We start from the raw sequence: 260,062 nt of genomic DNA, 5'->3' as shown, positions 1-260,062 counted from the left end.
GAGATGCCTTAATCTCTTTTCCTAAAATTCCGGTCTCCAGTTTCCATATGTGATAGCTAATTTGGAGATGGCTTCCACAGTGAACCAGGGAACAGCCGCATTCTCAACACAATCTCTCATGGTCGGGACCTAGACAGTTAGAGATTGTAAAAGCCGGGATGCAACCTTCAGTCTTCGTGCTCGGCTCTGCGGCCTGCGCCATGAAAATCCTTTGCTTCGCCAGTTCTCTTCCTTGGCGGGGCGGGGGGTAGGGGGTGGTCTCGGGCGCTTTCGTTTCAGACCAGACTTCCCAGTATTCTGTAAGCCCTTGATCTCAGCTGAACAGGTGCGGGGGTCTCGCCTTCCATGGTTTTGCCCCGGCGGCGGCGGCGGCGGCGGCGGCAGCAGGGCGGGCAGGCACGGCGGCGGCGGCGGCGGCGGCGGCAGGACGAGCAGCGGCGGCGGTTATTGTTGGTGGCGGGGGTAGTGTTGGCGAAGTGGGGGAGGGAGGGGGTTTCTTCCGAAGAATCGAGGCGGGTTTCCCTCCCCCTATCTGCAAAGCTCCTGGAAACAAGGGAGCCGGCGTCTTGCTGCAGGATGGGCCGCCCGCCTGCCCCCCCACTCGCTGCCCGCTCGGCCCCCGGCGGAGGCGCTCCCACCTACTGCATTACCGGGTGGTGCTGAACTGGACAGCTCCCTGCGCCGCTCGCTCCGCGCGCTCCCCGGCTCGCTGGGCGGCCCGCCAGGAGGGGGGCGCTGGGCCGGAGTCCTCCCTCCCTTCGGGGGTGGCAAGGCCAGGGCAGAGCGGGGGGGCTGCCTTTCCTCTTTTTACCCCTCTCCCCAGTCCTAAAATGAGCGCTCTCCTGGGCTCCCGGAGCTCAGAGGAAGGCGTAGCTAGAGATAGCTCGCTCCCTCTCCCTCTCCCTCTCCCTCTCCCTCTCTCTCTCTCTCACTCTCTCTCCCCTGCCCTCCCCCCTTGGTGTTTCTTCCAGCTCAGCCTCCTTCTCATTCCATCTCTACGTGCCCAGAGCTTCAAATACAACCCTCCCATCACAGTCAGATGGGCACAAAACTTCGACCCGCCGTTTCTCTGCCTGGAAGCGGTGAAAATATAGCCTGGATGGGTAATACAAACAGGATCTATATGTGTTTTCACTTCGCTGTTTCGGGGGTTTGTTTTGTTTTATTTTACTGGCATGTTAGCCGTGTCTCCTTTTGGTCGTTCCTCTCTCGTCTCTTTGTCTCTCTCCAGCTTGCAGGGGGTGTGCTGTGCACTGTGTGTGTGTGTCTCTGTAGTTCTCCGTGAAATTCTGAATCTGCTCCTACAAGCAGACATTTTGGAAAGATTATTCATGGAAAAGGGGGTGCAAAAGGGTGGCTGGTGGCTGGGGCTTGGGCAATGATTTCCATCTCAGGGATGAACATGTTTGCAGGGGAAGTGGGAGAAATGTGAATCCTTCTAAGTTTCCATGTCATTCATAAACTGGATCGGAAGAGATAAAAATCTCCCTGCTGTGAACACTGAAACACATCACAACCCTCCCCCCCAACCCCTTCCTCAGCAGAATGCTATCCTGGGTTAATTACAGCACTACCTCTTCTTTCTACATGTGCAACTTTTCCTTAATGTGACTCCTGGAGAAAGAAGCCCATCAGATTCCTGCTGCTATTGATTACATTTTTCTCTGATCAATTTCGTAGTTAAGTGAGGGAGAGCACATGAGGCATGATGTAGGTGCTGTTTTTCATTTTGGGGGGGAGGAGCCTAGAGAGAGATGTGAGTCTGGTGGGTCTGTTGGGGTTTACAGATGTTTTAATTGCATAACTCAGTTATTCCATACTTTCTTCTCTTTCCCTCCATTTTTGTCTTGAGATCATTTGTTTGACAATTTCTCAGTGATTTGGTGATTATCACAGAGTATGTAATAGACGGCTGAATTAAAAACAGACTTTTTTTTTTGCATTGTCTAACTTCTTTCCCTTAGCTGAGAGTTGGTCTGCAGGTATAACCAGTGCATACTTGTTGGTGTAGAAAAGTGACCTGTTTTTCCACCCTGCATAAAACTTCCTTTTCTCATGCTCCGCTCCTTTCTCAGAAGGGAAGGACTCCTACGAGGGGCAACTGCTATGCTCCTGGCATGTGGGAGACGGTCCCTGTGTCTGGAGAACAGAAGCACAATTTCAGCAACCTTTGCTAAGTTACCTTTAGGGTATAGCAAGACATTTGCAGACTGAAGCTTTCTCCAGTTTTGTTTCTTGTCCTGTGAGGACAGGGATGGGAACTGGGAGGGGAGAGGGCTGATGTGCTGATCCACTGAGCAGGGAACTTAGCAAGTCCAGCCAGTGGTTCAGGTGGGTGATTTTTTTTTGGCTCTGGTCTGTAAGGAAAAAGCGAAGTGCAAGCAGGAAGGCCCCTTAGATGTGCTAGGCCTTTTTGGGGGTGGGGGAGTGGAGAGAGGCTTGGCTGAAGCCACACAAGCCTGAGCAGCTTGCCATCTCCTACGCTTGTCACCTTGGTTGCCTCTGACCTGTCCAAGAAGTCCCTTCAGACTAGAGATAGAGCCCTCCTTCTTATCCACCCATCCCATTACCGACCAACCCCTGAATCTTTTGCTCAAATGGAATCAGTCCCAGAGGCCCAGAAACTTCTGTTTGACCACAGAAGCTGGTGACATCTTAGCCACTGACTGTAGCTGTAGCCTTAGCAGCATGTGATTAATCTCCTGGCTGGATAATCACGGAGAGGAGGAAAGGGGGTTGGAGGGAATATAACAGCTTTGGGCCATCAGTGTGGACAGAGCAGACTTCTGGAGACAGAACAGGCCTGGGGCCACAGGTTAGCCTCTGCTACTTAACTGCAGGACCGCAAACAAGAACCTCAGTTTTACCGTATGTAAAATAAACACGTTGGTACGTGCCTCTTCCTCCTTCCTGGAGTTGTTCCTAGTTACTGCCTGCTTTTCACCGCTGCCTCTACCGTCCCACTTCTAGCACTTCATTGTGCATGCATCATCTCTCTGACTTGTGAGCCCTGTGAGGCCAATACCTGTGTCCTGTTCCCCATGATGTCTTGGGGACCTTGCGCTGGGCTTGATACATAGCCGATGCTTGATAGCAATGGCCGAGTGATTATAGGATGAGATGGGTAATGTGCCTGGAACGCAGTAGCTGCTCAATAAATGTGGCTTGCCTCTCATTTCTTCTCCCCACTTTTACGTCCGGTTTGGTCTCCAGCATCCTTCGCTCCAACTCCTATTCTGCACCCCCCCCCCCGACCTAGCCTTCTCCTCAGGTCCCTTCTGCAGACCCGGCAAGGCTGCCTGGGAAAAGCTGGCTCAGCGTGAGCCCCATTACATGGTTTGGGTCCACCGGGCACACGTACTTAGCAGCTGCTGAATGGGTGCTCTTAGGGGAGCATCTTTGTGTGCCTGTGGTTGGTTACTTGGGAAGGGCTTAGAGGAAATTAGCCGAAATGCCACAGCCTATTTTGAGCTCCTTCTTTGATGGAGTGGAAATAACATGGGATTTGGGTGCAGCAGACCTGGCCTTGAAGCACAAGGCTGCCATTTCCTCACTTTTGACCTTGGGCAGTCTCTTAGGACACTAGGGCGCTCTCTGGGAACCTCTCTTCATCTGCCAAGGAGGACCATGGGAGGAACCTTACGGTGTGTTTGTCAGCATCACATGGTAATAACAATAACAGAAGCCAACATGCCAGGCACGGATCTAGGCTGAATCCCACTATAACCCTATGAGACATGTACGATCATGATTCCCATTTTACAGATGAGGAAACCAAGACACGTAATGGTGTAAGTATCTGACCTGAGGCTGCCCAGTTAGTGAGTGACAGAGCTGGGATTCTAGTCCAGCAGCCAAGCCTAAGAACCTATGTCTTACTCACTGTGCCTTGACCCAAGACACAAACTTTCTGAATAAGGATATTACACCAAGTTTATTTACTTCTCATCCACAGGCTTGGCAAGAATTTAGGGAGTAACTTCTAGGTGCTGGGTGTTTTCAGAGATTCTTACCCTTACCTTTCCAACAACCCTGTCAATGCAGACTACTATCTTATCCTGCAGGTGAGTAAGCAGAGGCTCATATATCGAGTTAACTGGAAGAGTAGAGATTTGAACATTTTGCCCTGCTTCAAGTTCTGCTAGCTCCAAGTCCCACAGTTCATTTATTGGTTCAAAAAACAAGCACCTACTATGTGTCCAGCACCATGCTAATCTCTGGGGATGTTGAGCAGGACAGACATGGTCCCTTCCTCCAAGGACCTGAAGACAAGCAGGAGGAGTGGACAGGTAAGGAATAGCCACACTGAGGTGAGGAGAATGTTAGGTGATGGAGACCAAACCCAACCTAGGGGGTGAAGGACATCCTCCCTCGAGGACAAGACATTTAAACTGAGATGCAGGAATGAGAAAGAGTTAGCTAGGCCAGGATAGGGGTGAGAGGGTGAAGAGGAGCTGAGAAGAGGAAGAGCATTCTAGGCTGAGGGAACAGCATGGGCCTGGGTTTAAAAGGATGCACAGATACAAAAAGATGATTGGCCAGTTTTAGGGAAAACATGCTAAGTATGGCTGATCTAAAGACAATGATGGGAAATGTTTTAGGCTAAGAACGTGGAGGCCATGGAAAGGAGGTTGGAGCATAAGAAGCAACCCAGAGGAGGCTGGGGGGACAGGGAATATGAGAAGTGAACACAGAAGCAGAGAAACAGCAGGGCCGCTGTAGTGGGGCTCCCAGCAATAGACAGTGGTGGCCTGGACCAGCAGCGACAATGGGGATGGAAAGAAGTGGAGGTCTTCAGGGATGTTGGGTGAAAATTAATACATATTGGTGAGCGTCACTGAGACAGCCGCTCTGAGGAAGAAGGCTGGACAGGGGTTGTGTGCAGGTCATGGGGAGACTGAGAATTCTGCTTTGGTCATGCATGTAGTTTTGCTACATTCTACTGCCTCTTCGCTCTCTGCTCCTGTTCTTCCTCTTCTCATCATGTTCATTCATTAATTAGGACTATAAATCATTCATTCAATTACATTCTTTCCCCCCCCCCTCCCGAATTAAACTTCATGAAGGCAGGGATTTTGGTCTGTTGTGTTCACATTGTATTTCTAATACTTAAAATAGTGCCCAGCACATAGTAGGTGCTCTATAAAATGAATTACTTTATTGGTACAAAAATCTAAATGCATGCATCCAAATGCATATCTGCTCTGGGGCAGGAAATGTGCTGAGATGCTAGGGAGGCAGATGAGATTAAAATACCCAAATCAGGGAGCTTGGCAAGCAGACAGCTAATTCCGGGGCTGTGTGACCCAGCCCAGGGAAGATCTGGGGTGTGTGGCATTCCCCACTGTGTGCTCCCACGGCCCCTGAGAATTCTCCTCTTGTGGTACTTCTCTCCAGATTTGGAATTTCTGTTTAATGGCTGGCATGTAGAAGGTCCACAATACATATTTGCTGAATGAATGCATAAATGAATGAATGAATGAATGAATGAATGAATGAACAAAATGAAGACATGTGCTACGGAAGTCCAGAAGGATGCATTTATTTCTCTCTTGGAGTATCTCAGAAGGCTTTGCTTTGCCGATGAGGTCACTCTCAAAGGCCAGGAGGAAAGGTAACAATTGGTCAAGGAAGAGAGGAGGGCATCACGAGGAGAGGAACAGCACATACAAATGCAAGCGGATCTGAAGCAGTGCGAGGACCTCGGGAGGTTGGTGTGGCTGATGGGGATGGAAGGAAGCCTGGGGTTAACTCCAGAGAGACTGCTATGTCCAGGGTGATAGGCCACCCATTGGGGTCACTGCACTTGTGGCCCTTGCCCAGGAAGACGCAATGAAGTGGGAAGAGGACAGGCCATGGACTTAGACAGAGTTGGGTTTGAATCCCCCTTCTGCTAGTTGCTCTCTATGTGACCGGGGCTGAGCTTCCTCATCTGTAAATGGGGCTAATAGGTGCCTAGTTTTTTCCTATCTTAAGTCCTTTGCACTTACTATTCCTTCTGTTGGAATGCTTTCCTCCCTGAACACTGGATCCCTAGCCATCCTTCAGGTCTTAGCCGAAAGATCACCTCCAGAGAGTCATTGCTGGTCATATAACTTAACCTGCCACTCTATATGACATTGGCCTGTTTTGTTCATATCGTAGTGCTTCTTGCAACTTGACGTTTCTTGTTTATTACCTGAAGTCTCTCTCTACCCCCCTGCCTCCCCCAGGATGTCAGACCACATTGGTCTTGTTCATTACAGTATCCCCAATGCCTTGGAAGTGCTGGAAATATTGCAGGTGCTCAGAGAGTATGTTTTGAATGAATGACTAAGGTCAAGGTTGTAAGGAGTAAACAACAGGGACCAGATATAAGCATTTGGAAGACAGTGGGAGCAGGCCTCTAGAAGCTCCTGATACTTGCAGGTGGGGGTGGGAGGGAAAGGTGAAGGTGGCCCCGAGATGCTATGGGACACTGGGAGCACATGGTGGGGAGGTAGTACCTACCAGTGTCAGACTTGGGGAGGCCTGGCTTCTCCTCCCGGGCCTGCTCTGCTCTCTTGACCTCACGTATAGGCCACCATGGGTGACCAGAGACTTCTAGCCCAGATAGCTATTCAGCCCCACACTGGAGCAGGCACAGCAGCGAGGCCCTGATGGGGCTGGGAGGAAGGGAGATGCTAGGAGACAGGACAGGTTTCATGCCTTGCAGTGCTGAGGGCAGCTGAGAGAGCCTCAGGGAGACCCAAATGTCTGCTGCCAGAGGGGGCTGGAAGAGTGGGGCCAGCCCAGCTCGTAATGGAGTACGTGGGGTTAGTCCTGAGCCTGGTGAGAACCAGAAGCTGAAAATCCACACGTGGGGGCGGCCATGACCAGAAATCCCACAGAGAAGCAGCTTTCCCACCTGGGACTTGCAGCCCTAGTCTGAGCTTGGAATCTCCAAAGCTCTGTCCACCCCTCTGCCCCCCACCCCCTGGCTGGTGTGCAGTTTCACCAGGAACTGAGCCACGGTAGAGAATAGTATGATAGAAAATCAATCAGAAAGTTACAGAGTAGAAAAAAAAAATACAATAAAGAGGACACATAAGGATGCAGAGTAGAAAAAAAATAATACAATAAAGAGGACACGTAAGGATGCACATAAGAGACAGAGTGTTAAAGGGCAGAAAAGCAAGGAGAAAAGGCGATTTCCAGTGACTCTTCGGGGAATCCAGTGGTGGAGGAAGTGAGAGGGAGGCGTGTACCTGGACGAGCAGGTTTGGGAGGGGGCAGAGAATGGGTCCTGGGTGTCCTTCAATGGCCAGACTCAGCCACCTTGAAGCCTCTCCTCTTCCACTTCCCTCCCTCCCTCCTCTCCTCCAGTCAAACCGGACTCCATGCCTGGATCCCATGGCCCCACATCTACCCCAGGGCCTTTGCATCACAGTTTTGGTGTCTGGGATGCCCGTCTTCTGGCAGCTGATTCAGTCCCTCCTTCCCACAGCTATCTGCTCAAAGACCCAACTGACCACCTGGTAGAGAAGCCCGCCCGCCCCTCCTCCATCATTGCTCATTCTTTACCTGCTGAAATTTTCTCCTTAACCCTTAGTAGCACCCCCCCTTATGTATGCATTTATTTTCTGAGTTCTAGTGTAAGGGTAGGGGTCTGGTTGTGTTATTATTCTCCCTGCCTCTCCCATGGTGTTGGTCCCACGGTGTCTGGCACATAGTAGGTGCTCACCAAATAACGTGTGTACTGCTCAAGAAAGCTCCTGGGCCAATAGGAAGAGAAACAGAGGCTTCAGCAGGCAAGAGGAGGCAGGAAATCGGAACGGCCTGGTTGGAATATCCCGGGAGAGTTGGCCTGGAACTCTGCACAGGGAAGCCAACAGTGTCTTCAGAAGATGCTGGAGGTTTCTGGGAGGAAAGGGGGGGGTGACTTCCAAGGTCCCCAGGCAAAGTGGAACTTGGAGAGGTGACAAGCAGGAAAGAGAAGCGAGGGCACTCCTCTCTGTGCGGGTTTCGGCCGATCAAGAGGAGGGGCTGCTGAGTGGCATGGCAGGACCGTGCAGGAGCCGAGGGATGGGGTTCAGATGCCCCCTAGCAGCGTGGCCTTGGGCAAGTGACCAGGCAGTCCCAAGTCTCAGCTGGCCTGTCTGAAAAATGGGGCAGCGTTGCCGGCCTCGAGGTGCTATGCTGACAATTAAACGAAATAAAAAAGTGCTTCTAGTGCCTCCTTCATGGTAAAGCCCTAAATAAATATTAACTACATGTCGAGCTCCTATTGGGTGTTACGTGCTTTGAATGAAATACAAAAATGAAAAAGATGTGGTCCCTGCTCAGAGGCAATCAGTCCAGTGGAGAGAGACCTGCCGGTGGCACTCAGTATGATGTGGACGGAGGGCGGAGGTGGGCATGCGGACACCGCAAAGAAGGCGAGACAGTGTCACCTGGGTATTCAGCACGGTCTCCCGGGACTTGGTGGCCACGGAGCCAGGTCTTGAGTGATGAGTGGAAGACAAGGAGCAGAGGAAGCCAGGCACGGTTTTCCAGGTGGAGGGAACAGGGGTGGTGAAACATTCACGCAACAAGAATTTGTTGGAAAATAAACACTTAAAAAAGGATTTAGAAAATCAGTCCCTAAATCTTTTAATTATTTTTAACTGAAGAGGTGTTTGTGATTTTTGCGGACCATTTGTTACAAATAAAAACTATTCTCGAAAAAAATTGTTTTGTTGAGCACCTACTATGTGTCAAGGCACATCAGTGAGTGAGACTGGCGCGGTCCCGGCCTCCGGGAGCACGCACGCCCAGGAGGCAGACCCTGAGTCATTGATTACGAATTGACTGTTTAATTGCAATCATGCGTGCTTGAAGGTAGAGGGGCCACAGGTAGCTCTGTTTTGCCAGGAGGAGCTGACGGAGATCAGGCTGACGGGGGCGGTGGGCCGGACCAGGGCGAGCCCTGAATTGGGCGCAGTGCTTACGGGCTGTCACAGCTCTGGGCAATGAATACAAAGGTGAACAAAACCAAGGCCGGCACTGGCGGGAACCAGTGACCGAAGGTGGAGTGGTAGAGGGCAGTCCATGGTGTGACTGGAGCACAGCACGGAAAACCACAGGTGGGAAGGCTTCATGGAGGAGGGGACCTTTGCCTCTTCCTCCAGTGGAATAGAAGTCCCAAAACCGACTGTCCTGCCTTTCAGGGGCGGGCTTCCGTACCTGCAGGCTTAAAGGGGCATTAATCACAGCCAAGAATGGCTGAAGAGCAAAGGGTTCTGAGTCTGGCAGAGTTCTTTCTCTAAGCCTTGGCTATAAGGGAGGGAGGAACTAGCATCATATTGAGCTATTGACCCAAAGACCAGACTGTGGGGAGGACCAACAGGCTGCTCCTAGGCCCAGGGGCGGGGTGGGGGAAGGGGTGGTGGTTGCTAGGGCCAAGGGCTAGAAATCCTGGCTCCACCCCTCCCCCACAAGCCAGGTGAGCTTGAGACAGGTTATTCCCCCTCTCTGCCTCTGTGTGCTTACCTGTAAAATGGGCATCATGGTGACTTTACGGGGCTGTTGTCATCGTGAAGATCAAGTGTGTGTCTCCCCCTTGGAAGTTTTAAGTACAAACAATTTGTTACTATACTCTACCAAGTGTATCACCGATTCTATAAGATGTGGCTGACTTGGCTCCTATAGGAATGGTCTAGATGGCCCAGGGTGCTCTGTGGTGGATGGGGAGGGTAGCCAGGTCCTGAGCCTACTAGATGTGGCCCAGCGCCACATCCTGCTTTGTCCAGGCCTGATGGGGGCTGCAAACTGGAACAGGTAGAGAAGACCCCACCTCCTGACCCTGGTGGGGGTTGCAGGGTGTCAAGTTCCTCTTTCCCTAACTTGGCATTCTCTCCAACAACCCTGCGTGCCTGCGTTCCCCTGTTGGCGTCACTGGAGTCCCTTGCACACTGTGAGCAGTCTGTGATCTGAGCCAAGTGACTTCCTGCATGATAACATATCCACCCACTCCAGGGGCCCGTGTGGAATTCAGACGGAGGGCCTGCCTCCCAGAGGGACATGGGGCTGCTTCCCGAGGCCAGGGGTGCAGCCCTGCCCCCAGACCAGGCTAGGCTTGGTGCCCTGGCCAGGCTCCCCCCAGCCTCCTTCCCTGGGTCCTCACCTCCTTGTGCTGCGAATACTGTTTTCTCGTCTTTCTTGGTAAGTCCTGAGTCCCGAGAGGCTGCATCCTTGTCCCTCATGTGCCTTACTGTGTCCTTTGCCTCTATGAGCAGAGTTTGGTACAAAACAGGCTCTCAGTACGTGTTTGTTGATCAATAGGGGGAGGGGGCCAGGTGGAAGGAGAGAGAAGAGGGGCAAAAGTGATATAGCAGCACATTTTCTTCAATGATGGGGGTCCTGTTGACCACCCAGCTCACACATTTGTTGAGTGTGGCCTGTGCATGAGGTATGTTTCACGTGATACGAACTCCTGTGACCCTTACAGCAAGCCCTCCAGGGGAGGTCTGTCATAGTTCTCGTTTGACAGATGGGGAATCCGAGGCACAGAGAGGTTAAGCAACTTGCCCAAGGTTACACAGCCAAGAAGTGAGAGAGTCAAGATGCCAGCTCTCAGGCTCTCACACTGTAGAGTCTCATATTTGCTGAATGCCTACTGTGTGCTAGCCTCATTGTCCTTTAATAGTACAGAAAACCTGGGGAAACTGAGGCTCAGAGAGGTGAACATGCCAAGCCAAGCAGCCAGCAGATGGCAGATTCATGATGGTTTGCATGCAGCTCTGCCTGTATATAGTTTCTGCCCCAGAGTGGGGAGAGGTCCTGCGGGTCACCTGCCCCTCCCCTTCCCCGAGTCAGGGACAGGTAGACATCTACTGAGCCCTTGCCTTCTTTCTGGCCTCACACCTAGGCCCACCCCCTGCTGTTAGGGGGTTATACTTAGCTATGGAGACCTCACTGAATGGGGTAGTGGAAAGAACATGGAGTCTGGAGCTAGAAGACCGGGTTAGAGCCCCAGGGACCTGGGGGAAGGTGCTTCACCTCTCAGAGGCTCAATTCCTTCAGCTTGGAAATGGGAGACATCACATGCCCCCCTCAGTACAGAATGGATTAATTCAGATCACACACCTAGGGCTGTAGGGTACATAGAGGGTGCCCGGAAAAGGTGGGAGATGGTAGCATCTCCCCGCTGAGAATCTTCAGTGGGGTCTACACACTGAGGCCTGGCCACGTCTCGTCCAATCTCGTCCACTTTATCCCCTCCGTAGCCCTTGACCCCCACGTATACCACCCTGAGTTCCAGCCACGCTCCCCTTCTTCCTCTGGACAAGCCAGGCCCTTTGGTGCTAACCATTCTCCCACATCTCCTTTCTCCTTTCCGCTGGGATCGGTGTGGGGATGATGTGCAGAAGGGCTTAACTGGGAAAACCCGTAATATCAGCTCTTTCTCCGTCTTTCTTTCTTCCTTTTGCTTGTCTCCCTCCTCCCTACACATTTCTCTCTCCCACCCCTTCATCCCCATGTCAGTAACCTGTGTATTTCTCCATGTTCACACAATCATGAACAGAACATACCTGCAGCTAACATGCACACATAAAGACACACCTGCGCCTTTTCCCGTGCCTACACCCATGTGGGGCTTGAGTATTGTTTCACAAAGCGGGGGCCCGGTGAGGCACCCCTTTTGCATCTTGCTTTATCATTCAAACAGCAACGCCCGTGAGGCTCTGAGTCAGCTGCATCAGCCCTAATTCATTCTTGTAATGCATTATAAGCATTCTATTTCACAGTGAGCACTAACTGTCATTTCTTCATCTGGTCTTCTACTGACAGGCATCCACTCTACTTCCTGTCCTCCCCCTGCACCCCGAGCCTATAAGCAGTGTTGCGGGGCACACCCGTGTATGTGTATCCTTCAGCTGGAGCTTTTATTTTGATGGACTAGAGCCCCAGGAGTGAGATTGCTCAGTTGAAGCGTATATGTATTTTTTTAACTTCAGATCACTTTCCAACAATGCTATAACTTGTCACCTGTCCAACAATAATTTTATGAGTCTGTTTCCCTGCATCCACGCCAGCAATGAGTGTTAGTAGTATTTTTAGTTTTTGCCAGTCTGATGGGGACAAAATGAAATCTCACAGTTACTTTAATTTCAAGTTCCCCTGCAACTAGTGAGTTAGGGCCTCTCTCCGTATGTTTGTTGGCCATCTGGATTTGCACCATGTCTTGCTGAGTCTTACCCTTTGACTCAATCCTCCTTATGAATTTCTTATCAGTGTGTGAGAACTCTTTGCATATTATAAATATTAACTTTTTATTTGACATCTGCTGACATTTAATTGAAGAATAATTGACATGTAACCTTATATTAGTTTCAGGTGCACAACATAATGATGTGATCTTTTATACACTGCAAAATAGCAAATAGTTTCATACTTGAATTCCTTATTTTCATATTGACTTTGTGAATGGAATCTGTTGCCACAAAAGTAATTTTGGGGGTAAAAAGTCTTTTTATGTACCACTTTCTTGTTTTCTTTTTTTTCCGAGTATTTATTTATTTGACACAGAGAGAGAGAGAGAGAGCACAAGTTGGGGAGAGGGAGAAGCAGACTCCCTGCTGAATAGGGAGCCCCGTGTGGGGCTCAATTCCAGGACCCTGGGATCATGATCTGAGCCGAAGGTAGACTGAGCCACCCAGGTGTCCAACTTTCTTGTTTTCTAATGCACTGAGACCGACCCTGTCCTCTTCCAAATTTTCTTGCAAGATATTTATTGTTTTCATTTATTTTTTGGATGTTAACTCTTCGATCCATCTGACGTCAAATGAGGTTTCAACTTCCTTGCAAAAGAGAGCTGGTTGTGCAAGTTTCATTAATTAAACAATGACCCCTTTCCAACCAAATTGAAATACCATCTCTGCCCCATATTGAATTCCTGTGAACATGTTGATCTAGTTCTGCTCTCTCGGTCTGTTCCACTGATCTGTTCATTGCTTCCCCACCAGCCCCATCTGAATTTGGTAACAGGGGCCTTAATATGTTCTCGCCTCTAGTAAACCATGTTCTTCCCTGATATTTTCCCTTTCATTGGATCTGGTTATTACCAGGTCTCCCTTCTTCTATGTGAACTTTGAGATTATTCTAGTCAATGGCATGTTGGTCACCCCTGGAGCCCAGTGACTTACGTGGGGTCAAGCATCTAACTGGGGAGCAGGAGATATTTGTGGAACGTTCTTGCTGCCCTTCTCCTTCTCTAGGACTATAAAAAGTATTAAAGAGCAATATGCAAGCCAAAAGTAAGTTAACATGAACATGTGTATAGAGTAGACGACTCTAACTAGAGAAAGCCTCAGAGATGTTGAGACTCAGAGACACTTGAAGCAAAGAGAGAGAATCATTGGTTTTTCCAACCCCTGTTTATTGGATACCTACTGGATGCCAGACCTTAATGTAGGTCTGGGGATATAGTGGTAGCCAAGGCCAAGACAAAAGTTTGGTTTTTGGGGTATCACAATACTATTGTGCTCATTATTTTTCCACGTGATGATGATATTTTGATTATATTTAAAATAAAGAGTCCCTGTATTTTAGAGTTACATCCTGAAATATTTCCAGATAAAATTTTATAAAGCTTGGAATCTGTTTCGAAATAAGCCAGGGGTGGGAGAACTGAATGGAAGTACAGCTCAAACAAGGCTGAATTGATCATTATGGAAGCTCAGTGATGGTTTCATAGGGCCTAATGGCTTCACAGTATAATATTTATTATACTACTCTCTCTACTTTTGTCTGTGTTTGAAATATTCCATAATAAAAAGTTAAAAAATGCATACAGAGCTTATTATGTTTCAGGCATTATTCTAATTGCCTTACATCCATTAATTCATCAAATCCTCAAAAAAGCCCTATCTCAGACAGCTGGGGCTGCTATAACAAAATTCCATAGACATTTATTTCCCACAGTTTAGGATGCTGGGAAGGCCAAGATTAAGGTGCTGGCGGACTTGGTTTCTGGTGAGAGCCCTCTTCCTGGCCTGCAGGCGGCCATCTGCTTGCTGTGTCCTCACAATGCAGCGATCGAGCTCTCTCATCTCTTCTTATAAGGGCCGTGATTCCATCATGAGAGCTCCTTCCATAGATGTTACCTCCAAATACTGTCATCTTGGGGGTTATGGCCTCGACACACGCATTTGGTGGTGGTGGTGACGGTGGGAGGCACAATTCAGTGTATAGGAAGCCCTACGAAGTGGATATTATCATCCTAGTTGAGACAGACCAGTCCCCACAAGATTCAGTAACTCGCCCAGGATCCCCGCTGGGGAGCAGAACTGTCTGGCCCCAAGGCCCTGCTGTCAAGCACTGTGTTCTACTTTTTTAAAAAGACTTTATTTATTTGAGAGAGAGCGAGTGAGAGAGAGAGCACGAACTGGTGGCGGGGGAGGGAAGGGCACAGGGAGAAGGAGAAGCAGACTCCCCACTGAGCAGGGAGCCCGATGCGGGGCTCAATCCCAGGACCCCAAGATCATGACCTGAGCTGAAGGCAGATGCTTAATCGACTGGGCCACCCAGGCGCCCCCACTATGTTCTACTTTTATGTCTATTCATTCCAATGAACCTATAAACAAAGAGCTATATATATAATATATAATATGATATATATAATAAAATAATTTCATATAGCAGGAAGGGCTATGAAAGATAAAAAGAAAGCATTGTGGGAAAGAGAGAAAGAAGAGCGGTAGCCCCATAGTGGGACGAGGAGGGACTGAGGCTGCTGGGGGCAGGGTCCCCCTTCAGCAGGTGTGACCAGAGAAGGGCCCTCCAAGGAGCCAAGAACTGAACGAAGATGGGGAGGCTATGTGGAGATCTGGGAAAGATGTTCAAGCAGAGGACTGACAGGTGCAAGGACCCCGAGACAGAAACAGAAGGTTTGGTGGGGCTGGAGCGCGGCCGGAGAGGATGAAGGCAGCGTAAGCAAAGTGGCAGGAGCAGATCTTACCGCAGACCGTGGTAAGGCATTTATAGGTTCAAACAAAGGAACTAAGAGATCTCAGTAGGATCAAAACGATTTATTGGATTTATTAACTCAATGATCATTTAAATACATTTTCCTACATTTTGCCCCGCTAAATTCATCTGTAACAGAGGAATAATTTAATTCCGAAGCCAAATTAACTGCTCTTTGCCTTCTCGCAAAGTCACCCGCTTTAATTTTTTTTTTTTTTTTGCATAACTTGATTCAATTTTTCCGCTCTTGCCGCATTTTCTCCAGCTCCTACACAGTTTTTGAGGCAGTTATAACGTTATTATCTTATTATTAGTCACTACCAGGGATAATTCACTTTCCAATTGATCTATGCTGCTTATAAAATGCCAAATCAAGTGGAAACATAGGAAGCAAGTGGTTAGTGACTCCTGAAAGCCAGTGTAGACAGAAAACTGTGCGTGAGAGGCTGGGGGCCGGGCCTTGCTGATCTCCGATGAGTTGAATTTACCTGGTTGAGCCGTGCAAATGTCAGGAGCATCCATAAGGCAGGTTGTCAAGGGCGCAGGTGGTGGCAAGTGCTTGCATCAGACTCACGTTGTGTGTGCTCAATATTTTACATGGTCTGTGCTAGTTTGTATTTGTTCTAAGTAAGTATCCAGCAATGTCAAGTTCAAAGGATTCTGTAGACAAAATGTGCCCAAGCACAATGTTTCCCTAGGGAAAAAAAGGCTGGCAATACTCAGACATTTGTCGTGTAGCCTTCATACAAGCTACACTTACCACGCGGGTGGAGTGGGAATGCGTATGTGGGGGCCGGCGGGCCTTTCTGCCATTTTGACTCGAGCCTGGAGTGTCAATTGTGGATAAGCAAGGTTCGGGCCATAGACATTTGCTGGTTTATTTTATGGTAGGATCACCTCTGATGTTGCAAGTTGGAAGAAAAGAGGCTGAGGACAGAACATAAGATGGATAGAAAGGAGAGGCTATAAAATAAAACTTATTCTTTGGATAAGAGGATGCCATTGAAAAGGGCAGTTTATTCCTGAAGGAGGGTTCCTGGTCTTTCCTTTCAGGCTGTCAGCTAGTGAGGTTTTGCTGAGTTGTTTTTTTTTTTTCCTTCTGATTCTTGACTAGTTTTTTTTGGGGGGGCAGCTTGGGGGCTACAAAATCAAGATGAAAGGGGCAGAAGGAAATGGACAAGAAGCCCACCATTTAAGACTTGGGAGGAATTTTTCAGGGTGCTGGAGGAAAGCACATAGAAGGAGCTGTAGGGGAGGTGAGAGAGGCCAATGGGAAGGTGGATTTTTTTTTTTAAGATTTTATTTATTTATTTGAGAGAGAGAATGAGAGAGAGAGAGCATGAGAAGGGGGAGGGTCAGAGGGAGAAGCAGACTCCCTGCTGAGCAGAGATCCCGATGCGGGACTTGATCCTGGGACTCCAGGATCATGACCTGAGCTGAAGGCAGTCACTTAACCAACTGAGCCACCCAGGTGCCCCCAGAAGGTGGATTTTAAGAAATTTTGCCACAGTATGTGTCCCTCTGTGGTGTCTGAGACACATAATTAAGGAGCTTGAATTATCGCGAGTGTTTTGGTTGTTGGATTGATTCTTTGACTGTTACACGTCCTCGTGGACTGGGCCATGTGGCCCTAGTATAGCAAGGCTCCAGGGAACAAAGGCCTGGATGCTATCTGAGGCTGCTCAGGGAAGACGGTGGATTGGCTAAAGATTTGGTGAAAGTTCATGCCAAACTATACCACTTAAAAACGAGACATTGTCTTTTGATTTTAGGTGCTAGGTAAAAAAACCCAACCCCCCCCCCAAAACAAAACAAAACAAAACAAAAAAACCCCAAAAAAGTCACAAGGAATAAATAGCTCTGGATAGAGAATCAAGAGACGTACATATTTGCCTTTGCTAATTCATTAGATGGTCCCTTCCTTTATTCAATAGATTACTGAGTGATCAGTTCTATATGACAGGCTATATGCCAGGCCTGAGCTAGGTGGAGGCATATAAAGATACATTGTTCATCTTTCTGGGTAATTCTGTGCTGCGTGTTGAAGGGTGGGTGGGAACTTACAGACAGACAATGGAGGGAAGGGAATTTTAGGCAGAGGGAACAACATGTGCAAAGACATGAAGTTAAGTTTAAAATGGCAAGTCTTCCAAAAGTGGAGAGCAGTTTAATGAACCTCAAATCTAGAGTCCATGCAGTTGGGAAAACATGCGATTCATCTCCTTATTGTTGGTGTTAAGGATGTTTCTGTTTTTCGTGATTATAAATAATGCTGAGATGAACATCTTAATGCATAAAATGGTTCTTGGGTTTTGCTGTAGGGTAGATTCCTACAAGTAAGAATCACAGTGAGTTTCAGTGGGAGAGTAACCCAGTGGGTCTTGCCCTGTGACTTTGTCCAAGTCCTTCTGGGGTTTCCTTTCCCTGTCTCAGAACATGGATCACAGGAATGAAAAGGACCTTTTTAGCCCTCACATGCAGACACCTAGTGGCATCTTCAAACTGTGCTTTGTCTGGGACTTGTGAGGGAGATCTGGATTCCTACTGACTGAGAAAATTATTCATTATTTCATCTCAAGCAAGTCACATCCCTCCTGTATGCCTTGATTATTCTATTGGCTCAGCAAGGATACTAAAAGAGACTTAGAGAGCCACAAAGTGATATTTGTGAAGCTTTTTAATAAAATAATTCTGTGATCCAGAGCACGGAGTTTCCTTCCACACCATCTCTTGTATGCAGGCTCCTCCTTCTCTTGCTTTCCTGTTCCCTGGTCCATTGGCCCCCTCCCGCCTCCTTAGGGGGCTGGAGGAGGAGGCACCCTGGGAGTGATATCCTCCCTGAGGGTGGCTGCTAACTTTATCAATGTTCAGCAACTGTTAATCACTACGGATGCATGGATATGCTCTGAGCTCCTCTCCATGGAACCCTCTCCCCAGAGACTGCACCCCTTCACTGGGAGGAGTCCCTGAAGCTCTAATAAGGGCCAAATTCACTTCTTCTTCTTTTTTTTTTTTTTTTAAGATTGTATTTATTTGAGAGAGAGAGCATGTGGAACCTGGCTTTAAATGTTTGCTCTGTCATTGACTAGCTATGTGAACACGTGTGAGTTACTAAATCTCCCTGTGCCTCAGATTTTTCATATGTGGGGTGGGTTGGGCATGGGTTTGGCTTCTGCAGGGGGCTTGCTGGGCTGAACTCCGAGCTGTGGATTAACCACAGGTCTCCATTTGTCTTTCATTCTGTTTGTGCCAGTGGCCACCTGGGGTCATGTTCTTGAGGAAGAAGACAGGAGCATAGAAGGGCACGTCCAACCATGTCAGCACACATCAAGTCCCTACTGAGTCACGTCTACTAGTATCCAGGTGGCCAATGCAAGTCAGTGGGGCAAGGATGTGTATTCCCTCCATAGTAGGGGGGAGGTCAATCTTTGTTGAATACTAATTCTATCACATTATGACATGGTTTGTTGTGAAGGTTAAATGAGATAATAACTTTTAAGCGCTTATAACAATACTTGGCATGTAATATGGGTTCAATAACAAATACCCTGATACACCAGTATTAATACTGGTGTTTGTATTAGTATAAGTACATATCAGATACTCTTCAAAATACACATTCATACTATAGTGTAAATGTCTGATAAGATAGTGTGACACAGACCTCAAATGTTTATCTCAAACAGCAGATGTTTAAGCCAAAGGGGTGAAGGACTAAACGTGGACTTTTGAGAATCAGTAAGATCTAGCAGCTGAGAAAAAGGGTTCTGGAATTAGCCAAATTTGGGTCATAATTCCAGCTCTGCCACTTTTTTGTTGAGTGGCCGTGGGCTGATTTATTATCTTTTTTTTTGGTTGGTTTTGTTTGTTTTGTTTTGTTTAAATGGTGGTTGGAATTTTTTTTAAAGTTTCTTTGTTTATTTAAGTAATCTCTACACCCAACGTGGGGCTTGAACTAACAACCCCAAGATGAAGAGTCGCATGCTCTTCTGACGGAGCCAGCTGGGTGCCCCTGGTTTCTTATCTTCCCCATGTCTCATAGAGCTGTTGTTGAATGGGAGAAGATATTGTACGTCAAGCACGTCATAAAGTGCCTGGCACACAGTAAGGTCCTGAAATGCTCATGGTGAAAAGGGTCTGGAGTGGGGGAGGGGGAAGGTGTCAGAAAGCCTCCCACGGAGCCCTGACCCTTCCCAGAGTGTGGGCGCTGCTTCAGCTGCGTCTTCCGGTCCACTCAACAAACATTCTTGTAGTACCTACATTGTGCTGGACATTCCTCTGTTCGATCCGTGCATGCCCACAGCTCACTACCTCATGGTAAATTCCATGGAACATTAGTTCCATTGGATGTTAAGTAGGGTGTCAAACTGAAAATGACAAGTTGAGTTTGGGAAGCTGAATTAGGGAGCACTCAACAGTTTCCACGGCTGTGGGGCTTTGAGCTTTGCCTATGCGTGTGTGCTTTGAGGGCTGAGGACTGTGGGCATTGGGTCTCCTGTGACCGCAGACTCCTTCTTGTGGAAGCCTCTGGGGCTTTCTTCACATGTCCCGAGCGTGCATCCTCATCTCCGCCCACTGCCACTCTCTGCGGGTGGCATGTCCCCACCCTGCTGGCCACCGTGGCCCCGTTCCTGGTCTTCAGCCCACCACCAGGGCATGTAGAGTCAGTTTTCCAAAATTCATGCCCTTTGAGCCATATGCTGTCCTCCCACACGCATGGTGCAGGGACCTTCTCTCTCCGCCTTTGCCTTGCCGGTTCTGTTCATCTTCCATGACTCCACCCCCCCCGCCCCCGCCCCAAGGAAGACTCCTGCTGTCCTCATCTTGGATGGGAGCCCCTTTTTGGACCCTCTCTCAGACCTAACGGTATTGCCTGGCACCCCCAAGCTTCCCACTGTCTCCTTCCCAGCATCTTCTGGGAGCCTTCGGGTGGGGACTGCTGTGGAGCCCTGTGACTAAGTCCATAGGCTCTGTGGCCAGAGGGTGGGGATTTGTGACTGTGGGCACCTGCCTGGGCCTCAGTGTCCTGCCCTGTGCAATAGGAATCATGGCCACAGCTCACAGGATGCCACACGGAGGAAGAAGCAGCTTCTGCTCTCCATTCCCCGTGCCCCTTCCTGACGGGGAGGTGGTGGAGTGTAATGGAAGGAGCTCGACCTGGAACCTGGCTTTGAATCTCAGTTGCGAGATCAGAACAAACGACTATACACCTGAAAACCTAAACTTCCCCCTCTGCCATATGGGGTGATTGTATTTCCCTCTTTCATTGGGTTGAACTGAGGATGACCAGAGGCTCCGCAGGTACAGGAACTGACACAGGGCAGGTGCTTAATAAATATAGTTTTTCAAATTATGTGGGCTTGCATTTGACCAGTCCCATGGACCTGGGGCATGTGACTCCTGGGCTCCCTGAAAGCCAGCATGGGAAGGCACCTTGACTTCCCGTGACTGTACAACCTCATTATGCAGACGAGGAAACCCTACTTTTGCTTCCTGTTTACCTGAGCGTGGCGTGAGGGTCACCGCCTTTAGATGCAAAAGGCAATCCTAGTCATCATTATTACCCTATTTCATACCAACCCTGAAAATTGGGGGTGCAAGGGGGCCTGAAGACACCCCCTGGTGTCGTTGGCCTCCAGGAGGGAATAGTTCTGTTACCCCTTTGTCTCACGCTCCCAGGCCCAGTGGCTTGTCCACACTTGGGGAGCATTCTTTTGACATCGTGAAAGGCACAGCCCAGCAGCTCACAACCCAGCAGCTCCCTGGTGTTTGCAAAGGCACGAACGCCTAGCACAAGTGTCGCATTTCACAGCCTAGGAAGCCCTTTATCCTGCACCATACATCGCTACCCCTCTTACACCTCTAGCGCTTTACAGTGGATACATCACAAAGCATATGCTGGGATCAGGGATCCCGACCCCAGCCCTTACAGATGAGGACGCGCAGGCCCAGGGAGTCACACTTGGGCCCAGACCCTGCCTCTGGGGTGGCCCTGGGGGCGAGGTTCCCTGAGGGGAAGAGGTCCAATTCCGACTCTGCCCCGGTGCCCTGGGCTCGGCCTCCTGCAGAAGATGCAGCCTTCCTGAATGAGGCTCGGGCACGCCGCCACCGTTCAATGAGCTAATGGTGAAATCGGAAACTCAGGGCTGGTAGCAGAGGCAAAAAAAAAAAAAAAAAAAGGACAAGCTTTGATTCATGGGCCGGAGGATCAGTGAATGGGGAAGACAGCCCGTGGTAACAGAGGAAAAGCCCGAGCTTCTAGCCGAGTCCCTCCCGGGGAGAGGAAGGTCAGGCTAATGGAGGCCTGGGTCAGCATCGGATGGAGGCTGATGGGGGAGGTGAGGGAGCACTGCCGTTTGGGGCAGCCCTGGTGAGCCCCATCCGTGACCCGGGCGGGGGGCGGTGGGGGCATACTGGTTGTCACCGGCTCCTGAAAGCAGGGTGTATAAAATCGGCCGGTAGGAGCCAGGCACAAAATAGGGGCTCACAAAATAAAAACCCCCTGAAACTTCTTTCGTTAGGGCAGAATGGAGAGAGTGTCCTGTGTGTTTAAGAAGATGGGGATCAAATCTCTTAGCTGCCTCCACTCGTCTTAGAATGAATGAACAGGGAATTTTTACCCTGTCAGATCTGGTTCCTAGTTCCTAGTGGACCCCTACTGGGGTCATGAAAATGTTTAGAAAGGGAATAACTCACATATCTAGGGGGTTACCACACACGGGGCCCTTTCCCAACCAGGCTCTTCCATCTGCTCTTCATACAGCCTCACTGAGCTGGGCGTTATCATCCTAGGACAGGTGAGGGCTCAGGGATCAGAGAGGGGCAGTGATTGGTCCCAGGTCACACAGCTGGTAAATGGCAGAAGTGGGCCTCCAATCCCCAGCTCCTTCTCATACTTCATCTTAATTTGGGAGGAGATGGAGATGCCTGAAGGTGTGGGGGGGGGCAACATGACAGTGTAAGAAGGAGAATATTATTGTACCTTGACTAGTTACAGAAGTTTCTTTAGCCCTTTCACACTGGTGAACTTCTCTGCAAACGTACTGTTTGGCATGAAGGCAGCTAAGCGGCAGCAAGAAAGCCTCCAACTCCTCACATTTTGGTTTACACGCCAGCTTCCCAAATTAATGGAGACTTCCTCTGTGTGCTAGGAGGGTGGCAAGAAAACTTCCCAGCCTGAAATGGGGCAATGATGGTAATTAATGAAGCCGGTTTGTGTGAAGCGCCTCAGCTTTCGAGGTAAACAGGAGAAGGTGATAATGTATTTTATTTTCTCTAATAACTGCTCCCACTGTGCCCAGTTGAGCTTCGTCCTTCTGGCTGGCCTCCTTCAGGACACCTCAGGCCCATTCCATAACCTACCGATCACTTTTGGTTATTAAAAAGAATAATTTCATTTTTATTGTTAAGTTCAACCCTGTTCATTTTTTTTTTTTTTTAAGATTTTATTTATTTAGTTGACAGAGAGAGACACAGCGAGAGAGGGAACACAAGCAGGGGGAGTGGGAGAGGGAGAAGCAGCCTTCCTGCTGAGCAGGGAGACCGATACGGGGCTCGATCCCAGGACCCTGGGATCATGACCTGAGACGAAGGCAGACGCTTAACGACTGAGCCACCCAGGCGCCCCAATCCTGTTCATTTTAAAATATCGATCTCACACGAAATGTGGGGCTCCGCACTGGGGTCGTGTGTGTGCGCGCATGCCTGTGCACGTGTCCACAGGCGTGTTTGCATGTGCATACGGGTGTGCCCGCGTATGCATGCATGTGCACATGTCCATATGTGCACGTGCATGTGTGTGTGCATCGCCTGGAGTCGGGGCCAGGAGAAAGCTGCCTCCTCGTGTGGCTGCATCCTGCAGGTGGATTGTGCTCACCTGGGTGGTTCAGACCTGCTGCCCTCTCTGCAGACAGCCCCGCGTCAGAGGTGCCGAGTTTGCTACGCCTCTGCCCCGTGGTTTTGCCTGTATTTCTGTCCAACACACTGCAGGTGTCCTCTGTGAGGCTGGTGCCTGAGGACAGGCTCTCTCAGGAGGATGTGCTGGTTGCATGCAGCTCAGGCTCAAACTCTACCTCCTTCTCTTAGTGCTCACGGGCAAGTAGGGGTCCGCTCATGGCTCTGACTCCTAGGGTCCCTGATCTTGGAGGTTGACTCACAGCTTTAACTCCCAGGGCCCCTCCCCGATCTTGGCAGGGGGCCGGGACATTGACGTAAGCCCTGAATTTCTACTTTAATGTCTGCTCATGCCACAGGAAACGCACAGGTCCTTGCCACACCGAGCAGTGGGTATCCTCCTCTCTGCCCCGCTGTCTCCCTGTCCCTTTCTCCACACTCCCTGGAAATCTCCCTGACTCCAGGGGAGGGCAGGGGAGGTGGTCCAGGGCATTCCAGGTCTTGGAGAAGGGAGGCTGGACATGCATTCTGCATCCCTCCCCAGACTTAACGTCTTGCGTGTCTCGCTGGTAAATGCTGTCCTGCCAGGTTGGTGTCTCCAGCTGCTGGGGCTATGGGAGGTCCTAAGAGTCCAGGAATCGGACCTTCTTTGAGATGGTCCTGGAGCATTTCGTCCTTTTGTTCTCTACAGTGAGCTTGTGGAGCCCCTTCAGGGAGATGGTGGGGTGTTTAAGGGCCAGACCTCACGGCATCCTGCTACATGAGGTCCTAGCCTGTGCCAGGCACTGCCAGGGACTTCCTAAGCACCAGCTGGTGATGCTTCCCACGACTCTCAGAGCATGTTTTGTTATCCCCATTTTGTGGATGAGGAAACCAAGGCTCAGACAGAAGATGGCTTATTAGAAGTGATGCGGACCGCACGTGGCAGAACCTAAACATGAATCCAGGTCTGCCTGTCTTCTGAGCCCGAGGCGATGGGTATCAGTTGTTGGCAGCCACCCAGAATCGATTCCTCATTCTCTGGTCACAGCACCCTGATTTCTTTGGGGGAGCAATGACCTCTTCCCCATCGGGTACAGTCTTGGGGGCACCCTCAGTTCAGGTGGCCTGTCCGTTCTTAGACGGCTGACCCAAACTCGACTTATTGGACCGTTGGTCTAGAACAGAGATACAGTGACAAACATCCCCCCTTCCGGCAGTGAAGCCACGAACAATAATGAACAGTTGGAGCACGTGCACTCCCGCCCGGCTGGGATGAGCTGCGGAGCAGCCCGGGCTCCCCAGGCTCTGGAACTGCCGCAGTCCTGCCCCCGGGCAGACCCTCGTTCTCTGGCTCACCCACCACTTCAGCGAACTAGCCAATGTGCCACCAGCCCCGTCCGTCCCCCATGTTATTTGCTCACAGCTGGTTTCCGTTGTTGTCATCCAACAAGCCTACCTGGTACCCCAAGCATTGTGCCAGCGGTCCGGCTCTTTGCCTGATGGGCAAACCCCTCTATGCTCCCTGTCTCCATGAGTTACGACCTGAGAAGCATGCAGGCCAGGACCTGACACTCGATGAATAAGATCACTGTTCTCTCCCTGGGCTCTGGTTCACATCAGGGACAGGGTGGGGCACGGGGCCTGACCTTCCTGGGCGCGGGGTGAGTTTGGGGAAAGCCGGCCTGGTTGCTGTCTGCGGGGCATTCCAGGGTCCCCCGGCCTGGGACCGATCATCTTGTCCCGCAGTTCTCACCAGCAAGAGGCAGGGAAAGGCCAGACTCACCCTCTCTCCATCACCATCGTCATCCTCAGCGTCGTCATGAGGAGTGACCATCATTACTGTTGGAATGCCTACCGTGGGCCGGGCAATGCAAAGACCCTTTATGAGAGCGAGAACAGCCCTGATCATGAAAGCAACAGCAACATACGTTGCCATGGTTATTCTTCCTAGAACTCGTCTGCGGAGGCATATGCCCATTGTATGGATGAGTAAGTCGAGGCAGGGGAATGTTGCTGGGGACACATGGAAAGTCCTGGGTTCCACTTGGTGTCATTCCACCCAGCAGTGGCGGTGGCTGCTTTCTCCTGATTTACTTCAAGGCAGACACGGAACCATTTGAATCTTCCTGAGACAGCAGTTTGACCCACAGGAGATGCATACGTGCTCCTCCTACTAATGTGGTTTCTCTCCTGCTCCTCGTAAAACATCATCCTGTCTCTGTGATGCTAAAGGGAACTTCATTTCCTCCCCGGGTCATGTCCAGATCCTGGGGACAAATGACGCTCTCCTCACCAGTGCTCCCAATGCATCGATGACTCCCAGACTCCTAGCTCCCATCAGACCCCTGTCCTGAACTCTAGACTCACACCGCCAGCAACCTTCGCACCTCCAGCCAAATGTGGGTGGACATCGCAAACTCCACGCCCCTGGGCCCCTGGTCTCCTCCAGCCCCAGGCCCCGTTTCTCCTGTAGCTTCCCTCCACTTTGATTACTGGTGCCTCCCTCCGTCCCTCTCGTGCCCAGTCCCAAAGCCCTGGAGTCCTCGTTGGCTCCTCTCCCTCCTTCACCCCACATCTAACCCATTAGGAAATCCTATATTCACAATCGATCATTTCTCTCTGCTTTTGTCCTGGTTTGAACCACCATCCTCTGGTGCTTGGATTAGCCCATTGGTTTCCTAATTGGTCTTCCTGCTGCAATCCCAGCTCTGCCTCTGTCCGTTCCCACTGCAAAGACCGAAATGATCCTTTTAAGATGTCAGACCGTGTCACCACTCTGCATGAGCCTGGGTGGTGACTCCCCATTTCAGTCCGGCCGAAATCGAAGGTTCGAGGTAGCCTCCGGGACCCTCCCTGACCTGGCCGCATGTCTTACAGCTCTCCTCTGCCCACTCACTTCGGCCACCACGCTGGCCCCCTTGCCATCCCCCTGCACCCCACGCCCACTCCTGCCTCAGGGCCTTTGACCTGGCCACTCCCTCTTACCCCGGATACACGTATAGCTCACTCCCTCACTTTCTTTGAGTCTCTGCTCAACAGGCTCCTTCCTGCTTGACCACACTAGGATTGCATCACCCACACCCCACCCCCAAAACTCCCGAGCCCCTCACCCTGTCCTACCTTTTTTTTGTTTTGTAGTACGTACTGCCTTCTGGCAACTTATACAATACGCTTAAGGAGCATTAGGATCACCGTTTATTGTCTGACTCCTGCTACCAGTATGTTGGCTCCCGGGGTGAAATTCTTTGCCTGTTTTGCTTACCCACATGACACAGACTTCTGGTTCCCTGCCTGGCACATAGTGGACGCTCTATGAATGACTTCCTTGTCGCTTTCCTCTGATCCTCGACTTGCTCCCTGAAACTGGGGACCAGGAGAGCATCGGTTCATTGCACTGTACTAGGTATTGTGAAAATCCCCAGGAAACCAAGTGATCCTGCCGGGTAGGCTGCTGACCTGGTCCCTGCCCCCACTTCCAGGCTCATTCCAATCTTGTTCTCATCTTTAGGCTCTATCAGTGGTAAAGTCCTGGCAGGACCCTGTGCTGTCATATCTCAGGGCCTTTGCATGTGCTACTGGGCCTCTTTCACCCGATGGCCTCCTAGGTGCCATTCAAAGCCCTAGTTAGGTGTTGCCTCTTCCCTGAGGTCCTCCATGATACTCCCACCCTCCAAAGTCCCGAGAGACTCCTTCCTTCCTTCCTCTGAGCGACTTCTGTGCCTCACATGCGTTTCTCAGTGTGTGGGTCCCCGGTCTCCCTGGGGCTCATCTTCAAGTCCGTTGCACCATCAGACTGTGAGCTGCTTGAAGGCAGAGGCTGGGCTCTGTGTCCCGAGCTGCCGGAGCCTGGCACACGGCAACTGCCTCGCCGGGGTTTGAGTGTCGCGGACGATAGAGCAAATTTGACATGAGCCAGGAGAGAACAAAGACTGTTCGAAGACCCTTTCAAGGTCACCGGCTGGCCGGGAATGAATAATGTCTTATTATTTGATGATTTATTTATACTCTATTTTCACTAGGATTTGAGGCGGCCTGAGATGAAAGGCACAGATATGGCAAAAACAAAGCCCTGTGTCTCCAACACCTTCCTCTCTTCCTCGACTGGTGCTTCCTCACTGGCCTATAAACACACCCCAGCCTCTGTTCTCTTAACAAAAGCACCCCAACCCTCTGCAGCCCTCTGTCCCTCTGCAGCCGGCACCTCCAGCCGGGCCTCCGATGCTTGTCCTCCTCATTCCACCTGCTCACCTGTCAAGTGAGCAGCTCCTAGTCAACAGCGGCCGCCTGTTACTGAACACAGTGGACACTTGCAGACCTAGATCCCATGAGCTCTGGTAGCACCAGACCTCCTGACATCTCCCCCCTCCTCCAATCCCTTGCCTCCTTTGGCTTACATGCTGCCATTCTCTCGAAGTTTCCTTCTGCCGCTCGGTTTCTCCTCCCCAGCCCCCTGGCAGATGGCCTTCCTCTGCCCGTCCCATGAACATCTGTGCCCCCAGGACCCCCTCTTTGCTCCCCCTAGACACTTTGCCTGAGCAGCTTTCTGTTCCAGTGACTGCGCTCAGTTAGGGATTAGTTAAGGTCATTCTAGAAACAGATGCACCCCAACCTCAGTGGCTGAGCACAGGGTTTCTGTCTCACTTACATAAAGTCCATTCGGCAGCAAGGGGAGGGCGGGCGGGCTCTGCTCCCTTTGGTCATCTAGGAACGCAGGCCCCTTTCACTCGCCTGCCCCTGCCCCGGGTTCTGTCCTGCGGGAGGAACGTGCCTCCGGACCAGGGCGGGTGGTGGATGGGGTGTCACGGACAAGAGTGTGGGGTAGAGCACAGGGCGAGGCAGGTGGCCCCGAGTCCCCGACTCAGCCTGTCCACTTGGTGTCCCCACCACTGGGGACAGTCACCCTCTGTCTCTGAGCATCCTTTTACTCTGGCCGGAGAGGAATGTGCCACTCACCTTTAGGCTGTTCTGAGGCTCCTTGAAAGCACGGACTCCTCGTGTGCTGATGAGGGAGTCCTCCGTGCACAGGGACAAGCTTCCTGCACTCACATTCACACATTTCTTGGGCCCAGGAGAGACCTGCCAGTTGGCTGATCCCAGGAGTTGGGCATGTCGTTGGAAGAAGGAATCCAGAACCAGCCTGGGTGGCTTGCTGCTGGGGACTGTGCAGGGACATCCTGGCCAGAGGGCAGCTGTGTGCCCGGCTCCTCCTCTACACATTCGTGGCCCAGAGGATGGACTCAGCCTTCCTGCCCGAGCTCAGAGCCTGTGCGGGACGTGCGGCACGGCTGATTGTCAAATCCATCATCCTCAGTCAATGGCATGACAGTGGGCATATGTCACTGGCTCTTGAAGCCAAACAGGCTGGACCCGCTGTCCTCTGTAAGGAAAGGGGAGCTGACATTGATTGAGCACCTACTGGGTGCCAGACATTCTCCTAAGTGTTTTACACCCACGCTCATTGAGTTCTCACAACAGCCCTGGAAGGAGGGGTGGCTCAGCACCCCCATTCACAGACTCAGACACCGGGACTTGGGAAGCTTAGCATTCGAAAATTTCAGTAAAAGCACAGTGATGAAGAAGCCGCCCAAAGATCGCGTGTTGCCAAGGTGCAGCGGCTGATGTTTGAGCTCTCTCACCTGACCCACATCTTAGACTCTCTTAGGACTGTAAGACAGAAAGGTAAGAGGCACGGACTGGGGATGGGAACACCTGGGCTTGAAACCTAGAGTCCAGCACTCACCAGATAAGCCATGTTGTACAAGCCACTTCTACCTCGTAAAGTCTCAGTTTTCTCATCTGTCAAATGGGCACGATTATGCTGATCTCCCAGGGGCAGCTTAACAAACCATCAAGGTCTGTTATGGAAGTTGTCTTGTCCTGCTCAGATATTTCTTAGGGGCTTCTGTTTACTCTGGCTCCTTCCTCAGCAGCCTCTTCTCTGCAGAGCAGCTAGAGGGATTATTTTTTGGAAACAGAATCAGTTCGTGTCACATCCTTGCTTAAGACCTTTAAGTGGTTCACATGTGTTCCAGGTACCCTGCATGATCTGCCTCTGCCTCTCTCCCCTGGGCCTACCTCTTGCCCCTGCCTCTGCCTTTAGCTCTCTCTCTCTCTCTCCAGCCCCCTAGCCGCCTTTCAGTTCCTTCACCGCACTAGGCTCTCTCCTGCCCCAGGGCCTTTGCACATGCTCACCCCCTCCCTGGAATATGCTTTTCTCATGCTCTTCATGCTCTTCACCTGGCAACACCACTCCTCCTTCAGACTGCTGTAGAAACTTCATACTCTCAGGGATGTTCCTTTCTTCTGCCTCTATCTCAGTTAGGTTCCTTGGCCTCCCTCTCTTATATGACTCTGCATGCTTCTTTACCCCACACAATCTGTCCTTGCAGTTTTACTTGTGCATGTGGTTTGGTTTGGTTTTGATGTCTGTCTCCCTCTCAGAATGTGAACCCCATGAGGACAGGCCCCTCTTCTGCTCTGCCCACCACCACCACGGGGGCTGGCACAGAAGGGCACTTGACACTTGGTGTTGAACGAATGGAGATGCTTCCTGCTGTTTCCCCAGGATGCCCGCAGCTGCTGTCTCAGTCCTGTGCTAGAAAGATTGAGTGCTCGGCAGCGTCTGCCCCAGATGCAGTGGACCAGAGCTCTTTTCCCATCTCGGATCTCCTTGAACCCTCATGGTAGTTCAGCTTCGGTTTCTTCATTTGTAAGATGGGAGTAACTGGGCTGGAAGGCTCGATGTGATATGGTATGGAGGTGTCCGGCACAGTGAAGATATTTTAAAAATGCTGTTCTGGGGCTGCTTCGGGGGGGCTCCGTCAGTGAAGCATTGGACTCCTGATTTCAGCTCAGGTCATGATCTCGGGGTTGTGAGATCGAGCCCCAGCTCGGGCTCTGCACTCAGCATGGAGTCCGCTTAAGATTCTCTCTCTTCGGGGCGCCTGGGTGGCTCAATTGGTTAAGGGTCTGTCTTCGGCTCAGGTCATGATCCCAGGGTCCTGGGATCGAGCCCCGCATCGGGCTCCCTGCTCAGTGGGGAGCCTGCTTCTCCCTCTCCCTCTGCCTGCCACTCTGCCTACTTGTGTTCTCTCGCTCTGTCAAATAAATAAATAAAATCTTTAAAAAAAAAAAAAGATTCTCTCTCTTCCTCTCCCTCCGCCCCTCCCCCTCCTCGAGTGCTCACGTGCACTCTCTCAAATAAATAAATAAATCTTTAAAAAAATTTAAAATATTAAAAAATTAAAAATTCTGTTCCATCCCCATTTTACAAATGTCCTCAGTCCCTCTGTGAGGGGTATTTCTCCCATTTTGCTGATGAGGATGCTGAGGACTAGAGAAGTTTAGCAGTTAGCCCAAGCACGCAGCGGCAAGGCTGGGCACAAGATGGGGTTCTCTGCATTTTGTGTGAGATCAGGCTGCCTCGTCCACCTGCCAGCCATCGGGAGCAGTCCCAGGCCCCGAGGAGAAGCAGGGGGAGCCTCTCGTACCCCAGCCCGCTGGTCACAGAAGAGCCTCTCCTGCCACCGTCCCACGTCCCCTCCTCACAGCTTCCCTCTGCAGAGTCAGCCCCAGGTGACCAGGTCTCCTCTCCCCGGGACCACTGGGACACTGCTCAGCAACTGACCTATATTCCTCTCCAGTGCTATTTGCCGCCCGAGTCCCCTCCCACCCGGCGCACAACCCCATCCTGCACAAACACCGCCATCCATCCAAGGACGTTGTAAAAATAAAATGATCACAACCTGGCCCTCTGGGAACCGTGGCTTTACAGCATGTTCTGCTCCGAGGGGGAGGCATTCACAACCTGGTTCGCAATAGAGGAGGAGGAACAGATACAGGGGGGCCTTAGGAGGAGAGAGGGGAGGCAGGTACTCACCGGCTCGTGGGGTGGGGCAGATGAGGCACGGAGGACAGGGACTTTCTGTCCCGTTTGCAGCACCAGCCTTTCCACGTCTGCCACCCTACATTCCCCTCCTCCGTGGGCTGGCTCACAGAGGTCCCGCCCTCCCCAAGAACGCCCCTCGTCATCTTGCCCCCCCGACAGTGACTTCCTTACCCACCAGGGCCCAAGAGGAGCGTCACCTCCTCCAGGAAGCCTTCCGTCATAGTTAGGAGACGTGAACTGTTAGAAAAACACACCAGTGCCACAGTGGCTTGACAAACAGTTTATTTCTCACTCAGAGCTCAGCTGAGTGAAAGTTGGCCGGGTTGAGAGGGGTGGGCTCTGCTCCATAGTTATATGGGGGCTCAGGTTCCTCCTGCAGGGGCTCCACCATCCTCTAGGGCAGAGATTGGCAAACTGTGATCTGTTTCTGTAAATAAAGTTTTATTGGGACATAACCACGCCCATTTAGGCACATGTCCTCTGAGGCTCTGTTAGTGTTACCACGACAGCTGGGCTGAGAAGCTGCGACAGACCACAGGATCTGGAGGCCTCGGAAGAGAGAGTGGGGACGTTTGGATGGGCCGGGCCACGAAATACTGGGCATCGCCTGCTCCCACGTTCCACGTGACCCCACCGTGCTGCCGGGAGCTGGGGGATGGTGAGCACACGGCCCTGCTCCTCACCTTTCCTCCTTGGCTTTGCTCCCCGGACGCAGGCCCCCACGGGGTGGGAAGCCCTGTGTCCGTGAAGGCCGAGACTGTGTCTGTCTTGTTTATCACTGTCTGCCCCAGGCTCAGCACAGAACACGTATTCTGGAGATAGTTCCTGAAGAAAGGAATGGATTGGTCCGCACGTGTGCGCCCGGAGCGCTTCGTCAAGACCTCCGGTCTGGCGCAGACACCGCTGTCTGTGTTATCCTCACTCCATGCCTGTGTGCCCCCGTCTCTGTTCCACCAGTTTCTCTCCAGGCAGCTCGTGTGTGGTTACACTGTGCCAGGCCCCGGGCATGACTTTGTGAACAGAACAGATCCAGCCGTGTCCTCAGGGAGCTTCCAGTCCAGCGGGAGGGACCGGCCAGGAGCAGAGAATCACACCGTCGTGCCAATAAGTGTAAAGGGACAACAGGGATCGCGTGCTCTGAGAGGAAGGAGCCGAGCAGGTGCGCTGAGCACATCCAAGGAGAGATGATCTAATCCATGATGCAGGGAGGGCCCCCCCCGGGGAGGTGACGTTTGGGCTGCAACTCGAACCACACGTAGACATGAACCAGGTGGAGGGAGGGTGGGCAGTGGCGTGTGCCAGGCAGGGGGAAGGGAGGGCCCCGAGGTCAGAGAGAGCATGACCTCCCGACGACAACGACATCCTTCACGTCATGACAGCTCGGACCCACTGAGGGCTTACTATGTCACAGGCCCCGGATTAAGTTCTTTCCATGTATTATGTCATTAATCTGCAGGATGCTATGAGAGAGGTACTCACTAGGGCACAAGCTGTTAACCTCCAGCCCCTACTCCTTCAGTCCACCGCAGAGGTCCCCTGAGGACAGTCCTCCTACTTCTCCCAGCTTCCCTTGCGGCTCTGCCACCTGCAACGGGTCTACTTCCCAGGTGAGCCCTCGGCAATGACACCTGAGAAGTGGGGAAGGGGGAAAAAGCCCCGCTTCCTTGCCCCTGGGTGGGGAATTCAGTGGCAGTCCTGCCATGGCCTCTCTGAGCGCTCCCCCCACCCCGACATGGAGGCTCTGTTGGCTACAGGAGTAGCCCCCATCGGGGCACACGTCAGTGGCTTTTCTCCCTCCCTCCTTGCGCTCCCGGGATCACTCTCAAATAACTACTTGCTCCTGAACACTTGTCTCGGGCTCTGTTTTTGGAGTAACCCAAACTAAGACACTGCAAAGTGTCCCATTTCATAGACAAGGAAGCTGAGGCACAGAAGATTTACGTAAACACAGAACTGACGGAAGGTCTTTGAAACTAAAGCACTGTGTGTGCGTGTGTGCATGTGTGTGTGCGTGCGGGCGTGGGCGAGTGCATGCACGTGCGTGTGCGTGCGATGGAACCGAGGCCGGGGAGGTGTGTGTGCAGGCCAGGACAAGGATCTGGGTCATTAACTTAGAGGCACAGGAGGCCGTTGAAGTGCTTTATGCAGACCAGTGACGCGTTCTGATTGATGCTGGGACAGAGTCACCGTGGTGACCGAGGCAAACCTGGGTCAGAGGCGCTAGGGCACATGCAAGGGGGCGGTTGGCAGTCACTGCGGGTGCCCTGGGGACCCCCCCAGGGCAGGAACACTGAGCTCACTCATTGGTCTCCAGAGCTCTGTGGGGCCCCGTGAGAGCCAGGGAGTATCTGGGTGTCCGAGGGGCTTGGTTCCCTGCATCCCGACCAGAGTTCATCTCTCCAGGGGGACACACACTTGGTGTCCCAGCTGCTCCCCTCCCCACACCCCTTTCCTGCCCCCTTAGGTCACAGAGTCCTCCTAACTCCCCCCAAGCCCAGGACCTGCATCGGGGGGGGGGTCTGTGCCCGGCGCCCAGCACCCCCTACAGCCCAGCTGGGGCCGGCAGCTGCGGCGGGAAGGCCAGCTGGGCCTCCTGACCGGGGAGGCCCCAGAGGCCAGCACGCGGCTGGCCGGGTGCTGGCTCTTTCTGCCCCGGGGCCCTGAGCGGCCCGCCACCGCCTGAGCAGATGGTCTTGGAAGCGAGTGCGGACTGAACGGGGTCAGGAGGGTCTGGCAGCGCATCTTCCCCTCTGTCTCTGCTGCGCTCCTCTGCCCTTGTCACCGTCCTGGAGAGACCACTGAGCTCGGCCGGCTGGTGGCACTGCGCGGCGTGGTGAGGGGTGGTGGGACCTGGCCCAGGCGTCCAGTGGTGCTGGGTGTGTGGGATGTGGATCCCGGGGGGCTTTGGGGCAGCAGTTGCAGGACTGGAGGGTGGGAGGGTGGCAGGAGAGTGGCAAGGGGTACAGGCCACCCGGCAGATGCCTCAGGGAGCCCCTGATGGCACAGTGAGCCCCTCACCGGGTGGCTTGTGGTGGTGGTCTCCACGGGGGTCCCCAAAGGACGAGGTCAAGGGAACTCGTGTTTGCTGAGAGGCTAGTCCTCATCTAAGTGTTACCCTGGACTATCGCCTGCCTCTCACCACTGCTTCATCACCTTGCCTCTGCCCTTTCTGGGGGGCCCTTCTCCAGCCCCCATCCTGTGGGTTCCAGCCCCCAAAGTCCAGTGTTGATTATGTGGTCTTCGCTTGCACATCCTCCAGGTCAGCTGCTTCCCCGCAAGCCTGTCCTCGAACATTCCCAGCTATACTGTCCTTCCTGCTCCCTGGGGCTCTCATTCCCTCTGTCTCTCATTCCCAAGGGTCAGTGGCAGCCTCCCTCGGGCCTTTGCTCTGCTTTTGGAACTCATTGATGGGTCCGGTGGTGGGTCAGTCCTGCGTGGGGCCCCTGGGGCCGCCCATGCTAGGAGGGGGAGAGCTGGAGCCCCACCTTAGCTCAAGGCTCATATCTGAGCATCTGTTCACCAGTGTCCGGTGTCTGCTACCCTCTCAGAGCGGGGAGTGCCAGTACCTGGCAGAGGAGGGCATGGGGAAACCCCGGGAGAGTGAGGGCAAAGGAGGAGGCTCTGCTGAGATCTGCTATGGAATTGGGGTGTTAGTCCTCTCTGCCTCAGGACCTTTGAATGTGCTGTTACTGCTGGCTGATAGACAATTTCCCTGTATCACTGCCCAACTCTTACTTGTTCACATCTCAACGTAGGGGCTTTTGCTGGACAACCTCCTCCCCAATCTAAAATAGGCCTCCTTTGAAACCTAGTTCAGAGGGCTCTGGTCTTCCCCTTCAAGCAGCTTTTACAGCTTGGTTATTATGTGTGTTTGTAAACTTGCTTATTATCTCTCCCTCACGAGATTGCATGGAGAGGGGCCTCACCGATCCTGTTCAGCCCAGAAGATCCCGCACATAAAACAGGGCCTGGCACATAGTTGGTGCTCAAAAGGCCAAGGTCAATTGAGACACACTGTCCCTGTGCCTACAGCTGTTTCATAAGCCCTCTTGCCTACTTGCTGTGCGTGGAGAAACAGAGAAGTTAGAGGCACAGGACTGCTCGGGATTATTAGTGCAAGCTTGTCATTACGGAAGCCACCCAGGCTTGGGCCCTCCCGCTGAGGGACAAGGTGGACTTGAACCCAGGTCTCCTAGCCCCTAGTCAGGTCTCTCTAGCCTGCTGTGGGCCGTGGTGGGCCACTTCCCAGAGGGGCGTCGTGGAGCACCCAGGCCTTCTAGCCCCAGAGCCCCTTCGGATGAAAGGTGGGGGGCAGCGGACTCAGCCCCCTTGGGATGATACGGGACGGGACAGCAAGATTAACCACAGTTGTAGCAGGACACGAACAGTGGCTCTTCCAGTGTGGCCGAGGGCTCTGTACGTACTGCTGCGTTAGGAATCCTTAGCGGCCACTGGGGGAGGTGATATTGAGGCCCAGGGCAGTGAAATGACTTGGCCAAGATCATTCAGTGAGGAAGCGGCTGAGCAGAGATGGGAAGCCAGGGCGGTTCGCCTCCAGAGCCGAGAACGCTGTGAGGGGCCCACGGCTCCGCTCTCCGCTTCTCTGAGCTGTGGCCACCTCCCGCCTGGGGAACAGGAAGGTGCTGAAGGAAGGCTGTTGCCAAGGACCTGACCTTCCTCAAGATGTTTCCTGAGATTCACAGATCCCCGAAGGCGGCAGTGAGCGTTCCTGGAAAGCTGTATTGGGGAACGAAGGTCACAGGCCCAGTGTGTCTTCAGCCATTGAGGAAGAACGTTGGCTTGGCCTCCTGGCTTGTTTTGAAGGTTGAATGAGAGGAATGAGCTTGAAGGGGACTTGGGGAGATCTGGCACAGAGCGGGGCTCTCAGGGGCTACATCCTCCTGCTGGGCCCCCCCACTTGGCCCCAGAGCCCCAACCCCCTCTGGGAAAGGGAGCCACTGTTGGGTCCACGAGGAGGCAAAGGGTTGGGGGCAGAAAAGGCTCACAGATGCCAAGAAGACCATCTGAGGTCATGGAAAGAGGCCTGGGTCGGAGGGACCCCAGGTTCGAGTCCTGACCCCTACCAGTCAGGTGAATCACATCACCTGCTGGAACTCAGTTTCCTTTTGTGTGAAATCGGGTACGGAATGTCCACTTCAAAGGGTTGCCATACAAAATAAAATTGAGATAGGACGTATGAACTGCCCCAGACATTGTTCGTGAAACTGTTTCTTGATCTTTGCTTGAGAACTTCCTTTTATACCAGCAAGAAGCCACCATGACCTGGATCCTGTGTGCTCCTAATTTCAATACCATCTTACAAAGGATACAGCAGTTAAGAAAGTTCTGGACTCATTCTAAACCCATGAACCCACCCGAGGTCTATGGTCCTGTCGTCAATGATTACAGTTGGAATGGCTCTGTCAGTTGAAGATTGATGACTTCGATCCTTGGACTAGATCTTCTCTGCGGGCTTGTACTCGACAGATGGACGCAACAGCGGAGGGGGTGAGTCGAAGGCAAGCAAAGCATCATGATGTCCCCCTCCAGAGGGACGCTCTGACTTTACCCGGCCCGTAAGAGCCAGAGCCAGCCTGTCCTCCATTTTTTGTGTAGAGCCAGGCCTCAAAGGTATCTTAATTTTATTTACTCTTCTCAAACCTGAAATTCCTGCCCTGAGCAAGTGCCAGAACAGAATGTCCCCTGGTCTTCGGTGGTGGAAAGTCTTGCCCAAGTCCAGCCTACAACCTTCAGAACAGGGGCCCCTGGACTGTGAGCACAGTGGATGAAGCTGTCGGGATTTTAGGAAAGCAGATAAGCTTTGAGCACAGCTGGGCTGCAGCTTCCCTGCCCGCCTGCGCGCCCCCCCCCCCCCCCCCGCCCCCCGGCCTTCAGCCATGGCAGCCTGCTCCTGATTTCTCTGGAAAGGCAGCTTCTAATTAGAATGGATCGAAGAGTCTCTGCTCCAGCTTTGTTCTCAGTCTCGATTGAATTGTTGCTTTAGGACTTAATCTGGTGTAGTCACCGGTGGGCTGGGACCCTTGGGTCTCTGAGCTCCTCTCAGGCTTGAGCAGGCTGGCACTGGAGCGGGGGCCGGGGGGGGGAGGGGTGCAGGGAGAGACGGGGGGTGGGGTGCCCTGCTGGCACCCGGGGGGCACCAAGACCTTGCATCACCCCTCTCTCTGCACCCTCTCCCTCCAGCTCCTCTTCTATTTTTCACCTGCTTTCTCTCCCTTTAATTTCCTTTCATTAACAACCCAAAGCTGTCCAGGAGGACAGTCCCTGCTGGTGGGAGTGCAAATTGGTACAATTGCTCTGGAGGGCAATTTGTCAAATGCTATTAAAAGCCTTAAAAAAGTGCATAGGCTTTGACCTGGAAAGTCCCCTTCTAGGAATTTGTCCTAGAATATAATAATTGGACAGGGGTCCACAAATATGTTGCCCTCAATGCTTTTCGTGAGTGACAACTTGGAAACCTGGAGCCCATCAACAGGGGGTCATTAAAAATGACCATGTGATAAACCAACTAGAAAGGAACACTTTGGAGCTAATTGGAGAAATTTGAATCTTGACTAGGTATTAGCTGCTCCTAAGGAATGGCTGTTAATTTTATCAGGTGTGATAATGGCCTCGTGATTGGTTTAGAGACACATGACAGGAGGGCTGATATTGGGTTTAAACTGTTAGAACAACAGGAACGGGAAGAAACAATGCTGGCAAAATCTTGCAAGTTCTGAATCCGGCTGACAGGTTATTTGAGTATCCATTTTGGTGTATCTGTCCTAAAGTTGTGCATGTTTTCAAATGTTCATGATTTAAAAAGAAATAAAATGATTGTGTAAAACCGTATTTTTTTGATGTCCACAAGATACTAAGTTAGAAGAGAAAAATCCCAAATAGCAAATATGGCATTACCAGATTTTCTGGTTTAAAAAATATACATGGAATTTTACATGCAAAAGAAAAAGGATGGAAGTACACACACCAGAATGTTCGTGGCGGCCATTTCCGGGTGGCAGAATATGAATAGTTTCCACTTTCTTCTTTATATTTTTCGGTTGTTTCTGACTTTTGTTTTTGCAATAAGCATACATGCCTTTTAACGCTTCTAAAAAAGCCAGAGTTAACTAAAGAAAATTTGGAAATCTCCTACTATGCATTGAGCGTTACTATATGCCATGTCTTGCAAAAGGAGGTTTGATATATCTTAATTCAGAATGCGGTCATTGGTGAGGTTGACGCTGTTATGCCCATTTGCTAAGTGGGGAAGCTGGCCATCAGAGAGGGTGAGCGCTTTACCTACAGACACACAGCCTCAGCTCTAGTTCCACTCTTCCAATGTGACGTCAATGCTCTTGTCACACTATATATCCGCTTTTTCCAGAGAACCTGCAAGGAGTTATCAGGCGTGGGCCCTGCCCTCCAGGAACCAACCCCCTCTGGTCCCCCTGGTCTCCCGCCCCCACGCTCTGCCCCAAGAACCAGTTACATAATGGCTTTGCCAAGAACGTGTGCTCCCCCCTCCCGTCACAGGTGAAACTTGAACACTGCCCCTTTGATATTTTCTCCCAATGAGCCTTCCCAGGCTTCTTGTCTTTTTAGGATGGAAACAAGCGCTCTGCTGTTATCCTCTTCATATTTATCAGCTCGGTTTACTGGCAGAGTGGAAGAGTGAACGGGCATTGTATACATAAATATCATAAAATCCACAGAGGGCTGGTGAGCCCGAGTTCTTAATCCGGGCTCTGTCACTAACAATTTGCAACTCAAAGAAGTCACTCTCTCTCTGTTTTCTCTGTCTCTAAAGTAAATAAAGGATAACCCATTAGAAAAAAAATCAATTGGTGCTCTGAAGAAAGGAGGGGGTTTAGACAACACTCTAAGTTGGGCTGAAAATATGTTTCCCAAGTTTTTGCTAATGTTGGAAATGGACAAAGCCCTGTCTCCACCTCACCCCATCAGTTCTCAGCCAGATTACTGTGATGTCTCTTACCTGATCTCCAAGCTCCATGTTCTTGTTTGTCCTTCTCCCCAGCTGTCACCTGCTGGGCGCCCCTCACTCCTTGCCTTACCCTGCATGCACAGTTTCTAAGAGGGGCCCCAGCCATGCGCCTCAGGGCCTTTGCTTATGCTCTTCCCTTTGTCTGGAATGCTCTTCCCCAGCTACCATCAGGTATTTCCCTGTAAGGTCCCTGGAAACCCTCCCTGCCCAGCAGACCTGAGCTCCTCGAGGGCACACCCTCAGTTATCTCCAGGATACAGCCGGCCCTGCGCGGACACGGATGGGAACGGGGCGGGCAAGGGCAAAACCGAAGGCTTCTCTCTACGTCTCCAGGATGGGCAAAACCTGTCCCACAGATTTAGGTTAGAAGAGTACTGTTTCCATCCTGGGCTCCCTTGAATCTGCGTTTACTGCCACCCCAGTTTGAGACAAGACGTTTTTCCAATATTCTCTTTTAAAAACACAACATTTAAGCACCCAAATGAATGCATTTTTATATAGACACTGACTGCAGGAGGTTACCTCTTGCCCCTGAGCCCTTGCAGAAGATGGTCTAACCAAAGCACCTGTCTCAGCCTGGAAAACTGCGGGGCTGCCTCTTAGGGCAGAAGCGTCATGGCGATCCAATGCGTCCGGGGACCACCTGCCTGGGGGCTGCCTCCCACATAGAAACGAGGAACCCTTCCGTGGTGGGACCCCTGCAAAGGACTCAGCAGGGAAACTACCTGAGGGTCATGGTCACATCACGTTTATGTTTCTGGACACTAGCTCCAAAACTCTACCCGCCCGTGAGTCCCTGCCCTCCCACTAGCCTGCGCATCCCTGCCCTCTCGGTGGGTGAATCCCAGCCATGTCAGCAAGCAGTGGGGACAGTCAGCTTCATACAACCAGGGAGCAGACGCTGGGGCCAGGCCCCGGCCTCAAGCCACTCCTCAGAGAAGGAAGGCAGCCATGGAGGGCAGTGAGAACCTTCCCCTACAATCCTAAAGGAGATGGGGGAGCACCTGGCTCCTATGCAGGTGGGAGACCCTGGCTGGGGTGCTTTTTGGGTTTCACTGGGGTTTAGAAGTCAAGTGTTGCTCAGCTTTCTCCTCTCTGGATTGTAGGTGATTCTAAGACAGGATCCCATTCAGCGTGGCATTCCCTCCCCACCCGCTCCCCCCGCCCTGCTGCCCCGAGTCCATACACATGGGCTGTGCTCATCTTGAGTCCCAGTGCTGTGTGCCAGGGACAGAAAGTGGGACATGGGCCACCACTGTCACGTTTCGTCTCTGAGGGGCCAATGAATGAACTAGAGGGTGCCAATCACTCTGCTCTCTCTCAAACCTTGCTGAAACCTCGGGAAGGTTTCTCCTGACCCCCTAATTCATATTGCCACTCCCCCTTCCCCAGCACCCCCTCTGCGCTCTCCTGCTCTATCACCATATGTCAGATGGTTACTTTCCCCGCTTAACTGGACCTCTCTCTCTCACTCTGCTAGACGGAGGGGAGGGATTTTTGTTTTACTCAGTGACAAATCCCCATTCCCAGAACAGGGACCGACACATAGTAGGTGTTCAGCAAATGTCGGATGAATACATCTGCAGACTTGGTGTTCGTTTCATAAATGTCTGCTCACTGAGAATGCGGTCTCCAGGCAAGTGAAGACGTTAATAACCACTTACTAGATTCCCCAAATAGTGTGGGGCACTGAGTCCATAAAAGGTACACTGTTTTCCATTGGCTCCCTGTTGTCTTTGCAGTAATCCAAATTCCTTCCAGAAATGGTCTCTGCTTCACTTCCTTCTGCTCTTCCCAGCACACACCAGACTCCACCTCCTGGACACTCTGAGCTCGTTCACACCTCAGGGCCTTTGCATTTGCTGTCCTTGCTGCCTGATGGCTCATCCCTCAGGGGGTCACATGGCTGTGGGGCCCTAGCTTAAATGTCACTTTTCCTTAGAGTCCTTCCTGCCCACCCAACCCAGTTACCCCAGCACCCATCACAGCTCCACTTTATTATCTGCATAGCTCTTAGCAGGGTCTGAAATGATCTCAATCATTTATTTGATCATAGTACGTTTATTGGAGAATCTCAACCACCTTACTTTCCCTAATTGCTTTATTCTGTCCCGCTCCGTTGACCCCCACTTCCCCCTGGGTCTTCATGACAGCGAGATCCCACACAGTGCAGGTGCTCTCGCTCATTAGAACTCAGACCAGGCCAGTTCAAAACCCCATCCTGGCTCAGAGCTCCTCTACAGAAGGGGCAGGAATGGGAAGCAAGGGCTTTGTCTTCTCCTCTCTCTGGGGTGCCTCGGAGCAGAGGGGTCAGAGGTGAGCTACTTCCGTTTCCCTCGCACGCCTCTCTGGGTCTGCTTCTATCTGCCGCTGTCTCTGTGGAGATGGGTGTCTGGTCGTTTTGGGGCAGAGACTCCTTCGTGGCGGGCACCTCCTCAGGAGGTGGCAGGCATACCCCCCCACTTCAGCACTGCCAGCAGAATAGGCCCCAACCTTTTCCAGGTGGGAAGCAGCTCCCTTTGCCCACGATCCGTCTGGGGGGCCCACTGACTCTGCTCTATGTGAATCCTTATATGAGCCCTCTGGGGGTCTTGCACAACAGAGTTGGGGGCACCTGCTCTTCCTGCCGGTGACACAGGCTTCTCCCCACCAGGTCCCCCTGGAGCAGGCACAACTCCGGGGCATGCGTGCCGAGCTCCCCCCAGGGCACCCTCAGCACCCCGCGCCTGCAGCCGGCATGAGGCTCCTGCACTCAGCGGGCACCCAGAGGGGGAGGGAGACGCCAGCCTCTTGTTGGCAGTGCCCTCGGCTTCAGGAGCATTCTCTGGGGCTGGGGCAGGAGCTGGGGGGGCACCCACTCACCAACAGCCCATCTCCCCGCACTCCCTCCTCTCGACCGCTCAGCTTTCTTACACAAACGGGGAGGGGGCAGTGGCGAGGAGCACAGGGGCCCCGGGGCTGGTTCCTGGCAGCAGGGCCAATCCTGCCCCAGGGAAGGTGTCTGGCCCCAGCCTTCTGGGAGCTCTTAGCATCTCTTTGTCCACAGCAGCGGGTCCCAGTAACCAATTCTGGGGCAGCTGGAAATGCCCCCTCCGTGGCTCCTTGGTTGTTTTTTGTAGGTTTCCCGTGTGGGCCACGTGACACGAGATCAGCACCGCTGGCGCCTAGAGAGAAGCCTGACACACTGTAGGTCCTCGGGAACCACCGTCCGAAAGGGTGACTCAGCAGGAAGCCTGCTGGCTACTGTGAGCTCACGTAGAGAAAGGACCAGAAGAGGAAGGGGCTGGACAGGGCCTGACGGGGTGATGCCATGTGCCCCCACCGATGCCTTTCACCCGTTAGCTGACTTCTCATGATGGCCTCAAGGGGCAGCCTAGCCATCACCCTTCGCAGATGGAAAGACCTCCACCTGCTCCAGGCCAGGCCGAGCTCGGGGGTGGGGGGCGCGAAGGGGCAGCGGCTGTGCACAGGGCTCTGGTGTCCGTGATCCTGCTCTGCGCCCCCTTAGCTCAGTTACTGGATTCTCGGACTCCGGTCCCTCGTTTGTAGAAGCGGATGGTAAGACTACGTTGTAAGGCTTGAGTCAGCCCATACAGGTCATGTGCTTAGTTCAGGTGGAGACACGGCAGGTCATTAACCACCCAGAGTAATTGTCATCATCATCACTGGCATCGGGACAGACCCAGGTCTGTCCACCCCAGAAGCTGACGTGCTGCATGAAGCCCCCCGCCCCCACGAAGCAGGAGGGGGGGATGCCTGACAGTGGGCGAGGGGGAAGCCCTCGGGGGCACCGGGGCTGAAAGAAGCCGAGGCCCCCAGCAATGGTGACTGGCGGGCCTTCCGTGCCAGACCATGGCGCACAGCCCTGATGTAAAAGGCACTGAGAAACCTCTGTGGTCTTTCATCAGGGGAGCGAAACGATGAAAGTGAGGTTTTAGGAAGATTAATCTGGCAGCAGCCACGGGATGGAAAAGAGTCAAGCTTAGCGCTAAGAATTACGGCTGTCGCCCGGCTCTGAGAGGCGGGTCATTAAAGGAAAGTGGCCTGGTTCTCGGCTCCCTGGGCACTCAGGGTTCCTGGCAGCTGGGAGGGGCTGGGCGCCGTACTCCGGAGGAGGCCCCGAGGGGGCCGGCAGAGGGCACCGTTTGGTCAGTGACCGTGGCCACCGCAGGGGACGGCAGAACAGGCAGCAAACCCGAATCCGTCAGGAGGAGGCAGAGCTGTGGGCTCCTCAGCTGTGGGGCCAGTTCCGAGCCGAGCATCCCACCGTGGGCCGTGCTGTCGGGGCAGGCCCTTCGGGGCCGGCAGGACCACCCACTCTGACAGGTGGCGGCCCCCGCAGGTGCCAGGCCACCAAGGCTCTGAGCGCCGCCCTGGAACTGGCAGCCAAGGGGCAAGACGGAACCAGGGCCGCCCCGGCCAAGAACGGAAGGAGTGGCGGCTCCTACATCTTCTCATTTTATTTAAAGCTGTCAGGATACATTGGAAGTCGTCTCCCCGAGGAGCCCGAGTCCCCGCCAGCTCCCCAGTGGCGCTGTGCCGTCGTGGGGCACTGCCCGCCCCCGGCCCTCACAGCAGCGCCTGGAAAACCTCCACCTTCTCCCGGTACAGGTGGTGAAACTGCTTGGCCAGGCAGTGGAAGGGGGCTTCGTAGTTTTCCATCTCCTTCTGTAGAGGCAAGGTGAAGCAGCCCGTGTTACTGCCTCATCAGGACTCACGCTCCCCTCACGTCGGGGGCCACACACGCTTGGCCTCCTCTGGCCCGCACACCAGCGCGGCTGGCTACTACCGCGCCCTCGGTACAAGAGGGAAACTGAGACACGCACAGGTTAAGTAACTGGCCCGTCAGTGGTGGAGCTGGGTCTGCACCTGGGTGTTTCTACAGAGCCTGGGCTCTCAGCCACGCTCGCCCCACGTGTGACGGGATGTTACGGTGAGACTCTTCTCGCTTGGTTTTCACTGGGGCCCTCGAAGGCCAATGCAAAATAACAGATGGCAAGGACGCCCCCCGCCCCACTCCGGGGGGAGGGCCAGATGGGACGGGCCCACCCTGACCTGGAGTCGGGCAGAGCCGTGGCACAGACCCCCGTCTGGGGAGGCTCTCGCTCACCTCGAACTCAGTGAGAGGCTCCAAGGGAAAGCCCGAGGCTCAGGGGCTCAGGCCAGGGCTGGAACCAGGCCTGGGGAACATCGAGGGTGGCCCGGGGCTGGCGGTGTTGACGACTGAGCCAGGAGAGCCAGCCTGGAGCTGCCCTAAAGGGACTCTGCAGGGGCGGGCTCCAGGAAGGGGGATGGGCCCCGGCCAGAACCGAGGGCCAGGAACCAAGGCTGCAGGACAGGTGAGGAGGACTGACCTATGAGCTGCAGGGGGAGGTTCTGCCAATGGGCCAGGGAGAGGGCATCACGGAAGCGCTCCCAGGGCGCCAGCCTGAGACTCCCGGCAAGTCCAGAGGGGCTGCGGCGGGTCCCAGCCCAGCTGCCTGAGCTCCCCACTGAGCTCCCTCTCCCGCAGGGGGCGGGCTGGGTGGGGAGGGGCAGGCGCAGGACCAAGGACCGCCGGCCTGGCCCCGCTTCCCACAGCAGGTGTGGGAGGGGGCACTGACTGGAAGTGGTGAGGAGTTTTCAGGCACCCAGCACGGTGCATCTTCATAACTGAGATGAGTGTTTTGTGACTAAAGGTGCCCAAAGGACTTCCTGTTCTCTGAGAGATTAGCCAAGTTCTGGAACTGGCCCTAGATGTTCTCTACGGGGTGGGACGAACCGGCCCCCCAGGGTGAGCATGGCCAAGCTCTAGGGGAAGGAAAATGGTAGCCTCTCAGCTCAGCTAGTGTTCTCTCACTCTCCGTTTTTTTTTTTTTTTTTTTTTTTACGAAGTAAGTTGGCAGAAGAAAGAACCCGCTACTTTGAGCACAGAGGCTCAAGCTACGCACGCACAAGAAGCCGTCTTCAGACGATCCTTGGGAGCTGGCAAAAGGGCAGCCTTGACAAGAGGCAATGATATGCCCCAACGAAAGGGAAGGATTTCCAAACTGCAGAATGTCCTGAAGTCATCGAGCTCGGTGCTCTCGCTCTGCAGGCGAGCAGCCTGCGGCCCAGGGGTGCAGTGGCTCAGCTGGGGTGCGCGGAGCCCAGCCTAGGATTTGAGTTCCCCAACTGGAGAAGAGCAGCCTTTCCACCCTGCCAGCCAGGGAGACAGAAACACACAATGGAAACCGGTTCTCATGGAGAACGTTACCTGGACTTTCTCACAAGGGAAATCCCAAGAGGAAACGGGACAAGTTAGCCAAGAGCAGAAACAGAGGTGGCGCTGCTGAGGAATGAGGGGACAGTTTGTAGTGAGACGAGCACCCGCACTAAGTGCACGACTGCCGAGGACCATCAGCTCCCCAGTCGGACAGAAGAGAACTAACTCGGTCACATCCGCAAGGCACGTTTGGTGGTACAGAACATAATGTCCCAGGCAACGCCAATGTCAATGGTAAAACGTTACACTGGGGGTGCCTGGGGGGCTCAGTCGGTTGGGCATCTCTTGATTTCCGCTCAGGTCATGATCTCAGTGTTGTGGGATCGAGCCCTGTGTCGGGCTCTGTGCTGGGCGTGGAGCCTGCTTAAGATTCTCTCTCTCCCTCTCCTTCTGCCCCTTCCCCTCCTCCCTCTCTAAAAAAGAATGTTACACCAGTTGAAAGCATAGTTAAGTGATGAGTAGACAGAGAATGAGGCCTGCAGAGGACACACACAAGGATTTCCAAATGAATTTGAAAGCTCCTGAAAGCAAGATCTGGGGAGAACACAACACGAAAAGTAAAGAATTCAGCGGAGATGAGCCTTTATATATGCCACGGAGCACTCCTGAAGTAGCAGATGTAAACCAGACCATTTTCTGAATGCATTACGAGAATTTGCCGATGACAGGAATCCTTTTGCTAAATGACTAATCACAATCTCACTGACACACTACAGAGTACGTTTGCTTTGTGTGAAAAGATCCTTAGAACAGGCTCCCAGACTAGCGCTCAATCTGGCCTAGAATTCTGCCCCTGAGAGTCCCAAAGTAGGTTCCGTGGGAGGCCAGAGCTCCCTCTAGAAGGTTCTCAAGCTTAGACCGGCTTTCTGTTCCTGGCTTGGCTGCTCACGGGCTGAGCGACCAGAGAGAGCCACACACCCTTTCTGAGTCTGCTCATCATCTGGACAGCGATAGCACTGGCCGTCTTGTAGGGCTGCTAGAAGCTTCGGCAGATAATGTCTGCAGACAGCCAGCACACAGTAGGCGCTCAAAAAAGGTCAGCTCCCTTCCCTCACCCGGCTGCCAGAGGAGTCCCCCCCACAGATCCTTCTTGAACTTGCTTGTGTTTAATACTGTCCCACAGTAATAAACTTTTTTTTAACATGCTTCAAAAATGTTTTTTAATTTTTTGGTCTGAACATGTCAAATATCAAGGGGTATTAGAAAGTCCAAGAAAGGGGGGGGGGGGCGCCTGGGTGGCTCAGTCAGTTAAATGTCTGACTCCTGATTTCGGCTCAGGTCATGATCTCAGGGATCGAGCCCCCACATTGGGCTCTGCGCTCAGTGTGGAGTCTGCTTGGGATGCTCTCTCTCCCTCTTCCATTGCTCCTCCCCCCACTCACGCTCTCTCTCTCTCTCTCAAATAAATAAATAAAATCTTTAAAAAAGTCCAAGAGGATCTACAAAAAATGCCAAATAGCCAAAGCAATCCTGAGAAAGAAGAACAAAGTTGGAAGCATCACACGTCCTGATTTCAAACTATATTATAAAGTCATAGTCATCAAAACAGAATGGTCCTGGTATAAAAACAGACACAAAAGCCAATGGAACAGAATCGAGATCCTAGAAATAAACCCCTGCCTACATGGGCAACTAGTATTTGACAACGGAGCCAAGAATACTCAATGGAGAAAAGCTAACCTCTTTAATAAATGATGTTGGGAAAACCGGATATTCATATGCACGAGAATGAAACTGGACCCCTATTTTATACCATTCATAAAAATTAACTCAGAATGGATTCAAGATTTGAACTTAAGACCTGAAACCATAAAACTCCTAGAAGAAAACATTGGGAAAAAGCTCTTGGACATGGAACTTGGCCATGATTTTATGGCTATAACACCAAAGCACAAGCAACAGAAGCAAAAATCAGTAAATGGGACTACATCAGACTAAAAGGCTTCTGCACAGCGAAAGAAACCATCAACAAAATGAAAAGGCAACCTATGGAATGGGAGAAAATATCTGCAAACCACACATCTGAGAAGGGGTTAATATCCAGAATATGTAAGGAACTTGGGTAACTCCACAGCAAAAACATCGATAATCCGATTTAAAAAATGGGCAGAGGAGCGAGTAGACATTTTTCCAAAAAGGATATTCAGGCGGCCACCAGGCCCATGAAAAGGTGCTTGACACCACTCATCAGCAGGGAAATGCAAATCAAAACCACAATGAACTATCACCTCACACCTGTTAGGATGTCTATTACCCCAAGGACAAGAGATAACAAATGTCGGTGAGGATGTGTGGAAAAAGGAACCTTTGTGCACTGCTGGTGGGAACGCAAGCCGGTGCAGCCGCTGTGGAAAACTGTATGGAGGTGCCTCACAATGTTAAAAATAGAGCTACGATATAATCTAGCAATTCCACATCTGGGTAAATAGCCAAAGGAAACGAAATCACTACCTTGAAGAGATACCCACACCCCTACATTCACTGCAGCATTATTCATAATAGCCAAGACATAGAAACAACCAAAGTGTCCGTCAACAGATGAATTAAAGACATTGTGGTTGGTATGCATATGGCCATGATGGAATAGTATTCAGCCACGAAAAGGGGGGCATCCTGCTATTTGTGACAATGTGGATGACGCCTGAGGGCGTTATGCTTGGTGAGACAAGGCAGACAGAGAAAGAAATATACCGCATCTTCTCACTTACACGTGGAATCTAAAAATGCCCTAATCCTAGAAACACAAAGCAGACTGGTGGTTGCCAGGGGTGGTGGGGGACACGGGTGAAGGTGCATCGAAGGGTGCCAAGTTCCAGTTTTAAGACGAGGGAGTTCTGGAGATGGAATGAAGAGCGAAGAGAGAAGGTCAGACGACCACATGGGCCCCTCCTGGTCCGCAGGACCGTGGCCGCCGCGAACTCAGGAGGGCGGAGCCGGGCACTGGGTGTCAAGGCTTGGCTGCGTCTCGGGCAGCGTTGGGTTATATTTCCTTTTTAATTACAGCTTTCTTAACCGAGCTGCCAGTGGTGCTTCTGTTAGCATCAACTTGGGGGACTAGTTAACTTACACAGTTAATACTGAGTGCTTAACTGCAGCCTCCTCCAGCGTAATTTACCAGCGTAGCAACAAACACCTACACAGAATTGAAGCGCGCAGCCGAGGGGCCTGTGATGACTAATGTGTTGGGGGTGGGAGTTAATTTTTGAGCTCTATCAAAAGTTCTGGGGACCATGGGATACTGGGGTGGGGAGGCAATTTCACAAATGTGAATGGAGGCAGAGGGAGTAGTAAAATATGGCTTGATGTGGGTAGCACAGCATATGCTTGGCTCAAAGGCGCGCCACGTTACGAGATGAGAAGCCGTCTGTCCCGTAACCGTGAACTTCGCTGTGAACTTCATTAGTTTAGCATTTGTGATCATCGGGTGGAGGCAAGAGGGACATCTATCTTTGTATAATCTATGAATACAAAACACTGAAGTAACAATAGTATAAAGAAAATTGCTGGGGGAATGGTCATCCGTCAAAAGCAAACATTTATTGTTTACTGTGTACCAGACTTTGTGCTGATGTTTTCCCATTTACCCTCTGACTGAATTCTCACATTTACCACTCGATGAGGAATATATTTTCTCATTCCCATTTTACAGGCGAGGCGGCTGAGGCACCAGCATGTTGATGAACACGCCGAGGGTCCCACAACTAGTTCTGCGCCTCACCCTCAGCCGCCAGAGTGTTGGCCTTTACCCGCTTTACTGTCTCAAGAAAACACGCCACTACGGGGGATTTAAAAAGTTCACATCCACACAGCAATCGAACAGCAACATTTGCCAAGTTTTGTAAATGCAACAACGGAAATGTCTGCAGCTTGAGTAGAAAACCACCTCCAGGCTATTTCTTAACTAGCCCACTGACTCTGTTGGAGGGTCAAAGAATCAGGCCCGGGGGCGGGGCGGGGCACAAGGCCAGGAGTGAGGTCCAAGCGACAACCATGGGTGTTTCAGGCTGGCAAGTCTCCCCAGCAACCCTGGGGAGGGGCACTGCAGCCAGGACGTTGGCCCCTGGGGCTGCAATGGATGCTTCTGGGTCGCTCCTGCAGGGGGCGGCTTGTCCCTTTACTCCCTTCTGGAAAGTCTGATCCGAGCGTGCAGATGGGGTCGCACGCCTGCAGCCGGCTGTGGGGAGGCTGGGACCTAAAAGGTCTCGCGCAGAGAAAGGGGGTCCCCCAGCGCCGCAGAGCCAGAATCGGGAGACAGCACACTCAGGGTGGCAATAGCAAATCCCACTGGCTGTCCCCTTTCCCAAGAGCTCCTGCTGACTCTAAGGAGGGTACTTTGTGGCCTGGCATCACCCTCGGGCTGTGGCAAGGTGGGACAGGGAGCCAGGGATCATACTCCTGGCTCGACTCTTCACTAGTCATGTGACCCTGGGCAAGTCCCTTCACCTTCTCAACACGGAGATGGGAATTATGGGACCAGCGCCCAGGGTCATGGTACTGACTGGGGGACCCGTGAGATACGCTCCAACAGCACTGTAACCCACCCTATCTCATGCGAATGCCAAGGGTCGCTAAAGTCGAACCCGATGCACTTGTATTTCTCATTAACTGAGATACAACTATGTCGGCGCTGGCCGGCTGATCTGCTTTACTGTAAGTACATGAGTGACTCTGCTATAGTGAGAAGCGTCTTGGACTAAGAATGTGCACGTCAGTTCCAAATGAGACTCTGCATATGGTGGGAGAACAACTTGATGCCCGTGAGGTCCTGTGAAAGACCACTTCCAGCAGAGGCCCACTCCAGACTTGGCTCCGGAGTGAGCAGAGCCACTTACCACGGACGTTTCAAAACATTCCAGGCCTTGGCCCAGGGCCCATGCCCGGGCCTGAGCTGAATCCACCGCTCGTCTGCTGGCCAGGTCTGCCTTGTTCCCCACTAGCACACCTACTCAAAAGAAACAACCAGAGCATCACATTTAACTGTGGCGGCTTGGGAGGATCGCTGGAGAGATGAAAGGGCAAGCACGCTAATTTTGAGGGGTATAAAACGTTGTCGGGGAGAAGCCGCCCGATTCGAGGTGCTGAGCACGGGGGGGCGGGGGGAGAGAGAGGGAGAGGCTCCAGGGCTGCCCCCCCTACCCCCACCCCAGCGGGCTTTGCTTTTCACATGCAGCTTTTGCTTGGCCCTTTTTCCAGATTTCACGCGGATCTGTCCGCCCTGTCTCCTTCAGGCTGCAAGGCGAGGGCCAAATTTATGTGAGCATTTGTGGTAATTCCTAGCACATGGAGCAAACGTTAAAAATGGTCATTAATACTAATCTAAGGACTGGGCTCAGAGTCAGGGACTCAGAGGTAATTTAGAGCCGTTCCCAGCTGCATCAGCTGCAGCTAATTTCTGAGCTCGTCTCTGGAGATCGCTTTCCCTGGTCTCTAATGAGGGGAATTTGTTGATCTCACATAGGGATGAAAAATAAACTGATTTAAAGCATTCAGAAGTGACAATAGGACTTGAATGTTTACTTGCGCCCCACATACAGGAGAAAATGAGGAATTCATCCCCGGGGCTAGCTTTCAGAAATAAAAACTCATTCATATCACAGCACCTTCCCCATATTATTCTTGAGTCTCCTCTCCACAACCCTGCAGCGGGGTGGGGGGGGGGCCGGGCGTCATCGTGCCCATTTTACAGACTCACAGAGGTGTGTGCGGTAACTCACTGAGGTTTCCGGGGCTGCTAAGAGGCAGAGTCACTGTACAATGCAGGCCACAATACTCTAAGCCGGGGACACCGCACCCTCTTTTCTACCCGTAGCCACCTCTGCAATGACCTTGAGCTCGTGAACTCGAGGGCAGAGGTGCTGGAAGTCCCACAGCCGACGGCAGCTCCTACCTGGGAGGGAGGTGCCTGGAATCTGTGACCGAGCCTTCTCCAGCCACTTGCTACAGTTGGTGAAGGACTGCTCGTTGGTCACGTCATAGACGAGACACAAGACGTTGGGACTCTCCCACTGTGCCAGGGGGACAGGACGAGCACATCAGTAACAGTGAAAGCGATTTCTAGGCTGGCCTTCTGAGGGAAGCGATGGGGGGGCGCGGTGGGATGAAAAACTATAATGGGGATGGGAGTCGGGAACCTGGGCCCACCCATAGGAGAAAGCAGTTCACCCACAGGCACCAACGGGAGGGCTGGGCTGAAGGCGAGGGCGGGGGCTCACCTCTGCACCAGGCTGCTGGTTGGGCAGCGTGCTGTGTGTGGCTGAGAAACCTCCCAAGTTTGCAGGGCTGGTCTCAATATCCCTACTGAGCTCGGAGAGGGAAACTGACTTGCCCAGATCAGACATGCTTTAAAAACGGGTAGGACTGAGGCTTTTTCTACCCAGAAATGCTTTTGCCTACCACTGGTTTCATTCATTCATTCTCTGTTGCATTCCTCTCGAGGGCCCACTCTTATGCCAGTTATTTCGTTTTTCTGCTTTGCAGGCCTAAAAAAGCATCCTTTCTTCCATTAGCCAGCCCCTGGAAGCTTGTTTGCTGGCATCTCCTTAATAAGGGCTGGCTTTTCAAAATGCAAAGAGCACTTTCTGCTTCTCCTGCAGTGTATCAGCCCTAATCCAAACCAGACTGACAACTGGACAGGGCTCGCTGTCCCAATTAAGAAGCAGGGCTCTGCTCTCAGAGGCTGTGGCCTTCAGGGGCTGCTCAGAGTCCTGGGACATCCTGCTACATGGCACAAGGCCACAGGACGGCCCTGCTCAGAGGCTGTGATGCTTGTCGGAGGCTCTTGCCATGCCCCAGTCTCTGGGGACCCCCAACCTGCACAATTACAGCCTGGTTTATTTCTGGTGTCAGTAACCTCCCAGGGTGTGGGGAGGAATCCTTTTCCCTCCAGTTGTCCTTGGAAGGCTGGTCTAGGATTGGCTCTGGAGGGCTCACTGTACCCCAAGGCTATGCTGCCACTTTGACCGAACTGATGAACACCCCCCCACACACACAGCTTCACTCTGCAGACTAACTCAAGAACTCTTGCTAGAACCACAATGACCTCTCCTTTGTGCATGCAGGGGACACCTCCTCCCTCTAGGCCTCAGTGAGGGCACCCAGGAGAGGCCTGGGATCAAGCTGGAGCCAGAGCAGGCACCCAGCGTCAGGGCTGGCTGGAAGCAGGGGCTGGGCTGATCGGTACTGCTCTGGCTTGCCCAGACACACCCTTCTGCCCAGTAGGGCCTTGCCCAGTGGGAGGCCATGCACACAGCGGGCACGTTGTAAGCATCACAGACGGATGCGTGAAGCCAAGCCCATGAGAAATGACCGTCATTACATCTATTTCTCTTAGACAACAAAAAAGGGGCAGAAAACAGTTTCTATTAAAATGTAGCCATTCTTGGAAAGGCAGGGGAGGGCTCTGGAGAGCTCAAACCTTCTAATTAGCTCACTGGCCCAGATTAGTGGAACTGTTACCTTGGAAGGTACATTGAGCTGGATCCTGTGAGGATGGCTGGGTGGGCCAGAGAAGCCCCTGGTGGCCGCACGCGCAGGTCCCAGAGCAAACCCCAGGCTGGGCCCAGGAGGTGGGAGGGGAAGGTGAGCCTTGCTATGGGGCCTCCAGGGTGCCCCCTAGAGGGGAAGGAAATGTTTGCTTCCATCCTAGGAGGTTGGGGAGTGCTGACTGTGCACCAACGGGAGGGAGCTGGTGAAAGAAGGGGGGCCCAGAGCGCTGCAGGGACTGAGTCACACAGCTCGGGCACATTTGGAACCTGGCCATTCCGGAGCTGGGGGGAGGGGAATCACGTGCACGAGCCAGTCCTCCTGGCCAAGGGGCCGTGAGTCTCAAGGCTGGGAGGACTGCCCCTGAAATAATTCAGCCATGGTAGCTTCTCTTGGCAGCCAGACTGCAGTGACATTTCTGGGAGAGCATGGAAGGGGGAAACTTTGTGGTGGAAGGTGGTGGTGGTGGTGGTTAGGAAAAAGATCGCACGCTACTTGCCAGTTTATCCAGCATTTCAGAAAACAGCTCCTTGCCGGCAGAGTCAAAAATGAAGAGTTCCTAGAACCAGAAAGGCATGTCCCGAGAAAGTCTACATGTAGGGAAATCGCTGGCCGTGAGTCCCCGAGGTGACACTCGGCTCCCCGCAGACCTTAGGGGTGAGATACGCCCATTACCACAGAGCCTCTCTCTCTTCCCCAAGGCTCGCGGAAGATGATGTGGGAAAGGAACGATCTCGAGAGCCAGAGACAGGCAGCGCAACGGTTTCCCACACCAACTAGCACTTTCTGTGTGGCAGCTCACCTCTCCTAACCCCGAGTGCAAAAATACCAGGAACAAGCTGACTTCCCACCTGGCCGAACAGGATGCTAAACAGGCTGACAAGTGCTCTGGTTTCCAAAAGGTCATTCTGCACTTTGCTAACCAAATTGATTTTCAAATCTTAAAACCATTCTTTTTAAAGCAGGTCACTGAGTAGGCCTGGAGAAGGCATTTAAAGTAGGACAGCCTGCCATCCTTCCCCGATGGTGGAGGGTGACCCTTCCTGCCCCTCGACCCAACCTCGGCCAGCCCACGCGAGGGCCCCTCCCCGATGTTGCTGCTCTGGGAAGTCTCCCCCTTCGGCTCCCCTGGGCACTGGATGCCCCCCGGCTGGCTTCTGACCCCGGCACCCGCAGTCTGAAGGTCAGTGCTGTAATCTGTGCTCATTTCTGCCTGCATCGGGGAGTACTTAAAAGTTGTGTTTTCTCATAGACCTCTTTAAGAAGGTGGTGATTCTTCAGCCTTCTCTCCAGGACAGTACTACAAACGTAATGCCTTGCAATTCAATTTCCAGAGTTATGGATTCCAAAAAAGGGACCCGGGTTAAGAACCCTGATACTATGCTAGTTCTGTGAGCGCAGGGCCCCTATCCCCGTCTTCCTACTCCCTCTTCTTCGGCCTGGGTCAGCGACGCTTCCCAAGTGCTCAGAAAAGCCTAGGCCAAGTCCTTGCACCGCTTCCCTCTTAGGGAGGATGACACTGACCACGGAGACTCCGGGCCCAGCTGGAGGAGCACTGAGCTCTCCGGGGTCAAGGGTACCACTTACCACACTGTCCCCCGTGTCAGAAACTGGCACCGTCTTCACCACCAAGTCCACCCCTGTCGTCTGCGGGGGAAAACCGAGAGTTTGCACGTCAGAGGGTCCCAAGAGATGTGTTGCAGGACACGATGAACACCCGATGCCCGGAAGGTACAAGCACTATGTTCTGGATTTGTTGGTGCAGAAGTCAGACAGGACCGACCAGCCTCGTCCAACTTCCTGCCCACCAGGAGCGGTACATGGGGACCAAGCCGACCACCAGCTGGTCTGTTCCACAGACAGCCTCGTGCCCTGTGGCTTGTGGAAAAATGCTCTTCACGTGGCCATGCTCTCTTAGGGCTTCTTAAGGAATTCTGGAAAGTCACTCCCCTAGGGTTAGGGGATGACCGCTGCTCTTTAAGCCTGGGCCAGCCCATGACTCCCACATCTCACCAGGGTGTAGTTCTTCTGGAAATGGGCCCCGTCGCTGCGGAAGATCTGCGCCAGGGCGGTCTTGCCCACTGCTGGATCTCCTGTGAGGTCAGAGAAGAAAATCATCATTGCCATCCTGCTCTGACTGGAGAATCTCGCACTCCACAACACTAGTTAGAAACCAGAAACTTCAATGACTTTTCAGAGAAAATGTACTTGATTCTCCTGGGGACTTGTGAGGTGGCTGGTGGGGCCACGGGTCCAGGAGAGCAATCTTCAAAGCCCAGTTGCGTTTCTTCAAGGGTAATCCTTTCATCCAAAAGAACTGACCCAGAAGGTAACAGAGCTTAAGGGGGGCTTTCGAGCACTAGAAACAGAACTAACATCTGCCACTGAACACACCCCATGGGGAAAAACTCTCACTTTCAAACTTGAATTTACTTTGAAGTCTTGAAGGTAAAGGGGTGTGACCCGGCTCAGTCTTACGGGGCTCACCTGCCTAACAACCAATTCGAGTTTAGAGCTTCCATACTTGGGTCCCTGCATGCTTCTTTTAGGACAGGGTGGGATGGAAGTTGGGAGGGCTTCTGTATTTACAGGAAGCAAGAGATCAGGTGCTAAATTCATCAACCTGAAATCCATTTCCAAGTGATACGTCTGCCCCCGCCTTCCCTATGCCTGAGACCACTGCGGATCCATCTTTCCAGGGGCCTCTCCACGTCTATCCGCAACGGCCACCGTTTCCTCCAGCTCACCTTATACCTACGGGGGTTTATCTCCCCGGCCTTCCTTCATGAGTCCACAGCCCCATAAATTGGTATCTCCAAACTAAAGGTTTATGGCATAGTTTCGGTCTGAGATCTGGACCTTTCGCAAGACTGTCGGGAGCGATTTAATCTGGAGGTCCTCCCTGCCCCCAAGGATGCTGAAGGCTCTCCATGCCCACCCCTAATCCCTCTGTGTGCACCACCCCTCCCCTTCCCCACAGATGGCTCTGCTCAGCTTCCTATGACTCCACGCTGTTCTCATTTGCAAGATCTTCTGGGCCATGGGTCTGACATGGACGCTCCTTCAACCTGTTTCCTGCTCTCTCACCCCCTGGCCCCTCAGCAAAACCGCCACTGCGCTCGCTGACTTGAATCCTTCGGTGTGATCACCTCACCTTCACTGCTTACGGTCGGCCCCCACGTGCCTCTTCATTTGACTTCTCCACAGCCTGCTGCTCTGTTCACTTTTCAGTTTTGACTTTTCCCACCTATAATTTTCTCTTGTGAGACAATTACTTGACTACTTGTGACATTTCATTTCCTGTGAACTCCTCCGGGACTGAGTGAGCTATTCAGTCATGCTTTTCTATTTACTGCCACGACTTAGAAGGGAATCACGCATGAGATTCCCTCCTTCCCAGCCCCTACCCCCTACCGTCACCATCATTAACCTCATTTGGCAGATGAAGAGTCCGAGGCTCAGAGAAAGCTGGGTAACTGGCCCAGACTTCCAACATCTCACTCTTCCCACCAGACCCCACTCCTCTCCTAGAGCTCGGGGACACACCTGACCCATCTCTAACACTGCCCCTCCAGGCCCCCATCACCGCAGCCTCGCCTGCCATCAGGGGCGACCGCGGGCTGGACTGTGGCCGGGTACCCATCCATCTCCAAACAAACAGAGCGTATCACTCTCCTTCTTGCGCTCTGACTGCATCCACCCTCCGGACTCCAATTTTGCTTCTGAATCCAGTTGGAAATTGTCTCTTCCTGCTCGTGAAATTCCCCACGGATTTATTTGTTCTAGTTAATTTCATAAATCTTTCTTCCGACTGTCAGTCAGAGTCACCCACACTTACGGAAAGCCTCGCGTGCCGGCTGAGGAGGGATCCAGCACAGGGAAGGGAAATGCTGATAAACACATTTGCAGAGCAACACGATGACAAAGTGCAAAGGCAAATAGCACAAGCTGAGAACCAAAGTGTCTGAGGGCGCATCGAGGAAAGAAACGAAGGCGCAGTTTCATCAGCGAGCAGACTCCCCCGGGGCGAGGCTGAGCCTGGGGTGATGGCAGGGAGGGGCACTGCTGGACAGAGACGGTGACATGGGCAAAGGCACGATGCAAGGTCACCTGTGACCTCCTAATTGCCAAGTCCGATGGCTTTTCTTAGTTCTCTCGCTCCTTGACATCTCTGAAGGATGAGTCAGCCCAAAGCAGCCCCCTCTTTCCCGAGCCCCCTGGCTCCGTGGCCCTGGTGTCCTGGCGCTGGTCTGGTTCTCCCACCTCTGAAATGTGGGCACTCCTGTGGGTCTCTCCTTGGCCCTCTGCTCCCAGTTGCTGTCCCGTTTACTCTCTGTCCCCTGTCACCTCTTGGGTCAGGATCTCTCTCCCATGCTTTGTCTGTATCTCCAACAATGTGTGGATGGTTCCACTAGAATGTTGGACCTTCACCCAATCTGTTTGTTGACAGCCAGGCTCATGTCGCACCCCCAGGTCCCAAGTGCTCTTGCTCACACATCTCACTGGTTCTGCTCCCGTCTCCATTTGCCCACACTTCCCAGCTGTACCCAGTCACCTCAGACCGCATGTCCCCACCCCTCCCACGCCCTGCGCTCTCCTCCCCACTCCTGATGTCCTTTGCTGAGTCTCAAGCCCGCATGGCCTTTGTTGTCACTGCTGATACTGCACGAGTTACCTCAGACCTCAACCTGGGCTCTGTGCCCTGCCTTGGGATGCGGGAGCAGGAACTCTGCAAACATGCATCTCCTTTGCCAGGGGCTTCCTGTCCGGCTCTGCCAGTGCGAGTTCTAGAAAAAGACTGGCAGCTGGGAGAGGGGGGATGGGCTTGCCCCTTTCCCACCTGCCTGCTGCGTCCCTTAGCAGCACCCTGGCAATGGCCTTCATCCCAGCAGGAGGTAGTAACTTCTCTCCAGTTTGTTTGTTTGTTTTGTATTCCCAGACCAGCCTTATTATTCCCTCTCAGAGATGCCAGCATCGTGGGGCAGTGCCCCCTTCTCAGAGATCTACATCTCCGCTCCCCAGGGCCCTCCTGAGCTTCTGATGTCCCTTCATCCTTCCAGGCCTCCAGTACCTGTTTGATGGACATCCTGCATGAATTCTCACCGGTGTAGTACCTAATGCAGGTTCTGCTTTTTTGCCTGCACCCTGACTTCTGTTGCATTGGTAGCAAGAGTGGTCTCAAAACCCAGACCCGCAGCATGGTCCGGAATGGATTTGGTCATGTCTTGCCTGAACACGGGGCCCAGCTCCCTGCCAGTGGGGAATGGGGCCTAGTGATCCATGGCATCACATGGTGGGCGACTGAATTCTTGAGGTCCCATCCCAGCAGAGCTGTGCCCCCTCCTCAGGAATCTGGATCCCAGTTCTGTGGGCTTCTTGCTCAAGCCTCTGATAACCCAACCTCTATCTACCACTTCCGTGTCATCTCAATGTTTTCTTCTTGCTTTTCCATTCTCCTCCATTTGGAGAAATGGAACCGTTTAACCAATTCCGTGGAATAAAATGCCTAATGTTATTTTCTGTTTTCTTGACCGGGTCTTGCCTGAAGGACTCCCCACCTGCCCCTCTCTGCTTTTCATTTTTCTCTTTGTTCTAACCTCCCTGTCGGCACCAATAGATGGACCTTTCCAAGATCGAGTTTGATCCTGTCACGCTCTCATGAAGAAGATGCCTTCTACTGCGTACCCCTCTCTACCGTCAACCCTGAATCCACCTCCAATTAGCTCTCTGACTATCCCTTACACCGAATCTGGACCCTACACTCCTACTCTCTTGCCCTTTGAGAATCCCTCAAAGGTAACTTCCTTCTAGGTCTCCCCGCCCAAGTCCAGATTCTCTGCCCGGCAAGGCTCCGTGTCCTTCCCCCACTGCCTCTGAAGGCCATCCCTCCCTCTTGCTTTTACCTGTGAGGCTCACTGCTGGTAGCATTAGACTTGATGTCGGAGCCACCTTCTGGCAAGGCACTATTATCATCCCCACTTCCATCACGGGGGAGTAAACTGTGGTACTTAGGGCACACCCCAGCTCTGCCACTTACTAGCTATGGGACCTTGGGTCAGCGATCTCCCTCGGGGCCTCAGTTACCACTTCTGCATAAAGGGAAGAATAGCACCTGTCTCGCAGAATTGTTAGGAGGATTTAATGAGCTAATATGTGCAGTACCTGATATTTTTGAAGTTATATTTAAGTGATTTTTAAGTAAATAAAACAGATAAATGCCAAGGGTGTAGTCCCTCCTCATCTCCTCGTCTGAGCCAAAACAATTAGCAGCCATGCCCTGAGGCATTTCTCTGGTATCTGGCACACAAAGGGCATTCTATTCGTGTTTGTTCCATTATAAATTATTCTCCCCAAATCTCAGCACTGCCACGAGTGTAGGGGCTGGCCTGGTTCATCCCTGCATTCCCGTTATACCTTGCACGGTGACTCACACAGAGCAGGTGCTCAGTTAATATCTGTTGAATGAATGAGCACTTGAACTGAATATCAGGCCCCTCAATGACCAGTTATAGGAGAGAAAAAGACAGATAAACTCAATTTAAACAGTAGGCCTGGGAAGAGAAAGGAAAAATAAACCCAGTGAGGGGAGTGTATGCGGTGGGGGCGGTGTGCAGAACGAGAATTTGGTGGGTGGTGGTGAGGGGGTGGGGACCTGATTCATTGTGCTGAGGTCTTTTTGGTTTCTGGAAACTACCAAGAGGAAATGCCCTCAAGGCCCTGAAAGGAGGCTGCAGTTGAGGACTAGACTGGAGTTCAAGAATCACTTACTCAGGCAGTGGCTGAAATCAGGTGAAACAGTGCCCGAGGGAGTGCGCATAAAGAGGGGCAAAGAGTCTAGACTTGAGGCTGGAGGACAGAAGAGCTGGGGGGCTAAAAACAAAGCCCTGGTAATCAGACCACCCGGGTCTGGATGCCAGCTCTGCTGCATCCAGCTGTGCGACCCAGGGCTAGTGTCTTAACCTCTCTGGGCCTCTGGTGCCCCAGCTGTAAATGAGGATGACAGCAATACCGATCCCACAGGGTTCTCGTGAGGATTCACTGAGATACCTGTGTTGAGGGTTCCTGTGCAGTGTTGGCAAACAGAAGGTGCTCAGTAAGTGAGTCCCATGATGGAAGCTGAATTAAGAGATGAGAGAAAGAGATAAGAGAAAGAATAAGAGAATAAGAGAAAGAACAGTTAGAGAGAGGAGCGCACATAAGAAAATGTACAACTTCAGAAAATAAAAAATGTTCTCACCTTATCTGCAAGGAAACTGAGGCTCAGAGAAGTGCTGTGTCCAAGATGACAGAGCCGATCAGAGGAACAGCTGAATTACTTTTGTTACATAATACTACCTCCCCTGGGCTCTGGAAACTGGAGACCTCTCCTGAGAACCACTGATCTTTTTTTTTTTTTTTTTTTTTTTGCTCCAGTATGATCTGAGTTACTATTGTCAGTCATCTTTCTGTGTGGGCCTTTTATTTTCAAATTAGAAAAGCCATTAAAAATAGCATCAATTTCAGTCTGGAAGAGAGGAAGCCCAAAAGGCATCTCTTTTTCCTCCATATAGTTTCTTACCATTTCTTTCCTGAGCTGGTCAGGGAACCCTGGAGAGAGGGCGGGGTTCAACGGTAACACAAGTGAAGAGTTTTGGAGTTGGGCAGGTCTGGGGGCTGAAATCCTGCCTGTGACTTTCCTTCGCTGCGGGGCGGGGGGGGGGGGGTGACCTTGGGCAAGAGACTTGACCTCTCAGTGCCTCAGTAAGAGCAGAACAATACAGCCCCTATTCCAGTGTGCTCTGGTGAGGGGACTGAATGAAGTGCCCATGCCTGACATGCACTAAGGACTCAATAAAGTACATCTATGTTCAGGGGCCCCAGGTCAAAACCCAGGCAAATATTTTCCTAAATGTGCAGACAAAGGGAACACCACAAATGTGAATGTCACATTGTCATGCATGCCACACATAGTTACTGAGTACCTCTTGGGTTCCAGATACTGTTCAGGATGCTTGAGATATAGAAGTCAACAAAACGAAGATTCCTGCCTTTGGGGGATTCAATATTCGTGTCCTCCTGAGAGGCGGCACAATAACTCTGGCTCTTAAAGACAACACACATGGGCCTGTTGCAAACTCTGGTCAATTGTACATTACTGTCTCCAATCCCTGTTATCAGAGAGGATGGGATCAGGAAAAAAAAATCCCACAAGTAAAGACTTCCAAAGTCAGTGATACCTGACTTTGGGATACAGCACATAGTTTAGATGAAACACTTATGGTGTGTTTAGCCTGACTTTTTTTTTTTTTTTAACGAGTCTATTCCTCCTGAACACAGCTCAAACACTGGTGAAGGTGGTCTCAGAGTATGGCAGGGATTGGGGAAGTCAGCTGGAGCTACAAATGTGCTCTGGAAGATAATTCTCCCACCCTAATGGAGTTTACTCTATCAGTAATTACATTAACTCGCTTTTGGAAGAGACAAAAAAGGGAAAGAGGGTAGGCAATTTAGGAGAACAAAAGCTCTCAATAACTTACGAAGTCTCTGGACTCCGGAGACTGTAAATTTCAAACTCACCTGCCAGGATGCATTTGGCCGCCAGCTTCACCATGGTAACCAACCACCTCCGCGGACGAGACAGGGGAAGAGCGGCTGCTAGAGGCGTTGGGGGGCTTGCCTGGGAAGGGAAGTGGGGAGAGGAGAGGCTCAAGGGGCCTGTGGCCGCGGTGGGGACAGGGACAATGGGGCCCGGACCTGCTGGGCTGGGCCGGGGGCGGCTATCGGGCGCTAGGACTGGGGCGGGGGCGCGGAGGAGCGCCAGATGGGGCTCGGCTCAAGACCTCAGAAGACGGCCTTGGAGGTGCGAGCGAGGCGACGCGGCTCCCGTTCCCAGCCCAGCCTCGGCAGTGGGGACCGAGAAGTGTGACCCTGCAAGCCTGCGGCCCCAACCCAAACACAGTGCCAGAGGCGCTCCCGCTCACCCACCGCCCGCCTGCCCCGCCTCCTCCTCCTCCCCGCTGACCCGCGATTGGCTGCCACCAAAAGCTCCCGCCCCGAAGGCTCTCGGAGGCCAGTGGGAGGAGGGGGCGGGGCTAACAGGCCTCCCTTGACGGACAGTTCTTAGTGGTATTTGTGTTTCAAGCTCATCGCGCTTGACGAGTGGTTATGTCAGACGTCAATCATTACTATTCCCGCCCCCGGGCCGCCGGAAAGTTTGCGGTACTGAAGCTCCAGTCTCCGTAGCCAGAAGCAGTGATAAGAGAAGCTTTCTGATTGGCCAGAAGTTGGCTTGGACCATCTGCGGGTGGAAGGGGGATTCGCCGCTCCCCCCCGCCCTTTCGGAAGTGAGTTCGCCCACGAGGGGCCGGTCGAGCGCGCGGGAGTTTGCAGCTGCGCCTGCGCAGTAACGAGGTCGCAGTTGCCGACGCGGAGCTGTGAGCAGGTTACGCTTCGCAGAGAGTCTTGTGGCTCAAGTTCGCGGGCACCCGGGAGCAAGGCCGCGTGGTGCATCAAGAAATCCGGTTCTTGCCCCGCATCCCGCAGGGAAGTCCGATTTTTTAAAGCGCAACGATATTATGCGCTGTAAGATCTAAAATAGGACCGTGTTTATAGTGATGTCTGTGAACAAGAGGGAGAGCAAGTAAACTTTGCCCCGGGCGAGGATTGCTCTCCGGAATGTGAAGTCCTCCTTTCCGCTGAGCCCACTTCCTCGCTTGTACAATGGAGAACGTGTGACCACCCCCCTCCCCCCCCCAACAAAAGCGGGCCTCGAGGACCTTGCCTGTCGCTCAGGAAGGCTGCGCCCCTCGCCGCACGCTTCCCAGGGAGGTCCCTCTTGCTGGGCGGTCAGAAAACCAGGCTGAAATCCGCACCGTCTTCCTGGCATGGCGCGTCGCCTCACCCTGAGCCTCTTCGCTCATCTTTGAAGATCGGCCAGCAGAACCCGCCTCTGGGGTTGTCCTGAGGAGTACAAGAGGGGAAAGATGTAGGGGCCCGGGGCACAGTAGGTGCTCAACAGTGATTGTCGAATGGATGAAAGAGAAGAAATTTATCTGGACAGATTTGGCTTAACACCATCACGGTGATGACATCATGGCCAGATGCACCCCCGAGGTCACTCCTGCTGACTCCCCCCCCCCCCCCAGGGTGGCTGGCGCTGAGAGGGAAGAGCAGGCCCTGGGCGAAGGTGCCTGTGCTTGGGGTTCCCATCACGAACCGCTCCTTCACCAAGCACTTCTCTCAGCTGCCCTGTGACTTCGTGTGGCTGCCAGCCGCGTGCAGGGCAGTGAACACATGCACACTCATCAAATTGCTAAGAACTTTTTAGTTCCGATTCTGGAGTGAAACAGTGCAAGTTGCCTGGAATTTTCTTTCCTTGGGAATCATTCCTGGTATTATGGTTGAGGCCTCTCTGCCTCTCCCTCGTTCTTTTTACCTGCTTTTCTTTTTTGAGGACATCATGCACAGCTGTCTCAGGCACCTCAGGCCTCGGTGAGTCAGAGTGCCTCTGCCTGGTCTTCCTGCTCCCCCTCCAGGCTGTCCTGACCATCGTCACCCTGCTAAACCCTTCGAGGACCCCTTGAGTGAGTCCCCCTCCTGAGGCAGCTGCATGGAGCTGAGACACTGAGCTACATGTGAGGGGAGCCTTCTAGAGCCCCCATTTCCTCCAAGGGGGTAATGGCACTTCCCTCATAGGCTGTTGTCCTCTGCACCACATCCACTCTCCCTCTCATTGTCACTCTGTGATTTGGGTCAGCATTTTGGATTTTTCCAGCGAGGTGCTAAACTGTGTATAATGAATTCTACCCCGCTTACTCCACAATCCCAAGAGCCTTCTATATATTCTTTTGTTTTTTAAGATTTTATTTATTTATTTGAGAGAGAGAAAGAGAGAGAGAGCACAAGAGCGGGGAGGGTCAGAGGGAGAAGCAGACTCCCTGCCGAGCAGGGAGCCCGATGCGGGACTCGATCCCGGGACTCCAGGATCATGACCTGAGCCGAAGGCAGTCGCTTAACCGACTGAGCCACCCAGGCGCCCCGAGCCTTCTATATATTCTTAATGACAAACGACAGCTGCCTGACTGTCCCTGGTTTTAAAGCGGTCAGAGAGTTTTGGAGCCATGAGGGCCCTTGAAATTCTAGTCTGACCCCTCCCTGAGCTGCTGCAGTGGCTAAAGCTGGCACATGTTGAGCACATGATGAATGCTGGCCTCATCGTGAGCGCCGTAAAGGCGTAATTAATTTAATTTTCATGTTCGTATGTGATGTTCATAATAACCCCTGCGAGGCTGGTATCATCCCTGTGTGATAGATGGGGAAACTGAGGCCCAAATGAGGAAAAGGCTAAAACCCAGAGTCACAAAGACAGTGAATGGCGGAACTAGGTTTTGAACAAAAGGAGATTGTCAAGCCCGTGGTGTCGACAGGAGCCTGTCCTTCCTCCACTGCCTCTCACATTTCCTTCCATCCTAGAGAATAAATTTATTGAGTTCCTTTGCAGTAATGGGTCATGTCAGTTGAGCCTCCTATGCCAGGCATGTGCAAAACACTTCACATCCTCTCTCGTTGGCTGCAACGACTCTGAGAAGTGGAAACTGTCATTACTTCAGTTCAACAGGCAAGAATCTGAGGTCCATGGGCAGCCCAAGGTCCTGCGACATACCAGCTGGAGTCAGAACGGACCTCAGGTCCTGTTCTTGGGACTGATGTCTTTTTCCATTTCCTGCTGCAATCTTCCCAGTTTCATTAATAAGCTTTCCTTGAGTGCCTGCCCTAGGCCAGGCCCTGGGCTGGTGGCCGGGGCTACGAAATGAGGGTGACAAGAATCCCAGGCATCTCTGTCAGACTGTGGTCCCGTGGGAGTGCTGGCCAGTGTTGCAGGCCTGTTTTCTAGAGGAGGCCGGAATCTGGATTTTGGGTGAAATCCCCTGACTCTCAAATGATCTGCGCCTGCTTGTGGTAAGTGTTGAGCGGGAAACGATTTGTTGCACGAGGAAATAATACTCTTTCTGTGGTTCCCGGACTAGCAATATCAGCCCCACCCCGCAACAGGGACTTGGAAATGCTCATTCCCAGGCCCCACCCAGGCCAACTGAACACGGGGTAGGAACCACAGTCTGTTTTCATAAGCCTTTTTGGTGATTTTGATGCATGCTATTGTTTGAGAACCTCTGCTCTTAGGTCATGGTAGGACCCACCTTTATCCATTTTCTCTGTTTTACTGTTTCTCAGACTCCCCAAGACCCTTCCTACCTCAGGGCCTTTGCACTTACTATTCTCAACGTGGCTGCATGACTCTTTCCCTCAAACCTTCAGATCTTTGTTCAAATGTCATCTCCTTGGAGAGGCCCTCCCAAGCACCCAATTTAAAGAATCACTCCCAATCTGTCGGTCTCAATCTCTTTGCCTTATTTTACTTTCTTCATAGCACTCCCCACTACCCGATATTATATCCTGTACTAGTTATTTGTATAGTATCTGTCTCCCTCCACTAGGAGGTAAGCTTCACGAGGACAGGGACTTGGTCTCTTTTGTTCTCCCAAGATCTTGAATGGTGCCCAGCCTGGTGAGAGACTTGGTAAATATTGTTGAATGAAGGAAGGAGTCTTCTAGAGTTTACCTTTCTGGTCATTCATTTATTCATTCTACAGGTACTGATTCTTGAGTACCAATTCTTGTGCAGGCAATAGGCTTGTTGGCCATGGCCATTCAGATGGGGACAGCCTGTGGCCTGGGTCCTCTGCTGCCTCCCACCCCCTCGTACACCAGCTCCAGATCTGTAGAACCTCCCAGAGCCTACAGACCCATAGGCTCTGTGGAATTGGAGGGGTCAAATAACACTGCTCCCCAAAGCCGGGGACTGGGCTGTTTGGGCTGATTTGGAAGCGAGGGCTTTGGGGGAGGCAGCTGCTGACAAGTTCCCAGGGACTGTTCCATCATCCCGGGGCTGGATGCTTCCTGACAGCCCTGACACACAGCGTGCGCCCAAACTGCGGCTTGCTGCCACAGACAGCCGCAATATTCCACACATGTGCCCGGGCCGATCGTGCCCCCTGTGGCCGAGTCCTTCCACCGTTGCTCCAGGGGGTTCTCCTCTGCTTGGGCTGCTCCTCAGAGCCCTCGTCGCTTGTAGAGTAGATTATGAGGAGGATTGTGGTGCAAAACAACCCCTTTGGATAAATAAGAGGCTTTAGGGGAAATTAGTGGGGAAAACCTCTTGAGAGTTACCCAGCATGAAGCTTCGAGAAGAATACGTTTCATGCAATAAAGCAGATTTGCTCTAATGCCCTCATGTTAGGGGGGCAAGGCAAAAGAGAGGACTGGTAGATTTGGGGGAATTTTATGTATTTTGATGAGGGCTTCTTTACCTTGGCACTATTGACATTTTGGAGGATAATTCACTGTTGTGGGGGGCTGTGCCGGGCATTAGAGGTGTGTTGTAGCATCTTTGGCCTTTACCCACTAGATGCCAGAATCATCCCCCTCGTTGTGACAACCCAAAATGCCTGCAGATATTGCCAAATGTCCCCGGGTGGCCAAAATCACCCATGGATGAGGACCACTGATGTGTGAACTCAATGAGTAAGGAGTATTGGTTTTAAAATGGAAATTTGCAAGGGCCGGGACTCAGACTTGTCCGGGTTCAGATCCTGCTTTGCTTCTTAAGTTCTGTTTTGTCATCCCTGCTCCTGTGGGGGCCGCACGGATCAGCCGGGTTAACACCCAGAAGGGGTCTAGAACAGCGCCTGACAAGGAGTAGGACTCACTAAACACCAGCCCTTACTAACAGCGATGGATCGGGATGCTGATGAATCCCCCTTAGGGTGATCTGTAATGCAGCCTTAGCGTCTGTTTGACAGTTTCCTACGATGCACTGTGTCTCATCTGCCTCCTGGTGTGCCGCCTTCTTATGGTAATGACCTTTGCTGTTCGTTTCTCTGCTGTTCACGTGGGCTTGGTTGTTTATGTCTCCACTGATGCAATGCCTGGCGGTGGCCATCTCGATAAAGGGCAGAGGAAATGTGTCGGACTCACCTCTTGTGCGCCTGGAATGCAAAGTGGAGCCTTGAGCTGTGTGGCCTCAGAAGTGCACGGAGGCTGCGATGTCCTGATTCTGTCAGCAGGGGGCAGCAGCAGCTGGGAAAATGCCTGTTGCAGGAGGGAGCCAAGGGCGGCCTTCGCGGTTGCGTGTATTTAAAGTGGAGCAAATCATCCCTCCAGAGCCACCCGCGGCCTCCTTTAACAGCCCGCGATAGCTCATCTGCGGGAGCCAAGAGCTGCTTTTCTAGAACATTCTACATTTAGCATCTCTGTCCACTTCCAGATGGCTCAGTCTGAACCCAGGCCAAATTCTGCTAGGGGCAAAGTTAAGCTGGTTCCTGTTGCTGCCTGTGCCTTTGCCTCTCCGCTTACTCCACCCTGTCCTGTCCACTTGTCTGAGTTGACACGGTGCCTTATCTAAGGCATCCCGGCAGCTGCACCCCACGCTCAGGCCCCGTCTTAACCGTGTTCCCCATCTCCCCCTCCCACAAACAGCATTCCAGAGTCTCATTCTCTCACAGTTTCCCTGCATTCACTCTGGACCCCCTCCACCGCATTGCCTCCGTAGCAGCTGGGGACATCTTTCCAATTTTGAATAGACAGTCTCTTCTCTACGTTTAAAATGTAAAAGGTGGAAGACAACGGTACAGAGAACGTTCCCTCCCAGCCGTGACCACAGGCCTGCAGTTCCCAGCCCTGGGGCCACTACTCTTAACAGTTTCCTACACTTTTCAGATATTTTATGTGCCTGGCAGCTAATGCACATGAACATTCTTTCTTATCCTTCCCCTCCTCCTTCCCCCTATGAATAGAAGCTGTCACACAACTCTCCTGCACTTTGCTTTTTCTAACAATATACTTTGGAGAGGCTCCATGTCAGCACCCAAAATGCCCCTCATTCCCCCCCACCTTTTTTTTATGCTTGTGCAGAGAGTGGTCTTTCTAAATCTTGTATTTCCACTGCAACTCCCTCAAAGACTTCCTGCTGTTTTTCCCAAACAGCTGTTAGGCCTGGTGAGCTGGCTTTGGCCTAGCTCCCTTTCTGTGTCTAGGGCAGGCTGGCTTAATCCATCTTCAAACTTGACCTGCCTCTCCTGCCCCAGGGCCTTTGCCTCTGCTGTCCCCTCCTAACCTAGTTTGCCCCCACTGTGCTTTTCTTGGCTCAACCACTAATTATGCCCTGTGTCCTGTACATCCCAGAGCAGTGGTGACTGTTGTTTGAACACAGTGATTCATCATAGGCTCTAGACCAGAGTCCTGGGGTTCACATCTTGGGCACTTTGTAGCTGTGGGACCTTGGGCAGCTTGCCACACCTCTGCCAAGTGCCATGGGAGTGAAAATAGATCCTTCATCCTGGGCTTTGGTGTTGAGGATTCAGGGACTGGATGAGTAAGCACAGAGCAAGCTTCCATGCCCGTGGTGATTGGAGGGCATCTTTTTCACCTACTGAGTGCTAACCCCTGAGGGCGGGGACCATGTCTTCCTCATAGGCATCACATCCCAGTGCCTGGTATAAAACAGGTATTCTATAAAGATGGCCCAAATCTACTGGGCATACTTACAGATTAGAAGGAGTCTCAGTACGAGCCAACAGTAGTTGGCCCTTGTGCCAGGCTCCTCCTTAGATCGTTTTACCCCATCCCCACAACAACCTTGACAGGTAGGTAACATCACTATCCGCATTTCCCAGGTGAGGAAACTGAAGCCTAGAGAGGTTAAGTAACTTGCCAGAGGTCACACAGGAGCAGAGGTAGGAGTCAAGTCCAGGAAGACTTCTAGGAAACAATAAACGTTTCAAAAATAGCGTCTAAACTCAGAGATGGTTATCTCTGTGAGTGGGAGTGGGCTGTGCCCTGGGGCACCCTTCCCATCCATCTCTGGGATGGATCCCGTTTCAATTCTGGGCCAGTTTTGAGACCCAACTCAAATAACCCCTCCTTCCTCCAGCCCAGCAGTTCATGTCCTGATCTACCTCTGGACCCTCAGAGAGGGGAGGCAGACAGCCCCTTCACCTGGGTTCGGGTCCCCTGCTGTCCTGGCCGGGTCCCGCTCTGTAGTTCTCCTCTGTCTGCCCACTTGTTCATACAGGCACAAGGCCCCCAGCTTTTGAGACACATTCCCCACACCTCCCGTCAGAGCTTGGCTTGCCCATCCCTCTTTCATTCCCTCACCTCCCACTTCTGCCACAGTCTGCTGCAAACAGTCTCCCCCCGTGTCAGAAGTCACCCACGGAGCAGTGGTCCGCTCCAGTGCTCGGCTGCAGGAATGGGGGACACTGCACTATGTGCCAGGCCCGCGGTAAGCACGCCAGCCTCACGGTAGCCTTGTGAAGTGTTGCTAGCTTCAGCCTATAGAGGAGCAGACAGACCCGGAGAGGTTTAGCAACATGCCTGGGATCGTATGCTTGAAGTAGCGGGGCAGGATTCAAACCCAGGAGCCACAGCTGTGGCCACTGAGCTCCGCTGTCTCCAATGGGGCGTGTCTGCCAAGTTGGCATGGCCAACCTCTTCTCTCTCTTGGCTTTCTTCTCTCTTCCTTGTTCGGTGAGGCTCCTTTTCCTGGTTCTTCTCCTGAGCCCCTTGACTGGCCTTTCTCCAGTGCATTGGAGGCTACTCTGCTCCCTGCTCCTGAAATGGTAGACCCCAAGGGCTTCATGCTGTGCCTCCCTGCCCTGCGGGCGCTCCCTGGTGCCTGCACCTGGTGCCTGTCTGGTGACTTACTGCCCACAACAGGCCGCCCGACACAGGGGACTTGGGAATAATAACACCCCTGCTCGCTCTCTCGAGGAGTGACTGTGAGGGTCAAAATGTTGCCCAGGATATGCTTTGCAAACTGTAAGGTGCTGGGCAAAGGTCAGGGCTGTCACCATTACTGCGATGGGCTCCATGCAGAGGTTGGTGTCTGGTCCCCTGTTCTGAGTGTTCTTGGAGTGTGTCGTCAGCACCTGAATGTAGCGCTGGGTAGTTCCTGAGTTGGAACCTGGCAGCCTGCGGACAGGCTGTGAGAGTACCTGATAGCCATTCGGAGTGAGAAGCCGAGAGGCCTTTTCCAAATGGAACCACGGAGATGAAGAGACTGGCCAAGCATGTTACCTGGCTGGGCCGCCTCCGGGCCATCTCCTGAGCCTCTGGCGGCTGTAGATGGGTGTGATTGCTTGGACGGCAGGCTCCTCCACCCTAGAAAAGGGGGCTGGTGAGACAGAGCAGCACAGAGCCCCTCAACTTACCACCACTGTGGGCTTCGTGCCCAAGGGTGCGAGCACCCGGCTCTCGCAGGTGCCGGAGGGGCAGGAGGACAGACGTTGAAGTCAGCAGATGTGGTTTAAAAGGGTGACTCTGAACAGAAAGATGTCTCTGGTCTACCGATGCCACCCTCCATATCCCCGAAGAGAGTTCAGACATCCTGCTTGCAGGGAAAGATTCTTAAAATCTCACACACTTAATCTTTGTCGGGGCGGGGTGGGGGGGTGGTGAAGAAAACCAGTTTTGGGATATGCAAACTGAGAAGCAGATCCCGGGATGTGGGCAGTCGTCCCTGAGAGCGCTGGCACCTCACCTGTCTGGTGGCTCTATCCTGTCCTCTCAGACTTCAGCCATCGGCATCCAGTTTCCAGAGGGGGAGACTGAGGCTCAGTTCAACGAGTTGACGGGCGTGTCTGGTACAACATGGCTAATAAGAAGGGAGCATGGGATTAGAATTCACATCTCTTTTCTCCAAATCCCGCTCCCCTACCTGCTGGCTGGCTGGCTGGCTTTGGGAGAGCTAATGAGCTTGGCTGAGCCTCTGTTCCTCTATCTGTAAAATGGGACGAATGACCAACCTCAGAGGGCTTAAATGTGCCTTGAATGAGGCAATGCAGATAAAACACGTGATACAGGGGCGCCTGGGTGGCTCAGATGGTTATGTGTCTGCCTTCGGCTCAGGTCATGATCCCAGCATCCTGGGATCGAGCCCCGCATCGGGCCCCCTGCTCAGCCAGAAGCCTGCTTCTCCCTCTCCCACTCCCCCTGCTTGTGTTCCCTCTCTCTCTGTCTCTCTCTGTGTCAAATAAATAAAATTTAAAAAATAAAAATAAAAAATAAAACACGTGATACAGCCACAGAGCAAACACTCAGCAAATGCTGGTGGTTATTGCTACTCGAGAGCATGCTGTTATTGAATGAAGGAATGAATGAATGACTTAAATGTACTCCTACCCTCTATGGGGTGATAGGAAGCTTTCCTTGCAAGAAACCCAAGAAATGAAAACAATTTCCTGTAGATGAAAATAAAGTGCCCATGGAAGCAGTTTCTTGTGGCAGAAGAATTGGCCCCCACTTCCTCTGTGTTACTCACACTTGGAAGCCAAGAAAGGGCTGGTTCCCGGCGCCGACCAGCCATCCACGACCATCTTTCTGGCAGTGCTGACAAGGTGGCATTTTTGTGATCATTACGCAAGACACCTTTCCAGTCCCTGACCCTCTGCTCCAGCAAAAAGCTTTGGCTCTTGCAGAACTGCTGGGCCATTGGCCATTTCTCATCTGGCGCTGGCTCGCCCCGCAAGCTTCTCGGCCATTCCCAGAACCGTCTGAGAAGCACTCTGCTGAAATGATCGCCCTCTGCCCGTTTTTCGAGAGTGAACAGATGTGAGCATTGGGTGAGAAGTGGCCCGAGACCTGGAGATGCTGGAGCAGTAACAGGCCCGGGTGTCTTGCTGGAGCACGGCCAGGTCTCGGTGCCAGAGGCTCTGTGGTGGACACAGAAAACCTTCGGACGTTCTCTGTTTTCGCAGCAGGACGTTCAAGAGCCTCCCCAGTCAGAGGTTGGGCCTTCGGCAGCCGCCGCGCCCCTGCATCCTGCTCCAGGCTGCAGAGAGCTGGCTACTTGCCAGTTTGGGTCCCTAAACGTGGATGCACTTGGGGCTGTTCGGCAGATCACCGCACAGAGTGGAGTAGCTTAGTGGGTCTGAGCTTAGTGGGTCTGAGCTTACGCGTCTGCCTTCGGCTCAGGTCATGATCCCAGCATCCTGGGATCGAGCCCCGCATCGGGCCCCCTGCTCAGCCAGAAGCCTGCTTCTCCCTCTCCTACTCCCCCTGCTTGTGTTCCCTCTCTCTCTGTCTCTCTCTGTGTCAAATAAATAAAAAAATAAATAAATAAATAAAACACATGATACAGCCACAGAGCAAACACTCAGGGGTCAGATAAACCAGAGATGGGCCCCGACTCCAACACTCTTTCGGTTCGGAATTCTCCCAGAAGCACACCTCGAACATGGACTTGATTGAATACAGTGGTTTATTGTGAGTCGGTTCCCAGAAGCACTACTTGGGGAGCGGGGACATGAGACAGGGAGGGGACAGGGGCAGGAGGGTGCACAACTAAGCTGATGGCCACTGTGGGCAGCTCAGCCCTGCTGGGGACTGAGGGCTGTCCTGCTGGTACCCTCGGCACGTCTGCCTTGCCCTGGGCGGGGGCTGGGTATCCACAGCCAGGAACAAAAGCCCCTTGGATGGTGAGCCTGGGGTCTTCAGAGGGAGGAGTGGGGGGCACTGCCGGATCTGCTACGATCCCTCCCCTCTCTGGGCCTCAGTCTCCCGAGCTATTAAAAAGGGATGAGGATACCATCATTGGGGTTTGGCATAAAGATCAGGGGGAGGGCATGTGAAGCACAAAGTAGAGGACATGCCTGACAGCCGACATGGTGCTATTCTTGTTGTTATAGTTTGCTGTTCGTGTTTCTGGAAGATTGTTCTCCTCTTAACCAAAGAATTCCTTTGTATCCTTCAGATGCCTGGCTTTGATGTCACAGCTTCTACTTCGCTGCATGTCTTAGTGTCCTAGGGCTACCATAACAAATGGCCAAAAATTTAGTGACTTAAAAGGAGAGGAATGTATTCTCTCATGGTTCTGGAAGCCAGAGTCTGAAACCGAGCTGTCTGCCAGCCATGCTCTTTCGGAAGGCTCTGGGGAGAGTCCTTCCTTGCCTTTCCCGGCTTCTGGTGGCTCCTGATGCTCACAGACTTCTGGCTGTGTCACTCCCACCTCCACCTCCTCCTTCATGTGTCTGTTCTATCCTGGGTGTCTTCTCCTTTTCTGTCTCTTCTGATGACAGCTGTCACTGGATGTAGGGCCCACGCTCATCCGGGAGGGTCTCAACTTGAGATCCTCACCTTAATTATCTCTGCAAATATTCCAAATAAGGTCACTTTCTGAGGTTCCGAGTGGGCGTATTTGTTCAACCTGCTACACTACACTTTCTGAGTTTTCTTTAATTCCTGCTCATTGGTTAGAATTACGGCTTGTTTTACGTACTAACCACAGCAACTCAACCCGCCAGGGGCTTGTTGCGCTGTTCTCAGAACCCTCCCGAGCTTGGTAGCTTCCAGGAGCCCTCGGGGACCAGGCTCCTCCCAGTGTCCTGACTGACACGTCGCTGGCGTGTCTTTCATGTCTACAGCTGTAGGAAGGCAGCTCCATCTTTGGGCACCAGGGCTGCATCCCAGACAGGGCAAAGGAGGAAAGCGAAGGCCAAAGACTAAGGGGTCTGCTTCTCTGGAAGCTTCTCTGCAAACCCCACCCAGGGATGTAGGTTTACATCTCATGGACCAAAACCGTGTTCCCATTCAGGCATCTTTATCAGGGCACATCGCTATCCTGCCCCCAAATAGGATTGTGGTAGAAAGAAGGAGGTAAGAATTAGGGAAAAATAGACAAATTACAATATACTATAGTATAATGTAATATATAATATAATATATAATAGAGTCACCTATAAACAATTAAAATTCGCATCACAGATTGCATGTTATAGAATATCCACAATGTCTGGCTTAAAGGACACCCCCTAGTTTCTTTGTGGATGCCCAGACTTTTCCCAGACTTGTTCCTCCTGGTGTCATAGCCGCTTCTTTCTGGACACCAGGGCCTGGCCGTGAGGGAGAGCGGGACCAGGATGTGGGCGTTCAGATGAGCCCAGCAGAGCAGAGCCACATCAGAGATGGCAGGAGCCGTCGCTGGTGGTGATGCTGCTGGAAGGAGTTCAAGCAGGGACCAGGAGGTGGCGAGCACACCAAGGGGCCAGCAGAAGCCTGCAGGAGGTTCATTAAGTGCAAACCAGTCTCCTTTGAACCTGGTGAAATCAGCACCTGGCTTTCCCAAGGTGGCGTTCTGAACACTGGGTCGGGTCAGGACGGAGAAAATAAAAAGAATGACCTGGAAACTTCTCTGCCTTTTTAGGACATGGCACCCTCTTTGGGTCTGTGTTCAGTGGCTATCTGGAGAGTGATTGATTCAATAACGTAGCAAGCAGCCAGCAGGAGATTAATGGATTTGTAGTGGCCTGTAAGTTGGCTCAGGTCACAGCATCTCCGAGTTGGAAGGGACTCCCTGTCCAGGGGAACCCGCCTGCTGATTCATGAGTTCTTTCAACAAGTTCCCTCGTCTCTGTTTGCATGCCTCTCATGATAGGGCACTCACTGCCTCCCAGGATAGCCCGTGTCATGCCCAGGAGCTCAAGGGGTAGATAGGTTTCTTTAGGTTTAGGCAAGAGCTGTTGCCTCATGAACCCCCCTAGTCGGTCCTGATTTTGTGCCTGCGGAATCACACAAAATAAATGTGATTCCTGTTCAGGCTACGCTCCTGCCTTCGATTATGGAAAGGCTTAATATCCTCTGTACATTGATGCTTTGCTTTTCTTGCTTCTTTGTGAATGTTTTTCTTTGTTTTCTGTGTTTATTTCCTCCGCAAGGATATATTAAGCCCCTCCTTTGTGCCAGGGACTTGTCGGGTGCTGGGGGTCACAGTGGTGAGTGAGGTACACATGTTTCCAGCTCTCAGGAAACCTAGCAACCGAATGAGGAACCTAGGTGATCATGATGATGATTGAGGTGAAATTCACGTGACATACAAGGAACCATTGTAGAGTGAACGATTCAGTGGCATCTAGTGCATTCCCAATCTGTGCAACTACCACCTCTCTCTAGTTTCAGAACCTTTCCATTACTCCAAAAGAACACCCTATACCCATTCCCCTTTTCCATCCACCCCCTGGGCAACTTCTAGTCTGCTTTATATCCATATGGATTTATCTATTCCGGATCTCTCATATAAAAGGATACTCTGCGTCTGGCTTCTTTCACTGAGCATCATGTTTGCAAGGTGCATCCCTGTTGTAGTGTGGGTCCGCACTCTGTTCTTTTTTATGGCTGAGTAATATGCCATTGTATGGATGTACCACATTCTGATTATCCATTCAATCACTGATGAACATTTGGGTTGTTTTCACCTTTTGGCTGTTACAAATAGTGCTGCTATGAACACTTGTATACATGTGTCTGGACACATGCTTTCATTTCTTTTGGATATATACCTAGGAGTGGATTTCTGGGGTATATGGAAATTCCATGTTGAACGTTTCGAGGAACTGCCATACTATTTTCCATAGTGACTGTACCATTTTATGCTCTCTCAATCAAAAGATGAGAGTATTAATTTCTCCACGTCCCTGCCAGTAATATTATTTTCATTTTCTTGATTAAAGCCATCCTAGGGGGTATGAAGTGGTTTCTCAGTGTGTTTTGATTTTCCATCTCCTTAGCAACTGATGATGTTGCGCGTCTTTCCCATGCTTGTTGGCCATTTGTATATCTTCTTTGGAGAAATGTCTTTCAAGTCATTTGTCTGTTTTTTAAATTTTTTAAATTTTTTTATTTTTTTTAAAGATTTTACTTATTTATTTGAGAGAGAGAGAATGAGAGACAGAGAGCAAGAGAAGGAGGAAGGTCAGAGGGAGAAGCAGACTCCCTGCTGAGCAGGGAGCCCGATGCGGGACTCGATCCCGGGACTCCAGGATCATGACCTGAGCCGAAGGCAGTTGCTTAACCAACTGAGCCACCCAGGTGCCCCATTTGTCTGTTTTTAAATTGGGGTTTATGCTGGTTAATTTTATGTGTCAACTTGACTGGCCCAGATATTTGGCCAAACATAATTCTGGGTGTTTCTGAGATGACAGTACATTTAAATCAATAGACTGAGTAAAACAGATTGCCTTCCCTAATGAGGGTGGGTCTCATCCAATCAGTTGAAGGCCCGAATAGAATGAAAAGGCTGACCTCCCTGAGTAAGAGAATTCTTCAGCCTGGGGAGGTAGGGGATGTAGGAGAAGAATGTGGACTCTGAATCCAGGCTCCTCATAGTTTGAATCCTGGCTCTGTCCCCCATCAGGCAAAGAGTGGGGTCAAACAAAGGGGTTCTGGGGTTTCAACTAAGCTACTTATGCTCCATTTTCTCATCTGCAAAATGGCGATGATGAGGGTATCCTGGCCAGAGTGCCACCACCATGGGGAGCCTGCCTTTGGCCCTTAGGAGCCCCAGATCTGACCTTAAACCCCAAATGTGGATACTTCTATCACTTCCCTGGGGAGGTATAGGGAGAGCAGAAACAGAGGTAAGTCAGGTGAGAGCCCTTTGTGACATGGTTTGGGGTCCAGACTGGCTGCCCATGCCTTTCTCTGGCTGGACCGATGGAGGAGGATGCAAAGTCAGAGGGCACTGGACTTCTGTCCCACATGCTGAGCTGCCCCTCGCAAATGGCCTCCTGATTCTTATATAAACTGGAATATCAGATTCAACCAATTTAAATCTTTCCAGGCTAATTGTCCCTGTAGAGTGGCAGCAGAGACACTGGATGGAGGTGGGGGTCTTCACTGGGGGAGGCAGAGCCAGAGAAAGCCGAACTTTGGAAAGAGGTCTAACAGTTACTATGATGATCCAATGAGGTAATGCTTCTAAAATGCTTAGCTGTGTTGGCTGTAAGTAAGGCACTCAAAAATTATTTGTTGACTCTATGAGTCTATGTTTGTTATTTTATTAGCTGTGTAATTTGGGCAAGTTCTCTAACCTCTCTGAACCTCTTTTTTTCACCTGTAAAATAGAAATTGCTCCCTTCCTTGGAGGGTTATGGTGGGAATTAAGAGGTGTTATATACAAAACGTCTGGCACAAAGTAGGTGCTCAAAGGAGGAAGAGGCAGATTTGGAAGGCAGCTCTGTCCAGCCCCAAATCCAGAGCCCAGCACGCTCCTATTCTCCAAGCCCATGGCTGGAAGAGGAGAGAGTCCACAGCCCCGATTTTTCCCACCCAGCCTTCCCCACCTCTGACCCTTCCTTGCTCCCTCTTCTCCCACTTACCTGCATCCTCTCTGAGCTCTGGGACATTTATTCTATCATTCAGGCCTCTGCCCGCACGCAGAGGCTGCTCCCTGCTCTTATCAAAGGCCACTCAGGCTCCTCCTCCCAGCCCCGAGCTCCTTCCCTCCGGGTCCCCAGCCTTTCCAGGACAGAAGGGAGATGGAGATAAGGAGTGAGCATAACAAGGAAGAAACGGAAGAGGAGTTGTGTTGAGCTGATGAGCAAATGAAGAGGGTGGTGACCAGGTGTCAATGTGACTCTGGCCGGAGGCTGGCCGATGCTGGGCTAGGAGGACGTCCGTTGCCTGTGCCCCACTCCTTGCTGGGGTGGAAGGTCTCTGTGGGTGAGACACCGTGGCAGGGTGGGAAAGCGGGAGGCTGGGGTCAGGTCTCCATTCTGCTCTGCGCCTGTGGCCTTGAGCCAGTCGTTGGCCTCTGTGGCCACGTTGGCATCATGGCACCTTTTTGTGCATCAGGCCCTGGGATCCAGCAGGGAACCCCGCGGACATGACCTTGGGCATCTTACGATCTCTGGGAGACATGGGTGTGAATTAAGTTGTCACACCTGTTTTCCCCATTTCACCTGCAGAAGAAGTTCAGATGCTCTAGCCCTGGCGGGGGTGTCCATCTGGGGGAGGCGGGTTCCCAAGAGGAGTAAGACTGAGGCAGGGAAAGTGGCGGGGAGGGCAGAACGATCTGGGCTGAGGGAGCAGCTTGGTAGGGAGCGGTGGGGACTGAGGGAGAAGGCAGAGATGGGGGAGGGGTGGGAGTGGAGGAGCTAGGCCATCCCCGCTGGCAGGGAAGGCTGTGCTTGGATTCGGGGTTCTAGTCTGTGGATGGGGCAGTCACAGGACAGTTTTAGGAAAGAACCCTTGGGGGCTCTGGGTGGAGAGTGGGTTGGGGAGGGATGGGGAGGCTGGGACACGGGCTAGGAAGCCACTGTGGCAGGCCAGGGGCCAAGGGAACCGCCACCAGCAGCTCTCAGAATCAGCTCGGAGCCAGCCGACTTCCAGGTGGTTAGGGCCCCAGTTTATAGAAATGCCAACCCTGAGTTACAAACAGCGACTGGACGTATGGCCTCATTAGAAGAGATGCCCCAAGTTTGAACTGGAGGTTCTTCACGAATGTGAGACCCTGGGCACAGGGCTCTGTGGAGGGGTCCCCTGCCCTACCCTGTGACCAGGCCTGGATTCAGGTGGTGGTGGCGAGGGTGAGGGGATCGAGGGAATCAAGAGCTGTGTAGTAGGAGGCAAGAGGAGGCTTGGTGACTGATGGCCGGTGTGGTGTCACCGGTCATCACACCCCCCCGCCACAATACCGCTGTACTCCCCACCCCCCGAAAGGTGCCCTCCATTCACGGGAGCATTTCCTCCTTGTCCTGCCCACACCCCAGACAAATCCTTTCCAAATGGAGGGACCTGGAGCCAGTGTCCTGTGTCCCCTAAGAGGTCGAACAGCCCTGCTTTCAGACGTGCTTAGCTGCTGGGCCACGTGCTGCCCGAGTCTGAATTGTGATGTGCGGGCTGTCATTCGGGTGTGGGGTGAGAAGCGCTGAAAGCCACCTCAGGCCAGTGGGCCGCGGTGGGCGGCGCTGTTCCTGACCTGCCCGTCCTTGCAGGGCCCTGCTCTGGTTTCTGGGGAGACACTGCAGCTCCCCAGCCCGGCCCCTCCTCCTGCATGACACACGGGCGCGGCATACGGCCCCTCTTCATCTTACCCCACCCTCAGCGCCCACGTTGGGCCCACCTGCCCCTCTGGAGCACCCCTGGTCGAGCCCCTGGCAGGGCGGTCTTTTGGGGCTTGCTGCTTTGACCCTCTTCCTAGTTCTGGTCCCAAGTCCCCTCCTGAGCCTGAGTCAGCTGACTCTGCCTGGCTGTAGGGAGGTGGCTTGTCCATCCCTGCTCCTCAGCCTAAACCCGGATGGGGCTGCCTGCCCCGGCCTTACCCTCAGTGAGGGCCTTCCCTGATAGCCCTGCCCAAGACGACAGGGGAAGAGTCAGGAAGCACCGCTGGGTAAGGGGTCTGGAAACCTGACATGAGAGATGAGAACACGCACCAGTTCCCTCCCCTAGGCTGTCGTGGGAAAGAGCAGAAGGCATCCTGCAGGAATGCTGCCTTGTGTCCACCCAGCCTCCGTCCCCACTCCTGATTTCCGTTGGGACACCTCTCCCCAGCTGTCAGACCCTGAGCTTTCTGTGCGCCTGACCCCACCTGTCTTCACAGATGGGTGCCATCCGGAATGTGCCAATCAGGGCCCCCAGTCTTCGGGTCACGGGGACTGGTTCAGGGAGGGACGCAGGCTCTGGAGGTGACTGCCAGGATTGGGGACCCTGGCTCCACTACTTACTGAGAGTGCAGTTTGGGGCAAACACAGAACTTCCCTGTGCCTATGTTTCTTCTTCTGTACAAAGGAGACAGTGATAGTCCTCACTCATGAGGTTGTGGTCCAGATGGAATCATGCAACGGGTTCAGCACAAAGGAAGTGCACAATAAACATTAGTTACTGGTATTAATGGAACTGAATTTGGGGTCTTCTGATGGAGTGATTGGGAGAGAGAAGCTCTTTTTTTTACTGACATTGAGCTGCTGGAGGAATCTTGCCACCATGAGGGAGAGCCTGATAATGAATCCAGCACAAAGGAACACAGTCAGAGATGGGGGAAGAAGGACTTAATTCTGATGATACCACTTGATCCAGCTGTTCCTGAAGACCTACCCCTGGACTATTCAGGCATAACCAAATCTTTGTTTTTTCTCCCTTTTTTGCTTAAGTTCCTCTGTGTTGGGTTTCTCTTATTTGTAACAAAGAGTCTTCATGGGTTTACATCCATCCATCCATCCATCCGCAAGTCCTAGCTGTGTGGGCTTACACACGTCACTTACCTCTCTAAGACTTAGTTTCTGCGTCTGTAAAATGGGAGTTTCATCACCTACCTTATGGGGGGTTTCAAGAATTAATGGGCAACCCATGCAAAGCACCCTTCTCAGGACCACAGGCAGGGGAGGGCTCAGTAAATTTCCCACCCATGCAAAGCACCCTTCTCAGGACCACAGGCAGGGGAGGGCTCAGTAAATTTCCCTCCCATCCTACCTTTTCAGTCTAAATCCTACTCCATCCCTGCCCAGGTGTGTCTGGAAAGCCAAGGCAGGTTCCTCGCCCCACCAGGCCCAGGGCCTCCCGAGCAGCAGAATCCGATTGGTACAGCCTTTATTATTTCTCCAGCATTTTTCAGAAGAATTATGTCATTTGAGGGCCACAGGGGACAGGGGGAGTAAAAAATAACATAAACACACTGAACAGAAATGCAGGAGGGCAGCAAGAGGGGCTGAGATTGGGTGGAAGAGGGGCAGAGGGGTGGAACACCAGGGGCAGTCAGAGCCTCTTAGCTTTCGGCCACCAGAGAGGAGAACTCTGCAAAAGAAGACAGAGAGGTGAGTCAGAGGTGAACAGTGGGGGAGGACTGGTCATGGCCTGGCTGCTGGGCCGCACACGGGGCTTGCTGTTGGTTCTCCCATCGGCTGCAGGCCTAGAGTGATGGAAGGAGTGAGTGTGGGAATGAATGAATGAGTGAATGAGAAACGGTGAGCCTACTATCTCTCCTTTTCGTTTTACTTTTTAAACATTTTAATTCCAATGTAGTGAACATACAGTGTTATATTCACTTTAGGTGTACAATATAGTGATTCCATGTACTACTTCCATATACTACTCAGTGCTCATCCAGGTAAATGTTCTCTTAATGAGCCTGCCATCTCTTTTGCTTGATGACGTCATTGCCACCTGCAAATTCCTAATAATAACTACAACGATCATAGCAGCAATCATCTGAATGTTTATCACATTCCAGCAGCTATCCTAAGGACTTGATATTCTAGATCTTGTCTGGTTCTGACAATGGTCCTATGATGTGCACATTATCATTATTCCCATTCTACAGATGAGGAAGCTGAGGCTCAGAGTCCAGCAATCTTTACAAGGTCACACAGCTAGTAATGAGCAAAGCCAGGGCTCAGACCCAGATCTGTCTGAGCCTCTTGGGACCCGAAACTCTTCCTCAGCTCCTTGTCTAGTTGTTCCCCAGCTTCCCACCAGGATCACCAGCAGAATCCTAGAAGACACAGATTGCCAGGCCCTCGCCCTAGGATTTCTGATTTAGGAGGCCTGGGCTAAGGGAGGAGTTCTTTTAGTTGTTCAAAGGTGATTCCGGCGAGCAACCTGGTTCAAGAGCCACTGGGTGCCCTTCCTCCTCAAGGGGCTGAGCAAGACTCTGGAGGAGACCTGAGCAGGTGACATCTCCATGCAGGTCAGACGGGTGAGGGTGTGCAGGTGCTCAGAATGAGCTGGGCCCTGTCTCACACAGCTTCTAATTGAATCCTGACCATCACTCAGGAAACTGGGAGCTAGTCCCATTTTACAGAAGGGGAAACTGAGCCCCAGAGAGAAGTGACTTTTCAGAGCCCCGGGGTCATAAGGGGCTCAGCTGGGCCTCAAGCCCTGGGGTCCTCGTCTCTCCACAGGGCTTGCCTTCAAGTCCATGGTGAGCTCACCGGCCCCTCCCGCCCCAGGAGCATTCACCTGCCCCACTTCGCTGAATATTAATTGATGTCAGAGATTGGTGTCAGCACTAGGTGGAGATCCAGTGTCCCTCTACTGAATCCAGCTCCACATAAATGAACAAAGGGATGGCCCCAACTAGGTAAGCGGAGACAAGGGGAGCCAAAGATGATCCCTGCCCTGAGGGAGCTTCTGGCCTAGTCAGGGAAGAAACAGTACTTGGCAGGACAGGCTCCGTGCTACTGGCCTTTTGTCTGAATCTCAAGCATGCTGAGTACATTCCCACCTCAGGATCTTTGCACCTGCCGTCCTCTCTGCCTGGTGTGTTCTCAGACTTCCCGCGGCTACCTTCTTCTCACTTACTGGGTCCCAGCTCAGACGTCGCTCCTCCTGGGTCCTTCTCTGATCACTCGTGACAGTAGTGACCCTCCCCTACTGTGATCCTCTTTGCTGTCACCATTTTTATTCTATTCACAGCACTTACCACTCTCGAAATACTTTTGAGTATGGTCTTGCTTATTCAATATTTATTTCCCCCCCCGCCAACTGGAACAAGAACATCTCTCTCTGGAGAGAGCCCACTCCCCTTCTTTCCTGCCCCATCCCACCACCTGCCTCCAAGCGTGACACTGAGGGGCCATGTGTGTTTGTGACTGGATGGAAGGCCCAGAGACTTCGCTGTCACAGGGAGAAGGGGTGCCCTCTATTTAAGGTATCAGCAAAATTTCAGAGGGAAGGTGGCTTCTGATAGAGTCCTGTGAGAAGGTGCAGGATTCCCACAGGAGAAAGCAGATGGTGGGGAAGAGATCACAGGCAGTGGCTTTTCACGGGGCAGGCTCAGAAGGCAGGAAACAAGGGGGTGGATTTGGGAAGGACCCAGTACCCATGCTGGGCTAGTGTCTTGCGTGATAGGGCGAGTGCCGCAAGAGGCCTGCTCTGCTGCTTATGGGTTGTGTGACCTCAGACAATGCCCCTGGCCTCTCTGAGCGCTGCTTCTTGAGTCGGGAGATAGTCAGAAGCGAGATGCTGGTGCACAGGAGGTCCTCGGCTCCCCCGCCCGCCCCAGCTCCTCTGTCCCTGTTCCCCGCATCCTCCCAATGGCGGGATCCTTGCTGTGGCAGTCACAGGGGCTACTGCTCAGCAGCCAGGTCTTCTGAGACCTTTTTTGGAGTAAAGGGGGCCCAGGGAATGTCTGCCCTGTTGATTTTCTCTCCAGGAGACCAGAGAGGACAAGAAGGAGTTTGCCACCCTCTGCCACGATGCGTCTGAGATGCTGTGTCCCCAGCCTGCCAGAGAGTGTGGGCCCCAGGTAAGTCCTCATTGCATCTAGAAGGGATTGAGAGTTAGGGGTCCAGGCCCCACCTGGCGTGTTTGCTAGGAAATGCGCATCTCTGGGTGAGGGTCCAGGTGTCTGTGAAGGCCGTGAAGGGAGGGGCAGGACCAATTCCTTGGGAGAGACCAGTGAAAACGGAACGTGAAGTGGCCTCAGAAAGGCTGCCAAAAGGACCGGGGCTCCTTGAGGTGAGCACTGTCCTCCCCAGACTTGGTATGAAGCACATGTGTCCCCCCCACCCCCCCAATCCCATGCGAGCTCTTAGTATTATTCATCCTGTGCTGCGGTCACATGAAATGTTAGCCTTGGGGGACACCGTGTGTGGGGTGCACAGAACCCGCCATGCTATTGTTGCAGCTCTTCTGTAAAGCGAGCGTTATTTCCAAATAAAAAAGCAAAAAAAGTAAGATCAACCAAGCCAAACACAGCCTCCCACCATGGGAATAACGGGTGGGATCCCTGCCAGGTGGAGGGACATGTCCCCGGGCTCCTCCTCTTCCTGGGGTGTGAGCTGGGAAGTGGACAGCACCTTCTCTTGTCCCCAGGCTGTCCCCGAGGGCAGGAAAGGCAAGTGACCTGGATGTGGGGGCCTAGGTATCGACTCGAGGTGGGAGAGAGAGAGGGTCCTCCAGCTGGTCCTGAACACCCACGGAGCCACAGGCTGAGTGGTAACAGCTAGGGGCAGGGATGGAGCCCAAACACAAATACTCCAAAAACCCCTCCCAGGGGCCGGGGTCAAAGTGTCTGCTCCCTTAGCCAGGAGCTCCTGTGACCCTACGGCACCTCCGTGAGGCAGGTGGTTCTTCTGAGATGTCTCCGATCAATACTGTCCATTTTTATAGAATATAAGAATCCTTATTTGTTGAATGCCAAATACTGTCCATTTTTATAGAATTTAAGAATGCTTATTTGTTGAATGCCATTAAATTCTCACTACTCCTCCACGGGAGAGATGCTTTTGTCTGCATTTTACAGATGGGGAAACTGAGGCCCAAGAGTTAAGTAGCTTGCCCAAGATCACACAGCAGACGTGAGTCAAGCTCCTGCTTTTAGGCTCCCTTCTCTACCCCGGAGCTTTCCGACCTCCTTTGACCTAGGTGTAGAGTGACCCACGAGCCAGCTCAAATATCGCCACCCCCATGACTCTGTCATATTAGCCCTGTTTTATTTACTTCGTGCTACTTAGCACTCTCTGAAATGAGCTTATTTATGGACTTACTTCTTTCTGTGGGTCTCCCCCTCCTAGAATGTAAACCCCAGGAGGGCAGGGAGCCCTGACTTGTCCACCGCTCTTCTAGCAATAGAGTAGAACTTGGCAAACAGCAGGCGCTAATAAACAAATGCAAATGGGTGGATGGACAGACGGATGGATGGATGGATGGATGGCTCATGAGTCTTCCATGGGGTTCAACAAATTCCAATATGCCTCATATAATTCTCACATTGGGTGGTCAGTGGGGTGATTCCCATTTTGTAGATGGAGAAACAGAGGCCTGGAGAGGTAAGAGTCAGGTCATGCAGAAAACAAGAGGCAGAGAAAAGATTTGGCCAGTGGTCTCAGGCGCACCCCCTGCATGAGTGTGGAGAGGCCATTCCTGATTGGGCCAGCATCCCAGATCGGGAGCAAGCAGGGACTCTCAACCCGCCATTTAATCTGGAAAACTGCCCAGGGCCGATGTATCCTGTCCTTGGGCACAGAGTTTGCTCTGTGCTGGGATAAAGGAGAAGCGAGTCTGTCTGCCAAAGCCATCTCACAGAGAGACTGTCAGGAGGGAAAGTTGGTCCTTACAGTTTCCTGACCTCCCTAACCCTCACCCTAGAAATCACGGGTCCTTGGGCTGCTCATCAGCAAAGAGCCAGTTTACCACCTTCACACTAGATGGCATTTGCTGCGGTCAGCATGAAGGGGACCGGGAATGCCAACCAAGAGATGCTCCCAGGGTGGAAGGTCAGGCATTTTGGAGCCTGACTGGGAGGTGCCTTGGACCCATGGGGTTTTCAAAAGCCTCTGGAAACAGACCCCTCTGCCTACCCGGGGATCTACCCTGAAGCAGCCCGGACGTCACAAAGGCCGCGTGCCCTGGTTTTTTGCAGAGAACGCTGCATTCTAATTTTATCCTTCCAGAAGCTGGAGCAGGGCATTTTGTAGACAAATTGAGGGCAGGGGTCACCTCTTCTGGACCTTTCGTGTGTGCCTCAGGGCAGAGCTCTTAGCAATCAGCCAATTAACAAACAGCCCTCTTATCAAAAAAAAAAAAAAGTCTCCTCTAAAATGTTCAGGTTTCTCCTTAAAGAAAAACCAATGAGCAAACATACAAAGTCCTGCAAAGTCTAGGTCAACTGATTTGGCGGTAGGATGCTAGGATGGGGAACGGGGAGGGGGGAGGGGGTTCTGACCTTGGTTCTGCCTCCTGCTCACCCCTCCAGGTCTTGCTTTTATCCTCTGTGCAATGTCAGGTCTAGAAGATGCCTTGCCAACTCTCCCACCGTGCTTGGAGCAAGGGCTCTGGGAGTCAGCTCCCAACTCCCATTTTTGCTTCCATGACATTGGACTAGAAATACTTCACCTCACCACGCCTCAGTTTTCCCATCTGTAAAATGGAGCTCTCTGGCTCGTTCAGAGGAAGCCCCACTAAAGCTCTTGCGCCTGGCCTGATACATAGGCAGCACTCAGCATTTGTTAGCTCTTGTTATCAAGCTGCCTCTACAGCTCCAGCTACCCGAAACGAAGCCTGTGAAGTGCCCGGCCGCTGCCTGGCACAGAGCGAGTGAAGGCCTGGCAAACGGCACCATAACATTTACTATCTGGCATGGGGGTTGTTTCCTGTCCCCATGCCTGGCACCTGGAGCGGGGTCTGATTCTTGTTCCTTCGCTTCCTGGCTGGGTGGGCTTCGCTCCCCACTTTACTCTCGTTTGTAAAGGGGGCGTGATAATGTCTGCTTGCTCGGCTGTTGGGAAGGCCAAATGAGCAAATGCAGAAAGACGCCTGGTCTGTAAGTGTTAGTTTCCCCCGCCCTTGGAGCTTCTCTCCATCTGACATAGGTTGGAGCTTCGAAATGTCCACAAAAGTCCTGAGACAAAGACAGGGAGGATGTGAGCTGCAGAGGGCAGGGGAGGGTGGCCTAAAGAGCAGGCAGCTGACCTGCCCCAAGTTTCCAGCACCATCTATCCCATCGAGTTAGGATCCCACCTCCAGTGTGCCCATCTGTGGAAACTCAGCCTCTGACCCTCAGCTTCCGCGTCTGTCAAATGGGGATAGGACACTGGATGAGAAGCGCCTGGCACAGGGGTGCCCGGCACACAGAGGGATCGCATCTAAATCAAGTTTCACTGTGGAGATGCGAGGGACGGTGTTCCTTTGGAGGGACCCAGATTCCTGCCCTAGCTCTTGAAGGGGCCCCTGGGGTGCGGTGGAGAGGGTCAGAGGATGGGAGGGCTCAGTCCTCCCCTTCCCACAGGAAGCTGAAATTAGCCTAATTAGGTCTGTCCCAGTCCCAGTGCCGTGGGGATTGGGCAAATTTAGAAGCTATTGACAGGTGAACCAGCACATGCTGACAGCCCCGAGTGAAACTGAGACAGACATTGAGTCAGCGCTTGGACACGTCTTCCCTTCCGTCTGTCGTGAGGACCAGGATGGAGGCACTGGCCTCCTGGTTTATCACCTCGCCTCTAAATAGCTCCTGGGCTGGGTTTCTTATAAATTGGTATTGCAAACAGGGATCACTTTCCCACTCCAGAGAACAGGAGGCGGGGTTATTTGGCGTCAAGCCAGACGGCCACGAGGAGCGGAGTAAACAGTCCTGGGGGCTCACTCTGTGCCAGGCGCTGCCCTGGGTGTCATCCCATTCCATCTGCGCTGATTCTCTTGTCCCCGTTTTACCAACAGGGAAACTGAGGCTGCGAGTCACTCAGCCACGAAGATTCTAACTCAGGCGTGGCTCATGTGGGGTGCCTCTCTTTCTCTCTTAGAGGCTGGGGTTCCAACTCACGCCCTGACCCACAGAAGCAGGAGAGGGATCGATGGAGAGGGGATGTCTTTCTGCCTTCCCCACTGCTCCTCCTCACAGGAGGGCAACTCCATAAGGAGTGCTGCTTCCTCTCCCTTTGCTCCATCATATCTAGCTCCGCACAAGGCCGGAGTTAGGGAGCGTCTGTCCACTCGCGAATGAAAGCCCGCATCTCGCTAAGCCCAGAAACCATTTATAACCCGAATGTCTCCAAGAAGCCCCATGGAGGGGGTGGCGGAGTCAGGAGACACGGGTTCCCTTCCGCCAAGGATTTCCGTGTGACTCTGGCACAGAGCCCACCGGGCCTCAGTTGCCACAGTTCTCAGTGGGGATCACAGACTCTGTCTCCCCGACCTTATGGGGCCCGTGTGAAGACGCAGGGAGATGGGACAAAACGCCGTACACCTTAGGGCTCTGCCACCAGGACCGCGGCTGGCCTTGATGTGCTCATCCTGCCTTCCCCGGAAACCAAATCCCACAGGGGCTGGAGGGCTGGATGACCTCTCCTGCGGTCCCTGTCACTGTCCTGCCATCTTCGACCCCATTTCCCTTCCTTCGAGGACTGGTATTCCACAAGGGTTTTGAGCGGCTTCCGAGAGAAAGCACACATATCAAGTAGGAGGAAAGGAATCATTTCCAGAACACTCACTTCATGCAAGCAACACCCTTTGAGGTGGGCATTTTTGTTCCCACTTTGGGATGAGGAGGTGGTTGCCCGGGGAGAGAAAGGGGCTTGGCTGTCCACACCACCGCATTCTGTGGGTTGGGTTTTCAGCCTGACTTCAGGTGTTTGGGCCCAAGGGCTTACTCCCTCACTCCCACCCGCCTACCATGTTAAATGGGCTGCTTAAGGATAAAAGAGAACAGATTTCACCAGAAGGAAGCAGAAAAGGCAAATGCCTCGAGGCACGTGATTGGAGCAGACCACAGTGGTTCAGCGATAATTATGACTAAATTTTTTAGCATCAGAAACAAAAAGCAAACCACAGGCTCTTGGGCTGGAATAGGCTGGAAGCCTTGGAAACAGGACCCATCACTGGAATCAGGCTTCAGGGAACCCATAACAAGGATCTTCTCTGTGTGTGTGTGTGTGTGTGTGTGTGTGAGAGAGAGAGAGAGAGAGAGAGTGTGTGTGTATGAGAGGGAGAGTGTGGGTGTGTGTGAGAGAGTGTGTATGAGAGTGTGTGATAGAGTGTGAGTGTGTGTGTGAGAGTGTGTATGAGAGTGTGTATGAGAGGTGTGTGAGTGTGTATGTGTGAGAGTGTGAGAGAGTGTGTATGTGTGAGAGAGTGTGAGACAGTGTGTGAGAGAGTGTGTATGTGTGAGAGAGTGAGAGTGTGTATGTGTGAGAGTGTGTGTGAGACAGAGTGTGAGAGAGAGTGTGTATGTGTGAGAGTGTGTGAGACAGTGTGAGAGAGTGTATGTGTGAGAGAGTGTATGTGTGTGTGAGATGAGTGTGTGACAGAGTGTGTATGTGAGTGTGTATGTGTGATTGTGTGTGAGACAGAGTGTGAGAGAATGTGTGAGACAGTGTGAGAGAGTGTGTATGTGTGAGAGTGTGTATGTGTGAGAGTGTATGTGTGTGTATGTGTGAGATTGTGTGTGAGACAGTATGAGAGAGTGTGTATGTGAGAGTGTGTATGTGTGAGATTGTGAGACAGAATGTGAGAGAGAGTATGTGAGGAGTGTGAGACGGAGTGTGTGCGTGCGTGTGCACGTGTGTATACAGGGCGTGCAGATCTTGTCCATGGCACGGTGGGGAGCAGCGGGATATCTGGAGCCAGAGTGTCAGGGTTTGGAGTGGCCCGGTGATCCTGGGTGATCCTGGGCCCCACTTGCCGGAGTGTCAGGTTGTGGGTCTGTACAGTGAGGGTGTATCTCGTGGAGCTGTCGTGCGGGCTGCACGAGCTCTCAGAGCTAAGGCCGAAGTGCAGTGCCCGGCACACAGGACGTGCCCCACGGGTGGCAGCCGCTAGTCCTGTCAGCCTGCACGTTCCACATGGGCAGGCATTGCGAGTGGAGAGCCCGGGCTGGGGACACATCTGTGTGAGAGGCAGGGGTGTGGGGGGGGGGCCTGGCTGGACCTCTGAGCCTCCTTCCTGGCTCTGTGACTGAGTGACCCTGGACACTTAACCCCTCAGTGCCTTGTTGTCCTCATTTGTAGAAGGGGAAGAGTGATGGCACCTACCTTCTAGGATTATTATAGTAAGTTCTCAGAGTATGGTCCCTGGGGCATCAGCCCCACCGGGGAACTTGGTGGAAATGTGAACACTTGGGCCCCACTCCAGACCTAAGGAATCAGAAACTCTGGGGTTCGGGCACAGCCATCTGTGTTGTGAAAAGCCCACCAGTGATTCTGATGTTGGCTCCAGTTTGAGACCCACCAATGGGAAGGGCAGACACTTGAGAAGGAGCCTGTCACTTAGCAGACTTGCCTACTATTTGTGCCTGGGTTTTGAGACTGTGGCTGGGGCTGCCTTCCACCTCTGTCCAGCTTCTCTCTCCTTTTTTGCCTTAAAACTCTCCTTTACCAGCTCTGCACCAGCCTCTCAAGGGTGGACTTCGAGAATCAATCGACCACATCTATAAAAGTCTGAGCTTCCTGGAAGTAGTTGCCCCAGAGATGGGAATGCAAAGGGTTATTATTAGAACTCTTTCTATCCCCTCCCTTCAATCTGGGGTCATCAAGGACCTGGTAAGCATCACTCACCTTGGGAGGGCAAACGGTCGGAGATGAAGGTAGTCCTGCTTCTAGAATCTCCCAGCACCTGCTGCATGCAAGCCCCCAGCCCACACAGGTCTCCAGCCTTTTCCTGCAGACCTCTCCCTACACACCACTCTTCCTCAACACTGCGTCCCCAGAGCTGGCCATTCATTCATTCATTCATTCATTCATTCATCAAACTTTCCTTGTGCCCCTACTGTGTGCCAGGCCCTATTCTAGGTGGTGGGGTCAGAACGGAACAAAACAAAGTTCTTGCTTTTGTGGATCTGGATCACAGTGGGGGAGAGAGAAGCAAGCAGTAAGTCAGTAAATAAAATCATCTTAGGGTAGATGCTCACTGAACTCCATGAATGAACAGAGCACGCAGCACCGGGCATGTGCTTTGGATCCAGCAGACGTGAACTCCGATCCTGACCTTGCATCTTCTGAGACATGAAGTTTAGGCAAACCCCTAGCCTCTCTGAGCCTCAGTGTCCTTGTCTATAAAATGAGAACAGTAATAGTATCTACCTCAGAGACAGCTAGGGAGATTAGGGGAGTAAAATACTAAGCACAGTACCTGACACACAGTGAGTACTCCGTGAAGTTAGATGTTACTGCTATCATTATTCGAGGTGGCAAGGGCTCAGCTGGTCCTCTGCCTAGAGGTTTATTCACTGGGGCATCCATGGAGTCCCGGGCCTGGCAGGGACCCCAGTGATGGGCTAGTGATCTGACTCCTGATTGTAAAGATCAGGCACCTGAAGGTCAGAAGGGGTTCTGTGACTTGGCTCAGGTCCCACCACAAGTTGAAAGCATCCTCCTGCTGATGGGCAGGGCTCAGGACCTTTTGCCTTTAGAGGAAACAGGCAGGCAAGCAGATTGCCTAAAACAGAACTTCCCAGGGGCCTGCAAAGTCTTCTGCCTCCCATCTCAATACCTATTGGGCATCATCACCCCCATCCTTCCTGGCACCCTCCAGAAAAAGTACCGTGTTTGGGGTGGAGATGGGGAGGGGAAGCATCTGTATCTTCCATCCTCAAAAGTGCACTGTGTGCGGTCCCACTGACTCAGGGGATCGGATCTCACTGCCCCCCACTTCTTCTCCTGCCCCACTCTGTTTTGTTCTGCGCTGACCCCCAGACCTTGCACCAGGTCATCCTGAACTAGAACTGCGCCAGCAGACAGACCTGGGTGTGCATCCAGTGTACCTCGGGCTCTAGCACTGCTCTTTCTCCATCTGCCCCTCCGTCCTCTGTCGTAGGTGACCGCTTGGGCAGGCTTCGACACACGTTACCACCCTGCTAACAATTCTCTCTCTCTTCCCACCCCCAGCGAAACAACCTTCTTGTCCCTTTCTAGACATCCCTAAACCTCCCAGCCTTGTGCCTTTGCTGAAACCCATGCCTTGCCCCACGCTCCCCCAGGAACACCCCCACTCCCTACTCCGGCCAGTGGCTTCCTGTCCCCAGCCTCCCATATGCCTACACACCACGGTCTCTCCCTCTCCACACCTCTCCCCCTCCTCCACACCTTCTTGGTATTGCCATTCCTTTGTGTACGTATACATAGAACTGTAAGCAACTTGCTGCTAGAATAGAAACAGGATCATAGCCGCTGTTGGCCGAGTACTTGCAATGTGCTGGGCGCTGCGCTCAACATGCATTGGGTCATGGAATCCTCAGGGATGCCAGTGGGCCATATGTTGTCATGCCCAGTTTATCGATGAGCAACTGGGGCTCAGGGTTGCTGAGCCACTGCTCTCGGGCACCCAGCCAGGAAACAGTGCCTCTGGGAGTAGGGTTGAATTCATCTTTACCTCCCTGACAGCCTGGCACAGGCTTGCTACTCAATAAACGTCTGTTGGATCTGTTGGAAGAGTTGAGTTAGCTCTTTAAGATAGGAGATGGGCAGGGAGGGAGGAAGGGAAGCAGCCTAGGATCTGGCCTGGTTTTTCTTTATCGTGAGGTTGCTTGTGAGCAGCCAACCATGCAGACCCCGCCTCCGGCTTGCTTCCTAGCTGTGGCATACTGGCTGCAAATGAAAATGGGAAGCAGGTCCGGAGGTTTGGGATGGGGTCCTAGGAGGAACCCTGGTCCGGGGTGGAGGTGTCTCAGTGGATTGGTGAGGAGGGGCTGTCGGGAGATGTGCCACTCACCACTCACCGGAACCGCCAAGACCAGCCACCCACTTCTCTCCAGCATTTTCTGCTCCAGCTCCTTTAAAATCACCTCCCCCCACCTCGCAGCCGCAGGAGACATGGCTGGCACTGGAAGGCCAGGCGACTCGCTGCATCTGACCTTGCTCGAGTTTCTCCGTTTTGGTCTCGGGCATAAAACTTTAATAAACTACACCCACATTCAGAATCCTTTTAACTTTCCCAGAGCAATTTTGTGTCGATAGCCACTTAATTTTCACAATGAGCCCAAGCGGGTCTTAGGATTAAACTGTGCACCTCATTTGGCGGGCACGGGAACTGGGTGTAGAGAGGCGCGGGGGCCAAGGTCATAGCTGGGGAAGCGCAGAGAGGAAGCAGAGCTTGGGGGGGCTGGTCTTTACACTCGGGCAACAGATGTTTATTAAGTGCCTGCTTTGGGGCAGGTGTGGGGTACATACTGGATATAAAAGGGTGAAGACAACCTAGTCCCTGTTTTTTAAAAATTTAGGTGACAGACACATATCATATACAGTGCTGACTCTGTGCCAGGCACTATTCTAAACCCTTTACACATTAACACATCTAATCCTCATTACAATCCCATGAGATAAGAGCTATCATTATCCTCAGTTCAGAGATGAGAAAACTGAAGCCCAGAGTAGTTACTTGAGTTGCCCAAAGTCACACAGCCAGAAAGTGGTAGGGATTTGAGCCCAGAGGCCAAGCACCTGCACACAGTTTTCTCTTAGGTTGATGGGAAGGACCATCACGAGGTGCGACACAGCTTACTGGAAAGAGCTATTCTAAATCCCTGCTCGCCCACTTATGCCCTAGCTCTTTGAACGGGCTAAGCTCCCCAGCCTCAGTTTGCCCATCTGCAAAACCGAGGTCATTCTCAAGGCTGTTGGGATGCTAAGAAAGATAATGCTGCTGGGGTGTGTTCTGTGAATGTTAGTTCCGAATGGAGAAGGATGTGGGATGGTGGACTGGCCACCATCCCCTCACCTGTTCTGACAGCAAAGCTTGAAAAGCAAGTCAGGGCCAGATATTTCTTTTCCTGATTCCCAGCTGATTGCTGGCTGGCTGTTTTTCCTGGCTCTCCTACAATGCGGGAAGGGTATATTTGGGTGAAGCCCAAACAGGCTTTTGAAACCTGAAGTTACAGGATACCAGGACAAGATGCTAAGGAGGATAGAAGATAAGGAATTTCCATCCCTGGAATTTGAGAACATGAGAGCCCCCAGAGTCCTTGGGGATCAGTTGGCCTCATCTCCTCAGGTTACGGTTGGGAGACTGAGGCCCAGAGAAGGACAGAAATGGCCCAAGGTTACACAGCCAATGTGGGCAGAGCTGGGACCGGAACCCAGGCAAAAGTACAGGCAAAGTTCAGGGAAAATCCCGAATTCTCCTTGATTCCCTACACAGTAGGGAGGAAAAGAGAGTCTATTCCTTTTGGGTTGTTCAAATTTAGAAAAAAAAAATGTCCCAGGTGTTTTGTGTGTGTGCCTGGCTTATGTGATAGAGCTCTCAGACCTAATGCATTGCCTTTTCCTTCTAATCCTGGGGAGTGGGGGACCCCTCCTCTCCCTCTCAGGTGACAGAGATAGCTCCAAGCTTTTAGCATCCAAACATCCCAAGATCCACGATGTGCTCTGGCCCCAGGTCATGGCTACTCACCATCGACCCCAATCTTGCCGTCCCCATCCTTGTCTCCAGCAGCCATCAGCGTCTTGGTTTCTTTCATCGACAGGTCTCTGGCATCTGGGGAGAAGCTCTTCAGGATGAACCTGGGGAGAAAAGCCAGGGAGGGAGTCAGGCGGAGGTCATCTTGCAGGAACAGCGTCCCGATGGTGGGCCGGCACCTGCGCAGCTGCAGTGGGTGGCTGGGGGAGGCGGCAGGCAGCGGGCCTGCACGCAGCTGTGCTGAGCTGGGCAGCCGGGGCTGTGGCTGTGTTTTCACGGGTGGGTGTGCAGGGGAGGGACGGGCCGTCCTCAGCAAAAGGTCGACCTCACTCCAGGCAGGGCACCTGCATTTGTTTATTTATTCAGGCAACCCGACAAACGCAGAAGTGTCTTCTCTGCACCGGGGCCGTGCTGGAAACCGGGGGCACAGAGAAGGAAGCCACCCGAAAAAATGAGGAGGCAGTCGAGTACTCAGAGAGAGACCGCACAGGGTGATGGATGCAATGATGGAAACAGAGAAGGGTGCTCAGAGGATGCATCCAGCCCACCTGGAGTGAGAGGAAAAGCTAGGGAGGCTTCCTGGAGAAAGTGATGCCTGGAGGACAAGTAGAAGTCAGCCTGTGTGTGTGTGTGTGTGTGTGTGTGTAGGTAGAAGGAGAAGGTTCTAGACAAAGGGTACCCTTGTGAGATGGTTTGGGGAGAGACTGGATGGATAGGGAAGTCCCTATGGAAAGGTCTCTCTCCACACCCTCCCCCTTCTCTTTAGGACGAAATTCAAGGCCATCTTGGCCAGAGGGTAACTTAAGGCACAGCTGGGTGGGCAGACATGAGCCAGGTGCATTTTCCTAGTCGTAATCTTCCCTTCCTCCGCTTTGTTCCCAGAACTCCTGACCCCCAAAGTTGGTTCTGCATCCCCCACCTGTCCAGACACTGCTTAAGCTGCACTGGTACAGAAGTCGGGCTGGGGGGGGGTGTGTCTGCAGGATGATGGATGGTGCCTTTGAGATAAATGACAAATCAATGAAATAAATACTCAAGCTAGTGCTCCCTGTCTTGCACATGGCGTTAGGCATCCAGAAAACCTGCCTCTGTGTGTATTTAATTATTTAGTAGCATCATCCCATTAGCAATATTAAGTGGCTATAATTTAACCTAGTTAGTTGCACTTTCTGCTGCCGATTTTATTCTTCCGGAAGCAACCGGGTGAGGCACGCACAGCTGTTTTCTGCCAGTGGTGCAGAGAGAGGGCCAGATCTGATGGGCACTCGGAAGCAAGAGTCCCAACCCCCACTCCCTCTCAGGCTGGGCAGCCCTTCTAGGCCTCAGTTTACCCCAGCTCATCCTCCTCGATGAAGCCGCTCTTGTCTTTATCCAGGATGTGGAACACCTTCTTTACGTCATCCGGGCTCTTTTTCTTCAGGCCAACCATTTGGAAGAACTTTTTGTGGTCGAAAGAGTCGACAGCTGTGGGGGCGGGGTGGAGAGGAGTGGGTTAAAATGAGGACAAAGACGGGGCAGTAGGGAGGGGCAGGAGAACGGGGTGTCAAAGCATTTGTTGATTGAGCCCCCTGTGCCAGTGCTGGGGGCTGGGGGGTGCCTCTATGGGAGGGTTGAAGGAGCCCAGACCAGCAGACGGTGCTTGGGCCAAGGTCACACAGCTAGAGGTAGAAGAGGTAGACTTGCCCCCACTCTCTGCTGTACCCTTCACTGAGAACAGGGCAGCCTTTGAAGGCAGAGGAGCTTCCTGGGTTCCATGAAGGCTTTGGGGTGTTGGGGGTGGGCAGGGGAATTGGAAGTGGTGTGAACATGCGGTGTGCATGTTGGGGGGCGATCGACCTTTTTTCTGGGCCACATAGATAGTAATGCCAGAAAATCGACCGACACAGGGAAGACAAGTTTCTCTCAAGGTCATACAGTGGGAGGAGGAGGGGGAGGACCCAGGAACCCTGGCTTTGCCACAGGTATCAATTCCGGTGGGAGTTGGGGGAGTGTTGGAAGGCTCCCCAGAATTCCCACTTAAGTTTCTTCTCAGAGGGAGCAAGCTGGGTCAAGGAGTTGTGGGTGGGTTATCCCAGCACCCTGGGAGGGTAGCCTCCCAGAGCTTCTTCATACCCTGAGGAGGGGATGCCAAGCAGAGAGGAAATGGGAGGCCCCCCTTTTTTTTTTCTGTGTGCTGAGCTCCCTTTCAGGAACACCCGGAAAGGGTACAATGTTAGAATAATATAGGTGTGTGGCAGGGAGGGGTCCTGTTGAGAGTCATGTTCTCCCCTCAGCCTTGAGCTGAGGGAAGGACCGTTCCTCCGTCCACCTCTGACACTAAGGAGGGGGACCAAGACCTGGAGCTGACCTTAGCTCTAATCCCCCTTCTGCTGTGCTAGGTGACCTTGGGCAAATTTCTGGTCTGCTCCCAGCCTCAGTTTCCCCACCTAGGTGAGGGAAGGGAGGAAGCAGGTAGGCAGCTAAGCGCTCAAGTCCAGGGCAGCTCAGAGAGGTTAGACTGCCCGCTCCCCTCCCTGGGCCATCTACCGAGGCTGGAAGTTGCAAGCTGAGGATGCTCCCGCAGGATTGGGCAGAGCAGAATGCCAGCTGTGGGAAGGTCACCGCATTCGTTCGCTCGATGGTCGGTGGTGGTGGTGGTGGGTGGGGGTGCTCTGAGCCCTAGAGAGGGGCTTGGACTGCAGGGGAGCCAACCACCGACAGCTGAGAAGAGTCCCGTTCTGAACGGGGGTCTCCGAAAGGGGCTGCTTGGAGAGGAGATGTGCGCACCCGCACCCCTCCAAGTGCCTTAAAGGGGAAGTATCAAGCGCCCACAAGGACCTGGGGGTCCCGCTTTGGACCCCGGTCTTTGCCCTTTGTCCGAGACCCCGAGTCCTCGCAGCGCGGCCACCCGGCCTTTGGCCCCGACAAGTTTCCGCTGTCGGGCAGAGCACGGGGCCTCCCCACCCGCTCCCCGCGCCAAGTCCCGCTCCGGAGGAGTTTGGGAAATGCCGAGGAGCCCCCTGCTCCGTCCTGCCAGCGCCCCGCCGGATGCTTGGGCAGAGGAACGCTCCGGAGGACTGGTCAGCCGCGCGACCCGCGGGGTGCTGGGGCCAGGGGAGCGGATGGGGGAGAGGGCTGGGGAGGGGAGCGCGCTGCTCACCGGTAAAGGCCCCCACTGCCTTCTTGATGTCCTCAGCGTTGAGCAAGTCTGTCATCGACATCCTGCAACTGTTTGAGCGGGCAGAGCAAGTGCGAAAAGATTAAAAAGTGCTTTTCTCATCATTTCTGCTCATATGACCAGCGCTGCAGTGCTGCGCGCCGGGCGCACGCCCGCGGGCCTGGCGCAGAGCCAGGGGGCGCGGGGCTGGGCGCGCAGCCAGAGCCGCTCACTCCCCCCGCGCAGACCCGCTGCCGCTCCCGCACCGCCCCCGCCGGGGGTCCTCGGGATCCTAGGGGCCGCGGCCAGGGCGCCCGGGAGGGGCCGACCTCTGGAATTTAGGGGGCGCCCGCGTCACCAGCCGGGGCTGGAGGGGTCGCCTGCCGTCAAGGGCACGCAGGAGGCGCCAGCCTGGTGCGGCGCAGCTTCTCCGGTCCGTGCGCCTCGGAGGATGTCCCGCCGCTTCGGGGAGGATCCCGGGCCGTCAGGGGCCAGACCTACCCCCTGGTGGGCCCCTGGGGGCGGGCGGGGGGCCCTACTCGCATTCTGTCTCCGCTCCTACCTCAGCCTCCGCTCTTGTCTGTCCCCGATGCAAATTTATGCTGCAAAATCTGAGCGCCGAGGTCTGGAAACCTGACCCTCGGGACGCTGGGAGGAGGTGGCACGGAGAAGATAGGCGGCTACCTCTCAGGCCCTCTCCGGATGCCCCATCCCACATCTGGCCAGAGATGCACTGAAACCATTTTTCTTTCCTAGTCTGACTTTCCAAAGAACTGTTCTCAGATCTCCACTAACTACTTGCTTCCCTGGTCTCCTGAGCCATGGACTATAGGGTGGGTCCAGGCCCCTGCCCCCACAAACCTTTTGGGAGAGGGTAAGGTGGGAGAGGCTCGCTGAAATCTTTATGCACCCTCTCCTCACTTGGCCACCAGAAGACCCATGTTTAGGGAGAGGTTGGTACCTTCAGACCACACTTTCTAGACAAGCTCAGCAGGTTTTATGGCTTGAACTTCATCTCTGGGAAATGTGACACTTCCTAATCTTAGGCCGCCAGAGACCAGTTGCATTCTTTCCCACGGTCTCCCCAGGATTCAGGCTGCAACCAGCTGCCCCTATAGTTTGCAGAGCCATGGACGGGGAGTCAGGATGCCTGGGTTCTAGATCTGCGGCAGTGCTAAGTCCCTGAGTGACCTTGGGTTATGACCTTCTCCTTTTCTGGTCGACATAGACCAGACCTTGTTTTGATGGTGTTGATGGTCCTTTGTGGTGGGATCTTGAGACTCCAACGGAAGGTGTAGGCAGGTGGGCTGGGGCTGAGTGTGGCGCCTGTTGGTGGGCGGCTGGGGAGGGCTGTCCAGCTGCTTGAGTTCTGGCATACTCGCTGTCAACACTGTCTCCTCAGCTCAGCCCTGGACGGCTGCCCTTCCTGGAAGCCTTAGGACGACGCTGCTCGGGCTGCCCCCTCCCTGTGAGTCAGCTCCTTCAGTCCACAGCCCTCCAGCTGGCTTCCAAGGAGCAGAGGCTCTAGCTCCTGACCCGCTGTCTCTTGCTGCACAGCCTTCCATGGACCCCTCAGCTGCCCCTGCTCTCCCGGCCCCCAGCCAAGCTGTTCACGTGGACGTGCTGGGCTTCCGTGCAATCATTTCAACCCCCAGGCCCAGCTCATGCCAGGGGCCTAATTGGAGAGTTTGTTTCCCTAGCTGAAGGGTCGTTATGCTATACTGGTGGGGAAACTAGGCCAGAGAGGGTCAGTGAATGGTCCAAGGACACACAGCAAGGCAGTGGCAGAGAGGGACCCCCGCCTGGGTCTGCTAACTTGGAGTTCAGTGACTCTCGTCCGTGGCGCCCCTACCCACTGCCCAGGACCCAGCCCTGTCAAGTCCCACCCGTCTGAGCCACAGACCATGCCCAAATACTGACCCCCGTGGCAAAGGCAGGAACCTCAACACAGGTCCATCCTCCCTCCTTCCTCCCTGCTAGAGAAGACTTCCATCAGCTTGACACCTTCTCTGGGCCAGAGTCCACCCAGCCAGAGCCCCAGATGATGTTATTGGGGTTGGCCTGCCAGCCCTCCATACCCCTTCCTCCTCCTCCTCTGCCCACTCATGGGCCTCCTATGATGGCATCACCAGAGTCCACAGATGCCTGGCTCCATCCCTCTCGTTGCACAGGTGGGGACCCTGAGGCCCAGCCAGGGGGAGGGATTTGTCCCAGGTCAACACCGGTAGTTTGGATGGAGAGCCCAGGAATCCGTGCTCTCAGGGCTGGACCACAGCTGCTGACCTCTCAGCACTTCTTCCCAGCCCCGTGTCACTGGGGACAGGGGCAAAGTGACTGTCCCTTCCATCTGGCCTCCTCCCCACTGCATCCAGCCTCCAACCTAGTAGCTGCCACTCACCTTGGGTACGGATGGAGGGCTGGAACTGCACAAAAGGGCCGGGCCGGTGGGAGGTCCTGCAGGGAAGTGAGCCTGGCAGTGGGATGGCCACCTATATAGGCTTCTGCTCTAGCTATTTTGGGAGGTGGCACTACCCCCGGCCCCCGGCCCCCTCCCCTTCTGGTGTCAGGTACTTCCCAGCCACAGTGCTGGGTATCTGTATCACATTCACCCTCCCTGGGCCCATCAAGCCAGGTCTATTAATAACCCCTGGCCCCTGGCTCCCTCCGGCACCCAAAATTGAGGCTCAGGCAGGGCTCTCCTCTTCCATGAAGCCTTCCGTGACCACATTAGATGGCAGCACTGTTTCCATCCTCCAAAATCCTGCAAGGAAAGGAAGAGAACAGGCGAGCACATGAATGGAACAGGATCTGTCCTCTGTGCACGGGGATGGCCTAGGTTCTTATCTATACACCACCTCCTCACTACAGCCTTGCTGTGTGGGCCTGGTCACTCTTGCGTGGATGAGGAAATGGCACAGAGATGCTAGGTGTGATGGGAGTTATCCTCAAAGCCATGAACCTGGAGCTGCGTGTGGGCCCGGCCCTTGCAGGACATGATCTAGTGCATGGAGGTGTGTTCTGCGTGTTTTCTGACAAGCCCCTTCCTCTCTTTGCATTCCCATCTGTAAAATAAATTAAGGGCAAACTTTGCTCTGTAGATGGGTTTGGGGGTCTAAGAACCCCCCTGAAATTATATGGAAAAAGTCACATGCAAATATGCTCTTGTGAAGTTAAGGCCCATAGCTTTTATGAGATTTGCAAAGGGATCTCTGGAGTGATCTATCTGGCACTGGAGATGACCATCCAAGGGGTCATGCTTGAAAAGCATGAATGAATGAATGAATGAATGAATGAATGAATGAATTGAACATATGTTTATTGAGTATCTACCATGAACACCATGAAACTTTCCTTTCCTCATTCCCTAACCTTAAAAAGAATCTCCAGGGCATTGACATTATCTGCAGCGAAGTTCAGTTCTTGATGGTGACATGGGGAGGCCCAGCGTATATGCAGAGTCTGTTTGGGAAAGAGGCTGCACTAAGTCCCTCCTTGACTACTGGACCCACGGATAGAAAGAGCAGAGGGTGAGCTGGATGGGGAAGTCGGGGCTAGAGCCTGGATGTGGAGTCCATCCAGGATGTGCTGATGTAGGGGTCCAGACAGCCGTGATGGTAATGGCAACAGGGAGGAGCGAGAGATAGGGAACATCTTGAGGGAAACTCTCCCAGACTTAGGGGCTGTGATGAACATGATGGACAATCTCAAGTTGACTCTAAGTTTGCAAGCTGGGTTTCACTGGAGGATGGCAGTGCTGCTGTGGAGGGTGGTGAGTCTGGGGGAGATGACACAGAGTTGAGAATCCTAGGATGTTAGGGCTGAGAGGGGTTCCATAGTGATCTACTACAACCTGCTCATGTAAAGATGAAGAAACCAAGGCCAAGGTGACAGACCCAAGTCATGCAGAGAGTGGTGGACCAGCCAAGTCATCGTGTTGGATCTGGGATGCCTGGAGGACATTGTGGTGGAGATGCCCAGAGATCTGCATTCTGGAGAGAGGCTGAGACTGGACACAGAGCTTTGGTGGTCATCAGGGAGGTCAGGGATTTGAGGTCATGGGCATGGCTGAGCTCTGTGAGGCAGGAATGAGACAGAGCCGTAAGGACTGGCCCTTAGGAGGATCCCTGGCTAGGGTCTGGGAAAATAGTCATACTCATTTGTTGAGCACAGTGTTGAGCACAGTTACACTGCATCATGCTTTTGTCCTTGTACCCCGTTATGAGGTAGGCATTGCCTTCCCTATGTTACTAATGAGGGAGCAAGGCTAAGAAAGGTTAGGTGAGTTGCCTAAGGTGACTGGCCTAGCAGGGCTAGCACTTAAACCCAGGTCTCTCTGACCCCAAAGCCCTTGCTCCTATCCACTCTAATAGCTTGCCTTTTTTTTTTTTTTAATTAAAGATTTTATTTATTTGCCAGAGAGAGAAAGAGAAAGAGCACAAGCAGGGGCGAGGGGCAGAGGCAGAGGGAGAAGCAGGCTTCCAGCTGAGCAAGGAGCCTGATGTGGGACTTGATCCCTCCCCTGCAGTGCTGTAAACTTGCAGGTCTGAGTCCTGTGGGGAAAGGGGAGTCCACTGCCCCAAGATCTTGATCAGAAGTCTCAGAACTGAGTTTCTTTGGCTGTGGTTAGCTTGGTTCGGTCATACGCCATCCCTGAACCGGTCACTACCATTTAGCAAGGGCTGCTTGGGCCTGGGCCACAAAGCAACTTCAAGCCCGGAGGGTGCAGGATGTCGACACCATTGGAGCTACCAGAGGAGGGGGCCTGTGCCTGGACTGAGAGGTAAGGGATTTGGGTGGTCAAAGCCCATGGACTGTTCAGGGACGGAGTCTTGGAGGCAGCCAAGTATGCCAGGCATAAGGGAGGTTTATGCCCTAAGTCCTTGGTGAGTTTGATGACGGTATGCATTAAACTTCTGTGATGATTCATTCTGGGGTCCGAAGTGGTCTTTCTGGACTTGAGATCCCAACCACTTCCTGTCCCTAAAGGCAGCTACTCCCATCCCCTGGGGCCTCTGCTCAGAGGCAGAAGCCCTGCCTGGTGCAATTTCCCCCTCACTTCTGGGTTTCTTACTGCAAACAGCCATGAGGCAGCTGGGTGGGTAGGTGGACATCATATCCCCACGTTGACCCCACCTCTTCTATCCTCTGGGTCCCCACACTGTGCCTGGCCTTCAGCTGGACACGTCCACCTACATGTTCCCAAAGTGGATCCCAATATCCCCTTTTACAGATGGAAAAACCAAGTTTCTGAGATGTCAAGTCACTTGCCCAAGGTCACATGGCACACGGAGGCCAGAGCCTGGTCTGTCTGTCTTCAGCCCCGTTTGCAGTGTCCAGCGCTCTCCCCGAAGCCCGCTCCGGCCTCCCCGCTGGTGGAGGGGGGAGGCCAGTATGTGCGGGTCAGCAGTCTCTGAGCTGCTCTCTGTCAGGAGACCAGCATTCAGCTGTTCACTTCACTGTTGCTGTTGCATTAGTTCACATTATTTCCACCTGCTGTGGCCGGGAACAGGATACAGAGTTCCTCACGTCCAGAGCCCTGGCGGGCTGGGCGGACACTGCAGGATCTAATGATATGTATGAGGTCAGCCCTGTGATATGACGTGTATCAACTCCAAGGAATTCGGCCCCATTCCTGAGAGCTAGATCTTGGGCCTGTGGCCCTGTTTCTCCTCTGGCTTCTCGCCTGTACTGAAGTGCAATGTCACCACCGAGACAGAGGCCAAGGGGCAGAGGGTCTTAAGGGAGGTAAGGGCACATAGGCTCCCTACAGTGGCACTGTGTGACCTTGAGCTAGTCGCTTCACCTCTCTGGGCCTCCGTTCCTTCCTTGTGTAGTGATGCTGAAGAGGAAGCTATGGAGGATACCAAATGGATTGTGTCTGAGTAGGGGTCTGGAGGCTACGATATCCTGCACAAACGATTAGGGTGGTTATCATTGTGATGAACTTACCCTCGAGCCTGTCCTGCCACTGGACAAGGGGACCCTGGAGGGGCTTTATGGAAAAAAACCAGGGAGGAGAACCCGAGTGCCAGCCCCTTACCTTTCCCAGGGCGGTCCCCAAGACCAGGATGCAGGTCCTTGCTGGGGAGGTCAGGGTGACAGATACTCGGGGAGGTGGGGGGAAGGAACTGCAGCATGTGAGGGTGGGAGGGGCTGCGAGCGGGGTCTCCCCCCCAACCCCAGTGCCATCCTAGATCGGGCTGGGATCTGGAAAGTGAGCCAGGGATGAGCCCATGAGCCGCGGAGATTGTGGCTCTCGGCCACCTGGGTGTGTGTCCTTCCCTTGAAGACCCCATCTTGTCTCAGTGATGCTCAGGGAAATGAAGGAAGAGTTTGGTCCCTCTGTGGGCTGGAGCTACTCAGGGGAGCAGGACGCCCCACGGCCATGGCTATGCGCATTGGAAGACTTGGTGGCAATTGGTAATGGGCAGCCTCTGGGGTTCTCCCTTCTCTCCTTGTGCTGGGTGATGGATGTGGAGAAGCAGACAGACAACGGTCTGCAGAGTTTTTAAGAGCTCTCTTGGCTCCCAGATACCTACTGACATCAGGGGAGCAGACGACATCAAATCTAGAGCCCAGCTCAGATCAATACGGCCGGCCGAGGTTACAAAGGCAACGGGTTTTCTCACATTATCGCCTCTTCCTCAGTCCACCGCTACCTCCACCGCTCCTTGCCCCCATCTCCATAACAACCCACATCCCATAGCACAGTTAGGATGGTCAGGAGAGGTGTGTGCATGTCTATGATGTGTGTGTGTATGTGTTTGTATACGTATGTGTGTGTCTGTGTGTGTGTTATGTGTGTGTGTGCACGCATGCTCGTAGGCACGTCGGTAGCTGCAGGGGGCAGATGCTGAGTCTCTGTGTGTTTGTGTGGGACTCCGGGCCAGCCCTTCTTCCTGACTCGGGGGGCCCTGGGGCTCTAACAGTGCACATGTATGCTCTCCAGCATCCAGCATCTTTGTGTCAAAATCAGACAAGCTCTAATATTCTGAACTCTCCCATAGCCAACGGGAAAAACAAAGGACTCATCTGGAGACATTTATCTGTACCCCAGTATTGTGGGCTGAGTGTGCCCCCCCAATTCATCTGTGGAAGGACCCGCAGGACCTCAGAATGTGACTGTATTTGGAGACAGGGTCCTTGCGGAGGTGATGAAGTTAACGTGAAATCATTAGAGTGGGCCTAATCCAATGTGACAGTGTCCTTCCAAGAAGAGGACACGGACGCATACGGCACCGAGGGAAGCCCTCCTGGGTTTCTTTCCCCTGAGCTCGTGCCCCTCCTAGCGCCTGCATTTACCTCCATCACTACCTCAGTAATGGTCCCATTATTCCGCATCTTCCCTGTTTCCAGCTGCCTTTCCAGCTGGGACTTGGAGGCACGAACACCAGCGTCCAGCTTTTCTCTCGGAGAGCCTCCAAGGAGAATAAATCAAACTAATGTTTTTATTTTTGGTTGTATGTGGACAATGGTTGTTCTCTACAATATTCTTGGACTGCTACTTATAATGCCATCTAAATCCATTTATTCCCCTGCACTTTAGGGGCAACTGCTGGTGTATAATTAGTCTTTCAGGAACTGTGGCCTCCCCTTGGGGTTCCAGACTCATCCACGGCGCTCTCCCTTCCTCCTGACCTGAAACTGCAGCTCATATTCTGATAAGAGCAGGTGCTCTGGGGAACAGGGACCTGGATATTTGAAACCGTGCTAAGCAAATCTAGAATGTGTGGTCCCCATACGTCTTGGTGTCCCTTCAGCCTCTGGGGGGAGGCTTGACATTGGCACCTAGTGTGAAAGTCCTTGGTGACATGACCCGTGTATTTTAAGAGAATGGCCGAACCATTGCTTTTTCTTACCAAATATTTACTGCTTTCATCCTGATTCTGGGTTGGATTCTTTTGAGGAAAAAAAAAAGTTTAAATCACAGAAGCTGAATTGGAAACCCAATGGTTCCCATCTTGCTCCAGGACTGCAGACGAATCTGTAGGTTGTGCTGGAGGGGAAAGCTGAGGTTTGAAGAATGACAATGATGAGAATCGGGAAATAAACACGTGGGCATAGGGAGGCAGGGAAGGACTGCTGGTTGGGACTACCAGAGGGTCCTCCCTCTCCCTTTCCCTCCTCCTCTCTCCTCCCTCTTCCCTCCTTGTACCTGTCCTCTCTCCCTCCCCCTCCCTCTTCTTCCCTCCTCTCTGTCCTTCCCTTTCTCCTCTCTTTTCCCCTTCCCTCTCCCTCCCCCCTCCATCTCTCTTCCTTCCCTCTCTCACTCCCTCCTCCTCCCCACTCTGTCTCTCCTTCCCCCTCCCTAGACTTTCCTTGCCCCCCTCCCTCTTTCTCTCCCTTCCCCTCCTTTTCCCTCTTTTCCCCTCCTTCCCCTGCCCCCCCCCCCCCCCCTTCTTGGCTGGATTGCTCCTTTCCTTTCTTTGTCCTTGGCCTGCCTTCTCCCTGACTCTCAATCTTGAGTCCTTGGTCTTGTTGGTTATAGGATGGCTGGGGGTGGGGGGGGAGGGTTGTAGGAAGGGGGGGTCCTTAGTGATCAATGTATGGATTTGTTTGTTTGTTTTCCCCTTATATTGCTTTTTTAAAAAATTGGGATAAGAACATGTAACAAAATCTACCATCTTATTAACCATTTTCCAGCATACAGTCTGGTAGAGTTAAGCATATTCACACTGTTGTGTCAACCGTCTATTTTACACATGGGAGGCCTGAGGCTCGGAGGGGCAGAGCAAGTCAAGGAGGTGCTGAGTGAGGACTCACACCCAGGCCTGTGGTTCACCTCTGGGCCCCTGAAGGAGGAGAGGACTTGTCGAAGGGAAGAGCCCAGGATCGGTCCGGGTGATGCTGGCTCATATTTAAACCATGGTCTGAGCTATGCTGCTCTTCCCCACCTTTCTAGAAAAGTTATAAAATATGAAATGAAGCCTGAAGACATGACATTAAGTGAAGAAGCCAGGCACAAAAGGTCACATGGTGTGTGATTCCATTTATATGAAATGTCCAGAAGGGGTAAATCCACAGGGACAGAGATCAGGTTGGTGGTGCCAGGGGCTGGAGAGAGGCAGGGCTGGGGAGTGCCCGCTTAATGGGCACGCGGTTTTCATATGGGGTGATGAAAGTGTTTTGGAGGCAGCTAGAGGGGGTGGTGGCCTAACACTGCGAAATTACAAACACGGCTGAATTGGTCACTTTAAAATAGGTAATTTCTTTTTTTTTTTTTTTAAAGATTTTATTTATTTATTTGACCGAGGGAGACACAGCGAGAGAGGGAACACAAGCAGGGGGAGTGGGAGAGGGAGAAGCAGGCTCCCCGCCGAGCAGGGAGCCCGACGCGGGGCTTGATCCCAGGACCCTGGGACCATGACCTGAGCTGAAGGCAGACGCTTAACGACTGAGCCACCCAGGCGCCCCAAATAGGTAATTTCTGTTATGTAAACGTCCCCTCAGTTAAAAACATTTTTTTCCACAAGATTATTAGTAGATCTTGTAGATGACAAAGTATCAGACAATGATTGTTTTTGCTGATATAGTCGTGTAAGGCACACGCAAGGGAGACATTACCTTTGGCTCGCCCTGAAGGATAACCCGGACCACAGTCCTCATGGCCGGTAGAAATGGCTAGAAGGGACAGTGTTCCCTTCTCTGGGCATTTTCTTGTTTTTTTCTCTCTTGTAGGCTCACCCCATGTACTACTCAGCGCTCTTGGCTTAGCTCAGGCATCCCCTCTTTCCAGAAGCCCTCCTTGATTCCTTCCCCCTGATGACCTGCCACCCACATGTCCCCTGCATTTACTATGATCACTACTGTGGAGCGGTTGCCCTTGACTTGTCCGCTCCCATCCTGTCTATGAGTCCGTTGAGGTCAGGGGCCCTGTAGAGGCAGAGTGAAGGAAAACCCTGTCGTAGATCTTGGAACCACATCGACCTAGGTTCCAAACCCTGCTCGGCCAACTTACTGGCCGGGTGACCTTGAGGCAACAAGCTTAACCTTCAGGAACATTTGGGTTTCACAACCCAAACAGTGACGATGATATTTTCTTTATAGGGCTGAGCCAAGAAGTCTTGGGTATGTAATCTCATTCCCTATGAGACTTTCAACTTCTCCTCCCCCCCCATTATTATTACATTGTTTCAGCCCTTTCTGAATATTTCTGAACTAGTCACTGACCATATGGACAAGAGAAGGGGCAGAATAATGTCCAGGAGGGAGGGTGGCGGTGGTGCAGGAGGGGTGAGCTCGGGTTGCTGAGGCAGCAAGGAGGTGCGTCCCAGGCCCCCGAGGGTGTGGGGACAGAGATGCCTGCTACTGTTGTCTGGTGGACAGGAGAAGATATTTAGGTTGAGCGGCTAGCTCTAGCTGTGTGATGCAGCCAAAGACTCACCCTCTCTGAGCCCCCTCTTTCACGTCTGTTAAGTTGAAAGTCGTGAGAGTTCTTCCCTCGAGTGTGGCGGGGACAGAATGAACACACGGATGCAAAGCGTGGGTCCTGGGAGGTACCAGTCACCACAGACAAAGCGGGCCAGTATGACTTCCAGCTTGTGTCATATACACGCTAGGGTGGAGGAGAACGCCAAGCAACAGAAATATAAAATATTCTCAACTCTTTGCCGGATTCGGAACAGATTCTTCAGTAAGAGAGCTTTCAAGGACCCCAGGCTCCTGCCCAAATTCTTTTTTTTTTTTTAAGATTTTATTTATTTATTTATTTGACAGTGAGAGACACAGCAAGAGAGGGAACACAAGCAGGGGGAGTAGGAGAGGGAGAAGCAGGCTCCCCGCGGAGCAGGGAGCCCGATGCGGGGCTCGATCCCAGGACCCTGAGATCATGACCTGAGCTAAAGGCAGACACTTAATGACTGAGCCACCCACGCACCCCATCCTACCCAAATTCTTAAAATGACTTGCAGACAAGAAAATAAGGAGAGTTCCATTCCTATTGGCATGGATGGTGCCTGGACTTGTCAGTGGAGGGGTGAGTGGGCAAGGGGCAGGGGAGGCCAGAGACAGGAAGTGATGCCCCTCCTTGAATTCAGACAGACCACAGGTGTGGGTCCAGTTCCCTCCGATTTCCGATTTCCGAGGGTAAGAGGTAGGGGTGTGACCAGGATTAGTCTCCAGGGCCAAGTGAGAGTCAGATCTCATAGTTGAGTGATCTTGGAGCAAGAGGGTAGGCAGGGACCCTCCCCCCTCCCCAGCTGTGGAAGCCAAAGCAAAAGGCTCCCCAAGGACTCCCGACTCCAGGGCAGAAGTGAAATTAAAGTCTTGGGCCTACCTCAGAACCCAAGGAAATGCTCCAGCTACTTGAGCTCTGTTTCCATATCTGTCAAATGGGCACAGTCCACCCACTTGGGCAGATTCCTGTCTGCGATTCTCGGTTTGGTCCCTAGCACAGGTGATTTGCATGTGCTCCTTCGGGCTGCTCCCCCACTTCTCTCTCGCCCCCTGTGCGATCACTTACCCCTCCAGACCTCAGTTTCCTTATCTGGAAAACCGGGGAGGCATCCTGCTGCGGGAAGCTATAAAGGCAGAGATGGGACCCCTCAGTCCCCCGAGCCCCTGAAGTGCTGAGTCAGGGGCGAGGGGAGCTGCCCCTGCCCTGGAGAATATTCGTTCCTCCCTCGCCAGCCCTCCTGGTCTGTTCCCCGTTCTCTGACAAAAATGGGAGCTCCCAGCTCGTCTCCGATCTTACCCTGTCCCCTGTGAGGCTCCCGCAGAGGTCTGTGAGCCGACCACCCATCCCGGGCTGAAGAAAGGAGCCTTCTCGCTGCTTCTCCAGGTCCACATCCGCTGCATTAGACAAGACAGACCCTGGAGGCTTTTTCTCCACGAGGAGAGAGCAGTCCGAAGATCTCCAGCACGCATTCACCGAGCAAAACACCTAGGAGAGTGTTTCTACCTTCAGGGGATGTCCAGACGAGTTACAATGCAGATATTGTGCATGGTATTTGGAATAGATGTGGATGCTTGTAACTTTGTACATGTATGTAAATATGTGTATACCTCCAAGTGTTTCTTTACCAGGTCTCCATGCTCTGCAGTCCAGGCCACTGCCACGTCTTTCTTAGACCATAATAGTAAATATTCATCTAGTCATATACACACATATGAGGTGATAGTATTCATACATGGTGCTAAACCTGGACATAGTTCCAACCATTTTGCATTTTTCAGCTCATTTATCCTCTAAAGTTATCATTGTTTCCATTTTATAGGTAGGCATACAAAGGCATCAGAGAGGTTAAGGATCTTGCACAATGTCACACAGCAGTTGAGTAGCAGAGCTGGGATTTGGACCCAGGCAGTTGGCCCCAGAGCCTGTGCTCTTCATCCTCTACTCTCTTGACATTCACTTCAGCAACCTCTGATTTGCAGAATCAAATCTGCCTGCAGATTCAGCCCCTCCAGCCGCCCTTCACACACTCTGAATCGACCCTTCTTCCCCTGCTTAAAACCTCCAGGGGTCTCCAGTGGTAGTGAAGCCCCCTGGGCAGGTTCTGCTGCCCTCCCTGGCCTCGTTTTTAGAAGTGGCCCCTTTGCAACATACATTTGGAATCAATGTCTCTCTGTCTTTTTTAGTATGAAACCTCCTTTATAGCATCTAGATAATTCCCGAGCCAAGCATGGTGACAATTCTACTTTTAGTCCCCACTAATTGAGAAAACATCTACCAAGAGAAAGCTACCACGAGTTCAGCAGTACTTTTAAATATATTTGAGAAATTGTTATATGTGACGTTTTTTTTTTCAGTTTATAAACCAGGCTGGATTCAGAGATAAATTCTCAGACTTCTTATAATAAATCCTTGGACCCAAAGATTCTTAGCCTTCAGCTTAGAAACCATTTTTCTCCCACTCTTCCAAGATCTTACAGATTCCTGAGGCATGTTTGAACATTGCTGATCCCTTGTCCTGGAGTCACTTGCCCTAAGGACCCGGCTAAAGTGTCGCTTCCTCTGGGAAGTCCTCCCTGATTCATCACCCCACCACTGCCCAGCAAATAGCTCTGTTCCATTGTTTCTGCACCGGGGCTGGTTCTCTATCATTGGTCATGTTACACTGTCTTGTCATTGTTTGTTTGCAAACAATATTTTAGAATTTGGCCACAGAACACCGGAGCTTTGGCATCTACAAGACCCAGATTCCTGTCTTGGTTGTAGCATCTTCTAGCTTTGTGAACTTGGACAAATCCCTTCACTAATTTTGAACATCAGAATGCTCATACCACCTGTCTTCCCAGCATTACCTAACTCATTCTGGAAACAGAGTCTTCCTCTTCTCTCTCCCTCCCTCCCCTTCTTCCCTTCCTTCCTTCTTTCCTTCCTTCCTTCCTTCCTTCCTTCCTCCCTCCCTCCCTCCCTCCCTCCTTCTTTCCTTCCTTTCCTCTCTCTTTCCTCCCCTCTCTCTCTCCCTCCCTTCCTCCTTCCCTTCCTTCCCTCCCCTGGTTTTTAAATAAGGTTCCATGGGGTTTGCTAGGACTACAGTGGTGGGCATGTGTTCCAGACCTGGCCAATAAAAGTCCTCCATCCCCTGGTCACAGTGATTGGTTTAAACATGGGCATGTGGCTCCAGACAAGCTAATCCAGACCTGTCTGGAACTTTCTGCAAGAAAATGGAAAGAGATTGTCTCTTCACAGAGGGGTTGCTAAGCATGTTGGATGTAGTTCTAGAAGGTGGGCGGCTGTCTTAGCCACCACACAGAGTCTGTTTGAGAAATGGAGAGAAAGATGAAATCTTGATTATAACATACATGCCCCTTGATCCAGTTGTTCCTGAAAGCAGATGTGCACCTGGGCGTCCAGTTATAAAAGCCAATAAATCACACCCCCCCGCCCCGCCTTTTCTTTTAAACCTAAGTTAGCATGAGCCAAGTTTATTTCACTTGTGACAGAAAGAATCCTGATAGTCTGTTTTATGGGTGGCTCTTGATGAACCATGCTTTTTACTATTCATGCCCTTGTGTTGTCACCCCCCCACCCCACCTTGACTGTAGGGTGGGGCTTGCAACTTGCTTTAATCAATGACATGGGATAGAAATAATGCTGTGCCAATTCTGGGCCTAAGCCTGAAGAAGACCTGACAGTTTTCTTGCTCTTACAAGCCCTGAGCTGCCATGTAAGTCCAGGTACCCTGCTGGAGAGGCCAGGGGGAGATGCCACACAAAGAGGGAGAGGGCCAGACCCCATGTAGAGAGATAGAAACTCAGCTTCCTGGTGTCCTAGCTGAGTGCGGCCCCTGGTCCTCCTGCCGGCTGAGTGCAGTCACACGAGTGATCCCAGGCAAGAGCAGAAGAACCACACAGTTGCACCCCATTCAGATCACAGCATTTGGAGAGATGACAAAATGATTGTTATTTAAGGCCACTGTGTTCCGGAGTAGTCTGTGATACAGCACAAGATAAACGAAGCATGGATGAATACACCATTTCATGGGGTTGTGGTGAGAAACAAGCAAGACAGTGCATGTAAAGCGAACTGTTCTAGATCCCATGACGGATAAGGGGGGCAGCATTAGGATTTAAATCTGGGTCTGTCTGACCCCAAATCCCGTGCTATGAGACGCCATGTGGCGACAGAGCCGTGTGGCGTCCATGAGGTGTTCTGGTATCTTGCCCATGGGAGGGAGTGGGATAGTCTCCTCAATGAAGCCACCAGTGAGTGCATCCATCATCCTGTGAACCCGGACCTGCTGGTGTTAGGAGGCTCCAGTGCATCCTGCTAATTTTTGTTAAGAATCCTTCCTGAGCAGTGTCTCCTGGGATGGAAATCAATGTGTAACTGTCACGTCAACTGAGCAGGTATAACCAGAAGCAATTTTATCTCCCCTGCCCCAACCCGATGCTGTGGGGCTAGTTCTTGCCCTGTGCCTAGAGGAAATCGTCTCACTCATAGATAATAAAAAGCTCTCTCTACCCTGAATCTGTCAGTTCAGTAACTAGCATGCCCAGTTTTATTTAATAATCAAAACTCCAAGCTTCGCTCAGAGCTAAAGTTCCATCCCTCCTCTAGCTACAGCGTGCCGTGGGAAAAAGGGATATGACCCACTTTTTTCTGGTTCCCTGCTTTTCGCTTTTACCACTCATCCACCACTTGCTAAGAATTGAAGGGCAGGGAACTTCTCACCACACTGGCACTCTTGGGAACTGGTGTTGGCTCTTTCTGGGTTGGGCAGATGTTCAAAGCTGAGTCTTTCGGGAGACCTTTATGTGGGTTTTTTTGGAGATGCTCACTGCTAGGGACTCCTCCCCCTAATGCCGGTGACGCCTCTTAGGAAGGACACTGAAGAGTCATCTCTTGAACCCTGGGCATCCGGGGACCCCTCCATCAGTGTTCTGTTGAATCCTCTTCACCCCTCGGGGCTGTGGCCAATGGCAGGATCTAAGATGATCTCATGCTGGCTCGCTCTCCTGCGTGGCCACTTCTGTAGAAAATAAACTCCCCGGAGAGCCTGAGACTTTCTGCAGCTGGGAGTATGGTTCCTTGTCACTCAGAGTCCTATATACAGCTGCCACTGGCCATTTCAAGACATCAGATGGCAATCCACGGGGTCATGTGTATCGGGAATCTTGGGTCAACCTTTCCCATTGGTCGGCTTGGAGCTTCTCAAGCACTCCACGGTGGATTGATCTGCAAAGATAGCCACCAACAATTCCTCCCATCTGGATGGGTACACCGTCGATCTCAGCAAGAGGTGAATCTATTCCTCTGAGCCTTTGATGCGTGGAGATGAGCATGTGAGTCACATTGCTGTTTTAAACCACTGATTACAACAGTAGGAAACTGACATAGAAATTGGCACCTAGAAGTGGGTGTTGCTGGAACAAAACAGAAAAAGACATGGCATTGGCTTTGGGATTTGGACATAGGTGGAGCTGGGAGGGCGGGGAGGAGACTAGTGGAGGCTACAAGATGAGCAAGAAACTTGCTCCTGGAGGGTTGCAGAAAGGGGGCACTTTTATGTAGCAGCAGACCTTTTAGCAACACTGTTGCCTTCAGTGATGCTCAAGATGAAAACATACCTCATGAATTTGTGGATCCTCTAAGGAGGTTTCAGGCGGCATGTGGAAAAGGACAATTGGCTTCTTTTAGAGATCCAATATAAGGTATTTCAAGAGAGAGATAAGTGAAAGAAAGAACTGTTCGGTTTTCAAGTAGAATTTGGAGGAAATTGAGGACCCAGGATTGTCTCTCCAATCTGAGAAAAATTCTCAAAGTAAGAAATAGTGTCAGGACAAAGGTAATAGATAATAAAAAGGAGGTTGCTGCCAGTAAAATATGGCCTCAGGATAAAGATCATGTGAAGGCTGTAGGACCTCTTTTAAGACTTGAAACATTTAACTTGTTCTTCATAGACCCTCCCAAATAGCCAAAGGGTTTTACAAATCTTAAGGGAGTTTCCCCCCACACAGCCCTCCATGCTCGAAGTAGGAGAAATCTGTCTTGGAAGGAACTATGGCTGGGTCTTTTATGGGCACAGAGTAAATCCCAATAAGATTCATGGGAAACATGCAAAGTTTTCAAGGAAAGTGGTTGGTGAAAGAACCATCAGCCTGGATTCAGAGAAACAGTTCAAGCTGAAAAGAGGTGTTTGGAATCTCAGCTTTCTATAGTTGGAAATCTAGTCTGTTGCAGATGTGGGCCACTTCTTCTAGAAAAGGAAAGGTGCCTCAGATAGTAGAGCTAAGAGCCCAGAGGGTGGACCAAGAGCCAAGGAAAATGTGGATTAGGGAATGACTCCCCAGTGAGGTAGCCTTTCCTGCCCCATGTTAGGGGACAGTGGTAGCATGTGCCCAGCTGGATTTCCAGATTTTCTATGAACCAGTGACTGCTGCAGGCTTCCCTTTCCTCCCCATTTTCGATGGGGCTGTCTATTGTGGTTACTTCGTTGCCGTCTCACTATTGTATGCTGGGTGTGTGGGGGTGGGCAGGAAAGTTGTCTTTTTGCTTCACAAGCCTCTGAATCAAGAAGAAACTGAACTTGAGGAGCTGCCTCTGAGGGTCTTCCTCTGCACCTGGACCTGATCAAGACCATGAGAACCTGGACCAAGAGCCTGATGAGAATTGGGGGTCCAGTTAGAGAGAGAGGGAGCATACCTTACATGTGGGATGTTTCTGGCCAAAGGGCAGATGAGGGTGGATTAAGGATAGTTGAAAATTCTTTGTCTCTTCTCATTCAGAAGCAGAGTCTATTTCCCCTCTCTTTGAACCTGGGCTGCTCTGTGACTTGCCTTGGCCAACACAATGCAGCTGAAAACCAGTCACCATGTGTAGGATCTGATTACCCTGCTGGATGGAGTGACAGGCCCTGGAGGATGAGAGACATCAAAGGGGGAGAGAGAAGTCCAACCAGCCCCCAGCCCTGCCGGTCCCTCTCTGTGGTGCCAGACATGCTAGCAAAACCACCCCGGGACCTGTAGCCCTTGCTGAAGCAACTCAGCCAGCTCCCTGGGGGGCAGAGATGAGCTGTTCCCACCCAACCTTGCCCCACTGCCGAATCGTGAACACATCAATAGTCACTGTTGTTTTAAGGGACTAGATGCTGGCCTGAACACTTACTTACTCAGCAATAGAAAGCTGACACAGAGGTTGGTACCAGAAGTGGGATTTGAACTCATGGGAGAATCAATTCTACTGGCGACATGTGCCTAGTGGGATTTCAAACTGCTATGGCCCCTTGGCTGCTGTGCACCTTCTGTTTTTTCTCTTCTCATTAATGAAAGTGTCCATTGCAATGATCTTATCCCCATCTTATCCCCATGCTGTGTTGGGTGTGTGTGGAGAAAAAACGGGTGCAAATAAATGATCCTTTTCGTTCTTCAGTCCCCAGATCAAGAAGAGATGCATCTGAGGAGCCTCATCTGCATCTGGGCCTTGAGTGGATGCCCAGATTGGATGACACTTTGGGGGGTCTCGGGAGGGAGTGGGTGTATTTTGCCTGCTGGAGAATTGTCAACTTCCGGAGGGAAGACTGTGGTAGATCATCTCTAAAGATGGCCACCAACAATTTCTCCCATCCTTGCATGTACATGTCACTCCTCTCATCAAAAGGAATCTATTTCTCCATCCCCTTGACTCTGGGATGTCCTTGAGACTTGCATCGACCAACAGAATGGGCAGAGCTTATGCTGTATGAATTTCAGAGCTGAGGCAACAAGATATCTTGCAGTTTCCACCTTTGCTTTCTTAGGATCCAGCCACCATGTAATGGAGCTTGAGTTAAACCAACGAATGATGAGAGCCCATATAGAGAGAAAGAGGGAGGGAGGCCCAGCCCATCCACCCACCCCAGCTGATGGGCCAGACTTGTGGGGTAAGCCACCTTGGCCTTGTAGTTGCAGCCAGATTCCCATCTGGGTGGGTGTAGCCACATGGGTAACCCCAAATGACACCACATGGAGCAAAAGAACAACCCCCAACCCAAAGAATCATTAGAAATAGTATATCATTTTTTAAATTTAAATTTTAGTTAGTGAACATGCAGTGCAATATTGGTTTCTGGAGTAGAATTCCGTGATTCATCAATTATATATAACACCCAGTGCTCATCACAACAAGTGAGAAATAGTAGATCATTGAAGGTTAAGTTTTGAGATCGTCTTTTCTACAGTAATAGTCAAAACACACCTCAACAATTACTCTTTGCAGTTGGGGCACATGGCCCTCCAACAACTTCCTCTAAAGAAAAATCTACAACCTTTGACTTCTCTGTCTTTCTGACTTTAACCCCTTGATAGCTTCCAGGGGATAAGCCAAGAGTCACAAAACTGTTTTTTGACCCTCTCATTTCTACAAGACCAACATAAGGGATCAAGTACAGGAGTTGGCAAACTATAGCCTAAATCCAGCCAACCACCTCTTAAAAAAAAAAAAAAAAGATTGTGAGCTATGGTTCACAAAGCCTAAAGTATTTGCTATCTGGCCCTCAAAGAAAAAAATTGCCAATCTAGAATCCCACTTTGGAATGCGACACACAGTTGACAACTCTTGTCTGGGACCCTCAGCTAAAACTTAGATGAAAATGCCTCCATTTTACTTAGTGTGTCAGATATTTCATGAGCAGAGTGTTCCATGGCCAGATAAACTTGAGAAATATGCAATGGAAAACCAAATATTAACTAAGATTCTTTCATGGCAACCTTCTCTCCAAGAGGGCAAGAAGAGGTCTACAATACCCTGTTTTCCAAAATGTTCTGGAACCTTTTCTGCTGGGGCATCTTCCATGATTTGGGAATTCCTGTTTCCTGATACAAACTATGGAGGACATACAGAAAAATGCCACGGAACGAGGCTGAATTCTCAATCCTAGGTCTTCATTTTGACCTTCTGCCCTCTTTTCTCCTTAGGATGCTCTGTCTAGCTGGCTGTCCATCTGGTCATAAACAGTTTAGCAAACTTTTTGGTTTTCAACAGCATTGGGGGCTCTCCTAGAAGAGTCTTATGGAATGATTTCCGGTCATACATAGTTTAATTCATACTAGATTGTGAGAGACTTACCAGTTCTCTGGCAGAGGTGCGGTGAGGGTTGGGGATTTAGCTTTCAAAGGACGTCAGGGAAGGGCAAAGTTGAATCCAGAGACACTCACTTTTTCTTTCTCTTTCTCATCACCATCAGAGTTGTAGTTTGTCCCTCAGCACCTGTGCTATATGTGTTCTGTGATTGTCTGGAGTCAATTCTGAGCAGATTCCTTTATGATCAGAAGGAATATTTGATGCCGAGAGGAAATTAATCTGCTCAGACTTGTTGCATATCCCCCTGACATGACAGGCTCCTCTGTCAAGGGATGTTTCAATTTCCAGCTTCTTCCTTTGATTACGTTCAGAAGGCCCCTTCTGTGCTGAGTCACCATTTCAGCTTCTGAGGACTTCTCTCTCATGTTTACCATCCTCCCTGTCACTAAAAAGAACGAACTCGCAGTGGAAATGGTAGACGGATGCACTGTTCTCTTTGCAAAGCTAACTTTGTGTGGAGGCGGATTTGTGCAGGCAGAGAAAAGAGCCGTGGTTGTGTTTGTGTTTGAATTGGGCATGAAGTGCATTTGCACACAGGACGTTTCCAGAAACTCCAAAAAGGAGGATGTAGACGTGTAAGGCTTTTGTGATTTCGCCCTCAAAAGGCGGTATTTTCTGCAACTGGCATAGAATTTTGAACTCTAATTTATCGGAGCGCTGTGAATGACTAGGCGGCGTTTTCAGTGACATGTTTGCTCTGTATGTTCAGGGCAAGGCAAACTGAGTGAGGCTTGGGCATGGTTACCCATGTGCACAGTTTGGTGGTCCAGGTGGGATTTAATGGTGCATTTTGGGGCTTCCCAATGGGCTCCTGGGGGTGATACTGGGTTTGGGGGCCCTCGCTCTGGAGAAACGAATGACGGGACCTATTTCTATGGAGTGGACTCTGTGTGTGTGTGTGTGTGTGCGTGCGCACGCGCGAGTGCATGGTTGTCAAGTCAGCAAACGATAGCTGGGCTCCTGGGCTGGTCCTGGCACGCCTATCTCAGCTGCCCCTAGGGGTGTCTGAGCATCTCACCTGCCGCGATGGGAGAGGGAGCCGGGAGGGAGCATGCGTGCTATGATGCTTTATAATGCAGGCATGTTTGCGCACCTCTGGGTGTGCTGGCCATCCCAACTCTCTAGCCTTCAGCCCTGAAAGCCAGACCCAGTCTGTGGTGTCTGCACAGGAAGGTCGTCCCCTGCCGCTCCCATGCCGCCCTCAGAGGCTAGGAGGAGCAGCAGGGTTGCGGCTGGGCCCACACCAGGAGCTTGCTGAGCCCATCTCCAGGTGGGATGGAGGGGCTTCCTCCCCGAAGGGGAGAGGGGTGCAGGTTGAGGCCGAGGGCGGGCCTCGTGTATGTGCCCACCGTGAAACGGGGCAGGGGTGGAGGGGGGAGGGTGGTGGGTGCGACACTGCAGTGAGAGCTTGCAGGGAGCCACCAGATTCCCCTTAGTAAGAATCCATGTCTGGCCTTTCCTGTGTGTTGGCTGCCCTAGAGGAGAAATGCAAACCCAACCCCGTAAAATGAAGCACTCAGTAACTATTTGTTGGGTGGATGCATCCTTGAGATAGTGGGAGTAACTCAGTGTAAATGGCATCCTAGTGGTGGGACAATGGTGTCTCTGAGTGAAGGAAGATGCTGGGAAGGACAGGGAGAGCTTGACCCCCAGCCCTCAGGATAGATGGGGTGTGGTTGCTCCCACCACTCTTCACTGAGGTGCATCTGATACACTCTGTCTGTGACTCCAAAGTTTAATTTAGCTGATGCCTTGGCTGCAAGCAAGAACTGGTACATTTAGTTGGAGGATTAGGGACCGTATAAGATGCATAGCTCCTTAAAAGGAGCGGGATGTCAGGGGAGAAGCAAAGCTGAGTGCATCCCGAAGTTGGCTGTGAAAGGTGGGGTAGCAGGCCTTGCAGAGCAGATCACAGGCTCACGTGTGCTGAAGCCTCTGAGGGGTCAGCATGGCCACGCAGGGGTGACAGAGGGCGAGCCCAAGGACGCTGCCCATCACCGAGTCAGTCGCCCAGCAATCCTTTCAACCTGCTGACAAGGAAAGGGAAAGCGTGAAAACCAGGAGGCTGCCCAGAAACTGTACATAAATAGATCACCAAATGTGACTCTATGAAAATGTGGAACCTGTGCTAGGCAAAAAAAAAAAGAAAAAAAATTGCCATCAATAGAGTCCAAAGCAAACAACAAAATGGAAAGACACATATTTGTCACACACACAGTAGAAAAGGGCCAGTTGTCCCTGGTTTGCAAAATGCTCATAATCAATGAAAAAATGATGAACAATCCAATAGAAAAAAGAGGGTCCCAGGGCATAACAGGAGGGTGAGAAGAAAAGAAAGACACAGCGTCAATAAACGTATAAAACTATCCTCAGCCTCATCTAGCAGCAAGGAAACACAAATCAAAATGGAATACTTTTTTTTTTATTCATCAGCTTGGCCAAAATTGTAAAATGTGATCCTATCTGGTGCCGGCAATGAGAAGAGGAAACATAAATTTCCCTCCTAAAAGGTGATTTCTATCCAAATTAAAAATGCACGAGCCCTTTGACCCAGAAATGCTTTTTTTTTTTTTTTAAAGATTTTATTTATTTATTTGACAGAGAAAGACACAGCGAGAGAGGGAACACAAACGGGGAGTGGGAGAGGGAGAAGCAGACTCCCTGCCGAGCAGGGAGCCCGATGCGGGACTCGATCCCGGGACTCCAGGATCATGACCTGAGCCGAAGGCAGTCGCTTAACCAACTGAACCACCCAGGCGCCCTGACCCAGAAATTCTACATACTAGGTAGTTACCTATGGATGTTTATAAATATGCTCCCTTGGCACGCCTGGGTGACTCAGTTGGTTAAAGGTCAGACTCTTGGTTTTAGCTCAGATCATGATCTCATGGGTCCGTGGGCTTGAGCCCCAAGTCAGGTCGGGCTCCATGCTCAGCAGGGAGTCTGCTTGGAGGGACTCTCCCTCTGCCCCTCCCCCCACCCGTGCACTTGCGTGCTCTCTAAAATAAATAAATAAATCTTAAAAAATATAAATATGCTCCCAAAGGAATATTTCTTTCAGAACATTTTGGTAATAGCAAAATAAGCTATAAACAATTTAAATTTCCATCAGTGGGAGACACTTATGGATTAGCCATACAATGAAATATATTGTGGAGTGGTTTCTTTTTTTACCATATATGTAATTTTTTTTAATTAAAAAATGTTTATGAAGTTAACCTAGGTCACAGGGTAATTAACCCATTTTTATTTTCTGACTTAAAAAAACTCTATTTATAAAACAAAATAGAAAAACCTGCAACTGGTTTGGGGCAAGCCAAATTCCAGACATGCAGTCTGAAGATTTCATCTGAATGACTTTGCCATCTGCTATGTTGTGTGATGATTTGGGGTATGACATACCATTTCTTTGGACCTCAGTGTTTTCATTTGTAAAATGGGGAGAATATTCCTATTCTGTATTGTGATTTTGGGTGAGTCATTTTACTTTCTGAGACTTGGGCTTTTTATTTATAAGATATGGATAATAATTTACTCACTTTACAAGACTGCTGTGAGGAATAAATAAAATAATGCTTGTAAAGCATTTAACATAGCATCTAAGTAGGAGGTGCCTAAGATGATGGTGATGATGTGATGATGATGATAATGATGATGATGGTGATAGTGATGATCATGATGATCATGATGGTGATGGTGGTGATGGCAATGATCAGGTTGATCATTATAGTGATGGTGATGATGGTGATAGTGATGATGATGATCATGATCATGATCATGATGGTGATGGTGATAGTGGTGATGGTGGTGATGGTGGTGATGATGATGGTGATGATGGTGATGGTGATGATGGTGGTGATGATGGTGGTGATGATGATGGTGATGATGGTGATGGTGATGATGGTGATGGTAATGATGGTGATAGTGATGATCATGATGATCACGATGGTGATGGTGGTGATGGTGATGATCATGTTGATCATTACAGTGATGATGATGATGATGATGATGATGGTGATGGTGATGGTGATGGTGATGGTGGTGATGGTGATGATGATGGTGATGATTGTGATGATGATGGTGGTGATGATGATGATGGTGATGACGGTGATGATGATGGTGATGATGGTGATGATGGTGGTGGTACTGGTGGTGGTAGAAGAAGAGGAAAAGAAGGAAGACTGGGAGCAGAGGAGGGACCAAGATGGGGAGAATGAAAAGAAGGAGGAAAGGAAGGAGCAGCTGGAGGCCACTATGTGTGGGTAATTTACATTCCTTAGCTCATGCAGTTGTTCTAGTTATGCTCTGAGGTCTACACCTAGGGCGACCACGCGTGCATTTATGACCAAGGAGATGTAGGTCAGAATTATGACTCATCTGAGGTCACCCTCTAGGCAATAGTCGAGCCAGCATTTGCCTTGTAATTTTTTTCTTGATACAAAGCCAACATTCGGGAGCACCTGGGTGGCTCAGTAGGTTAAGTTGCCTTCGGCTCAGGTCATGATCCCAGGGTCCTGGAATTGAGTCCCACATCGGCTCCCTGCTTGGCGGGAAGCCTGCTTCTCCCTCTCCCACTCCCCCTGCTTGTGTTCCCTCTCTCACTATGTCTCTCTCTGTCAAATAAATAAATAAAATCTTTAAAAAACAAACAAACAAAAAAACAAAGCCAACATTCAAACACGCAACCTTGAAGATCTTTTTGGTTCCAAGCCTCCCCATAGCACCCAGCACAGTGCTTGGCACATAGGAGGTGATCGATAAATGTTATATAAATCAGAATTTATTTCTAAAAAGTATTGTTATCTCTCTAAGTTATGCTTTAGGAGTTGTTCCAAGGCCCGTGGGTCATTTCTTTGCAAGTCCAAGTGGTGAAGATTTCTTCCTTCCAGAATGTGCTGGTTATTAAGCTATCACCTCAGCCCAAAACCCACCCTTTCCTGTGATTCACTCTGTGGCACAGGGCCTGGGACCCTGCAAACCCATTTCTGTGCAGCCAGCTGCTGCCTCTGTGGCGAGTGGGCGCTAGAGAGAGACTGCAAGGTTGGAGGGGGAAGTGGGCCTTGCTCTTTTCCTTTTGGTTGCAATTCTCCTGAGCTGCATAAGCCTCACTTTTTCACCTTAGCAATGGCCCTGCATCTTGGTGGCAGCACTTGGTAACCACCTTCAATTTTTTCCAACACCCCCCAAAACCCATTGCATTCCCTCAATGCAAAGGGTAGTGTCACCTCCTCAAGAGGTCCAGATCCCAGATCTGTGGGGTCCCCTCTCTGAACTTCTAGGTTCTAACACCTATCCGAACAATTCCCTATAGCAAATTCTCTCTGTTAAAATAACTAATGTGCTTTCTTATTTGGGACTGGACCCTGGCTGATGCACAAGGTAAATTTGATTTTGGACTGTAACTACTGTTGGACCCAGGTCTTGGAAAAAAAAGAAGAAGAAGAAAAGGAAGAAGAAGAAGAAGGAGAAGGAGAAGGAGAAGGAGAAGGAGAAGGAGAAGAAGAAGAAGAAGAAGAAGAAGAAGAAGAAGAAGAAGAAGAAGAAGAAGAAGAAGGAGAAGAAAGAAGAATCAGGTTGTCTGATTTTTCCATTTTACATCAGAAATAAGGCTTCACGATGAAAAAATGAGATGGATGTTCTCATATGACTTACTGAGCTCTCTCCCACATCTTGGTTTTGGTTTTCTATTTTTACAACCTTGACAGGCAAGGGTGTGAGCATAATGAGCCTGGGAAGTCCAGTGTCCCAGTAGGCAATGGCCAGACCTCCCCTGGAGTCTGGATTTGACCCCTGCCAGCACCCTCCCCTCTGGCCTCAAGGACTGGGAAGGGGTCACTGCCATCCTTTTAATGTTCCCAATCGAGGCCCTGAACTCTTTCCTGCATTTATCCTTTGAGCAGTGGCATCAACCTGAAACTGTCAAAAGACTTTTAACTTTTAAAACCTAAGGGAGGACAGCTGAGAAGTAAACACAAAGAGGGCATGAGTTAAAGCAAGCCTGGCATAGCTCACCATCTAGAGTTCGGAACTTGCTTGCAGCCTGCCCCTCAAGAAAATCCAGAGAAAGGTTGTTTTTCCTCATTAACGAGCTCTTGGATGGTGTCCCCAGAGCCAGTGTCATTTGCCACCCACATCCAGGGATGTGATGAGGATGCTAATAATGGTAAGTTCATGTATTAACTCACTTAACCACCCTATGAGACAGATGCTATTCTTAGCCCCAACTGACAGATGACAAAACTGAGCCACAGAGAGGCTAAGTAACTTTCCCCATGTCACTCTGCTGGTATGTAGCAATCTGGGGTATGGATGCAAAGAGTCTAGATCCAGAGCCCCCCTCCTAGCCAAACTTCCAGTTCTTTTCTCTGGGATGTCCCTCTTTTCTGGGCAGGTCACTGTGCAGGGGCATGGCCTCACTCTTGCAAACTGCCATCGACTAAGAGCTTACCTCTTCACAAGGCAGCCTAGATTGTTGGAAAACTCCTCATATTGGGCTGGCATTTCCTTCTAGTCTCTTCCACCTTTTGTTCTTGGGATTTCCTTTTAAAGACACATAGAACGAATGAATCTACGTGTCACATAGAGTGAATCTATGTGTCTTTAAAACCAACATGAGTCTCTTTCTGAGTTTTCTCCTGTCACATTGTCTGGGATAATCCAGATCCACCGCCTCCAAGTGGCGTGACCTTGGATAGGTTACATAACCCCTCTTTGCCTCTGTATCCTCATCTGTGAAATGGGAATCATGAAAATGTATACCTCATTGGGTACTTTACACGTGAAGCCCCTGCAGCAGTGTTGAGCCTACTCTCGGTAAAGGTGGGCTCCTGGTTCTGTTCTGTAGCTTTAACACCCCCAGTCTTTCTGATGGGGATGATAGTGAACTTGCTCTGTACACGATGTGGTTCTATGGAATCAGCCATGCATTTTGTGACCCTGCCCTCTGTCTGTCCATCTCCACTGCCTCTCTCCTTAGAGCCTCTCAACCCTCCCCTGGATACATAGTCGGCCGGGTACCCAATCTGCCAGCTTCTAGTCTTGCCCTATTTCAACCCATCTTCCCCTTGGCTTCCATGCTGTTCTCAGTGAAACACAAATCTGATCTGGCACCTCCTCTGCTCAGATCCTCCCCGACTGCTCCTGAGCTGCTGGATAAAGCTCAGCCTCCTTAGTTTGACTTACAAGGTTCTCCTTGGTCTGTCCTCTGCTGACCTATCTGCCTCTCCTCTCCCGTCTCCCCTCCTGCTCCATTTTCAGCAAAATGAACCAACTCCCAGATCTCTGAGCCTCCCCTGACTTTGAGCCTACCTGCCTCGGGCCTGATACCCTGGGGCCTAGCACAGGGCCTGGTGCGCAGCAAGGGGACCGGTAAGCTCTGGTTGATGAATGGGCGGGTGGGATAGTGCATAAAGTGAGTGCTCTGTAAGCCAATGTGACATCCATGTCAGTTCATGGCATTATTTTTTCCAGGGGTCATATTCAAAATCTGTAACCACAACTGTCTGGTCTGCCAGTAGGGTCCTGCAGGCCTCCTGATGGACCAGGCATTAACCCTTTAGTTGATGGATTGTGAGGAGGTTTAGGGGGTCCAGGGGGATAGTGGGGGTGGGGCACAGGCTCCAAGGAGCAGTGCTTTTTTAACAGACCGGTTTGGAAGCATCTCAATATTTTAGCTGTGCCTGTTTCCACAGAAAGCTCCCTCCCCATCCCTGGGCCCTGTTTGCTTCCCTCTCCCTGGCTTCCCCTGGCCCTGTCCCACCCCCAGCCTATCACTATTTGGAGGCTTTTATTTTGAAGCCTGCTCAGGGTCCAGGTGACCCGTTTTTTCCAGAATTTGTCCACAGGGCTTGGAAAAGCTCCCTCCCCACATGGCACTGTGGACACCCATCTGGCCTGGTTCTTTAGCTTAAAGGTCCCTCACCCCGGGGCTGCCCACTCAGGATGAGGGCAGGGAGCTCTTAGCCTGTTCTTCTCATCTTTCCCGGCGCACATGACACAAACAGCAGGGGGTGGCATGGAAAATCATGATTTCACACCCGAGACCTTCATCCAGATCGGTTTGCAAATTGCATTAGCCTTTGAGACAAGAGTTTAGTACCCACATCAAAAAGTGAAGGGTGTTGCTTGCTCCTCAGGTGGCAAGGATGGAGCTCTTGGACTGGACAGGAGCTGGATGACATTGCACTGGCCTCTGGATGTGCCCATGGGTCAGGTAGGATGACTATCTCCAAAGGGTAGACCCCTCTGCTGTGTGTCTTCCTGTTCTTCATGGCCTGTGCTTTCCATCAGGTGGCACTCTGGGCCCCGGGCAATTCATTCTCCAATCCAAGCTACAAGTTCCTCATCTGGGAAAAGAGGCATAATGTAAAGAAAATTTTAAAAAAAAGCACATGGCCGTGTGGAAAAATGGAATGTCTGTCATGCTTCACTCCTGGAGGAGGTGGTAGCGGATGACTTCCTAGTTCAGGAAAATGCCTCGATTAATTTTAGGGTCATTAAAAAGGGGCAGCCTCCTGGGGCAGAGTCTGGATGGAAGATGTTTATGCACACACAAAGGGAGAAACCCCTCTGCAGAGAAAAGGTAGGTCGTTGGTGTCTTCTCCCTTCTGAGCACTTGCTGACATTATAGAGAAAAAATAGAAAAAGCATGATCCCACAAAAACAGGGAATAGAAAGGAGGTATCAAGAAATGAGAGATTGCAATGCACTTTTGGAAGGGGCTTTGTCTGGAATGATGGTGCCATATTTAGAAAGGCCGAAGAGACTCAGCAGGCAGAGGGCACATGGGGAGAAGGAAACAGTGAGCCTCTAGAACCCCAGCAAGGTCCAGATGCAAGGGGAGTGGTGGAGGGGTTGATGGTGTGAGATGAGAGCTGGCGGCCAAGGGCTTACCCTTGAGCCTCCTACAAGAGGTTTACACTCTGGAGATGGCAGAGAGGAAACTCTCAGGACACCAAGGTTGCCGGCATGACAGAAGGCAGGGACAAGACATGGGGCTGAAAGCAGGGTATTTTTTTTTTTAAAGATTTTTTATTTATTGGGCGCCTGGGTGGCTCAGTTGGTTAAGCGACTGCCTTCGGCTCAGGTCATGATCCTGGAGTCCCAGGATCGAGTCCCGCATCGGGCTCCCTGCTCTGCAGGGAGTCTGCTTCTCCCTCTGACCCTCCCCCCTCTCCTGCTCTCTCTCTCTCATTCTCTCTCTCAAATAAATAAATAAAATCTTTAAAAAAAAGATTTTTTATTTATTTATTTGAGAGAGAGAGAGACAAAGATAGCGACAGAGGGCATGAGCGAGAAGAGCAAGCACGAGGTGGGAGGAGAGGGAGAAGCAGGCTCCCTGCTGAGCAGGGAGTTGGATGCGGGGCTCGATCCCAGGACCCTGGGATCATGACCTGAGCTGAAGGCAGATGCTTAACTGACTGAGCCACCCAGGTGCCCCTGAAAACAGGGTATTAATTGGAAGTCCGCATCCCAAATGGCCAGAACATCTTCCTGGTCCTCCCGCTCCCAAGGCACCCTAGCCTGTTCCTACATCCTAAGCAGAGACTGGCAGCTGCCAGACAAGTTACTGGAGAATTTCCTAGAGAAAAAGTCTCATGCCTGCTATCATAATAGGAGTTCCCAACAATATCAGTCTTTTCTGTCCCAACACTGAAATGGACACCTGTCAAGCCATAAGCCTCACCTGCACTTGCAGAGCTTCCGATCAGCCTTTTTAGTACATTTAATATTTAGTGTTAAATGTTCGTGAATAACCCAAGAATATTAGACACATAAGGAAAGCTGCCAATGTGAAACAGACACACCAAACAAAAAAGATAAAAGAAGAGCCTGGAAGAAACTCTGTCCCTCTAGATTGGACTCAAGAATGAATCATCTGGATCAGAATGACTCCAGTCAAGCCACAGATGTATGAGCAAAAAAAAAAAAAAAAACTTGCTATTGTTTTGCACCACTGGAGATTTCTGAGGTTGTTTGTTACACAGCAAAAGCTGACTGATACAATCCATAAACAAGAATAGGAGGCTATGACAACTGAATAATCATAAAACAAGAGAGAGGTCTTGGAAATTTAATATAAGGTAGCCAAAATAGGGATTTCAGTAGCAGATTTGAAAAGTATGTCACAGAAATATTTTCTAGGATATGACAGGAAGAAATGAAGATGGAAAATATGAAGGGGGGCGCCTGGGTGGCTCAGTTGGTTAAGCGACTGCCTTCGGCTCAGGTCATGATCCTGGAGTCCCGGGATCGAGTCCCTCATCGGGCTCCCTGCTCGGCAGGGAGTCTGCTTCTCCCTCTGACCCTCCTCCCTCTCATGCTCTCTGTCTCTCATTCTCTCTGTCTCAAATAAATAAATAAAATCTTTAAAAAAAAAGAAAATATGAAGGGAAGGAACAGGCTTAGAAAAGCAATCCAGGGGGTCTACCATCTGACTTAGAAAATTTTTTAAAAAGACAGAGAGAGAACAGAGAAAATTATCAAGAAGACAATCCAAGAAAACTTCCCCAAACTGAAGATCATGAGTGTCCAGATTGAGTTAGGCCTACCATAGAAATAGTAAAATGAATGAAAAATAATCCACACAACACACATCATCATGTGACCCCAGAAGACCACAGATAAAGTTTCCAAAAGCTTCCAAAGATTTAATACAATGCAACAAAAATAAGAACACCGAATCCTCATTTGCCGTAAGAGGAAACTGAGGCATCATATCTAACAGTCAATCAGTCAAAAATAGCAATATAAGCTTTTTATATAGAAATACAGAGGAATTTAGAGGGAATAATGGAAGGGTTTCAGTAGTTCCCTTGGGGTGGGAAAGAGAGGGTGGGGGCTTTTCGGTCCTCCTCTTCCTTGTCACAAACCAAAGCCTGCGCCTTTTATTCAAACATTGACAAGTCGGGGAACAGAAGTAACAGGTGCAGTCAGAGCTGCTGGGTTGTAAGCGAAGGATCACACAATGGGCAATGCTTTGGGCCCAAAGACGGAGACAGCTAACGAGGGGTTCCTGCAGCAAGAGTGTGCAGAGCTCCTCACCCTTCTGGTCACCCGCCACCTTCCACTCTTCCCTAAAAGTCTATAAGTGTGGTCCGAGGGGAGTGAGGGGAGGGGGGCATGCCACACGTGGGACGCTGCCAGACTCAGGGAGGCCACAGAGGAGAGAAGACCCCTCTTCCTCCTCTTACTAGAGGAAGGGGACTTGTGGGAAGAGTTGGGGTGAAGGTGCTGGAGAAAGTCTCGATCCTGCTATTAAGTGAAATGGGGACAGGGTGACCCATCCCCTCGCCGCTACACTGGTCTGAGTGGTCTGAGCATCAAATGTCATTGTGAGGGGGAAGCACCCTAAGACCTGCATGAAAGCAGCAACTCAGGGATCATTGCTGGGTCCCCGGGGCTGTAGGAGCCCCCTGATAACAACCCCAACTTCCTCGTCTTAAGCACCTACCGTGTGCCAGGCAGACAACACATTTCAATCCTATGATGCCTTTCCAGGGGATGGTAGATAGTCTTTTGGGAGAAACAGGAATTGGCCAAGCAGAGAAGATGTGGGCCTCATGGGGCAACAGCAACCTGCAAAACGGACTTGAGCTGGAAGAGGAGAGGGACGAGGCCAGAGTCAGGCAGGAGCCTGGCTTGGATGACAGCAAGCTGGACTGGTTCTCCGGAGAGCTAGAGGGCTGGAAGCATTGGTTAGTTCTTTCTAGGAAGGGCCTCCTGCAGCCAGTGGGGAAGACAGACTGCAGGGCTGAACTGGGACAGGAAGATCGGGTAGGGCGGCTGCTGGAGCAGCGCAGGCAAGACAGGAGGCTGTAGGGATGGAGCGAGGGGGCACTTGAGGGACATTTGGAGGTGAAACACATTCCTGGGGATTGGCTATATCAGCGAGGGAGGATGAGGAGGCCATGTGACCTGCAGGTCTCTGACTTGGGCAAATGGCGAAGACAGAGGTTGCAGGAGGAAGGGTGCTCTGCAGAGCTGGGGGGCATCTGCGTGCGGTGGGGGCCCGGAGGCAGTTGGACACATGGGCCTGGGGCACCATTCGGGAGCAGCTGGTAATGGGGGCACAGGAGTAGATGAAGCCTGCAGCCAGAGAGAGCATGGGTGTGTGGGGAGGGGACTGAGGAAGTAGATGAAGGAGGAGCCCAGGAACGGGCCCCCAGACTTGGAGGAGGAACTGGGGGAGCAAGCGGGTGTGGAAACTGAAGCAATCGGTGGAGACCAGGGCTGGGGAAGGGCCCCAGGGCGAGGACGGGGTGCGCAGAGGGTGGGAGGTCTCAGGGCCTCGGGGGAGGCATGCCGTGGGGGCTGGGGCTAGAGGGAGCATATTGCCAAAGGGTGAGAGTATGAAGGGCAGTTACAGAATTTCCAGGACCTCCTGTTGCGAAGCTCTCTGGTTCCTGGGTGTGCCGTTCTGGGCTCTGGGGCGCGCTGGGCAATTAGTGCTCATTGTGGGCTGGGACAGAGGAAGCTCTTTCCTGAACCTGGAGGGCAGAGCCCAGAGGAGGCGATGTAGTCTGTGAGCCCACCGCCTGCTTTGCCCCCTTCTTCACGCCCTTCTTCCACGCCCCACACACGGGTCGGTCCCATTCTGGACACTAGAGATTCATAGATGAATGTGGTAGTCCTTGACCCACAGGTGCTCATGGTACACAGTCCTTAGCAGGAAGGGGTGGAAAGTCTAGAAGACTAGCTCTTATGGGTAGGAAGCCCCAACCCAAGAGAGCTAGAGCTAGCGGCCACCCCGCGCCCCCCCCCCCCCCCGCCCCTCCTTCAAAGAGCCATTGACCAGCTTTGCATCTTAGCTGGTGCAGAGAATCCAAAGGCTGAAGAAGGCCCATAGAATCATGGAGGCGGGGGTGGGGAGGTGGGGACAGCAGGAGAACGCACTGAGATGCGCTGAGAGAGGCCCCAGGGACCTATAGGATCCAGATGAGGCAGGAGGGAGGAGGGAGGCGTGCCGTGGGGGCTGGGGCTAGAGGAAATGTGTGCAGGAGCTGCAGGGTGGGGAGGAGGTGGGTAGGGGAAAGGGGTTATGAGAAGTTTGGCATTGCTTTGTACTTACTCCCTGGAGGCAACCCTGATTTTCAAATAGAGCCCCTTGCAGACTTGGGACAGCCTGGAGCCGCGGTTTTTCTGCAGGTTCTATTTTCCCCCATTTGGTGCCTTCAAGGTTCTGATGAGTCCAGGCTGTGCAAACTGCAGCCCGGGGGACCCTCCCCTTCTGGGGCAGAGTTTTAGAGGCAGTGGCATCGTATTAGCATCCAGAGGCAGACGGAGACCCCCAGGGAGGAGGTGACCTTGGGGCGGGGGCTCAGCTTCAGCCCCACCAACGAGTCACCTGCCTGAGCTCTTCACAGATCCTCCTACGCACAGTCTGTGTGAACTGCTACCCGAGAGACTCTTGGCTCTTAACTCTTGTTCAAGGGTCTGCAAACTACGGGCTGAGGGCCACATCTGCTGCCTGGTTTTTATAAATAAAGTTTTATTGGAAGACAGCCACCCCCATTCAATTATTGCTACAGCTGCTTTCAGGCTACAAAGCAGAATCCAGGAGTTGTGACTGAGATCAATGCCCCACAAAGCTTAAAATATTTACTGTTTGGCTTCCTAGAGAAAACGTTTGCCAATCCCTGTTCTAGGGTATCAGGTAGGACACACATTTAGCAGATGTAACCAAGGTCAAAATACCAGTGGCTTGAACCCAGTAAAGATTTCTTTCTCTTTCATGAACAGTTGGAGTGTAAGCCATCTGGGGTTGAGTCAGAGACTCTCTACTTTGTTGTTTAACTGTCCTCCGTCTTCGGCCTCTGCAGCCAGCAGGAAGGGGAACAGGGGAGTGGAGGGCACACCCTCTCTCTTTGAGGGCACAGCCAGGAAGTTGTGTCCACAGATCCCCCCCCCCCCCCCCCCCCCCCGCATCCCACTGGCCAGCCCTTGGTCACGCACCTGTAGCTACCAGGTAGATTGGGAAACGTTACATTTAGCTGGGTGCCCGCAAGTCCACTGCCACTCCGGGACTTTCTCAACAAAGGAAGGTGGCAAGCATGAATTCTAGGGGATTTTAGCAGTTTCTGGTTAAGAAGAACGAAAGCATAGAGTAAGAAAGAGTAAGAATTTGCATCCCCCCTAGGAGTAAAATTTGCAATGCGTGCCAACTGAGCAGCTGTCAGTAGCTAATATAAAATGCCTCTTTCTCCCAGTTCCTTCTGTAAATACTTACTTAGCCCTCAATTATATCAGGCTCTAGCTGGGCGCCTTTTGTAGAGAAAAAAACTGCCGGTCAGAGTGGTTGAGCGAGCTGTCCGAGGGCCCGTCCTTCTGCTCCCAGCATGGGCTCCTCCTGCCTGATGGTCCTGCTTCCCTTGGGACGCCCTAGCCAGGAGCTGGACTTGGGTCCCACCGGGCGGGCTGGGCGTTGGGGAAACAGAAAGTGCGCAAATTATTTTAGCAGTGAGAACTTATATAGGGGATGGGTTGTACAGATCTTGGAGGACTGAAAAGCAAAAGGGGACGCTGAGGTAACCAGATAGAGTACCTGCTTCCTACGGCTGTGGGAACGGAAGGAAGAGAGTGGGGTTGTCGCAACCTAGAAGCTTGGAGGAGGAGCAGATGGAGGGGAGGTTGCTCAGCTGGTGTTGGTGCCTCAGAAGCTTGGAGAAGGGCCCTCAGGGAGCTGGGACTCAGAACTTCAGACCTCCAAGGAAGGGGTGGGGTGAGGCTCATCCTGGGGATGTGGAAAATACTAGAATTGACTTTCAGGGCAGTGCTGTTGGGTATTGGGAGCAAACAGAAGGGAGCAAATGCCTTCCTCCTCTCCATCCTTCTGGTCTCCTGGAAGGAGCTACCATCAGCAGAAGCGAATGGGAATCAGTCTGCCAAGCAGCAATGTGGTCTGGACACCCAACACCAGCTCCCGAGAGCTGAGCATAGAAGGGTAGGTCTGGAGCGGAGAGGAGACAGTTTAATAACCAGCCCAGAGGCTATGACTACATTTAGATGCCCCCCTCCCCCCGTGTTTACTGACCTGGAGCCACAGTGTCCGAGGCAGCGTGGACCTGGAACCTTGGCACATCTGCTTCCTGATACACTGGCTGGTGGGAATGTAAAAGGGTCCAACCACTTTGAAAAACAGTTTTCTTCTAAAGTGAAATACCATAGGATCCAGCACCCTACTCTTAGATCTTTACCCAAGAGCAACAAAACACACATCCACATGAGCCTTTATGCTTGAATGTCTGTCGTAGCTTTGTTTTAATAACCCTAAACTGGAAGCAGCCATAATGTCCATCAGTTTGTGAAAAGATAAGCAACTGTGGTATATCCATATAAGAGACTACTACTCGGTCATAAGAAGGATAAATTACTGATGTACGCATCAACAGCAGTGAATTTCAACAGCCTGATACTGTGTGAAAAAAGCCAGACACAAAAGACCACATACTTTGTGATTCCATTTGTATGAAATTTCAGAAATGACAAAATAGAATAATAGGAAGCAGATCGGTAGTTGCCAGAGCCTCGGGCAGGGCAGGGAGGTCGGAGGCAAGGGGCACAAGGGATCTTTTTGGGATCATGGAAATGACCTATATTGTGACATGGTTGGTTACATAATTGTCAAGACCCATTGACCTGTGTGCTTTAAGTCAGTGAGTTTTATCGTATGCAAACGACACTTGATAAAGCTGATTTTTAAAAATCGAATCAGAAAGCTGTTAGTAGGGGGCGCTTAGTCTACTTACGTCCAATGCCACCTCCTGTGAGCTACCGTCCATGCGGCAAAGGGATCTTTAAAAAACGTTAATCAGATTACATCACTCTTTATTTAAGCACTGTGATGGATTCTCTTTCCTCTTTGAATGAATTCCAGAGGATTACTGTCCCTCGATCCTGCTCACTGACCCCAACACTTGCAGGGATAGGAGCCATAGTGCCAACAGAAACCCAGGCACTGGGTATCTACACACATGAAGTTGTAGATCAAGCCAACCGACTGCTACTAAAACAAGTTCTGTCCTACCTTGTCAGGCAGACCTTCGTGAAAAGCTGGAAGGCCAGGTTCAAATTGAGAATTCTGGGAGTCCTTTGAGTTCTGTGCTGGAAGGTGATGGCGTGGGGAGACAGACGCTAAGCTATGGGCTCCCCGCCCCTTGCCTTTCCACCCTGGCTCCATCTGAACCTGTGAGGACACCGGCCAGGCCTCTGGAGAAATTTGTGTCTGTGACCCCCTGGGGGCATGGAACCGGGGAAACTGGATTCTTCTGTATCTCCAGGCCTCTCCAGGAACTGTACTTTGTTCTGTATGATGTGTGTATGCGTGCATGTGTGCATATGTGGACATGCGTGTACACGCATGCCTCTGTGTTTATACCTGCGTGTGTTTGCACACCGCGAGTGTGCCCGTGTGTATGCATGCCTGCATGTTTATGTGTGTATTTCAACAGCAGGGGGAGCTCGTTGAGGGCAGCAACTGTGCCAGATTCCGGTCTGTATCCTTTATACCTCTGCAGAGGGGATGCTAAATGAATGCTTGTGGAATGAATAGATGAAAGAATGGGGGCCGGTCTAGCACAGTTACTGTGTTTTGGAGTCATCCAGATTTGAGGTCAAAATCTGACCTTACTAAGTCACTTTGCTTCAGGCTCCTGATCCCGTAGAGACTCAGTTTCCTCATCTCCAGACCAGGAATAAAAATAGGACCTATTTTATCAGGGTAGGTGTGAGGATTAAGTGGCAATAATCGGAGCTGACATGTACTGAGCTGGACTTTGGGCCAGGCACTGTTCCAAGATTTTGCAAGGGCTAACTCATATACTCCTGCAATTTTATGGTGGAGGGATGGTGAAACCATAAACTCAGTGCATCTCGGTGCCTATTTCTGATCAGTGGAGAGGAGGTTCAGGGTCCTTAGCCTCTGGGGGCATCTTCTCACGAGTCCCGCTCAGATTTGGACCTACGGGCCCTTCTGGGGAGGACAGTGGGATCCAGCACGCAGGACTCCTCCGGGGCTAGCCCACAATTTGACCCTCTCGTGGGGCTGTTCCTTCTACTGCGGCTCAGGACATTTCTCCTCTAGGTGGCGCTGCAGAGCGAGAACCGGGATGTTGAGTTGCGGCGCCCCCTGGTGGTCTGTTTCCGTCAACACATTGATTAAGTGCAAAGCCATTTCCATAGACAAGTGCGGCAAGAATGGGTTAGAGGAATGTGGGAAAATTAGAATCTAATGTGATCAGTTTTAAGACACAGAGAAGCAAAGTGCACATGGGGAGATAGATCAGGAGGGGTCCAATCCATACCAAGAAAATCATCCTCAATAACAACAACATTAACATTTGTAATTTACTGACCACCTTCCGCGTGTGGGTGTTGTACTAAGCACTTGGCATTCATCATCCTATTTAACCCGCCTCCAGAAAGTATGCATCCCAAGGACAATTACTTTTATCTGGAGCCGGGCACACGCTGGATGTCTGGCATGTAGTAGGTCCTCGTTACATTTTGAAACAACGAGCAATGCATTAATCCTAGGAAGCAAATATTATCATCTCCACTTAGGAAAATGAACAAGAAAAATGAACTTCGGTCAGCCACATGCCAGAGCCAGGGCACCTGAGTTCCGCACCCAGCTCTGCTGGAAGCCGGGGCGCCAAAGAGAAGGCAGAGCCTTCTGCCTTCAGAGAGTTTGCTGTCCGATTGGCTTCATCCACACCCTCCGTCTCCAAATTCCACTCCCTGGGGATTGCCAGGGGTGGCTATTTATGGCTCAGGGAGGAGGTCCAGTGAAGCTCCCCTCATAAATTACAAGGAGAGACACATGTGGGTCAAGATTGGGGACTTCAGTGCATGAGGGATCCCCAGGAATCTTGCTCAGCCTAATCTGGGATTTTCCTCTCCTTCCCTAGGAGAGCTGATGACTCAGGCAGCAGGCATTTGCTGAGCTCCCCTAAGGAGCTCCTGGGGCATCATCACCTGGTCCTGCCTCTTCCCCAGCCCCTGTCTGCCACTGTGCCCTATTTCCCGCGGCTGGAGCCCTCGGAACCGCCGGCTCCTCGGAGGCCGTGTTCCTCATCTCTAAACCAAGGGCCGCGCTTTAGCTCGGATACGCCAGCACCCGAATCAGGGTCGAAGAGTGCTGTGCATGTTGTGAGTTTTAGAGCCAGGCCTCAATCCCATCCAGTCCTCTGGGAATTCCTCGGGTGTGGTCTGAGCACATGGAACCCTGCCTTGCAGATGTGGCTATGAACAGACATATGAATTGCATTCCGTAATGCAGCGATGCCCCTTCTCAGAGCAGCCCCTGCCTTTGGTTGTTGACTTCTTGTACCTGCTTTCTTTCGGCATTCCATCCTCCTTGTCACTGTCAGACTGTCACTTAACTGTCATTTGCTTCCAACCCCTCCCCCGCCCCCCAGCGATTTTCCTCCAGATTCAAATCTCCGGGGTTGTTAGATTTGGGTACGCTCTCAAAGTAACCTGGGGAAGGGAAGGCCAGAGGTGCTTTCTTCTAGGAATAAAATATCTGAGCTCCAGTGCCTGGGCAGGGGAGCTACCCATCCACTGTTCAATGACTTGTTTACTCCCAGGCTGTGGCCAGTGGAGGTTATCAGATGAGCTCTTGATAAGCCAGAGGTCACTCCAGGCATTTCTTTGTACCTCCCCAGAAAGGCTCGAGAAACACTGGCTTAATGAAATGTGTGAAGAGCTTGGCTCCTTTTCCTGGCTAGTCTTCTGCCTCATTCTCCACCCCTGCAGTAGCAGCAGGACGGGTGGCCACTGCTGACAGAGTGTCTGGTCTCGAATTACACCGTATCAGAGCTCGGACATAAAATTAGCAGCAGTGTTCTGTATGAGGAGCTAGAGAAATACCCATATTCAGCAGAACCACGGGCAGGGAGGGAAGAGCTGGCCCCCCACAGGCCCTGGGGCCCTTCCCTGGACAATCTTCCCATCCCCGCAGCCCTCCCCTCCACTGCGGAGGCGGCGATGGCTGCCCGGTGGCTGAGTCAGGGCCACACACAGGAGGCTTCTTGGGGGGTGGGGGGGAGGGAGTGGGGGATGGGAAGGCAAGACCTTGAGAAATCTGGGAAGGTGAACTTGAGGGCTTGTCGTCCCTGAAACACACACACACGCACACACTGAAAACTATGACCAAGAATAAGAAATTCCCATGTGTCTAGGCACTTTTCATACATTTTTCTCATTAATTCCCAACACCACCCATTCAGTAAGACTGTTTTACGATCGGTAAAGAAAGGATCAAAAAGGACATACTGGTTGCCCGAGTTCATACGTTATAAATGCATTTGTGTTCATGCTCATGATGTGCCCACTTAGATCCCAGCGCGTAAACCTGGCCTCTCATACTCACAGTCTCACTGCTGTGCACTATGCTGCGTGCTCTCGCGTGGACGCAACCTAAACACACTCACACGTCCCTACACAGAGTTGTATGTGTTTATATCCACATTTATGCGCAACTATATGTGTTGCTAACCATACACATACGATGATACACACAATCACATGACAAGTGCTGTGTCACACTTCCTGGCTAAAATTGTCACTTCCTGTCTTTCCTGACCAACTCTAGGGCTGCATTGACCTCGGCCATGGCTGGGTGCTTGCAGCTCTTGGTGCCATGTCTGTCCCTTCACCCTGTCCTTTGACTCTGCATTTAATTGCTTTATACTGTAGACCAGGAGCCCTGAGACACCAGTGACTGGGTTGGAGTCATTAGTTATATTATCTCTAGTTCTCCGGGTGTGAATTCTTCCGTATGTTGAGTCTGTAAGCTGTCCTTCAGAGTGTGGGTGTTCTTTACACAATTTTTAACTTCGATTTGTGAACTCACAGGGCAGTTTTGTTGTTGCTCCTATAGACTCATGGTTTCCAAACTGTTTTGATGTAATGCCTCAGCTTGGGATTTCCACACTGTGTGGGTAGCTTGGGTCTGGGCCTCGGGCTAGTGCATGTTTCAGGTTTGAGACTCTGATCTGGTGAACATACCCTTTGTTCTACCCCTGGCCTGGGAGAGTATCTCCATTCCTGCCGTGACCCCAGGCTGATAGCCGAGAAAGGCTGGTCTTCTAATCAGTTCTGACACTTGGCTTCACACTGGGAACTCAGATTTGACTTGTTGGCAATAGCACAGGACACGTAGCCCAGGCCTAGTCCCAGATTAGGCATTAAAAATCTCAGCCCCAATAACCCATCTGCACCCTTAGTTTTCCCATGGAGTGTGAGGCACCAGCCCCTCTCTCTGGTCTAGGTTCTCCCTCTCTTAGAACCTGAATATTATACTTTCTTGCTTGTGAGCTAGGCTCTGTATGTTTAAAGTACTAAAGAATGTATTATCCAGCCTTTTCCGTATGTCTGGGGTAGGATGGGGAATTCCAGCTTGTGTTCACCCTGCCATCTTATCTCTGTCTTCCGAATGCCTTGCTCAGTAAATAGTCACTGATTGTCTCTCTATTTTTCTCCTTTCGTGTCCTCTCCTCTGTCTTTCTCCAACTGTCCTTGCCTCCCAAGGAGTACATAAAGGATCTTGGTTTCAGAAGAGGCCTTGGCCTGGTGAAGAGAGGGAGATCTTCACTGAGTCAGGAATGTGGAGCTGGGCCCAGAGCATGCTCCCTCCTGGGGGCTCTGGCTTCACCCTGAACTCCATTTGGGGCAGCGGGTGCCATGGGGTGGCTGGCTGGAGCAGGGATGAGGTTCAGAGGAAGGGCTTGAGGTTGCCAATCGCCCTCCATTCTTATAGCCAGATAGCCCTTGGGATCCTGAGAATGCTCCTGTCCCCAGTCCCTTCATCTGGGAGGTAACAAAGGGACTGTTGTAGGAGACCCTGGCTCTGGCCTCCATGCAGCTGGCTCTGTCCCCCCAGACCCTTGTCCCAGTCCTAGGGGCACTGCTATGGCATGGGTTTGGGACAGATGGAGTCAGAAGGCCCCATTCTGTGATGCCCATGGATGGCAAAGCATGGCTGTTTCTCATCTCTACTCTCTCTCTGCTGTTCTGCTTTGCATCTGCAATGCATGAGTGAGCGCTGAGTGTGGATGAGAGTGTGTGAGTGTGTGTGTGATGGGTTGGGGGTTACTGGGTGTGGCTGTGGACTTCTCAGAGAGCTCCCTTCAGAATCCAGTAGCCATACCGGTGAGAGGACCCATGGAATCACCAGCCAGAAGCGTCCCCTGAATACTGGAGGCAGGCAGGACCAGGAGTTTGCACTTTCTCCTTAAGTGCAAGGCGAAGCAGTTGAAGAGTTTAAGCAGGAAAAGGTATGATCAGGTTTGTAACATAGAGTTCACTGTGGTTGGCAGATCCAACAAGGACCGGCTGGCTGTGCCAGGCCTGGGGATCTAGGGATGAGGAGAGTTTAGCCCAGAGCCCTGGGGAAGGAGAAGACAGAAGCATAAACCGACATTCACACTCTATACGACAGAGGCAACTGAGTGCTAATTCTGTTGGGGAAACCAGGGAGGCTTCCCGGAGGAGGTGGCATTTGCCCAGAGCCTGAGGGATGACAGGCAAGGTGGAAGCCAGCACTCCAGGCCTCGGGAATAGTTTGGGCAAAGGCTTGGTAGTGAGAGTGAGAGGGTTGGGCGTGATGAGCCAGAGGATGAGAAGAGACTCTCCAAGTTCACGAGGCCCCTTGGTGGCTGAGCCAGCACAAGGACCCTGTCTCTGATGGAATGGAGCTCTCTGATGCCCAATGGCAGCCCAGCTCCAAGAAAGTACATCGAGGACATCCTCAAAGCCCCCGAGTCAGTGGATTCCTGCAAACCCAGCATCCAAGGGTGGGCACTTCCCCAATTGCAGTGCAGCTGGGAGGTGTGAAAGAGGAAGTGTGGGCCCAGGGCTAGACCTAGAGAGCCCAGAGGAGGAGCCTCTTCTAAATGAGAGAGGCAGGGGTGGGGCCTCCCCAGGGGTGGCTCTTGGGAACTCCTGGGACCACAGCAGAGACACAGGGTGGCTAGAGGTGAGTGAGAGGTGAACTCGGCCTCGGGGCCTGGCCAGGTGAGACTCTTGCCATCCTCTCCCCGGGAGCACTGACGACCATGGCTTTGGCCCAGCAGCTGCGGGCCGAGAGGTGAGTGTGGGGGCAGTGCCCTCCCTGGGCCTCCTCCCTGTTCCCGTAGGGCCTTGGGGGACAGAGGCCCACCCTCCTGCAGCCCCTTATCGAGGTCATAAAAGCTAAGAGGCTGGAGCTGAGTCAGAACCCGAAAGCTCAGAAATGCTGATTCTCAGAAGTGTTTCAAGGAAGGCTCCAGTCGTGGCTCACTTCCCTCAGGCACAGATGAAGGCATGGAGGCTCAGAGAGGGCAAGTGATTTTCCCAGGGTCACACAGGAGTGGGTGTGGAGTCTGCACTGGTGTCCTGGGTCCCAGGCTAGAAGATGGCTTTCCATCTTCTGTTCAAACAGAATCACAGGATCTGGCTTCTTCCTCTTTATCTGGGGCCTGGCTCAAATGTCAGAAGTCTTCCCTCACAGTCCCTACATTGCTCTCTGACGGCTCGCCCTGTTTCCCTTTTCTGCAGAGTCCTTAGCCCACTTGCATAATATTCTATGCTGGCTCGTTTGTTTTCTGTATCACTGGCTCTCCCATCAGCAGGCCCCATGAGGGTATTTGTCCCCCCATCACTGCTGTATCCTCAGTACGTAGAACAACACCAGCACGGACTAAATGCTCTGGAAATGCTGCCGGATGAGTGAATCGGTGAATGGATCTTTGAACTAGACAAGGTCCTTGGATCCTTCTAGCCCAATCCTGTCATGGTGCTGATGAGAAAAATGAGGACCAAGGAGGATAAAGTACTTCCTCAGAGTCACCTGGAGCACAGCCTCACCAGGGCCTATCTCTCAGCAAGACTGCGCCCTGAGCTGTAGGGGACCTGAGGACACAGGGCTTGGCTCCTGCCCTGGGTTGGAAGAGCCGGTGACATCAGAAAGAGAGCGTGCCCACTGTGAGATGGGTCAGGCTGGTTTAGGTCAAAGTGGGCAGCAAAGGGTCCACGGTGGAGTCTGGGGGCTGGAGGTGGAATTGCCAAAGGCTGAAGGTCGGTGGGCGGGGGGGTAGTCAGGAAGGGCCTTGGTGAGCCGGAGGGCGGTGCGGGGGCTGGGGCTGCCCCCCAGGTTCTCCTCCCCACAGGTTCTCAGGGGACACTGAGCCGAACGCACGAACACACAGGAAGTGGCTGCCGTGTGAGGCCCGTGGCCCTTCCTGTTTGTCAGGGAATGTCAGAAGGCAGGACGCCCACCAAAGCCACCCCCTGTCCCCGACGGTGCGCTCCCTCCCTCCCACTCCCTGCTTCTTCTCAGCCACCCTTTTGCCCCTTGGAGGGGGAGGAATGGGTGCCCTCCTGCCTCCCTTCATGGGGCCATGGAGCCGGGTCTTGGGGTCGCTGGCCTCCCTGCCCCTCAGGTGCCCTGGATGTGCTCTGCTTGAAGCCAGAGCGAAGGACGGAAAATGGGGGTGAGGGTCCAGCAGGACTTTCTAAGACCCCAGACCCCAGACGTCCAAAGTTCGAACGGACTGCCTTGGGGTAGTGAGTCTGATTCCAACAAACATGTTTTGAGCGCCTGCTGTCTGCAGGAGCCACGAAACCTGACCTAGCTGCCACCTGAGGGCCTTTCCAGGCCTCAGTCAGCCCCTCCCATCCAGGCTCCACAGTGGACTTTGCATGAATAACATGGGCGCGTATGAACCCAGAGCAGCCCGGCCGTAGAAGGCCCTGAGTTGACTTCAGCTCTGAGGGGTCCTGGCTGAGATCTCCAGGGGAGTGGCTCTTCGGGGGAGGATTTCCAGTCGGGTTTGCTGCACCCCTGCCTCCGCCCTGGTGTAGCAGCTTCTTGCCTCAGCCCCCAGCAGGCAGCCAGGCCATTCCCATGCTGACCACCAGAGGACTTGCTAAGACACGTGGGGTGGCCCCACATGGAGCACCTACTATGTGCCTGGTGCTGTTCTGGGCCCTGGGGCTGCAGCAGTGGGCAGAGTCCCTGCTTTTGTGGGGAATCTGGGGCTGGACTTGTTATGGATGAGACCTCCTGACCCATGCCATCCCAGTGAAAGCCTCCCTCGCCCAGCACCCCTTTGTGATGGGCCCTGCCAGTGTCTCACGTTACTTTCCGCCTCTCGTTCTGTGTTCTGGCTGCGCTCAGACAGCCCCCGCCCTGAAGTTCCTTGCACTTGTCCCCTCTGGCATGGCTAGAGCCTTTGACTCTAGTTTCCCTTGACTGTCATCCTGTGGCCAACTCCTCTTTGCTTCTCCTGCTGACCCGGCCCCCCTTCTTCCAGGAAGCCCTCCCTGACCACCCTCCGTCTGAGTGAGCCATGAACCTCGGGCATGCATAGCACCCTGCTTTTCTCTCTGATGGATGTAAGCCCCATCTTCGAAGTGCCTGCTTGCCAAACTCTCTTGCCCACTGCACTACTAGTTCTCGGTGGGGTGGCGGTTGTGGGGGGGGGGGTGGATTATAATAATGGCCAGGCTCTAGGATGGCTCAAAACACCATTTGCTTTTCCTTCACAGCCTCCCTGACCATTGAAACGATGCTGTTATTTGTTTAGTGTCAAACTCCTTCACTCAGCCATGAGACCCAGGAGGGCAGAGGCCATGTCCAAATGTGCTTAGAACAATATGTGAGCTACGCTAGGTGCTATCAAGGGTTTGCTATTATTATTATTATTATTACTATTATTACCTCAGGTGGGGGAACTGAGGTGGGGGGGCTGGGATTTGTCTATGTGTGTGCAGTGAGCTGTTGGGGCAGCAAACTAGGAGCAGTGGGGCGGTGTTTGGGAACGAAATTCTGCTTAGGCTCAGATCCTAGCTTCTTGATTTACTTGGGCAGGTTCTGTAACCGCCCTGTGCCTCAGTTTCCCTGTCTGTAAAAAGGTACCAGAAGAGCATCTGGTGCATAGCGCATACTCAGGGAACTGTTAAGTGTAGTTATGACCCAACCTGGCCGAGTCCCTGCCCAGGGCCATTTCTATGCTCTGGTTCCTTCCTTCCTGTCCGCCCCCACCCCCATCCTATTGCAGATGAAATAACCATGAGATGCACAGCCCCTGGGGAGAAAGTGGAGGAGGAAGCTTCTCCCAAGGGTGTTGCCATGGGGTCATGTGTGGAAAGTGAGTGGGGAGGCTGCCAGTGGCCACTAAGTTGCTCGGGAAGTGGTGGGGATTTCCTCTGCTTATCCATTGCCACCCTGAGTGCCCCCCCCCCCCCGCAGTGGCAGCTGCCAGTGTCCTGAGGTAGCCGGAGGTCCCACGCAGTCCAGGCCATGTGGGGACCCGCAGCAGCTGGGACTGGGTGTGCAGACTGGGAAACCGATCTCCCCGAGGGCCTGGCCAGCTTGCGAATGTGGCAGCCCCGCCCCCACTCCCACCCTGTCTCCCAGTTGCTCAGGACTCGGCGACCCCTGGCTACTCTTTCTCTGTCCCCTTGGCTGTCTGTTTTCTCGTCCTCCACCTGTCCCTCTCAGCCCCCTCTGCTCACAGATCGCTCTTCCGGGGGGGCGGTCTTTACCACCGGTCACGGGCACATGGTACCTCCCCGACTCCAGCAGAGATCCACCCCCACCCCCATCCCCAACTGCCCCCACTGAGCGCCAGAGTCACAAGAGTTCTTGCCAGACCTCGACCTGGGGGCCCAAGGGACTCACATTAGCGTGCTCGAAACTCAGTCCGTCAGCACTCCTCCACTCCCACCCATCCTGGGCAGGAGATGGGTGATATGTAGGTGTCACTCTCGACACTGCCCTTTCTCTCACCTCCAAATCCAAACAGTCCCCAAACACTGCTGGCCATTGGTCAGGAATGACTCACAGATTGGCGGCGTGTCTGCTGGAAATGTGTAAGTCTGCAGGGCACTGAGGAACTCGTGGGAGCTTAAACAAACAGGGACTTATTTGTGCACATGACAAGAAGTCCAGAGGCAGGCCACAGCTGCTGCTGCAGTTCAGTGACCTCAGGACCAGAATCCCAGAGATTCCTTTGGTCTTCCTCCTGTCTTTGCCTCATGGAGGCAATGTGGCTGCTGTGGGTCCAGATGGCACCCCTACTTCCAAGGTAGGCAGAAGGGGGAAGGTGAGGAAACCCATGCTGGCCTGCCCCTCCCTCTGGATCAGGAAAGCAAACACTCCTGGAGAGGTCCCAATGCAGATTTCCTCTTAGGTCTCATTGGTCAGAACTGATCACATGGCTGGTCCTAGCTGTAGGGGAGGCTGGGAAAAGGAATGAGATTATTAGGTTTGGTTCAGACCAATCATGGCCTATCACCTTGAGGCTAGGCACATTGCCACCCTAAAAAAAAATGGAGCTTGATTAGCAGGAAGAAGCAGAGGACACGACAATGACACAGTGTCCACCAAGGGTTGCATCTCTGTGTCTGGCTCAGCCCCCACCATCTCTCAGCTGTACCACTCCGGGGCCTCAAAGTGCTGATCTGTCCCTTCCGTCTCTGTCCTCCCTTTCCTCTGCACACAGCTGCCTGAGTTGGCCTCCATAGGCTGGGATCGTACTGTTTTTACTCTCTTCTGAAGCCTTGTATGGCTCCCTGTTGCCTACGGGAGGTACTTAGCTCAGCACTGGAGCCCCTCCTCAACCTGGCCTCACCTGCCTGTTCAGTCTCCGATCACAGCTAACTCCAGTCACACTAGACCCAAGCCCACTTCTCGCGCCTTGAAACCTTAGCATATGCTGTTCCCACTGTCTGGAAGACCCTCCCCCAACCCCCTGGGCCTACTTGGTGGATTCCCCTTTGACCTTCTGTTTGACCTTCTAGACCTGGTTCAAACACCACATCCTCCTCTGTGAGGACTTTCCCAGCCTGGGCATGATGAACTATTCTCTCTGTGGGACATGCGTTGACTTTGTTCCTCCCTGCATGACCCAGAGCCTTGCCCACGGTCTGACATGATGGACGTTACTTGATGCGCTGCTCCTGGATGAATAACGCAGCCACAGAGTGATTCGCTTGCCCGTAATATGGCTGCTGATGTACGGCCCTGTCTCCAAGTGTCCGGTCCGTGCCCCGGCCTGGCTCCGGAAGCAGTGTTGACCAAGGAATGCCAGACACACTCTTGGTTCATTTCTGCCCACTTCGGCCCAGTGAGCCCATCAGGTGGTAACCAGGCTCCTTTCCCTCCCGTCTCCCTCAGCGACTTTGAGCAGCTTCCCGACGACATTGTGGTCTCCGCCAACATCGCGGACATCGAGGAGAAGAGGGGCTTCACCAGCTATTTTGTAAGACAGCCCCCCAACCTTCAGCTTCTGACCTCCAAACCTCCAACTCTCTCATCCCCTTAACTTCTCAACAGGGCGATTTCGTAGTAAATATCTTGAGACATTTTTGACAACTCCAGCTTGGGGCCGGGGGTGCTGCTGGCCTCTGGGAGATGGAGCCCAGGGAGGCTGCTCGGCACCAACCATCGCACAGGGCAGCCCCCCCAAAGAAGTAGCTGGCCCCCCGCAGAATAGCGAGGTTGAGAAACATTGCTCTAGTTCTCGGACCTTCAAACCCCCACCCTCCTCTGCCCCCGGCCTCCCTACACCCTGGCCTGTGTCCTCCCTAGGTTTTTGTCATCGAGGTGAAGACTAAAGGGGGATCCAAGTACCTCATCTACCGCCGCTACCGCCAGTTCTATGCCTTGCAGAGCAAGCTGGAGGAGCGGTTTGGGCCAGAGAACAAGACCAGCCCGTTCACCTGCAACCTGCCCGTGCTCCCAGGTAGGTGGCCGTCCCAGTCCTGCAGCCCGGGGAGCCGGGCGTCCTGCCACACGACAGAGCTGTGGCCCTCGGCCTCTGCTTCCAGCTCCTGGGGGTTACTCCGGGTTTGCCTCCATGCCAACCATCCGTCCGTGGCCCCTCCTGGCAGTCGCAGGCTGCCGCCTCCAGCCTCGTCGCCCTTGACCTCCTGGCCACCCTGTTGCAGCCATCCATCCCCTGTGCATCGCGCGCAGACTCACCTTCAGCGCCCCCTGCAGCCCTGTCTGAGAGCGGCCCTCTGACTGCCACCCAGCTCCCACAGTTCTCCCCCTCCTACCCTCCTCCGCTGGGACGCTGTGGGCACCCCATCTTTGCTTCCGGGCAGTCCGCTCACCCCTTGCCTCCTGGCCTCTCTCCCCAGCTCAGTCCACACATGCCCCTCGGATAGGCCCAAATCTCTAGCTGCTCGGTGCCTGCCCTCCGGAGCCCTGCAGGAGTGTTGGGGTGCCGGGTCCGTGGGGTGGTCTCGGGGTGCCCCCCACACCCTGCAGGCCGCATACAAGCACCCTTCCCACAAATAGCAGAGACGCTTCCTGACCTTTCCTTCTTCAGGCTCCACACTCTGCCTCCTTCTTGCTCTTGCTTTCTCTCTGTCCCGGCAGAGCTCCCGGAGGAGCTGAAGCTGTCCCCCAGGGGCTCCTGGCTTCTCTTCTCCTCCGGAGCCACTTCCACTCGCACCTGCCCCTTCCCTGTCTCTGGGCTGCAGGGGAAGGGGGACCCTCCTGTTCTGAGCCCGCCTCCCCGCCAGGCTCCAGGGAGCTTTGCCCTTCCCTCCTCGGCAGCTTTCCCCCAAAAAGCTTGCCTTTCCCTTATTTTGGACTCTGCCAGGCTCTCCCACAACCTCAGTTCTCCTGTCTTTAGACAAGCCTGTGCCACGAGGAGGCTTTCCGGCCATAAGCCCCCTTGACCCCCGACGGCCCTCAAAATCTCCTTTCTTTTAGGAGTCACTCACTGTCCCCCTTTTCCCCTCTCCTCCCCTGCTCATCCACCAGCTTGGTTTCTGCTCTCACTGCCCCACTGAATTCCCCTTGGGATGGTGGCCCGTAACCTGTTAAGTCGGACTTCTGTGGGCCTATCCCGGCCTCACTTTCCTGCTTCCTCCTCTGGGAAGCTCTCCCTGACCCCCTCCCAGGTCTCTTCCTACCTCACCAGCTGCTCCTCCAGCTCCTTACAGAATCTACCCTCTCTGATGCTTCTGGGAAGGTTCTTAGGCGTTCTCTGCAGCCCCATCCCCTGCTTTCTTCTCCCTCCCAGCACCCTCCCTGCAACCAGGTAATCTGACCTCTGATTAACTGCTCTCTTATTGCTGCTAAGTCCTAAAGGCCTCTCTACCCCAGACCTCAGATGCTGCCCTCCTGCTGGACACCAGCCCTTGCCCAGCTCACAGGCAACAGAGCCAGACGTTTGTTTGCCTTCTGCTGGGGGTTCTCAGGGGATGGTTCTACCAGGCCCCCCCCGCCTAAGGCCTCTGGAGAGGACATTTGTCTTGGGTCAGCCATCATCTGTTTCCCTTTCTCCCTAAACACGCTGCCTTGCTTTTGAGGAATGATTCATTCATCTACTCTACAAATATGGATTGGTAGGGGGCACTATTCTAGACCTTGGGGGGCATATTAGAAGTACCTTGAGATTTAGAGAATTCTGATGCCCAAGTCCCACCCCCAGAGATTCTGATTTAATAATTCTGGGGCAAGTCCTACATAATGAGATTTTTAAATGCTCCCTGGGTGACTTAAATGTGCAGCTGGGGTTGAGGACCCCCATCCTAGGTGATGGGACTCAGCTGTGGGCAAAGCAAAGCTCCTCCTCTCTTGGAGCCAAGAATCGTGAGTGTGTGTGTGTGCACGCGCACGTGTAGGAACAGGCAATAAATAAGTAAAACAAGGAAAATATCAGCTGGCGACAGTAAGCCCAGAGAATGCAAGCTGAAAGGTGGGGTGGCCCCTTCAGCACGGCCGAGCCAGTGGGGAGGATTCCTGGCCTGGGTGGGTGGCTTAGAGCCCAGAGACCGTAGTCTTGGCCCAGGCTCCCAGGACAGCTCTTTGCATTTCCACAGCCAAAGTCTACATGGGTGTGAAACAAGAGATTGCGGAGATGCGGATACCCGCCCTCAACGCCTACATGAAGGTAGCGGTGGGTCACCTTGGCACCTGGGAGGGCCCCTGGGAAGGTAGCACCCCTGAATGTGGCCTGGGAGCTGGCTCTCCTGCTCCGATGGGCCCCATCTTCAAACCTTAATCTTCTCCCCTGGGGAGAGAAACAGGATGTGTTCTGGGGGCTCCAGGCAGAGAGGCAGAAGCAATGGAGAAGGTACAAGGAACCACACTTTGAATTGACAACTCTGGTGTCTGCCAGGTGTTCTGATACCGAGGTGAATAGGATACAGTATCTGCCCTCAAGGTACCTGCTGGCCAGTGGGGAGAAGGACAGGTGGGTCACGAAATCACAAAACCATGGCCTATGTAACAGAGGCGTGATGCGCCAGGGCCTCAGCTCTCTCACAGAGTGCCTTTGTACAAACTAGAGAAAGGCCCTTGGGTATTTCCCAACCTGTAAACTGTCTGCATCCCTAGGAGATGAGAGCACAGAGACAGAAGCACCTTGAAGGCAGAGACCAGCTGGTCAAGAAAGGCCCTCTACCAATCAGGACTGTGCAAGAAAGGGACAGTGTTCCTCATGAGGTAGTGAGCACCCCGTCACTAGAGGCATCCAAGCCATGGCTTGATGGCAACCTTAGGAAACTGGAGAGGGAAGCCCTCCTCATAGCACAGAGGCACCCTCCCAGCCAGCGAGGGCTCCCCCTCCTCTTCTACTCTCATGGCTGAAGGGCACAGAGCTAGGAGTCTTCAGTCTTCACTCTGACATTGACTGTTTGGGTGATTTGGGGCGAGTGGCTCATCCTCTCTAGGCCTTGGTTTCCTCACCTATGAAATACGGCCGTCCCTCCAGCTCGCTGGTCTCATGGGAGGGGAGTGAAGTTGGGAGCTTCCAGAATGTGAGAGATCATAACTCCTAGTAGAGTGAGCAGTGGGAGGTGGGAGGCAGGAGGAGAAGCCCCAGCCCTCTCCAGTGGCTGCAGGAATCCTGGGCTCTGAGCAGAGAAGAGGGACTGTGGGAAGCCCCTGGGCCACAGCAATGGAGGCATCTCCCCTCAAGGGGGTGCTGTGACAGCTTCTCCTTTGGGGTGGCTGGAGGCTCCTCTCTCCCCCTGCAGGGCTTGGAGAGGAGTGAGCTCTGGAGGGAGGGATGAGGCCATGGAGCTGGGGCTCTTCCTCCCACACCTGGAGGAATCCCATCCTTTCTGTCCGATTTGGTTCCTCAAAGCCCAGGAGTCAATCGGTGCAGGAATCTCTGCTATGGGTAACCCCAGCCTATGCTTGAAAGGTTCAGGGACGGGGAGCTCACTACCACGCTTCCCTGCTCGTCCCCTGTCGGACAGCTATTAGAAAAATCTGATTCCCTGTAACGTCCACCCACCAGTCTCCCCACTGTCCTCATGGAGAATATGGGTCGTGTGATAACGACCCCTGCCTGGAACGATGTGGGGTGCTTTGACCGGCAGCCGGGAGGCTCTCGATATACATTTGTAGGATAAACGAATAGGCTTGGTTATTTCTCTCAATAACTTGTGAGTTAGATGCCATTCACCCTATTCACAAACGAGGAGGTGGAGCCACTCACTCCGTGGGGTAGAGCAGCTGGATAGGAGGGTTGGGGATTCGAACTCGCGGCTCTGTGTACCCACTGTGCTATGTTGTAACGAAAGCCACAGTGACAGCGATCTTTGCCAGCTCTGACGGTGCACCTGTTAGATTAGATGCCTGGTGGTGTTCTAAGTGTCGTGCGCACGTCACTCATTCAATCCTTACGCCATCCCACAAGGCAGACGCTAGTATCATCCCCACTTTATTAATGAGCGTACGGAGGCTCGCTTGCCCACGGTCACCCAGCTGGTGAGTGGGATTTGATCCCAGGCCCCAGCCTGGCTCAGTGTCTGTGCCCTTAAACCCATCTCTGGGCTACCTCCCAGCCCTCCCCAGATGACAGCCATGTCCTTTCCGGGCTCTGCATTCCCAGTTCCTCCGGGATGGACCTCCAGGTCCCCCCCTTCCTGCTGCCTCCATGGGATTCTCCGAGGGGGTCCAGGTGCCTCTGGAGTATTCCCGGGGACCTGTGCGTTGTGCAGTTTGGGGGGAATGACTGCCAGGGTCTGGGGACTCTGCGTCCTCACGGAGAGCCTAGTGGTGGGTGTAACCAACATGAGATTGAGTGAGGGTCCCAGGTCCACTGCTTCCTAGCTCTGCCAACTGGGTCAGGTCCTTTGCTTCTCTGAGCCTCAGTTTCCCCAACTGTGTATGAGATCAAGTATCAGAAAGCACTTTTTGGGCTGTAATACCACCAACTGTTGTTGGTTTGGGTCATTTGAGGTATCCTTCCTCCCACTATTATCTGATATTTTATCTCAGGGCTGGGCCTCGTGGCAGATGGCTCTGGGTGGCCCGGCACTGTCACTCGCTAGGCCAGGCGGCCTCGGGCAGGTCCCCTAACCTCTCTGGCACTAACTTTCAGGTTGTTGTGAGATGGAGCGAGGTCACCTGGTGTGGCACTCAATGTGGTGCCTGGACAGTCACCTCCACGTCATTTTACCTGCCATTACCATTATCATTGTGTCTGGAGGCCTTTAGGTTTTCTCCAAATGAACTGTCCTCAAGCCAGTTGGTCCCCTCCTGATCTTGAACCCGGGAGGAAAGCTTCTGAAACGTTACATGTCTTGTATGAAATGAAATATGTCGTTTGTGTGATCAGGCAGAGAAAGCGGTACTAGAAAGAGCGGGACCAGGGTGGGGGATGGGGATGGGGCAGAGGGGCTGGGATGTCCAGACCTTTCTGTTGACCACCCCCCTGTCCTGCCTCCTCTCCCAAATGCAGAGCCTCCTCAGCCTGCCCATCTGGGTGCTGATGAATGAGGACGTCCGGATCTTCTTCTACCAGTCGTCCTATGACTCAGAGCAGGTGCCCCAAGCACTGCGCCGGCTCCGGCCGCGTACCCGGAAAGTGTAAGTGACCGGCCGCTGCGCTCCCGCGGGCCAGGCCCTGGGCCCCTTACCAGGTGTTCCTAACTGGGCGCTCTGTCCCAGATGCCCCCACGGCCAAGGTACGTCTTTTCCCTGGAAGAAGAGAAAAACTAGACATCAGTTCTATCCCTGAATACCCCAGGATGTTCAGCTTGTTAGGTGAGCTTGGAAAATCGAGCACAGGGCCTGGAGGGATAGAAGGTGGGTACATTTTGATGTGTGTGACAGTGAGGACCGGAGGACAGGGGCTGGGCCACTGATGGGGAGAGTTGGGTGTCCCAGTCCCCAGTGGGGATGCCTCAGGACTCGGGGTGCCTGGAGAGAGTGGAGAGTGGCAGGGAAGGGAGGAGTTGCTCTCTCCACAGACATTCCCAGAGTATATCCTGGGATGCCCGGTCCCCCGGTCATGCAGTTCCATGGGGCTGTCTGTGGCTTCTGGTGTATCACACGGGCCCCCAGGGGACACTGCTTCTTCCTCACTGATTCCGAAGAGCCCACCACTCCCTTCCAGCTCCCTCCTAAGCAGAAAATAATCACAGAAAATCCAAGCCACTGTGATAGGGCTGGGCTTCCAGAGGCCAGGCCGTCGCTGCTAAGAATTCCAGGGACAGTGCTCCTGAGCCCCGGCCTCCCTCCCAGGGCCTCCCTCCTTCCTCAGGCTAGTATCTCTGAGTGTCCTCTCGGTGCCTAGCCGTCTCCCCGGGGCACGCAGGCAGGCCTCAATTCCAGCTGAGCCACGCGGCAGCCCTGTGCCCCGAGCCCTGGCACAGAGGGCTTCTCCAACCCATTTCCTTAGCTGAAAAATGAGAGGTTGGGTGTGGGAAGTAGAAGGAAGAACAGATGTGAAAGGGTTGACAAGTTAGGGTGCTGAGCAAATGTGTATCTTCCTCCCCACCTTCTTGCTGAGTCTCTGTTTCCACAAAGGGGATACAGTCCCTCCCCCATGGGCAGTGGGAACCAGTGCGTGCGTGTGTGTGTGTGTGTGTGTGTGTGAGAGAGATGGCCCAGAGAGCAACTGTAGCTGCATTTTTAACATCCTCTCCCTTCCCTGCCTTTCCTGCCCCTGATGAGGGGCTGCTTTGGGGACAGAAGCAGGGAGCCAGGCCCTGAGGGAACCAGAAGGGCTGACGGGCCTTCCTTTTCTCTCTGCAGCAAGAGTGAGTCCCCACAAGGCGCCATCTTTGACCACATGGCAGCTCCGCGAGCAGAGGTAACCTCCACTGGGCCAGGCCTCCCACCTCACCTCTGGGCTCCACCCTTCGCCACTGCACCCCTCCTCCTGGGCGCCCTCAATGTGCCCACAAATGGCGCTGGGTGCTGCGGGTTGGAGGGGCCTCAGACTCGGCCCTAAGGGCGCCCAACCCAGCTGACAGGAGGTGATATGGGGAGCACTCAGGCAGAGGGGAATGCAGCCATCCGTCATCCATTCAGCAAGCTTTCCTGGCCTCCTCCAGGCCAGCCCCACCCTGGCGACTGAAACGTCAGAGGTGACTCAAACCAGGCCCTGCCCTCAAGGAGGTCCCAGCTCCCCGGGGACACACATGTAGAAACAGTGTGGTCAGTGCCCTGGGCTTATGGGAGCACTGGAGCCCACACTGAGGCCTGGGTGGGCTGAGGAAGGTGCTCGACCCAGGGAGTTTGGATCCTTGCCTCTCTGTGCTCATCCCACCAGGTCTGAAAGGAGCACCATTCTGGAGTCAGAGAGACCTGGATTCTAATTCTGGCTCCTCCACTAACAAATGGAGTGGCCTCAGACAAGTCAGTCATGCTCCCTGAGCCAGTTTCCTCATCTGTTAACTGGGATGCTGAAGTATGCAAAGCAGTTTCGTAGGAATTCAATGAATGCTCCCTTCCTCCTGCCCTACTCCACTCTTCTCCCAGGCCCTGTTTGACTTCACTGGCAACAGCAAACTGGAACTGAATTTCAAAGTTGGAGATGTGATCATCCTTCTCAGTCGGATCAATAAAGACTGGCTGGAGGTGAGGGTGGGGTGAAGATGGGGGTGAGGTTAAGGGTGAGGATGGGGGTGAGGATGGAGGTGAGGTTGGAGGTGAGGTTGGAGGTGAGGATGGGGGTGAGGTTGGGGGTGAGGTTGGAGGTAAGTTTGGAGGTGAGGATGGGGGTGAGGTTGGAGGTAAGTTTGGAGGTGAGGATGGGGGTGAGGTTGGAGGTAAGTTTGGAGGTGAGGATGGGGGTGAGGTTAGAGGTGATGTTGGAGGTGAGGATGGGAGTGAAGATGGAAGTGAGGATGGGGGTGAAGTTGGAGGTGATGTTGGAGGTGAGGATGGGGGTGAGGATGGGGGTGAAGTTGGAGGTGAGGATGGAGGTGAGGTTAAAGCTGAGGATGGAGATAAGGTTGGAGGTGAGATTAGAGCTGAGGATGGCGATAAGATTGGAGGTATGCATGGGAATAAGGATGGGGTGAAATTGGAGGTGAGGTTGGAGGTGAGGATGGTGATGAGGATGGGGGTGAAATTGGGGGTGAGGATGGGGGTGGGGATGGAGGTGAGGTTAAAGCTAAGAATGGGGATAAGGTTGGAGGTGAGGTTAGAGCTGAGGATGGGGTTAAGTGTGGAGGTATGCATGGGAATGAGGATAAGGGTGAGGTTGGGGGTGAGGTTGGAGGTAAGTTGGAAGTGAGGTTGTTTTGGGTCTGGTTGTGGGGGAAATCAGAGGGGACAGAGTCAAGGAATGCTCCAGGAAGAGATGCCCTCTGAAGATAGTCCTGGAAATCAGAACAGCTGGGTGGGGGCAGCTGGGTGGGAGACAGGTGTGTGACTGGAACAGAAGATTCTGGAGACCACACTTGCCTTTGGTTCTGATGCCAACAAACAGTTGCTTCAGGCAAGTCGGTTAATCTACTGAGTTTAATATCTTGGTCTATCACGGGGTTTCTCAGCCGCGGCACTGTTGACATTTGGGGCCAGATTGTTCTTGGTGTGGGGCCATCCTGTGCATTGTAAGGGGTTTAGCCGTATCCCTGGTCTCTGCTCACTAGACGCCAGTAGCAGTCCTGCAGTTGACAATCAGGTGTCTCCAGACATTTGGCTCTGGGGGACAAAATCACCCACAGCTGAGACTCACTGGTGTGTCATCTGGGATGCCTTGCGGGCAGCGAGAAAAGATAGTGATGCAGACCTTGAGCTCTGGAGTCAGACTGTCGTGTCATTTCCTAGTTGCTTTTAACTAGCTTTGCGTCCCTGGGAACATTGCTCAACCCTGTGGTTTCCTTTTCCGTAAATGGAGATAGCTGTCGGGCAGTTTCTTCATCGCGGCCCTGGGAGGGCTGACCGAGGCGCAGCTGTTGGGGGCTTGGCCCATAGAGGGCCTAGATGCACCCATCTGGCTGGTGCCGGGGCTGCTGGGAAGGTGAAATGAGACTCTCGACGCCAGGCCCTGTCTCGATGGTTGCTTCGTCCCCACGTGCGACATGGCTGGCCCCTACGGGGGCTCATATTGACTCGGTGAATGGAGATGGGAGGCCCTGGCCCTGGTTCCAGCTGTTTGGATTGGGTCCTGCTATTCTTAAACAAGATTCCCTTTTGTTGAGGCTCCTGAAGCAGGAGGTGTCTAAAGGAGATGGTGGGACGGGCCCCAGGGGGACTCCAGGGAGGGCAGGGTCCCTGGCGTCCAGGGGCTAGAGAGGCCTGAGGACCATGGGTTTCACGGACTTGGCAGCTTTGATTGTACCCCAGTCCTGGAGCCCTGTCTTGGGACCCTGTGCTACTGGGTATTGCTGGGAAACTCTCCAGAAATAGGGAGTGCTTGTTACCTTCCTGTTTTCTTGAAAGTTCTCTATGTTAGTAGGCTGGCCGATTTCTGACCTCAGGTTAAGGGGAGGGTCAGGGGAGGAGCGAGGGGACTACTTTGAGCCTCAGTTTATGTGTCTGTAAAATGGGATTGGGATAATATGTCTTCTCTAGGGTTGTGAAGATTAAGAGAACATGTGGGCAAAACACAGGCGGTGGCTGGGTCGTGCATGGCTGGGGCTGGAGAGAACTTTCTGTCCGTTGGCTCTAGAGCAGCTGCTCTGTGCTATCTGCGGAATGAATGAATGAATGAATGAATGAGTGAGTGAAGGGACCACCTCTTCCTCTCCCTTCATCTGGGTTCCTCCTTAACACCCTGGCCACTGGCTCAGCGTGAAGCTCACCTACTTCCTGCGCAGTGGCCATCACCCATTACAGTACGTGCTCCCGGCAGGAGGGCAGGGACTGCCATCCACCCCGAGTCCCAGGGCCTGCCACGTGGCTGGTGCTCATGAAGTCTCTGAATGAAAGACTGAATTAGATGAAAGCAGCTTCCCAGATAAAGTGCGATCTTGACTTATTCTAGAACAGAAATATGTCTTGGGGTGAACAGCATGGTGACCTTTGTCACTTTTTCTTCTGCTTCTGCATACGACCTCGTCCACATGATGATAAGGGAGCTTGGGGGGGGGGGGGGTTCGGTCCTGCTCCCTCTCCTCCCACTGACAGCGCAGCCCCTCCTTTCCTCCCCAGGGCACTGTCCGCGGAGCCACGGGCATCTTCCCGCAGTCGTTCGTGAAGATCCTCAAGGACTTCCCGGAGGAAGAAGACCCCACCAACTGGCTGCGCTGCTACTTCTATGGGGACACCATCAGCACCACCAAGTTCGTGGCCTGGCCAACCCCCACCCGCCCCCAGCCCCACCCCACCCCCCACATCACACTCTGGGCTCTGAGACCCAAAGCAGATCTCCTCGCCCAACTAAAAGCCCTCCAGATAAGCCATACCTGGGTAACAAGATCCGGCGTGGTCCTGCCGGCCTTGTTCCCGTGTCCCCCTTCGACCTGATGCCTGCTCACCACTGCCCGTTGTCCCCTTAGGGACATCGCCGTGGAGGAGGACCTCAGCAGCACTCCACTGTTCAAGGACCTGCTGCAGCTCATGAGGTGAGAGGGGCGAGGACGGAGGGCAGGGGTCAGACACCCTGGAGGAGAAGACAGAGGGAGGAACACAGCGCGTGAAGGCGCTAGGTGTTCTGCATTTCTCTTATCCCCAGCCTGGCGCGCCGGGCAGATATCAGCCCCCCGCGACGAAGATGAGTGGGGGTCTGCACAGAGACACACAAGGGCTTGGAAGAGGCCACACAGTTCATGAGTGTGAATTTGCAGCTACAGCTAGAGTCTTCCTAGCGAAAAGCCTTGGACTTGGGTCCTCGGCCATCAGAGAGCCACCACCTCCCAAGAGCCAGCCTCTTCACCCAGAATGGAAATAACCTTGTTCTGTTTCTGACTATGAAAGTAATTCCTATTCATAATTTAAAAACACGAGATGTCAGAAATCACAGAAAGGCAGAAAGAAGTGAACTATAGATAGGCCTCCTCTCATTATTAGATGCACACGCAGGTGGCCTCAGTGCCCACCTCCAACCCCCCCATAAATATGACGTCAGTGGGCTGTGCCATGTCATTCTGGGGATGCACCACAATCACTGTAACCACCCCTTCTTGGCCGTTTAGATCATCCTCCGCTTTGTCACTACCAGAAAGAATGCTGTGATTCTCCTACTTGGTGACTGGCATGATTGTTCCCTTACGATGAGTTTCTAGAAGTGGAATTTTGGAATCAAGGTGTTTGCAAGCCTGTCAGGCTTCCAACCCCATTTGTCGAGTTACCTATGGAAAGGTTGTATCCGTTTTTACTGTCACCAGCCTCGTGCACCCCACATCAGACAGTCCCAATCCTTAAAGAGTTCTTCCCCATAGCTGTTCACAGCTAGCTCTGGGAACTTGATTCTCTCTACTGTGTGCCTGGCCAAACTCACGCCTCCTCCCCACGACAGTTCTGAGCTCTGCGCATGTATACACAAGGCATTTCAAGCTGTGCCCCTAATTTACTGGGCAAGTCCCTTCTCCCCCGTAGGTCTCAGTTTCTCCATCTGTACAATGGGAGGATGGACCACACGGGTGATAAGGCCTGTGTCAAGCTCTGACCTCTTCTGATTCTTAGATCCTGGCTCTAAAACTCCCTCAGCCCCTGCTCCCTGTCTCCCTGAGGCTTAGGCCTAAGGCCCCCGGATCTTTTTTTAACCCTGGTCTTTCCCACCCAGGCGGGAGTTCCAGAGGGAGGACATCGCCCTAAATTACCGGGATGCTCAGGGGGATCTGGTGCGGCTTCTCTCAGACGAGGACGTGGCACTCATGGTGAGGCAGGCCCAACATCTCCCCTCCCAGAAGCACCTCTTCCCCTGGAAGCTGCATGTCACCCAGAAGGATGACTACGCGGTCTACAACACTGTCCCCTGAGCTGATGGTGTCCCTGGGGCAGGGAGGGACACTTGGTAAGAAGCCCTCCGAGGAGATTAGGACCAGGAAAGCCTGGGAGCATGGGACAGACTTCCTGGTTTGAATCCATGGACCGGCTCGGCTTGGCTTGTATTCTGTCTATCTGCACACTTGGTCTCAGAATTAAATAAACCCTTTCATCTCAAAGGTCCAGACTGTGAAAGACAATATCTTTTGAGGAAAGAAAGGAGAGGGAGTAAAATCCTCATTAATAAGCATCAATTAGGGGTCATTTATATAGGGAAGGGGGCTCTGGTATTGGGCCTGTATTCTAACTGCCCCATTCCTTTGCTCTGTCCACCAACATCAAGATGTTGGCAGGGCCATGCTTCCAAGAAACCCATTGGGCTATCCTTCCTTGCCTCTTCCTAGCTTCTGGTGGTTTTCTGGCATTCTTTGGCATTCCTTGACCTATGAATGCATCATTCCCATCCTCCATATTCACATAGCGTTCTTCCTGTGTCTCTTCACATCTTTTTCTCTCTGTGCATGTCTGTCTCTGTGTCCAAATTTCCCTTTTTTTATAAGGACCCCAGCCATATTGGATTAGGGCCACCCTAAGCACTTCATTTTGACCTCACTGCCTCTCTATAGATCCCATTTCCATGTAAGGTCCCATTCTGAGGTACTGGGGGTTAGGACTCCATCATATATTGGGGGGGGGGATGCAATACAATCCATAACAGCACACTAGAAAATATCCACTCAACAAAAATTCAACAGACCTTGAAAGCTCCATTGTAGCAAATCCAGTTGTTTGGCTTCTAACATGTTGCCTGACCAGACTGATTGAGGGGCCCTAGATAAGACACACTCTTCAAAGAATCACAGCCTTACAAGAAGTAGTGGGGTTCTTCAGTGACCCTCCCTCTCCCCTTCCTCCCAAGCCCCCCATGTCACAGCTGGGGCCAGAACTCACAGCATGGAGGGGTGGGGGTTGTTCTGAAATGCAGAGGCTGCACTGCTGTCAGAATGCTTGAACCCCAGGGAGGCTATGATGTGGGGAGCCTGGACCAGGGACTCTTGTGATGGGTCAAGGCCCTGGGGCTGAGGGCTGAGTTGATCCTGACAGAGCGACATCCCTGCCTCCAAGCAGAAGCAGAAGGAAGCCCCCTCTGGAGTGAAGTGTCCTCACCCTGGGATGATGGGTTTAGATGAAGCAAAAGCTCATAGTCAAAGATCACTAACTGTCCATGAGTGAGAATAGGCAGTGAGAATAAGCAATAGCTTTAGAGCCCCAGGGACTACAAGTTTTTGAACTATGTGACTAAAATGTTTAGAGAAATAAAGGATCAAAGCATAAAAACTAACAAGTTGAAGAGAATGACCAGGCAGATTTGTAAAAGAGAGCTGGAATGTACATACACACTTAGGCGTGTACCCACATGCAGATGTGTGTGTGTGCACCTGCTGAAACAGAAAACCCAGTGGGTGGGTTAGACAGTGTATTAGAGAGGAGAAAGCCAGTGCATTGGAAAAGAGAAAATCAAAGAAATTACCCAGAATATAACACAGAGAGACAAGTGGTTGGAGAACATGAAAATGAAGTTAAGAGATACAAACAATAGCATGTGGTTTTAAAAAACCAGAATCTCAGAAAGAGAAAATATAGAGAATGGAGAGGCAATGTTTAAAGAGATGGCAGATGAAGTATTACAAAACTGATGAGAAACCCAAATCTGTGGGTCTAAGGAGCATGTCTGGACAAGCAGGATAAATAAAAAGTGGTCCATCCATGGCTACAACATTTTGAAACTGCAAGAACACTGAAGTCAAGGAGAAGATTTTAAAACTGGAGAAGGTTGAGGTCACTACAAAATAACAATTAACATGATAAGCAGACTTCTCAGTATCAATGGAAGCCAAAGTCAATAGCATGATATCCACATTTTGGAGACAAAATAACTTTCAATAAAGAATTATATGCTCAGTAAAACCATCTCAATAGTGACGGTGAAATGAACACATGTACAGATAAAAACTGAGAGGTTGCCACCAAGATCCTTGAACCAAAAGTATCTTTAAAGTACATCTTCAAGAAGAAAAAGATCCTTGAGGGACAGTCTGAGATGCAAGCACATACGATAAGCAAAAGCAATGGCAAGTATTGTGGTGGATTTGTCTTACATTGACTTAACTAAGCTGATACAATATTTCCAAGAACTTCCTTCCCTGTGTGGATCCAGATTGGTGTGAGCCATCAGAGACATTTTGCAAGAGATTCAGAAGGGGGATATTTGCAACAACAAGCTTCTTTTTAGTAAAGAGTTGCTGCTGCAGTTCATGCACGTTGTTGCTTATCTGCAGATATATATATATATATAAATATATATATATATTTATATCTGCTGGGTCACAGTTTGGAGTTTCAGAACACAAAAGTCAAAGAGAAGATCTTCAAAGCAGTGAGAGAAAGTTGAAATTGCCACAAAAGAACAACACTTAGAATGATAGCAGGTTTCTCAGTAACCCCTTCAGTGTCAGGTCCCAGCTCCTGTGCTGGATGTGTGTTTAGCTCTGTGCCAAAGGGCACCAGTTTCCTCTGCAAGTCACCCTCACTGGACTCTTGGAGGTGGTGAGAGGCTGATGTGGTTCCAGCCCGTCCTCATGGTTCCAGCTCACACCTGGAGGTTTCTGTTTGTCCTTGCTTCTCTTAAATCACACGTGTCGGGGCGCCTGGGTGGCTCAGTCGTTAAGCGTCTGCCTTCGGCTCAGGTCATGATCCCAGGGTCCTGGGATCGAGCCCCACATCGGGCTCCCTGCTCCGTGGGAAGCCTGCTTCTCCCTCTCCCACTCCCCCTGCTTGTGTTCCCTCTCTTGCTGTGTCTCTCTCTGTCAAAATAAATAAATAAAATCTTTAAAAAAAATAATAAATCACACGTGTCTTCTATTTTTGACAGCCTGCCTGGCAGACCTGACACAGATATAATGGCATCATATAAAAGGTTTAAGCAGCTCCCATGATTGAAGAAGATTCAATCCTCAAGGCAAAACTCTTGTTTACATCTTTCCTAGTGATCCTGCTTCTCTGATGGAATCCTGACTCATACATATGCATATAAATTCAAAGAAACATTCTCAATATAAGAATAATAATGTCTAATGTCCAGAGTTAAAAAAAAAAGGACAGAATTAATATATTGGATACTAAGAATCATACATGCATTGGGAGAGGTGGAATTAAAGTATTCGGAGATGCTTACGTTATGCATAATCAGAGTTAAAATTATTTAACGTTGGGCAAATTAAATGTGCATGGTAAAATTTCAATGAAAATCATCCAAAAAATAGGAAAAGAACATATGTATTTCCCAATATTTATGTCAAAATGAATAAGAAGAAAGGAAACCAATTAAAAAGGGGCAAGAAGTAGGGTGCTTGGCTGGCATAGTCAGAAAAGCATGTGACTCTTGATCTTGGGGTTGTAAGTTTGAGCCCCACATTGGGTGTAGAGATTACTTTCAAATAAAATCTTCAGGGAAAAAAAGAGGCAAGAGAAAAGAAAAAAGAAGTAGGATTCAAGAAGTTACTTGGTAAAAAAATAAGTTCAAATATATCAATAATTTTGATACTTCAAACAATATATGGACTCAATGCACCAATTAGAAGATTGTCAGATTAGATTTTTTAAAAACTAAGTCCATGTAAGTGTCATACACATGAGAGACTTACATAAAATCTAAGGACATGGAAACATTGAAAGAAAAAGTGTACAAGAAGATATGCCTGACAACTACTAAGCAAAAGGCAGCCTGGTGGCAGGGTTGGGGGTATCTCTAGAGACCCACAGTCTACTTTTGTGTAAACTTGGCACAGATTTAGTGACAGTTCCTGACCCTGAACTAAATAGTTATGTTTACCAGCCGCACTTGCCTCTATTGTTCCCTTATACTTTGTTACTTTGGGGGTGTGTGTGATTTTTTTACTTTATTTTTGACTTTATGTATAACCGAAATATGAAAATGTCAAAATCGGAGGTGAAAAATCTTTTGCTGATAACGAAGCTGCTGAAAATTGCATCAGTGGGTTTGCTATGATATTAACTGATTTGAATTTTGACACCAATCAATTGGTGGTGGGGAGAAAACTTCTCTTTAGAAAGGCCGATAAGCAGCCACCAATTTGTTACACCCTGGGGACTCTTCTTGGTTTGCCAAGTCCTACAGAGACACACAGGATATGTGTGGAACTCACTGGAAAAAAAAAACCATGTGCCATCTTTGAAAGGTGGATGCAACTTACTGTCCATTATCATGCAAATAAGACAACACAGGTAACCAGAGAAATGTTTTCTGACTGACTAATAACTACTTTGTACCAATCGCAAACACATTACAGGCATTCTGGACTGGGAAAAAAAGACTTATGAAATGTTATCATCATTCCTGGAAAACTGCCATGCATACCTCCTTCCTGAATTTCTCATGAACACCAGTGTTTCAGCGTTTATGTCTCCCCAGTGAGATATGTGTATTATAGCCCGAGAACAAAGAATTTTAGAACAAGGATAAACACTTCTTTTCAGACTGTGCACTTGCTATAATCACAGAGCCTAAGACTCCATGACTCCCCAAAAGAGTTTACTCTTCAGAATGTTATTTACACAATGGCCAATACTTGGAATGATGCTGACAAATCATTATTCACAGAGACTTGACATAGCCTCTGTCTACGGTGATATTTGAAAAATGAACCTGTCCATAAGGGCTTTGAAGACTTCTTTTTGTGAGTAATGAGAAGATGGTGATATAAAACTTCATTCTTGCACAAGTTGATCAGCCCAAAATGTAAATAAGTTAGAGGAGCTGATAAGCAAAGAAATGGTAAACTCTGTGATTCATCTATTGTTCATTCCTTGTGTGATGGGGAAATTCCTGAAGCGGTGTTCAGTACAGATAAGAGTGGACTAGTAACCATGATGGTGCTGATGACATGATGAACGCAGATGAAAACATTCTCCTTGCCAATGTGGTGAATATCTGTGACCAGGTAATAGCCTTGAACAGTTTGCAATTAATAACGTGTAGAAGGTCATGGCAAATTGCCTGATCAGAAACAGACTTCTTAGGAAATCTAAGTTAATGGAATACCTCTGGAAAAAGTCATTAAAAAGAGATTTAATTGCAATGCTGCTTCTTCATTTGAGACTCCTATTCCTGACTCACCATCAAATATCCAATAGGAAAACTATGGCATCCTGAAATTAGGATGATTCAATGGGTGTTTAATAAAGGAACTACTTACAGAGATAGAGGCAGCATGTGGGGAACCAGAAAGAATGGCTCAATACCCCAGAGATAGGGCCATGGTCCTGTTGCATTCCTGGGTCCATAGAACTAAAGAGAAGAAATGTTTACAAAACCTGGAAGGAGAGAGTTGTATGCAGAGGGCCACCGTGAGAGGGCCAGTGACTTTGCTTGGTGGACATAGCCTGCCCAAAGTAACTCTGCAGGGAAAGAATTGAAGAAATAAATACTCCATCCTCCTCCTCCTCCTTCCTCCCTCTGATCTTCCCCAGAGACAGGGTTTCCCCATGGCCAGAGCTACCTGGAAGCCAGAGGACTAGGCTCTTATAATCCACACAGGTCACATTCCTAGGGCAGAAAGCAGGGTGGAGAAGAGTGAGGAGTAGATAAGAATGGGCAAATGAAGATATCTGGCACAATCCACCCCCTTTGCCCCTCACCATCCACTCCTGTCCTTCATCCAAGTGAAAATTCCATGAGCCTGGACAGGGAGCATGGAAAGTCCCATCAGCTACAATATCATTGTAGGGCAATATCAACACAGACATATTCCCAACTGAAACCTAAAACATTCGTTGCCACAGGTATTCTGTATATAAAATAGGAGGAGGAGTGGTAGGTTAAATAATATGGTTTTTTTTTAAGATTTTATTTATTTATTTGACAGAAACACAGCGAGAGAGGGAACACATGCAGGGGGAGTGGGAGAGGGAGAAGCAGGCTTCCCGCTGAGCAGGGAGCCCGATGCGGGGCTCGATCCCAGGATCCTGGGATCATGACCTGAGCCGAAGGCAGACGCTTAATGACTGAGCCACCCAGGCGCCCCTAAATAATATGGTTGTTATAGTCACTGCCTCCCCAGCTGGTCATAGGTCCTAAATTGGTATTTCAGACTACTTCCTCCCACCACTCATTTCATTGTTCCCTTACTCTCCTCCAGCACTTTGGCCAAATGGGGGCCTTTATTTGGTGGGATGACCCAACACTTCATTCTATGGGATCTGAGTTCTTGGAAGTCTTGTCTTTATTGAATTGCCTCAGTTTGCCACTGACCAAGACTAGAGGATAAGAAAATATCATCAGGCACACACATGAATCACTGTGGTTCCAGACATCACCTTCTTGGTGTAGAAACAACTTAATCTCCCCTCTGGTAATAGGCATCAATAGCCCCAGCTAATACAGTGACTCCTTTCTCTGCCTGTTGGCTCCGTGGCACAAGGACCCCAAATGGCTCTAATTTTTAAAAATGTGACTTTACCATATCCCACAAGTTTTGATATCCTACTGTTGCTCAATTGTAAGTGTTCTTTTAATTCAATTATAATTATATTCTTTTTAAAAAATATTTATTTATTTATTTGAGAGAGAGGGAGAGCGTGTGCAGTGGGGGGAGGGGCAGAGGGAGAGGAAGAGAAAACCAAGCAGATTCTGTGCTGATCACAGAGCCCGACGCGGGGCTCATTCTCACAACCCTGAGATCATGACCAGAATCAAAACCAAGAGTCAGACCCCCAACCAGCTGCGCCACCCAGGCACCCCATTATTATATTCTTGGACCTATCAGTTACTTAGTGTGTTTTTAAATTTCTAAATGTGTGAGGATTTTTTTAAAAAACAGTTTTAATGGTCAAATATAACAATACAGAAGGTACATAAAAAGAAAAATAGCTGGAAATTAACAGGCTAAGCTTACAATAGCAGAAGTTAAAAAAGGAACAATAGAATTAGCACAAGGAGAGAAGGAAGAAGTAACAAAGATAAGCACAGAAGTCAACGTGGACAGCAACAACGAAATAGAAAATGATGAAAAAAGCCCTAGATGGGTTCTTTAGAAAGACTCTGGCAAGACTGATGAAGAGCAAAACAAAGGGGGGCGGGAGTAAAAGAAAACAGTGTTAGGAATGAAAAAGGACCATAATGACAGATAAAACAGAGACTTAAAAGAAACTTGCAGAAATCCCTCTAAAGCCATAGATCCTAATTTTAAATTTAATACAAAACAAATACTTAGAATAGTATATCTTGGTAAACAATTTTTTTTGGTTTTATTTATTTGTTTATTTGAGCGAGCGAACGAGAGAGAGAGAGAGAGAACAAGTGGGGGGAGGGGCAGAGGAAGAAGCAGGCTCCCTGCTGAGCAAGGAGCCCAATGCGAGGGCTCAATCCCAGGACCCTGAGATCATGACCTGAGCTGAAAGCAGATGCTTAACCAACTGAGCTACCTAGGTGCCCCTTATCAGGAGAACTAGAAGTCTGAATTTTCCCTTAAAACTGTTAAATAAATTGAAGCAGAAGTACTCGGCCTCACTAGGCATATACTACAGTTTTATGGGTGAATTCTACCAAACATTCAAGGAACAGATCATGCTAATATGACAAAAAACTTCCAGAAAATAGAAGCCAAAATACTTGCCCACTCATCTATGCAGCCAGATTTATCCTGATGCCCAAAGATAGTACAAGTAGTAAAAAGAATAAACCAATTGCATATATGAATATGGATAAACATTTTAGCAAATGAAATGCAGTAGGATATAGAAAAAAAGATAATACAAATGACTACATTAGATTTAAGCCAGGCATATAAGGGAGGTCTAGCATCTAAACATCTATAAATGTTCACTGCTGCCTAAGACATTAAAGGAGAAAAACTATATGGTCATCCCAACAGATGTGGGAAAAGGAAATTGATACTATTTAGAAAGCCATTCATGATTTAAATTACACAAATATGCACATACAAACACAACTCTTAATATACTGGGAATAAAGAGAATTGCTTAAGCTGATAAAGACTCATCTTCAAGAAAACCTACAGGAGCACCTGGGTGCCTCAGTCGGTTAAGTGTCCAACTCTTGGTTTTAGCTCAGGTCATGATCTCATGGTCCTCAGATGAGCCCCACATCAAGCTCCCTGCTCAGTGAGGAGTCTGCTTGTCCCTCTTCCTCTGCTCCTTCCTCTGCTCTCTCTCTCTCATAAACAAATAAAACCCTAAAAAAAACCTACAACAAACATCATTCTTAATACAAAAATACTGGAATATTAGCAGCAGTTTCTTTGAAAGGCAGGAAGAAAGCAAGAACACCTGTTACTCCCCATCTATGCAACACTAGAGGTCCTAGCCAGCTCAGTAGGGCAATAAAAAGAAACTAAAGTATAAGGACTGCAAAGCAAAAGCATATCTGTCATTATTCACATTTGCTATAATTGTCTATATAGACAACCCAATAGAATGTATAGGTAAATTATTAGATCTGATAATAGAGTTTAGCTATGTGGCAGATGATATTAATACTAAAAGTTGATTGCCTTTTTATACCAACAATAAACGATTTGAAAAGAATTTCACAACATCAATAAAATTTTAAACTACTTGAAAATAAATCTAAAAGTGTATAAGACCTGTACCTATAAGATTACAAAACTCAACTGAAAGATTAAAGACCAAAATAAATGGAAAGACAGCCGATGTTCATGGATAGGAAGCTAATATCATATAAAGATTTTGTTTCTTCCCATTGACCCAAGATATCCATAGGTTAAATGTAATTAGGAAAAAATACTCCAATATTTTTTGTTTGTTTTTGTTGGTTTGTTTAAAGTTTCATAAATTTATTCTAAAATTTATATAGAATAAAGGACTCAGAATAGCCAATGTACTCCTGAAGAAGAATAAAGTGATGAGACATGCCTTCCAGAAAGCAAGACTTCTTATAAAGCAATGGGAATGAAAAACAGTGTGATACTGGTGCAGGAATTTACAGTTTAGCAGTGGAACAAAATAAAGAGCCCAGAAATACCATGCACACCTGGTATTTGATATATGAAAGAGGGGCCTTTGTAAATCAATTGGGGAAAACAGGAACAAAGTTTAAAAATGGTGCAGGAACAAAATTTAAAAATGGTGCATGGACAAATTGCTCAACTGTATGGAACACAAAATAAAGGAGACTAAATCCCTAATTTAAACTATCCCAAAAAGCAATTCTAGATGTAGTGAATCATGAGAGGGAAAAGCAATACTTTGAGAAGATAGGTAGGATACTATTTACCTAATCTTGGGCTAGGGAAGGATTTCTTAAACAAAACAAAAATAAATAAATATTGATACATTTGACTACATTAAACTTAGGATATTCTGTTCATCAAGGACACAAGGGAAAACATAAGCCAAAATCTAGAAAACATTTGCAAGACATATAACTGACAAAAGACTAGTATTCAGAATATGTAAAGAATTCCTACATATCGATAAGAAAAATGCAGACAAATATATTTTAAAATGTGCAAAAAACATAAATAAGAATTCCACTACAGAGAAAATTGTCAATAAACATGAAAATATGCTGAGTAGAAATAAGAGGAATGTAAATTAATTCAATCACTTAGGAAAACTGTTTGCCGTTAGTTTGTAAAGTTGAACATTCGTGTATTTTATGACCCAACAATGAACTCTTACATGCGACCAGAGGACATAAGCAAGAATATTCAGTGACAAGTCTCTTTGCAACCCCCTGCCACAAATGTAAAAACCCAAACACCTGCCCAGAGAACAGTAGTTTCATTCATTAATTACAACACGATGGTGAAACATACATGGAGACATGAATGATTTTCAGAAATGTAATTGAATGAAGAAATCAAGTCTCCAAAGATATGTTTTTATTTTAATAAAGCTCAAAAACTATGAACAAAAAATAGCAAACACAAAATTCAGGAGAGTGGTTACTTCTGGGAGGGAGGTAAGGAATGCAGGGGGAGGAAGACGGATACAAATGTCTGGTACTGTGTTCTAGTACTTGGGTTTGAGGGATGGGTTCACGGTGATTCGTTTTATTATACTTTATAGCTTACATACATGTGACACATATTCTTTTTTTTTAAAAAGATTTTATTTATTTATTTGACAGAGAGAAACACAGCGAGAGAGGGAACACAAGCAGGGGGAGTGGGAGAGGGAGAAGCAGGCTTCCCACTGAGCAGGGAGCCTGAGGCGGGTCTCGATTCTAGGACCCTGGGATCCTGACCTGAGCTGAAGGCAGACGCTTAATGACTGAGCCACCCAGGTGCCCCGACACATATTCTTATCTATGCATCAAGTATGACATTAAAGATATAATTTAAAGTTTAAAAATTGGTTTCCATGGAAAGTTCATATTCTCCAATTTTCAGAACTTTGGTTTTGTTTCGTGTGAATTAAATTATTTTGATCTACCATGCTAAGAGCATTCGCTCCCTCCCTGCCTTGGGTCACTTGGTACCTTTTTAGATGTTACGTGACACTGATCAGTTCTTTCTTTCTTGGCTCCAGATGGGGCATGGCAGGAGTGAGGATGACAATCGCCCTTCTCTGCAGTGATTGAATGGTGTCAGTATTTCCTTGAGGGAGTGGCTTCTATTGTTTGCAGTGCCCAAAGCTGCAATACGCAATCCATGGACTTACTGAACCTCAATATATTTTTTTGACATTCCGGCAGACAGATGTGATGGAGGTGGGGCTTTCCTGAAAGATAGGGCAGGAAGAGGCTATGGACTGGGGAGGCTGGCCTCGGAGAAGAAAGGCTGGGGCAGGAGTCCAAGTCAGCACTGTGTATGGGAAGGGATTCACAGCTCTTCCCAAGCTGAAAACTTTGGGACTTTCCACCTTTGCAGATCTGGTCAATGTTCCATTTCCCTACGAGCGGTAAACCCGGAGAGTAGCCTTGGTTTAGAGGTTTGACTTTAGGGGCAAAGAGGAATAGGAGTAGAGGAAGGAAGGGCGGGTGCTGCTGGGCACAGGGTGGGGGAAGGGAAGTTCATGCTAAAAAGGAAAAGGAGGCATCTCTCGGCCTGGAGGCTGCTGTGAAGAGCGGGGAAGCAAGGCAGGCCCTGTGGCTTGTGGGTGGAAAACATGGGTCCTGTCACTATCACCTCCTAACTGTGTAACTCAGTTTCCTTGTGTGTGAAATGGGCTAATAAGAGTATCTTCTTTGTCACAGGGTTTTGTGAGAATAAGGGGCTGTGTCTTGTCCCTTGCCCGGCACATAGCAGCCACCCAACAAATGCAGACTTCATGAAAAGAAGACCACCTAACAAGAACTGCCCTAAGCTTTAATGAAAAACTGAAACATTTGAGCCAGGGACCAGCAAGGCAGGAAGTAGGGGCACAGGGAGGGCTGGCTGGAGCTGGAGGCAATCGTAGACACCCCAACCAGATCACACTGTCCTGCCACCCCCTGCCCAAACCGTCCTGTAACAGTTCCTGCAAGAGAACAGAAAACCATCTGGGAACCGTGCTGGTGGCTTGGCTATTTCTGTTCACTGGACTTTTAGAAGCTGTGTGTTTTTCCTCCCGTGCCTTACGAGAACTTATCAGGACATTTCCTGTAAGATAGGAGTGACTTGTTCACCCATTTGACATTTAAACAATGTACACCTAGACCCAGGTAGCACTGTTTGGGACATCTGGTCTGGGGCTTATGTGCTTCCTGCTTGGAAAGAGAGGCCTTTGATAAGCAATATTTGCTCTTGCAGATCCTCAAGTTTTATAACCTCAGGCACCTGGGCAATTGGAATCCTAGAATCCCCATGACTGAATCAGAGAACCTCTGAAGATGTGTGTGTGTGTGTGTGTGTGTGTGTGTGTCGGGAGTGGGGAGGGCAGAGAATACCGAAACAAAACCTAAGTTGGATGGATGGATAGATCAAAGTCTTGCACAAAAGGACAAAGCATTTCTGAAGCCTGAAGTAGAGAGACACCTGGGGATAGCAGGTCAGTGGTGCTACCTATCCCCACGTCCCGGGGAAGGCAGAGGCCATCTGGTAGGCACCATGACCACTAGCCTTCTGCTCTGTCAGCGAAGGGGTGACCCAAAGATGAAGCCAGATGAAGCCAGACACTTAATTAACAATTGTGTATGTTCAGATCTCTCGGGTCAAATAACTGGTGTGATCTCTGTCTCTGGATTGGACCCTGCCTTATACAATAAATATGAAAGTTAATTATACGCATTGTATTAGGACTTAGAAGCATTGTCTGGCACTTAGAAGGTCTGTATTCCAGACCTAAGTCTACCACTAGTATATAATCAAGTAAACGATCCCATGGATTGTCCTCTCTTGTTCTGCTCCCATCCTCTTGGGTTACAAAGTTCTACCTGCTCAACTGCTCTTACTTCCGGGAAATAATAATAATGATGATAGCATGTATGATGAGTTCATTATGGACCACATAGTTCCTTATTTGCACCTTCTCGTTTAATCTTCAAAACAACCCCGTAAAATAGATACTAGTGTCATCTTCACTTTATAGATAAACACTGATACCCATTCAGAGAGGTTAAAAGACTTGCCCAAAGACTCAGAGTTCTAGATGGCAGGGCCAGAAATCAACTCCATAGTCGATGACTCCAGAATCCATGTGCTTCACCCATTGGCTGTGGTGTTGTGGAAAGAAATAGGCTCTGAGTCACAGCTCTGGTGAATGGAAGGAGTGGCCAGGAGACCAAGTACTGGATGGCGCCATCTTGTGAAATGATGACCTGAGGCAGTAGGAGCAGGAGTGAGCCAGCAGTGATGGACTGCTACTCGAGTCAGCAGCGATGGGCAGGGGTTGACTGGAGTGCTGGCAATGCCAGCAACACAAGAGGGCACAATAGACTCTGTGGCAAGAACTTCAAATGAGCTGGGGTTGTAGAAGGAGCAGACAGAAACCATCCTCCACTGGAGAGAGCTGCCATGGCTTCAGAGGAGGGCAGCTTAGAGTCAGAGCTCAGGGTATAGATAGTAGTTTTCTGGGGCTGACCTAACAAAGTACCACAGAATGGGTAGCTGAACAAACTACAATTTATTGTCTCAGTTCTGGAGGCCAGAAGTTGAAAATCAAGGTGTCAGCAAGGTTGGTTCCTTCTGGAGAGTGTGAGGGAAGCATCTGTTCTCTCTTCTTCTTGGCTTGTAGATGGCTGTGTTTCATGTTCACATTGGTGCTCTCTGTATGTGTGTCTGTCTCTAAAGTTTCTCTTTTGATAAGGACACTAGTCGTATTAGATACGGGACCTATTTTACCCCATTGGCCCATAATGACCTCATTTTAACTTAATTACCTCTGTATGAACTCTATCTCTGACCCATAACAAGAATGTAGGGGGCAGTCATCAAAGAAACCAAGAGAGATTGGGCCCTAGCTAGACCATGAGTCCCCACTGGTACAGGGAAAGGTTTGGAAAAGCTGAGGGGTCATACAGGGGTATGATTAGGAAGTATATGGAAGAGCCCTCTGACATGAAGGCCAGGACTTCTGGCAGTGATTGGGGTGAACCAGGAAGTCCATGTGCTGGGATTGCCCTAATGGTCTCTTGCGGAAGGTGGTAACCAGTTTCAGCTGCCACCGACAACTGCCCTCTCTTCCACTCTTGGTAGTTCAGTGCCAAGTGGAGAGTGAAACCTCCTCAGGAACACTCTCAAGAAGGCTTAAAGGATGGGGGGGCGCGCCTGGGTGGCTCAGTCATTAAGCGTCTGCATTCAGCTCAGGTCATGATCCCAGGGTCCTGGGATTGAGCCCCACATCGGGCTCCATGCTCGGTGGGGAGCTTGCTTCTCCCTCTCCCTCTGCCGCTGCCCCCTGCTTGTGCTCACTCTCTCAAATAAATAAATAAAATCTTTTAAAAAAAACCTTCCTTTAAAAAATAAAAAAGAAGCGTTAAAGGTGAGTGGGGTTCCTCCTCCTAGAAACAAAAGGACAGGAATTCTCCCCCAAGGCCATCAAAGCAGAATTAGCATCACTGGACACAACTGACCATTCTGTACAGGATAAGGGCAGGGTCTATGGAAGTTCTGGAACCTTTGTGACTTCCCTCAATTAACAGAGTTATTACCCATTTTTCTTTTGTAATCAGTAGGAAAACAAAATCCTAAGAACGTCGAATACCCTCATGGCAGTTTTGAAGCATCCTGCCTTAATGGGTGTTGGGGGAAAGGAACCCCTGAGGCTGCAGAGGCAGTGGCCATGTGAAGAGATGGTGATGCAGAGAATTTTAGGAGCCTATAGAAGAACCACCTGCAGAGAGGACTGGGCTAGAAGGAAGGAGCAATGCTGGGGGTCAAGTTTCTGGGGCAGCTCCCAGATGGGGGAGGCCCTGATGGCCTTGATCCCTAGGGCTGATGGATGGCCCTGGACCCCTGCACTGATGGATGGCCCTGGAACCCAAAGATGTTTACCCCACACAGGCTGAATCTACTCAGCTCTCTTCATCCGCCTCCCCACCAAATCCCAACCCCTCCCTGCCTCGTCACCTGAGACTGTCTGGTGTGAGAGAATACACATGTCCAGTCAGCACCCCCACTTCCATACTAATCACCCCAAGACACACGCTTACCACTTCCTCTATCATACTCAGGAGTGTATCAATTCAAAGGAAACAGTTACCCAACAGAGAGAGAGCAGTCTAGAGACCTGAATAAAACCACAGTCCAGAGAGCAGGAGAATCTCATGCAAGGAAGATGCATTTGAAATTGAGAACAGAGTCTGAGCACTCCATGAGTTCTAGACAAGTCCCTGCAATGGTGAGGTGGGGTAACGATTCCCAGGATGGGGTTAAGGGGCCATGTGGGCCTCAAGCTCCCTCTTATGTCTCTGTCAGCTCCCCCAGCCAGGGCTAGTGCTCCATGTTCACCATGACTGTGCAAGGTCCTAGCCCAGCCTGACTTCTCTGAGCCCAGCACCCTACACCCACCTCTTCTGGCTCCTCTATCCACACCTCCACCCTCAGACTGCCCTCAGTCAGAGACAGCTCCAGGCCTTGAATCACACTCACAGGATTTGTCTGTCCAGGCCTCTCTCCAAGATGCCTCCTGGGGGTTCCTGCATTCTTGCCTTGGGCATGGCCTTCAACCCCTCAGGACAGAGTTTTCAGTGATGCCCTTAGGTCCTCCTTTCCCATGCATGAGCCACTGTCCCCTCACTCCCCAGCTGGAGGTTCAGATCCATCATCAGTCCTAGGACTAGAGCTGACATAAGATGGGAAAGATGCACAGGGCCACAGCTATTCCCCAACCCTCCTAGAGACTCTGTTCTCACCCCTGGGTCTAGCCTTGTTTTTGAGAGCCAGGGCCCATTTATGCCTGGCAGCTGAATTTCTACATACCTCTCCATACCAGAGGCCTTATCCTAAAAAAGCTCAAGATGATCCTCAACTTGATAAAGAATATCTACGAAAACCTACCATTGACATAATACTTAATGATGAGAAACCTGAAGCTTTCCCACTAAGATCAGGTATAAGGTAAGGATGTCCCTCCTCATGATTCCTTTCCAACGTTGTACTGGAAGTTTTAGGTAATGCAATAAGACAAGAAAAGTAAATAAAAGGTATACAGATTAGGAGGGAAGAAATAAAGCTGCTTTGTTTGCAAATGGCATGATCATCTATATAGAAAATCTGAAAGAATTTTTTTAATCTCCTGGAAATAATAAGTGATTATGACAGGTTTCAGGATACAAAGTTAATATATAAAAGTCAATCATTTTCTTATAACCAGCAATGAACAAGTGGAATTTAAAATAGAAAACACAGTACCATTTACATTAACACCTATACAAAGAAATACTTAAGTATAAATCCAACAAAATATGTATAAAATCTATATGAGAAAAACTACAAAACTCTGATGAACAAAATCAAAGAATAACTAAGTAAATGGAGAGATATTTCATATTCTTGGATAGGAAGATTCAATATTGTCAAGATGTCAATTCTTTTCAATTGATCTATAAATTCAACTCAACCCCAGTCAAAGGGGTAAAAAGCAAAACTATGAAAGTCTTATAAGATAACATAGGAGGAAATCTAGATGACCTTGGGTTTGGTGATGACTTTTTAGGTATTACACCGAAGACATGATCCATGAAAGAAATAATTGGTAAGCTGGACTTCATTAAAATTAAAAACATCTTCTTTGCAAAAGACAATGTCAAGAGAATGAGAAGAGAAGCCACAGACTGGGAGAAAATACTCGCAAAAGACACATCTGATAAAGGACTATGATCTAAAATATACAAAGAACTCTTAAAACTCGACAATCAGAAAGTGAACAATCTGACTTAAAAATGGACCAAAGTCCTTAACAGACACCAAAGATGTACAAATTGCAAATAAGCATATGAAAAGATGCTCCACATCATAAATCATCAGGGAAGCACAAATTAAAACAACAATGAAGTATCATTACACACCTATTAAAATGGTCCTACTCCAGAACACTGACAACACTAAATACTGACTAGGATGTGGAGCAAAACGAATGTTCATTAATTGCTGGTGGAAATGCGAAATGGTACAGCCACTCAGGAAGACAGTCTAAGGATTCCTTCCAAAGGAGTAAAAAAATGTATGCTCACACAAAAACCTGCAAACAGATGTTTACAGCAGCTTTATCCATAATTGCCAAAACTTGCAAGCAACCAAGATGTCCTTTAGTAGGTGAATGGATAAACGAACTATGGTCCATCCAGACAAATGGAGTATTATTCAGTTCTAAAAAGAAATGAGCTATCAAGCCATGAAAAGCCATGGAGAAAACCTAAACGCAAATTGCTAAGTGAACAAAGCCAGTCTGGAAAGGTTGCATACTGTATGACTCCAACTGTGTGACATTCTAGCAAAATGTCTCCCTCTAAAAGGAGATGGGGGAAAAAACCTTCTCCAAAAAAGGAAGGAAAGACCAAACTATGGAGAAAGTAAAAGGATCAGTGGGTGCGAGTCATTGGGAGAGGGGTAAATGGGGGGGCACAGAGGATTTTTAGGGCAGGGAGACTATTATCTATGATACCATAATTGTGGATACATATCTTATACACTCATCCAAACCCAAAGAATGTACAACACCAAGAGTGAACCCCAATGTAAACTATGGACTCTGGGTGATAAGGATCTGTAGATATAGGTTCATCAATCTTAACAAATGTAACACCTGGTGGGGGATATTGGATGGTGGGGAGGAGTGAGGGTGAGATATGGGGGTAATGGGAAATCTCTATACTTTCCTAATCTTTCTGTGAACCTAAAACTGCTCTAAAAAAAATAATAAAGTCTTGGGGCACCTGGGTGGCTCAGTTAAACATCTGACTCTTGGTTTCAGCTCAGGTCATGATCTCAGGATCATGAGATCGAGCCCCATGTTGGGCTCCACACTCAGTGCAGACTCTGCTTAAGATTCTTTCCCTCTGAAGATATTTGCAAATGACATATCAGATAAAGGACTAGTATCCAAAATCTATAAAGGACTTATCAAACTCATAACCCAAAGAACAAATAATCCAATCAAGAAATGGGCAGAAGACACAAACAGATATTTCTGCAAAGAAGACATTCAAATGGCCAACAGACACATGAAAAAGTGTTCAGCATCACTCGGCATCAGGGAAATCCAAATCAAAACCTCAATGAGATAGCACTTCATACCAGTCAGAATGGCTAAAATTAACAAGTCAGGAAACAACTGGTGTTGGCGGGGATGCAGAGGAAGGGGAACCCCCCTACACTGTTGGTGGGAATGCAAGCTGGTGCAGCCACTCTGGAAAACAGTATGGAGGTTCCTCAAAAAGTTGAAAATAGAGCTACCCTACAACCCAGCAATTGCACTACTGGGTATTTACCCCAAAGATACAGCTGTAGTGATCCAAAGGGGTACATGCACCCCAATGTTTATAGCAGCAATGTCCACAATAGCCAAACTATGGAAAAAGCCAAGATGTCCATCAATAGATGAATGGATAAAGAAGATGTGGTATATATATACAATAGAATATTATGCAGCCATCAGAAAATGAAATCTTGCCATTTGCAATGACATGGATGGAACTAGAGAGTATTATGCTAAGCAATAAGTCAATCAGAGAAAGATAAGTATCATATGATCTCACTGATATGAGGAATTCTTAATCTCAGGAAACAAACTAAGGGTTGCTGGAGTGGTGGGGGTGGGAGGGATGGGGTGGCTGGGTGATAGACATTGGGGAGGGTATGTGCTATGGTGAGTGCTGTGAATTGCGTAAGACTGATGAATCACAGATCTGTACTTTAAGATTTTATTTATCTAGTCACGAAAGACAGAGAGAGAGATGCAGAGGCAGAGGGAGAAGCAGGCTCCCGGTGGAGCAGGGAGCCCGATGCGGGACTCAATCCCAGGACCCTGGATCATGACCTGAGCTGAAGGCAGACGCTTAAGGACTGAGCCACCCAGGCGTCCCTCGGTGATGGGTATCAAGGAGGGCACGTACTGAATGGAGCACTGGGTGTTATACGCAAACAATGAATCATGGAAATACATAAAAAACTAATGATGTACTGTATGGTGACTAACATAACATAATAAAATAAAATAAAATAAAAATAAAGATTCTTTCCCTCTCCCTCTGCCCCTCCCCCTGCTCACACTCTCTCTCTAAAATAAAAAATAAAATCTTTAAAAAATAAAATAAAGTCTTAAAAATTTTTTTTAAAGCTCAGGATGGAGATCTGCCTGTTCTGCCCCTCCCCATCTGCCCTCTTAACCTTGCACCTGCTGCCCCTAGGCCCCAGCCCTGAGGCATGGGGCCCAGGTCCCTGTTGACAGCTTGTCCCTCAGAAGAAACCTGCTTTCTCTATCACTGTAATCAGCCTGGGGTAGGGGACACCCCTCTCCTTGAGCAGCTATTATTGCCTGCCATTAGTGATTGCCTGAAGCCCTTTAGCTTTGCATTCTCCTGTTGGGAACTCTCGTGAAACAGTCCCATCTCTTAGAAGAAAGTATTGCTTTTGGGACAGGGATTTGCCTGTAAACTTCTCACACGAGGGCAGTTGTTTTATCTGTCTCTGCACAGATGAAATGCTGACAGGCTCTTATTCCTCATGACTCCAAACCACACAGTTCAGTTCCTGGTATCTCCTTGACCACATTGGCCCAGCAGGTAGCTTCAGGGCAGAGATTTGGGTTTCCTCTGCAGTTCCCGATTTTTGGCTCAGAATGCCCTGCTGGTGAGTTGGGTGTTGGGTGCTTTTCTGGCCTTGGAAGAGCTAGTGGTCCAGGGCAAAGCCACTGAGGGGCCTAGGCAGGAGGAGGTAGAATTATTAGATCTCAAAACATAAATTCTCCAGCTCCAGGATGTCAGACCAGCTTCTCTCCTGCCAGGGAAGCCAATTCCTTCCACAAATCCTGAAAAAGCATCTTCCATGTGCCAATAGCAACTGCCCTCGGAGGCTGCATCTCCCCCAGACCTGGTGCTGCCCTCCATCCATCCACCCAGTTGGTGGCCACCCTTCCCAGGTCTGTGGGATTACCACAGAGACCCCGTGGTTCTCTCTCTTAAATATGTCCAGAATCTACTCACTCTTCTCTCCTCCCTGTCACCACCAAAGCCCCAACCAGCATCATCTTCCTCCTGGTGACTGCCTGCTCAGTGGCGTCCCTGTCCCCAGTCAATTCTCACATGGCAGCCTGAGCCATCTGCTCAAAAAACAAGTAAGATTGTATTACTCCCCTGCTTGAAATTCTCATAACTTCTCAGTGCCTGTAGGATGAAGTCCCAAATTCTTACTGTGGCCCCAAGCCCCCCAGAACCTGAGCTGTCACCATATCTCCATCTCCTGACATCCCTGCTTTTCCCTCCTCCCTCTCTGCACTTCACCCCCTGCTCTTCCCAGTTCCCAAATGCCTCATCTCAGAGACTCTTATCCAACACTTTTCTCTCCCAACCAACTCCTGCCCACCTTTCCAGTCTCAGTTTAAATGAAACTTCCTTCGGGGTGCCTTCCCTAAACCTCCAGGCTAGATTAGGCAGCTCTCTACTTCCCCTAGCAGCTACACTTTTCTTTTTACAAAGCTTTGAAAGGTTCATCGTACTTTTGCTTGTTGTCTCTGTCTTAAACAAAACTTTGGGCTTCACAAAGGCAGGATCATGGCTGTCTTATTCAGTACTCAGTTCTCATGTCCTGCATAGTGGCCAGAAAATTGTAGGAGCTTAATATATTGTTCAGTTAGGGTTGTGTTAGGCTGCAATGGCTTCATTTTATTTTCGCAGAATAAATCTGGAAGTGAGGGATACCAGTGTTGGTCCAGTGCCTTGATAATGCCAGGGCCAGTGTATGAATCGTTCTCTTGGTTTTTCCCTCATTCGTGTTGCTGCATGGTTGGAAGATAGCTATGCTCCAGGCTTCAAGTCCATGTTCAAGGAGAGGAGGCAGAAGAAGGGAAGGGCAAAAGACCATCTCCTTGCACATCTACGTCTTTTTATTTGTGAAGAGCTCTTTCCAGCAGACCACCCTTTTTGTTTTCATACTTAGGCTAATCACTTCCCAAACAGAAGGAGGCTTCCAAAACGGCTTTATTAAATCATTCTTCTTCTTTTTAATTTTTAAAACTATAGTTCTTCTTATGGGTTGCAATAAAGAACCACCTTCCCTGAACACAAGACATCTTCCTAGAGACCTAAAAATAGTGGTTCTGTTAGAAGAAAAGAAATAGGGTGAAAAACATACAGAAATTTTCTATTACTATGTATTGAATTACCCAGTGCTTAGTGACTTAAAGCAATAAACATCATCTCACAGTTTCTGTGGGTCAGAAATTTAGGAGCAACTTAGTTGGGTGGTTCTGGCTCAGGATCCCTTATGAGGTTTCAGTTAAGCTGTTGGCTGGGGCAACACTTATCTGAAGGCTGGACTGGGGCTGGTGGAGCCACTTCCAAGTTGGTTCATGTGTTTGCTGGCAAAAGGTTTCAGTTCCTTGCCATATGGGCTTCTCCATAGGACTGTTCATGACATGGCAGCTGGCTTCTCCAGACTGAGCTATCTGGATAAGGGTTTGGGATGTGAAGAGAGAGAGATGGAGAGGGAGAGAACATGTGAGAGAGAAAGTGAGAGAGAATGAGCCAAGATGGAAACCACAGTGTCTATTATATCAGAAATGGCATGCTGTCTCCTGCTCTCTTCCATCAGTCCCACAGACCAGCCCTGGTGCAGTGTGGGATGGGACTATATGAATGTGAATTCAAGAGATGGGAATCATTGCGGTGATCCTGGACACAACTAACACAAACCTGTAGAGTAGACAACAGACTTTGGCTGCCACAGTGTGTGTTTATTGAGTTGAACTGCATTGAAAGGAAGGAAATGAGTTGAAATTAAGTGTTCCTTTTTCAGGGTGAAGAGAAGGAACAGATTAAGAAAGCTTACAGTAATTTCATGCTTGCTATATGCTAGCCATTCTATATAGGTAATTTCACAGACTTTTCCCAAGGGCGCTAGAGCAAGTAGGTGGTGATGTTTCCATTGTCTGGGTAAGAGCATGAGGGGGGCCAAACCTCAATATGCCTTCTCTGCATCTGACCCTCAAAAGCCATCCTAACCCACAGCTGGCTATCTATCTGTGATACTTAGATTCACTGAGTTGTTTGATTCTCTTTCGTGAACTTGAACAAAGGAAGCATAGTGAGAGAGTGAGGATCTGGTAGTGGGAATGGAAGCTGACACTGATGGTGGACACTGATATACTACTGAGATGCTCCATCAATGAAGGAGTGGTACTCTAGGGGCTGGAAGTGCTATTGGCTCGACTGGCAGCCCATTCAGGGACCATTCAGCAGAATCTATGATACTAGAGCTATCAGTGGTGGGAAAAGGTATGTATGGCAAGCCCCAATGAGTGAATCATAATGGAGACCCCAGGGGTTCTGGGGCAAGGTTACGCCATCTGCAGTGGAAAATTGTATACCTTTTGGAAAATAATCCTTTGCATGCTGTGGGGCCCTAGCAGAGACACTGCTTGATTATGGGACACCCCATGACTGGGTGGCCATAACTGGCCTTCATGAATTGGGTTCTGTCAAACACACCAAGTTAGGATGTGGGGCAGGCCCAGGGCATTATGTCATCAGATGGAAATGGTTTACCTGGGATCAAGCATGAACGGGACTGAGGAGCATAAAATAAGCAAGCTGCATGAGCACATTGCCTGTCTGCACCAATGCCTCTCCCTTAGCTCATGCTTAGATTGCACAGGGTAGGAAGGGCCCTTAGGACAAGCCAAGAGAGGAAGAAAACACTAAGCTTGATTCATAGATGGGTCATCTGGGTATGTGGGTGCCAACAGTAAGAGAATGGTGTTTGCACTGCAGCCCTACATAGGAGTGGCCTTGTAAAACAGTGGCAAAGAAAAATCCTCCAATGGGCAGAGCATTTGGCCACTTACTTTGCATGGAAAATAAAATAAATATAGACTTATGGGTGAGGCTGTGGTTGGACGTGCATCACAGCTCAGCTTCTGCTGCCAGCCCTGCTTCCTCTCCTTCCTTCTTATAGGTTTTGATCCCAGGGGCAATCTTAATAAGCACCTTGCAAAAACCCAAACGCCACCTGAGAGTCTGCCTGACAGAAAGCCCAACCTGTGACAAAGAGAGAAGGCAGCTAACAGAGATTCTGAGATGGAAGAGCCCAAGGGAGCCATGAATAGTTCAGGGAGTCAGGTGGGCAGTGCTCATGGGGAGTGGCAGGACGAATAGGGACAGAGATAGGGGGAGTGGTCACAGTAGTGGCAGGTGCTGCTGCTGAGTGGAGGATAGTGAAACTAGAGCTACTTCAGATTCTCAGCCACCTGCAACTCCCCAGTGGCCTCCCCAAGTCTGTAAAGCCTGGCTCCGTGGGATCCCAAGAATGCCCATCATTACCCCCCAGTGTCTGTACTTCCTTATTCTTAATAAAAGAATTCATGCTGGATACATAGTGTAGTGGGTTGAATGGTGGCCCCCCAGAACATATGTTTACATCCTAGCCCCCAAAACATGTGAATGTAACCATATTTGGAAAAAGAGTCTTTGCAGATGTAATGAAGAATCTCGAGATGAGATCACTCTGGATTATCCAAGCGGGACCTAAATCTAATGACAAGTGTCCTTATAACAAAAAGGTAGAGGATAGACACAGGGAGGAAGAGGGAAGACCATATGAAGACCAAGGCAGAGATTGGAGTCGCCCAGTCACAAGCCATGCCTGGAGCTACTACGAGCTGGAGAGGCAAGGATGGATCCTCCCTAGAGCCTCCAGAGGGAGCGCAGCCCTACTGATGTGGCAATTTTGGACTTTTGGCCTCTGCACTGTGAGAGGAAAGATTTCTGCAGTCTCAGTCCATCACATTTGTGGTAATTTGTTATGGCAGCTCTAGGAGACTAATGCACGTAGTCGCTGTGATAGAGGCTGCGTTTCCCAGTTTTCCTTGAAGCTGAATGTGGTCAGAAGACAAAACCCTGCTCCATGGGAGTAAGATTCTGCATTTTTGACATAATACCAGGTGATGCTGCTGCTGGTGGTCCGGGGACCACACTTGGAGCAGCAAGGGCCTGCTTAACATCATCCTGGGGGAAGATCTGGGAAGGTTTGTAGAGCAAAGATGTCACAAAAGGGAAAGAATATATAGAATGTAAAGGGGTGCAACAGCGAGGCCCTGTCAGCTGCAAGCAACCAAAAACCACTGAAAGTAGCTGGGCTATAAGATACAGAACCTGGAGGTTCTCCCGGTCTCAACCTCATCATGCACCCATGTGCTGTCCCTCCTCCTGCTCTAACAGCCTAGAATGTGGGTGGTCCAGGTTGGAGTGGCTCCAGGTGTTAGCAGCCGAGGACTGGGGGGCATGTCCAGAAGCAGGAATGATATTTTTCCTCACAAGGAAAGGTTCACCCTCATGCCTCATTGACCAAACAGAGTACACATGCCCCTTTCTAAGCCAATCACCGGAGAGAGAATTATCATGAGGAGCTTAGATTAATCAAATTCTGCCTTCTTGGGGCTGGGGACAAGAATATATCTTATATCCAAGTTCTGATTAATCCACTATCTTTGGTTCTTGGGGGCCTATGTCTATTGTTTTTTGTTTCTGCTTGCTCTCTCCCAGGGTGGCTTGTTTCCTTATGGATTAGGTGATTATTAGTTATGGGCTTGTGTATGAAGGATATGTGGAAAGTCAACATGCTTTGGCAAAAAAAAAAAAAAAAATTGGTGTTTTCTACAAACATTTAACTACAGCTTGGTGCCTGAGAGACACTTAAGGTTGAGCTGATTCGTTGTGCCTCCTGATGATTGGTCATGTTGGTATGTCATGTGATTCCAAATGTTTGCTCTGTCATACCTGTTCCCTCTACCAGATGGCTGCCTGAGGGAAATCATGGGAGGCAGGAACCCAGGGCAGGCAGAGAAGGGTGTTCTCTCTCTTAACACCCTGTGCTAGGGTCCAAGGCCAAATCTAGGCATCCTGCCTTTGCCATGATTTCCAGGTTGGATCCACACAGAAAAGGCCATCACTGTAAAAAATGGCCATTCCTAGCCCAAGGAGCTCTCACTAGTGGTGCCTCTCCTTGGGCTTATGACCATATTTCCAGGGTCTCTGTACCCACCACAAGCCTTCTGTTCCTTCTCTTACCCCAGACCTCAGACCCTGACCCAAACCCTCCACTGCCTTCTACCTGCTCTGCCAGGGGACCCTCCAGATTCCTGAAACTTAGTTATGCTGAGCAGGTTTCTGGTAGAAGCACAGGGGCCTCACCTTTCATAAACAAAAAGGAGGCTGTGGATGTCTCCAGAGGCCAGGGCTGAAACAGATTTGGGTTTCACAGCATGTGTGTGTGGATGAAACTTTCTAGGGGAAGCATAGCTTGAGATGAGCCAGGGGCACAGATGGGTCTTGGAAATACCATCACTTAAGGGATTGGCAGAGAAAGAAGAGATGATAAAGGAGAAAGAAAAATGCAGGAAAGTATAGTGTCCTAGAGGCCAAGGCACAAATGTGTGTCAGGCATGGAATGTTCAATAGCATCAAGCTCTGCTTCCATGGTGCTGGAAGGTGACCCCAGATCTGGCAATATGGAGGTCTTTGTTGGTCTTATCAGAAGCAGTGTTTAGGGAGCAGATTTCTCTGGGCTGAGGAATAAGTGGGAGGTACGAAGTCGTGACAGTGAATTAGAGAAGACACTTCAGAAATGGTGAGTATCTCTTCTGCCCAAGGAGATATACCCTGATCATCCCATTTAATACCCAACCAGTTCCTTTGCCCAGATCTACTTCTTTCTTCCATAGCACTCACCTCCTTCCAAAATACTACATGCTTTCTATCCTTTACTAATTTATTATGTTCTTTGTTGATTGTGTATCTCCCTTGGGAAACTGTAAGAGTCCTAACGGCAGAGACCCTTGTCTGTTTTATTCACTGATAAAATCCGAAGTACCTAGAACAAAGTGTTGGCACCCAGTAGGTGTTCAAAAATATTGGTTGAATGAATGAATGAATGAGGAGAAGGATGGGGATTGAGAAGAATGCCCGGGCAAAGGAGGGTTTTGTCTTTAAAGATGGCAGGAGACTGATTATGTGTATGGCTTAAGCAAACTCTCCAGTTTGAAAACATAGGGAAGAAAGTGGGAATTAATGATTCAAGGTCTTGGAAATTATGTGTTTCAGAGAACACTTGGAGAGAAGGGTCTAGTTTGGGCAAGTTGTGAGTGGTGGCAGGGTAGGCAGGGTAGGTTCATCGAGAGTCTTAAACAACTCTGACAGGCTGAGAGCTAATGTCCTGGGGAATGGAAATCCCACACTGATGGTGTTTTTGAACAAAGTAGTGACAGTTCACTGCGGGGACCTCTCAGGGTCACCGTGTTGCAGAGCTCAGGAGACACCACGCACAACCCCATAGAGCCCAACGTGAGTGGTGTCCCCTGAAGTTGTGCAACGTGGCAGCCCAGTGAGAAAAGGCCAGCACTGAGAGCGGTGCAAGGCAGGACTGTCCAATGACAAGCTCTTAAAGACACAATAAGGCCCGACGAGGGGGCCGCACAAGGGACAGATTGAACATCACAGAAGCCCGAGTTTTTGCCAGAGCAGAGTTAACACAAATCCAGATCTAATAGCAGGTGGGAAGGTAAGAGGGTCAGAAGTGCCGGATATACATTGTTTATGGAACGACCTTCAGGACGGGATGGCTGTGCTGGGGAGATAATGAACTGAGGTTTTGGTAGTTGCAGTTGCTCAAGAAAGAAGAAGGAAGTCCACTTAGATACAAATTTTTTAAGTACGATTATAGATAAATTATCAGATAAGACCCATAAAGGGAATTCAGTACTTACTCTTAAACAAAAGGAACTGTTGGGAGAGTCTGTGACTTTTGAGGTTGAGGCAGGGAGACCACCTATGTCGTACTGAGATCGTCTTTGGTGCTCGTACCATTCCTATGGGATCTAATCGCATTGTGTCCACTCCATTCAATCCAACTGTGTGCCAGTCCGTTCAACAGACGTTAATTGAGCATCTACAACTCCTCAGCATCAAAGAGAAGAATTAAATGGAATGGTCCCTGTTCCTGAGTGGCTGTCAGGCTGAAAAAGGGGAGAGAGAAGAGCAATGACAACAGAATGCGGAAGGTGCTAAATCAATCTGCAGGGGATCGAGGGAGGCCAGAGGCAGAAGTTTGGGAGGGTTAAGTCTCCTTCTCTCTCTGGGTTTCCTATGGAGATGAGACACAGTTGAGCTTTCCTTGGTCATCTTTCTTCCCAAAGTCCCAGGAGCTAGGGCGTGCAGGAGCAGGAAAGGGTCCAAGAAGCTCAGGATTTCATATTTGTTCCTGGGATCCCTTACTGTGCTCAAAGTCATAGAGGTAGCACTGGACTCGACTCAGTCACTAACTGGCTGTGACTTTGGGGTGTCACTCATTACCTATGAGCCTAGAAGTAAGGGGGTGGGTCTGCTCCTATGTGGAGGCCCTCTTGACTCCTTGGTGCTTACCTTAGCTAACCAGATCAGTGAGTAGACACCAGGAATGAAGAGATCTAAAGCAAAAGCCCTCAGCTCCAAGAAGGCTGCCCAGATATCCCTTTTCCTCTGTGTGGCAAGAGTCTCCATAAACTCTAAGATCTAGCTCTGGGGAGGCCTCTACTGCAGAGCTTCCTCTGACCTCCCAGTAGATGAGTCTCTGCTCCACATGCTTCCACTGGGTGGTAGTCGTGGTGGGGGGTCTCGGTTTGCACAGCACCCTCCCTAGATTGTGATAGGCACTGGGTTTTACTCCTCCTCTTGTTCCCTTACTTAGTGCACAGCAGGGGCTCCGTGCTTATTGAATGGATAAATACATGATTGAATGTCAAAATTTTATACCGTCCTTCACTACCCAGAGCCAACATCACTGCCCCGGAAGCCTTCCCTTGCCTCTCTAGGTAAAAGTCACCTTTCCTCATACTCTCATCGGGCACTCTGAATATCTACTATGGAACAAGGGCCGGCAAACTTGTTCTATAAAGGACCAGATAGTAAATATGGCTTTGCAGGCTATAGGTTTCTGTTTCAACACCACAGAAGCAAACCATAAATGAATTAGCATGTGTTCCAATAAAACTATTTCCGGACCTTGAAATTTGAATTTCATGTAATTTCCATATATCACAAAATATTATTCTTTTTTTGATTTTTTTCTAACCCTTTAGAAAACTTAAAGCCATTTTTAGCTCATGTGCTAAAGAAAAACAGGCTGTAATCCGTATTTGGCCTGCAGGCCATTGTGTACCAACACCTGTTATAGAACTTATTTAGATCTGCTTGCTAATAGGCTTATTTTGGCATCTCCTATTATTCTATGAAAAGAGTGAAATAATTAAGAACCCAGCCTTTGGAGACAGTTGGGCCTCTATACTAATTCAGATTCCAGATTCCTTCTCCTCCCTTCCTTCCTTTTAAGTCAGTCACTAGGGAGGCCTGATAAGGGCAGGAAGGTGCCAGGACAACTCCAAGGAGGCGGCATTCCTTTCCTAGGGATACTGTAAAAGAACACCAAGAGCCTGGTGGCTCAAAGCTACAGAAATGTTTTGGCTCCCAATTTGGGAGCCCAGAAGCCCAAAATCAAGGTGTCAGCAGGGCCATGGGCTCTCTGACATGACTGCCCTAGGAGAGGACCATTGCTTGCCCCACCTAGCTTCCGGTGTAGGCCCCAACCCTTGGTGTTGCTTGGCTTGTATCTGTATCCCCTCCCTGTGTGTCTACACATCTTCTCCCCTCCGTGCACATCTCTGTGTCTAAATTCCCCTTTTATAAGGGCACCAGTCATATTGGATTCAGCTCCACCCTTGTGAGCTCATTTGAATTTTGTTATCCCTCTAAAGACTCTATTTCCAAGTAAAGTCACATTCTGAAGTCCTGGGGGTTAGGACGTCAACATATCTTTTTGAGGGGGAGGGGAGCACCGTTTAGGTGTCAGAGCCGGGATGCAGCCCAGCAGGGAAGGGGGTTGGCTGCCAGGAGGTGGGTGAGCATCCGAGTAAACATTCTGAGGACAACAAGAATGTGTTTTCTCACAGCCAAGAGGAGAGGTGCCGACCTACATGAGAGAAAGCTAGAATGAACTCTGTGTCATTGGATTGGGACTAGGAGTCCCAATCAGTGTGAATTTGGGATTTTCAAAATAATAGATATAGATATAGAAATAACTATAGCTGTAAATACATGCATTCATTCATTCCCTGGCTTGGTACACTCCCTAGGCAGCAGGGAGCCCTGTGTACCATTCTCCACTCATAAAACCAAACAAAAGGAAAAAAAGAGAAAATAAAATTTCTTGGAGATATGTCTGAGCCTATGGCTGGGGCAGGAGACATCCAAGATAAGACGGGAGTATCTTATGGTGCCTAGAAATCAGGAAGGCCTACGAAATGACGGGGACAGGTCAAAAGGACACATGAGCCACTTCGAAGGAGCGCTTACTGGCCAAACCTGGGGGGATTAAAGCATCCAAACAAATAATCAATCATCGTGATTGATGTTATCCCTAATAAAATAGGAATCCAGAAGTTTGTGTGGATCAAACAAGTGAATAAACAAGGAAAGAAAATAAAGCTCTGTCTTATAGTGGAATGCCAACAAATGTGGAAGGAAGGAATGACACCATCTAAAGGGACAACCATTCTGATCGTATTTAATTTCGTTAAGGAGCATCATTGTTTACTAAGTCAGAGGGTTTAAAGAGACTGATGATGGGATTTCACTCAGTCTCACGGTATCTCTCCACAAAATACTTACTGATTTAAAGAGTCAGAGGGGGACTAACTTTACAACAGGGGAGCTTGGCCAGCACCATTTTAATCACGTGAGTGGAGTGAGCCTTACAAATGAGCTTGACACCTGACAGGATGTCCTGTCCTGAGAAGAACCCAGCATCACTTCTTTGTTATCCTGACCAAAAATTATAACCTAAGGAAACACCAGACCAACCTAAACAAGGAAATCCTCTGCAAAATGCCTGGCCTGCCAACTTCACAGAGGTCAAGGGAAGAGGGGCAACTAGTCCAGGTTGAAGGAGTCTGGAGAGACGTGACGTCTACACGTGGTGTGTGGTCCTCAGTTGGATCCTCTGTTATAAAGGACAGTGAGGATTGAATGGGGTTTTCACGCAAAGGGTGTATTGAGGTTCTCTGTGCTGCCCTTAACACTTTCTGTATTTTGAAATTGTTTTGGAATTAAAGTAAAAAGAAAAAATAATGCAGTGTTACCGTAGACTGGCTATGTTACTTTTGACAAGTTACTTCACTTTCTATGCCTCAATTTCTTCATCTGTAAATAGGAAGATAATCCTGGCTACTTAAAGGATATTGTCAGGAATGGAAGAAATCGTGTGAGTGAAGCACGGGGTGTCCACTCTCTGGCCACATTGTGAAAACGCTTAGGCCGTGGTCATTATTCGTGTCATGTTCTTGTCAATATTGCACTGGGTTTCATAGAATCTGGATGTCACCTAGTGTAAGACACGTTTTTGTTTTTGTTTTTTGGGTTTTTTTAATTTTTATTTATTTATTTGACAGAGAGAGATAGCAAGAGAGGGAACACAAACAGGGGGAGTGGAAGAGGGAGAAGCAGGCTTCCCGCTGAACTGGGAGCCTGATGCAGGGCTCGATCCCAGGACCCTAGGATCATGACCTAAGCCGAAGGCCAATGCTTAACCGACTGAGCCACCCAGGTGCTGTGACATGTTTTTGTTTTATATGCCACTGGGAAAATAAAAACATGCCCAATTAAACTGACAATGTGATTCCTCACTTAGAATGTTTCCTATTTATTGAGAGAGCTGCTTTATTTTTTAAATTTTTTTATTCCGATATAATTAACATACAGTGTTATATTCATTTCAGACATCCAATCGAATGATTCAACAATTCCATATATTTAAACAGAAGTATCATATGAGGGTGCCTGGGTGGCTCAGTTGGTTTAGCGTCTGACTTTGGCTGGGGTCATGGTCTCAGGGTCCTGGGGTTGATTCCCGCATCAGGCTCTGCGCTCAGCAGGGAGTCTGCTTCTCCTTCTGCCCCTCCCCCCACTCATGCTCATGCATTCTCTCTCTCTCTCAAACAAATAAAGAAAGAAAATCTTTGAGGGAAAAAAAAAATGACACCAAAAATTCATTAGGGCTGATATACTGAGATGTTCATCACAGTGTTATTTAAAAAAAAAAAAAATGGAAGTACCATTTGATCAGCAGTTCGTTCCACTTCTGGGTATATTCTCAAAAGAATTGAAAGTGGGGACTCAAACAAATGTTTGTACACTCATGCTCACAGCCCAGAGGGCCATCAACACATAAATGGATAAACAAAATATGGTGTAGCTGTACCATGGAATATTATTCACCCTTAAAAAGAAGGAAATTCTGGGGCGCCTGGGTGGCTCAGTTGGTTAAGCAACTGCCTTCGGCTCAGGTCATGATCCTGGAGTCCCGGGATCGAGTCCCGCATCGGGCTCCCTGCTCGGCAGGGAGTCTGCTTCTCCCTCTGACCCTCCCCCCTCTCATGTGCTCTCTTTCATTCTCTCTCTCTCAAATAAATAAATAAAAAATCTTAAAAAAAAAAAAGAAGAAGGAAATTCTGACTCATGCCACAACGTGAATGAACCATGAAGCCGTTGCAGTAAGTGCAATAAGCCAGACACATCAGGATACTTATTGCACGACTGTATGTACGTGAGGCACGTGGGATGGTCACATTCATAAGGGCAGAAAGTAGAATGGTGGTTGCCAGGGGCGGGGAGGAGGGGGGTGGGGAGTTATTGTTGAATGGGAACAGCTCCCAGTTTGAGATGATGAACAAGCTCTGGAGGTGGACGGTGTGATGGTTGCACAACAATGTGAATGAACTTGATGCCATGGAACTGTGTCCTTAAAAGTGGTAAAAATGGCAAATTCTATGTGATATATAGTATACAATTGTAAAAAACAGGCACTACGAATTTGCAGGGAGAGAAATCCGAGTAATAGTGACCTCTGGGAGGCAGTGATGGGGAGGGGGCACAAAAGGGCCTTCTGGCGTCTGGAATGTTCTAAATTTGATCTAGTGGTGGTTATATGAGTGTATAGATTTATAAATATGCACTGCACTGCACACTGAGGATTGGTGCACTTTAGTGTATAGAACTTAGAAATATTTTGGGGGGGAGGAACAGTGGTGGGGGGAGAGAATCTCAAGCAGGCTTCACGCCCAGTGCAGAGCCCTATGTGGGGCTTGATCTTACAACCCCGAGATCATGACCTGAGCTGAAATCAAGAGCCAGACACTTAACTGGCTGAGCCACCCAGGCGCCCCTAAAGTTTTGGGGGTTTTTTGGTGTTGTTTTTGTTTTTGTTCTGAGAGAGAAAGAGTGCAAGTGAGGGAGGGGGAAATATGTTAAATGCAAATACAATAGAGATTTTTTTTTAATTGTATGAGCAAAACTTCCTAAATCCTAGGAGGAGAAGAGCTAGCCTCCATGGCATGCAAGGCAGTTGTCCAAGAATCACAGAGCCAAGAAAAGCAGGCTTCCAGGAAACTAGGTGGGATCCATGCATTGCCCACCCTTTTCATCAGAACCCCGCTGAGTAACCACACGCTCCACCTCCCCTGTGGGATCTCACTCCCGGATCAGAGGCACCCCCTCAAGAACATGATGAAGCTTTTCTTGTTCTATTTGCTTGTCTTGTTGTTGCTTGCTTGTTTTTATATCGTTGGTAACTTTATTTTTAAAAGCTGAACACTGTTAAATTCTGATGTTCTGGATTCAGGCCACCTCACTGCTGAGTCCTGGTCATGCCTCTCTATCCGTGCTGGTCACACAGGGAGCCCGGAGGCTGGGGGGCACTTGGCCCACCCAAGGAAGGGGTATGACCCGCGCTGTCAGGAGCTCAGCCCAGGTGCCGGAGTAGCCAGTTACAGCCACAAACCTCAGGGAAAGAGGTAAATAAGCCTGAATCCCTCGTGGATGGAATAAGGCAGGCTGTGCCCCCGGGGAAAGCACCAACCCCCCTTTTCCATCTTCCCTGTAGAATGGAGTGGAGGGTGTGAGGATCCTCTCGCTGTCGAGGGAGCCAGAACAGAAGGCTCCAGACATTTTACGGAGGCGGGGGTTCAGGGGAGGGTGAGGGCGAGGGTTTGGAGTGGAAAGAACAGGGTGCTGAGTCAGAGTGGGGAAGAGTGACTTCCAGGTGCCCCTTGAGAAGAAGACCTCTGCTCGAGGCCTCCAATGCAAATATGTGAAAGAGCATGACCGGCTGGGGCCACACCTCCCTCAGAGGGGCCCTCAGACAAGGCACAGATGTGCCCCAAGGCTGGTGTGGGAGGGCAGCTTCCCCCACAGGCCTGCCCGGGAAGGCTTTGTGATCGCCTCCGGCCAGGCCTAGAAGACACACACAGGTTGTCAACCAGGAGCCAGATTCCTCACGGGTGTGGGTCCCCTGCCCTCTCTTGGTGGGCAAGGTGAGGGAGGGGTGACCCTCAAGGTGAGGAACAGGTGGGTGTCCCGAGACCCCACGAAGTCACACACCGCCACCCGGTGATTTGCACAAGGTCACAGTCTGCGCGGTCGTAGAGGTGGGAGCCCGCCCGGCAGCTGGTTATCGCCGCCACCTCCCCCTGCACCCCCCGGGGGCGTCAGGGAGGGAGGGCTGCATGAAGCAACTTGGCACGGAGCTCACGGAGATGCGCAGGAGTGAATAGGGAGCAGTACTTGTGGCCGAAGGAACAACATTTGCAAACTTAGTAAGGCCTAGAAAAAAAAATCGATATCTCGGTGTCCACAGTTCTCAGAAGCTGGGCGATCTTGTGAGGAGTCACAGAAACCGGCCTGGCCTGGTGTCGCTTCCTCTTTCTGCTTCTCTGTTTCCTAACGACGGCGTCAGCATAAATAGGAAGCGTGAGAGGCTCCCTGTTGCCTGGACACTCTGGCAGAAGGCTGAGCAGTCCCACCGTGAAGAGGTACGTTCTGGCTTTCAGGGGTAGGCTCAAGGGGAGGGCTGGGGGTGTCTGGGCTGGGAACCGAGGACAAGCAGAGCCTGGGGGTGTGGAGTGGGCAGGTGTTGCTCTGGGACTTGGGGAGCCAGGGGGCGAGGAGACAGTCCGAGTGTCCGTGTGAAGGGCTGTAAGGGTGGGGAGCTCACCTGCGGGGTCCCCTGTCCTGGCAGCAGGGAGGATGCCAGGGGAGGTGGAGAGCTCCGGCCTGGGAGTCACACACTTGCGGCATCTTTGCTTTGCTACGAAAGTGTCGCTAAGATGTTGGTGGCAGTGAGAACATCCTCTCCCTGCCCCCTGGTTTCTGCCTCCTGGTCTCTGGAATGGGAAGAGCTCCGATAGTCCCTGACACCCTGGTTTAAAAAGGGAGAGTGGGAGAGCGAGGGCGCGGTCGCGCTTGTGGGTGTGGGTGTGTCGTGGGGATGTAGGGGTGCAAAGAGACTGGGAGGCAGAGGGAGAAACCTGGAACTTTGTCATGCTGTGGCCCAGAGCTTGGTGTGGCTTTGGAAGCTCACTCTGGAAGATGAGAAAGGGCCCGGTCCCCTGCGCAGGGACTTCTTTTCCCCCTGGAAGAAAGTGTTTTGGCTGGCATACTTGGCCCTGAGCCTCTGTTGCTTTGTGGGGTTCAGGCCCAGGTGTGGGTGTTCTGTACCCAAGTGTGCGGGCTGGCGGGGTGCGGGGCTGGGGTGGGGGCGGGGGCGGAGAGATGTCTAGGTGTAGCTGCTGCGGGGTGTGCGTGGGTGCGTGCATTTGCCCTGGGGATGGGGGTGCAGGGGTACCTCTGGTCCGCACGGAGGTGCGAGCCTGTGGGGCCTCTCCAGTCAGGCCCAAGTGACAAGTTGCAAATGTCCAGTTGTTATAGGGTCTTCAAAGACCCTAAAGCAATTTTGTATCACCAGGTTCTGATTTTCTCGACTTCTCATCTTTCCTGCTTTCTAATCGTTTTGTAAGGAATGAAACCTTTTCTGTTCGCTTTTTTTTTTTTAAGATTTTATTTATTTATTTATTTGAGAGCGAGAGAGAGAGAGTGAGAAACAGCATGAGAGGGGATAGGGTCAGAGGGAGAAGCAGGCTCCCCGCCGAGCTGGGAGCCCGATGCGGGACTCGATCCCAGGACTCGGGGATCATGACCTGAGCCGAAGGCAGTCGCTTAACCAACTGAGCCACCCAGGCGCCCTCTGTTCGCTTTGATCACTCTTTTTCTCATTCACCAGTTCTCCTGTGCCATACCCACCAATACTACAGGATAGTTGAGTTGTTTGATGAGCGTATTTAATACTAAGTGACTACGTGGGTATCTGCTTTATCAACAGTTAGAATGATCCAGAATCATGTAACACAAAAGAGAACACGCCAGCTATCTCTATCCCCTGGTCCCAAAACATCTTCTGAGCATGCTGCAAGTATAGAGTTTTCCTTTGTACATAAATGGGATTATAATATACATACCGCTCTTTGACTTATTTTTTTCGCCTAATTTACATTTAGGACAACGTTCCGCAATAACACATATAGATTTAACTCATTTATTAATCCTAAGAAATAGGTGGCATTAATTAGTAGCGGTATACCACAGGTTACCCGATCCCATATTAATATACATCTAGGTTGTCTCCAATATTTCCACACCCGCGAAAGTGTTTCTTTTGCAGCCCACATGTCTAGAAGCAGAATTGCCAAGCAAGAGGTTGTGCATTTAAAAATTTAATAAATATTGTCAGATCATCTCAAAGTAGCTGAATTAACATATACCCTCACATTCTTGCACGAAAGGCCATTTTTGGGGGGGCAGGGAGATGATCAGTCTTTAAACTGTGTCCGATGGATGGATGAAAATGATCTGATTCTTGCTTGGATTTTTCCTTTCCCTGATTATGGGTGAAGTTATGCATCTGCCATATATGTTCGTTGGCCATCCGGGTTCCTTTTATGAAATGTATGGAGATGTTTTGTCCGTTTTCTTACAGGTTCTTTGCCTTTTACATATTTACTGTAGGTGTGACTCATTTATTAGGTTTATTAACAGTGTATTTACATATGTTTTGAATATGTTTCCAGATAATCACTTGACTTTTTTCTTTACCATGTTTAAGATATCTTGTTTCGTATAAAAGTGTGCTAGTTGCTTCTAACTCAAATTTATCATTGTTTTTCCTTTATGCTTTTCAGATTTGGTGTCTTCTTCAACCCCTAAGATTAAGGAAATACTTGAAATGTTTTTACCATTTCAGTTTTGACTTTTAGATCTTTAATTCACCTGCAATTTGGAGGGGCAGGTAATACATAAAGTAGTAATCTAACTTAAAAAAAAATTATCAGCTGTCTCAACATCATATTTATGAGTGGGTAGCCTCCATGATTAGAAATGCCACTCTTACCTCCCAAATTCCTACTTGGTTATTTTCCTTACTGTTTTCCATTCCATCTGTCTACGATTACATTCCGCATTATTTTTCTGGCTAAAGAACCCGTCTCTCCTGTTTGGTTTGTTATAATCTAGAATCAGTTTGTCACGCACAGTAAAAATCCTTTTGGAGTTTTGATTTAGATTGCATTGAATTTAGAGATTATTGGGGGGAAGATTGACCTCTGGAGATGGCAGTTGTGGTCAGCCTTCCCCTGTTTGTTCCTTTGACGAGAAGAACATGAACATTTTCCTTTTGACTCTGACGTCACTACAGATTTGTAGTAGATGCCCAGAAACGCCAACGTTCCCTTCAATGTCTCCTTTGAGGAGGTTCATCTGTTCGTTTGTTTCATCGGAAGGGCTTTTGTATTATCGAATATTGAGAAGTATCTGTCAAGATAAGCTGATCCTTTTTTCCCTTTTAATCTGTTGGCCTGTTTCTTTTAATCATGAAGAGATGTCTTAATGGCTCTTCATCCGTTTCTGGAATAATCCCCATGTGGCCATGATGCATTCTTCTTTTAAACATCTTTGTCAGATTGTTCTATGACATTCTTTTTGTCTGGAATGAATTTGGGTTTTGCTTTTTTTTTTTTTTTCCATCTCCAGTTTTTATTCCTACCATTAAATTTCTTCACGAGTTTGGGAATTTTGGTATGCATGTTTGTTTTGAGTGAAAAGTTGTTTGCTTTTTCTCTTCTCTTTTCTCCCTCTCCCTATCGGTCTTTTGCTCCCATGCTTACCTCTCACTCTTAGTGGTTTTTAACCCTTACATTTTTTTTTAAAGATTTTATTTACTTATTTGACACAGAGAGAGAGACAGCGAGAGAGGGAACACAAGCAGGGGGAGTGGGAGAGGGAGAAGCAGGCTTCCTGGTGAGCAGGGAGCCCGATGTGGGGCTCCATCCCAGGACCCTGGGATCATGACCTGAGCCGAGAAGGCAGACGCTTAACCGACTGAGCCACTCAGGCGCCCCGATTAACCCTTATGTTTTTAACACACGTATTTAATGTATATTTTCCCTCTGCTTTTGGGTGTAATTAACATACATATGCTTCTCCAAACAAGACATGATCTTTAGCTTAGCAAGCTTTCAGTTCTCCTTTGCTTTCCACCCCTAATCTGACAGCCAACTCCCACATTACGATCATCTATGTTTTACTTCAATATTGTGATTGTGAATTCACTTATTTTCACTTTATAAATAACAATTCTTTACTCAGTATAAATCTTATTGGCTTCTTTTCTTACCACTAATTTCAGTATCATACACTATCTTTCTTGGACAGTTTTTCTTTTTCCTGAAATAGATCCTAGAGTAATTGTGTTCCTCAGAAAAGATCTGAAATTTTTCTTTGTCTTACACTTCCAAAATGTGTTTTTCTGCCCTCAAGTGTCAATGTAACTTTGACTTTTTCAATGATTCTAGGCTTAAACATATTTTCAAGAGATCATTATCTATTTAGAGTTCAGGATCACTTGTGAGAAAATCTGACCAACCTGACCCTTATTCCATTGAAAATAATGCTTGTTTACTTCTGGAAGCTTCTAGGAGTATCCTTTTATTCTTGGATGGCCAAAAGTTTACCAGCATGTGATTGAGTATGGCATTATTAAAAATGGAGTTTGCCCTTCACTTAGTGGACTGTTGTCTCCTTTAAGCCCTGTGAAGTTTTCTTCTATTTCCAGTTGCATCTGTTTTGTCCCCAAACAACAGTGGCTTGACAATATGGAAGGTTTTTTTTTTTTTCTCACATAAAAGATGTCCAGCACTCTCAGGCTGGTATGGTTGCTCCACCGTGACAAGAATGATCCAGGCTTCCCTCTTTCTGTTGCATTGGGCTCCATCCTTAAGGCAACCTTATGATCCAAAACGGCTTCTGGAGCTCCAGCCATCACTTCCAAGTTGTAGGCTGGAAGAAGCAGGAGAGGCAGGAGGGCAAACATGGAGCCTCCTACCTGAGCCAACTCTCTTTAAGAAGCCTTTTCTGGAAGGCACACCCAGTGTTTCCACTCACATCTCCTTGGACAATATTTAGTGACATGACCATACCTAGCGATAGAAGAGAGTAGGAAATGTCATCTTTTATTCTGTGTAGCACCAAGCCAAGCTGAAACTTGAGTTTCTTTTACCAAGGAGGAAGGGGACAGCTCAGAAGCTGACACTGTCTGCCACATGGTTTGCAAGTTTAATATGATTTAACTTCTTATATTTAAATTTGTAACTAACTTGATATTTGGGGATGGTGTGGGGTAGAGATTTAGGTGGATATGTTTTACAATGTTATTCAAGTATCTTAGCACTTTTTATATTCCATCCCTTCGCATTGATTCATGAATCCTCCATCATGTAGTACATTCTCGGGTAGAATAGAATTGCGTGGTCGTTATGTCCATTGATCTATCGTGTGTGTGCAACACACAGCTTTACTTACCGGATCTTTACAATAAATTTTGCTATTGGGGGGCGCCTGGGTGGCTCAGTTGGTTAAAGCGACTGCCTTCGGCTCAGGTCATGATCCTGGAGTCCTGGGATCGAGTCCCGCATTGGGCTCTCTGCTCCTCGGGAAGCCTGCTTTTCCCTCTCCACTCCCCTGCTTGTGTTCCTGCTCTCGCTGTGTCTTTCTCTGTCAAATAAAAAAAAAAAAAAATTATTGGGCGCCTGGGTGGCTCAGTTGGTTAAGGGACTGCCTTCGGCTCAGGTCATGATCCCCGAGTCCCGGGATCGAGTCCCGCATCGGGCTCCCTGCTCGGCGGGGAGTCTGCTTCTCCCTCTGACCCTCCCAACCCTCCCCCCTCTCATGTGCTCTTTCTCTCAGTCTCTCTCTCTCAAATAAATAAATAAAATCTTTAAAAAAAAATTTTGCTATTGGGGAGAGCCTCCTCGTTTTCAAAAATCTCATTAACTGTCCTCACATATATTTTTTTTTTCCAAGTTCCTGTAGAAAACTTCATGTTAAATTTTCTTTGGAATGTATTAAACCTCTAACTTATTTTAGGATGAATCACTCTCTTTACATATGTAGTATTTCTACTTGTGGTAAGACCCAAATGGAAGCTCTGGGGTTTTAGGCTATTTCCAGGTAGGCAAACCAAGCTGTACCAGCCACAAGGACCCACACCCTTACCCGGTGGCATTGCCCCCATCTGTAGGTACTGAAGTGGACAAATACTCTCCTCTCCCAGCTCCAAACAAACCCACTCTTCTTTCCTGGGCCTCTTTTTTTTTTTTTTTTTAAGATTTTATTTATTTATTTGAGAGAGAGAGAGCTCGTACACAACCTGGGGGAGGGGCAGAGAGAGAGGGAGAAGCAGACTCCCCACTGAACCCAACCCAGGGCTTGACTTGGGGCTTGACTTAGGGCTCAACTCGGGGCTTGATCCCAGGTCCCTGAGATCATGACCTGAGCTGAAGTCAGATGCTTAACAGACTGAGCCACCCAGACACCCCTTTCCTGATCTTTTATCGGACTAACCGCTCTGTAAACATCACCGCGGTGGGTTCCTCTCATGTGAGATATGTGTTTGTACCCATGTTACTGGTGCAGAGAACAAGGTTCAGGGTGCATTGGTGGTCAACCCAGGTCGCTGGCCTGGGATGGCCTGAGCCTGTGCTGAAGGCCAAGTCGGCTGTGTCCAGAGCTGTGCTTTTCCCAGTAGGACAGTTGCTGCTTTGTGCGTGTGTATATATATGCTTCGTGAAGTTTCAGATCGTCTTACAGGGAGAAAAGGAGCCGCTGTCCTCTGCTCTGCTCTACTCTCCTGGGTACTTCCCAGGGCTAGACAAAATGAAAAGAGGAAATCCCCAACCTTCTGCAGAGAAAAGGGAACGGGCATTCTGAGGGCGGTGTGGGAGGGATGACAGTAAATGGAGGGAGGGCGGGACAGCACGAGGCCCTGAGTGTGTGTGCGCACGGTGTGAGCACGCGTGGGATCCCACCCAGGGGAGGGCCCTGTGGACGCCACACTCTGTGATTGCTCTAAGCAGATCAGGTCAGGGCCCTCAGGGAGCTCAGAACAAATCAAATACCAGGGCTCCCTCCCAGGTCTTCCCATGGCCAGGGAATTGTACAGGAGTTCCTGGTGCACGACCAGGTGGGTACCTATTTCTGCAGAAGCCATTAAATGCATCGCCCTCACAGTCATGCCCTAGGCACTGAGGCTAAGCGGAAGGGCCTGCCCTGGGTGCCAGGCTGAGGTGGCAGGGGGTGCTGGAGCCCATGCATCACTCCTGGGTTCACTCTGCAACATGGGCCAAGTCCTGGGGCTACAGGATAGGAGGGGCCCCCTCTCAGCTGGAGTCTCTTCTCCAGGCAGAATCCTGGAGAGAGGATTCACAGGAGCTGGGGACATGGGTCTGGCCTGGCCTCCAGCCGGGGATGAATCCAAGATTCCAGGCCAGTGAGGACCCCAGCCCCTGCGCAGCGCTGGACCTACTTGAGCTGGCCACCTGCTAATCCAGAGCTGCCCCAGAGATGGTGCCGCCCTGGGGGCTGCTCCCCGTTGTCTTGCTGGCTCTGTTCTGGGGGCCCAGTGTGGCAGGGGCCCAAGGTGAGCTCCATTGCTTCCTCTCCTTTCCTAGCCCCTCCTCACAGCCGGTCCTTGAGCAAGGCCACCCCCACATGTCCCCCAGGAAGCCCCCAGACCCCTCCCTCCCTCCCTCCCTCATTTTCCCCTTCCTTGATCCTCTCTGGTGCCCCCCCCCCGCCCCCCTCCTGGATTCTCATCCTTCTCCAGCCTCCTGAAAGTCCATCTCTGCTTATGTGGCTTCTCTGTCCACACTTGTCCGCCTGGCACTCGAGCCTTCTCACCTCCAGGCTGGTTGTTCCAGCCTTATGTCTGCCCCCAGCCCACCCCAGATACTCTGCTCCCCTGACGGCCTTGACCAGTTCCCTCCTTTGTGCCTTCGTTCCTGGGTGCCCTTAGACTGGTGGTCTCTCCCTGCTTTGGCCCCGGCACCCTCCTCCTGCTCGGAGGCTCTGCTGGGTTGTTCCTCTGGCTCCTGAGGCCCACAAAACCCCTCCCCAGGGGCCCCCAGAGAACACGGCTTCTCTGGTAACCCCGAGAACCACATTCCATTTCCCAGCACGAGGCCCTGCAGCTGACCAAGAGCCCCGGGCCGGGGAGGTCCCACGGGGCTCTGCCGTGCTGACTCTTCAGGGTGGGCGTGTGCCTCTCCTCCCAGGCTGTTCCAAAGGCCCGGGCCTGAAGCATGTGTCCCTCGTGGGGTGGGAGGGAGACCCTTTCCAGGAGCAGGGCACAGCAGGGGCTTAGGAGGTGTGCCATGCTGACTAGAATGTGGCGTTTCTCTCTGGGCAGGAGAGTCCACGGCCAGGGAGGGCCCTTGTACCCACAGAACCTCCGTCCCCCTCAGGGCCCCCAGGGAGCTCTGCCTAGCAGCCAGTAGCCCCTGTAGGACTCTGGGAAACCCCTCCCCAGCTCTGGGCATCACAGAGGGGCTGGGAGAGGAGGTGACAAGGGACATCTTGAGGGGAGAGATGTGACCCCCTTTGTGCCTCTCCCTGGGCAGACACTGTCCCGCTGCAGACCCTGAGCTGCTATAATGACTACAAGAGCCACATCACATGCAGATGGGCAAGCACTCAGGACGCCCAGCGGCTCATCAACCTGACTCTCTACCGGAGGCTGAATGAGTAAGTGACACCAGAGCCCAGGGGCCTGGGGACAGGGAGGGTTGCTGCTGTGTGGGGCTGTGCCAGGTTGGGGGACGCACCGAGGGCCAGGAGGGGGAGGCCCCAGCCCCAGCCCAGGAGCTCCTGCTCCATTAGGCAGCCTGCCAGGCCCAGGTGCTGGTGTCTGATGTCAGGGTTTTGGGAAGAGTCTTCTACGTTAACCTTGCCGTTGAGGACAGTGGTGGCGATAATCTTATTTCATCACAATTGAACACAATTGCGCTGCAAAAGTCGATGTTAGATTGTCTTCACTGTGAGGTGGGCAGGGCACGGGTATGATGCCCAGTTCACAGACACGCAAACCGAGGCTGCAGAGGTGAGGTCCCTCTCCCGACCACAGGGCAGCTGACCAGCTGAGCGGGGACCAATGCCCTGTGTCTGGCATGGGGGGCTGGCCTCCATGCCGCCTCCAGAGTGTGGGTTTTCTCCTTCCCCTTCACATGGTCTCCGGGGTATATGCCATTTGGGAAGATTCCTTGCACCGTCCTGGGGTCTGGGGACAGTCTAACTCACAGGAATAGAAATAATTAACTGGCTGGCATCGCAGGTGCAGGGAGACCCGCTGGAGGCCAGCCCTGGGGAGGAGCGGCTCCTCACACCCCACAGCAGTGCCCCTCAGCCCTCTCTCCCGCGCTCCTGGGAGCCCCCATCTTCCCGGCTCCACCCTCCTTGCACTCCTCTACCCGCCACCCAGCCCTGGCTGTGGCCCGCTTCCTCCTGCGCCGAGACACCCACCCCTCCCCGGCACAAGAGAGGCTCCCGGCCCCCTCGATGCTCACACCGCCCGCCCACCCCCCTGGCACCTCCCTGGGTGCTCTCTGCAGTGAGTTCCTACCCCAGACCTGTCTAAGGCTGTGCCCCGGGATCCCACCCACTCTTGCTGCTCAAGAACATCACTGCCACCCCACTCTTATTTCATCACAATCGAACACAATTGCCCTGCAAAAGTCGATGTTAGATTGTCTTCACTGTGAGGTGGGCAGGGCACGGGTATGATGCCCAGTGCACAGACACGCAAACCGAGGCTGCAGAGGTGAGGTCCCTCTCCCGACCACAGGGCAGCTGACCAGCCTGTGCCATCGACAGGCCCTCTCCCAGGATCATTCCCGATCCCTGAGCAAATGTGACCGGACCCCCACTTACCCCTGCCAACAAAGGCTGCAGCTCTGGGGGGGCCTCCTGACCCCCATCTTCTTCAGCGGGGCCCATCCTCTGCCTCCCTTTAAGGCCACCCTCCTCCAAAGAGTTGTCTAGACCCACTGAGTCCCAGGTCTTTCCAATTATTCTGAACCCACGCCCCTGGGCTTCTGCTGCCCCCATTAGGCCCCCCAGACTGCTCCTGCCCAAGGCACCAAAGCCCTCCCTGCTGCTAAATCCAACGTTCAGTCTCCCATCTTGACCATGGGCAGCACCCGACGCAGACTGACCACCGCGTCCTCAGGAAGCACCTCCGTCTCCTGGCTTCCAGCCACCACACTCTCCCCTCTCCTTGTGTCTCCCCCCTCCCCTTGTGTCTCCCCCAGCTCACCTTTTCTGTCTCCCTGTTTGCTCCCTTCTTTTGTCTCCAACTTGAAGGATGCCTGGGGGTTCATCCTTGTATCTCCACTCTGGTATATCCTGATCCAGGGGCGGAGACCCAGCCTAGCCTGAGGCTGCGCACCGGTAACTCTCACACGCTCACCAGCCCCACCCGCCCTAAGCTCCAGGCCTGCAGGTGCACCTGGCTCTCCACAGGTCCTTAGAGAAAGGTGTCTTCCACCCCCACTGTTCTAAACCAAATTCCTGCCCTGCCCCCAAACACGGCTCCTGTTCATCCCCACATCCCGCTTCACTAAATGAGAGCTCCCAGAGGCTCCAACTGAGCAACTGGGAGGTATGTTCCTTTACCTTCTTTACCACCTTTCCTTCCCCACCGGTGCCTCTAATCCACCAGCAAATGCTGTCGGCTTCATCTTTAAATAGAATGTGAATCTGACCAAGGCTAACATCACCACCCTGGTGCAAACCACTTCCTATCACTTGAATATTCCAGAAGCCTCCTACCTGGTCTCTGTTTCCAAGACTACCATCCTCCCCCCAACCCAATCTATCCACAACCCAGCAGCTAGAGGAAGCCTTTCAAAGCAGATGTCACGATATGTCACTCCGTTGCTCATCACTCCACATTTTCCCCACTCACGGTGACATCCAAATTCCTTAAATTCCTCTTAAACACTGCTGCCTGTCACCTTGCTCTACTGGTCTCCGCCTCCCACCCTCACAGACTCTCCCCCATGCACACTGGGTAACTGCCTAGTCATACAACACTCCAAGCCTGTGCCTGCCCCAGGGCCTTTGCATCTGCTGTTGCCTTTACCTAAATTCCTCTTTCCCCAGAATGTGCATGGCTCCCTCCCTCACTTCCTTCGAGTTTCTGCCCCAAAGTCACCTTTTCCATGAGGCCTCCCCTCTCTCCTCTATTTGAAATTGTACCCCCACCCCAGCCCTTCTGGCTTCCTTATCTCCCTGCCCTGCTGTATTTGTCTATGTGAAGTTTGCTCCATTTGACACATGACGTATTTTATTTAGTCTCGTTACGTGTGTCCCCCTGACCCTGGACAGAGCCCCACACATGGTGACCACTTACTGACATTTGCTGAATGAGTGACTCTCCCTCACCTTGGGCTAACCACGTTCTCTCCTGGCAGGGACCCTCCAAAGCCAGTACCTTGTGACCTCAGTAACGACACGGCCTTGTTAGACCACCCTTGTTCCGGCTGTGTGTCCAGAAGATGTGTCATTCCCTACGAGCTTTTTGTTATTGCTGACAGAGACTACTTCTCATTCCAACCGGACCGGCCTCTGGGCACCCAGCTCACCATCACTCTGACCCAGCATGGTAAGGCCTGGGATCCCCGGATGGAGGTGGCCCCTCGGCAGGTGGCCAGCCTGCAGAAGGGCCTGGGAGCGAGAGTCTTCACTGGCTTGGGGGTGGGTTTGGTCTCTTGAGAGAAGAGGCTACAGTCTTCCTGTGATGGAGGCATTGAGCAATAATGTGAGGAGCCCCTGGCCAATGGCACCTCCCTTGGCCCTGGCTGCCCCACCACCTGGAGTGGTGAAGGCTTCCCTTCCAGAACAATCCTTCCTATTCAGGTAGAAACTTTACAGCCCGAAAGCACTCATCACCAATCTAGTCTCATCCAAATCTGCAACAGCCCAGTTTCAGATGAGGTGATTAAAGCCCATTAAAGCCCAGAGAGGTCATATAACTCTTCCAAAGTGCCACCCCTGAGTGGTGGTGACAGTGATGGGCCAGCGAGCACACCGTGTGTCCACAGCGGCCCCCAAAACCAGTGCTCTTGGGTGGGTGTCAATGATCATTTTATGTAAATAGTTAAGTTTCATGTGACTGTATATTACACAGTCATATATAACCAGCACTTCAATCTCATTAATTCAATTATATCTGTGCTCAGAATGAACCTAAAATAGAGATGTTCAAGAGGATCATCTTTTAAAGTTGGAATTCACGTGGTAAGAATCCCACAGATGACTGGCTTTTAGGAAACACTGCCCAATATTATTTAATAACTACAATAATGCATGGTGTCGTGTGCTACTTTTTTTTTTTTTACCCCATTTCACTGATAATGAAATGGAGCCAAGAGAACAGGAACATGCTCAAGGCCACTCAGATGCAATGTGTGTGACTTAGCGTCCTGGGTCCCAAACACTGGGCAGCCCGTTGCACCTGCAAGCATCGGATGGAAAGGGGGCTCCGGCCTTTGTTTCCTGCCTGTTTTCATCACAGCAGCATAAAGCTGTTGCCCGGAAGAGGGGATGGGTTAGGCCATGGTGAATTCCATTTCAAACAGGTCTCAAAACATGTTTGATGGAAGAGAAAGGGCCCCATCCCGGTGGGCCTCAGAGCATGCAGAGAGGCAGGAAACAGTAGAAGTTGAACCACAGGTGGATGCCATGTGCTGAGGGGCAGTGGGTGAGGAGCCTCGGGTTGGGGGTGGTGGTCAGGACAGGGTTCCCAGAGGAAAGAGCTTTGCAGGGAGGGTTGAAGGGTGGGTGGGAGAACAGAGCAGGAAGAGCATTCCTGGTAGAGGAAACGGGCATGTGCCAAGGCTGGGAGACGGGAGGGCAGGGCAGGTTGGGAAAACCATCCATCATTTATCCCAGGATCTGGTGGCCTGGTCACAGGGAAGGTGTCAACTTAGAAAGGGGGGAGGGAGTGTGGTGTTTGCCTCCTGAAGCGTATGTTCAGCAAGGAGGTCAAGTTCCAGCCCAAACCATTTTGGCAATGAATCAGGGAGGCTGGCGGGTGTTGGGCAAGAGGACAGGTGTGCATTCGAGGCCCCCACACGCAGAGGTCTGGGACATTTCACTTCCTTTCTCAGGTTCTTGACCTGTGCAATGAGCTAGCCGACTAAAATCTCTCAGGTCGGGTGAATAGGTGTTTGCTTGGGTTCCTGGTCCGTTCAGGTAACAGCTTCTAGAGCTCCATGCTGAGAGGGATTCCCACTCCCTGACAGGCTCAGGGGCTAGTCGTGCAGGGACTGATGAGCCTGCTGTGGGTGCAGGGGTGGGGGACTGAAGAGGGGGTGCCCTGTATCTGCTATTCCTGCCTTAAGATTTTCTAGAGGCTCCAGCGTTGCTATGGCCCACGTTCAGCACAGAACATTTACACCTTGTTTGGTGCTTGAAAGTCACCCCTCAGCATTCAGACACAGAAACTTCAGGAAGGCGGGAGCCAGGCCATTCATGAGTGAATATGCTCTCCCAGCAGACAGACGCTTGCTGTAGGCTGATGGAATGATTTCTTGAAAGGTCTCTGAAGGTTGCCTACACGTACCTATTTGTGTAGTCATTCATCGTTCACTCACTTTGTCCCCCCAATTCCCTGAGCCACTACTCTCAGGCCGTGGGGATAGGGAAGGGGCTCAAGGCCCAAACACTGCCACCCACGAGCTCCTGATTACTTGGAGGGGCAGACATGGAAACACATGAATGCACTAGGGTTGTAAGGACCATACATCGGGCTATGGTGGGATGGGAAAAGGAGTGAGGGATTCTGCCCAGCAGAGGGGAATCCAAGAAGGTACTAAAAGAGGCGACATTTATGCTGGGCTCTGAGAGGAGCAGGACCCTGGGCAGGTGGAAAGCGAAGGAGGGTGGACAGGGCAAGAGGGAGTAACGTGAGCCACAGTGCCCTCTGCTGGGAAGGAGACCACACAGGCTGCAGGGTGGGCCCTGGGGACAGGTGGGGACAGGTGGGGACAGGGGGCTCCATTGGGAGCTTATTGCCAGCACTTCATGGGGCTTATGTGATATGTGCACAGCTTTTGTTCGTGTTCACAGTGACCCCAGACAATTTTGCAGGTGAAGGGCCTGAGGTCCACAGAGGAAAGGGGTCTTATCCAAGGCCACTTGCTGGTAGGGGCGGCACTCAGCCTGGAGCCCATCTGCCCACACAGAAAATGCCGCCCGACAGTCATCCAGCCCCTTATGGGCCCTTGCCCCCCTTCCTCCAGTGCAGGCCCCGGTGCCCAAGGACCTCCTGATCAATACTACCAGGGACCGCTTCCTGCTGACCTGGACGGTGGCCCTTCCTGGTTCCCAGAGCCACTGGCTGTCCAACCTGGAGTATGAGGTGGTCTACAAGCGGCTGCAGGACTCCTGGGAGGTCAGAACCATGGCCAGCTCCGCCCCAAGCCAAGGGACCGGCCCAGTGGGCGCCTCTCCCCTAACCCCTCTCTCCCTGCAGGAGGCCTCCACCCTCTACTTCAAGTCCTCCCAGGCCGTCCTGGCACCAGAGCACCTCATTCCCAGCAGCACCTATGTGGCCCGAGTGCGCACCCATCTGGCCCCCAGCTCAGGGCTCTCGGGGCGGCCTAGCCAGTGGAGCCCGGAGGTCTGCTGGCCCTCACAGACAGGTAACACAGTCAAAGTTGGGGCAACGCCTTTCTGAGGGGAGGGCGGCTCGTCCAGCTCCGGGGAGTCCGTTCTGCGGGATTCCACCAGTCTCCTGTGTCATGGGTTTAGAATCGCTTCCCTGGACCAACTCTCTCCGGGCCCCGGCCTCTGCACATCTTCTGGCTAGGGGCACTTTCAGTGACAATGACAGTAGCCTGATGAGCAGCTGTGTCTTCCTGAGTGTTGTGCTCCGTGGAGATGAACCAACATCACTGTATTGAGGCCCCGAGCACGGAAACGAGATGCCTTCCCCATTTTGCCCAGAGGGGTGTGAAGGGTCACGGGATTCACTCACCCAGCTGGCGGCTTCAGGCTACGTTGAAGCCCGAGTTTTTCTGGGGCCCAAGCCCATGATCTCTAGGAGATGAGGCTCCCAGTAGGCCCCCTAAGAGCAAAGGAATGAATGCAGGAGGGAATGAATAAGGGACTGTCTCCCCTCCCAGGGGACAAGGCCCAGCCCCAGAACCTCCAGTGCTTCTTCGACGGGGCCGCCGTGCTTAGCTGCTCCTGGGAAGTGAGGTCCGAGGTGGCCAGCACAGTCTCCTTCACCCTCTTCTACAAGGCCAGCCCCAATGCAGGGTGAGTGTCCCCTTTCTCCCTCCCCACCCCTCCCCTCCCCGCCTCAACACCTTGCCCTCTCCAGGCCTCCTCCTGACTCTGGGGGCCCCAGCGGAAGCCACGGCTCCTCCCGAGGTCACATCCCTCCCGTGGCACCTGCCTCCTTCTGCCCTCACCTCCACCGTGATCCTCAGGGAAGAAGAGTGCTCCCCAGTGCTGAAGGAGGAGTTCCCCGGCCTCCACGTCCGACACCGATGCCAGATTCCCGTGCCCGACCCCGGGAACCACAGCCAATACACCGTCTCCCTTCGGCTGAAGGAGGAGGAGAAGTTTATAAAGAGCTCGGACCACAGTGAGTTTGCCTCCCCCCCACCGCCTTCGTCATGGGTGCTCCTGCAATGATCCTGTTGCGTGTGTCCCCCACATCAACTCAGGACTCCTGATGGCCGGCTCTCCTGTTTGTCGCTGTCAACCAAATGCAGCCCAGTGAGCAAAGGGAACAAAAGTCATTTGAATCTCTTCTTGAAGTGCTCAAGAAGCAACAACAATGACAATGGCAAATAATATGAAGAAAGATTCAACCGATAATCCTCACGAACACATCTTTAAAACCTGTTTTCACCTTCCTTTAGCTCTGCTTTTCTGTTGAGCTGCTCTGTGGTCCCTCCTGCCAACCACGCCCTCCCAGTCCTCCCATCAAACTTTCCCTTTCCTTCCCTGACTGGATTTTTCTCTCAGGTTCCCAAAGTCCTCCACCAAGGGATATTTTCCATCTTCAAAATAACTGATCTATGATTGACTTCTTCAATCAGGGCTAGAATACATGCAAAGAAATTTTAATTCCTCACAGGATCATATCCCTGATTCTTCTTGTGTAGCAAGGACCCCGTGCAAAGGAACCTCCTGCATGGCTTCTCAGGGCCCCAGGCTCTTCCACCCAGTCTTGAGTGTGTGCAGGAGGCCACAGCCCATCTGTCTCTGTCACCTGGGTTGGAATCCACCAGTCACTCTGGGGGTCTGCTGGGTTGCCATCTTTTTTCCACCACTTGTTAGCTGCCTTGTCCTTGGCAGGTGACTTAATCATTCTGGGGCTCAGTTTCTTCATCTGTGAACTGTAGCAAATGAATAGGACCTACCATGTAGGGGTTGCTGTTAGAATCAAGTGAAGCGATTCATGCAGACCGAGCCTGTAGGACAGTGCATACAACATAGCTAATGCTCCAGAAGAGGACCAATTATTGGTGTTTTTATTTTTACTTAAATGTGAGGAGTAACCCATGCTTTGGGTCACCTCACTGCAAAACAAGCGTATCTCAGCATCTCCCCAGAGAAGGGCTGCTCAGGGGAGAGGGGGTTCAAGGACCCTGAGATTGGCTGGACCCAGTTAGAGAGAGCACCTGTGACCAACATGGAATGAAAAGAATGTTCCATTGGAGGCATGATAGGAACAATGTTTCCTAAAGGTTTCCCTCCCTCCAGTCCAGATGGCTCAGCCGACACTCAATGTGACTAAGAGCAGAGACGGCTACACCTTGCACTGGATGGCAGAGGAGATGTTCTACAAACACATAGGGCACACCTTCCAGGTCCAGTACAAGAAAGATGCAGCCTCATGGGAGGTGAGGACCTCTGCCCCGGAAACACAGTCTGGGGAGGGGGGCGGGGTGAGAAAACACACAGGAGAGCCCCAACCTGCCAGGTGCCTGGCTCCCAGCACGGGGACCAGTCAGAAGAAGCTGCTGAGACGTAGCAGTCATAACTCTGTGTGGTCGGCTGGTCACTGTCCCCTCCCTGGTGAAGGTCTATGGCTCACAGAGGTGATGTGACATGGCCAGAATGAACTATGGGACCCCGAACTGCAAAAAGGATGCAAATGTCAGGGCTTGGAGGGCAGGGAGACAAGCCGGATGAAGGGTTTTCCAAAGTCACCGAGGTCTTCTTCAAAGAGGTCTTCTCTGGAATACAACTATGCAGCCGCTCCGAGCAGAGCTGCTCCTGATAAAGCAGGCAGGGCCCCAGCCCAGGGTTCCATCTCTGGCCCGCACCCCCAGGTAGCCTCGGGCCCTGTGTGCAGAACCTGGGGCTCCCCGTGGCCCAAGTCAGAAACCTCGGAGCCAGCCGCAGACCTTCAGCCTGGAAATAGGGAAACTGAAGCCAGGAGGGGCGCGGTCAGTGGGGGAGCTAGGAGCAGACCCCCCGAGTTCAGTCATGCTGCACGGCATTCCTGGGAAGGCCATAATTGGGGTCCAGGCTGTCCCTGAGGAGCTGGGAGGTTGGGGGGTTTGTCTCAGAGTGAGGGTGGGACATGATGTGTCTTCGGGATTTCTGGGCCTTGGTATTGTCCTAGGGCATAGGAATGCAATCCCCAGTCCCACCCAGAGTGCTCTACCTCGGCGAGCACTGGAGTAGGGCCCTCCGTGGGGGCTGGGGGCACTGCCTCAGACCTGGCGATGCAGCTGCAGCTGGGGACTGATGGGACAGAAAACCCGGGGCCCTGAGGTGGAGGGGTTTGGGGCTGTGCCCCACACACACCAGCAAGTTGCCTCCGCCTCAGCACACCTGCTCACTCACGTGTGCCCTCAGGAGAGCAAGACGGAAACCCTCCAGAACGCCCACAGCATGTCGCTGCCGCCCCTGGAGCCCTCTACCAGGTACCAGGCAAGAGTGAGGGTCAAGCCCACCCCCAGCGGCTACAACGGTATCTGGAGCGAGTGGAGTGAGGAGAGCTTCTGGGACACCGAGTGGGGTATGTCTCCCAGCCTCCACCCTCCCTCCCGGGTACAGCCCAGCTGGACAGAGGACAAAGGTGATGTGGACACAGAAGTGTGACCCCACCCCACCCAAGTATCCTTTCTTCTATGTGTCACTAGTCACACGAAATGACACCCGGTGTGCAACACAGACTGCAGGTGAGGTCTTGAGAGCAGCGAGAAGCAGTCCTCACCGTCGCTCCTCCCTCAGACCGGACCTTAGCCCTCTATTAATATGGCCCATGGCTTCATTAGCCTTTGTAGCAGCCATCACCTAGTGACCACTCAGCCCGAATTTCCAGTTACAGTTATCATAGCAGCAAACATCAGGAGCTATGGACTGAGGCCTGGGACTGGAAGGGTTTGGTCTGATTTCTTTCTGATTTTTTTTTTTTTTCTTTTAAGTAGGCTCCACACCCAGTGGAGTTCAACGCAGGGCTTGAACTCACGCCCGTGAGATCAAGACCTGAGCCAAGATCAAGAGTCAGACACTTAACCGACTGAGCCACCCAGATGCCCCAGATTTCTTAATCTCCCTGCTTCTATACTGACCACCGGGAGACAAGTACAAGACTAGGTCCAGGAGGAGGGAGGAGTTATTAGCAGCAAGGACCCCAGCCTCAGCCAGCCTCGCAGGGGACGAGTCCCAGGAAGAGGGTTACAATCGAGTAGAAAAGAGGTCTGGACACCAGGCCTAAGAGAAGAGACCAAGGGAGTCCTGGAGGGGCCCAGCCTGTGAGGGGCTTGACGTTGGGGCTCCTGATGGGCCTTTACCCCTCCTGGTTCCTCCACCAGGTTTTTCCCATCTCTACCTCTCCAAACCTCCCTGTTACTTGAAGCTCAAGCGTATGCGTTGCCTCCTACATGAAGTCCACAGTGTTTGCCCTGAGCTATAGTCCCTGAGCTATAGTCCCCACCCGCTCCTGCTACTGGAAAGAATCTAACCCTCTGTGTCTTTCCTGATGTGGGGAACAAAGGCAAAAGAAATGTAGACAAAATTAAATTTTCTTATAACCTGCAGTCTTTACCTCCCCCAACTCCAAAGTGTATAATTAGTCACTGCTCACAATCCCTGGGCAGCCCTTCCTCCCATGGGTCCTGTCCCCATGCTATAATAAAAACATCTTTTGGGGCACCTGGGTGGCTCAGTTGGTTAAGCGACTGCCTTCGGCTCAGGTCATGATCTCAGGGTCCTGGGATCGAGCCCCGCATCGGGCTCCCTGCTCGGCGGGGAGCCTGCTTCTCCCTCTCCCACTCCCCCTGCTTGTGTTCCCTCTCTCACTGTCTCTCTCTCTGTCAAATAAATAAATAAAATCTTTAAAAAACAACAACAACATCTTTTTGCATCAAAGACATCTCAAGAATTCTTTCTTGGCCTTTGGCTCCGATAGTCCAGTATCTGCACATCACTTCCCAGCGCTTAAACCTTGTGTTGTGGGGGAGGGGTGGAGGTCAGGCCATTTCCCTGTCCTTCTTAGCCCGTGTCTGGCCTTCCCCCCACTCTGCACCTCAAGACAGTGAGCTGCTTCTGGAACACCACAGCAGCACAGAGCAGGGTCTGGGGACTCTGCCCCAGCCTCGCCTCCTCCCCCTCCTAAGCCTCCAGCTCTGCCACCACCCCCCCCTCTCCCCCACCCCCCCCACCCCCGCCGCCAGATGCTAATGCTCTTTTTTTTCCTTCCTGGCACCTGCAGTGCTACCCATGTGGGTCCTGTTGCTCATCCTGGTCTTCACCATTCTGGCGTTGCTCCCTGCCCTGCGCTTCTGTGGCATGTATGGGTACAGGTAAGGGGACTCCGTGACGGGTGGGGGTGCCCAGGCCCCCACACTGGCTCCCTCTAGTCCCTGCTCTGCCCCTTCCTCCCCGGGAGCCTTGGACAAATCTCGCCTTCGTCCTGGGCCTCAGTCTCCTCTCAGCACAGGAGTGCGGGGCAGCTTCCCTGAGGTCCCTGGCAGCTGTACCTCCCTGGTATCTTTCTAGGCTGAACCGGAAGTGGGAGGAGAAAATCCCCAACCCCAGCAAGAGCCACCTGTTCCAGGTAAGATCTAGCTGTCAAGGCGGCTGGGGTGGTAGGGGCTCCTCACTCCTGTGCCCATGTCCCCGTCCCTATGTCTCCCCCGCTTTCCTGTGGCTTTGAGCGCGAAGCCTAGGTGGCCGGGGAAGGTGCCAGGAAACTAAGAGGTGGGCCGGCACCAGAAAGCTCAACTCTGCCATCATCTGGGCACCTGCAGACGCACAGGGCTGGCCCTGCCTGCAGGGCTCCCGTGGAGCAGGGGTGGAGTGGAACAGGGGGCCTGCTAGGAGTCAGGGGCGGGGGCGGCCCTCAGGGGGAGGTTCAGTTCTGCAGGGGCCGGTGGGCTGACGGGAGGCCGAGTGGCTTCCCCGAGGACAGGACATCGGAGTTGAGCTTTGGAGGATCCAGGGTGGTGCCAGGTGGGAGAGGCCTGCAGAGGGTGGACACAGGACCCCTTCGTAAAGGGGACTGAGAGGGGCGGGCAGTGAGGCTGGACGCACATCCTGGATGCTGAGATGGTCACAAGGTGGGTGTCGCCGGCATGTGGGTCATGGGGACCTTTCGGTCAGGCACGGCCAGCTTGCCTGTGGAGGGGTCTTGTGGCTACTAGGGTGTGGGTGTGGGGGCAGTGACACCCCAGATTTGTGGCCTCGTGAGAAGAAGATCCCCATCCCCGGGTGCTCGAGGGCCCATGGCAAATCCCAGCCCCTCTCTGGGCCTCTCCTTCCTGGTGTCAGGAGGCCGGGGCTCGTCCTGACCTTGCTGAGACCCTTCTATGTCTGGGGGCTCGCTGCATCCCCTGTGAGTCCTCACCGCCCCCTTCAGTTTCCCACAGCACAAATGTCCCTTCTCTTCCCAGAACGGGAGTGCCAGGCTCCAGCTCCCAGGCAGCGTATCGGTGCTCATCAGCAGGAGCCCCCCACACAAGGAGCTGCAAGGCAGCTTCTTTCCTGAGCTGGATGGGTGAGTGCCTGGGCACGGGATCCCTAGGAGGCGGGAGGGTGGCCCCATCACACACGCTGAAGGCTCAGAGGAAGTGGCCTCTGGCCTGTGGCTCAGGATGGAGAGATCCATGGAGGCTGGTTGCTCTAAAGCCTAGGTTGGGTGTCAGGAGGAACTTCCTGATTCCCGAGTTAGGGAGGGCCCTACCTTGGACTTGACCCGAGGCAGAAGACTGGAGCAGATGACCTCTCCCTGCCCTGCTGCCCAGGAAGACTCCACACTGGGGTGCTGATGACATGGGTGGGGTGGGGGGAATGAAGGGATGAGGGCATGACTGGGCATGCGTGGGCTGGGCATCCACCCGGTCCCTGAAGCTGGGCGGATGAAGGAGCACGGGGTGAGAGGAGCCACACCTGGTAGAGGAAGACCTTGAACAAGAGCATGGAGGCTGGTGGGCGAGACCCGCGGGGGACTGAAGGCCCGTGCCGTGTCCTCTCTGGGCTTGCTTCCTGATCTTGCCCTGCCCTGCGCCCTCCTTGAGCTCTGGGTGGGGCCGGGCCTCCCCCCCACCTCCCCAGCACCATCCAGCCCCAGCATGAGCTGAAGTGGCCCCAATGTCCCTGTGCCCGTTCTCCCCACAGCGTGTTCCCTGTAGACTACAGACACAACGAGGTGTCGCCTCTCACCATGGAGGATCCGAAAGATGCCCGTGAATCACCATCGGAGCCTGACACGACTCCAGCCTCCTTGGACCTGTACTCGGAGCAGGCCCGCGGCCCCCAGCCAGGCCTGTCAGCCCCGGCGGGCAGGCCCGAGAGCCAGGCTTCCGGCTTCCACTTCAATGGCCCCTACCTGGGGCTCCCCCACAGCCACTCCCTGCCTGACGTGCTGGGCCAGCCGGCGCCCCCACAGGCAGGCGTGAGCCAAAAGCCGCAGTCTCCGGGGTCCCTGGAGTACCTGTGTCTGCCGGCGGGGGGGCAGGTGCAGCTGGTCCCACTGGCCCAGGTGATGGCACAGGGCCAGGCCAAGGATCTGGAGAGAACCCCTGGCCCAGGCGCAGAGGGGAACCCCTCCCTGGAGTCAGGGGGAGGCCTTGCCCCTTCTGCACCCGGGCTGATGGTAGACGGTCAAGGCCCAAAGAACAGCCCCAGCCCGAAGGACGGAGCCCTCACAGCTCGGCCCGCTGGCTCCGGGGGCCCTGAGGATGGCTTCCTGGCCTCTGGCTACATCACCACTACAGACCTAGCTCTCCCCTTGCCCACGGGGCTGCCTTCTGTCTCCACAGTTCACCCTCCGCACCTGCCCTCAGACCAGAACCACAGCCTCGATCTTGGAGTGGTTGGCGGGCCCCATGCAGGCCCAGCCCCCAGCAAGCCAGAAATTGAGGGCTATGTGGATGTCCCTCCAACCCCAGGCCAGTCTCCCAAGTCCCCTTTGGGCAGTCCTGCCCCTCCTACAGCCAGCAGCCCCATCCTAAGCCTGCGGGAGCCCAGAGCAGAGGGGGCCCCTGCCTCCCCACACCCCGAGGGGCTCCTGGTCCTGCAGCAAGTGGGTGACTACTGCTTCCTCCCTGGTCTGGGCTCTGGCCCTCTCTCACCCCAGACGAAGCCCTCTTCCCCAGGACCCTGTCCTGAGATCGGGGACCCTGACCAGGGGTTCCAGGCCAAGAAGGCCCTGGGCCAGGCCATTCCCCAGATGCCAGCCATCCGGCACTTCAAGGCCCTCAAGCAGCAGGACTACCTGTTGCTGCCCCCCTGGGATGTTGGCAGGCCTGAGGAGGTGCGCTGACACCCTCCAGCTCCTAGGCACATGAGTGGGAGGAGGTCTACCTCCTCTCCCACTGTTGGACCAGATGGAGGTGGGGAAGTAAGTGGGCCTCCTCCCTTCTTACTTGACCTTCAGCCAATCGATTCTCCTCTCCCCACTGCCTCCCTCTCTCTCACAGATAGACAGATGGACACAGACACACGCACATTTTTCTTTCACATTAACTTACTTTTAGGTTCCAAATTATTAGAGCTTCCTGTATACTCATTGTATTTGCCCCTGGTTTTTGGGTTTTTGGGGTTTTGTGTTTTGTTTTGTTTTGTTGTGTTGTGTTTTGTTTTTTACCAGATTTCCTTGCTTTCACCACTGTCTTCTTTCTCTTCCACTGATGTACTAGTGAGTTTGAGGTCTGAGCTAAGCCCATTCTGTCTCGGTCAGAGCCTGTTCTGATGCCCACGTGTCTGGTTACGTTGAGGACTTGGGTCTGTGGCCTGGCCCCAGCATGTGCGGACGCTGCCCCAGTGTGGAGGGAAGCAGGAGGCCCCCTGGCCAGGACCTGGACGGGGAAGGCTCGGGAGAGCAGTGCAGGACCCACTTGCTGGTGGCAGGCCCTGCAGCCCCAGGTGCGGTGGCAAAGCCCCAGCATGATGGGTGCCCCAAGCACTGGGCGTGGTAAGCGGCGTGCAAGAGAACTGTGCTGAGCTCACGGGAGGCCCCGCCGGGGGCTGGGGAGGTAGCGATGGCTGGCCTGAGAGATCGCTGTGCGTGCTGCCCGCGGGCTACATTGACCTGCCTTCTATGTCCCGGCCGGTGGGGCCTGCCAAAGTTGGGACTCGGAGGGGCGTCCAGAAACCACGTGCACTCCAGAAATGTTGGGAACAACCGTTCAACAAAGAAAAAAAGGAAAACGATCAAAGGCCTGGACCCTTTGGGGCTTTATAATCCGAGTCACACTGCTGCCCTCCCTCCAGAAAGAACTTAACAGCTCCCACCTCTCCCGGCCACGGCCCAGGGGCTTTGGATCTATGTCTGGGTCTACACAGAGGATTATGGTTTCTTAAAATCTGTGCCTTTCAGATATGCAAAAAAAAAAAAAAAAGGCATTAAATCATTTTAATTTGCATTATTTGATAACTATCAAGATTGCACGCATTTTTGTATTTCCTGGGCATTTGTATTTTTTGACCGGGCTAAGCCCATTAGGGACTTTGTTCTCTGGGGTGTTCATCTTTTCCCAATTAAGTTTTTAAAACTGTTTACATGCAGCCTTTCATGGATGGTGCATGTTTTCCCCCTAGTTTGTAGTTTGTCTTTGAATTTTGTATCTGAGGCTTGTAGACCTACACAATGTAGGCTTCTCTGCATGTTGAGATTTGCCGGCTCCGCTTTTGGTGTCCAATTTACAAAGGCCTTCCCCCGCCTTTGAAACTCTTTGGGGGTGGGGGGTGCGGAAGGGATTATAAACAATATAAATATTCACAAATAGTGACATGTTACAATAATAACACTTTAGGCTACTCGAAAGTAGAATCCTGTGTTACGGAGGAGCAGGTAGTCCTACATGGATTAGAAAAAAAGGCCAAGGGAATGAATTCCAAAATGTTCGGACATGGTTAGCTGAAAAAAATTGCAATAAAATATTTTTATTGTTTTTTTTTTTTTTAAGATTTTATTTATTTATTTGAGAGAGAGAGAATGAGAGAGAGCGAGCACATGAGAGGGAGGAGGGTCAGAGGGAGAAGCAGACTCCCCGCCGAGCAGGGAGCCCGATGTGGGACTCGATCCCAGGACTCCAGGATCATGACCTGAGCCGAAGGCAGTCGCTTAATCAACTGAGCCACCCAGGCGCCCTAAAATATTTTTATTGTACAACAAAACCCAAGCCCTAAACTTGTGTCTCTTTGTGTTGGAATAGCAGGGGAAGGGTGTGGTTTGATGAATTCTGTGAAACAGAAGGGCCTGTAGGTCTTTGAGGCTCCCAGGCGGGCTTAGGGACAGTGTAGACGAGATCAGAAACGCAGTGCCAGCAGAGAGAAGCAGGTGGAGGTCCTGGGGACAACCCCAGGCGGAGCTGGGCTGTAAGCCAGGACCTCCTCGCCCCAGAATTGTTGCGAGCCTACCCTGAGGGGGGGGACCTCCTGGAGACTTGCCCTAATAAACTCTGTGAGGGGTCGATTCCAGGTGCAATCCATTCCCGCTCTAGAGCGGTTGAATCTTGAACCCAGCCTCATCCCCCTCCCACTTGCCTGGTTGACTTACCGTGTTTCTCCCAGTTTCTTTCTGAGAAAGAGCAGTCCTGGTTTCAGTGGGACTGGGCTCGGGAGGGGAGCTTCCCATATCAGGATATGGAGCATCCCTGGTAGATTATGAAATGTCAGGAAGGGGAACCGGATGTAAAGGGGGAAAGGACTGTGTGTTTGAATCCTTAGGCTGCAGACAGAGAACAATCCCCCGCAGGAAAGCCAACTCAGGGTGGTCTCCTTATCGTTGGGCGGGTGTGTAGAGGTGAGTGCACGTGGATTCACAGCTAATGAGCTCACAACAAATGCTGGGCCAAACGGAGGATGGTTGGAAACAGGACCTGAGGAGTCGCAGGAAGTGGCCGCGTTCTCTTCCCTGGGCCCCAGGGCAGGAACGTGACCTGGGCCGATGAGTGGCTGCCCTTGTCCAGAAAGCTCTCATAGACACTAGAGCTCAGCTCAGAGCTCCAACCTTGACTGAGCTTCTACTTGGCTGTGTCACCTTTGGGGGCCACTTGCCATCCCTGAGCCTCACTGTGAGGCCCCCCCAGCTGTAAAACTCAGGTTCCAGATAGCGTCTGCCAACCTGTGCCCTGAGCCTGGCTCCCCCCAGGCCCCAAGTTTCCCTCTTGCCCCTCATCACTCGGCTGGTGTCCCCACAAGCAGAGCTCAGGGCCCCGAGGACAACCAGGGCCCAAGTCAACCATCACCAGCTTAGAACAAGCAATGTAATTCAGGTCAAAGTTTCTAGCAATATGTTTCTAGAAGGAACTCCGCACTCAGGATTAGTGGCTTAGGTATATCCCAAAAGCCTCATCTACAACCCCCGGGGCTGTCATTTCTACAAGCATGTTGTTGAAATTTTAGTCTCTGAAGACTCAAAACTACGAGGAGTGGCATCCTAAGGCATTTGCATGGGTCTGCTGTATCAAGGTTAGAAGAATTAGTACAAACGGTTGCCTGGAATGACTTGCTGATCTGTAATCCCTGCTCCCTTTCCTTCCCGCTTCCCCCCTTCGCCACATCTGCCTCAAAGACACTTGCTCACGGAGTCTCTGCTGGGAACTTTGTCCTCTGTGAAATCTGGGCCCGGCAAAGTTGGCATTTTGCTTCTAATTTACTCTCCCAAGGTATGAACAATTCTTAACCAGGCCTTTGCCTGAAGGATCAATGGCCTAAAAGGCATTAAACCACCCAGAAATGAAACAGAATTCTTAAAGAGATTCTGTTCTGCGTGAGGAAGGCTAATACCCTCAAATTTCTGCAGAGATTAGAATTGTAATAGAATTAAATCTCGACTTTCTGCCTTTTACTGTTATGTACATTTAATAGGCTTGGTCTGTAATAGTCTTCCTGAAATTATCAAGCAAACACACTGTCTTGATATTTGTACTAACCATCCATCTATGTCCCTATTTAACTTTTAAAGCTCGTAATTACAGTTTTCTTCATAAAATTAATAGCTTTCACCATCCTTAATTAGTGCAGCATTTTGCTCTCGAAATAATAAATATATATTTATACTTCAACTGCCTGATTCAGTTTTAGCATGAGAAGTATGTAAGCAAATACATTGCAGGAGGAGAAAAGAGAAGCTGGTGGGTACATATAGGTGATAAAAGGCAAAGTATGCGTAGTGTTCAGAGACACACAGTCTCACTCTGATGCAGCAGAAGGACATTCGGGGAGGTGGTAGATGCTGCCCTAGGAGTCAGGGTATTGGTTTGGAGGCGCTGGGAGGCTAACCTGGGAGCAGTGCGTGGAGGGCTCTGCATGGCTGGTGAGGATCTCTCTCCTGTCCTGGGAGAGGCAATTAAAAGCTTAATAATAATAATTTATTAAGCTAAACTGTTTCATGTGGGTTTGGGTACTTGTGTTACAAAAACAGCTTGTAAAAAAGGATCCAGTGCCTGTCTGGAAATAAGGAACACTAAATGCTGGGACATACTACATCACATCAAAAGTCCTTTTATAAATTCCTTGTCCACCTGCCCGTATCTCTTTATACTTTTCCCCTTTGGCTCCTGGCCCTGGCGCACCTCTGCTCGAGTTTCAGCCCATCCTGCGGGGGTCATTGCTCATGGGAGAAACTTGTCCTCTCTCTCCTCCTGCCCCTTCCCAGCCTGAGTGCCCAGGGCCCCCCGGCGCCCCTCTGCTCTAGCTCCCACCACACGGAGCTGAAATTCTCTGTCCACTCGTCTGTCTCCCGTTCTGCTGTGAGCATCTGGGGAACAGGAGCCCAGCATACTGCCAGACACCCAGCAGACATCCGGTAAATTAGATTTCACATTCCTCTCTGTACCAATTACATCTCAGGCTCCATTCATGATTTCCCATGATTATTCAGGGATGGCAATATATCTAAAATTTCAGAATTTTAATCGTCGGAAAAAGTTGTTTCTGGCCGAAGGTCTCGCAGGATGAACTCTCCAGAGTGACCCACCTCCTGTGCGTTTTCTCTAGGGAACAAGATTTCAGGGGATTCTCGTTTTCCTTTTTGGTGAAATGTTATCTTGTCATTTTCCCATAATCAATTCCTATTTATGTAATAAAGGGATAAAGGAGAATGTTCATTTAGGATCATTTTTTCTAAATGAGCAGTTAAAAACCACCGAAGACATTTTCACTGCAAGCGTCTATCTCGAAAGAATGCCGTGGCCAGCTGCTTCCAAAGACGATGGCCACCGTCCCTCCCACCCGCACGCCCCTCTATGCTGTGACTTCGTGGCGCCTCTTCTTCACAGGTGGGAATGATTTCTCCTCCCCTTGGACTTGGGTCAACCAGCAGGGTGCGGCCGAGTGAGGTGTGGGACCTCTGGGGCAGGCCGGCAAGGGCTAGAGCTTGTGGGCTCCCAGTCAGCCTGTGGGTGAAGCCGCAGGGCTGTCGGGTGTCAAGGCCTCGTGCAGACAGACACCCTGGAGGGTGAGCGGCCCCCACGGAGGGGAGGGAGGCGGCCCGGTGACACTAGTGTGTCCGTCCCTGGCATTCCAGCCGCAGCCTGGCTCCCAGCTAACTGCTGCTACGTGGATGACCCCCCCTGGCTTCATGGAGCAGAACCACCCATGGAATGGGGACACCCTAATCAGTGCCTGCTCTTTTCAGCCACACATGTGGGTGGTTTGATCCAGGGCAATGGGTCCCTGGTTCTTCAGACACATTGCTTTGCCGGGTAGATGTGGCATCAGCTCCTGGGGGTGGGAGTGGCGGTGGGGGTGGGGGGCAGTCATGTAATGGGTCACACCGAAGCAATGCTGGAACCTTCTCTAGAGGCAGGCACTTGGCCAGCAGGCTTTTCCAGGTCCAAGCTCAGGGCACTCTTGTTCCTTGTCATCGCACCCCCTTCCCTACCCCAGGGCCGTCCCCTTCCGTGTCCCTCAGCCCCATCAGCAGATCCCCTCTTTGTCTGGTCTGCTTCCTCAGACCGGAAAACATAGTCAACGCTCTTCCATCTTTGAAATGACACCTGCCCTCGCCCAGCCAGGACCCACAATGAGCTTCCGTACCTCCTCCGTCCTCCCTCTGCAGCCAAGCTTTGCCCAAGAGCCGTGTTCCTCCTCCCACTTCTCTCAGGCCACAGTCCGGCTCCCGCCCCCCACGCTCCAGCACCGGCTCTCGCCAGTGTCACCCAGGACCTTGCCTTGTCACCCGTCGGCCTGTCCCTGGACTCACCCCGATCCTCAGACATGGCAGCCAGACCGTGGCCTGTCCCAGGGCCTTACACATGTCTCCCATGTAAGCTCTCAGCTCCCCACCACCCCCTCTGACAGGCCCTTCTCCATCCTCCCTGGCCCGGGCTCCTCCCTGCAGGGCTCTCCCACATCCCTCCCGGTGTTTCTCCAGCTCAGTTCTCTGCTCCCAGCCCCACAGCTATGAAGCCCACTGCCCAGAGGACACCTTCTCTCAGATGTTCCAGAGACACCCCACATTTAACACACCTCATTTTGGCACCTGAGCCCCCCGCTACTTCTCCTTTAGTACAGGCCCAGGCCCCGGACCCCTGGTCCTGCTGAGGCCAGAGAAGGGCCGGACACAGCCCAAACTGGGGAACCAGAGAGGAGGCCCAACCCCACTCCCCCAAGCTACGTCCCTATCATCAAGGGCGAGTCACGGGGCAAAGGGGGTGTCAGATACCAAACAGTGGTTGCGAGAAAGATAGGACCTCAGAACACTTGTTCTCTCCCAAGACAGATGAGAAGCAGCCCCCACGTGGGGACAGAGGGAAGAGTCCCGGCTGAGAAATGAGAAACGAGGCGACCTCCCTCTCCAGTGGCGGGGCTCCCCTCCCACGGGAGCTCATGACTCGAGTGGGCCTGGAGCTGGGGCAAGAGAGCTAACTTTGTAGTCCCCGGAGGGGAGGGTGCTGAATCCTGCTCTGCACCGAGCTGTGCGGTCCTGAACAAGTGACTTCAACTGTCCGAGTCTCAACTTTGTCATCTGTAGAATGGGAACAGTCATAGCTGTTTCTCTGCTTCATACCACTACCGTAAGGATTAAGTGAGATTAGGATACTCACACTTCCCCCAGGCCTTCAGCTGTTTGGGGGGGGAGAAGACAAAGAGGGGGGCAATCTTGAGGGTGAGGAGAAGCCCAAGGAGAAAAGGTCTGCTCCCATAGAGGGTGCGGTGGGAGGCTGGGGAAGGGGCCCTGGGTTGGGGTCTAGAAGCCTGTCCTTGAATGTGGGGCTTTGGAAGGGCCAGGCTGGGGACCCGAGGAGGATGATTGTCCAACCCTTGGGCCGGTGCCTAGGAGCTGTGCTGCATCAGGAAATACTCCAGAGCCTCCAAGGGGCAGGCCATCCTGGACCCCCAGCTTTGCCTGCCCATGAGAGGGGTCGACATGCCACGTGTGCCTAGAAGCTTCCATGGAGATGGTTCAGTTCCCAAGTGGGGTCATTGCCTCCCTATGGCACCCAGGACATTCGTAAGCCCCAAACAGACCAGCAAGCCCCCACCCTCTGGGCCAGGTGCAGATGTACCTCTCCCAGTCCCCTTCACCCTGAGCTGGGAATAGAGGGAAGAGAGCCATGCCACCATTATCTTAAAACATAGCACAGGACAGTAGAGATTGCCAGCAAGGCTCTGAAAGTCCTTAGGCATATATTTAGATAATCCCTAAAGAAAAAGATAGAGACAGCCCAGGAGATAAAGTGAATGCCAAGCCATGACACATCTGGTTATGAATAATAGTTATAGTCCAATTTATTTATTGCCCCCGGCTTGCTAGAAACTACATAAGCTTTAACCAGATACTTAAAAATTTCTCTTTGTCTCTTAAAGAAATTTGGAATAAGCAAAAAAGATAGCTGCTTGTCTCCAAAGGAAAATCACACTTTGTTTAGAGCACACGCACTGTTAATGGGTGAGGGAAATCTGATTCTAGGCTTCTACTGTTTTTGAGCTAGTTTATGATTCTATAAATTGCACGTAACTGATAGCAATGAAAAGCAATCCTTTTCTCCAGAAATGCAAGCAAATTCTGCCCAGTGGAAGGACAACACTCCCCCCTCCCCCCCCACACACACAACACAGACACACAGTTCATTCCAATGTTCCTAATCTGTAAATATAAATGTGTATATTCTTTGGACTCTCCTTTGAACTGGCTGTAACATCTGCTTCGTTTCGTCATTGATCATGAATTCCATAAAATCCTTAACTGGTCATTTTATTCCCGCATGATCTTATCCTCTTTTAAGATTTGAGATGGAGGACCACACGTAGAAAAAAAGTGATGTGATTTGCAGCGTTGAGGCAAAGGCTCCCAAGGTTGATCAGGCCCAGGGAAGGGGTCCGGGCATGGGGCTGATGGGCTTGTACCATGGCTGAGGGCCCACCTTACCAGCCACAGCCCCCAACATGGAGCCCCTCTCTCCTCGGGCTACCTTGAGGAGGCCTGGAGGCAGGTCAGTCACTTAGGTTCTTCCATCAGGAAAAAGACAGCTGGGGTGACGGGTATGTCCATTGCCTTGATGGCAGTGTTCGGGCAGACCAGGAGCTGATGGTCCCCTACAGCCTGGACCCACTCAACATCTCCATGTCCACACCAAACCCCAATCCCTAATCTCCCCGGGCCCCTTCTCATGTCAGGCAGCCCTGTGTCTTAAGAAATCTCCAACCTAATCTCTCAAGGCACATGTTTACCACTTTTTCTCCTCATTCAAAACTATTAATTCAAAAGAACCAAATCATACCAAGGATCGGGAACAATAGAAAAGTCTGGACTAACCCCAATCCAGGGAAAGGCGGGTTCTCACAAGGCCTGTGCATCTGAAACTAATTTGGGACAGAGGGGCTGGGCACCCTATGGAGCCAGGGCAGGTCCTTGCAGAGGTAGTGATTTGGGGGGATCTCCCTGACGGCTGACTTCCTTCTTCCCCGTGCCCCAGTCTCTGTTCTAAAAAACTGAAGAGACAGTCCTGTTCTGTCCCTTCCCAGCTCCCAAGTGCACTTCCTTCCCCACACCCTGCATGCTGGATGTGGGACCCCCTTCCTACCAGAGGCCTCCTCTCTGCTCCTCCAGTTAGTAAGTGGAGGCATCCTTCCCCTCTAATCCCTCGCTTCTCAGCCTCCAACCTCTGCATATGTGTTTCCAGACATTGAGTTTTCATTGATATTCATGAATGAAGGGGGGAAAAAAGCAAAAACAGGAGAAAAAGAATATCAGCTTTTATTTCTAAATCAAAAACAATTAAAAAGAAACCAACCTTTGCCATCAACATCATTTTATATTTTTAAAAAGGTCATGTTAATACAAAGGAAGTAGAAACATTTCTCATCTCTAATAGGATGGTCCCTTGTTCCAACAGAGTCCAGTTCTCACTTGGTTCTAGTCTCTCCTCCTTATTGCAGTAGCTTTGAATAAAGTCGTCCTTGTCTGTTTAACCATTTTTGCTTTGACAATTCCTAGCTTGGTGACGTGGAAGCCACAATGGTGGGACAGTCCTGGAACCCCAAACCCACCAGGGAGACAATGGCCCTGGGTTATGGAGTGACTTCTAATGGCATAGGATTTACTTCTAGGGTCTCTCCTTTTATTTTTTGTGCCGATGGATTTCCTACATTGGAACCGTCACATTGGAACCTTGTTGACTGAATTCTACTGGTTCAGATATTCCGTTAAAACATTTCTGTGTTTGATTTGCCGATATCTTATTGATGATTTTGTGTCTGCATTTATAAGTAAGGTTAATCTATAGATCTCTTTTTGTGCTGGCTTATCAGATCTGGGGGACATGGAAGACAAAGTTTAAAATGATAGTGATGAACAAGCATTGCTTTAAAATTTGGATTTCAGTATTAAAAAGCTGGCAAATATCACATATTTTAAATTCTGTTGCAGTAAAAAGAGAACAGAGGGATGTCTCTCTTAATGCCGCAATCATCCATTGGGGTGTCATAGTCTGAATTTCATGCTTCTTAAAGAAATTTGCTAAGCCTGCTGCTGAATCCTTTATGTATACTGACATAATTTTTGAATCATCATCAACTTTCACGAATTACATAATTTAGCCTGAGCAGTGTTTCACCAGCATTAGAAACAGCTAAATTATTCATCAAGTCTGAATATGAATAACTAAGAGTAAATTAACATGTTTATTAGCATCAGAGGGACTCATTTGTTTCTGGGAGGCAGGACTGAGTTCAGGTAAAGCAGCTGACCTCCATTCTGAAAAGGATCTTCCCGACCTTAGGTTTTCTTTCCAAAGAGGGGGGTTATATGCTCTCTCCCCACATTTTAGGAATGTGATAGTTGCACCGAATGAATGGGGAAATTTTCCTCCCATCGGTATACCCTTCCTCTGGGATCAGTTAAATAATGTAAAGATAATCTATTGCTTAAAAGTCACTTGCTTTAAAAGAACTTAAAACCTCAAATGACCTTGACTATTGAACTGTCTGGGCGGTGGGTTTATAAATGGTTCATTATTAAATATGGTTTTCCATTTTTTTTCCTACCATTATCCTGGGTTTTAGTATTTCACTGTTTAAAAGGAGCCATTGTTGGGGCACCCGGGCGGCTCCGTCCAGTTGAGCCTCCAAAACCTCTTGGTTTCAGCTCAGGTCATAGTCTCAGGGTTGTGAGATCGAGCCCCGCATAGGCTCTGTGCTCAGCAGAGAGTCTGCTTAAGATTCCCTCCCGCAGCTCACGCAAGCTCTCGTGCTCTGTCTCTCTAAAATAAATAAATAAAATCTTCAAAAAATAAAAGAAGACATTTTTGGTTTTTGAAAACTGCTTTGTTTTGTTACATAACAGCTGGTATTCTCGTATCAAGGATCAGTGTCCAAAGTAAAAGACCCTTCTGGGAGCTGTACCTATCTTCTGCGGGAGGGTATTAATGTAATCCGCTTCTTCTACGTCAGAGTATGAAATTGAGCATCTGATTAAATACCACATCAGAAAGATTTTCATCTTTTCTCTTTTTCATTAGCATCTCTACTGCTCTTTGAATTAGTTTTGGTATCTTCTACATGATAGTTGTGCATTTCAGCGAGATTTTCCAAACTATTGGCATAAATTTGCACATATTTCTTATAATCCTGTTAATTTTCTCTCTCTCCATGACAACATCTGCTTTTCTCATTTGTACATTACATGCTATTGTTTTCTCTTTTAGAAATTTGAGGTGGGCAAGGTCAGCATTAAAGCTTCTAAATACTCAGGATGAAATTATTGCTGTAATCTCCATATGATACATGAAATCATTAATATCCTCAATGCACAATGTTGTTTAATCAGGAAGCAGAAAGAGTCCTCGTTATGACTTTTTCCACATTCACATTCCACCTTGGTGGATCATTTTCAGGTTTTCTTGGGAAAACTCTCTACGTGGAACCTGAGACTTCATGATACCAAAGTATCAGGACTTCCTTCTTCTGGTGGGAAGAGGGGAATCTTTCTTCCTTCTAAGGCCAGATGCTCAGTTCCTATACCTCTTTTGAAAGCATAAGCAGAACTACAGTTGTATTAGTTGCATTATTAACTTAGCCCCACATTGTGCTTTGTTCCCTACTTATGTACTTCTTAACCTCATGCAAGATCAATCATTAACTTTGCCTTTTTACCCCTACTCCCTGTTTACCCACTGTTGTAGAAAACTAATGGGGACAGGGCAGTAACATTTATCTTGACATATCTGAATGTACCAGATCCCAAATAGCGTCTCACTGTCTAGAAGAGTGCTTGCCTTCAGGCTGTTTCAAGCCCCCCCACCCCCACCACCACTGGAGGTTTCAAGAAACCCTCGTCTTCTGTATTCACCTCCTTCCCCAATCATTTAAGCTGTCCTTCGGCTCAACAGGGCAAGGCAGTTTTGGGAATGACCCCCTGCCTTCTCACTGAGCTGCCCTTCTGATAATAAAGCTTTCCTTGCTTCAGAACCGTGTCTTGGATATCGGCTTCCTGTGCCTTGGGCGCAGGGACAAGTTTGAGCTGGGTAACCCATCCATCTTTCCTTTGCTCCATCCTTCCTTTGTTTTTCTTTCTTTAGCTCTTGCCTGTTTTTCTTAAGCAACCTACACCACAGGCTCCATGTCCTTCCAAGAAAGGCTTGCTAATCTCTAACAAGAAGGAACTACATCATGCCTGCAGGTTGCTCAAAGTTGTTTCCTCCAAATTATGTTTAAAAAGACCCTTTGTGGTTGGAATTCCACTTACTTGCTCTTTCTATATGTATATGCTTCTCTTAAAAATTAGAGGTATGGGAAAGTTGAAGAGAGTAGATCCTGAGTCCTCATCACAAGGAGAATTTTTCCCCCTTTTTTCTTTTCTTCTTTCTTTTTACTGTATCTATATAAGAAGATGGATGTGAGCTGAGCCTACTGTCATTCCACAGTGTACGTAAATCAAGCCGTCATGTCGTTCACCTTAAATTCACACAGTGAGGTATGTTAATTATTTCTTATTAAAACTTGGAAAGAAAATTCAAGGTAAGTACTTACATCATTATCCCAAATGAGAGAATAGGAACTTGTGATCGTGTGTCACACAGGCTTTGGGAACCTCTCCATCAGGCTGTGGCAGGGGCCTCCTGGGCCAATCCTACCAGTGCTGCCACTGTCCCAAGGAGAAGGGGTACAAAGCCAAACTCTAAGACCTGCCCAGAGGTTGAACAACCCCACCTTTGAGCAGAAGGCTGGGAACAGTGTGGGGGTGTCTGGCGTAAAACAGTACCACTTATTAGCTCATGGTCTCAGAGTCAGACCAGATGTGGCTCAGGCAAGGCCACAGTCAAGCACCAGCTGGGGCCACAGTCACCTCAAGATTCACCTGAGCCAGGATTTGCTTCCAAGCTCACTTGGTGACTGCTGGTGGGATTCAGCTCCTCGTGGACTGTGGGACCAAGAGCCTCAGTTCCTTCCTGACTGTTGGTCAGAACCCAACCACGTTTAGTTTCTTAACACATGATTGGTTTTCTCCTGTGGTTCCCAACATGGTGGCTGGCTTCACCAAAGTTATCAAGTGAGAAAGAACCAGAGAGAGCCAGTGGGAGGCAGTCATGGCCTTTTATCACCCAATCTCAGAAGTGACACCCCATCACTTGTGTAGTATTCTCTTGGTTGGAAGCAAGTCCCCAGGTCCAGCCCACACTTGAGGGGAGGAGACTACAAGGGTGGGAATGCCAGGAGGCAGGGATCACTAGGAACCATTTTAGGAGGCTTCCTACCACAGGAGTATGAATTAAAACCAGGTGTATGTGGGAAGTTACTATAAGGCAATGGATACCATTTCAAATCATGGCGAAAAGACTATACACGCACACAAGAATGGTTGAGATAATCAATCAGCTCTCGTTTGGAAGTAGGTTCCCTGCCTCACACCATTCACAAAAATAATTTCCAAATGGCTAAAAATCTAAAAATAAAATAACACCATGAAAATACTAGAAGAAAACACAGGCAACTGTTTTTATAATCTTCAGATGGGAATGTCCTTCTAAACATGACTAGCATGCCCAGTTCATGAGAGAAGGGGATCTGTGTGGTTTTGTTACTATGGTTGTATTCCCAGAACTAGAAACGGTACCTGGCATGTTGGGAATGTTTAAATAATATTTGTTGAATAATGGCTGAAGGAATAAAACCCCAAAACCCTAACAGAAAACACTGACAGTTCTAACCAAAGATGATTGTAAAAGGTGTGTGTGGTGGTGGACACCAAAAAGAAAGTTAAAACAAAACCAAAAAGTGAAGGAAGCATGAAGAATTGAGCCAAGTGGAGAATAAAATGTTAGCTTCATTAATGGCTGGAAACTAGTCAATAACTCAAATTGCAAAACTTCTCATGAAACATGTTATGCAAAAAAGGAAGATCTTTTCATCTCTTTCTCTGAACCCAGTCTATGTAACCCACGGGCAAACCCGTGGGGAAGCTGGGTCTGTGGTCCCCACTTGCCCTGACTTACCTGTGGGCCACAGGCAGAGAGGCTGGAAAGCGGAGGGTCTGCGCCAGTAGCCGGGGAGGAGCAGACGGGCTGCCTGAGCGATTTCAGGTGTCCCCGGGGAACGAGAGGTCGGTGTGGACACGCCTGAGCAGCGGCCCCCTGAACCAAGTGTCGTTTCTTCCCTAGGGAAAAAGAAAGACAGAAAGGAGGGAGAAGATGGAGAGAGGGGTTAGGATTCCTCTCCTCTGTGGACATCAGGGATGTATGTGTGTGAGTGTGAGTGTACGTGAGTGTGTATGTGTGGGAGTGTGAATGTGAGTGTGAGTGTGAGAATGAATGAGTGTGTGGGTGTGAAAGTGTGAAACAGTGAGTAGTGTAAGAGTGAGTGTAAGAATAAACGAGTGTGTGAGAGTGGGTGTGAGTGTGTCAGTGCACGTGAATGTGTGAGTGAGTTTGAGTGTGTGAGTGTGAGGGTCAGAGTGTGTGTGTGTATACACACTGGGGGAGGAGGGGCGTTCCCTCTTCCTAATATTCCAGGAAAAACGTGGCCCACAAAAGATCACTATCTATGTTATACAAAGGGTTTCCTCAAGAAAATAAAGGAGCAATATACAATTAAAAAGGAAAAAAATCTAGAGGTGCCTGGCTACTCAGTGGGTAGAGCATGTGACTCTTGATCTCGGGGTTGTAAGTTTGAGCCCTGCACTGGGTGTGGCGATTAATTAAAAATAAAATCTTTTTTTATAAAAGGGGGAAAATCTAGAAGAAAACAAATGACCAGATAACTTATAGAAGAAATACAAATGGCTGATAAAGATGTAGCAGATCGAGAGGGTTTTTTTTTCCTGTCTCATCTTCTTTCCTTGACCTCCTCACTCCTGGAGGGGAGAAGACTTGTGGCCATTCAAAGATTATTTTTAGCATAAAAGCACACAGAAGTTCTGCTATGATAGGTGTTCAGTGGAGCAAGCTTTTCGGGGTTCAGTCAGGAAAAAGGCAACCATTCTATGCATTTTGAGCATGAAGGATTAAATACAAGAATTGGGGGCTTATCCAATTTACTGAAGAGCAGAGAAAGCTACAGGGAAGCTACAACCAAAGAGCCCAGCCTGAAACACCAAGGGGAGGGCTCCTGAGAGTTTGCCAGGAAAGTGTGACTCACATGCGCTCATGGGTCTGGATGCATCTGCTTCCAAAAAATAATGCCTTGTCATCAATCACGCCTCCTGCATGCTTCTCACTAGAAAACTTTAATCCTGGATCATGCAGATAAAGGGATTCTGGGAATTGTAGTTCCTGTCTTCTCTGCATTGCGCAAGAGAACCCAGTGGTGCTGGTGGTGATGCCAAGGTGACTCAGACGGCTGGGCACAGTCCGCCGGGGTCTACGCACGTCCCTTTACTCATGTTTGACTTCCAAAAACAGGAAGTGAAAACGTCATGCTTCTGCATGACGCAAGCCAACTGTCACTCAATCCGATGAAGCTATGCTCACTCTCTCTCAGAGACGTGCATCCTTTCTCAGCCCAGTCACAACTCCCTTAAATACCCAATAACATAAATGTTGAATCAGAAATACTTTGTATTAGATACAGAGGAGTGGGGAAAAACAGATTTTTTTTTTTTTGAGACAGAAAAAAGTCCAAGGGCCAGGCAAAATGTTGCAACCGTGTTTTACGAGCAACTTCTTATTTAATGATATGTGTGTTTTAAACTGAAGATGTCTCTGGGGAAACTCTTAAAAGGAAATGTATGTCTGGGCACCTGGGTGGCACGGTCGGCTGAGCGGCGGACTCTTGGTTTCCGCTCAGGTCGTGATCTCGGGGTCCTGGGATCGAGCCCCACATGGGACTCTGCACTCAGCAGGCAGTCTGCTTGCGATTCTGTCTCCCTCTCTCTCTCTGTCCCTCCAACTTGTGCTCTCTCTTTCTCTCAAATCAATCAATCAACCTTAAAAAAATGTATGTCAATCAAAGCTGACTTGCCTTGTGAATGCTGAGACTTCAGAATACTCTTAGTATTTCAATAGCAGTAAAATGAAGTATGTTTTTTTTTAAAGGAGAAAAAACTGAATAGTGCCTGCACAGTCCTCCTTTCTGCAACTGGTCCTGTGAACACGACGAGAATGAATAATGTGTTTTTCCTTCGCCCATCCTGTGTTTTCCTTGCCCTCAGCCACCGCTTTGGCTCTCATGGTTCTTTCCCTCACAGGGGGACCCAAGCCATTCCTGAAGGTGGTTCTGGCTCCATTGGGTTGCTGGAGTATTTTAACTAACTTTTGCCACTGAACATGTAATATTAAGAGGTGTTGCAGACAATGCCCCGGGTTCCTCTTCTTCCCCACTGCATGGTGTGATAACAGTCTTCTTGCCTGTGGCTGGATGTCAGTCTCAGCTTCCAGGTCAACAGAATCCTTGTTTGATTTCTCATTAGAAGCAGTCTTCTCTTGGGAACTAAGATCTCTAAACCAGCAAAGCCCAATATTGCAGAAACAGGAATAAAATATTTGCTAGTGGGCCATTAAGAAAGGCCTGTCCCAGCTCTAGCCTTGTTTCTGGAGCAATAATCTTCAAAAAGTCTGGGTACTTCCCTTTCCCCAGTGCACAGTGCCTTTGGAGAAGGCAGGGAGAAGCATTTCCCAAATACATTTTAGGCAGAGTAGCCGAGTCGTTCCTCGAGAGGACCACCCTCCCCTTCAATCAAGGGGCTCTGGGTCTGTGAGCTGGCTCCGTTCTAGGAACTGGTCAAGGGGGCAGAACTCCCTAGAAAGGTGGTCCACATCACATCTCTGTCTGTTAAGAGTTTTTTCACTTGTACAGATTAAAACTCTGATAGTCACCCGACTATTTCAGTCCTAAGTACACCATGACTCATTAACACCTGCTAAAGATCTCTCAGGCCATGCTATACTTTTCCTAGTCCATCTCTGCTTCCCCTCATGCTGGCCACAGCACCTCTGAAGATCTTTCTCTTGGCCTCCACTACACCTGGATCCCACCCTACCCCACGGACCACAGGGAGCCCATCTCGAAGGTGGCCTCTCCCACTGTCGTCCCCAGTCTGCAAAGAAACCACTACAGAGCCTCTCAAGGAGGCTGGAAACCGAAGCAGGAATGATCACATTTCCAGAGGTCTCTACAACAGGTGGTTGGTTTGATGGAAAATGGCAGAAATAGACGAAAGAGAGTAAGGAGCTCTGGGGATGCCAAGGTCAAGGGTTTTGCTGCTCCTGTCCTCCAACGGTAAGATGCATCTGCCCCGTGTGTCTCTAAAAGGTGGTGGGGGAGATGGGGGTTCACCTGAAAGATCCAGCTAGTTCTATCAGTTATCACGTGCTTGCACATCAGCACAAATTACGTCCTGTTCTGAATTTGTTCTAACGACGATTCTCTCTGAGCACTCTGCATGCTCATTAGATAATATTTTTGTCTTGGGCAGCTGCACATCTGTACAAGATGCGTCCCGTGTCCCCAGATGACTGCTGGCAACTGGCTTCTCCGTCCTCAGTAGGCCTTATCGTGTCCTACCACACCAACGTATGTCTTCCCCCCAGCTTTATTAACCTATGATTGAAAGACAAAGAAGTTACACAATTAGGTTGTACAAGGTGATTTTTCAGAGTGTACAATATGATGATTTAATATATGTGCACGTTGTGAAATGATCACCACGGTCAAGTTCATTAATGCATCCATGGCCTCATATAGTGACCTTGTGTGTGTGTGTGTGTGTGTGTGTGTGTGTGTGGTGAGAACACTTGTGATTTACTCTCTTAGCAAATTTCAGGTCTACAAGAGAGTATTAACTACAATCGCCATGCTATATATCAGATCTCAAGAGCTCATTCCTCTTATAATTGAAAGCTTGTACCCTTTGACCAACCTCTCCCCATTTCCCCCAAAAACTCAGCTCCTGGCAACTGCTCTACCCTCTGGTTCTATGAATTTGACTTTTGTAGATTCCACATAGAAGTGAGATCATGCAATACTTGGCTTTATTTCACGTAGTGTAATGTCCTTCTGATTCATCCTTGTTGTCACAAGTAGCAAGATTTCCTTCTTTTTATGGCTAAATAATATTCCATTTAGATATTCCATTCCATTATATATATGTATCTGCATATATCTGTATGCAGATACATATATATAATTAGTTATTGGAATATATATGGAATATATATGGAATGAAATCTATATCGTACATTTGTTTTTGTTATTTATATTATGTTATTTGTTTGGGGTTTTTTTGTTTGGTTGATTGGTTTTGCTACTGAGTTGTAACAGTTCCTTACATATTTTGGCTATTAATCCCTTATCAGATATATAATTTGCAAATATCTTCTCCCATTTGTCGGTTGTTCGGTTCATCTTGTTGATGGTTTCCTTTGCTGTGCAGAAGCTTTTCAGTTTGATGGAGTCCCACCTGTTTATTTTTGCTTCTGTTTCCCGTGCTTCTGGTGTTGGATCCAAAAAACCATTGCCAAATCCAATGTCAAGAAGCTTTCCCTTACGTTTTCTTCTAGTTTTACACTTTCAAGTCTTGCATTTAAGTCTTCAATCTATTTCAAGTTGATTATTGTATATGATCCAATTTCATTCCTCCAAATTTAGACAGAGAGGTATCAAGGATCTGAAAAGAATCACAAGTGATGGGGGTCAGATGTCCTCTCTGGGTTCTGCCACCCAAAGCATCTGTGACACACTCTGGCTGCGCCCTCCCCCCCCCCCCCAGTCCCAGAAGTGTTCGACCACTTGGAAATCTGTGGCTCTTCCCCTCCCTCCCCATGGGGAAGGGGGATTTCTCCCCACTACCCCAAGCCAGGTGAGGATGCCTGCAGGAGAACCACTGGTTGAGGCTGGGGGTATGTGCCGGAAGGGGAGACTGACACTTCCCTCCACAGTTAGGGGGCAGGGTCTGCAGGGGGCTTGCTGCTCTGCCTTCCGAAGATCCAACGAGGAGGAAAGAAAACTGGAGGCCATGGTGGGTCCAGTGGTGGGTGCAGAGGAGTTTCCTATACTCCCCTATCTGATGGCTAACATTCCACTGGACTCTGAGGAAGGTATCCAGGCTTGGGTGGCCAGAACCCAAGAGAGGGCCCCGACAGCTGGTCAGAGCCGGCCAGAGAGGCAGCAACCTAGTTCCAGTGGTCCACAGAGGCACTGGGAAAGACGGAACCCTTCTCCAGCCCTCCCACCCTAAGAGGTCAGAGGAGCTGGAAGCATGTGGGAGAGAGGGGGAGGGAACCAAGCAACCAAGATCCTCCCTTTTTGGTTCTCTCAGCAAGGGTTCGAGTCTTAGGGGAGGAACAATGAGACTGAGTGGGAGTGGACTTTAAAAAGAACTGACATCGGTCAGAAAGCTGGGGAACTTGCCCAAGACGTCGTTAGGGAGGAGAAGGGGAGAGTCCAGGCAGCTCGGTGAGGATGCTGTCATGGGAGAACACAAAGCTGCCTCGTGGGGGCACCCGCTGAGAGCAGACCGTTCAGTTACCCCACCACCTGCGTTATGCTGAAGGCAGACTTAGCAATATTGGATCTGAATGTGTAAATAAGTCGCATTAAGTGAAAAGTAAGTTGAAGAATGCGCGCAGAATATAAGTCTATTTAGGGGAAAATAAAACACGTATGTGTGTTTATACCCAGAGGTAAGAACCATGGGTAGGGGCGCCTGGGTGACTCAGTTGGTTGGGCGTCTTGATTTCAGCTCTGGTCATGCTCAGGGTGGTGAGATCAAGCCCCGCGTCGGGCTCAGCAATCAGCAGGGAGTCTGCTTGAGAATCTCTCTCTCTCTTTCTCTCTCTGCTCCTCCCCCCTCAAATAAATAAATACATGTAAAAAAAAAAAAACCAGAAATATGGGTAGGGGCTTAGGTGGCGGAAAACGTCATCAATTTTAAGAAACAACAAAAAAATATATTTAAAAAGAACGGGAAAAAATGAATTGGAAAAAATACAGGCACAAAAAAATGGACTGGAAAATCCCTAGGAGACTGTTGCTTCGGGAAATCTCCATGCTTTCTGGAAGAGAGTAGATTCCGGGAGTGCCCCAGGGACACCCACTTCCTTGTCTCCCCCCTCCCCCTTTCTTCCTCCCCCGACTGCAGCGTGGCTCGGCTCGGTGCTGCCACCTAGAGGTCGACGGCCGACATGACTTCAAGCCCGATCTGTGGGGGCAACCCCTCCAGCGGCAGTTTTCAGTTTTCATTTTAAGAAATCTGGTTTCGGGGCTGAAGATGGAACTTCATGGGAACTTCCTGTGAAAAGACAAGAGAGGAGGACGGAGCAAAACAGAAAGAGAGAACACCTGTGTGTGCATTATTAAGCATTTCAAAACCGGAACAGTGGGGACACCACACAGGTGTGGGGCCCTTCTGAGCACAGGTTGCGTCCCTAAGAAGCCACCCCTGCTTGCACACTTGTATTTGGATGTGTGCATGTTAGCGATGCTTTTGTATGCCGTGCATTTGCGTGTACGTGTACACACGTGTTCATTTGCCCTGTGCATCGTGTTGATACGCGCCAGTCTGTGCAAGCATGTGTGCGATGGGCATACATGTTTGCTTAGGTGATTTTGTGCATGTTCGCGTATGGTGTGTTTGTGTCTGTATGTTTCTGTGTGTGTGAGAGATAGAACAGGTGTTTGCGTTCCGAGTCACAGGAGCCTCGGGTCTCTAGCTGAGGCTTCTGGGGAATGGCAGATGGGCTGGCTCTCCTGATGTTGCCTATAACAGGTGTCACAGAATTGAAAGAACTCTCCGCACATAACCACTCCATCCAAACCCCTGCACTGAGAGGCTTGACCAAGCTCTAATGTGGGCTTCTAGTAGCATTAGGCTGTGTCCCTAGGATGAGCCCAGGCTCCCCCTGAAATGCCTGCCTGAGAAAGCTCACTGCCACCAGAATTTTCTGTTTGTTCCGGCCAAACCTGGTGATAGGTCCCTGCGCTCATTTTCTTAGGGCATTCACTAAAAAGAGCTTAGACTTGCAAGTCCTTCTTCCTCCCCCTTGAGACATGGCTGTATCTCCTACGACCCAGGAGTATCTTTCCATTCCTCTGAAATGCAGTCATCTGGAAGGATAGGCCTGTGTCGAGTCTCTGTGGGAGGACCAGATCCCACCTTCCATAATGGCCAAACAGCAGACGCAACTGCCGAATGGCATGGACGCTGACCAACCCTTTGTAACTTGTCCCTTGAGCCCCCCTCCCCCTGCTACACCCTCATCCTGCCTTTCAAAATCTCTTTTCCCCTCTTTAACTGATGTCTGGCTTTATCTTTGACGCCACAGCCCTGCCCCCTTTCCTGCTCAGAGTACTTGACCTGCCTTCCCCGGCCAGGAGTGCATGGCCTCCCAGAGGATGCTCTCGGGCTGCCAGAGCCGAGCTGGCCAGAGGCTGGCATCTTGGGAGCGGCTCTCACCCTCCACCCTCCACCCTCCGGTGGGAGATAACTCGGAAGCCCAGGGGCCACACAGCTCCCAGAGTTCCTTGGGGGATCTCCATTCCTTCCAGCAGTTGGAGCATTTACCAGACAATGTACATTTTATTGGCTTCCTTCTCTTTCCCTTCCCCACTCCCCTGGGGCATCTCCCGGTAAGGGCTTCACGGGACCATTGCCCCAGGGTCTACTTCCAGGGAACCCAGACTCTGAAGCTGCCTCCAAGGCTGGGACCCAGCCATCAGGGCTCTGCCCCCAGGGCCTGTTCTTGAGGGGGTTTTCATTGTTGTTTTTAGTTTCTCTCTGTTCAACCCGCTAATAATGGACAAGGACAGCTCGGTGGTGGGTAATGTGTTTTCCTGTCTCCTGCATGCAAAGCCTTGTTCACCCTCCAGAAAGCGAGCCCGATTTCTGACCCCATAGGCATCCTTCATCTCTCCTCTCAGCTTTTCTGCCTCCCCACTGCTTCTCCTTTCTTGGCTTCTTTGTTTTTTAATGATTTCTGGGGAGCAAGGGCCTATGTGGGAAATAATAACACAATAGCATCTATCAAAGCGCCTACTCTGTGCCCCACACTCAGGGACACTTCTAGCCCTTACAGGGCTAGACCCTATGACGAAGATCTCTGACTATCGGATTGCAGGCCAGGAACACGGGCTGGGAGCAGGCTTGCCCAGCGCTGTTTGGTGGCCCAGCCGGCAACTGGAAGGAGAATCTGAGACCCGAGTCCCAGCTCTGCCAGCCGTGAGCTGAGGTAGCAAGAGTCATGAGGTCACTGAGATCCCACTTCACTCGCCACCGTGTGCCTCAGTTTCTCCATGTGTTAAATGAGAGGGTACAGGGGTCCCTCGACACTTCGCAGCCTCTATGCTCCTGCTTTTCTTTAGGGAAGGAGCATGTGGTCTAAAGACTTCGGGTTCTCAGTGGGTCACCGGGAAACACCGCTAGGGTTAGTTTTTTTTTGCAGGCGTTGCCTGGCGCTCACTCAAGTCAAACGCTCTGCCCCCCTTCCTCCTCCTTCCCCAGCTTTAAAAGATCACTGACATTTCATTATGAGGAAGAATTTGGAGACGAGCAGCAAATATGAAAATCTCTGTGTGAACTTCCTCCTCTGAACTCTGAATACAAACATTCTGGAAGCCTCACCCCTGCCCATACTCATTCCTGACAAAAACCACTGTTTACACTTCCTCAGAACACTGTAACCTAGTGCTTAAGGGCATGGACTCAAGTTAGACCATCTGGATTCAAACCCCAGCCCCGGCACCTACTCACCAGTGTGACCTTGGGTGAGTCACCAGACTTTTTTGTCCCTCGTTCCGGATCTGTAAAATGAGACAGTAAAAGCACTTATGTTGCACGTGATGTGGTTTTGGAATGCTGTTGGGGTCCGGAGCTGACAGCCAAGAAAAAATTCTTGAAACGTCTGGTGCAAAAGGGTGATTTTATTAAAGCACGGGGACAGGACCCCGTGGGCAGAAAGAGTTGCATTGTAAGTGTGAGGGGTGACTGATTCTATACTTGGGAGTTGGGGGAGGTAAGGACAAAGGCAGGTGTCCAAAAGGACTTTCATCTGCTAAAGAAGACTCTCATGATCCTGGAGGCCAGGGTTTTGTCAAGCTAAGGTTGTTTTTTCTCTCTCTAGTAAGGCATTAACTTTAAGATAGTTGGGAGTTTCCTGGAGGAATGTTCTACTCTATCTCAAGTATTTGTCAATGGGCTGTAGGTTATAAAGACATTTAATTGTATTGACATTCCATTCTGCCTCTGTTTCCCACACACTGTGGAGAGGAGGGGATGTTAGGGCTCCAGGAAATGGAATCTATGGGTTCCTGAAAGTTGGGCTATTGATAAGAATGCTCTCTTCTTGTCAATCACGAAGACCTTTGTAAGCTGATGGAGACTCCTGTCCTGCAGGACTGTGATCTCCCAGTGAACCATTTGGTTTTTCCTCCCCTTAGTTATAGGGCAGCTGGGAGTGCCTGACGAATGTCACACACATGTCCCGCCTGGGAGCCGGGGGGTGGGTGGGGGACGGTGGAGAGGCTGGAGAGGCGCGGGGTGTCAGCTTGCCTTCTGCTCCCTCATCCCAGGGGGGTTGGGACTGACTTAATGTACACAGAAGTGTCAGTGATGCTACTATTCCTAATGGGGTCACCCTGGGGTGCGAGCCTCCAGTCTGGGGAGATAGTCTCCAGAGGGACTCAGCTTCTCTGTGGTGGGCATTTGCAAGGGGGTTGGGGAGTGGGGAGTTACCCTGGGCAAAGTGGTTGACAGACCCAACTGAAGGGCAAACCAAAACCTAGGGGAAATCCCTTAAGAGCCAAGGGTGGAGATGAATTGAAAGAAGAACCTTATAGATCACAAGGGCTTGAGCGCCTACAGAACCAAAGGGGAAGAGCTGTGGGAATGACCAGGGGCCCATTAAAAGACAAAATTCAACTGAGTGAATGTGAAGATCTAATTGGCTTTATTCACAGATGGGGCAGCATCCCAGGTACAGGGAAGCTCTGGCTAGCTGTACGAAATGGAAGGATTTTATAGGAAGAAACAGGGTGGAGCAATTAGCAACGGAACAACAAGGACCGGCTCTGGCCAGGTCACTTTCCCTGAGGGGGAAGAGCAGGTACACAGATGACCTCATCTCCCTTCAGGGGATGGGGAGACCCCGTGACAGATGACCTCGTGGGTGCTGCCCAGAGACTTCCCTGGGAGGCCGGGAACTGCGTTAGATTAAGTATTAAGCCCCTCCTTGGGGACTTGGCCTAAGTGACTCCATTTTGGACCTGTGGTTTTCTTTTTCTTTTTTTTTTTTTCTTTTTTTGGTTTTCTTTATAACAGGAACAGATAAGCAACAGTGAAGCTCTTCAGTTCTGACCTCCACAAGATCAGCAGTCACAAACCTTCTTCCCTCAGATCTGGAATGTTCTACCCTACCAGGACCCTGACCTCCTCCAGAGCTCCAGCAACATTCACCCGAAACCTCCTGTGGTCCACAGCGGGAAGCACATCATGGCTCCCGGAGGCCTGCCCCGGAGGCCCCAGAGCCCCGTGCTGCACCCTCTCCCTCTGTTCTGTCCTGACCCTCTCATCCCCTTGTAATATGCTCATCTATGTTCCCCATTATCACCCCCCAGCCTGGGAGCCCTCTGAGCAGAAGGACAACTCATCCCTGTTTCTCTCATGGTGCCAAGCACCTGACACATAGTAGGTGCTCAGTAAATACCAGCCCACTGGAAGGAGATGTGGAATAGGAGAGGACCAGGTCTGCCTCCTGGCCACTGCCTGGGGGGGGGGGGGGGCGGTCACCCTTTTGCTGGTAAACCGGGGACGCTAGCAACACAGGGCAGTGAGCAGGAGGCTGGGCTAGCCCTCCCTCAGCCTGCCTGGTGCAATACCAGTCATAAACCTCAGCCCCCCGTCCCAAGGACAGGCTCATGCCTTTTCTGATTACTTATCTGCTCCCCAGGTGGGCTGCCTGCAGGGTTGACCAGAGGGAAGGGGTGCCAGGCCCTTTGACAGCCATAGTTCTGCAGAAACCTTGATAATGAGCATCTTGGTTCACACATCAACCCATTTACCACCCCCCCCAAAACAGGGTTACTCTTCCTGGCCTGACTTTCCAGGCTTCCAAACCTGCAATTTTAATAAAATCATTATTCTTGTTGCAGATATTAGCGGCTCGCTCTATCTGCACCAGGCACAATGGGAAGCGGAACCCTACATGCAAGAATTTGGAGTGACACAAGGAATTTTAGCATATTCCCAGTTCTAAGAAGTCTTGCACAAAAGAAATCTGTTAGGGTTATTTAAACCAGCGTCACCCAAATTCACTTGACAATGGGACAATTTTTACAGAACACCTATTAGCATGTTGCAGTGTTCCCTGCAGCCTGGTCCTGAAGGAAAGGAAAGAAAAGACCAAGCGTTCATTGCACCTGTAAGAGGGCTCTGCACTGTGCCAGACCCTGGCCATGCACTTTCTCAGGTAATCCTGACAAAGACCTCTGCTGGACATGAGTGCCAGGCTCTGACAAGTCAGGTGCTCTTCCCAGGGACTCAAGCCCAGTGTGAGAATCCCCTATGGCTATAAAGTCCCTCGTTGCCTCTAGACTACAAAGCTGCATTTGGATTTTCCCTTGCTTTTGCTGCAGCTCAGAGGCCATGATTCCTGGAGGGAGAACGGGAGAAGGCTCTGCCTGCCACCCCACACCACTGTGGACGGTTGGATTTGCAAATCTGGCCACATGGTTGTTCACTTCCAGATTAGACATAAACTCCTTCAACTGGGCCTCAGTTTCCTCATCTGTAAATGGAGCTATGGGTGGAGGACAGAAAAGACATGGTTAGAAAGATGTAACCTAATGCTCTCTAGGTCCCCTCCTTAACGTGTACCTCCTGGATTTATGAATCCTACGTACTCAGCCTGCAATTTAGAGACACGGCCACCAGGGGTAGAGCTGGATCAAGATAATAGCCAAGTGAGGCAGGTGGGCTGGCTCTCCCGAGGAGCATCAGAGGTTGCTTTTTTAAGTTCCCTCTCAGGTTGTACTTGGGTATAAGAGAAATTAAGAAGATGGTTCTGAGTCACTCTGAGCAAATGGGATGGCATGGATTAAAGGATAGATAACTTTTCCACCATGTGAATTAATGCTACTTAAGACCTGGTCCCTGTACCTCCTTGAAACTTTAAGAATCACTGTGAATTCCACCGTCTAGGGACTTCAGGAGAATGAAGAACAAGGAACAGTGTTGGAAACAGCACCAATGGGTAAAGGACTTAGTTTTTTAAAAATCTATGCATGTTTTATTTTGCCTGTATTATGGCTTCTCTCTCTCTCTCTCTTGAATATTCAATATTTAACCTAAAAGAGTTCATCTTAATGCTCTGGGGTCAAATCTTAAGCTGAGGCAAAGTCATGACACCTGTTACATTTGCTCGCTTATGTCAAAATTGAAATCGCTGGCTTGATGTTAAATCAGCTCCCCTTTTGGCAACTCTCTGGCAATTACAGGAAGCAAAGTATCTGAAAAGAGCTAAATAAATACAATGTGAAGCTGAATGTCTGCCTCCTTCCAATCCACCTCTGCTACTCATCACTGCTTCCATGAGCAATGAGGGGCTCTGTGTGTGCCTTTTGAAGGATGCACAAATGGTGCCATTTCATACAGTAAGGCTTGTTCTGCAGATTGTCTTTTCCAGAACCCACTGCCACGTATCGTGAGATCTTTCTATGCTGCCATCTGGCGACCTGGGTCATTCCTTTCCCCTGCTGTAGATTACCCGTTTGTCCATTTTCCTGCTGGCAGACATGTACGTGCACACAGCACGGCGGTGAATGTCTTTGTGCGGGGCTCCTCGTGATCATGTGAGAGTTTCTCCAGGCTGCAGAGAGTGGAGTTTCTAGGTTATAGGACTTCAATTTTGCTTAATTCTTCCTTGCTGTTGTGCATTCACAGTTCATGGATTGTATGAGAGGTCCCACTTTCCACCTCACCTCCACTTGCTTTTGAATGGTTGCCAACCCAAGGACTTTGTTTTAGTTTGTGTCTCTCTGATCATTGGAGATGCTGAGCATCTTCTCAACTCTTCTGTTTGGCTACTTCAGTCCTTATGAACCCTCTGTCCTGGCTAGGTTATGAGCTTCTGGAGGAAGGGGCTGGATCTCACATGTAAGGCTCTCCCAGGGCGCAGCCCCGTCCAGGCACAGATTTTTCCATCTGTCTTTCCCACCTGATCTCTGTGCCCCACCTTGGGAGCCCTACCCTCCAAGCTTAGCAAGACCCCTGGGCTGTATCGGTGGCCAAGGACACCATACTGGCTTTTTATTCATATTGTGTCCTCTGCCTCGAATGCTTTGTCTCTTCCAATCCACTTGAGTTACCTATTCATGTGCCAAGACTCGAGCTACCTCCTCTGTGAATGCCTCTGTGACCACCAGCTCCAGCCCATCCCAAGTTCTCCTTTGTACTTCCTCTGCCTTGGATGAACTTCTCACTGCATCTGCAAAACTTCTGAGCATCCATGCACTGATATATCTGTCTCTCCACCAGACTCTGGGCTCCTTAAGGACAGGCATCATGTCTTATTCACCTCTCAACTCCCCATTCATTGGGCAGTGCTAGTCAGAGGGTAGATGCACATTACAATTTGGTCAGTTGGATAGATGAGCCCCAAGGCCAGCCTTTTCCACATCAGTCCTCTGCAGACCGGAACATCCTTGAGGACAAGGACTTTATTGGATTCACATCACTGTCCCTCACAGTGCCTAACAGGGCTGAGTGTTTGCGGTGCTCAGTATGTATTTGTTGACATGAGAGTACGATTGTCTGGTAGAGTAGAAAATGGCTTTGGTCAGAAATTTCTGGACTTCCGATCCCAGCTTCCTAGTGGCATGAGTTTGGGCAATTTACTTGGTTTCTCCAAGTCTTGGATTTCCCATCTTCATAAAGATTCTAGCTCTGAGGACTGGTGTCGGGATGAAAGAAGGTTGTGTGTGTAAAGCATTGGACATACAATCATATGCACCAGGCATATTACAATTTCTAGGTCAGAATAGCATGAGGTCTGCTATTGCTACAACACCCAGGGTGGTGTGTTTTTTCAGCTCGAAGTTGTGATGAGCAGATAGTAGCTCCTCAATAAAAATGAAGTCTGGTTTTCCAGCACAAGAACAGTGCCTTGTAGAAATTACATACTCCAGGGCGCCTGGGTGGCTCAGTCAGTTAAGCGACTGCCTTCGGCTCAGGTCATGATCCTGGAGTCCCCGGATCGAGTCCCGCATCGGGCTCCCTGCTCGGCAGGGAGCCTGCTTCTCCCTCTGACCCTCCTCCCTCTCATGCTCTCTGTCTCTCATTCTCTCTCTCTCAAATAAATAAATAAAATCTAAAAAAAAAAAAAAAAGAAATTACATACTCCATAAAGAAGTTGAGCTGAACTCAGCACCTCGTACATAATTAGGTACCCAATCAATATTAAATCAAACCAAGCTCACTTCCCCATGCTGCATCCTGCTCCAATCCTATCTTAAAAAAGTCTTTCCCTTTTGTGGTTCCCCTTCTCCTGACAGCGATCTGCTTTCAATTTTTCCAAAGCATGGTGATCACTGTGGTAGACTGTTATTGAACCTGAACCTGTCCCGCCTATGCTAATACTCTTGTGCAGTCTCTTAGTACGAGTCTGGGCTGGACCATATGTCCCTTTGACCACAGGGACGTTAACAAGCCAGTGCAAGGTGTGATAAGCTCTTACACACTAGAGTCTTGTCCCTTTGGAAAGCTGCTCCTTGGAATGCCATCACTATGTCAAGAAGAAGCCCAAGCTAGTCACAAGGGAAGGCCCCATGGGGAGAGAGTGATGCCCAGGCAGCCCCCAGCTATGGCACTTATCCCCACCGGGTACCAGGCATGTGAGAATGGCTGTCATTCTCACAACAGACGCCACATGGAGCAGAAATGAGTCACACCGAGCCAAATTGCATAATCACAAGCAAATAAATGATCATTGTCGTTTTAAGCCTCTTGGTTTAAGGGTGGTTTGGAACACAGGAAACAACAACCCATGAGTGGGACAAGTTTTGAGGATGCATGTCAGTGACACTGCTGCTGGCCTGGAGACCCACCAGGTAAAGCCCTTCGGGATCAGCTGGTAGACATGACGGTCTAAATTGGAACCCCATCCCTGGAGAACTCTTCCCTGGGAACCCAGTCCCCAGGTCCCTCCCCTGTTGTTACCAGGGACCTTGACTGGCTAATGATGACTTTGTCTTAAACAATGAAAAGTTGCCCAGGCTTGCCTTATAAGAAGTCCAGAAGTGGTGGCTTCTGGCCAGGTGGATGGAGCAGCTCAGTGAGGTCAAGGAGAATCCAGATCGTGCCCCAGCGTCTGCGATTCCTCCGGTCCCAGATTTTCCGCCAGGAGCAGTCTGCACTGCATCATTCCTCACTCAACACAACAGGAGAGAGGGATGCTTCCCAGCTCTCCCAGTGGACAAAAGAATTTCCCAGAAGGCTCCACACACCCGCACCTCTCCTTGCATCTCATTGGCCCAATTTGAGTCATACGCCCATTTCTGAACCAATCAGTTTGTGTGCGCAGGGAGAGAGGCGAGAATTACCCTGAGACCAATCAAACCCACCCTTGCACTGGGGGGGGGGGGGGGGGGGGCATGCCTGATTTCTCTGAAGTCCATGGGTTCCTGGGGGAGGAATGATGTCTGAAAATAATCGGGGTTCAGCTAGGGAGGGCATGCAAGGTAAACTCCCGCAGTGTCCACTGTGAGGCCCCTCCCACAGGACATGAGGGAGAAGCCAAGCGGCGCTCAGCTCCCACATCCTGTCCTGGAATTATGAGGGAAGGGGTGTATGTCTAGGGGGAAGGTCTGAGGAGAGTTTGGGCTCTTGGGGCTTCTCTCCTCCCCCAGTTGGTCTTTCCAGTACCGCACATCTGCCCCCACCCCAACGTGAAGGGAAGCAACAAGAAGAGGAGAACATTCAGTTGTGTTTTTCTTTATTGTTAGCGCTTTCTCTGAGTGGAGGGCAACTCTTCCCAGTCGTATCTAGTACTTTGAGCTCTTGTTTTTGCTCTTTTCTCCAAATCTCTCATCCAATGCTTTCTGTAAGTTCATATTCATCGCATTTTTCTGGTGCCACCGTCCTGCAGAGAGCAGGGAAAGAGCCAGCCCAGATCACCCAGAGGACTTCTGGAGTGCCCGGGCCCCAGAGGTGATCCATGCTTCTCCCAGGCCCACCCCAGAGCTCTACCTGCTGCTCTGGTCTCCCTCTGCACCTTGGGGCCAACACACGCTGCCCGGGTAAGGGAGCGCCCGCCTCCCACAGCCCAGCACCCCGCGTACCCAGATCGTCCGTCTTCCTGCCATGCCAGTGCTCTATGTCCCTCACTGATTTCTCAATCACCTCTGGGGTGTAGGAGGCCTTCATGAGGCTCTTCGTCTCCTCGGGGGCTCCTGTGGAACCCCATGAAGAAACCCCCAGAAGCCCCAAGTCAACGGAGGTCAGGCACTCAAGGATTCATACCTGGGTGTCAGTTTCCCTATGGATGGTGGACTGTGGGAGGGCAGGGATGTGGAGAGGCGGGCCTGGGTTCAAACACCAACTCTGGCATTTATGAACAGTGTGGCCTCAGACAAGTATTTAACCTCTCAGAGCTTTGGTCTCTTTATCTATTCAAAGGAATAAAATTTTCTTGCAAGATTGGGAAGATTACATTATTGGAAATTTGTTGGACCATCTGGCATGGGACAATTAATATCTGTGTTTTCAGAAAATTTATTTCTAGGGGCACCTGGGTGGCTCAGTCGGTTAAGAGTCTGCCTTCGGCTCGGGTCATGATCTCAGCGTCCTGGAATTGAGCCCTGCATTGGGCTCCCTGCTCAGTGGGGAACCTGTTTCTCCCTCTCCTCCCCACTCATGCTCTCTCGCTATCTCTGTCTCTCTCTCTCTCTCAAATAAATAAATAAAATCTTTAAAAAAATTTATTTCTATGTTGCATTGTATGTTAACTAAAATTTAAATTAAAAGAAAATGTATTTCTATGTGGAAGTTAAAATACACACACACACAAATAAGTTATCAGGATCAAGAGTCAGCAGAAACATCAGAGGACCAAATCCCAAAAGATAGCAAGGATTCAAATGATCCGTTACAGAATATAAAATAAGTGTATTTAATGTTTGAAATCATGAAAAAGAGAATAAAAGTATCAGTAAAGAATAAGAAATTACCCAGAAAGAACAGATTAGTAAAAGAAGCAAATGGGATTTCAGAAACAAAACCTATAATAATTGAAAAATAAATTCAATGGATGATAAGATGTCTGGGATTTGCTTTGAAATAATGTGGGGTGGGCAGATGGATGGGTGGGAGAAAAGATGAAACGAGATTGGCCATGGATTAATTGCTGAAGCTGGGTTACAAGTGCAACATAGTAGTCATTAAATTATTCTCTCTTCTTTTAAGTTTGAAAATTGGCATCAGAATGTTTAATAAAAGCAAATTCAGGGGACAAGGAAAATAGCAGATGAGATGCAGCTAAGAAAAAAATGGCCAACTTCCAGTTGATATAGCTAAAGAAATTAGCTAGGGGGGGCACCTGGGTGGCTCAGTTGGTTAAGCATCCAACTATTGATCTCACCTCAGGTCTTGACCTCAGGGTCATGAGTTCAAGGCCTGCATTGGGCTACACACTGGGCATGGAGTCTGCTAAGGAAAAAAAGAAGAAGACATTAACTAGAATGCAGCATACAAGAGGGGAAAAGATGCGGAAAATATGAAAATGCTAAGATGAAGTTCTGATACATGTGTAAGTGGAGTTCTGAAGGTAAGACTGGAGAAACTGGAGAGGTAGCATTTAAAAAGATAATCATAGTGGGAATTTTTCCAGAATTGGTGCAATATATGAATTCTCAGACTCAAGAATCAGTTTCCCAATCAGCATATGTAAAAAGAATTCTTTAACTAGTACATCCAAGTAAAACTTGAAATACCAGAACCAAAGAAATCTTAGAAGTGGCCATACATTGATGTGTATTTACATCAATACATATGCATATACATAAATTATACACAATATACATGGGTTTTAATTTATGGGGTAAAATAATGACAATGATCTCTAACCATCTTTGAAGATTTACTATGTGCCAAGCACATTCTCAGAGCTTGATAGAGCTTACTCATGGAATCTTCTCAACAACCCTGAGAAGTAGGTATGATTATTATCCCCCTCTTACTGTTGAAGTCACGGAAACACAGAGAGGTTAAGTCACTTGTCTAAAGTCCCACAGCAGGTAAGTTAACGATCGAGGGCCCAAACCAGACCCTGTGTCCCCAGAATCCACAGCTTAAACTACTTCGCTTCTGTAGAATTAAAATTCGGTAAAATAATAACATGTAAGCTGAGATGGGGGCAGAGAGAATAAAATTGAGGCCTGTTAGCATCCTTATATTATTCAGGAAAGCCTAAATATCTTGTTCAACTTCCGAATGTGTTAGCTATGCGTGTAAAAATGTGAAAGGTAACCACTAAAAAATGGGAGATTAAAGACACAAATTGGAAAAAAAGAAACTTCACTCAAATGCAAAACAAGGAAGGAGGAAAAAAAGCAGCACCAACAGAAAACACAAAATAAAGTCATAGGAATAATTCCAAATGTATCAGGGATCAGTGTAAATATAAATAGACTAAGCCCCATTGATGCAAAAAAACATGATCAGACTACAGAAGATATTTTCCAAATATATATTATGTAAAGCATATGTAAAACAAAAGGACACAGAGAAAGGATAAACATGGAAGTATAGAAAAAGATATGCCAAGCACATACTAACCAAAAGCAATCTGGTTGCATTTTACTGATATCGGACAAATAAGACTGTAAGGCAAGGGCATTGCGAGATAAAAATATGAGATAAATAAAAACCACTGCAATGCATTCAGGCGATGTATAGTTCTAAACTTGCTGCATTAGAATAATCTCAAAATAGATAAAGCAAAATTGCCAGAGCTACAAGGAGAAATTGACAAATCTGCTATCATCAGAAAAGATACACTTACTTAATACAACTCAAGACCTGTTCATAATTTTTAAAAAAATAATGTGCAAACTAGGAATAAGAGGGGCTCTCCTTAATCTGATAAAAGATATCTTCAAAATTGTTTAAAATGTCATATGTAATGGTAAAATGTTAGAATCAATGAGCTTAGTGGCTTTCCCTGCTTATATGCACTCTTCTCCTGGACAAGTCAGCCAGGAGAGATGGTATAAAGGTGGGAAGAGCCTAGTGGTTAATAATGTGAACTCAGGGGGCGCCTGGGTGGCTCATTCAGTTAAGTGTCTGACTCTTGGTTTTAGCTCAGGTCATGATCTCAGGGTCATGAGATCAAGCCCCCGGGTCCAGCTCGTGCTCAGCAAATAGTACATTTGAAGATCCTCTCCCTTTGCTTGCACCCCCCAAATAAATACATAAATCTTAAAAAATGATAGTAATAATAATAATAATGTGAACTCAGCCCCAGGCTGCCAGAACTCAAATCCCAACTCTGACCATTTCTAGCTGTGTGGCCTTAAGCGGGTTATTTTAACATTTCCTAGCATCAATGTGTAAGTGGGAATGGTGGCACCCACGGCTATGTGAAAATTGGAAGTGTCTAAAATACTTAGAGCCGTGCCTGGTGGCACATGTCATATGTTGTGTATAAATGCAACCATTATTAGTATTAAGAAGAAGCCCCAAAGAACCTACAAACCAATTTTGGAATTAGCAAGTGAGCTGGGCAAGACTTCAGGACAAAAGAAAGACTAATATGCAAAAGTAAAAGCCGCATCTGTGTATACAAGCAGCAAAGTTAGAAAATGTCATTTAAAAAAAGATACCATTTGTAAGAAGCAGTAAAAAAAAAAAAAGATAAGTTCTTCTAAAGAAACCTAACAGAGGAGATAAGATGGCAGAGTAGGGGGACTCTAAGCTTGTCTGGTCCCTCAAATACAGCTAGATAGTCATCAGATCATTCTGAACACCCTAGAAATCAATCAGAAGTCTGAGAGAACAAAAAGTGCAAGTCTGCAAGTAGAAAGCGACCATCTTTTGGAAGGTAGGAGGTGCAGAGAGTTGACTGGGGGGAGGCAAAACTGAAGGTACTGTGGTGGGGAGGGAGGCTGCTTAAGGAGGCTACCGCGAAGTATTATAAGCAGCAGAGGGCAAAATCAGAACTTTTAGAAGTCCGCTACCATGGGGCATGTGCCTGGCTTAAAGGTGCTCAGGTGGTGATGTGGGGCAGAGTCCCAGGAGTGATAGGGTGGTCTGAGGATCCCTGGCGTCACAGGAAGACAGGAAGTGTCTAAGTGCTGTCCTGTTCCCAGGCATGAGAGTAGGGAAGCCAGCTGGGAGCAGCGGTCTAGGTGCCAGCTTTCTGCTCTGTGTCGCGACAAACTTTGAATGCGACAGCTTTCCTGGGATGGGCCAGCAAATGGCAAGAGCCAGTGGAGACCCTCCCCCAGGAGATCAGCACAGGTTTGCTCCCCAGGAGTCCCTAAAATGTGGAGTTTTGAAATCTATCACATGCCTGACCTAAAACAGCTCAGACACAAGCAAGAAGAACACAGAGTTCTGATGGAAACTGGGGAGACAAGAGTGATTGCTCTTCTGTGAGGGCTCCCTGAAGGACGGGGGTGCAAACTTTCATCTCCAGGGCTGGAGAGCTGGGCGGCCATATTTATCCCATCCCACCCTGAGCGCTGAAAGCCTTCAGGGAGCGAAACAGCGCCACCTAGTGGAGACTGGAACTGTTTACACTGAGCCCTGTGCACCGGAGTCGCATTTCCACTGAAACAAGCCTGAGAGTCAGTACAACAGGCCCCTCCCACCGGAAGACGGCTCAAACAACTTGGGGACACCAAGTCTACTGATCATAAAGGGCTGGAAAGCTTCAGCTGTAGGGGAAAGGGGACTAGCTTTCTTTTTACTTTTATTCTTTGTTTTTAATTATTATTTTTTCATTTATTTTCTCATTTTTAATTTCTTTTTAAACTTTTATTATTTTTAAATTTTTTATTATATATTTATTTTATTTTGTTTTGTTTTGTTTTATTTTATTTTTGGATCTAGATTCTTTTAACAAGCAGACCAAAACACACATAGGATCTAGGGTTTTTTTTGCTTTTTTGTTTTGTTGGGTTTTTTTTTTTTCTTTCTTTCTTTCTTTCTTCTTTTCTTTTCTGGACAAAATGACAAGATGGAGAAATTCATTCCCCCAGAAAAAGAATAGGAAGTAGTACTCATGGCCAGGGATTTAATGCAGATATAAGTAAGATGTCTGAACCAGAATTTAAAACAATGATTGTAAGAATACTAGCTAGGCTTGAAAAAAGCATAAAAGACTAGAGAATCCCTACTGCAGAGATAAAGGAACTAAAATCTAGTCAGGCTGAAGTTAAAAATGCTATAACCGAGATGCAAACCCAAATGGATGCCATAAAAATGAGGATGGATGAAGCAGAAGAATGAATCAGTGATATAGAAGATGAAATTATGGAAAATAATGAAGCTGAAAAGAAGAGGGAAACAAAGGTAATGGACCACAAAGGCAGACTTAGGGAACTCAGCGACTAATTAAAACGTAATAACATTCAAGGGGTGCCTGAGTGGCTCAGCCGGTTAAGCGGCTGCCTTTGGCTCAGGTCATGAGCCCAGGGTCCTGGGATTGGGTCCCGCATCGGCCTCCTTGCTACTCGGGGAGCCTGCTTCTTCCTCTCCCACTCCCCCTGCTTGTGCTTGCTCTCTGTCTCTCTCTCCCTGACAAATAAATAAAATCTTAAAAAAAAAAAAAAAAAAAACGTAATAACATTCGTACCATAGGAGTTGCAGAAGATAGAGAGAAAAAGGGGCAGAAGGTTTATTCTAACAAATTATAGCTGAAAACTTCCCTAATCTAGGGAAGGACACAGACATCAAAATCCAAGAAACAGAGAACTCCCATTAAATTCAACAAAAGCTTACCCCAAAGATACAAATGTAGTGATCCAAAGGGGTACTTGCACCCCGATGTTTATAGCAGCAATGTCCACAATAGCCAAACTATGGAAAGAGCCAAGATGTCCATCGACAGATGAATGGATAAAGAAGATGTGGTATATATATATATATAATATTATGCAGCCATCAAAAGGAATGAAATCTTGCCATTTGCAATGACATGGATGGAACTGGAAGGTATTATGTTGAGCGAAATAAGTCAATCAGAGAAAGACATGTATCATGTGATCTCACTGATATGAGGAATTCTTAATCTCAGGAAACAAACTGAGGGTTGCTGGAGTGGTGGGGGTGGGAGGGATAGGGTGGCTGGGTGATAGACATTGGAGAGGGTATGTGCTATGGTGAGTGCTGTGAATTGTGTAAGACTGTTGAATCACAGACCTGTACCTCTGAAACAAATAATACATTATATGTTAAAAAAAGAAGAAGAAGAAGATAGTAGGAGGGGTAAAATGAAGCAGGGGAAATCGGAGGGGGAGACAAACCATGAGAGACTATGGACTCTGAGAAACAAACTGAGGGCTCTAGAGGGGAGGGGGGTGGGGGGATGGGTTAGCCTGGTGATAGGTATTGAAGAGGGCACATATTGAATGGAACACTGGGTGTTATACGCAATGAATCATGGAACACTACATCAAAAACTAATGATGTAATGTATGGTGATTAACATAACATAATAAAATTTTTTTAAAAATTCAACAAAAGCTGACCATCACCAAGGCATATCATAGTCAAATTCGCAAAATACACAGACAAGGGAAGAATCCTGAAAGCAGCTTTAAGGAAAGGACTTTAAGGGAAAAAGTCCTTAACCTACAAGGGAAGACAGATCAGGTTCACAGCAGATCTGTCCACAGAAACTTGTCAGGTCAGAAGAGACTGCTAGGATATATTCAAAGCGCTGAATGGGAAAAATATGCAGCCAAGAATTCTTTATCCAGCAAGACTGTCATTCAGAATAGAAGGAGACATAAAGAGTTTCCCAGACAAACAAAAACTAAAGGAGCTCATGACCACTAAACCACCCTGCAAGAAATTTTGAGGGGGACTCTGAGTGGAGAAAAAAAGACCAAAAGCAACAAAAACTAGAAAGGGCCAGAGAACATCACCAGAAACCCCAACTCTACAGGTAACACAGTGGCACTAAATTCATATCTTTCAATAGTTGCTCCGAATGTAAATGGACTAAATGTTCCAATCAAAAAACAGGGTATTAGAATGGATAAAAAAAAAAAAAAAAAAAAAAACAAGATCCATCTGCATGCTGTTTACAAGAGACCCTTTTTGGACCTAAAGACACTTGCAGATTGAAAGTGAACCTTTTATCATGCTAATGGAGGTCAAAAGAAAGCCAGAGTAGCCATACTTTTATCAGACAAACTAGACTTTATTTTTTTATTCTTTTAAAGATTTATTTATTTATTTTATAGAGAGAGAGCACGAGCAGGAGGGAAGGAAAGAATCTTAAACAGACTCCACACTGAGCACAGAGCCCAACGTGGGGGTCGATCTCATGACCCTTAGATCATGACCTGAGCTGAAACCAAGAGTCAGATGTTTAACCAACTGAGCCACCCAGGTGCCCCACAAACTGATTTTAAAACAAAGACTGTAACAAAAGATAAAGAAGGGCATTATATAATAATTAAGGGGTCTATCCATCAAGAAGATTTAACAATTGTAAATATGCCCCAAACTTGGGAGCACACAAATATATAGATCAATGAATAATAAACATAAAGCAACTCATTGATAATAATACAATAATAGTAGGAGACTTTAAACCCCACTTACAGCAAAGGACAGATGATCTAAGCAGAAAATCAACAAGGAAATCAACAAGGAATGACACACTGGACCAGATGGACTTAACAGATATATTCAGAACATTTTATCCTAAAACATCCTAAAACGGCAGAATACACATTCTTTTTTTCTTTTTTTTTCTGTGTGCACATGGAACATTCTCCAGAATAGGTCACATACTGGATTACAATCAGCCCACAACAAGTACAAAAAGATTAAGATCATACCATGCATATTTTCAGACCACAAAGCTATGAAACTTGAAGTCAACCACAAGAAAAAAATTGGAAAGACTTCAAATACATGGAGGTTAAAGAATATCCTGCTAAAGAATGAATGGGTTAACTAAGAAATTAAGGAATAAAAAAATACATGGAAGCAAATGAAAATGAAAACACGACAGTCCAAAACCTTTGGGATGCAGCAAAGGCAGTCCTAAGAGGGAAGTATATTGCAATACGGGCCTTCCTCAAGAAGTAAGAAAAGTCTCAAATATACAACCTAACCTTACACCTAAAGAAGCTAGAAAAGGAAGAGCAAATAAAGCCTAAAACCAGAAGAAGAAGGGAAATAATAAAGATTAGAGCAGAAATAAAAGCTATAGAAACAACAACAACAACAACAAAACCAGTAGAACTGATCAATGAAACTAGGAGCTGGTTCTTTGAAAGAATTAATAAAGTTGATAAACCAGATAAGCCAGACTCATCAAAAAGAAAAGGGAAAGGACCCAAATAGACAAAATCATGAATGAAAGAGGAAAGATCACAACCAATGTGAACAATTATAAGAGAATACTATGAAAAATTATACACCAAAAAACTGGGCAATCTGGAAGAAATGGACAAAAATCCTAGAAACTTACAAACTACCAAAACTGAAATAGGAAGAAATAGAAAATTTGAACAGACCTATACCAGCAAAGAAATTGAATCAGTAATCAAAAATCTCCCAACAAACAAAAGTCCTGAGCCAGATAGCTTCCCAGGGGAATTCTACCAGACATTTAAAGAAGAGTTAATACCTATTCTCAAACTGTTCCAAAAAATAGAAATGGACAGAAAACTTCCAAACTCATTCTACAAAGCCAGCATTACCTTGATTCCAAAACCAGACAAAGACCCCACTAAAAAGTAGAATTACAGGCCAATATCCCTGATGAACATGGATGCAAAATTCTCAATAAAATACTAGCAAATCAAATTCAACAGGACATTAAAAAAATTATTCACCATGATCAAGTGGGATTTATTCCTGGACTGCAGGGTTGATTCAATATTCACAAATCAATCAATGTGATACACCACATTAATAAAAGAAAGGATAAGAACCATATGATCCTGTTAACAGGTCCAGAAAAAGCATTTGACAAAATACAGCATCCATTCTTGATAAAAACCCTCAACAGCTCAACAAAGTAGGCATAGATGGAACATACCTCAACACCATAAAGGCCATATATGAAAGACCCACAGCTAATATTCTCAATGGGGAAAAACTGAGAGCCTTTCCCCTATAGTCAGGAACAAGGCAGGATATCCATTCTCACCATTACTATTTAACATAGTACCGGAAGTCTTAGCTTCAGCAATCAGACAACAAAAAGAAATGGAGGACATCCAAATCGTCAAGGAAGAAGTCAAACTTTCACTATTTGCAGACAACACGATACTCTGTGTAGAAAACCAGAAGGACTCCACTGAAAAATTGCTAGAACTAATACATGAATTCAGCAAAGTCACAGCATATAAATCAATGTGCAGAAATCTGTTACACTTCTATATATCAATAATGAAGCAGCAGAAAAAGAAATCAAGGAATTGATCCTATTTGCCATTGCACCAAAAACAATAAGATACCTAGGAATAAACCTAACTAAAGAGGTAAAAGATCTCTGTACTCGGAAAACTATAAAACAGTTATGAAAGAAATTGAAGAGGACACAAAGAAATGGAAAAGCATTCCATGGTCACGGATTGGAAGAACATTGTTGAAATGTCTATATTACCCAAAGCAATCTACACATTTAATGAAATCCCTATCAAAATACCACCAGCATTTTTCACAGAGCTAGACCAAACAATCCTAAAATTTGTATGGAACCACAAAAGACACTAAGTAGCCAAAACAATTCTGAAAAAGAAAAATAAAACTGGAGGTATCAAGCTACTGGATTTCAACCTCTATTACAAAGCTGTAGTCATCAAGACAGTATGGTACTGGCACAAAAACAGATACATAGACCAATGGAACAGAATAGAGAACCCAGAAACGGTCCTAAAACTATATGGTCAACTAATCTTCAACAAAGCAGGAAAGAACATCCAATGGAAAAAAAGACAGTCTCTTCAACAAATGGGGTTGGGAAAACTGGACAGCAACATGCAGAAGAATGAAGCTGGACCACTTACACTATACACAAAAGTAAATTCAAAGTGGATGAAAGACCTAAATGTGAGACTGGAAACCATCAAAATCCTAGAGGAAAATTCAGGCAACAACCTCTTTGACCTTGGCTGTAGCAAGCTCTTGCTAGACATCACTGGAGGCAATGGAAACAAAAGCAAAAATGAACTATTGGGACTTCCATCAAGATAAAAACTTTTGCACAGTGCCGGAAATAATCAACAAGACTAAAAGGTAGTCTACGGATTGGGAGAAAATACTTGCAAACAACATGTCTGATAAAAGGTTAGTACCCAAAATCCATCAAGAACTTATCAAACTCAACACCCCAAAACCAAATAACCCAGTTAAGAAATGGGCAGAAGACATGAATAGACACTTTTCTAAAGAAGACATCAGATGGTTAATAGACACATGAAAAGATGCTCAACATCACTCATCATCAGGGAATACAGATCAAAACCACGATGGGATATCACAAGAAGCAACAGGTGTTGGCGAGGATGTGGAGAAAGAGGAATCCTCTTACACTGTTGGTGGGAATGCAAACTGGTGCATTCTGGAGAAGAGTATGGAGGTTCCTCAAAAAACTAATAATAGAACTACCCTACAACCTAACTATTTAGGTATTTACCCAAAGGATACAAAAATACAGATTTGAAGGGGTACATGCACCTGATGTTTATAGCAGTGTTATCAACAATAGCCAAATTATGGGGGGAGCCCAAATGTCCATTGACTGATGAATGGGTAAAGGAGATGTGGTGTATATATTTAATGAAATATTACTCAGCCATCAAAAAGAATGAAATCCTGCCATTTGCAATGATTTGGATGGAGCTAGAGGGTATTACGCTAAGCAAAATAAGTCAGTCAGAGAAAGACAAATACCATATTCACTCATGTGTGGAATTTAAGAAACAAAACAGATGAACATATGGAAAGGGGGAAAAAAGGAGAGGGGGAAAGAGACTCTTAATGATTGAGAACAGACTGAGGATTGATGGAGGGAGGAGGGTGGGGGTTGGATTAGATGGGTGATGGGTATTAAAGAGGGTACTTGTTGTGATGAGCACTAGTGTTGTATGTAAGTGATGATTCACTGAATTCTACTCCTGAAACCGATATTGCATTATATGTTAACTAAAATTTAAATAAAAATTTAAAAAAAGAAACCTAAGAAAACTGCATAGTCCTTATAGAAAAAATTATAAAATGTAATTTACAGATACTGAAAGAAGATTTAAATTAATGGACCTGCCTATCATATTCATGGATTGGAAAATTCCTTATCATAAAGCTGACCGTTGCCCCTAATTTGAGCTGTAGATTCAACATATTTCCAATTAAAATCTCAACAGGGTTTTTGTTTTGTTGTAGAAATTGACAAGGTGGGTCTGAAATCTCTATGGAAGAGGCAGGGACCTCAAATAGCCAAACCTTAGCTGGTGGTGGTTGTGGAGAAGCAGGCTGATATGTGCCCAACCAGATACCAGACTACCTCTCATACTTGGTCATTAAAAGCATAATAGTCAACCAATGGGCAGAATGGAGAGCCTGGAAACTGACCCCTGCGCACGTGGAAGCTTGGTGGACACCAGTGGTACCACTGCGGGTCCCTGGGGGCAGGGGTGAAACTACCCAGTAAAGGGTTCTGAGACAACTGGTAATCCACGTAAAGGAGGAATTAAACAGGAATCCCTGCTTCTCACTGACAACAGAAATCAACTCCGGGTGGATTAAAGGCTTAACTGTGAAAAGCAAAACTAAATATTTTAGAAGACTCTATAAAAGATTTTCTTTATGACTCAGCATGGGATAGGATTTCTTCAACCCACTCTTCCTGGAACCTTCTCTCTGAGGAAATAGGAACTCTGTCCTCCCAGGCTTTCAGGTCAGAAGCCTTGAAATCAATCTTAATTCCTCTCTCATACACCCCAGATCCATTTATTAGCATATTCTGTGGCTCCAGCTTACACAAATACCCAGAATCCTACCATACTGTACAATGGTACCTCCAGAGTTGTGCAGGGCCCCAGCCCTGCTCCCTAGACAAGCCACCATCATCTCTCCTACCTGGGAGATATTTTGCAGTCGACTCCTCACTGGTCTCCCCGTTTCCGCCCCAGTTCCCCTGCAACTATTCTCAACGACAACGAGAATGGTCTTTTAACCAACACTACCATTCTCCTGCTTGAGACCCTCCCCTGGCTTCCCGACCCCGCCAAGGGAAAAGATTTTCTGGCGGCCTTCCCCACCGAGCCCATCTCCTGTCTGAGTTCCTCTCCCTTGCTCTGGTTCAGCCACAACCTGGATCAGCAAGGGCAAGGCTGACGCAGTGGGTAGAAACAAGAGTGAAGAAGAGGTGAAGCCCACTGGTGCCAAGGCTGAATGAAGCCCGAATTTACGGTGCTTGCCAATGTCTGGAGTATAAATACTACCGCGGCTCACCGTAAGATAGCAATGCGATGCCAGTTAGGGAAAATAGAACAACTGACTCTTGTTGAGCGGGTAGGTACAAGCTGGTTCGCGCTGGTTCCAGCACCACCCCTCGCACAGCTGCCAAGGTTGTTTCTCAGGCTGGCGAAACATGCACAGATGTCTTTTAGACAATTGTTTTATGTCTGGGTAGACGTTACCATATAAGGTTGTCCGCACCCTCGGGTGATAATTATTACGGGGACAAATGAAAGGCAGGAACTCTGAGGCCCAGAACAGAAGACAATCTGAGCTGTCTTCTCTCTCCCTCCTCCAGCACCACCGCTTCTCCAGGCTCAAAGAAAGAGCCAGAAAGGCTTCCCGTGGCTGTCTGGTTCCTTGGGTGACGGGGATCTGAGCCCGGTGAGGAGGTCCGCCAGGCCCTGGGGGCACGGGAGAGGGCCTGGCAGGACGGAGGGAAGAAAGAAGAGGACCAGAAGGATGTCATGTTTGGCAATGAGGCAAAACTCGAACGCGGGAGCCGAGAGAGGCCCCTGCGGGCAGGCTGTGGACCCCCAGCTGAGCAGGCCATTAAACCACTTTGGGAACGGGGTCATAGGTAGGGAGGTGACCCAAAGCCGAGGAAAGACTCTGGGGCTTTGGAGGCAGGAGAAAAACGTGGATTTGAGCTCTGATCCACCTCCTGCTATTGAGAGATCTTAGGCAAACTGTTTCCAGTGAGTCCCTGAAATGGAGCTAATAGCTCTCACCCCAAACAAACAGGACTACGGCTGGTCCTCAGGAAACACTGCACACTGCTGTCCGAACCTCCAACCCACCCTTCTCCCCAGATGGTGCCACCACAGCTCTGGGAAGGAAAAACAATGGCTTGCCAGCTTCTCGTTTCCAGCCCCAGGCCAAGCACCTTCAAGTGGCATTTCAGAGCCCTGTCAATGACCCAGTGAGGGCCACGTCATCATTATTATCCCCATGGTGCCAAGAAGGTGACCGAGGCCCAGAGAGGTGAAGGATCCCGCCTGAGGCCACACCCAGGAAGTGGCAGAGCTGAGCTTTGAACCTAGGAAGCCTGACATTGTCGCTGTGACCAGAGGTGCCCAGGCCAGCCAGGGGTGCCCAGGCCTCCCTCTGGCAGACTAGGACACCAGAGGTCCCCGAGGGAGTGAGGAGCTATTTGCCAACTAGGATGGATCATCTGCACGGTGAGAACACATTTGCCTGGGGCCTGGATATTCCCAGCGCAAGGCACAGAGCCTGGCCCAGAGAGGGCCCTTGGTGGCCACGTAATGAGTGTCCCGTGCCCCCAGGAATGTGTCCTGGGTCTCAGACCCCCTAGGGGTACAGGAAGGGGTGGCTTGGGATCTACAGGTCCTGACAGCCCTCACCCTTGCCCTTTGGCCTGACCTTGAAACAAATTTGATCGCATGTTGTAGCCCAAATCATAGTAGTCTGAGAAGATGGAGGTGATTTTCATGGGACTCTGGGTCCTGCTGGGCCATGAGTTTGCCCTCTTCTGGCCCTCAGAGACCTCACCGATGGCCCTTCGAGCCTGGGCAGTAAGCAAGGGAGAAGAGACAAAGGATAGAGAAGCAGGGTCAGTCCTCTATCTCCCCTCCAATCCCTCCTCCCTCTAGCCTGACCTTGCCACCCCCTACCCCACCCCTACCCTGCAGCCTCAACCAGGCCCAGGGCTGGGAGCCGGGAGAGCTGAAGGCCCTCCATTCCTCACACCATCCCACCTCCCAGACGGGCACAAGTGATGGTAATGACTATAGAACCTCCTCCCTGCTTTGAGCACCTACTGTTTATCATCAGAAGAGATCTTCATAAGCTAACATTACTCTTGCCATTTTATAAATGAGGAAGCTGGGCCTCAGGGCAAGACTCACCCGGTCAAACCCAAGTCTTCTGATTCCCAGTCAATGCTGTCTCCTTTAGGAGACTTGTTCAAGTTAAAAGCATCTAATCCAACACCAGCCTTATAACTGAAAAGTCAGTAAGGGCCAGGCCCCCAGAATATGTTGGCCCAGCTTGGATCCTTATCCCATAGACCTGGGTGAGTTTGGTTAGTTTACTGAACCCCTCTAAGCCTTGGGCTCCTTATCCATAGGATATAGTACCTTCCTCACTGGGAAGATCAAATGAATTGTTTTATGTGAAGACTTTAAATTGGGCTCTGCCTGGCATAGTCAACATTCCTCTTGAATGATATTACTGTAGGGACTCTGTGCTCAAGAGCAGGCTCCTTGGGGGTCCTCGTAAGTCTCCATGCATAACGCTTCCGCCACCCTTGGCCTCCTGTGCCCACTCGGATACCTGCTCCTCAGAGACCAGCTCGTCCACCACGTTGCTCCCAAACTTGTGACGAATGTTGTCAGGAATGATGCTGCTCCTCTGGCCCTGGGCTCCTGTGTTGGGGCCTTCCTTCAGCCCCTGGTTCAGCTGAGCCCCCTCTCGGAAAGAAGCCCTGCTCTCCCTCGAGGAGGGTCTGTAGCCTCCCTTCCTCGGGGACCCACGCTGGGGGTCCATCCCCGGGCACAGACGGTCGCTGCTGATGACCGATGGGGGTGGAGTCCTGACCTCCTCCAGGTGGACCTGCCTTAGGCGGCGGCCTCCCCGGTACAGAGTCTGCTGTGGGGAGACTGGGGCCTCGTACTTGAACTTGGAGGTGTCCAAAGGGCTGGGGGCAGTTCTCCAGGGGTTCGTGTCCTGCTGGTCTTCCTTGCTGTTCAGATGGGCCCTGGGCAAAGTCGTTGTGCCTAAGCAGGGAGAGAGGCAGGGAGGGAGGGAAGGAGGGAGGGAAATAGATGAGTGCAGAGTGGGGGGTGGGAAGGGAGACAGCGATGGGAGTGGGGAGGGGGGAAAGGAAAGACACAGAGCCCCAGAGCCTCAGAGCAGCAAAAGAAGGTAAGGGAAACTGAAGGGACCCCACGAGAAACTGCTTTCTCTGCTCCTTTTGCTGCCTCTACTTTTGTTGGGACTTGCACCCCTGCCTCACACACGCCTTACAGAACAGACAGTCCTCATAAAGGTCAAGGATTTAATGATTTTTCTGGAGTCTTCTGGAACAATAGACAGTACCTAAGGAGTGACATGAACATTTTCCAAGACCGCCGACTCACCAAGACCCCTGGCTCCAGGGCGTAAGTGACTTATGGGGACACCTAAACACGCATCTTTGTTCCTGGATGCCTGAGAAGACAGGGCACTGGACCACCACCGTCCTCAATACAAACCCGGTCCCGTGCAAAGACGAGACTCACTGTCCTTTCCCTTCTGAGGCTCCCAGACACTCTGTATCTGCACTCTCTCTCTGTCTTCAGTAAACTGCTCTCACTTCCTCTCAGCATGCATTTGATTTCTATCCTGTGTGAAGCCAAAGACCGTCTTGGCTGGTGCTGCGGGACCCCTCTCTGGATCCTCAGATCCAGCCAGCCTGCATCAAAGGGATGGGGACAGAGAGAAGTCACAGGAGCCAGAAGCACAGGGGAGAAATCAGGAGAGACAGAGGAAGCAGGTGGTTCAGTCTGCCAAGCCTCCCACCAGATGGGATCACCCCACATTGTTTTTGACAATAGGAGTGGCAGCCCCAGACTCTCCAGCCTTGAGGTCTAGCTGTGGGACCTTAATGTCTCTGTGCTTTAGTGAACCTAGCTCCATTTGATTAGTTCCCTTCCCCTCTTTGAACCCTCCAGCGAACCAGTGAAGAAAACCAGCAGCCGTGGGACCTGCCAGAGGGCATCGTTGGCTTGGCCAAGTCACAGAGCTGGATGGCCAGGCCTTTGCTCCCCATTCAGAGCTGCTGCCCAACCCCCACTTCCCTCGGCTATTGTCACTATTCAGGTGCTGTCACCCCAGCCACTTCTCACACCCCCACAGGTCCCTTCCCCTTCTGGCCCTGACTCCCAGTCCCAGGGGGCCCCTGCTCCCAGCCTGCAAGCCTCCTCCCTCTCTTCACCCAACCCTGGCTCCCACCAAACCAGCTAGTCCTTCTCTCCCAGCCATGCCCTGTGCCGTCCCACCTCCCAGTGTCTGCCCAGGCTGGTTCTGCTACCTGAGGGCCTGCGCCTCCTTCTTCCTGAGAAAATCCTACCTTCAGCTCCTTCAAATGTCATCTTACCAGGAAGTCCTCCCTGACACCCACCCCACGCTGGCCTGGCCGCAGGCTCCACACCTCTCTCACGACCCTGGGTTTTCCCTTTCTCTGTCACTATGGCTACCAACCTTCTCATTTTCCCTCCAAGATGGGAGGTGGCAGTCTCGCTGAGGCGGGTCCACGGGTGAGTTGATCCTGGACCTCCCTCAGTGCCCACCAGACAAGCCCGGTGCATCGGAGCTGTGGGTGGAGGCCGTCAGCCAGCCCGGGGAGTAGGGGGCGGCGGGGCCAGCAGACCCAGAGGAACCCTGTGCATCGTCCGTGTAACACATCATTTCTTTTCATGGTCATACCGCTGACATCAGGCTGCATCTGGCAGTTGGTGACCCTTGATCTAACCAGCAGGGTTTTCTCTTTCTTTAAGAAGTGGCGGGTAAGTCACATAAATAACAGTGTATCTGACAACCAACCTGATCGTGACCTAACACAATTTATATAACATGTTACACATGATAACACCCAGGTGGTGTATAAATTCTTCCTTACCTTATTCTTTCTTGTATTTTCTGTGCAAAATACAGAAGAGGAGCCGTTTGCCCACCCCCATCCCCCCACCACCACACACACACAGCCTTGACCTCGCCCCCTGCCCCCCAATCTTCAATCCCAGGCGACAGCTGTAAACACATCTGGTGAGCTGCCCTCCAAAATATTCTAGATGGCTCCTCCAGCCCTCTTGAAGGATTCATAGTAGTGCTTTGCTTTTGTTTCTAAATGAGATTGGATTATATGTATTGCTTTGTAACTTGCTGTTAAAAAAAAAGTACCACTGGGCCTTGAGGATTGAGTTATGGCAGCAGACACAGACCCCACTTCCCTTTCAAACCCGGCAGGATTTAGTAGCGGCCCCACTTGCGGTCATTCGGATTGTTCTAGCCTTGCTTTTCCGAGAAGGCTGCTAGAAAGCAGCGGGTTTGGGAGGCCATTGGGGGTTTTATTTCGCTCTCACCGGACCCTGCTGTGCTGTCACCAAGGGGTGGTGGTGCTCTGTGAAAAACCCCTCTTGCCCACCCACGAAGAACGGCAGACCCTTCCCCTGGGCAGTGGAGACAGAGAAAGCTGATGCCCAAGCCCGCCTGCCTCCTCCTTTCCTTCCCTCCGCCCTCCCTGCCACCAGTGAAATCAGATACTCTTTCATTCTTGCTCCTTTGTCATCTACACAAAAGGCAGAGGGAAAACCTGTTCCCCCGCCCTCCCCGAGACCAGAAGGCCTCCCCTCCCTCCAGTCCTGGTTCTGCCCCAGCAAGCAGGCAGCCAAGTCAAGGGACGCCTCTGGGGACAACTGAGGTTTCCAAGGTAGGGAGGGCGCCCTGCTCAACAGAGTGAAAGCAGTACACTCAGCATCCCCCTGCTCAGCCGGGGCCCCTCCTCCTGCTCCCGGCACAGCGAGGGGCTCCGCCTGGAGTCCCACAGGATGCAGGGCTCAGGACTCTAGGAGCAGAGCTCCCCGTTTCCCCCAGGCCGCGCGCCCGCCTGCCTCATCTACGAGCATGTTATAGCAGAATTGCCTGAGCCCCCTGCCCACCCTCTGGGGTGATGAGCGCTTCACTGGCCGGGCCCTGGCTCAGAGAGCCGATATTGACCCAATTCACGCGCTGAGGGAGCCCTGTGTCAGGCCCAGGCACTGGGGACACAACAGGGAACTAAAAGGCCAACGCCTGTCCTCTTGGAGCTGTTTGTTGAATGAATGAGTGATTGTTGGCAGCCGAGGAGCCTCACTGCAACTCTGCCCCATCCCTTCTGCCGTAAAAAGGGCAGAGTGAATCCAGCTTCGCTTGCTAGTGTCATGAGACAAATGGTCCGTGGTCAGTTTTCCCGGCTTGGCCCTTTATCAGAATTCCCCCCCCCCCCACTTCCCCACTCATGACATTTGCAGATTCTTGGGCCCCTCCCTGCATTGGGCCTGCATCAGAATCTCCCTGGAAGAGGCTGGAATCCGAGTGTTTAACAAGGCCTGGGTGCTTAGGTTGTTGGAGAAAGCTTCCAGCAGCCGAGTCTCACTGGATGGCCACTCACCGTGGGGCCCCTGTCAGAGCTGACCTGACCCCGTCACCCCTGCATTGAAAGCAGAGCCCCCACGTCGGGGATCAGGCCCAGGACCCAGCCTGGGCTTCTCCCCCACCTGCCTCTCCAGCCTTCCAGCCATATTGACTTCCCTGGGCTCCACCAAAGCACCAGGCCTCTCACTTCCAGACTTTTGCCCATACTGTTCCCTGTTCCTGGAACACTCCCTTCACCCCTCCTTGGGCCACACCACTCCCTGGGCTGGGCTTACTCAGGACCTACATGTACCTTCCACCCCCTTGACCAGCCCTGGCCCCCGCTGGGGTCTCCCTCAGCCCTGCCCTCTGGGTGCACACTTCCCCACTGATCCCCGCAGAGGGGAACTGCAGTGGGGCTGCAGTCCCTGGTTGGACAGAGGGGAGGGGCCCAGCAATATTCCCCTCCCTTTGATTTCTATCTTCAAATAGAATGCGGAGGAAGTCAGGGCCCTACAGTGGGTCTGGAGGCCCAGGTGAGACCGAGGGAGGAGGAGAAGGGGCTGTTCCCTGCTGCCCGCAGGGCACCCGTCCAGAAGCCCTGAATGGGCTCAGCATGTCCCTGGTCAGCCTGTCCTACCTGCTCGGTGGCCCAGCTCCATCGACTCTTGCTCTGGGATAGATAATTCCAATCTTAGTCCTGTAGACAAAGAAACACATTTGGTCATCCCAGATGACACAGTCTCTGCAGAAAAGGATGAGCAGAGAGCTAAACAGGGAGGCTTGCAGCCATCTGCCCAGCCCCTGACCAGAGGTCCCTCCATGCTGTTTCCAGTCCTCTCTGGTACTCAGCAAGCCCCTTCCCCCATGCTGCCGCCATCACCTATCCCCCCCTGGCCTGCCTCCTGGACCCCTGCAGACTCTGCCCTCTCTGGAAAGCCCAGGTCACTTCCAATGCCAGTGCCTCAAAGAACTTTCTCAAACAGCCTGGGGGCCCTGAGCTCCTCTTGCCCTTTGCACCCTCTTCCTTCCACCTTCTCCCCTATCTGCAGCGCTCAATGCTCCCCTGGGATTCCCCAGCAGGGCCCTGGCTGTGGGAGGCCTTGCCCCAAGCCCCCTATCCTGGTGACTCTTTGCCTCCCTGCAAGTAGGACTGTGTC

General features: G+C 50.6%; 5 protein-coding genes and 1 long non-coding RNA gene across 13 annotated transcripts; 2 read left to right on the top strand and 4 right to left on the bottom strand.

Moving 5' to 3' along the window:
- Positions 1 to 40,778: 40,778 nt before the first annotated feature.
- On the bottom strand, positions 40,779 to 61,441 carry IFT27 (intraflagellar transport 27). 3 transcript variants are annotated; one of them, XM_064590634.1, is made up of 8 exons: positions 61,423 to 61,441; positions 61,015 to 61,114; positions 54,472 to 54,551; positions 54,046 to 54,105; positions 52,958 to 53,017; positions 50,864 to 50,981; positions 49,809 to 49,918; positions 40,779 to 43,400 (listed from the first exon to the last, which is right to left on the bottom strand). In XM_064590634.1, the coding sequence occupies exons 2-8, from the start codon at positions 61,046 to 61,048 to the stop codon at positions 43,302 to 43,304; spliced, it is 561 nt and encodes a 186-aa protein (XP_064446704.1). In that variant the 5' UTR covers positions 61,049 to 61,114; positions 61,423 to 61,441; the 3' UTR covers positions 40,779 to 43,301. The 3 variants fall into 3 exon arrangements, with proteins under 3 accessions (XP_064446704.1, XP_064446703.1, XP_054362814.1); XM_064590633.1 differs by lacking the exon at positions 61,423 to 61,441 and adding an exon at positions 61,278 to 61,416; XM_054506839.2 differs by lacking the exon at positions 61,423 to 61,441 and having other exon boundaries at positions 40,780 to 43,400; positions 61,015 to 61,416.
- An 18,402-nt stretch (positions 61,442 to 79,843) lies between these two features.
- PVALB (parvalbumin) lies at positions 79,844 to 98,669 on the bottom strand. Of its 2 annotated transcripts, none has more exons than XM_045866977.1 (5): positions 98,619 to 98,669; positions 96,224 to 96,291; positions 94,416 to 94,548; positions 93,079 to 93,188; positions 79,844 to 80,055 (listed from the first exon to the last, which is right to left on the bottom strand). In XM_045866977.1, exons 2-5 carry the CDS (start codon positions 96,282 to 96,284, stop codon positions 80,027 to 80,029), a joined length of 333 nt encoding a protein of 110 aa, XP_045722933.1. In that variant the 5' UTR covers positions 96,285 to 96,291; positions 98,619 to 98,669; the 3' UTR covers positions 79,844 to 80,026. The 2 variants fall into 2 exon arrangements, with proteins under 2 accessions (XP_045722933.1, XP_045722924.1); XM_045866968.1 differs by lacking the exon at positions 98,619 to 98,669 and adding an exon at positions 96,783 to 96,894.
- A 25,035-nt stretch (positions 98,670 to 123,704) lies between these two features.
- On the bottom strand, positions 123,705 to 141,510 carry LOC123843295 (uncharacterized). 2 transcript variants are annotated; one of them, XR_010411325.1, is made up of 4 exons: positions 141,394 to 141,510; positions 130,270 to 130,458; positions 129,955 to 130,142; positions 123,705 to 124,072 (listed from the first exon to the last, which is right to left on the bottom strand). It is a non-coding gene; the product is annotated as an uncharacterized LOC123843295 (long non-coding RNA). The 2 variants fall into 2 exon arrangements; XR_010411324.1 differs by lacking the exon at positions 123,705 to 124,072 and adding an exon at positions 129,687 to 129,805.
- Positions 137,672 to 157,715, top strand: NCF4 (neutrophil cytosolic factor 4). Of its 2 annotated transcripts, none has more exons than XM_045872598.3 (10): positions 137,672 to 137,817; positions 142,891 to 142,975; positions 143,305 to 143,458; positions 145,554 to 145,624; positions 148,427 to 148,554; positions 149,725 to 149,782; positions 150,454 to 150,552; positions 153,076 to 153,206; positions 153,423 to 153,488; positions 154,649 to 157,715. In XM_045872598.3, exons 1-10 carry the CDS (start codon positions 137,786 to 137,788, stop codon positions 154,842 to 154,844), a joined length of 1,020 nt encoding a protein of 339 aa, XP_045728554.1. In that variant the 5' UTR covers positions 137,672 to 137,785; the 3' UTR covers positions 154,845 to 157,715. The 2 variants fall into 2 exon arrangements, with proteins under 2 accessions (XP_045728554.1, XP_064446702.1); XM_064590632.1 differs by lacking the exon at positions 137,672 to 137,817 and adding an exon at positions 141,518 to 141,799.
- A 30,156-nt stretch (positions 157,716 to 187,871) lies between these two features.
- On the top strand, positions 187,872 to 211,582 carry CSF2RB (colony stimulating factor 2 receptor subunit beta). Of its 3 annotated transcripts, XM_064590631.1 has the most exons (14): positions 187,872 to 188,382; positions 195,137 to 195,374; positions 196,354 to 196,477; positions 199,204 to 199,394; positions 202,036 to 202,187; positions 202,269 to 202,437; positions 202,921 to 203,056; positions 203,230 to 203,387; positions 204,515 to 204,654; positions 205,619 to 205,781; positions 207,480 to 207,570; positions 207,767 to 207,824; positions 208,660 to 208,763; positions 209,384 to 211,582. In XM_064590631.1, the coding sequence occupies exons 2-14, from the start codon at positions 195,299 to 195,301 to the stop codon at positions 210,528 to 210,530; spliced, it is 2,709 nt and encodes a 902-aa protein (XP_064446701.1). In that variant the 5' UTR covers positions 187,872 to 188,382; positions 195,137 to 195,298; the 3' UTR covers positions 210,531 to 211,582. The 3 variants fall into 3 exon arrangements, with proteins under 3 accessions (XP_064446701.1, XP_045728553.1, XP_054362811.1); XM_054506836.2 differs by lacking the exons at positions 187,872 to 188,382; positions 195,137 to 195,374; positions 196,354 to 196,477 and having other exon boundaries at positions 199,259 to 199,394; positions 202,041 to 202,187; XM_045872597.3 differs by lacking the exons at positions 187,872 to 188,382; positions 195,137 to 195,374; positions 196,354 to 196,477; positions 202,036 to 202,187 and having other exon boundaries at positions 199,256 to 199,394.
- Positions 211,583 to 239,802: 28,220 nt separating this feature from the next.
- CIMIP4 (ciliary microtubule inner protein 4) lies at positions 239,803 to 259,564 on the bottom strand. The gene is made up of 6 exons (XM_064590233.1): positions 259,543 to 259,564; positions 258,449 to 258,547; positions 255,084 to 255,526; positions 254,172 to 254,316; positions 240,419 to 240,529; positions 239,803 to 240,219 (listed from the first exon to the last, which is right to left on the bottom strand). Exons 1-6 carry the CDS (start codon positions 259,562 to 259,564, stop codon positions 240,122 to 240,124), a joined length of 918 nt encoding a protein of 305 aa, XP_064446303.1. The 3' UTR covers positions 239,803 to 240,121.
- Between the last annotated feature and the right edge of the window lie 498 nt (positions 259,565 to 260,062).

Source organism: Mirounga angustirostris, unplaced genomic scaffold, assembly GCF_029215605.1.
Source record: "Mirounga angustirostris isolate CCGP_5_RB_7025 unplaced genomic scaffold, mMirAng1.0.hap1 SCAF_5, whole genome shotgun sequence".
In the NCBI taxonomy this organism is placed as follows: domain Eukaryota; kingdom Metazoa; phylum Chordata; class Mammalia; order Carnivora; family Phocidae; genus Mirounga; species Mirounga angustirostris.
This window is presented reverse-complemented; position numbering and strand designations above follow the sequence as displayed.

Bases quoted from the DNA above. Each gene is read 5' to 3' on its own strand.
- IFT27 (XM_064590634.1), bottom strand. From the start codon at position 61,048: ATGGTGAAGCTGGCGGCCAAATGCATCCTGGCAG. The intron at 54,552-61,014 runs GTGAGTTTGAAA...CTGACCTCACAG, and splicing joins GGCCAAATGCATCCTGGCAG to GAGATCCAGCAGTGGGCAAG. The intron at 43,401-49,808 runs GTAAGTGGCTCT...TTGCCTCTACAG, and splicing joins AATGTTTTGAAACGTCCGTG to AAGGAGATGGAAAACTACGA.
- PVALB (XM_045866977.1), bottom strand. From the start codon at position 96,284: ATGTCGATGACAGACTTGCTCAACGCTGAGGACATCAAGAAGGCAGTG. The intron at 94,549-96,223 runs GTGAGCAGCGCG...CCGCCCCCACAG, and splicing joins GGCAGTGGGGGCCTTTACCG to CTGTCGACTCTTTCGACCAC. The intron at 93,189-94,415 runs GTAAACTGAGGC...TTTTCTCCCCAG, and splicing joins ATCGAGGAGGATGAGCTGGG to GTTCATCCTGAAGAGCTTCT.
- NCF4 (XM_064590632.1), top strand. From the start codon at position 141,648: ATGACAAGAAGTCCAGAGGCAGGCCACAGCTGCTGCTGCAGTTCAGTG. The intron at 141,800-142,890 runs GTAGGCAGAAGG...CGTCTCCCTCAG, and splicing joins ATGGCACCCCTACTTCCAAG to CGACTTTGAGCAGCTTCCCG. The intron at 153,489-154,648 runs GTGAGAGGGGCG...TTTCCCACCCAG, and splicing joins GACCTGCTGCAGCTCATGAG to GCGGGAGTTCCAGAGGGAGG.
- CSF2RB (XM_064590631.1), top strand. From the start codon at position 195,299: ATGGTGCCGCCCTGGGGGCTGCTCCCCGTTGTCTTGCTGGCTCTGTTC. The intron at 203,388-204,514 runs GTGAGTTTGCCT...CCCTCCCTCCAG, and splicing joins TATAAAGAGCTCGGACCACA to TCCAGATGGCTCAGCCGACA. The intron at 207,571-207,766 runs GTAAGGGGACTC...GTATCTTTCTAG, and splicing joins TGTGGCATGTATGGGTACAG to GCTGAACCGGAAGTGGGAGG.
- CIMIP4 (XM_064590233.1), bottom strand. From the start codon at position 259,564: ATGGAGCTGGGCCACCGAGCAG. The intron at 258,548-259,542 runs GTAGGACAGGCT...TTGTGTCCCCAG, and splicing joins GGAGCTGGGCCACCGAGCAG to TGCCTGGGCCTGACACAGGG. The intron at 255,527-258,448 runs GTGGGCAGGGGG...CTCCCTGCTTAG, and splicing joins AGCGCTCATCACCCCAGAGG to GCACAACGACTTTGCCCAGG.